Source organism: Xiphophorus hellerii, chromosome 12 (assembly GCF_003331165.1).
Source record: "Xiphophorus hellerii strain 12219 chromosome 12, Xiphophorus_hellerii-4.1, whole genome shotgun sequence".
NCBI classification, from domain to species: Eukaryota; Metazoa; Chordata; class Actinopteri; order Cyprinodontiformes; family Poeciliidae; genus Xiphophorus; species Xiphophorus hellerii.
Genome location: NC_045683.1, coordinates 5,006,532 through 5,258,160, shown reverse-complemented (window position 1 = coordinate 5,258,160; position 251,629 = coordinate 5,006,532). Strand labels below are relative to the sequence as shown.

General features: G+C 37.2%; 10 protein-coding genes across 31 annotated transcripts; 3 read left to right on the top strand and 7 right to left on the bottom strand.

Moving 5' to 3' along the window:
• The first annotated feature begins 1,969 nt into the window (after positions 1-1,969).
• cldn5a (claudin 5a) lies at positions 1,970-4,528 on the top strand. The gene has a single exon (XM_032579244.1). The coding sequence runs from the start codon at positions 2,322-2,324 to the stop codon at positions 2,967-2,969; it is 648 nt and encodes a 215-aa protein (XP_032435135.1). The 5' UTR covers positions 1,970-2,321; the 3' UTR covers positions 2,970-4,528.
• A 13,539-nt stretch (positions 4,529-18,067) lies between these two features.
• cdc45 (CDC45 cell division cycle 45 homolog (S. cerevisiae)) lies at positions 18,068-28,943 on the bottom strand. 2 transcript variants are annotated; one of them, XM_032579755.1, is made up of 18 exons: positions 28,756-28,943; positions 28,594-28,653; positions 27,232-27,324; positions 27,025-27,162; positions 26,258-26,407; positions 26,134-26,192; positions 25,737-25,785; positions 25,581-25,642; positions 24,586-24,636; positions 24,376-24,495; positions 23,354-23,485; positions 23,155-23,253; positions 22,288-22,452; positions 21,090-21,228; positions 20,923-21,006; positions 19,741-19,859; positions 19,584-19,660; positions 18,068-18,410 (listed from the first exon to the last, which is right to left on the bottom strand). In XM_032579755.1, exons 1-18 carry the CDS (start codon positions 28,804-28,806, stop codon positions 18,346-18,348), a joined length of 1,713 nt encoding a protein of 570 aa, XP_032435646.1. In that variant the 5' UTR covers positions 28,807-28,943; the 3' UTR covers positions 18,068-18,345. The 2 variants fall into 2 exon arrangements, with proteins under 2 accessions (XP_032435646.1, XP_032435647.1); XM_032579756.1 differs by lacking the exon at positions 28,756-28,943 and having other exon boundaries at positions 27,232-27,335; positions 28,594-28,643.
• Positions 28,944-30,185: 1,242 nt separating this feature from the next.
• plpp5 (phospholipid phosphatase 5) lies at positions 30,186-41,316 on the bottom strand. Its single transcript, XM_032579063.1, has 8 exons — positions 41,182-41,316; positions 37,741-37,867; positions 37,520-37,628; positions 36,556-36,646; positions 36,394-36,457; positions 36,183-36,307; positions 35,593-35,763; positions 30,186-34,377 (listed from the first exon to the last, which is right to left on the bottom strand). Exons 2-8 carry the CDS (start codon positions 37,809-37,811, stop codon positions 34,208-34,210), a joined length of 801 nt encoding a protein of 266 aa, XP_032434954.1. The 5' UTR covers positions 37,812-37,867; positions 41,182-41,316; the 3' UTR covers positions 30,186-34,207.
• A 1,284-nt stretch (positions 41,317-42,600) lies between these two features.
• Positions 42,601-82,189, bottom strand: nsd3 (nuclear receptor binding SET domain protein 3). 4 transcript variants are annotated; one of them, XM_032578528.1, is made up of 25 exons: positions 81,803-82,189; positions 72,134-72,990; positions 71,007-71,261; positions 70,756-70,918; positions 70,207-70,361; positions 69,267-69,893; positions 69,024-69,186; positions 65,332-65,432; positions 64,360-64,405; positions 64,145-64,275; positions 62,521-62,646; positions 60,969-61,095; positions 60,676-60,876; positions 57,874-58,053; positions 57,247-57,393; positions 54,587-54,743; positions 51,376-51,578; positions 51,173-51,285; positions 50,937-51,083; positions 50,369-50,491; positions 49,365-49,481; positions 48,573-48,714; positions 48,383-48,489; positions 48,091-48,295; positions 42,601-47,125 (listed from the first exon to the last, which is right to left on the bottom strand). In XM_032578528.1, exons 2-25 carry the CDS (start codon positions 72,944-72,946, stop codon positions 46,884-46,886), a joined length of 4,791 nt encoding a protein of 1,596 aa, XP_032434419.1. In that variant the 5' UTR covers positions 72,947-72,990; positions 81,803-82,189; the 3' UTR covers positions 42,601-46,883. The 4 variants fall into 4 exon arrangements, with proteins under 4 accessions (XP_032434419.1, XP_032434418.1, XP_032434420.1 ...); XM_032578527.1 differs by having other exon boundaries at positions 71,007-71,264; positions 81,803-82,188; XM_032578529.1 differs by having other exon boundaries at positions 57,247-57,270; positions 71,007-71,264; positions 81,803-82,188.
• Positions 82,190-85,544: 3,355 nt separating this feature from the next.
• letm2 (leucine zipper-EF-hand containing transmembrane protein 2) lies at positions 85,545-101,291 on the top strand. 4 transcript variants are annotated; one of them, XM_032578727.1, is made up of 12 exons: positions 85,546-85,804; positions 86,601-86,669; positions 90,619-91,150; positions 92,723-92,866; positions 93,729-93,872; positions 94,907-95,110; positions 96,392-96,511; positions 96,590-96,709; positions 97,964-98,062; positions 98,789-98,857; positions 99,594-99,691; positions 100,001-101,291. In XM_032578727.1, exons 2-11 carry the CDS (start codon positions 86,623-86,625, stop codon positions 99,648-99,650), a joined length of 1,536 nt encoding a protein of 511 aa, XP_032434618.1. In that variant the 5' UTR covers positions 85,546-85,804; positions 86,601-86,622; the 3' UTR covers positions 99,651-99,691; positions 100,001-101,291. The 4 variants fall into 4 exon arrangements, with proteins under 4 accessions (XP_032434621.1, XP_032434618.1, XP_032434620.1 ...); XM_032578729.1 differs by having other exon boundaries at positions 99,957-100,002; XM_032578728.1 differs by lacking the exon at positions 100,001-101,291 and adding an exon at positions 99,781-99,935.
• A 1,659-nt stretch (positions 101,292-102,950) lies between these two features.
• Positions 102,951-119,199, top strand: prnpb (prion protein b). Its single transcript, XM_032578299.1, has 3 exons — positions 102,951-103,172; positions 104,789-106,006; positions 115,774-119,199. The coding sequence occupies exons 2-3, from the start codon at positions 104,796-104,798 to the stop codon at positions 116,855-116,857; spliced, it is 2,295 nt and encodes a 764-aa protein (XP_032434190.1). The 5' UTR covers positions 102,951-103,172; positions 104,789-104,795; the 3' UTR covers positions 116,858-119,199.
• Positions 119,200-119,800: 601 nt separating this feature from the next.
• Positions 119,801-125,675, bottom strand: sprn2 (shadow of prion protein 2). Its single transcript, XM_032577708.1, has 2 exons — positions 123,837-125,675; positions 119,801-121,258 (listed from the first exon to the last, which is right to left on the bottom strand). The coding sequence occupies exon 2, from the start codon at positions 121,243-121,245 to the stop codon at positions 120,718-120,720; it is 528 nt and encodes a 175-aa protein (XP_032433599.1). The 5' UTR covers positions 121,246-121,258; positions 123,837-125,675; the 3' UTR covers positions 119,801-120,717.
• A 193-nt stretch (positions 125,676-125,868) lies between these two features.
• Positions 125,869-137,529, bottom strand: rassf2b (Ras association domain family member 2b). Of its 4 annotated transcripts, XM_032577706.1 has the most exons (12): positions 137,323-137,529; positions 133,920-134,052; positions 133,028-133,058; positions 132,469-132,542; positions 131,939-132,014; positions 131,575-131,726; positions 129,832-129,938; positions 129,100-129,242; positions 128,857-129,010; positions 127,754-127,875; positions 127,037-127,134; positions 125,869-126,926 (listed from the first exon to the last, which is right to left on the bottom strand). In XM_032577706.1, exons 4-12 carry the CDS (start codon positions 132,519-132,521, stop codon positions 126,857-126,859), a joined length of 975 nt encoding a protein of 324 aa, XP_032433597.1. In that variant the 5' UTR covers positions 132,522-132,542; positions 133,028-133,058; positions 133,920-134,052; positions 137,323-137,529; the 3' UTR covers positions 125,869-126,856. The 4 variants fall into 4 exon arrangements, with proteins under 4 accessions (XP_032433597.1, XP_032433594.1, XP_032433596.1 ...); XM_032577703.1 differs by lacking the exon at positions 133,028-133,058 and having other exon boundaries at positions 137,323-137,528; XM_032577705.1 differs by lacking the exon at positions 133,028-133,058 and having other exon boundaries at positions 133,920-134,026; positions 137,323-137,528.
• Positions 137,530-148,184: 10,655 nt separating this feature from the next.
• On the bottom strand, positions 148,185-194,075 carry slc23a2 (solute carrier family 23 member 2). 3 transcript variants are annotated; one of them, XM_032578153.1, is made up of 16 exons: positions 193,788-194,075; positions 175,101-175,149; positions 170,524-170,744; positions 169,684-169,782; positions 167,900-168,016; positions 164,928-165,085; positions 160,671-160,759; positions 159,777-159,847; positions 156,689-156,870; positions 155,197-155,317; positions 154,589-154,745; positions 153,415-153,562; positions 153,210-153,315; positions 152,481-152,748; positions 152,031-152,126; positions 148,185-150,899 (listed from the first exon to the last, which is right to left on the bottom strand). In XM_032578153.1, the coding sequence occupies exons 2-16, from the start codon at positions 175,147-175,149 to the stop codon at positions 150,622-150,624; spliced, it is 2,160 nt and encodes a 719-aa protein (XP_032434044.1). In that variant the 5' UTR covers positions 193,788-194,075; the 3' UTR covers positions 148,185-150,621. The 3 variants fall into 3 exon arrangements, with proteins under 3 accessions (XP_032434044.1, XP_032434045.1, XP_032434046.1); XM_032578154.1 differs by having other exon boundaries at positions 159,777-159,844; XM_032578155.1 differs by lacking the exon at positions 175,101-175,149.
• A 3,602-nt stretch (positions 194,076-197,677) lies between these two features.
• On the bottom strand, positions 197,678-247,532 carry kcnip3b (Kv channel interacting protein 3b, calsenilin). 10 transcript variants are annotated; one of them, XM_032579067.1, is made up of 9 exons: positions 247,388-247,532; positions 233,300-233,474; positions 223,932-223,934; positions 204,914-205,038; positions 204,745-204,814; positions 203,084-203,262; positions 201,211-201,315; positions 201,041-201,103; positions 197,678-198,648 (listed from the first exon to the last, which is right to left on the bottom strand). In XM_032579067.1, the coding sequence occupies exons 1-9, from the start codon at positions 247,496-247,498 to the stop codon at positions 198,601-198,603; spliced, it is 879 nt and encodes a 292-aa protein (XP_032434958.1). In that variant the 5' UTR covers positions 247,499-247,532; the 3' UTR covers positions 197,678-198,600. The 10 variants fall into 10 exon arrangements, with proteins under 10 accessions (XP_032434958.1, XP_032434960.1, XP_032434959.1 ...); XM_032579069.1 differs by lacking the exon at positions 247,388-247,532 and adding an exon at positions 243,266-243,283; XM_032579068.1 differs by lacking the exon at positions 223,932-223,934.
• Positions 247,533-251,629: the final 4,097 nt, after the last annotated feature.

Below are 251,629 nucleotides of genomic sequence, written 5' to 3'. Positions count from 1 at the left end.
TTATTATTAACATTATAATAATTATATAATAATAATAATAATTATTAACATTATTAATAATAATAATGTTGTTGTTATTATTATAACATTATTATATGTTATAATATAATAACATATAATAATGTTACTATAATAATAACATTATGTAATGAACATATATGTTCATTACATACTGTATATGTTATAATATAATAACATATAATAATGCTATATATTATTATATATAATATATATAATATATTGAAATTAAAATTGGGCACTTGAAATTAAAATTGGGCATGTAGAGCAACACAAGGGTATGGAAGCCCGTTTCCGCCACTCTAATAAAACAATTCTCATTACGAGATAGTTATCACTTTATACTGGGATAGTATAGCATTATAATGTGATATAATGAGGTAGTAATCTCATTATGTCGAGATACTATGTCATTTTTATGAGGTTTTTTTAGTCCCAGTGGCAGAATCAGATTTCTACAAAAAAAATTTGTAAACACCTTTTACACTATTTCTACCATCTTTGTTGATCCCAGCATGTTTCCATGATTTGTTTCTTTAGATTTTAAGATTCTTTTTTTTAAGTATTAGGATTCCTTTTCAGAAGGATAGAATAACCTCCCACTGTTAAACACTCAAATGGACATCAGAAACATCAGTAAAGGAGTATTGATGGTTCCTATTGATGGGTTATATCAGGATTGTTGGGGGGTTTTTTTTAGAAATTGGTTGGTTGGTTGGTTGGTTGGTTGGTTGGTTGGTTGGTTGGTTGGTTGGTTGGTTGGTTGGTTGGTTGGTTGGTTGGTTGGTTGGTTGGTTGGTTGGCTGGTTAGTGTATGTTGAGTGCATATTTGTACTTCTTGAAAAACTGTGTCACTGCTGTATCATAACAGTGTATTTACTGATACATATCACCTTAAGACGTGCTTATTTATTTGCTTTTTTATAATGAATTTGAATAAGCTTTAAACCATGAGACACATTTCTTTATTTAATTTGTTTCTTACACAAAGATAACGAGTAAATAAATACTCTAACTTTTTCTTTACCAGTTCATGTAATGCACTGAACTTGCCTGCACTGTAAATAGTTTAAATCACTGGAATGTATTTGATTTAATAAAATGAGTACAAAAATAGTTTGAATCTTTGACTGGACTGACTTTAGAATCTGTTTATCAGCTAAGATTGTGATCATAAACAAAGAATTTGACTTCAGTTTCATGCATTTACAGCTCACATAAATATCCTCCTGAGACCCAGCAGTACATTTTTGTCCTCTGTGGAGGACATAGTTTTTTTTGTTCATAACTCTGAAACCATACATGCCACTGTGTTAAATCCTGTTGGTCCTTAGAGAGGACATCCTGGGCCTCGAAATGTGTTCATATTTGCCACAAGAGAGTCCCGATGTCCTCTCCAAAGGACATACTCTAAAAAATAAATAAAAACATGTTTTGAAATTTTTTCAATTGTAGAGATGTTTTTTCACTCCAAAGAGTCATGTAGTATAAAAAAACAATTCAAAAACATTTTTTCTCTGGGTCTCATATACAAACTTTAGATTTAAGTAAAGGATGGGGATTACTCCAATTTATTTACATGTATTTATGTTTTGCTATAGCTGACAGCCTTCCCAGATCAGCTGTTTCTGTTCATTACATTTCAGCTGTTCTCTTCAATTGACCTCAAGTTCTTTCCAGTAGTAAAATTCAGCTTAAAATTTAAAATGTCCACATTTAGTTATTCTTTTTGTGCAAACAGAATTTAAATCACTGAACCTTGTATCAAACCAGATATGAAAATTGTCTTGCTCCGGCATGTGTGGCACAGACATATTAAACCTCCATGTCTGAAAAATCAATAATCCACTGTTTCAAAGCTGCTTAAAAAACAGCTAAAACTTCCCCACAGCCAGGCTCCCCCTCTTCTCATAAGCCCTTCACCCCCCTATTCACTGGAAATAACAGTTCAAACGCACAATGCGCTCTGGACCGCTCTATTCAGTCGCTCAACTTCCCCTCATTTTCATTGGTCCCCAGAGGATGCGGCCGCAGCGGATTGGAGGAAAGTTTCTGGTTGGGTTTTCACACCCCCACCTCGCAGATATCCGTGGTCCGGTGCTTCTGTGTTTCCAGTTGTTTTCACATCCACTCACTAACAAAGTGATTCTTCGCAGCTGCTGTATATCTCTATGTGAATGTAGAGACTGCTGCGCAACTAACGCGTAAAGCTACACAGGAGTGGAATCGTTCAGAGCTTGCTGGAGAAATACGGAGAATTTGATCAACTTTAGAAAGGACAGACAGAAGAAAGAAGAGTGAAAATGGTGTCGGCCGGACTGGAGATCTTGGGTCTTTCTTTGTGCGTAATTGGCTCGCTCCTGGTCATGGTTGCGTGCGGGCTTCCCATGTGGAAGGTGACGGCGTTCATCGAGGCCAACATCGTGGTGGCGCAGACGATGTGGGACGGCCTGTGGATGTCCTGCGTGGTGCAGAGCACCGGCCAGATGCAGTGCAAGGTGCACGACTCCGTCCTCGCTCTGAGCCACGACTTGCAGGCGGCCAGAGCGCTCACCATCATCTCCTCCGTGATGGGAGTGCTGGGTCTCATGGTGGTGATCGCGGGGGCGCAGTGCACCAACTGCATCCGCACAGAGTACGTGAAAGCCCGGGTGGTGAACGCCGGTGGGATCATCTACATCATCAGCGGCCTGTTTGTGCTGGTTCCTCTTTGCTGGATGGCCAACAACATCATATCGGACTTCTACAATCCGCAGGTGCCTTCATCCAAGAAGAGGGAAATCGGCGCTGCGCTCTACATCGGCTGGGCGGCCGCGGCGCTGCTGCTGATCGGGGGAACGCTTCTTTGCTGCTCCTGTCCCTCCAGTGGAAACTCGGGATACTCTGTAAAATATGCGCCGACCAAGAGAGCCTCGCAGAACGGGGACTACGACAAGAGGAATTATGTGTAGCTGCCTGCATGGCGCGGAGCAGACGGTGCGTAAAAGTGACTTGCAGCTTTGAAAAAACTGTTTTTTACGGACCTTGTTTTTGCACCTCCAACTTTTTTTTATGCATAAATTTGAACTTTGAAATCAGCGGAAGCCTCTCTGGTCCTTCAATATTCTCGGGCCGTATTTTTTACACGCTTTTGTGTCTACTGGAGATTTATTTTAAAAGACTATCGACAATATACGGAGCCCCTACCGGAACATTGATGGAAAAAAATAAACGTTTGTTTAACTTTTTTTTTTTTCTTCAATGTCCCTTTAGGAGCTCCATAACTGTAAGAAGTAGCACACGACAAAAAGGAGTATCTTTCTAAGGTACCTGCTTTAGTAAATTGTCAAAATTATTAGATTTGGATTTATTTGCTATTTTCTCTTGTTTGATTAAGTCTCTGCACCGAAAATGTAACTTGTTCTTTGTCCTCAATGTGCATTGTCAGCACAAAGTTGTACAGTAGAATGGCTGCACACTCTCACAGTGAAAAACTGTTTTCTTTGGCGGCAGTAGCATTTTGTCACCAGAAACCAGCAATAGGAACAAAAATAAACCGGTGATTTGACTTTAGTTTTAAAATACAAGATATAAAATTGTAATACAAGCTTCTTTTTTTTTCCTTTTAATGGTTCAGAAATGACAAGTGATTTAGATTTGGTTTGAATTTTTTAGCAGATCTTAAATGTTAAAAACCACAGGTAAAAAGAAAACTGAGCCCTTTTATCTCATTTCTACACTGGCTAAAGACGATCCTTCACCCCGTGACGTCACTATTTGTATGAGGGAGTGATTGTTTTCAACAGGTGCTAAGGCAATAAAAAAAAATGTCAACAATTTAAATCAATTACATACCCTCCTACAAATTCAACCAGATATGTTTATCAAATATGTTTTGTGATGAAAAAACAAACAACTCAGTGTCCAGCAGAAGAAACAGCGCCCCCTACAGTCACAGTATACAGTAATCGCAGAATTTATTTGAAACATCAGTGTAACTTTTTCATTATTTTTCTTGCAAAGGATTTTGTTTTTAATATTTTAAACATGAAAAGAAAATCAAACCATCTATCTTTGATCACAACTAGAACAATTCAATTGCATTTTTAAATTCTTTACCGTGACATTAAAATCAAATAACCACTTGCTGTTTTGTTTTTGGGTTAATGTTTCATCACTGTTTTCTAATTAGAACATCAATGAGCAAAATATGAATGCACCATGATCCAAGATCGATGACTTGGAAACAGCGTCCAATAAGGAAAAAGACTTAAGAAGAAAATCTCACATGTTAAAGTCCTTTTGAATCGTAGAATGTTATTTTTGTGTCGGAGAATCATGTGGAAGTCCATTCTTTGTCTTTTCTGAGCACCTGCTAAGTTTTTCGCATTATGAAAGCATCTTTTCCTTACATAACTTCCAGGTTTTTGTTACTGTTTTTGGCGTCTGATGTTATGTTTAATTTTTCATGCGTATGAAGATGCAATACTGTTTCATTTTATTATGATTAAACAGAATATATTGTCTGAAATCTTTAGTTTTAGAGTCTGTTTTTAAAAACAAACCACAGCAGAGACGTGGTGAAGGGGAGGGAACCTCCTCGGCTTGGTCATGCTGTTCCCACCGCCCATCCATAAAACAACCCCCACGACGGGAGAAAGTATTTTGGTTATCCAAAGAAATCCAGATGACAATGCCCATTCAGCCAGAGTGGGGCTCTGCTGTTCAGCTCACAATGCCCCCCCTCCCCTGCCGCCTCCCAACGACCCCCAGTTTGAGACCACCACCGCCCCTCCTCAGGCCAGTCAGTGAAAGGCTTCAGCATTCATCCACCAGCCATCAGTCTAATCTCAATCCCACAGAATAAGACACAATCTCTGGGGCTGGATTTACAAATCCAATTCACTACAGAAAGAAAAATTTTATTAATGCAAATTACAGTATGTAAATATCAGTGGGTATGAACTGTCATATTAACTGACTATTACTTCATCATTTTCAAGTATTTGAATTAGGCTGAAATGATTAATTGGATAAGTTGTGATTTAACTGATTATTTAAATTATTTTCTACTAATTTAGTAATTAATCATTAACTGACTCAGAAAAGGACATTTGCTGGAAAAAAAACATAGCAGCAATTAAGCCAAAACTATAAAAAAAAAAAAAAAAAAAAACTGTTTTGCATTTAATACAGAAACACTTCTAAAATGTTTTTTCCAAAACTCATCAAATGTTATAGTTTTAGCTTCACCTGGTTCAGATTTACTATAGGAATGTTATGCTATTACATTACAGGCAATAAAATGTTTACTGTCTTCGTTTTTTTTTAAATTAATTAAATAGTTTATTAGCATCTTTTAATGCATTTCTAAAAACACGAAGCTTAAACGAAAATGCTGTGGAATATAACATTTCTTTTATCCAACTATCAGAATAATTGATAGATTAGTCAATTACTAAATAATCATTAGTTGCAGCCCTAACTTGAATCAATCAATCAAGTGTATTTATAATGCACTTTTCAGCAACAAGGCATATTATTTATATTTAAAAAATCCCCACAAAGTAAAACAACTCACCTGAAATTGGCTTGTGAGTTTTATATAAAGCAAAATGTTTTCAAAACATTAAAAACAACATTTTGCAATGTTTCTTTTCTTTTTGTTAGAAAAACAAAAAGAAAAAAGAAAAGCCTCTAATACAGCACAGAGTTCAGTAGTAACTAGTTACATTTACTCAATTACATTTACTTGAATAACTTTTTTGAAAAACATGTACTTTTAGGAGTATTTTTACTAGGCTGTACTTTTTATTTTTACTTGAGTAATTTTATTATGAAGGATCTCTCTGGATTTTCTGCCCACTGAATGAAAAACAAACATGTTTTAATCAAAAATCCACCAGACGCAGACACACGCCTGCAGTTTCTGTTAAAGTTTTTTAGTGAAAGAAACATATTTGGGGGAAAAAATATAGTGTTATTTTTTGTTACTCATATGAATTATTGTCATTCTGATCCTTAAAATATAAAAATATCCACTTAACTTTATATTTTAGTTCATATGATTATGTAATTTTAAAATATTAAATGACTGGTAATTTGATCAGTTACTCAGTACTTGAGTAAATTTTTTTACCAAATACTTTGTTACTCTTACTTGAGTAAAAATATGTTGAAGTAGTGCTACTCTTACTAGATTATAATTTCTTTGTCTTCTGCTCGCCTCCTCTAACAGGTTCCGGATTGGTTCTGAAATATAGGTCACAGGGTTAGAGCGCCGCTTTAAGTTGTGGCAACAGCAGAGGAGAAAACGAAGAATTTCAGCCAGTGAGTAACAACATTGTGATTCAAAACTGTGACTGGATTACAAGAGATTATCCATACTTGTTTTGCCTGGTGACTTAAGAATCTTAGCAAGTCATATGCCCAAGTTGAAAACAGAAAGCCTGCATACACTCAGGAGAGTCTCAAGCATTCAACGGCTGTTTCTGAACTTGACAAGGGAATATTTATTTATAAAATAAAACTTTGGGTTTACAACAAAGTGCAGCCCGGCGGCTATTTGTGGCCTTTGGACCTGCAGTTTAAAAAAGATACAAATTTGGCCCGTCCAGCACAGATGCTTGATTATTGTCAATCATTGTAAAATTATTACAGACATTACTTTCTTACAATGGAAAATGTTAAATACACACAAAATATTTGTTTTTTTATAACCAATCTTTCATACTAAGTATAGCCAACTTTGCTGCACTGAAATCAGTTCTTATTTAATTTCTTAAATTTGACTAAATATAGCAAGTTTTTTTTTTTTTTTTAAATGACGCAAATAAAGAATGAATTTGTTCAATCAAGCCCAAAAGAATTTGAAAACTACATCTGTTTCATTTACCGTGTAAAATCCTCTTTACATTTTGGATTTGGTCACTAGTTCGAGTGATAATGACTTATTGCGCTTCTTCATGTGGTATTAACTTAATTCCTTATTCAATGAAAACACAGCAATTGTTTTTTGACATCAGCAGAATACAGACAATAATTTGTTCACATTTATGACGGAGACGCATCTAGAGAAGAACATTAATGACTCAACAAAAAAAGAACATTTCTAAGATAAAAAATAAGGGAATTGAAACTGCCACGTTGACAGCAACTCCAAAGGAGCATTTCAGATGGAAGTGGTGTTTTTGTCAAAGAAGTTCTACTTAGTTTGTTCAATTTAACAAAAGAATGACTGAATGAGAGGAAAAGTAGTTTTGAAATGTCCCTGCTAGCATGTAGAGCAAACTGACAGAAAACCGCACGAAGAGCCATGAATGAGAAATGTCCTCACAATTATATAGTATATTCAGATAACCTCTACAATATCACCATATATTACCAACTCAACATGTGACATTTTCAGCAATGTCTTAATTTAAAGGTGTGTAAACTTATCCAACCCAATAATTGCTCCCTTTCTTGGTTTTCCATGTAGTTTCCCCCTAAACAGATTTATATTTCCTCAATCATAACTCTGTGTGTTCACTAATGTTTCAATTGTTGATATTTGTGTTTTTATGACATTTCAACTGACTCGTTACTCAAATGTGCAATACAAATAAAAATTAATTTGATTTAGTATTCTCCAACAAACCTCTGAGACCTTCAAAGAGACGTCGGATTTACACTGAGAATAAACTGAACACTGTTTACTGTTTACAGTTAATGGCATTGGATTTTAATTCGGGGGCTAAATGCAAAGTTATTTAAATTTTTTTTATATAAAAACATAAATTCTTAATCCAAACTGTGACTTCCTGGTTAAACAAATGTTAAATGGTGAATTTGGTGTATTTTCCAGGCAAATATGGCACAATCAAATAACTATGTTTCCTTGAGTTGTTATAAAAATGTAGTAAATATCAAACATAACCATGTAGAAAAACAGGTTCCTCACAGATGACCATTCATCCATATGTAGGATAAATTATTTTAACAAATTACTTAAGAGTCTGTCTCCATACATTTTTCTAACTGAGCTAAATCATAAAAGCCTAGTTTTTCCTGGTTCAGGTATGAAAACAGCCTGGTTTGGATGATAAACTACAGAAAGATGATCTCATTTAGCCGAGCCTGAAAGGAGTGCAGACTCCCTCCTCCTTCATCTCTGCTGTGTTTTTCTTGTGAATTCCTCCTCATCTGTTTCCAAGAAGAAAAACCCAAACCGCATCTGTGGCCCTAAAAGCTAGTTGTCCTCCAGGTTCTGTTTAAGTGATTTCTTGATTTTACAGGGATGGTAAGAATCACAGCAGGATGCTGAAATCAAACAGAAATAAATGGTTAATCAGTGAAAAACTTGAAGGGCCAGGTTTATGGAGCTAAACTGAGGCCATAAAGTTTGTTAAAAAATATATTTTTTGGAACTCAAAAAATTAAAATGATTTTTTTTTAAAAACATGATTTTAAATTGACAACAAAGTTCTAAACTACTTTTCAGATTAAATTTTTTGTTGTTTCAGATTTATCTGTTTCAAATGTGTTATTTTGTTGTCTTTTTTTTTTTTAGTTTAAAAGCAAAAATTTGAACAAACTTTATGGCCACCGTTGATTTCCATTAAGGGTGGTCTGGTTAACAGATTTAATGAAAGAATATGGAAAAACAAACTTACAAAAATCAAAGGGAGCCACAGAAAAAATACAAAAATCCACATGAAAGAAAACCAGCAAGGCGGACATGAGGAGAACCCGGAGCAGGATGAGGAAGTGACGGGAGAAGACGAAAGGAACCGGCAAGGAGTGACTGAAAGAGATGATCTTAAATACAGGGAGGTTGATTGCAGAAACAAAGAACAGGGATGTTTGGAAAACTGACCACAGATGTGAGGGGAGAGAAAGAAAGAGAAACACAAGGGACTGGAAAATAATTCCAACACTAAAGATTAGTTGACACAAAATGTATTAAACTAGAGTAACTAAGAATAACTATAAACAAAAAATAAACCTAAGAATGGCTGAACTAAAGGAAAACAGGAACAAGACAGATCTAACCAAGACAAGAAATACAAAATAATAATGAAACTAGAATCAAATCAAACAAATCAAAACTCAACAACCCAGAATCCTGACACCAACAACAGCAGCAGATCTTGTGGTGCTAAGCCGTTCAGTGATTTATAAACTAACAGTATGTTAATGTCTATTCTCTGAGCTACATGGAGCAGGAGTCAGGATTTTACAACTGGTGTGATATGCTCTATCTTCCTGGTTTTAGTCAGAACTCCAGCAGCATCTGCAGCTGGAGGATTGATTTTTAAGGCACTGTTGCGACTAAAGATAAAATATGGATGAGTTAAAAAAAAAAACATGGATGAGTTTGTGAGATGAGATTCTCACACGTCCCTGCCCGGAGACAGTAAGCGTCGTCGACCAGTCGGTGTGACTTCCACCTGTTCAGCCTCTTCTTCCCCTCAGCCATCAATCACTTTGCTCTACATCCTCCGTCAGCAGCACCCCCGCTCCCTCTCCCCCAGGCTCCGGTGAAGTGAGGCCAGCGCCCTTTACGCCTCCCTTCATCTGAGGAATGTGGCACATAACAACCCCGACACGCACACACTGATGAAACGTCTCCCAGGGAGGATCACACAGTCGGTGCGAAGCCGCTTTTTAAAGCATTCACACTCAAACAGATGTGTTGCCTCAACAGAGCTGAGCTGCCCAAGGAAATGTTGATGGTTATAAGGGGCAGATCCTGCACTTTGGACAGGTGTGACCCGGTTTATTAAAAATATGTAACCTGAAATGGTTTCTCCACAGTTTCATTAAAAGGTCTTTGGTTTCCAACTTTAGTTTCTTTATGTGTTCCTAACACACGAAGAACAGCATTCAGCTTCCAGAAAACTGCAGAACAGCTGAAACACTGAGTTCCTTCAACTCTATACTAAAGACCCACCTGTTTAGAGTTGCTTTTGAACCGTAATAAATGAAACATTGACCAACATATCTGATGTGTATTGATGATTTTGATGATGGCACTCTATAAAATGTCATATTTTGACATGACTATAAAATACATTCAAATGCACTGACTGTATATCATACAGTCACCAATTGACTGCCTGATGTTTTTATGACTTTTTTATTTTTCAATCAACAGGCTTGATTTCATCTGGTATTGTGCACTGTTTTCTTCCACTCAGCTGTCCAGAGATTTCTTTTTAAAACAACGCAAGACAAAATGCTTGATCTAAACTTTTTTTAACTTCATTTAACTTATAATTGATTTCCGAAGTGCATAAAAGACAGTGTCACACAAATTTATCTCTTACTTGAAAGCAAAAATGTATTATGATCTTCAGGGTTTCATTATTTTTAGCAGTTTTTCTTCTGATAATTTCAAGAGAAATTGTATTTCTATTAACATAAAATTATATCTACCTGATGTAAACTGACATTTACAGTAACAAAACTATACATATATTTATCGTTTTTGTTTCTGCCAGTTTTTTCTTCCACTCAACCTTCTAGACGTTGTTTTTAGCAAAATAAGGCACTATGCTTTTTAACCTAATTTAACTTTGATTCAATTTCTGGAGTGCATAAAAATCACTTTTGCTTAAATCTATCTCTAATCTGTGTAATACTATTTTCTTGTTGTGTCACGTATTTCGAAGCACAAATTTATCCTTAGGATCTTCAGGATTTCTGTTCTTTGTGTCCCTAACAAGCCCAGATTCCAGATAGGATTAGCTTTTCTGGACAGCTTGGGAAAACAGCTACAGCTGATTGTTTCTGTCTGCTGCCTGTCTCCTTGTCATGCTGTGATGATTATACACACACACACACACACATCAGCTCTTCCAATCTTCATTTCAGCTTGTTTACAGATAACCCCTCTGATCTTTAACCTTTACCACCTTTAACCCCAAACAACCCCTCATAGTTGGATCTGTCTCTAAAAATGTCTTAAAGTGATACTTTCTGGTGATACCTGCTGCAGTCGCCATGGTGTTGCTATGAATGCAGCTTTGTACAAGTGTAGCGGGTGAATCGTGGTCACATTTAAACAGAGTTTGTCATATGAAAATGTTTTAGTCTGTGCCACAGATACAGATATCAAAAACAGTAAATGTTGAACATTGGGCAACAATTAGAATTGGTTGTAAACAATTTATTTTGAACTTATGAGGTTTTACGGATGCAGAAGCCATACTTGATTTAGATGTTTGAGTTGCTAGAAAACTTTTAGTTTTCCTGGTTGGTATACTTCATAAGGCAGATAATTAGGTCAAAATAAAGACAGAAAACATCCCTGAAACTATTAAATATTGATGTTTTGCATTTCTAAAAGACTAGCAACTTTGTTTAGTTTTGTTACCCTCATTTATGTCAAATTTAGTCACTTTGTTGCATGTAGTTATGCCAGAATTATTCATACGCCTTGCAGATTTTTACTCAATTAAGTTTGTTTATGACTGGAAATGACACAGACCTTAAAAATGTATGAAAAAATTGCACATCATAATTTAACTATATTCTTCTCAATGAACAATTAAAAAAAACAAAAACATTTTGGCATTAGAGCAATCAAACCATTTCATTATTGTTGAACAGCAGATCTCGATCATTTCGATATTCTAGATTTTTGTGCAACAAACTAGACCAACAGTACTTAGCAAGATTTTGCAATGTAAAGCATGCTGGATCAGACGGAGCCAATGTAAACACTTTTTCCTCTAAACTGTTTCTGTGACACAATAACATCCAGCAGGCGTGACTTTCTCATTAACTTAGGCTTTGCTCTCCAGGGTGCCAGGAAGAGAGCCAGATAAAGGCCAGCCTGCATCTAGTCGGGTGTCTTTTCTGTCAGTCTCCGTGGATTGTGGCTCAGCCATGCAGGACTTCCTTTAGCTAATAACAAGCAGAGCAGCTATAAACCCTGAAAATCTACTCGCTCAAAGACTGAGTTAGAGCTCCTGAAGAAAACGTAAAGCGCTTTTACATAAATGTTGTTTTATTCTTTGTGTGTCCAGATTAGCAGTTTGAAGCGCCACTCTGCCTTTTCATGTTTTTGCTCGTGTACGAAAATTTTGCGCATGCGCACAACGCTGGAGGTCAAAGCGACTTTTGTTTTGCGTGCCGTCCACAGCCGCGCTGCCGCGGTGGAACAGTTCCGTCAGCAAAATGAAACCTGAAGATGTAGTGCGCCAGAGCGAAGGAAAAAATAACGCAGAAAACCCGTTAGAGAACGAGCCAAAATCACTTTTTTCTTGCTCTCTGTGTCTGCTACGCTACAAAGGGACTTGTTGCCATAGCAATTGACAGTTTCAGGACTCAACACCATAAAAACACTCAAACATTTCCAATACAAATGTCCGAACATTCAGTCCGTTACAGTATTATGTTTTTAGGCAGGACGTTCATTTTGCGATTATTATTATGTGATCGCTGTAATAGATCAGCTACTGCTGCTATAAAATAATCTAACACTGCGGTGGTTGATGAGCTAATTTAAAGACTGCTCTACTTATGATCTGTCAGAGTTCGTGTTTAGGTCGCTTTTTTTGTTTTCTAACTGAACCGACACACACCGAATTCCACACCACATCTACATCAAGTTTGTCAAAGTCAAACTAGCATAACTGAACCCCCTTGCTGTGTTTTTCTTAATTAAAACTTTTCCCTTGTTATCTTGTTATCTAGTTGTTGTAATGTTGACAATTAGTTGCAAAGCACTGCATCTCTTTTTCTTTTATATATCAGGCCTACATTTAAGATATGGTTCGTTATATTGACAACATAGCTAAAACCGTGCAATGTCACTCTGCAAAGGGTTCATACAAATCACACAAATTACAAATAAAGTTTGAGCACTTTGTGTTGGAGGGAGTTTCTGCTTAATCCTACTAGCATAGAGTTCAGTATCATACGTTTTGCTAACTGTGCTAAATCAGAAATGCCTCCTGATCCCCCAGAGACATTCCTCATCCTACCAGGAACTGTCTTCATCTTAGCTAGCTTTCCTCCCTCACAAATTATCTGCTCTGACTTACATCTGTCCAAGTAGCAGCAAGCTTTTACTGGTTCAGAGATGCAAATGGACTCGTTTGGTTGATAAACTACACAGAAGCATGATCTCATAGAGAGGAGACTCCCTGCTCCTTCGTCTTTAGGTTTTCTAATAAATATGTATCCCTCCAAGAAATTATTCCAGTAAAAAGTGTTTGGTAAAAAAAAGGCTAGTCAAGTGATCAAGACATCAATCATTTAATATTTAAAAATGAGCTAATCAGACAGACCAAAATATAAAGTTTTGTGGAAATTTTGGTATTTTAAAAACCAGAATGAAAATAATTTATATGAATAACATAATTACAAAATAACCCAATCAGGCAAAAGAATATTTTTCCAAATTAATTTCTTTCAATATAAAATTTACAAAACTTTAACAAAAACTGCAGGTTTGTGTCTGTCTGGTGAATTTCAGATTAAAACATTTTTGTTCTTCATTCAGTGAAGTTTCTCACAGTGGGTAGAGAATCCAGAAATTTTAATCAATTAAGAGTATTGATACTTCATAATAAAATTACTAAGGTAAGAGTAAGAAGTACAATGTAGTAAAAATACTCCTAAAAGTAATTTTTTCCCCAAAAGTTACTCAAGTAACTGTAACTGAAAAGTAATGTAATGTAACTAGTTACTACCAAGCTCTGCTTACTATTCATCCATCCATCCATCCATCCATCCATCCATCCATCCATCCATCCATCCTTTCATGTTTTGTTGTAGACTTACAGTCAAGAAACCACTTGCTGTATTCTTGTTGGTTGTGCAAGAGGCTCTACTTCTGCTTTTCAAAGATGTACAGTTGTATAATTGTACATCTGTTTGCAGCCATTTTCATGTGTGAATGTAAAAGTTGAATTGGGGGATTTGAAGTGACAAGACGCCCTAAAACAGCTCATTCTGAAAGGAAATGACCAGACAAAAATTTTATTATCTAAGAATGATTTAGTGTATAAAATGTAATGAACATGTTTTGTATAGTCCGTAGATCTATTCCAACCTTTTCAAGGAAACGTAGTAGGTCACTTTTAAGTAATAAAATATGAATGTGTTAACATGTTTCAGGATATGTCTCGGACGTTGACGCCTAAGATGATGGCTCAGCACTATAAATCTCATGTATTTGCTTATAAAAATATTTAATAACAGTAAAATTGGTTTTGAATGTAAGACATGAGAAAAAATGAACTAAAACCAAAACTGTTGAGCAGGAGTCTAGATTAGGTTGCACCTGTCTTTCTTTGTTTAGTTTAGATTATGGAGCAATTTCCAACAAGCTCTAAGCTCCAAGCCCAGAAAAAGAAACACACACACGCAATCACACGCACACACACCCTCCTCCTCTCCACACCCTCCAAGTTCCTTCCTGCTTCCTGTTACGTTGTCCCTCGCACAGGAAGCCTGGCCATGCAGCGGGTTTCAGAATCAAACCCATGAGTCACAAAGTGGTAGATCTTGAGAATATGGCACAGAGCTGAACGCTGTGGGGTTTTTTCTTGCTTTTTGTCCTGATCTCTACCCACAATGGCCCTCTCATTGTTTCTTAAACAAACGGCTCATGGGGTCTTTAACTCTTTGCACAAAGCTACATTTGTCCCCCACATGCGACCACCTGCTGACACTTGGCTCTGCTCTCTGGTGAGTGGGCTCCGTCCAGCTGGGAAGTCTGATGACCGAATGCACCTGCTGGCTCTGATGTAACTTTGACTCAAGCAGAGAAAACATTAATTAATGCTGCTTTGTTTTAGAGATTGTAGAACTTCACATCAAATAAATTAGCACTCACTAATTCAGCTGAATATCAGTATCATTTTGGGAATGGCTTTTAGGATCAGCTTTTAAAATTAATCTCCTGTTTGTCACTGTTATTACTCACCAAATAAACACTAATAAGTGGTTGTTGTTGTTTTTCTAATTATTCCTCTGTACTCATTGCAGCAGGCAACTGCTGCTCTTAAAGTGAGACACAATGAAGTTGTTGGGTTTGGCTGTCAGATGTTTGCAGTGACCATTAAAAGTTTCCAGTAAATCCTTCCTTCATCCTCCAGAATGCTTTGTGTGTGTGTGGGGGTGTGTGTGGGTGTGTGCGTGTGTGTGTGTGTGGGTGTGTGTGTGTGTGTGTGTGTGGGTGGGTGGGTGTGTGGGGGTGCGTGTGTGTGTGTGTGTGTGTGTGTGTCCACGTTTGCTGGAATGTCTGACGGAAAGGGCTTTTATTAGGCTCATCCATACCACCACATTATAGACTCTGGTTGCCAGGCAACTGCAGGTTCTGCCTGGTTACCATGCCGATTGCTCATTCAGTGACATCTCTGGCCTGTTTGCTTCTTTTGGGAAATGGGTTTTTTTTCTAAAGGGGTTCCTCCCATTCAGCTCCTTCAAAACCCACAACCATTACCCTTCCAAAAAAAAAGTATTTACACCCCTTGAACTTTTTAACATTCCTACAAACTTTATAGGAACTCTAGGAAAATAAATATCCTGCATAATTTCACTTTTTTTATTACTATTATGTAGTTTTGTTTTATTTAAAGTGGCAGTATTACATAAAGTCATGTTATAAGGTTCCTTCATCAGAAACATGCCTGGAGCTTTGACTAAGCGTTCGATCTCACAAAGCACCGCCTATTTCACATTGTTCTTCGTCCAGCCGAGCTTCCTCCTCACAGCTCCTCCAGACTAGCAGCAGCAGCAATTAGCAGACACCTGGTGGAACTACTGTATCACATGAACTACTTCTCAGTCTAAAGCTCCTAATAACAATTAAAAACAGCATAGTGGAAAGGTTTTGTTGTGACGACTTGCTGAAGGAAAGTCTTGGAAACAATAGGAGCTTCTTAAAGAGACAGAGACCAATTTCAAGTTATCAAATTGCGAATTTCTTTTAAAGGGGCGGTATAATGTATCTTCCAAGCACATGGCGCCATTTTAAAGCACAATCAAGTAACTGTTACCTTCAGTTTTTCTAAAATAAAATATGTATATCAAACATAACTTATAAGAATCAATATGACACTCCAGTTATGTTTCTGATGAGGGAATAACATTAAAACATGAAATAATATGATACTCCTGTTTAAAATTATACATTTTAAATTTTAAAGTTGTATCAATTCAGTGATTAATTCAGATCTGAGTGCAATTTCTTCACTTAGAATGTGAATAACATCGACATTTTCTACAATAAATATTTAAATTTCAAACTAATTAAATAAAATGTTTATTTTTATAAGCCTGCATCTCAGAAATAACAAAAAAAATAAATCTGTTTATAAGAAATTGAAACAAAAACTGAAGTTCAAGAAGTCTATTAATCAGTAATTTAAACTACATTTGGAAAAATAAACATCCTCCTCCTCACCATCTATCTATCTGTAAACCACAGCATTATGGAGGAGCGGTGGCGTGTTTGTTTACATTAACGCTCTGCAGCGGGACAGCTCAGCCCAAGGCTGGACCACTTCCTGAGGCAGCGCCCAACGAGCCCTGAACCCAAAAGGTCACGATCGCATCCTGATCCGGGGACGATAAGGATCTTAATGACCCCACAGAGAGCAGCTCCAAGCAGCAGGAACTCACCCACCACCAGAACCTGACCTACATTCTGTCCGATGTGGGTCAAGTTCACCACATTAACCTTTGACCTGCATCAGCATGCTGAGCTCCAGTGGACGTATCATGTGTTGTTTTTCTCAGGTCCAGTAGGTTGACTTCACATCTAACACTCTTTGGGTCCCCGTGTTTACAGTAGAAACCAGATATTAATATACACTGAATAAAAAGACAAACACATTTTCTGAAGTTAAATCAGACCAAACTTTTCTTGTGTTAAAATAAGAACTACGATAATTATAATTATATTATAAATATAATTATTTATATTTGCTCAAATATAAATAATTTAGCAAATTGTTTATAGTTGCTAAATGCCAGAAAACGTGGCAACATAATTTTTTAGAACATTTTTGTAGCTTTATAACTTATCAAGATTCATACAAAAGACAGTCATCCCTGAAACTGACCAAATGTACATGGACTTTTGAAATTACATTTTAAAAATATGTAATTTGACTGATACATTTATCATATCAGCTAAAAGTATCTGATAAATGTAATTTTTTATGACATTACATAAAACAAATCTAAAAAAAACAACCTAAAAACGTTTTCGTCAACTTTTCTGGCATTTACCAAATAGAAATAAGTTTTCTTAAAAGAAAATAGTTTTTTTGTGTTTCACTTAGTCCGTCACAAGGTGTTTTTGTAGAAAATACCAATAAATACATTGAGGGAACACTGCCTGACCTCCGGATGTTTATTATCACTGCTTGATTTCTGTAGTTGTCATAATTTATTATGCTGTTTTAGGTGTTTATATTACACCTTTGTTACGTTGAGAGGAATTTAAAGGTGATCTATTCTGCTTCCTTGAACTGGTTAGGATAGATTAGGGGCTTTACAAAACATATTACATTTTTTTGCACAAAATAATTTTTAGATAAGACTTTAGTTTGGTCAGTTCTGTCTATTTTGATGTTCTTTCAGAATCTATTTTAGGGCTTCCCATCACTTTAAATCCAAATATTCTGCTGTTGGCCACGGCCCCCCAACTCAACATTTATAATCGCAGGTGAAAACAGATGTGCAATAATACAACTGTACATCTTTAAAAAGCAGAAGTAGCGCCTCCTGCACAACCAACAGTAATGCAGAAAGCGGTTTCTGGACGGTAATTCAACAACAAAACACACTTGTCTTTTCGAGCAGCCACTGTAAAACCAGCTGACCAAACATGCTGGAGCTCCATATGGGTTGCTAGGTGACGGGCTGGGCTTCGGTGGGGTTGCTAAGTAACAGCGCAAAAAAATGTCTGGATGGTTTTTTAAAGAGAGGGGATTATAAACCCTCTATTATTACAAAATTAGTAAAGCACATCTAAAATAAAAAATACCTGTAAAATGTGATTTTTTTTCTCAAAATTTGTTTTTATTTTTCAAACAGAACAGACAACATTTGAACAATCAACGAGTTTAAATGATTTATTAAACATGTCTATAATGTAATTTAATATGCACAACATTTTGGATTAAAAAAGCAGGAGATTTAAAACAAACTTTAAAGTCCAAAACACGGATAAGAGACCTGTACAATATACACATAAAACCAATTAAAACCAATAAAACAATGCTTAAAGTTTTTGTGCTGGTGATACTTAAGAGTCTGGCTAGACCAGATTATTCCTCCAGAGTAAACCCTGGAGGAATGCGGGCCCGGTCTGAAAAGCTTCTCTGGCTGTCAGGGATTTTATGACAGCAGAGTGATGAGGGCGTCCAGGAACTTGCTCCGATCCTCTGACTTCAGTTCGATTACTGTAAACAGAAACACACAGATAAATAAACTGTGAAATGAAAAAAATGACAGAACACATCCATCACAACCCAGGTGTGTGTTTTCATGCGGTAGATTCCCTGGAAAAATAAACGCCCCGAATGTTTGAGGTGGGAATGACTGGAAATAATCTGAAACATTTCAGAGGTGCTGAAACGGACAGGATAACTCAGGAATTATGTGGAGTTTAGCTTTTAGGATCAACAGACAATCCTGCCACCTGGTGTCCAAACAAGGAGGCAGACGCTTTTACAAAGATCTTTCTCAGTCTGTCGAGATTTCAAATGTTTCTGTCATTAATACACAATGATGCTTTTTTGAAGATAGAAAGGTGAAAAAGATGAGAAAATTGAAGCCAAATTTTTTTAGAATAAAAAAAGGTGGAAATAAATTAACTCTGAAATTTCCAGTTTTCATAGAAAAAAATATGTTATTGCTAGAAAAGTTTTAGATAATTTAACTTTTTTTCTTTTTCAAACTCAAAAAATTCCAAGTTTCTTTCTAAAAAATGTCAGATTAATCTCAAAATGTTTTTTTTTCTTGCAAATTTTCAACTTTTGTAACTCAGAAATTTCCAAGTTTATTTTTTTGTATGTTTCAGAATTTTTTGTACAAAATTTCTAAAATTATTATAAAACTTTGAGGGTTTTTTTTTTTTTTTTTTTGGAGGAATCTTTTGCATCTGCAATGGCCCAAAAAAGGGGGAAAAGAATTTCAGCAGAAACAACAAAGAAAAAAAAAACTGATTGAACATTAAGAGCTGCTGTGTCAAAGTAGCCATTATTATCATTAATAAAAATGGATACATTTTTTATATTTTACAAATAATGCATTATGTTCATGGGGTTTTATTTCTGTTTCTACACCAAAGCAAATTAACTTTTAGTTTTATGAATTTTCTTCCCCGAAAAGAGTAAAAGTGCAGGAATCTGCTGGAAGAACGATGACCGTTTCTCTGATGCATTTTAAGTTATGCACAGTGATTATAACTGAACAAGTGAAGCCTGCAGAGCCTTAAATGTTCTCTGTAATTTTGTGATTTCCTGGTTGATGCTCTGAGTAATTTTGGTAGACTGACTCAGTTTATTTATGAAGTAGTGTCATAATTCCTACATTAACGAAGGGACAGGGTACATGGGACGTGCGTCACTTACTCGACATGTCAAAGTGATCATGAAGGGTTCTAGAGCTGGTGCTCTCTGCAGCTTTTTCAAAGGCCCGACCAAAGAAACTTCAAGAAAAAACAAACAGAGTTCACGGCTGAGAATAAAAAGTTCTCAAGAGGATTTAGAATTGAAAGTGGAAACTTACTTCTTCTTGTCTGACGTCTCTGACTCTGGAGGGATTCCCACAACGATAACGGTTCCCTTCTCCACGTCTTTAGGAGCAGCCATGATGAGAGGAAGCAGCTTGCAGCGTTTGTTCCTTGTCTGAACAAGCAGGACAACAAATAAACGTGTGGAAAGTCTTTAATGTTTGAGTCTGAGTGAAATTCAAGCACTTTTCAAGCATTTTCAAGGTATGTTTTCAAACTTTTCCAATACCAGACTTTGGAGATAAAAATTACACAAATTAACTAAAAAATCTCTAATATATGACATCATTTATTACTGTTTTTAATATTTCTTGTGGTATCCTACAGCAGGAACAAAGTAAACTAAAATATAACAAAGTTTTATGTTTTGAAAAGTTTCTCTTACACCCTAAACACCTGACTGGTCAGAGGACAAAACACTAATTTATCCTGGGATTTAATGTATTAAATATAAGATCATCAATAAGTCACTTAGCCATTAGGAAAATTAAATATTCATTACACTGAAACAGTCCAAACAAATCTTAAAGTAAATTACCTTCTTGTGCAAATTAAAAGCTTGAACACAATTTAAAGAAAAAGTTACAAAAGAAAAATCTCTGAAAAAAGTTCTCACCAAGTTTTCTGGAATTCTTCAAATTCAAAAATACTTTATAGATCCCAAAAGGTAATAAAATGTTGCTGTAGCTAATTAATTCAAAATTCTTCACAGACTTATTACATGTAGTGATGACTGTGGGTAAGAAAGATCTCCTGTAGCAGTCTATATTACAGCAAATCTGAAGAAGCCTCTGACCAAAGATACTCTGTTTTTGTAAGACAGTCTGTAGAAAGAAGGCTTTTAGCAAATAGAAATAATTTTAACTGAAGTTTAGTCTGATTTAACTTCAGACAGTGAGAAAAACAAATGTGTCTGTTCTTCTAATAAGTAAACATATAAATAAATAAACATGAACATATCTGTTTTTTACTATAAATAACATTTTGCAAACTTAGGCTTTTAATCAAAAGGTTAGATTGGACTATATTACAAAACTGTGCAGCACTTTCAAAGACTTGATAAAGAAATCAAGCAGTTTACAAACCTTGAAAACACCTAATAGAAAGTCATGGATTTTGAAGGATTTAAAGCACCTGTGTGATCATTGCCTCCAGAATGAAACGCTGTGCGTACTCACTGAGTGGACGAACGCCGTCAGCAGGTATTTGCAGAGCAGAGTTAGCGCCAGCGGTTTGGAGAAGAGCTTCACATCAGGTGTTCCCTTCATGGAAAAGCAGAAGAAATAGGAGTTTACCTGGGAATCTGCTGCTCAGCAGAAACATCTTCATGAGTAAACAGCCATACCTCCATGAGGTAGCAGTAGAGGAAGGGTCCCTGCGACAGGATGATGTTAGTGCAGATGCAGCTAGCGACAGTCTGCTGGATGGCGATCAGCTTCTTTTTCGCCAGGTCGATGCCTGATAGGAGACGATCCAGGTGGCTCCTGCACAAAACAAATGGAAACAAATTAATGTGCTCCTGCATGCATGTGGTATTGCTATCGACGCAATGACAGATTATAGTTTTCTCTGAAGTATGATGCTAATTTTCACTCCCGCTGCATATAATTATTTTAGTCATTGATTATTCTGACAATCATTAAAAAAAATTGGCACAGGTTTCACCAATTAAAATGTAGGACTTAATAAGAATGAATTTGAAGACCTATATAATTTAAAGAAGAAATTTGTTTATTTTGCGATGCTATCCACAGCCTTAACCATCACAGTGCTAAGCTTTTTTCTACAGTGTACAAGACAGCAACAGTAGTGAGCCAGTGGCGAAGACGAACGTCGACCATAAATTTACACTTAGCCATGACTGAAGCAACAACAAAAAACAAACAAACAAAAAAACAGCTAGCTAGTTCGCAAGGTTATACTAGCAACTAGTTAACGGAACGCAATGAAGATATCTGTGCGTGAATCAAACTTTCGCCTGACAGAAAAGACCTGCGAGAATTCAGAAAAAAAAAGAAAACTACATAGAGTATACGATTAAAGAGTTAGGCAATTACAAAATTTAAAACTTGTGATTCATGTATTTAAGGCCAACTTGCGCTTTTAAAATTAATTCAATCATTTTAAGCTCTTAATTTTAGTTGCACGAATTTAGGACTTTTTGAGTCAACAACAAAACACTTGTTTTTTTTTATTTTTTTACAGCAGCCATATTAGGGCACATGCAGCGCAAACGCTCAGGAGCTCAGCTTTGGTTGCTAGGTGACGGGTGGAACTTTGGTGGGGTTGCTAGGTAACGGACTGCCTTCACTGGGGTTGCAGGGTAACGTCTGCTAATTTTCACCAAACCAAAAAAGATGAGCTTATTGCCAAAAAGCGACTGTGTGTTTCTTTGGTTGTTTTTTAGTTGAGACCAAAGTACAAAAACGTGCTAAACGTGAATTTGGCATGATAGGTCCACTTAAAAAATGTGCAACGGCAGCAGCAGTTATGCCATTTTACAGAAAGGCGACAGCATTAAGACGAGTTAGTACTGTACGCACCGTGAGAGGGCATCGAGTGCTTTGATGAAGTTGTCGGTGGGGTCGTTCTCGTCCCGCTCCGTGCTCTCCAGCAAGGCGGCGGCGGCATGCACCATGTCGCTGGCCAGGAAGCTGTTCTTAAACCCAAAGTGGACGCCAAACGTCTGAATGCGAATGTCCTTCATTCTGTCACAGTCACAGGAAAATACGAAACCAATGTTAGAGCTGGTAAAGCAACAGGCTGCTTCATTTGCACTTTTTAATTTGTTCTTTTCTTCTTCTTCTATTGGTGCCACTTAGTTATTTCTATTTCGTTGTTGGCTTCGATCTCACACCATGGACCATTATCTTGTACATTATTGGTTATTTTTAAACTGCTGTGGAAGTTTAGAGTCCTGAATTGTTTGGGTTACATGTAGGTCTGTCACAATAAGCAATAAATCAATCAATCACATGACAAATTATAACAAACTCAATAATTTCCATATTTATGATTTATTGTTTTTCTCTTTTTTCTCTACCATAAATAAGATGACAAAAGTCTTCAGTCTGGTGCTTTGGCCTCAACTAGACCTTTATTTGAAGGACAAATTTGTTTACAGAAAATTCATAATTTATTTTATTTGTTTTGTTTAATTATTTTGGATATTTAAAATGTCTTCCTGTTCCAGTGTTAAATGTTCATTTGAGTGTAAAAGTTCCTTGATCATTGAGAATCTGTTCTTGTATTATTACGTCATTATCATTATATTACTTGAAAATGGTCTCAAAACAACAATGTCATCATTTATCGCAATAACGTCTGGAACAATTTATCATCCAGAAAGATTTGTTATTGTGACAGAGTGATGCACACGTAAGCGAGAGTTTTTTAACTCGTATACATACCCGTATTTATTAGACGACTCCTCAATGACGTCCCTGAGGTTCTCTTTGATTGTAATGTCCATTGACTTAAATTTTTGTTTAACTTGTCTCAGTGGTAGCCTGTAACAAGAATTAAAAACGTACACATATAGAGCAAAACACAAAATAATCAATAAAAGAAACAGGAAAATCCGGCACTGTTTTTACACAAAGCTCGTACCCCATGTCAGCCAAGAACTCCTGGAGTTTCTTTTGTCCTTTTAAGGTCCAAAGCTTGAAGCTGCATACTGTGTAGTAGGAGTTGCAGATGCTCTCATACAGAGACCAGTGATGGTACAATGCCAGACGAAGGCTAAAGAAAAGCGTTAAGAGAAAACATCTTATGGCAAAACAAGACAAAAATCCAAGAATCTATAAGCAATACAGGGATTTCTTACATACGGTTAAAATAACAAAACCAAATTTTGTTTTTCTCAGCGATTATAAAGTTACAATCTTGGTACCAAAATAAAGCAAACACTTTGAAGACTCCACCAGATGTTTAAGTATTACAGCAGTTGCTGTAGTTTCAGAGAAAATAGCAAGGAAACATAAATAATTTGGATTTTTTTTTTTTTGTCCCTCACCAGAATTTGTTTTGCACTGTAAAGTATATAAATCTTTTAGACATATCATAAATAAGGTTACAGACTTGCACAAACCATAGATACACATTACCTGTGCAAGAACTGATGCAGCTGAAGTAAACAAAAAACAAATTTATAGAGATTTAAGTAAAAGGAAAAAAAAGAAAAATACATAGGAATTTTGCCTTTGGCACAGTTTGGCATCACCTACAAAACCAGAAATAAAAACACAGGAAATTTTAGATATTTTTACATGTCTAAAACTGCTCTTTTTTTTATAGCCACATGTCTTTTTTATTCAATTGTAGTAAAACAATAAGGACATTATACAGTATATTTGACTTCAATTAAGCGGTTTTTATTTTTTGGAAATCAAGAGTAAAAAAAAAAAAAAAAAGAAAGAAAAAAAACTAATTTAAGGCAGATTTTATTGATAAAAAAGAATTCAATTAAAACCTCCAAAATGTGTAAAATTTTTGGCACTACCAGAGCTCCATACAATGTCTGCACTTTTGCATTAGAATTTTTTGAGAAAGGTTGCATCAGCTTCTACTCTGGCGTTTCTATGGATACCAGCTATGTTTATGTTAGACTAAGGGGCCTTAATGAAGGATACTCGTATTCAAAGGAGATCCTCATGCAGTCGATGGACAGAGAGTTCTCCTCATCCTCGTTTCGGTGGTTGTGTCGGGAAACGTGGCGCTGCACCGTCGCGATGTCCGACACGTACTTCATGCTAAATAAAACGAGAACATAAAATCTCTCTGAGAGACGCTTGGTGAGTCGTATCAAAAACTTTTTTTCAAAATGCAGAGGTTGCTCTTACTGGGGGATTTTATCATGAACCCACTGGTCTGTCAGGCCGATGATGGCCCACCTGCAACAACAAATACCAGAGTTAACACAGCCTGCAGGGTGACGGGTCCAATATTAACCTATACTATGATTTGATGTTCGTACATCTTTCCCACAGTAAAATTCAAGCACTTTTCAAATCATTTTCAAGGTAAGTTTTCAAACTTTTTCAGCACCAGACTTTGGAGATAAAAACAGGACAAACTGACACAAAAAAAAGGAAAAACAATTTACTATTATATAATATTTATTACTGTTATTAACAATATCTTTTGGTAGTATTCCACCAATATAACAAAATTGTACGTTTTGAAGTGTCTCAAACAAAACACCAATTTAACACCACCATTTGGTGTCAAATAGTGTTTATTATTTATTTCTGTTTCACTATTTATTGATTATTTAACATAATTGCACTAAGATAAGAACTATGCCCCAATTTTGTTGTACACTGTATGAAAATGTACAATGAAACTAATGATGTTGCAATTAATAAGTCATTGAGATAATGATAAATTAGAGAAGATAAATATTTATTAAATTTAAACAATCCAAACAAATTGTGCTAATTTTCTCAAATTAAATGATATAACATAACATACAAAAAAAATTACATACACAAAAAAAGTCAAAAAAGTGTCCTCATTCTCATTTTCTGGAAATTAGAAAAAAATAAATAATTTTGGTAATTTTAACTGACCTAAAACAAGAAAATGTTAGTTTGATTTCAGTTCAGACAGTGAGGAAAAAAAATTCATTTTTTTATTAGGTGTATGAAAAGATATCTGATTTCAACCGTAAATAAAATTTTCCAATTAAATGTTAGATTGCATTTTATTAAAAACAAAGGTGCTGTTTGGATATCAAGCACTTTTAAGGACTTTATACAGAAATGAAGCACTTTCCAAACCAGTTCAAGCATTTTCAAGCACCAGTAGTCACCATGATGTTCAGAGACAAACTCACCACAGCATGTCCTTCGTGTCTTTAGTCAGGACCCAGGCGAGCTCAAAAAACATCATGGCCGCCTGCGAACAGAAACGTCTCAAACATGGCTGCCACATATCCATCAGGGCCAAAATAAGTGAAACTTTTCTTTTCTCTACAGTTCATCTTACTCACAGAGGTCCCGTGGTATTCATACTGCTCATAGTCGAACAAGATCTCCCTCCTGTCAAACATTCAAATGACCCAAATAAATTCTTGGTCAACTGGGTAAATGAAAAAAGTGAAACTTGAAAAAGAAAGGCATGACTGAGAAAACATATTTTCTGTCAGTTGTAATTTATTTTTTTTAGAAAAGAAAACAAGATAAAGATCGATTAAAATCAGAAATCGGATCTGGTATAAAAGAAAATCAGAGATTTATTTTTAAATAAATCACCCGGTTCTATGGCAACGCAACGAACAATTTGTTTCACAGATAATCGGAGAAATTGAGAATCGACAAAGATGTGAAAGAGATTTGAGAAAACAGAAAATGGAGATCGTGTCTTTATGAAACGGATCAGCTGATCACCTTCTGGCCTCCCACTGCCTCTTTGCTCTCTGCCTTTCGATCCGCCTCTCGATGGCGCCCTGCAACAACACGACAACAGTCAGCTCAGGTCCTCAACGCCGCCGCGATGCTCAACTCAACTCACTTCATCAAATCTCCTCCGTTTGCCCGATGGCTCCGAGCCTTCATCGCTCTCGTTCCCGGAGTCTTCGCCCTCCTCCTCGTCTTCGTCCCGGAAGATGTCGTCGTACGTCGGCACGCCGAGGTCATCGTCCTCTTTGATGAGCAGCTTGATCTGCAGAGAAGAAGACGGAGGGTGAAGCAACAAGAAGGACGCCATCATGTGATTTCCCCATTTGAGACAAACCAAAAACCAAAAAGGATTAGAAAAAAAACAAAGGAAGGAAGTAATTAAAGGAAGAAAGAAAGGAAGGATGAAAGAAAGGAAGGAAAGAAAGTTGAATGGAAGGAAAGAAAAGATGGAAAGAAAGAAGAAGTAAAACAGGAAGGAAGGAAACAAAGAAAGGATGGAAATAAAAGATGGGGTAGGACAGAAGGATTTGAAGACAGAGGTAAGGAGAGAAGGATGGATCCAACAATTGAAGGACGGATCACGTAATGAAGGAAACAAGTAGAAAGGAACTAAGGACGTAAGGAAAGAATGAAAGGGAGGAAAGAAAGAGACGAGGGGACAAATTATCCAAGGGAGGCAGGAGGCTTGGGAGGAAGGAAACAAGGAAACAAGAAGGAAAAACAATTTTTAAACAACGGGAGGTAAAACAAAGTCTGGAAATAGAAATCAACTCTTGTATGTTTTTTTTCCAGACTAGATAAAGTTTTGTACAAATTCAGGTCATTTTGCCAACAGTAATAAAATCCAGTCGACAATAATCAATAATCAGGTGACGTCACCTGAGTGTCGTTGTAGACATTAACGACATCTACGGGTCGGTGCGTGTCGCAGATGAAGAAGATGGAGTCACTGTCCGGCTGCAGCATCTCCAGCAGGTCGACGTTGGCGCCGCAGTTTATCAGGACAAAATACCGAAACTGCAACACAAAGGAAAACTCTCAGTCCAGAGCTTCAACATGGCATAGGAACCGGCAGGTAAAACTCACCTGTTCTTTGTGCTCCAGGAAGGCGGTGCTGAGGTCTTGCCAGCCCGTAACCGGTACCAGAGTGTACTGGATCTGATCACAGTGAAACAGCGCCTAGAAAAAACCTCCATTAATCCCCAAATAAACAATAATAATTCAACTTTAGACTTTAATCATCAGGCAAACCTAGTCATGCTAATCAGTGCACTGATTAATATGAAATATAAACCTGGCAGCCACCAGGCTGTGTTCATTTTCAAACACTTTTTGTATTTCATTAACTCAGTAAATAGTTCATAAAAATATCTAAAAAAGAAATCACAAATGAAAAAGAGCATAAAATACAAACTTATAATATTTTCCCCCAATTCACATAAAAAGAAAAGCTACTCAGCTCAGAAGACTATTACAAATATATTTCAAACACACAAAAATACACAATAAAAATGATGCACTTTGTATATACATTTTAATAAAGTTTTACTGTATTAATACTGGATTTGTGTGATCTCTGAATATACACCAACATTTAACCAAGTTCTTGCCATTGACAGAAATTTTAATATTGTTTATGTATTTCTGTAGTTGTTTTGTCTTGTGGTTTTTTCAGAATTGTGTTTTTTTTATTTTTTGATTTGTGCATGGAAAAGTTAAAAATAAATGAGAAATAAATAAGTAAATATTGAATAAATTAAATAAATAGCGTTGCTCTTGGGGAGGAGATTCAACTGGAGGAACAGGTGATAAATCTTTAAATTAAGTGTTACTCTTCAACTCAGCTCAAACTCAACATCTTGATGTTTAATTCAGATTTTTTTAAATATATATATAAAATCTGACTTTTTTGCATTGTGGTCATTATCAAACTTATGTGTGAACGGTTTACGACCCCAACCAGACATTTACATACACAACATTTTTTATTACTAGCTGACAATAAATCAAACTAAACGGTTTTTATGTTTCACATCAGTTAAAATGACCTAAATCAGTTTGAGCAGCTAAATGTCACAATAATGATTTGCTATTAGAGTTTAAATCTCAGATAGTGACAAGATTAAGAATATTTGCCTTGGAAATATCTGGTTTACACTGTATTTGCGTGTGTTATTGTAATACACTTAAAGAAAAAAAAAACTGGAAACATTAAATAATGTAATTTTTCCACTAATACACATTTAAATACGCACACAGCTTAAACACAATTTAAAAACAAACATATTTATCAACTCTTAAAACACTAAGAAGGGGATAATGACAGATTTCTTCATGTATTTGTTATTATCATACAAAGTTTAAGCAGGTTTCCTTTGTTATGACGACAGAAGCTTTCTGAGCCTTAAAAAAGGATCTAATTCACACTGACACGACTCTTCCCCTTACCTGCAGTATCTTACAGGCGCAGAGAGCATCGATGTCTGCTGCAACCAGGAGGGCGACTCTCTAAATGCAAACAAAAACACATAAAATCGACTATTCACCGTCTGGAAAGCTTACCACCTGACGCTAGCTTAGTTAGCCAACAAACAGTTCCCAAAAACCTACCTGGTTGGCAACAACGTCATAAAAGTCCTTCTTTATGTCGGCGATAAACATGTTTAAATCGCGATTAAATACGAGACAAGCTTGATAAAAGTCCGTAAGACGCCTTAGTGGAGAAGCTAATTCAATTTGCAGTCAGTGTAACAGTTTCCACTGCCACAGACAGCTGTTATGTTCCGCGTTAGAAATCAGGCGCCAACTGCACGCGTCACGTCCAACCAATCAACGGCCAGGAGTACGGCTACGTCAGAGTTCTCAGACCACGCCTACCAGGAACAAGTAAAATACACTAAAACAGTTATAAACAGACACATGTACTTAATTTAGAAGTACTTAACTCAGTTAAATATAAATAATGCAAATGATCAAAGGAAATAAAATGTAACACCTTTAAGTGTAATTTCTAACATTTTTAACTTAACAGTTAAATGTTTAAAATATTCAGATAAAAAACTAAAATTGGGTTTAATTGTACAGACAAACTGTTACAGAAGAAATTAAATTAAATGTTTATTATTTTTGAACAAGTAAAATGTCAGATAAAAATGAAATAAGAAAACAAAAAAAAGTCAAAATAAACATAAGTTCCATACGTGTTCCATGTCTGTTTCTTTTTTGCTCAATTTTATTTTTTTTATCAAAAAATACACAATTGGAAGGCTTTAAAATGCAAAATTCCTTGATAGCACCTGCATATTCAGTGGCTCTTAAATGTGCACGTTCATCTCTGTAGTGGCAACTGTCATGGAAGAAATTACTTTAACAAGAGTCTGGATGGGAAGAAATAAGAAATGTATTAAAACCTTGCAAGGTGAGAACAGAAATACAGAGTCAAAGGAGTCTGTCAAGTCTGCTTTCATCAACAGTGGATCTGGCTTCCTTTTATAGGTTCTGGTCAGACAAAAGAGACCAACACAGATAGTCTGGCCTAGTCTTGTTAAGGAAAGGAGGTTCTAAAGACAGCTAAAGAGAGCAGATAAGTTCTACGTTGGAGAACTTATCTCCAACGTAGATAAGTTGGAGATAAGCTGTATGAGACAGCTGTATGAGACAACAGCTGTCTCATAATGAGACAGCTGTTGTCCTGTCTCATTATGAGATAGGACAACAGCTTGACCAATCTCATAATGAGACTATGCACATAAACTAAAGCAGAAGAGGGGTGAAGAGCATCTTATAAAATTTTCCATTACACAACTTCTTGTAATGTAGAAAAATTTCTGTTTTAATTTTTTACTGTAATAAATGTGTTTTACTTCAATTGACCAGGAAAACTGTCCCAATATATGTGAAAACGTTTTGAATTGATGTACGAAAACAAACCTGCCAATTTAACAGTGCATATGATTTACATGTACATATTATTTGTAAAATGTGGAGTTTTAGTCACTGACCAAAAGACAAAAAAAAAAAAAGAAAAGACATTTAGACAGTTTTTGTAGAAGATGCATCTCTGGTTTTAATTTTCAGTTAATTACCAAGAAAGAAAATATGCAAACACCAGGAACATTCCCCCAACACAGTAAAGTGTTCAAGCATCACAACATGGAGAAAAAAAAATTTTAAAACAAAAATCAGGACATCATCTCAGAATGAGCAGCTACATGTGGCTGTGATTCTAAAGCTAACAAGCAGTTCTATGAATAATCCTTTTTGCATTGACCCGATACAAAAAACATGAACTGTAAACCACAAGAAGCCTAACAAATGGACGGGAGCCGTGAGTTAAATTAGATGCTGTTTAACTGTAAAACATGCGCAATTTTATCAAAATCAAGCCTAACATATAAAACCAAAGTGCCCTAGAATATGAATCTTAATTTAATAATCACCACATGTAAAAAAAAATAAAATTTCAAGTAAAGTCAAACATTCCATGAAATTAAATATGCTAGTATTTCGATTTAAGGTCTGAAAGTGAGGTTTGTCCACCAGGTGTCCCTCTAACGTTAGGACATTCACGTTTGACTCCATCAAAAATAACACTTGAACATTTTTGTACTGAGGTAAAGAAAGGCAGCATGCCACATGGAAACACAGAGTTCTGTACATGTAAAATACCAGGGTGAGCTCATGGTGCGAGGCGTGGATCTGTAAAGTAACGCGGTAAACAAAGGCACAAAGTCACTCATTTTCTGACAAGTCTGATCGGAGTGCTGTGATTCTCACAGACGTGCTCTGAACCTGCAAACTTTGGCTGGTTTTACACAGATTGTAACAAAAGGTCCAACACAAGAAATACAATGAGTAGAGTAACAGAAAGGATGACATCTCGAGCAAAATTAAGCAACAGCACAAAAACGTTACAGAAAAATAATAAAAGTAACAGTAAAACTGGACAAAACGAAGCAAAAAAAAACAAAACACAGGTAAACAGTTTCCTTTTTTGAAAAACTAAAGTAGATGAGAAGTGAGATTTTCATTTTGGCTTTTTGCAGCACCTGACCAGCAGGAGAGGTTCAACCTCTGTCGGGTCCAGTACAAAGATCTGGTTCCACAGTCACTACCAAGTAGGCATGGGTCGGCTAGTGGTATCAAGCTATGCAGAGGTTAAGGAAAAAAAAGGTTAAAAACTGATTATTTGAGTGAGAAGTCAGAGAACGTGCTGGAGCAGATGGAATAACTCAGTTCTGCCCCTCTCCAACCTGTTGCTTTGCACTGCCAGTCAGCTAGCTGAAGGAAAGCTACATCTATAGAAGAAAATCAAAACATTTCTCTGGTTGCAACAAACACCAAAATAAAAACTGATTTTTGCAGTGTGGAAACCAACTAATTAGCCCCAGAGCAGATAGCTTGACTAAGTTTACCCTGCAAAAATGTGTAGGCACATTTACTTGAAAATCCCTACTAAATTTTTTTATTCAACATTTCAGCAGGACTATTAATTGTTCTTTTTCTTTTTAAATATTAAGAAAACAGATCATAATTAATTTTTTTGTGTTAGATTCTGGTTTATTACAGTGAAATTGTAGTATTTTTGCATAAAGTTATCACATTATGCAAATTTTCCGACCCATGCCTACTACCAAAAACGAACTCATGGAGCGTTTCTCTTCGGCTTCAAGAAAACCCCCCACAATTCATTCATAAAACCAGCTGTCAACAAAAACCACAGTTACAGTAAGTGTTAGATTCACTGAAACAAGGGAAGGTTTCCCTTACAGTCCCTTTACAGTCATAAAACCCTGTAACAATATGATCCATTGGGCTGTTCAGCTATAGCAGAGACTAAAGTTAAAGTACAGCAGGCACTATAGTAACTCTGAAGCACAGCGTGGTGCTGCTACATTTGCTTGTTGTACTAAGAGTTTGGCACATGAAGCCAGAGATTAAACACAAACAACCTAACAGTGAATGGCAAGCATTCAAGAAATACTAAAGCAAAACAGAAAGATTTAAAGCAACACAAACAAAGGCAGCAATAAACGAGTCCTGCTGACGAAGCTGTAATTAAGCTTTTAACAAAACGAATGGATAATAAAACAGTGCGACTAATTTTGAGTCATCAATTATTCAAGAAACCAACAACTTTTGCGGCTTAAGCCTCAAGGAATAAAATCTGCATAAATCTAACAGTCAAAACGCTGTGCTATCTAAATCACAAATCTACCTTTGAAGGAAACAAACTACTAAAATTACTCCCACTTACTTTCCTCCCATTTCTCTTCTTTTTCACATGAAATGATCCCTATAATTCAGCTCTGTTTACACTAAGTTTTCACTTAACAATATCATATCACAGAGCAAATGAACATAAAAAAAGTATGAAACATAAATCATGATTTTCCTTTCACTGCTTTTCTAAGCAGATACATGTCCTTATCTGTAACAGTCCTATTCATAAACCTGCTAATCTATGACTGATAGTAATAATAAAAAAACAATAATGACTGATTGTGGTAATTTTCAATGGGGATATGTCAACAGGTTGAGCACTGGGGAAATAAACAAAGATAAAAAGGATGGATTTTTCCTCTCCCAACAAAAGCATTATTTCGTTAGAACAGTTTTACTCGAGGAATACAAAAATCAATAATTCAATACAGAACGGGGAGTAAACAGCCGGACCGTTAATGTGATTGGAGATGTTTTTGATGAGCTTTAAGCTAATAAAGAAAGAAAATGCTTTACTTTAATGATAATTCTTCCTTTCTCTATGTCTGAGCTAAATGAAGAAGATGACATTTCACTGCATTTCTCCTGGAAATCCTCACTGGACAAATCACTGCCCTATTGAAATTCAAGAAAAAGGCTTTACAAACATTATCTTTGTGTTAAAGTAACAAACCTGAACAGAAATTTTTTTTTGGAAAATTTGATCAAAATGAGATATATATACAGTATATGAGAGGATGTGGAAAACGCTAGCTTAAAAGGTCCCAGTTTCTTCTAGATCAATTTACAGCATGTCGCTGTCCTCCAAAGCAAAATTATATATAAATAAATACTTTCACAAAAAGTTGGCAATATCCTGCAAAGTTTCAGGGTTGTGCTTTGGCTACTTTGAGTCAAAAATGATGAACAAAGAAAAATCTGAGCGTAATGTTTCTGATCACTACAAAAACACCAAATCTTAAGAATTATTTTGTCTAGATATCATAGTATACTTGAAATAAGTCAAAACTATCTTACAAGTAACTTTTTAGCAAGATATAGGAGCTTCTTTTAAATCAATAATTCCTTATTATTGATAAAAAAATATACTAATTCCACTGGTCAATTATTTGACTTATAGCATGGAAAAAATATTTTATTATAAGAAATAATCCTCCAGTGGAACTAGTATTTTTCATCAATATTAAGCGATTATTTATTGAAAACAAGTTCCTATATGTAGCTGAAAAGTTACTTGCAAGTTAGTTTAGTCTTATTTCACTAAGATATCTGATTGGAAACTAGATCAAAAATACTTGGTAAGTTTTTGTGTTTTTGCAGTGTTGTGACCACTTCAATACCAGAAGACCACTGAAGTAGATTCAAAAGATCTGCTTTGCAATGGAACAAACCTTTAAAACCACAAATCTTCTATTCAGTCAAGAATAAAGACTAATGGAAATAAATTAGATCTAGTGTCTGCATACCTGCTTTTTTAAAAAGTTGCAAGATAAACAATCAAGTCACCCAATAATGGCTAACGCAGCTAAGCAGTGGTTGTGTAGTTAAATTGTCTCAATTGCTGTAACCTAAAGGCACAGTACTGGGCCAGGTGGAGACTCAAGTCGAACCATGAAACTAAAATACCCGGTATGTTATGATACTTATCAGTTTGCCTAATTAGAACTGTTAATGATTTGGTAATTCATTCATTCACAATCATAGAAACTTCAAAAGCTGCAGCAGTAATAACCAACAATAAATATAAACACTAACAAAGTTTCCATCCCAACCATTTTGAAAACCGTAATTCCACAGATCTCCTTGTAATCCCGTGGGAAGTGTTCAGGTCGCAGCGGCTCTACAGAGGCAGGAGGAAGTTGGAGTTGGCCAACTTGCGCTCCTGCGCCGCGGGAACAGTCTCTCTCTGACGGATCGGTTTGTGGGAGTCCGGGTCCTGAAGCGGAGGAAAGTGCTGCCTGTAGCAGAGCCAGGCGAAGGCCAGACCCAACATGGACCCGACTAACACATCTGCACGGAGGACGAGAACGAGTCAAGATGTAAATCACACTTTGCTTGTTTAATTCATAACTTCCTGATTTTGTTAATGATTCTCAAGTCTGAACAGTCTGATCTGCTTCCTCTTCAGCCTCTAACAAAGAGTTGATATGTGGAGAAAAATCTTTTGTAAAAACCAGATCAGTAGATGTATCTCTGCTTATTGTAACTACCTTCAAGGGTTTATGGTTTTATTTTGGTAACTTTCTTGTTAAGGTAGCTATAGTTAAAAAGGATAAAACAAAGCAACTCAATTTTAGCTTCAGTCGATAAGGGAACAAGGTTAGTAACTGGGATTGAAATCTGTGATTTCTGTGTTAATGGAAAGAATTGTACTAATGCAATGGGCTGCGCATAATAATGGATGGTAAAAACAGTTGTAATTTTTATTTCTTCTTGTCTAGCTCTTATGTAGGTTGATGAATATATGGACGGCTTTAATAAATCATTATTTAACCATCACTTCTGGCCTTCTCAAAATTTACTGAATGCTACAAAAATTTTTTAACCTTTTTTAATATTAAATCTTGAATAATTTCTCATTTATGTTTACCATTTAAAAAAAAAAGAAGTAAATACTGAAAATTAAGCTGTTCTAATTCATCTTCAAGTACCTTACTTTGTCTCAGTGGTCTAAAAGAAAAGCCAAAAAAAAGTTGTTTTTTTTAAAATAAAGATGGTTGAAATCAACCTCAAATAATTACATTTGTAAGAATTAATTACATGTTCTAACTAGGGCAGTACATAATGGCTCAAAAAACATACCACAATATGCGTTTCATATCAGTGAACACTGATAATTATTGACTAGCTTTTTGTTAAAAATATTTGAAATACTGTCAAACTGGTGACGTGATCTTTCCTGTTTTATCCACAGTGTCATCTCCAGTTATTGTACTCGTTTTCTCCTTTCACTCCATACAGTTGTATTTATTTATTTTTAAGCATTTATGAGGCTGCTGTGCAAGTTTCTTAGCAGCTAGTTAGTTCAATCTGGCTTGGTTAACTGTGAGAGGTTGACTAAAGCTGAGCGACTTTAATACACAAGAGCTATGACTTATAGATTATAAGAAACAATGTTTTACTATCTACAGTCCTTTGTTAAAAGGTTTAGTGTAATGTCATTCCCCGAGTGTCAGTTTCAGAAGCACATGTTGAAGTTATATTTTCTAGCCCAGAAACTCTGACCTTGCCAGTGGTGCTTGTAGTCACAGGTTCTGGAAAGAGCGATTACAGCTGCGATGAGCAAAGGCGTGAGGAAGGCACATAGCCGCCATGCTCTGCCTTGGCCAGCCGGACTGAAGCAGCGCAGCTTTCCTGCGATGTACAGCGCTGTGAAACCCAAACCTGCAAAAGCAACTGAGGGGGGAAAAAAACATAAAAAAAAAAAAAACAAGAACTGAGAAATAAAGGTGAGGGGTGCTATTACTATTGTTAGCATTTTGAGTAACCATGGCGACGTAAGTAGCAAAAAACTAGCCAAATTCAAATCAAAACAAATTCTTACCCACACTGTCTTGTGTCAGTTTAGACTCAAAACAGAGACAGAATTTTGACTTTTCAGCTATTATTTCATTTATTAGCCATGTTTAGCACACCGAATGAAGGAAGTCAATGTAAGACAACATGCTAGTGATGCCCTACATGCCACACATTTAGGTTAACATTAGCATTTTGGCTATTTTTAGCTTATACAGTAATTTTAACCTACTGAATAGAGTAAGGAATACGTTTCACACAACTATTTTGGAACCAGTTCAATCAAAATGGCCGCTTACAGGAGGAGTGTCCGCTGGGAAAGCTTTTTCGTCCCTCTATGACAACATCTGGGTCACCGCTGCAGCGCAGCTCCAAGTTCATCTGACCGTCCGGGAAACAGCGATAGAAGAAATCTGGCCTCGGCCTGAAGGGAATAATGATGTTTTCATTGGCAGGTGAAAAAAAACTAAAAACATCTGCAAAACGATATATGATGTTGAGACTTTTTACCTGCCAACAACAAGTTTGATGACGTTGGTAAAAACTCCATTGAGCACCAGAGTCAGAGTCACAGCTGGATGACAGGAGGAAACAGAACAGAGTCATGAAAAACACACGTCACCTCAAACAGGAAATGAGTCAGGAACATGTTTGTAGGAGTTTATTTCTCACCAAGAGACGCTTCTCTCAGATCGCCATGCTCCGACTTTCTCAACAGGTTAAAAACCAGGATTATAATCATGGGGGTTAAAACAGCCACACTCTGAAAAGAGCAGCAGTAAATTTTAGAAACTAAACAGTCACTAAACCTGCAAAGACATCATTCTGCAGGAATAAAACCTCTTCAACCATTGCCATCTTGCTGAACTTCCAAAAACAGGTCAACCATGATGTTAAAAACAGGCAGAAAAAACAAAATATAATTAAATTGAGCATTTTTACACCAAAAAATAAAATATTACTGTCACCCATCAATAAAACCTGTCGCAATAAACAATTCATTGAACAATAAATTAAAATGAGCTGGATAATTTAGATTCCAATTAATATTTTTTGAAGGGCAATTTTGTTTATAGACTTCATAATACATTTTATTTATGGTTTTGGTTGTGTGAGTCTTTTATTTCTGTTTCATTTATGGTTTTTGGTCGTTTTGTTTATCTATTTTGGGTTTGTAAAATATATATTCCAGTTCCAGTGCCAAGTGGTATTTTTATCTTTACAAAATTAAAGTTTATTAGTCTTTCAGAAGGCAGGTTTGCATTATTATGTCATTATCAATATATTACTTGAAAATGGCCCTAAAGCAACAATATTATTGTTTATCACAATATTTTATGGTAAAATGTATCACTGAAATTGTTGAATTTTTGTGTTTTGATTTTGTTTGTTTGTAAAGAATAAAAATGTACAACACACTTTTGGGATTTGTGTTTATAAAAAATGTAGCACAACTTCACCATTATGCTCCGTTTTGTTTTGGTCCATCATAAAAAATTCCAATAAAATCCATTTCAAGTTTGTGTTTGTAACTTTTTCCATATGTACAAAAGTTCAAGGGTCATTACCACTTTACACCCCAATATAAAGTATATTTGGAGCAGCTCGTACTGTTCTAAAGCTCAGGAATACATACAAACATGAGAGAGGTTGGTACGTGGTCTGACTCCACGCGGTGGAACTTGTACAGCCACATTTCCTCGGCCTGGATCTCCCGGTAGAAAGGAGGGAGCTGCTCCGTCACGCTAACAGAGCCACAAACAACACCTGCATCTCAGGAAACGGGTCCATAAAGCTGCACTGCAAACTACACTATGACATCAACGGCTGTGATGTTAAAAAAAGGATAAAACTTACAGGAACACAAACAGAAGAGCAAACCGGACGGAGATTTCCGACAGGAAACCTTGAAGCAGTCTCCTCTTCATTTTGGTTCTTGGTTTGGACTTCAGTCAACAGCAAACATCATCCCGCCACTTCTTTACTAAACAAGGGTTAACAAAAGACAAAAATACTCAAAAACTTATAATAGATCATTACTAACTATTTAGTAACACTCTGAGACCAGATTATAATTATCTTAAATGAATTTAAGATGGTATACATTTTCAAAATTTTTCAACACCACACTTCTGAGATAAAAACAATACAAATGAACTAAATAATACAGTTTCAATTCACTATTATACATAATATATTTTCTTACCATTAGTAGTAATGTCTTGTGACAGTATTTAACATTCTACAGCAGGGACAAGGTAAACTAAAAAAACAAAATTTTATGTTTTGAAACGTCTCTTGTACACACAAGAGTTTTCTGGCATTTAGCAAATAGAAATAATTTTGGTAATTTTAACGGACCTAAAACAAGATAATTTTGGTCTGATTAACGTCAGGAAATGAAAAAAAAAAATGTGTATGTCTTTTTATTAGGTATATGACAATATAACATTTCAACTGTAAATAATGTTTTAGAAATTTAGGCTTTTTATCAAACCTTAGATTGCATTTTATTGCAAAACTATTGGTGATTAAAAAAAAAACTTTCAAAGTTTCTTAGAGTGTTTTCAGTAACTGATTTTAATCATTTAGAATTTCATTGAATTTCACTGAAACCTGAATAAAAAACTCTAAAAGCAAACGGTGCAGCAGACCTCTTTGAGCCGTTTCCCACAGAGGCCCTAGACATAATAAAGTAATAAAACATGGCTTTGTTGTATAATATGCAGTTAATAAAAAAGTGGCGTGGAGGAGTGATAAAGTACATAAAGGCAGAAGGCGTTGGGGTAAAACAGAGGCTTCATATTCATAGTTTGGAGCTAAACAGAATCTTCTTTGAGATTTTTGTTAAATAAAAATTAACACAGTGACAGACAAACATTTTACTTCTGCTTAAAATAATGCCTGTTTCCATTTTAGTTTCAACGTTTTAAACTAAATGGAAAAATGTAAAGACAAAATAGAAACAAGACCTTTGAACTCAGTAGAAGACACTAACGATAATTTCAGATATTTACACCTCTTTAAACAATGAAACTTTCATTGTAACTGTAGTTTAAAACTCTGCATCAGAGAAAGGATAACATCAGAATAGCACACAGTAAGTCGTTTAGGTCACAGTGACCAGACTGCCCTTATCTAACTAGGCAGGGTTTACTCCAGTGTATTATAAGTTAGTTTTTTATGTTTGCATTTTTAAGACCTTGCAGTTGGTGTTCAGGTATTAATCTTCTAGTCTTTTAATTACACATAATTATCACGTGATGTTGTTAAATTTCCTGTCAAGTTTAAAAACGTTTTCACTCAAAAAAACGAAGGGCCGCTGGATGAATGACTGCACCCAACCACCGGGCTTAGCAGGTTTTCTGGGGGAAATCTTGAACTAGGAATGTCCACAATTGATCTCAAGTATAGGCCTAGTCAAAGCATTTTTGATTGGTGTCAGACTCTAAAATACAAAAGCACAGCAGGTCAGCAGCCACTGAGAACGTCTGCCAACTGGGGGTAGCAGCTGCAAATACCAATTAATGACAAAACTAAAATTTAACAACTATGTTGCATGTATCAGTCTAGGTTATTAAATTAGTAAAAGTTGTTTTAAAGCAGTTTAACATTTATCTGATACACAAATTAAAATCTTCTCGTAAAATGTTAGCTACAACACTAAACATTCATCTTTTAATAACCAAACTTTCTGCTTTCACTTTGATTTTATGGTAGGCGTGATCACATCTATGTACTGACTTGCAAACTGAAGTAGATCCAAATCAACTTTTAATTACATTATGAAAACTTTTTCAAATATAGAGTGACATAAATCATGTTTTTATTTCTGAGAAAAGATCAAATCTTTTTCAGTTTTCTTTAATCGAGCCCAAAATAAATGATCACTTTTCTTTCAATATGGAAATCATTTGACACCCTCTTGAAGTTTTGGATCTACAATAATCTACACATGCATTTAATACAAAAAATATTTGTTTAATTAAGAAATTATTAATAAAACATTTTGATTTTAGCTTTTAAAACATTTTTTTTGTTTTGGCCCAGGAGGATTCTTTAATAACCAACTTATTTCCACGTGGTTAAGATTCAACAATGTGTGTGAAATATTCCTCAGAGATTTTAGTCCATGTTGACTTAAACGTATCTCAATGCTTTGATCACACCAGGTTCTGACCCGCCCATCTCAGTGCTGCAGCCAATCACAGGCAGAGTTTCTGGTTAAAAAAAATTAAAAGTGATTTTAGAATAACAGACGCAAGAAAGGTATGAAAATACTTTAACCTTTTTGTGTTTAATACCAGTGGTTGACCAATATTTCCATGGCTGATTGCAATTTTTGAAAATCAGATGCATTACATTTTTTGTTGTATTTGGACAGAAAGGTTTTTCAGTCTTTTTAATCTTCTTTTTCGTTTTTAATAAACAGGAATGAAAATTTTGCCTATTTCTGATGGAAAGTAGTATCACTGCACTACAAAACTGACATGCAAGAAGAGCTTGTTTATCTGTGGTAACTGAGCTGATGGTGACGGTGATTGGAGCAGTGATTCCAGTTTAACTTGCTGGCTGTATGTTTTACATTTGGCCTCCCCACCCCTACCCGGTGGCTTTTAAGCACTTATATAAAGAGTTATAATATTTAAGTACAGAAGAGATAGATTGTTGTTGGCCTTAACTCTCTGCTCTTACTGGTTGAAAGCTTGCTGTTTTTAATCCTGTTCCTGCTGCCTACAGATTAATTTCCTTGGTCAACCCTTTGCCAATAAACAATTTTCAAAGAGTGGCAAATACCAGATTATTTACTGGCTTGTCGATATTTTTATCTGCCTTTATGAAAACACGTTATAACTTATTTACAGAAGCGTTGTCGATAATGTGATTTAAACCTGTTAAGTCGTTGTCAGGAAGTGAATTTGGGATTTCTCAGCGGGCTTAGCAGTTTATTTACACTTATAAATAAAATATGTTACATTATACTCCGTCTTTCCTCGCTGTCTAAAACTAAAATCTGACACAAAGGCCAACATGCTGCACCTGTAAACCCTCCACATCCAGGTGAGAGTGTTATTAAAAAGACTCAGCTTAACTAAATACATATTTAGGTAATTGTAAAATTAAACCAATCTCCAAACCAAAACCTGTCAGGATAAAGAAACGTCAAATAAATAGAAAAAAATCAAGCAGAAGCAGATTTGTAATAAGCTAAGCTAGCATTTGTCAAACAATAATACATCCTTCATCTGATTCATTTCCGTGTTACCATTAAAGGAGCAGAGTGTCTCAGCTACTAACCGTAAACAGGCCGGAATTCATCTCTCCATACTGGATTTAACGCGTTAATTTAACACAAAACGAGCCTCGGCATCCCTCTTTCTGCAGACACTGGAGGTATTTGAAGTAACAGAGGTGTCACGGAAGAGGGTAGCTGCAAGTGAAGCTAACGGCTAAAACTGACACTTCCGGTTTGTAGTTTCACGATAAAAGTCCAAGTACCAGAGAGGCAAATAAAATCAATTTTGTCTTTAATAATAATAATAATAATAATAATAATAATAATAATAATATATTTTATTACTATTATTTCTTTACTTAATTTTAGGGGTTTTTTCTTCAAATTTCTTTGTTGTGCAATAGAATCAGTAGTCATTGTAAAAGATTAATTGTTTTTGTTAAAACAGGTACATTTCTGCCTTGAAATTAATTTTGGAATAGTACTTTTTAAAGTGTTTCATGACATCTGCATTCTTACAGGTTTTTTTTTTACAGTGAGATCTTATGATGACATAAACGCATTTATCATCTGCAATAATTGTTTCTCTAATTGTTTATGAAATAATAGTATTAGGTTGAAATCCTGTGTATTATTTTTTAATACATAAAATGTATGTATTAAAATGACACAAACAAGATAAAAGTAAGATAAAAGCAGTTTATAGCCACAAAAATGTATGCTAAAAATAACTACACTTTAATATACTATCTTAACATTGCCTACATCTATAAATAATTGATTAATTTCACATGAAACTAAACTTGTTTTAGAATATATGCATGCATATTTCTTAATTTATATTTTTGGAGTTCTGTAAACCGGAAGTTTCGATGCGGCCCAGTTTACCAGCTTTGACACGTGGATGCAAGAAGCCACGTCACATTACAGCTCGCCATCTAGAGGTTACATCTACTTCTATTGAAAAATAAATATCTTTTATTTACGTATTTTTCACTGTTCACTTTGAACATGGAACACTTAAAAATATATTGCAGTACCTGTAGGTATTAATCCTCTTGGATGTTTTATTCTTTTAAAAAAATGTATCATGATCAACAAAATTTGGGCTTTTTTTGGTCAAATTTTTTTTTTTTTTTTTTTACAAAAAAACGAATTTAATGTCAAAGTGAAAGCCGATTTCTACAAAATAATGACGAATAATATAAATATGTGATTACATATCTATTCTAAAGAAGTACTATTAACCTTATGAAACTATTAAGTAGATGCACCTTTGGAGTCTGTGGATGGATCTCAGTCGTGCTTGCACATCTGGATGCTGCAATTTTACTCCTTTATTAATTTTGTCGAATGTGATTGATTTGTAGACGCAATAAAAGAGTAAAACATCCAAAGGGCCGAATATTTTTTAAAAATATCAATAGTTGAATGTTATATATTGCTACACAGATGGTTAAAAAGTGAAGCAGCAAGAAATGTTTCACTGAGACAGAGTACAGCTTTATTAAAGTCAAACTTCAGGCATGTCTGAACTCTTCAAACTCAACTTCAGAATGAAAAAGGACAGAATCAATATCTTCAAATAAAAAGACAGATCATGTACAAAAAGAAGAGTGTCTTCTCAACAGTCACACACATTTAGAAGCAGAATTTTACAGGCAAAAATAAAAATAAAAAAAGAGCACACCACAGTAACATGAGTCTATGCAAATTCAATGCAAAGTATTTACAAGTTCCTCGACAATGTGTGTGTGGTATGCAGAAACACAGGTAGTTAACATGGCGGTGTGTGTTCATCCACGGTTTAATCGAAGCAACACCAAGAGAGATAGATATGACCCCAGTCAGAGTTACTGTGAGCAGGGTTCCTACGAGTCAGAAGAGATGAAGAGTGCTTATGTAGGTGAAATTACTCATTTATTCCAACACTACTTGACAGGATGTCAGGTGAGACCTCAACGACAGACGGCCCAACATTGCACAAAAAAAAAAAAAAAAGACGCCACAGTGAACTGAAATATTCCCTTTAACAAACAAAGGGGAGAGGGATCGGGTGTTCCTTGGTAGATTTAAAACAAAAATCAGAGTTAAGGGTCACTTAAAGGAGAAAATAAAAACATAAAACCAGACGGAGCGACGATTAAAGCAGTAACACTTCAGCTGCATCAGCTCAGCAGGGCAGGAGACCAACTGACATAAAGATGCGAGTGCAATCATGCGATCTACAGGTGCAAAAAAATAAAATAAACTAAAGGCTGTTTGGGTTTTTTTTCTTTTTGCAGAATCTCTGTGCAATGTGGTGAAAATCAAAACAAAAGTAACAAATACAGCCAAACATTGGCATCGATTGGAATCTTCTAATGTTGGAAGCATGCACTCGACGACATTCACCATTACAACAAAAACAGAGGCTTCAGTGGGAATTATACAACCACAAAAACCAGAAGACATTCCCTCAAGCAACAAGGAGGCTTATGTGAGAAAAGCAAAGACGTACAGAAACATCAAGTTTTTAGTTCGCAAAGGAAAGTGCCTTAATGATGCACTAAAGAAGTACTATTAAAGCAAAAAAAAAAACAGAGAATCCAGCACTTTGGATTAGTTTTATAATTAGCTCAACTCCAATGTGTAATTTTTCTGATTATTTGATTTGTTAAAGATTTGAGGTGAAAATGTGAAAACCTCCAACAAAACTGGAGTTAAAAAGAAATATCCTAATTATTTCCTTTTTTCCCTACATTCAGCTACAAGTTTAATGGGGGAAAAGAAAGCTTAAACTACAGAAGAGCAAAAATAGTCCTAAAAATAAATCTTTCAATGCAATTATCTGCAATTCATCCAGGTCTTAACTATGTGACTCGAGCAACATAAAAAGGAGGATTTCACGTATAATATTTTAGCCAATAACTGCTGAAAAGCTGCAACACCGGCCCTGCTGAAAAACAAAAGCAACAGCAAGTTTAAAGACACTTTAAAGGAAAGAACATGGCAACATTGGAACTTTTTCACCCTGTGACCCCCAAAAATTTCTTCCATGGGCAAAAACAAAGAAGAAAAGCAGACATGATTACAGAAAATTCTCTCATCCTGTCATGATTACATTTACCTGCAACAAAAAACCCTCGCATTTCAATACCGAACTGCGTTAAAACACCGATTACAGTGAGTCATAATACAGGCCGACAAGCAGCTGCTGTCACCAAATGTGGAATCATTACACCAAATGTAAGAAAATGGTTAGATACAGGCATAAAACGTAAAACTCCCCGTGTGTGTGTGTTTTTTTATCTCATTATTTCATCATCTATGTTCGTTATACCTTGGTGAGAAGGGAGACGAGTTACTGCACTGGTGTTTGAAAAAAAAAAAACTGTATAAAATGCGGTGCAATAAATACAAAAACTTTAGTTCTGACTTGATGAGCAATTTAAAAACACTGTACAGAAGTGTGTGTTTGTACATCATACTGGACTGGATTGCTGTTACACCATTTCTTCCTGCAAACAAACAAAAAGAAGTGCCTCTGGAGGATTTTTTCTCTTGTTTAAATCCAAAGCTGGGGTGGCAGTTTATTCCTATTTAAGCCCCCCTCTGTCCAAAACAACAACAACAAAATAAACTCCTAGCAATTAGGCCACTTTTGTTTAAAAAGAGAGAAAAAGGAGACCTAGCATTCACAATGTTTCCAGCTAAGAGGCAAAAACAGTCACAACACAGATTAAACTCCAATGTTATAACAAGAAGAGGTATCTGTTTTTTGAAATACTTGTCCCGTCCGTGTATTTCTGTGTCTGCCCGTGTGAAAGTGCTTTTCATAGGTTTGGCAAAAACATAAAAAGAAACGCCGTCACAGTACACGGGTGAAATGAAACAACTGAAATGAGCTGCAACCCTCTGCAGCGTGCCGAAAATTAAAACTTAAGGCTTATTAACAATACTTGAAACACAGCACCAGTGATCACAAGCTGGCTCCCCCCCTCTCCATTTACTATACAGGTAACGGGAATGAAAGGACGCGTGAGAACATTGAAAAAAATCCCCAAAAAACCATGAAGTTCTTCTGCCAGACGCGACAGAAGAGCCTCCGCCGTCCTGATTTTTAAGTACTTTACAATATGGTGAGCCAATTATGTACACAATGGCGAGTGGGACTGGCAATATGAAATCACAAGTACTTCTGTAATGTCATACCATTACACTATATACCATTATATTTCACCTTAATAGGACTATTTTCACAAAGAGGTCTGCGTAATGTTCAACACCGAAACAAACAAACGTAATACACCACTCACCGAGATGAAGTGAGAGAAATCTGTCTGTAAACATTAACAAACATAGATACTGTATATAATTATATTCATCTATACCCCATAAGTATATTAAAAAGCATGTTCAAGGAAGATTGGAATGTAGTGTGGTCCTGGAAAACAAAAACAAACAAAAAAAAAGTAAAATTGCACAAATTTGGTCGTTTTTCCGAGTTCTTTTTTGACGAGAAAAAAGAAGTAGGGTGGCGAATTGTGTCGGAGGCAATGAAGAAGAGCTGCCTCGTCTACGTCGTTTACAGCAGGTAAACGGGGGAGGAGAGCAGCACGGCGGGTGGAGAGGTTCGACGTAGCACTTCCCCCCTTCCTCCTCTCTAACCTTTGAGATCTTCAGAGCGCCGAACACTTACAGGACTGTGGAAAAAGTGTTCACCTCCTCACAGGTTTCTCTGGTTTTTCAGTCACATTTAAATGTTTTAGATCAAATAATGTTTAATATCAGAGCTAAATAATCTAACTGAACACAAAAAGTTGCTTTCAAATGATGATATTTACAGAGGAAAGAAAAAGCTGCTCACAGCAACCTGAGTCTATGTGAAGACGTACCTGTCTACACCTAGTAAATCATCAATTAACAGGAAATTAATCCCAGGTGATCAACAGTTTAACAGATTAAAATAGGCCAAAATATCTCAAAAACCATCTTATCAGTCACTGATCAGTCTGATAATGGTTACAATTATATTTCTATGGATTTTAGATTCACTGGAAAAACACAAAACCTTACCAAGGATTTCTGGTTTCTAGTGCAAATATCTTATTACACTTGAATTAAGACAAATTGAATTTATTTCCAGGTCTGGTCAAAGTCTGGAGCTCATTCAGATGGAGAAACTATGACATTATGTCACTGATGCTCAAAACTTTGCTGTGTTTGAACTGAAACACAGCAAAGAATATATAAAATATTTATATCCAAGTATTAGTGAGAAATTATTTCCCTACCTTTAGCCAGGTTCCTTTGATTAGCTTTCCCCCCCTTTAAATAAATCAAATCATCTTTTGAATTAATGTTTTTGAATTCAAACAGATTGTGCTTGATATTAAAATTTGTCTGATGATGCAAAACATTTAAATGTGACAAAAAAGCGCCAACAGTAAAAGAAGAAGAAACGCAGTAAGGTCTGGGCCCTCCGGAGGGCGCAGGTGAGCTGTAGAAAGTGTAACTATTTTTATCTTTTATGGCGAGAGAGGAGAGAAAACAGCGCATGATTATGCTCAGTCACCTTCCCGTGTCGTTCCTTCAGTCGCTCTGCTCTCTCTGCCAACAGCATCAGTTCATCGGCGTGTCCCAGCCGCTAGCGCCGGCTATCGCACCGCTTAAAAAACAGAAAAACAAACAAAAACAAACACTGTATCCCCTTTGTGAAGTGCGCCGCTGCAGACGTCAGAGAGCACTTCGCTGGGAATGAGGTATAGTGGAAGTTGCGGCTTCACTCTTTAGACTCCTCTTTGACCCTGACGGGGCTCCGATCGAAGCGCCGCGGCTGGGTCGAGCCGGAGCCCAGCGGACTGAGCGGGTCGTGGTTGGAGCAACAGAGGCGGTCGTCCAGAGCGGAGGTGGTGAGCGCCCCCGCCTCATGGTCCCGGCAGAATGAACGGGGGCAGAAGTCGCAGAGGGACGAAGTCGAGGCGCCGCATACGCTGCAGTCGTGCCATGGACATTCCCAGCGTCCTACAGAGGAAAGAAGCTTGAATATAAGGTCTAAACCAAGGCTTTAAAAATGACCAATGCTTCCTTGAACAGGTTAGAATGAGTCGAAGGGCAATACAAAACATGATCATTACAGTTTTTGCACAAAATCAATTGTAAATGATGAGATTTCATTTTGGTCAGTTCTCACTACTGTCTGATTTTACGGCCTCATGTCACTTTAAATCGTCAGAGCCAGGGACCTAAAAAGGCTCAACAGCCTGATAAAGAAGGCCGGTTCTGTTCTGATTCTGTACTGGGGACACCCCCAACTCAACATTTACACTCGTACGTGAAAATAACTGCAAGCAGCAGCGCAATTATACAAAAAAAAAAAAGCAAAATGGAGCCTTCTGCACAACCAACAAAATGCAGCAAGAGATTTCTGAACGGTAATCAGCAACAAAACACTCGTTTTTTCCAGCAGCTATTGTTCAGCGCACAGAAAACCAAATGACCAAACATGCTGGAGTTCCGCTTGGGTTGCTAGGTAACTTGGCTGGGCTGGCTGGGGTTGCTAGGTAACGTCGCAGTGCCCATAGAATATTACTCAACAATTGGAAGATTTTTGAAACAGATAATTTCCAGATACCAAAAACCTTAAGTGGTCTTTTTGAGCACTTGGGCCGTTTTTAGAGGCAGCAGAGACCCAAATGAAAGCATAAAAACATCCACAATGTGAATTTTACCCATTTTGTTGTCACTGAATGTTTTTAAGGGTCTTCTTACTGATTCTGAGGAGAAATTATCTTCCGTCTGTAAATGTTTTGAGAAATCTTTTAACTAATTTATTTATAATGGCACTAATTTTTCCTGTTTTTCTGTAAACACTGTGTGCTGCTGCCAGTCTTGGTCAAGATTCTCTTGCAAGATATATTTTTAATCGCAATTAGATTTTTCTGTCAAAATTCAGGTTAACAACAAAAAGTGATGAAGGTTGTGTTTACCGTATGGCGGCTTGGTGAGGTTGAGACACAGCAGGTGATACGCTTTCGGACAGTCTTTCCTGTCGCACATCACCAGCTCTCCTCCTTCTCCGCAGCAGAAACAGACGTACTCGTGTGTGTGTTTGCCCTCCGGCCGCAGCTTCCGCTTCTTGGGCTTCAGCTTGGCGTTCTTAGCCTTCTCTTCCTTCTCCATCACCACGGCACTCTGGAGAAAACAAAACAAAAGACGTGAGGTGTGAAGTTTCACCAATCTCGGGTTTGCTTTCGGGAAGTTTGGAGTCAACACGCTCACCGTCGGCTGAACGCCGAGGAACCCCGAGCAGTTGTCGGATCCGCAGTGGCAGGACATCCTCCGGTTGCCCACACAGTGTAGGTTGTAGTTGAATGTCAGCTCTGTGCCTGCAGACGAACCAACAACAAGTCCCCCAGTAAATGGTGCGTCTGTCATGAAAACAGCTGCCACAGATGCTCCTTCAACCCACCAGCCTCGATGTCGCAGAGGGCGAAGAGCCCGATGCGAACGTCTCCGTTCACCGTCCACTTCTGGGTTTCACAGTTGGGGCTGCAGCTGTGGTTCATGAAGCGAGATGAGTTTCCTTTTGGGCCGGCGTCTATCACTCGGTCCTGTCCAGCAATATCGAAAAAACAGAAGTTTTATTCTTCTTTTAATTAACTAAAACTTAAACTCATCGTTGGCTTTGATGCCATGTTGTTTCAAAGCTTTTAAGGATTTATTTAAACTGCCAAGAGTTTCCACTCTCCAGAGTTTTGATGTTGAGTACACAAGTTTTAATTTAAGGTGGATTACCTCTAATCCACAGAGTTAAAACTGTACATAAAGATTCAAACATTTCATAAACAACATCTAATGTCTTTTTCAATGTTCCATCAAAAAGCCAAAGAGTGCTTAAAGAGTTTTTCAGCTAAAAATAAAACATTGAGGAAAAAAAAAACTATCCAGAAGACGTTTTTACGGTTGAGCGTTTTATGAACATAGAAACATTTTATAACGTTCCAGGCATTTTCCTTAAGAAAAATCATTTTGTAGGTGAAGTTTTTCTTTTGCAGCATTACTGATGATCTGTTTGCTGCCATTTAATACGTTTTATGGAAGCATTATGCTTTTTCAGTGTTTAAATTAAAGTGTTTATTCAGTTACTATTTTACAACATTTTATGATTAATGGTTTATTTATACGATCTATCAACATGCCAGCGTTTTTACGACATAAATTAATTTCCATGTTTCCACAGCAACAGCAGCAGCATCTTTACCTTGGTTAGGGTGAGCATGTAGAAGTTGGTCACGTGATTTTCGTGGGCTCGTTTGATTCGCTGCTGGCATTCCTCCGAGTCTATAACCTCTCCCACGTATTCGGTCACAAAGTCACCCTGAAGGAAACAGAAAACGTTTTTATTACACTTTTTATTACACTAGGCATAAACCAGACGCCTTTATCTGACTAATCAGTCGTGACAACAGCAGATTTAAAGTTCTGATTTCAGCAACCTCCTAATACACAATTACATCAAAAATTTCTGTTTTACATTCAAACACAAAATTATGATCAACATTTGTTTCCAGTGCAACTGCTGTGTATCGTCATTTAGTTAACAGAATGTAGAAATAGGTTTGTCAAGATAACAAATTTGATACGATAAATTATCCCAGTAATTATTGCGATAAACGATACTGTATAAATCTGTTTAAAGAGATATAAATCTGTTAAAAGAGATATAAATCTGTTAAAATATTAATAAATAGTTGTGGCTACATTGGAGTAGTACTTTTTAAAATTAAATAATATAGAATATTTTTTGAAGTTGTGGTGCTAATTTAGTAGTATTTGTCTTTATGTACAGCAGTAAATGTCGTATAACGTGACATAAAGTGAGGTTGAAGCAGCAGTGTAGTAGAAGTAAGAAATACTGCCACCTGCAGGTGGGAGTTAGTAGTCACATGTTTTTGACTATTTTTGTAGAAAATTTAAATAAACTCACAATTATGGATTATTGCAAAAAAAGTGTGGGGATCTACTGATTTTACATGAATTTCCAAAATCACAGAGTTTAAAAAAACTGGAGGGACAGTAAATAGATAAAATCTGCTTTGATATGATTCATAAAATTATATTTAAGCATTCAACTGTTATCTTGAATACACCATTTATGCACCCCCTGGAAATTAGAGGGCCACATAAATTTTTATGGCGTGCCGGATTTGACCTTTGGGCCTTGAGTTTGACACATATGGTCCAGACGTTGGGCTCAACTCTCACCTTGCGGAGCGTTTGGTTCGTTCTGAGCCCCCAGCCGCAGCCCTCCGTCTTCACCACCTCAGTTTCTGCAGATAGCCGCTTGGAGAAGCACTGATTCTCACATCGGTCTCCTGCAGGACACACCTGATGCAGACAAGATGGAGGTCACATTTTGGATTTTAGTCATTACAAAGTTACACCGCAAAAACACAAAATCTTAACAAGGATTTTCGGTCTAGCGAAAATATCTTATTACACTTGAAATAAGACAAAACTAATGACAAGTGGTATCATCTTGCTACAACTTCCAGTCATTTTCTTCATCTTTTTCACCAGCAGTAATATCTGGTTGTTGATCATGTGAATTGTGTGATGCACAATAAAATGCTTTCATTGCACGGTTTGAGAAATACACAAATTTTGTAGCAGCTGTAAAAAACCCCTTCTCATCCCAGCGTAAAAAGCCTTTTATCAAAAAAACACAAGCTTTTTCTAAATTGGTGTTTCCGTTAAGCAAATAAAATTTTGGAATTCCAAATTTTATGGTCAATGGAAATGCAGCTATTTACCAAACAAAGGGGATACAAACCTGTGGGTGACACTCGTACTGCAGCATACGGTTGAGACACTGGGAGTCGAGGCTGCAAGGATGCTCCTCTGTTGGTTTGCAGTTGCATCGAGGGATTTCTGACAAGTCGGCCACGTGCATCTGCACCTTACCCACTGGCTTATTGGACTGTTACAGGAAAAAAACAGAATTAAGCCACTAAGATAGAGTCTACTGAAGCGTTTTTGTGTATTTTAAGACGTTAATGGGATGTAAACCTTGATGATTTTGTATGGTGGAGGTTTGCGGGAGTTGCGCTCCTGCTCCAGAGCTTCCCTGCTCTCCCTCTGAGCCTTGAGCTCCTGAAACCGCCGAGCTGCTTCTTCCAGAGCTGAAACATGAACAGCGTCGCATGAAATCCCTTCAGCTGTGTCGTGAAGCAGCAGAAACCCAAACAAGTTCAAAAAGGTTAAAATCTCACCTTTCTTGAAGGTTTTGTTGATGTTGATCTGACCTGTGACAAAGTTCTTATCGTTCTCTACGTATGGGAACACGCGGCCCTGGTTGATCCAGTAGTAGTCGTGGGAACCAAAGAAGAAGACCGGGAAGTCGCCGATGTCGTGGCGAAGGCTCTGGATGTTTGACGGCACCAAGCGAGGGTTGCAGATCTCAGCCGGCCACCATCTAACGAGGAACATCGAACGTAACGAGACGGAGAGGATTAGAAAAGTAATTACAGAGAGTGGGATCTGTGGTGTTTTATTTAAAAGTGACCTTGAACAGGTTAGGATAGATTTATGGGCTAAACAAAACATGTTCATTACATTTTTTCACAAAATCGTTCTTAGATCATGAGATTTTAGTCTGATCAGTTTATTTTGAGCTCTTTGGGGCACCTGTCACTTTAAATCCAACTCAACGTTTACACTCGCACGTGAAAATGGCTGCAAACGTTTTATACAACAGTCTTTTCTGAATGGTAAATCAACAACAAACCATGTATCTCGTTCAGCAGGAATGGAACAGCTAATACAGCAGTAAAACCAGCTCACCAAATCTGCTGGAGCTCTGCTGGGGTTGCTAGGCAATAGGCTGGGCAATTTTTAAAAGCTCTTTTTAAAACCAAATTGAAGTACAAAAACGTGCAAAATGTGAATTTTGTATAATAGGTTCTGTTTAATTGCCCAACGTTTGTTTGAATTTAATTAGAAAATAAGCATTTTTATACATGATGCAATAAATAATTTGATCTTCTTAAATAGATTGATAATTACATAAATTCGGTAGAGGATTCTAATCTAATGTTATTTCATTTATCTAAAAATAGTGCCATAAACCGGGATTAACCTGATTCTACAAACAATTGCATTTCTACACAATTATTCAAAACCGATTTAGTTTTTAGATGCTGCTCATTCACATGTGATTTTCTGTTTTTCTTACTGTTGGAGGAATTGAGGTAACAATTACTGAATTAAACCATGAATATCTGAGTTTGGAGTATTTATTTAAGGCAAAGTTGAACAGAGATTCATCCTCCACTACAGCACAAAAACAAATGAATTTCTGTATTATTCATCTCAGCAAAGCTCACTGTGTTTACATTTATATTTGCTCCAGCTTGCTTTAACAATCTGCAGGACAAAACAAACCCACGCCTCTTTTACAGAGACTAGGTGTTGCAAACGAGGTTAATTAAATCAGATCTCCTCTTGGTTCATTTCAGGAAACATTTTGCTAAAGTTTCCAGGAAAATGCAGAACATCCCTCTAAAACATCACATCCTGTTTTATTTCAGAAAGTGACTCATTTCTTAACATCTGAAAATAAAGAATAAAAATCAGTTAAGTTTCTGAGAGGCTGATGTTAAGAGTTCATCTTTAGTTGCTTTCTTTCACCTTCTTTCAGATATTACAAGTACCCAGACTGAAGGCTTTCTTTTTCCTAGGGATAAAAAGCAGGTAATGCCAAAAAGTTCCTTTTCCACTTCTCTTAACGATGACAGGGTAAGAACTCCTGCAGCATATATACAGCAAAGTGAATGCTTTTAGAGTGGTCTTAATGAGTGGTTGTCTAAGCTGTCATACATTTTGTTTAGTCCAGTCTTTCCACTCAACTAGGAGAACATAAACCGCTGCAGCATTTCATTACAACCAGCCTAAATAACATTGTGTCAGTTCCACTTTTACTGTCAAATTGGCTCTAGATCCAACCAGGTCCCTCAAGGTGTGCTGTGTTATTCTAGATGTTGGCAGCAGGTCTTTTAAATCCAGTATTCATGAGTTGAAGCCTCCGGTTTGTTTAATGACTGTGATCTGGAGAACCTGGGGCCAAGTCAACACCTTGAGCCAAACTTTTCGTCACGTAGGTCAAAATTGTCAAGTCAAAAGTACTTGGGAGACAAGGAAATATATTTTAAAAAACTAAAATCAAGCAAATATAGTCGCCTGATTTTTTGCTTTTGTAGGAAAGGGATGGTATTCATCATAAATCTAAACGTTAGAGGGGCACCATTATGTACTTCCCAGGTACGTTGTGCCACTTTATAGAATAATCAAGTTGTTAAAAAATGATTTATATATTAAATATGACTTAAAGTTAATTGAAATTGGGCCTCTGTCACTTTAAGAAACACTGTCTTCAAGATGTCATCAAATCTTTCCTCTGTTAACCCTTTAACAATGTTTTTACCAGTGTTGCAATGAGAAGCAGCTCATATAATGAGATGCACAGTTCTAGGTGTTTGCTAATTGCTGCTGGCTAGTCTGAAGGAGCTGAGTGGGGGGAATCACAGGGGAGAGCTGCTCTGTGAGGAGCTCATCAGAGACTGAGCTGCGCCTTGAAGGAGGCGCTGCATTCAACCAGGCCTGTTGCAATAAGCAACGAGTCAATTAATCACATGATAAATTAAAACAAGTTCAATTTCCATTTGCATGATTTATCGTTTTTCCCTTTGCTTTCTTTCTACCAAAACCTGGATGACAAAACTCTTCAGTCTGATGTTTTGGTCTCAACTAGCCCTTTTTTTGAAGATCAATTTTGTTTACATAGACTTCATCATTTAATTTATTTGTCATTTGTGTTTTCTTTAATTTAGTTTGGATATTTAAAATGTCTTCCAGTTTCAGAGTTAAATGTTGATTAGAATTTAAAGTTTATTAATCTTTAAGAATATGTTCTTGCATTATTATTATGCCATTGTCTTTATATTACTTGAAATTAAAACAACAACAGTTTATCGCAATACCTTCTGGGACAATTTATTGTCCAGTAAAATTTATTGTGACGCGCCTCGGTCCACCCAGGCGTTTTCCACGGCTGAATGGTTACCATGGGAAATTAAAGGATTTCCCAAACATGCATGACAGAATCGAAGCAAAACTCCAGCTATGTTTTTGATGATATAACTAAAAAAACCAAAACAGATTTAACATAATACTGCCCCTTTAAGAATTTTCCACCTTTGCTTTATTATAATTAAAGACATCTAGTTTTTCCCAAATACTTTCTTCCCTCTTGACTCATTTCTTGGACGACTACTTTTTACTTCTACTTGAGTACAAACATGTTGAAGTAGTGCTACTCTTACGTGGGTACGTTTTTGGGGGACTCTACCCACCTCTGCTTAAATGTAACCACACACTGACAGACGTCTAACCCTCACCACTCTACGATCGATGTGCTCTGCCTACCTGTAGTTTCCAAGTTTGACCCAGACAATTTGTTTGTAGTGAGGCTTCTTCCCCGCCCTGCAGTCACTGCAGGACCACGCGCCTTCGGGCATCTCCATCTCCAAACACTCCGGATGGAAGGAAGCTGGGCATGAGTCGCAGCACAGCAACTTTCCTCCTACATTTGGATGGATGTAAACATGTGTTTGTGCGTGCACATGAAAGTGTGTGAGTGTACGTGTGTGTGTGCGTGTGTGTGCATGCGGATGGGAGAATGGGTATGCAAAGAGAGGAGGAGTGTATGATTAGGTGGATGCACATCAAACACTTGGACAAACTCTGAATCTCAATTGCAGACAAGCCTAAGCAGGAAATAACGAATGAAATGTATTTTATTCATATTTAAGACAAGAAAAAACTTTTTAATTGAAAATTTGGTCATTATTTTGAATAAAAACAAAGATTTGCATTTGACTGAAGGTTCCAGTGATGGCAACACTGCAATAAAATCTTATACAAGCAACAGCTTCTACTGCAGCAGTTCCAGCAAGTCTGGCAATCAGATTCAGAGCACTGTACCAAGACCAGTCTATGGGAAATACATGCGGCAGCACTGGAATAAAAAGTCAGCCAGCAAAGTAGGAATTATTCAGGGTTATTATCAAACACATTATCTGCAATAAGCAGGCATGCAGTCCTGCTAGAGCAGCGAACCTGTCCGATCGCACAGCGCATCCTGCAGAGACCAGCTTGCATGGAATCCAATGTTTACAATATTGGCAATTCTTGTTTTTGTGTTTATCAACTTAAAAAAAAAAACAGTCCCTGGTTAAAGGCACACAAATCTTTTTACTGACTGGGATTACATTCCATCCAAGACGGGTCAAAAAAACCCAACAAAAATCAAAATAGCTGCAGTCAGCATAAAAGAGGTGAAGCTGAACAAGGCCCTTTCAAATCAAAAACAAGCCCAAAGTGCTGAAGCAGAGAAGCAGTGCACCTCCAGCAGTGATCCATACAGGAAAAAAAAACACAACCAGAATTAATTAACCCAGAACATCCTGCAGAGGGGAATATACACAGAGCTGCTTCAAGTTTAATGGCTAGCTGGGTTTCCGCAGTAGCAAAACTCCATCGTCATATTTAAGTTTTCTTTTTTTAAGGTGCTGTATGTACCCAGATTGATTGATTGATCCTCAGAACGGGCCCCATGCAAGAACGAGTCTCCTTCGCAAAAATACGCCTGTCAGGAGTTTCTCATAAATTATAATAGCTTGCTAATGAGATATCAGGCATCTGTTAATTACAAAGATTACATTAATCCTAATGTCCTCTCACCTAAACTAAATCAAATGAATTTAACTTTGCGTTAGGGCTGGATGATATGGCTAAAAGTTTTACGATAAGTGTTTCACATCAGTCAATATTGATAATTATTGATTAGTTTCTTTTGTTTTAAATATATTTGAAATACTCCCAACCCAGTGATCTGACCTTTCTTGTTTTATCCAGTTTTCACTATGTCGTTTATTATTAAGCAGATATGAGGCACAATGGCAAAACCTGGAACTGTTGCTGCGCAAGTTACTCAACAGGTTGTTGCTAGGTAACCAAAGAGTGAATGAGTTGCTAGGTAACCAAATAATGAGTAAGTTAGTTGATGCCACCAACCTTACTAAACTCTCCATGAGAGTCTGAGCTGCTAAAGTCTTTCCTCTCACTACATCTCCCAGAATGCTGTGCGGTTCTGGATCAGAGTTCAGTCAATATTCAGACGTATTATTACAGCCAGATTTCAGATGTATTTTAATAAAATTTACTGTAGAAAATTCTGGTAGAAAATTTACAATGAAAATCTGTAAAGTGCGGCCTGCTTTTGTATTCAGCCGTTTACTCTAAAACTTCTAAATAATACGAAATGAATTAAACATCCCAGAGAAGTCAGAATTCTCAAAAAAAAAAAGAAAAAACTGAATTCTGAGAGAAAAGTCCAAATTATTATTATTTATTTGTATTTATTTTATTTTGTACATTATAGAAGTATAAAATCACACACCTAAAAAAGGAATGCAAAAATATATTTTTGTACCACAATTATCTTAACATACTCGAATAGGAGTACGAAGAAGTAAGAAACTTATAAACTCCTACCCCATAAACTCAATAATATCATATTTTCAGATGGACCCTCATTATTAAATTATGAGAAAAAAAATCTGAATTCTGAGAAAAAAGAAAGACAGATTTTTTTTTTTAAACTCACTTCTGATATTAAAATCAGATTTCTTTTCCCACAGTAGCCCTAATTCTCCTCCATACTCACCAGAATTGAACTGATCCCGCTACATTTAGCTCATGTCGTGTTTGTAGAATAACCTGCTATAAATCATCATTGTCTGCTAAACTTCACATTCAGGCACAACCAAAAAAAAAACAACAAAAAAAACTATTCTTGCATGAGGCCTGCTTTTATCTGGAACTGGGCTGAGGCTCCTTTGCGTCACTCTGCATTGAAATGAACTGCATGTGTAATCAGTTAATTAACTCTGCACCTGAAGGCTTTGAAATGAAAGACGTATGCAAAAAGGGGGAAACTGAATCAGAACGGGAGCAGGCACAACACAAACACGGACCAAGGGAGGAGGGGGGGACAAGGAGAAAGAGAAAAACTGTTCAGTTACCTTTCCCAACATTCTTTTTGGTAGCTGACGAAGGAGAGGGAATCATAGGTAATTTCAACTCAGCACGATTTGACTCAGTCAGAAGGTAGTGGGACTTATAGGCATATGAACTTAATATGGTGTCAGTAAGGTCTTGCACTAACAGCCCTACACAAGACACACAGGAAGAGACGGGGGGTGAGCCGCAGTCAAACTCGAAAATTACCCAAATTTCACACAGAAAGAAACACACACACACACACACACACACACACACAAGCACAGCCTCACACACATTCAGAAGTAGTAAACAAAAAAAGTTTGTCCCGACGTAAAAGAGGCCAAACAGTGCACTCAACTCAGCGCTAAGTGTTGGGCCTAATTGGCTGATTGGAAAACCTGTTTACTGCCTAATTCAAGTGGAGTGCAGTGTGAAAGCCTGGGGTTATTAATATTACGATGGAAAAAACAAACACAGCACAAGTTTTCATGAACAAAATCCCTAAACATGAAACACAAATCAAAATATCTACACATTAAAATATCAAATGTAACTTTTAACCCATGAGAGGCTAACTCTGGGCTGAAGCCAAAACACTAAGCAGTGATGAAGTCAAGATGGCGGAGCGTCCAGTGGTGAAGGCTTACCTCTGGCACACAGAAAGCACCAGCCGACGTTGACGGGGGACGAGAGGAGGCCGTTCTTCTTGGCGCTGCCGTGGTTGCTGCAGATCATGATGTGATGGGTGAGGATGACGCTGCCGGCGGCCAGGCAGCCGTCGCTGGGGTGATAAGCCAACGGGCAGCGGATACAACGAATCAGACGGCCTGCAAAACGAACCATACCTTTATCATCACAGGTTAAGTACAGAGCAGAAAACTTTCCTTCAATGTTGACTTTATTTTAAAGGTGACCTATTACACTTCCTTGAATAGGTTAGGATAGGACTAAGAGCAAAATGTGCTTGCATTCGCACGGGAAAATAGCTACAAATAGATAAGCAATTATACAAATGTACATGTTTGAAAAGCAGAAGTGGAGCCTCCTGTACAATCAATAAGAATGCAGCAAGTGGTTCTGGATGGTAAGTCAGCAATAAAACACTTGTCTTTTCCAGCAGCTATTGTACAGGTCATACAGATGTAAGGCCAGCTGATCAAACGTGCTGGAGGTCAGCTGGGGTTGCTAGGTAACGGCTCAGTGCTCACCAAAGGTGACTTAACAAGTAGGAAGTTTTTGAAACGGCTCATTTTCCAGATACTACAAAACATTAACTGGTTGCCAGAAACGGCTGGGTGTTTTATGTTTGTTTTTCTAAATGCTTGAGCTGTTTTTTGAAGCAGTAAGACACAAATGGGAATAAGAAGAAACATACAAAAGGTGCATTTTGTGTAATAGGTCGCCTTTAAATAAACTAGAAAAGAAGGTAGGTCATATTCCTTTGTGGACTTAAACTGTAATTGAAGTGACAGGAATAGCTACTGCATGCTTTGAAGGAGTTTATCAAATAAGATTTTAGCCAAATCACAGCACAGCAACTCGAGTTGCATTAAAAAATGAAAGAAAAATTTGTATTTACAGTCTCTTCATTGGTAGAGAGCTCATTAAACATTTTAAATCTGAAAAATTGCCACGTTTTTCTGTTTGTCAATGCCTCAACAAATGCTGCTGCCTTCTGAATTCAAATGAAATGTAACTGAAAATCTCCTTTTTGATGTGGGCAATATGGGCAGTTGCCCAGGGCAGCATTAGGAAGTGAGTGGCACACAAAAACCATTATGAAAAAAACAGAGCTGTAAGTTTTTCCTCTTGCTTTTACGCTTACCCAAGCCAGGGGAGTTAGCGCCCCTTGCTTGCTTTCAATAACTTATTATTTTATGCTGTTGTGCGCAAAACAGCACTAAGTATATAATAAAAGAGTTCTTCAAGATTAAAATATTGCATAAATTGCCATTTTGATGACTATTCCAATTTAATAAATTGTGCATATATAAATGAATGCGTGGCCATCTAATTTCAGTAGACATATTTATCTTTATTTTGTTGTTGTTCTGGGTATCCAGTTATTTAAATTATTTTTTGGATCCAATTACAGCTAAAAATAAACTGAAAATTAAACAAATAACCAAAAGAGCTAAGAGTGATTTCTAGGATTGTGTATAAAATAAATAAGCATTAAATACACAAATCTTTACATTTCCCCTGATCGTCTTTCTTGTCCCTGCTGAAGAAAAGCATCCAGCATGATGCTGCCACTACCTGTTTCTGATACATTTCCTTCTAGCTGTCTGAATAAACAGACTGTCCATCTGTTTTTCAAAGTAGCTTGAATACAAGCTTTACTGTAGCTATTGTCAGAGAGAAATAGCACCAGCAATGTCACAGGATGATGGTCTCCCCTTGGGTGAGATGAAGGCCATTTCTTCCTTTTTTCATTTGGTTTATTTGCAGCATGATGACGCATCATCATCATCCATTTCCAGGAACATAGCAATAGCTCTGTCCCCGATGGTCTTCCAGGTACACCTCATTTAAACCAGAGAACTGGATCTTTTGAATCACTAAAAATTCTAGATGTGTCTCTAAGTTTATCTGCTCCAAACAAAACTATTTTAAGAGACTCTTATTTCTTTCTATAGCAAATTATTTCCAATATTTTACCAATTCACCAGTAAATTGATCTTGCCTTTTTATTAAATTACCTTGTAATTTCATTTGTTTATAAACTTTTTCTAAAGCAAATCAACCTTTTCCCCACTTTGTAAATGCAAAGTTCCAGCAACCAGACTCAAAGTGGAACTTAAAGGATACCAATTATGCAATATTCATATTTTACCTTAAACTTCCATTTTTGTCTCTACTGCTTCTTAAACACAACCCAAGCACTTAAAAAAAACACTCAGCCATTTTTTGTCAATAAGCTAAAGATTTTTTAGTGTCTGAAAAATTTGTCGTTTCAAAAACCTTTGGAATGTATCATCACAAATGTGCCGCTACCTAGCAACCCCAGACAAGCACAAACAAGTTACCTAGCAACCTAGTCAGAGCTTTAGCATGTTTGGTCAGCTAGTTTTACCGTTGTATGGCCTGTACAATGGCTACTGGAAGAGACAAGTGGTGTGTTGTTGAATTACTGTCCAGAAGTCACTTGCTGCATTCTTGCTGGTTGTGCAGGAGGCGCTACAAATACTTTTCAAAGATGCACGATTGTTTTCATGTGTGAGAGTAAACGTTGAGTTAGGGGGCATGGCCAACAGCAATTTATTTGGATTTAAAGTGACAAGAGACCTTAACAGAGCTCAAAATAGGCAGAACTGAGCAGACTAAAATCTCATTATCTAAGAATGATTTTGTGCAAAAAATAAACTATAGATCTACTCCAACCCGTTCAAAGAAGCATAATGGGTCACCTTTAAAACAGAAAACAAATGAAGCAGAACCTGCTTCACCTTTGCTGGCTCGCTGCAGGTCTCGCTCTAGACAGCAAGTGGAGCAGCTGTGCTGCGGGCAGCAGAACCCTCCACCTGAACCGCTGGTGGCGCCTGGCAGCTTCCGGACACAGTCCTCGTGGTAGAAGCATCCGCATCCAGACATGGAACAACGAGTCACCTCCGGGTCCACTGATTTACAGCTAAAACAAGGATGATTGCCTAAAAGAGAGAAAAATAAAACAGCAGAAAGTCATAACAAAAGAAACGAACTCAGCTCAGGACATTTAGGGGGAAACTGTCTTTGCTCTCACCATTTCTACATTCAGTGCAGGTGAATCGGCCCTCCGGGGGAGACGACAGGCCGAGACACTCCAGGTGGAACTGTCTGCTGCAATCACCTTCACACACGACCAAACCCTCCCCGTACGCCTCGCAGATCTAAAGAACGCACACATCATCTAATGACTCAGGGCCTTGCAAAAGTACTCAGTACTTTGCTGGGATTTTGTCTTTTAATCTAACACAAAATAGTGTAATACTAAAAAAATCTAAGATAAAACACTTTGCAGAACAAGCTTTTGCCACAGTTAAAGCTGCAGGTCTTTAGAAATATTTGTGTAACTGGGCTGAAACTAATGAATATGTTTGTAATGAACTATTCTGATGATTTGGAAGAAGCTTGTTAAGTTGTCTGTATTGCATTGTAATATATTGTACTTATATTGATCTTAGCTTGAGGGACTACAGATGAAAACTAGCATTTATGACTAACTCCTGCATATTATATGATATGATTGTTCTTTTTGAGATACATAAAGAACAACAATTATTAATTAATCTGATTTTAAAAAAGGTAAATTCTGCATATTTTTCATTTAACCATTTAATGTATGTCTGATACATAAAATAAGCATATAAGCAAGTAATTTAATTCCTTTTTGAATGAAAAAATAAACATTTTAATACCTAAACTATAATAACATAGTATTTCTTTAGTGAATACTTGATCATTTGTAGCAAACGATGCCTCTGCTATGAAAAAAAAACCAAAACTTCTAACAACGTGAAAAGCTCAACCCTTTCTGCTCGACATCAATACAGCACAGGGCTGATCTGTTGATTATTTTTTGGATTAAGTGATTAATAATTGGATAGGGAAAGGTAAGTAATAGGAGTTTTTTTTTTCTTACAGAATTTGAACCAGGTGAAGCTAGAACTACGCTACTAAAGGAGTAATGTGTAAAAAATAACAAAAATGTTTTTATTTTTCATCTTAAACGTAAAATGTATAGTTTTGGCTTAATTACTGCTTTAAGTGTATTGTTCTGTCATCAAATAGCCTTTTCCAGAGTATGTATACTCCACTTAACAATTAATTGATTATTAAATTAGTTGACAATCAAGAACAAGATCAAACAATTTAATTTATGTTGACAAAATTAGACTATGTGAGGCTCAGGAGATTTGGTTTCATTTATTATGATTTAATATGTCTTTAGTTTGTGTATTTTTATTCATTTGTTTGTATTTCTTACCATTTATTTAAAGTTAAAGAAAATTACATTAAATATTGGTATTTAATGGTACCAATATTTGCATAGAGTAATGCAACATTATTCTATGTTGCATTTCAAACATTGTTATCTTTTTCTGAGAAACAGACTTGCAAAGGGTGTTTTATTTATTACGATGGACTGGTCTATTTTTCTTTTCTTCTTAAATATTGAAATTGGCATTATGATATTGTGAGGTTATGTTTTGTAAAACTTGCTTCCTTGTGAATCAATACAGATAATAAAAAAAAATAAAAGATGTGAATATTTTCGGTTTGAAAACTTGTAATCCAGCAGAGACCAGCCTTACCTGGCACACCGTGTCTCTCTGTCCGGTACCGCTGTCTTGACGGGACAAACCGGAGTCCACAGACTGAGTGTCAGAAGCGTCAGCGTCTGCCGCTGCTGGACTGTCCAGGCTCTTCCCAAATAATCCCTGGAGAATTATTAGGAACGAGATTACTTTAATCTGTGCTTAGAAAAGCTTTACCAGTTTAAATTTATCTTAAAAAGCTTCTCGACAATAAAGCATTCATCTCTATCGACCCTTTGCACGTGACGTCCCGCTCTCCAGAACTGCTTCCGCTCCGCCATGACGGACATCAAAACAATCAATGCGCTCCTTTAAAGCTAGTCTAAAAACAGATGTCTGTCACCTAATGTCGCTTTTATTAAGTTGATTTCACTTAAGAAATTGTCATAGGGCGCTGTATGATTAGAAAGATAACAAATATCGCACTATGGAGAAGGTACGCGTCTAACCGTAACCATGGAAACAATGCCGCACCGTCATGTAGCGTAGCATGTATTGTATGTAAAAAAAAAAAAAAAAAAACAGCAAAAACTGTCTAGCATCTCGTCTTTTGTGCGTTTTTAAGGCTACTCCGGTGTAAAAGTAAACACTGTTTATGATATAGTGATATAAATCGTGTGGTGTGAAATCAGGCACAGTCGGTAATTTGATCAACACGCGACGGGGAGGAGGTTCGGGTCGGTTTCTAAGCTAGCTATTTCCAACTTTTGTAAATACCGCCGTCTATGAGCCCCAATCAGGCATGTTACGTTCACAGACAAATTACCTTGACTCGAACGAGTAGAAGCCATGAATAAAGTGGCAAAACAACTTGGGAAAACTTTGTTCAGTATACTCCCGTCCCTCACTTCCGACGTCCGTCATGCCGCCTCAAATGATTTGGGGTCGATCTTTCTCAAACTGTGGTTTGTGGCCGCCCCCTAGTGGTCCGCGAGGTACTGCATGTACCGTGGTGTTACCTCAAAGTTCAACACGTACCAATAGTGAGAGTTGTGTTTTAGTTTTTAGGACTTTGACTGCTTTTAATGCTCTGAGCACACGTAAACAAAATTTGTTTTTTTATTTAAAAGGATTTGAATCAGAAAATAAATACGATGGATAGAAAATGGGTGGATAATTTTTATGTTTAATGGTGCAGAAGAGGATTTTTGTTTCTGCCAAAGCCACTCAAGTCTATTTTTCTTTTATTACGCTTCTTAATTACAAATAGCCCTAAAATGATGTTAATGTGCACAACATTTGTAGTAAAGAACAACTTCTTCTTTTATTTCCATGTGTTTGACATAATTGGAAAGCTTAGAGTCCACACACTGAATCTGTATATAACTCAAAACACCTTAAATGTAAACAGCACCACCCTTCTCATTAGTTAAGAGACCAATATTTTAATTTCAGGTTGTATATATTAAGATGTTGATTTCAAGCTAGGTTGTCCGTGAGTCTTTGTTAAATGGGTTACGTGATTCTCAGTCTGAACAAGTTTTAAGAAATACTGCTATATGTTGATGTGAATGCGGTCGGTTCTGTGTCTTTTATGATACAGGAATGACAGGATGTGCTATTTCTTTTATTACATCAGTGTCTTCTCATTTTTGTGTGTGTTGTTTCATTTGAAGCCCACCTGTGGGTCGTTGAGACCCCTGGAGTCGGAATCAGACGTATCTCTGTACTGAGACGAAGCCATTTCGACGTCCGTTGACGCTCTGCTTCTCTTCTTCAGCGGTTTGCACGCATCTGAGATCTCACTGGCTCCTTCGGGAGGATGGCATGGATTTCATGTAAGTTATGAAGGAGTTTATAGTTGCTGGGTTTGAGGAGGTGTTGAGTATTTTATACCTTTCTGTGATCCAGTCTTCAGCGTGGTTTCTGGAGCCATCTCAGCCTGAGAAACACAAATTTCACACTTTAATTAACTCTGTGTTTTCCAATTTGTTTAACTTAAATTGACTGTTTTGATTAACAGAGTAGAACATTTAATTTTTGGAAAATCTTTCCACCGATCCACTCCTCGGGTTTCCATAGTTCAGAGTGATGTCAGCGTGTCCGGGGCCGCCATCTTGTTTCACAAGATTCTATTTAAATAAACTTTAAATTCAAGGAAACAACACGACAAAAAAATATTAAGGCCAGGCTATGATTTTTTTATTTATTACAATAATAAATTCATAACTTTACCACAATAAAATTTTAATTTTATAATAGTTTTACAATTCTTACACAAAAAATTATATAAAATAAAATAAAAATAATAGATAAAAAAAAATACTTATAAACACATTGGCATCAAATCATCATCAGTAGCAGAACCTTGAAATAATCATAATAAATATCAAATGTAATAAATAATAAACTGAGTGGATCACATCAGATCCTGATAACTTTATTAAATATTTTTTCTCATTAAAACAATTTTTTTGTGGTAAAATTGCTTTTTTTTCTGCTAATTGTATGGTATTATTCTTGTAATTAAACAAAACAAAATCTCATGAGTGAAATAAAAGCCACTTTTTAAAAACATTTTCAGGAGTTATGTCTTTTTTAGAAAAATAAGAAAGGAAGAAAATAAAGAAATAAAAATAATAATAATAAAAAAAATCTATGAAAATCTGAATCAATCATAAAAATAAAATCCAGGATTTAATTTTTACATCATCCAGCCCTAATCTGCAGCAATTTAATCTGAAACGTTCACTGTGGTGGAAATCTGAGCTCATGATTTATTTCAGTTTTATCGTGCAGCGTAAAATAACGAGAGAGAAGCCAGATCTCCAGCATTTTCCCTGCAGGTGAGCGGAGGCAGACTCATACCTGTTCTTTTTTGGTTTTCTTCTTCGGGATGGGATCGGTGCCTCTCTCTGACTCAGATCTGCTCCGGACTGACCGCCGCTGAGGCTTCCTCTCCTGAGAGCCTGAAAGCAAAAATAAATAAATAATAAGCAACCTGCACTTTGTATCACACAGAGAACAAATATAAGGGAAAAAATCCTGTTTATTTTGGCACTGCTGGTAAAGATGAGCAGAAAGCCCTAAAATTAACTTTTCTACCTAAAGAAATGCAGAAAAGTCCAACCTTTAATTTGAGTTCATCTTTTAAGTGGAGAAAAATATCCCAAATTAGCATTTAATTAAAAAATAGAATCACTAGTGCCACACCTACTGGTACAGCTTCTATCAGCACCTTTTACAAACCTTTCACCTTTAATTAATCGTCCGTAACATTTAATAAGGTTGGAGCACAATGAGAGAGCGAGGTTTAATTATTACTTTTTGCTTTATTCCTCTAAAATAGCGTTTCTCAACGGGGGCGGTACCGCGTTCAGAGGACGGCAGGGGGCGCTAGCGGAAATGTTTACAAAAGGGGGGCGTTTGCTCGAAGGTAAACTTTACTTCTTAAATGCACAATAAAACCATTCCAGACTTTGAGCAACTTGCTAAAATTGTATTGTGTAACATTCAAACATGCTTGGCTACGACGTATCGATGGTAGCTCTTCTTCTCTTCAGTATTTGTTAGCTTCTTGGCGCAGCTTCACCGCATCAGTTCAGCGTTCACCGGCTGATGACGTTGCTGTGATTCATTTGTCTGGTGTCTGATTTTCAAATATTTTATGTTTTATTGAGGGGTTTTGTACATATGTTTTGGCAGTGCTGTGATCATGTCAAAGCAGCAACTTATATTTAAAAAAAGTGTTTTATTTTCCGCCTGGATGCTTCCCGCTTCCATGGAAGGACAACAGAATATCGCTCTTATAAACATGTAATGACTAAAATCACGATACCCTCACTGTGTATCCCTCTGAAAAATTAATCCATTTAAATAATAATAATAAAAAATCCTTCCATGGGTGATACCACGATAGACGGCGCTCATTTTATACAGCTAACATCGGTGTTGTACTCCGGTATGAAACGGCAGTACTACAGCACTTTTGAATTGCAATCATCAGAATACCGGGATTTTTTTCCCGTGGTTTTAAAAAGCTTACGTCAGTCTGCTTTTTTTTCAATCGATACGCTTCCCGACAGCTCCACACCCCCCCCAAAAAACCAAAAAAAAAACAAAAACAAACGACGCGCACATTGTGGAAAACTCAGAAACCGGAGAACCGGGACGTAGAAACAAACTAGATGTGAATCAGGGCATAAAAACAGAGAATCCGATACTGAGCAGTGAAAAATCAAAATGAGTGGCAAATCAACACATGATGTGAAACACATGATGATTAGGCGGCCCAGCAGGTGAGTAGCATGATGAGTGAAGATTACTGGTGGTGTTGAGCGTCAATAAACAATAAAATAAAAATAAAGAGAAAGAAACTAAAGAGAACATAACAATAAACCAAGAGAGGATAATACTAATCAAAGAAAACTAAATGGAAATGAATGAATAACAAAATGCAAGAATAAACTAAAAAACTAAATTAAATAAAGAGGAATAAACTTGTATGGCAAAACGTTTTGAGCAATAATTAGTACAGCGGACTGGATGACAAGAACAGACACTGTTTTCAGATAAAAGGTAAGATAATATTGTTGAAGTGCCATGAGTTTGTTGAGACCACATCTAGTACCAAAAAGAAATATACCTTATAGACAGTAAAGAACTTATCACATATTTATGTTTTTAATTGGATTTGATATACTTATTTTATCAATATTACTTTTCATGTCGGTGTTAATGTCATGAGGCTGATGATTCCATGACACTTTCAATTTGACTCATTAGGATTTGATTAAGAACCAGCTTTGTTCTTTGTAATTTCTGTAAAACTATTAATCTATAAATCAATAGACAGATCTATATAAAGATATAATCCATGTTCCTATCCCATATTTGTACGGCATTAAAAGGATCTGGAACTTTAGTTTTTCCACTGAAAGGTCTGGTTTGCACAGTAAATGCCATGTGGGTGAAATTTTATAGATGATATGTCCCATTCTCTTGAAGGCAGCACAGAGTTGCACCACCAGAAACTCACAGTAACACTGAAGAGAAGAAGAGCTATGATTGATATAGTTGCAGTTCTATCCATGTTTTAATGTTGCAGAGCACTGTTTTGTTTTTTTTGCAAATAGTTTAAAGTTTAAACTGGCGTTGTTGTACATCTTTTATCTGGTCACTTTGTGCAAGATTTAGCAACTAACATCAGAAAGTTGCACAGAACAAGAATATTTTTCCTCTCTGATTGGCTGCTGTTAGGCCTGTTGAGTTTAACTTGAATGTCCTTTCATTGCATTTTTGTAGACGCCTGTAAAAATAATTTCTATTCACGTGGCTGTTTTGTTCTCTGGGCAAATATTTTTTTATGATAGATACAAAAATAAGCTTAAAAATCAAAACATCAACAATGGTGACAGTAATGTTAATAAGAAAATAATATTCAGTGCAAAGTAGACTACAATTTCTTTGATGGGGCGGATAATGGACCTGGATAATGGACAGGGGGGCGCTGGCCCAAAAAAGGGTTGAGAAACATTGCTCTAAAACGTCACTTCTTTTCAGCCAGGTCATTATTGTAAATTAGAATTTGTTCTTAACCCAACTGGTCAAATAAAAGTTAAATAAAAAAATAAGTCTATCCCTCCACAGGTTTTCAAAAACCTGTTACAATAGGTTTTCTACATGTTTTATTCTGTGGCATAAAACAAGAAGATAAACATGCAATATGCAGTAAAGTAGCTTGATTTTTGCAAAAATGTTCATTCTACTAATATTATGAGTATTTCCATATTATTAGGGATTCATTCTGCTAATAATATGACTTTCTCCACATATTATTATAGCTTTATTTTTGAAATATTGTGAATTTAGTATTATTTCGTACAACTTTATTGTGTAATATTCAGGGTTTCCCACAGTGTATTATACCAAACCGCCACCAAGTCAATATCCTGTGGTTACGTTTATTTTGAAGTGGTTGTTAGGGGCACCAATACTTTTGATTGTTTCCTCCCAGTGAATAAAGCTGGTAAAATTAAAGATTGGAATTTATTCAGTGCGACATTTAGACCTGTCGTGATAAGCAATAAATAAATTAATCACATGATAAATCAAAGCAAGCTCAATAATTTCCATTTGCATTATTTATTTTGGTTTTTCTCTTTTTCTGCCAAAAGCTGGATGATAAAACTCCTCAGTCTGGTGAATTGGTCTCAAATTCTGAAGTGACCAGAGACTTCAGAATTAATTTTATTTCTTCTTTCCGTTGTTTTGTTGATTTATTTTCGATATTTAAAATGTCTTCCAGCTCCAGTGTTGAATGTTTGTTAGAATTTAAAGTTTATTGATCTTTGTGTTTCTAAATTATTATGCTACTTAGTCTCTAAACAACAATACTATGGTTTATCACAATAACGTCTGGGACAATTTATCATCCAGCAACATTTGTTACTGTGACAGGCTCAGTGACGTCTTGCTGTTTTATTAAAAAACTGATTTCTTTTCAGGCTTTTTACAGGAGAGCTAACAAACACAGCTGATGCTCTGATTCGTTTCCTCGCCTTGCGGACTGCTGCTGGGCGATCCAGGGGAAGAGTTTTGTCGATTCGCTGACTCGCTCCTCCTGCTGGCCGGAGAGCCTCTTCTCTCGTCGCTCTCTTCCTCACCTTCGTCGCCCTCTTCTTCCTCCTCCTCTGGACTGGGCTCAGGTTTGGCTCTGCTGTCCTGCTGAAGGAAACACTCAGATCAGACCTCACAGGACAGCGCCACCGTCCTTCCATCCATCTGCACCTGGTTAGACCTACGTCAGGCGAGCAGTACCCCAGGTCGGGCTGCCGGGCCTCTCTCTCCACCCTCTCCTTCTTCTCTTCTTCTCTGTCCTTCTTTGGGGACGGCGTGATGTTTTTCTGCAGGAGAGGCCAGTCGCACTTGGTGATCTCCACGTTCAGCCTCTTCATGGTGATGGAGAGAGGCAGCAGCTTCCTCGCTGCTGCCGTTTTCCACGGCCTGACCACCGGCGGAGGCGAGTCCTGCTTTGCATTAGAGCCGGCGTTCTGCAGCGGTGAACTCTTCTTCTGCTGTTCTTCCTTCTGGTTCTTCTCTTCCTCGGCGGGCTGCGAGTTCGAGCTGTCCTCCGTGTTGGAAATGCTGCACTGCCGGCGCGGCAGCTGCCTCCGCGGCGGCTGCTCTCTGTCGGGCGACTTCACACCGACATCCTCCTTCTTTCCGACCGAGCCGCTGGAGCGCCGGCTCCGTTTTTCAGCCCGGATGCTGGGTTTCTTGGTAGGTGGCGCGTCTTCGGGGTCCGGGTCGACGTAGATAAAGGTGTAGTTGTCGATCCGTTCCTGGCGCGTCATGAGAAAGGCGTCCTCAGCATGGCCAACGCCTACTTCCCACTGAGTCCGCTCCCTCTGAGGGATGGGCTTCAAAAGCTGGAGAAAGATAAAACATGAAGGATTTTTTGAATAATAATCATTATTTTCTGGAAATTTATCACGTTAAAAGTGATCTATTATGCTTCCTTAAACAGGATAAGTCTATGGGCTACACAAAACAGAATGAGCTGTTTAGGGTCTAATGTCACTTTAAATCCAAATAAGTTGCTGCTAGTCACGCCTTTGAATGCCTTTGTAACCAAAAGTATCCAACATCTGGTTTCCCGTCTTTTTTCAATGCTTCCTCTTTGAAACCTTTTTTATTATATCAGATAATACTGCATTTTTTAGACATAATATCTGTACATACTTTCTGTCTCTCTACAGGGTTTGTGGCTTTGCGCAGCGTCTCTGCCTGGAGCTCGTCAAACTGCTTCTTCCCCTGGTACGTGACTATCCTCTTCTCGTGGATCCATGCTCGCTCAGCGACGCTGCCAAAGAACTGGACGTGATACTCCCTGTGTCCTGTTAACAAGAGGAGTTACAAGATCACACGGTCACAAGAGAGATTTGGTCAAAATTCTTGTAATTAGAGGTGTGCCAATATCTGCTGATATTTAAATGTGAAGCCGATCTAATCTATCGATCTTATCTACCTCAGCAAATGTCTAAAAATTTTTTTTTTTAAATAAATAAATAAACTACTGTCCTCTTCTGCTCTCCCATAAGAGAAGTTTGACTGACAGACTGGCCCACCAGGCCACATCTTCACGTTCGCAGCTAACAATAGTCAATAACTCAGCCACTTTCTTGTTATATTTAGCAACATTTAAGACAAAAAAAAGCAGTATCCGCCAAAATCGGAATCGGCAGGTGAGGATTTCTAAAGATCGGTGCAGCCGTACTTAACGGCTCTTACCTCTGGTGTTGATGCGAGTGTGGACCTTCATCTGTGGGTCGGAGGAGACCATGCAGGGCCACCAGGGATAGGTGCCCACCTTGGACCACACCAGATCTCCGATCACAAACTCCTTACAGAACCCCGTCTCCTGGATCACCGACGGATGATGGACTTTAGGAATCTAAAGATGAAGATTCAGTCGTTACTGGTCTAGTTTTAAGATCCCACAGTGACTTGAATTGAAGGTGCTAAGCTGCTTTGCTCTTTGCCTTCTGTGTTTTTGGTTCAGTTTTGATGACAGTCCTCTGAGTTTTCTCCGTCTGGGCCGGCGGCGGGTCGCTCGGCGGCGGTTCTCTTGACTGCGGCTGGATGGACTCCTCTGTCTGGGCCGTGGAAGCGGTTTGCTCTTGGCTCCGCTCCACACTCTGCTGAGCCTGAAGCTGCAACCTCGCGCTCTTTTTCCTCTTCTCCTTCTTTCTCTCGTGTCTGCGCTGCACTTGAGTCGCTTCGTTCTTCTGAGACTCCTTCTAAAGGACCGCAAAAAGTTATTAAGACAATGTTGCGCCTGTTGTTTTCATTTAGTTACTTTTAATATTTGTAGAGACCTGAAAGTATTACATTTTTCCTCACATTGTTAAACTGCAAATTCTTATTTTCTTTTGAAACATCTACGCAAAATAGCCCATAATGATACAATGAAATACACATTTTCAGACACATTTTGGTAAATGGATACAAAATTTATACAAAAAGATAAACATAATCGGTAAATATCCCAAGTATTCACACCCGTTGCTGAATATTTTGTTGAAATACTTTTGGCTAAAGGAAATCCTCAATTCTTCATTTTTAATAAAAAATAATTTAAAAAAGCAAATAAGGACACCACTGATAAAACACAAAACATGGAAAAAAGTGGGTGACAGTACTTTCTGGTGGTACTGGCACTAAATACTAAAATCTAATCTCAACTTTAGTCTGGACACGTTTAGACATCCACTGCTTTAGGACCATCTGGAGAATCGTACATTATGTTTTCCATGAGTATATTCCTTTCACCATTTAGAAATTAATTTTTTTATATTTTCTTCCTGCATCCTGACATATTAAATATTAAAAACTAGTTTTTCTTTGACCCTAATTTCAAGTAATGATGTTTATTTACTTGTGTAAAACCTTGATAATGGCCAGTCTGAGGTCGGGGAGAGGCAACACTGAGTTATGGTGCATTATTTTTATACTGGAAAGAAATATAACTATAAAATGTAATTTTTATACAAGTTGTCCTAAAGAAGTTTACATTTATTTTCTAAAAGAATAATATGTACCTTAGGAATGAGACATGTGAAATTACAGAGCAGTGCGTCGTGTATACACCCTGAGTTTGACCAGTTACCTGCAGCTCCTGCAGCAGATCCCCACACAGCGCAGACTCAAACAACTCCTTTCCGTTCTGATACGTCTTTATGATCTTCAGCTTGATCTCTGGAGAGCTGGTTTTCTTCAGCACGCCGCCGGGGGTGTTGGATGGAGCGAGTGCGGGCTGAGAAGACGGGGTGCTGTCCACCAGGGAGGGCGGGGGGCTGGAGGAAGGCAGGTGTAAAGGGGGCGGCGGCGGCAGGTTGTGGCTCATGATGTGAGGCGTCTGGGACAGCTGGTGCTGGGCGGGCAGTGGCAGCGGCGGCGGCGGGGGGCTGTGCGGGTGCGAGTGGGTCTGTATGTGGGACGGGTTCGAGTGGAAGGGGTGTGTGTGGTGGTGGTGATGGAGATGGGGGTGGTGGAGGTGCGGGTGATGTACCGACAGCGGCGGAGACACGGGGGACAGAGGTCTCTCATGGAGGCCGGGTCCTCTCAGGACAGTTCCCTCCCCCGGCAGGAGGCCGTGGTCCCCGTAGCTCCGTATGGCGCCATAGCCATTAGCCGAGCCGTTGGGGAACTGCGAGTACATGGAGAACTTGGCCTGGGGCTCGTACAGGCCCAGACCCGGGGGGTAGCCGTTAGGGACCTGCGGCATGTCCTCCGAGGCTGACGGCGGGTAAGAGAACTCTGCATCCAGGGCAGCATCGTAAGAGGGACCGCTATCCTCACCCGGGTCACTGCCGGTGTCGCAGGAGCCGTCCTGTCTGATGTTGGCTGAGTCAATGAGCTGAGGGGGTTGCTGAATTGTATTTCCCATGATCCCTTGCATGAAAGAGAAGGAGAAATCCATTGTTGGGCTCCTGCATCCTTAACTGTCTTTTTCTTTGACTGGACCTGGAGACAAAGACGGGGAAACTTTAAGGCTCTAATTCGTCTCTTAAACAACTAAAATCACAGAGAGCTTTAAATGCATCGTAAAACACATTAAACATCAATATTTTAAACACAATGAAAGATCTTTATTCCATATTCTTCTGTTTTGTTAACTACAACCTGCACAAGACCAGAGCTGAAGCAATTAATCAGATTAATGAATCAATTATTAAAATAATCGTCAACTAATTTAGTAATCAATTCATCGCTAATACAGACTCTAAAAGTCAATTTGCTGAAACAATACAGGTAGACCAGTAATAAAGCCAAAACTCTACAAAAACCATACATACAGCTCTGAAAAAAATTAAGAAATCACTTAAAATGATCAGTTTCCCTTATTTTACTATCTATAGGTCTATGTTTGAGTAAAACAAACTTTGTTTTTTATTCTATGAACTACTGACAAAATGTCTCTGAAATTCCAGGCAAAAATTTTGTTTTTATTTGCAGAAAATGAAATGGTTAAAAAAAAATATACTCAGTGCTTTCAGACCTCAAATAATGCAAAGAAAACAAGTTCATATTAATTTAGAAACAATAATACTAGTGTTTTAACTTGGTAAGAGTTCAGAAATCAATATTTGGTGGAATAACCAGGAGGTTTTCAATGGGGTTCAGTGCAGTGGGCTCTTAATGTTTTCCAGAGCTGCATATTGTATTCAATATATATATTTAAAAAAGTACATTCAATATTTGTATAAATTTTCTCCCTAGAACTACTAGTCAAATTTTGTAAAAGAAAAAAAAGATAAGAAAGAAAAGAAAAAGAAAATCTTAGATGGCAAGATCTGTTGACTAAAAATAAAAGTCAATAAGTTATCCCCTCATTTTAAGGATTTTTAGTCGAGCAGAAAGTGTTCATATGAAACTTTTCATATGTTGGTGTTTGAAATATTGTTCTTAGCTGCAGATAAATCTTTTGCTCCAAATCATCAATTTATATTTAAGGAATGTTATGCTATTGCATTGCAGGCAATAAAATGTTTATTTTTCTATTTTATAAAGGAATTTAATTCAATTTTATGCATTTTTCAATATGGTATAAAATAGAATAAAGTGGTTAAGATGAAAAGTGTGCCATTTTTTTAAATTGTCAGAATAATCAATTAACAAAATAACCATTAGTTGCAGTCCTGCACATGACAAAAAGCAACATGACCCTTTAGAGCGCATGTGTCAAACTTGAGGTCAGGGGGACAGCCGTACCTATTTATGTGGCCCTTTGGCTTCCAAGGAACGCACAAATAAAACCTTTTTTTTTGTAATAATTTTTTTTATTTAGAAAGACAGATTTCCATCACATTCGTTAATTGCAGCTTTACCCATTTAAGATCGTACATGAGGATATAAGCGGAGAGTCCAAGTGATTTTGTCCATACTGCTGTTCTGCTATTTTCTTTTACAGACTATAACTAATTTTAGTTGTGAACAATAACAAAAATGAACAGAATTGAACAATAATGGGGATTGCACCACCTCGAGCAATAAAAACCACAAGAACATAAAAGGGCAGGGCACATAATTCACAAGAACAATCAAATGAAGTCAGATCCAATCGGTTTTACATACTCAGTCCATTTGGTCCAGATCTTATAAAATTTTTCAACTTGGAGGGAAAAAGAAATCTTTTCTATAGCATAAATCTGGTAAAATAAACCCTTTATTATAAGAGTTGTGTGCTTAAATATTATTGTATCAATCAAATCAAAGCCGTTTTTTATCTGTATGCCAAATTACATCAGTCTCTCCGTTTTTTAGAGATTCCATGATCATGGAATATTATCATATCAGATCAAATATTTCACCTACTAAGTCCTTGGCAATTTTAATTTTGCACATATTGATATTCCAGTAATTGAGATTCAATATTTTGTGCAGCTCTGGCCTGAAAGCAGAGAAACAGTTAAACCAGCCAAGCAGCTACTGAAATGTTCCAGCTTTGCCTTGATTGGTTCTGATGCATGATCAGCAGGTCAAATTAAAATGAATCTGTTTCCTCCTTGTTTAAAGCATCAAAGCTGAAAGTCTCCCACTTATTCTGCAGAGACAAAGAAGAGATTCTTTTGTGCACATTTTACTTCAAGTTACCAAACATCTCGTTATCTAGAAAGATAAACTTTAATGCACACAGCAATTTCTTCAAATCTCTATGTTTTTGAAGGAGGAGTCCCACAATCCCAGTCGGAAAAGACTGCTTGGGTGCAATATGTTATACAATATATTTTGAAATATGAAAATTCTGCTTTGAAAGAATACATTTGGTCTGTTCAGTAGATGCTCGCTGCCCATACAGGAAGCATATTTTTAGCACTGGTGACAGCAAATCTCACAAGGTGTTTCAGGATGTTTTACTGAAAAGATTGAAATGGTCATGCCAGTTTATGATACAGTTATTAATATCAGCCTGTAAAAGTCTGATCACTGCCGCTCTAGTCGCACCATTTATTGTGCCATTTATCCAATAAATTATTCAGAAGCTACTGAATTAATATAATCTAAAGTATTAGATTATTCCCCAAATGGTGGAGGTGAAAAAGTTTTATAATGGTTTTCATTTGCACTCAAAATTCAGAAATAATGAGTTTAACGTTGGATAAAACCAACAGGAACATCTTTGAAACTCAATATTCTGACTGATGATGAAAAGGCGATAGAATTGCACCTCTAATGGTTTACATTTGATCAAATTAGTTGAACACACAACAACGTGCAAAGCCAAGATGTACCATTATTCTTTTGGCTTGGAATGAATAAAATGTAGAGAAATACACAGTAATTGGCTTGTGACCCTAACAACAGTTTATCCCCGAGGACAACGAATTACCGCTGGTTTTCTGAGAACTGGAACAGTTGAAGTGATTTTGAAGCATTAGATTAAACTCGTCAAAAGCTATTTCCAACTATACTTGATTGAATGGCTTGTGTTCAAAGACTGAATCAAATAATTATTGGATTTTCTGACATTATCTCACGTTGATGAAGAAGTAATGAGCGTTTTCATGTGTATAAATGCAAAAGTACACTGATAAAACTATAAAACCGCCACAAAATGCAAAAAAATAATCAGTGGATGTTATTAGGAAAACATGCATTTGTGATATTATTATTGAATATTTAGACACTACCTCTCACTCTGAACTTTCTCAGTCACTAAAATCTGTAAGCACTGAAATGCAGAACAGGAACAACACTTTAAACCTATCAGCCAACTAAATATTGATCCTGAGCAGCTGATTGCAATGACAGTCGCAAATATGATTCACTATAATGTGCGGCTGTAGGTGTTACAATGATAAAGACGGCAAGAAATTTAAACAAAATGACCTTTGATGTGATGTGGTGCACTCCATTTGTACTCAGAAATGTGATTTAGTTAGAAATACAGCAAGAAGTCGGAATTGTGACTTTGATAATGGTTGCCGATCAGACCTATGTTTAGTATCCAATATGGCCGCACGTAGCCTGACAGAACCCAGCTGCAAACTTCACTGAACAACTTGCTTATTTAGTGTCTGCACTCAGAATATATTTAGGTAAATAACAGGTATTTACCTAAAATCTGCAAAGATGCCAACTGTATCCAGATGATACAGTAATTTATCTCACAGCATTAAGAGGTTGCAGAAAATTAACTCAAAAAGTCTTTATGGCAGCAGGAGAATTTCCCAACATTAAATTATACATAAACAGAAAGAGTTGAAAATGTATCTTAATCAAAAGGAAATTAAGGAAGTATCAGAGTTCAGATACTCGATTCAAAACATGTTTGAATTAAGAAATGTTTAAATTGTTTTATGGGTGTGGCTGGTTTCTTATAATTATTCATTTGTACCACTATTAATCATTTCTTGCAATTTGCGGTGTGTTGTATTTATTTTGTTTTTAAATCTGGCATTAATTAATTATTAATTAATTTGTCCCTAATGAAATAAATTCAAATCCAAACTTAAGTTTTATGCTCATGTTAAAAAGTGTTTCCATTCAATAAGTTCCTGTTTATTTACCAAAGAAATTAAAATGTTTATTCAACAATTATGTTATCATAAATGTCATAATATTCTATGATTTGGGGTCAATATGTCATAAAGCCATTAATGATATTATACAAGCCAAGTGGAATCACTGACCAATTCTTCAAAAATATCACTTGATGAGTTTTGATCATTTCTTAATGTTTCCTTTATTAAAACAATATTTAAATGTATGACGGGCCTAAGTTAATACAAAAATATAATAATGAATGTGTGATAACAAACGCTGAGGTAAGTGGGACTGTAGAGTCAAAAGGTGAAGAAAATGCAGGGACAATCAGCGTTCTCAGTCCAAGATCAGTTATTACATAAATTACTGCAGGATGTAACACAAACGTTTTTCTACTAAACTGAATCACTGGGAACATTAACATTTTTATTTGGATGACTGTTTTTATGCATTTCGCTTGTTCTATCAGAAGTTGTAAATGTTCTAGTAATTCTATATATGTGTAATAAACTAATTTTTCTTGGATGAAAACAGTGTGCTGTATCAGTTGTCAGTTGTTATCAGGTGATAACATTAAGCTGTAGAAATAAATTAAAAAAAAAAAAAAAAAATGGAGAGGAACACGTCAGCATTGGCTGGTACTTCTAAACATAGTTAGCGCCACAAGAGTCACTAAATCCCACTGGTATTCCAACTTGCAACCAAAACATGTTCAACTGGGATGTGAAGTCGGAAAAGATGTGAACCAGAGATGCACAAATCTATCTGCCAGAAATCTGAGAAGAAAAGTTTCCCCTTGAGCAGTTCAGATTTGTTTCCCGTATTCATTAAAGTGGCAGTTTTATGTGTTCTCCAGGCACAAAGTGTCATTTTATACCACAAGTAATTAACTATGTCACCTTCAGTAGTTATAAAAAGGCTACATATATCAAATATGACTTAAAGGAAATTTGATATGGTAATTTAACGCCTGTAAATTGGGCCTCTGTCTCTTTAAAAACTCCTGCTCGTTGTAAAACTCCGCCTTCAGGAAGTCATCACAACATCACTCCTCTATTAACCCTTTAACAAAGTTTTTACCAGCATTACAATGAGAAGAAACTTGTACATCGAGCGCAGCAGATGCGCAGTTCCACCAAATGTTTGCTAATTGCTGCTGGCTAGTCTGAAGGAGTCACTCAGCTCTGAAGCTAAGAAGCTGCAGCTCTGAGGAAGAGCTGTATCTCGAAGGCAGAGCTAGGTCCACCCAGGCGTTTTGCACAGCTGAATGGTTGCCATGGAGATTAAAGGATTTTTAAAACATGCACGAAAGATACAGAGCAACACTCCAGGTATGTTTTTGATGAGGAAATAACATTATAATGTAAATGTAAGGTGCAAAAACATCAACTTTATATGAAATCGCCCCTTTAAAAGCATCAAAATTATTAAGTCTTATTGTTTTCCTCCTAAAAGAATAAACCAGCAGCAACTTAGATGGTCTTCTTTTAAGTTTTATTAAAAATTGAGACATGAAATTGAAAAAAATCTTGCCTTTTTAAAGTTTTTCAGCACATTTTCTTTTTAATGTTTTGAGGACAAAACATATGAATCTGTGAAGATGCGAGTCAGAAGAAAACCCCTGATTGGTGCTATGAAGGCCCTGAACGCCAGTGAACATTAAAAAGAAAGCCAGAAAGTAAATTAATGCCTTAGATTTTAAATTAGAACAAAGTACATAACAAGTGGCTCAATTGATCACTAAATGACAAGTTTCTGGCTGTTCATTTTAATAAAGGCACAAAAATAAAATGCTAAAAAAAATCTGCCAAATATCAACCAAGCTGACAGCAAAAATGACAGCATATAGAGCTCTGAAAAAAAAATTAAGATACCACTTAAAAATAATCAGTTTCTCTGATTTTACTTTCTATAGGTATAGTTTGGGTAAAATGAACATTGTTCTTTTATTCTATGAACTATTAGCAACATGCCTCTGAAATTCCAACCAATATTTAGTATTTATTTACAGAAAATGAAAAATGGTCAAAATAAAGAAAAAGATGCAGTGGTTCAGACCTCAAATAATGCAAATAAAACAAGTTCATATTGATTTAGAAACAACAATACTAATGTTTTAACTCAGGAAGAGTTCAGAAATCAATATTTGATAGAAAAACCAGGAGGTTCTCTATGGGATTCAGTGCAGTGGGCTCTTCATTTTTTCCAGAGCTGTATATATATGTTTTTAATTTGTTAAATTTCAAACTTGATTGATATTTGATTGATTTTTCTGGATTTTATTTTTTGTCTCCATTCAAATTAATGGCTGAAGATTCTGCCCTTCACCAGTTTCTACACTCGCTGCACCATTTCACCTCCTCCAACTTCCATTTTTTCCCCCATGTAAATAAACTCTTTTTTAAAATTTGTACTTCAAATGAATTATGGAGATAAATAGTCATTAAAATGCTCAAGTTTAATGCTATGACATCTGAAAATACAGTATTCCTCACATTCACTCTGGTTTTAATCCTCATTTCAGCTCATAAAACATGAGAAATCCGAAATGACTCTGAGTGACCTGATGGTGGACGTTAAGTGGAGTCCGGTCACCACATTAACCTACAGTAAACGGCGAGTTACTTTAAATAATCAGCTATTAAAGCAGACGCACATCATATCCCTGGAGGGTTATTAATTAATTGGAAATGTCCTTTTGAAGACAGCTCCCATTTGTATATGAAAGTTGTCTTGGAAACAACAACAATGGTTTAAAATTGTGAAAAACCCCATTTGTAACACATGCCTTAGAAATGGACAATCTACTAATTTGTTTGGGTTTATGCTAGAAAGAAACACAGAACTGCAGCACATCTTTCTCTTTTGTGTCTGTTTTCTTTTGTTTCTATTTATTGGGTTGCTATGTTAACTGTAATTTCCCCCAACAGGCATAGTTTCCCCCAGTGTATTATAAGCCTGGTGGGCCACCAGGCTTTACTTGTGCCCCCACCAGGCTAAGCACTGCTTATTTATTTAAGTTTTTAAAAACTGTTTGCATTTTTTAAGACTTTATAGTTGCTGTTCAGATATTAATCTTCCAATAACACATAATTATCAAGAGATATTTTCAAATTTCCTGTCAATTGTAAATATTTTTTAACAAAAACACAAGATTAATGACGCCCCGAGTGCCCCAACCACCGGGCTTAGCAAGTTTTCTGGGGAAAACCTTGCAACACAGATCAACAAAGAGTAGCTAATCTTAAATGCAGAGGTGGGTAGTAACTAGATGCAGTCTCAATTACAATTACTTGGGTAATTTTGAGGAAAATAAATAAAGAGCAAGCATATTTTGACCAAAATAAATGAAAGTGTTGATATAAGTATTGGTTTCATAAGCTTAATGTTGGAAAAATATTATTTGGAAAGTAGTACTTCTGCTTTGATTTCTTTTTTGTAGCTATGTCATCTATTTGTATTTATTTTAGTCTTTATAATAGCAGAATTTATACACAACTTTCCATTTTTGTCTGCCTGATGACATTTATTCTAACCATTAAATCAAATCTTATGATTAAGAACTCACTAATGAAGTAGCATTTTACAAAATATTTTGAGTAATTTCTTTACTGTTACTTTCACTTGAGTAAAATTATGTTGAAGTAGTGAACAATGTTTGGGTACTTTACCAATTTCTGATTAAATGAAATTGCTAGATCTCAAAGAAAACCAGGAATCGGTATTAACCAGAAAAAAACAGATCAGATCATTTCTAGTAAGAACCTGAACTCTAATTTTAAAAAAGGCAGGTGAATTTTGAAGCTTGCATGCTAGATACTTACAGATATTATATGGTTAATCCTGTCATCCAACATTACATTTTTACATTAAACATTTAGTCTAGTTTTAGGTTTAATGCACTGATCATTGGGGGCTTTTGCAGGCTTTTGTTTTTGTGCATTTAATCCCATCAACACAAACACATGGATACCAGCTTTCACAAACAAAACAAAGAGCTTTCTCACGGCAGCTGCTTTAACACATCTAATATCTGTGATGATCGATTAATCGGGTTTAAAAGTGTGAAGTGAAATGGACTGATCCACTCAATGTGACTTGACGTGTGGACGCACACACAGGCTCCTCAGCAACCGAAAGGTAAATAATGTAAACATCCATACGGTGTCGATTAGCGGTCAAAAGCCACCAACATCAATTCAGGGGATTCATTTCGCTCACAAACGACGCAGTGAATCATAACAGCTGGCAATAAATGTGTTGGTTTCATCACAAAACGACTGCGCACTCAGAAAAAATACACATATTTCACTGAATGATGTTTTAGCTGCCTGCGATGTTAGCATCAAGCTACCGGGCATCAAATGGATCAAAATATGAAGATGTTGGGGGTTTATAGAGATGAAAATCACAACATGAAACCAATAAATGCCTTTTAATATTCAGACACACACAGCTAGGCGTCTCCTGTTGTTCAGTAATGCGGGGCAAACATGGGAAAGATGAAAGGAGATGCTAATGTTGGCTAACGCTGCACTCCTAATATGGCTGCCTGTGCCCCTTTAAATCAAATTGTCTGCCGTGATTAAACCTCCATCACTGGCGTTTCGGAGCGAAAAATGTGTCCGAAACAAGCGATACCCGCCCGTGAGGAGGCGAGGGGACGGCTAACTACGGCGCAGACACGACAAACACGCTTGTCGCTCCGGAGAAAGAGCAAAGGGGCAGCACAGATTTTGATCCCGAGCCGAAAGATGCGGGTAAAACAGAGAAATAAAGATGCAAATACCTTCAGCGTGTCCCATTCTAAACACATACACCAGCCTGCAACCGTTCCTCTTAATCTAAAGGAGGGGGGGGGGACAAAATAAAAAAATATATTAATCCCGTAATGTTGACAAAGCTCAGGCCTTTCCTTTTTTAACGCAATTCTCAACAGAGGAGATGATGATGGGGGGCGGGGGTGCTGTTACGCTATATGGTCGCTATCCAATCCCAAAGCCTGGCTCTTCGTCGCTGCTAAGACCCCAGCATTTAGTCGGGACCCCGTCGGAGAAAGACACGTCTAATTCTCGCCCCTCCTGCCTTCTTAATGCTCATCTCTAGCGTCCTCTTCCTTTAGTTTCACAAAAGCGCTCTGCAATATCGCTTTTAAGTCCCGCTTGGTTCAGGGTATGGCAGGCTGTCGCACCATACAATCAAACAGCACTCCTATCTCTACTTTATTTTTATTTTTTTATCGCTGCATTCCGTTCAGCACGGAATTCGAAACGCCGGATGTGTGAGTGACGTCACGCCAGTCAAGTAAAGTTGCAGAGTACCCAAATGTTGTACTGAAGTAAAAGTAACACTACTTCAGCATATTTTCACTCGAGTAAAAGTACAAATGTAGCCATCCAAGAAATTACTCAAGTATTTGGTGAAAAGTTTACTCAAGTAATGAGATCAAAATATTTCATCATCAGATGGACCAAAATATAAACTTAAGTGGAAACTTTGGTATTTTAAGGACAAAAAATGACAATAATTCAAATAAGTAATGAAAATCAACAAAATCAGGCAAAAAATATTTTTTCTCCAAATCTTTCAATAAAAAAACTCATGAAACTTTAACATAAACTGCAAACGTGTGTCTGTGTCTTTGTTTTTCATTCAGTGGGTGGTAAAACCCAGAAATCTTTTTCAAAAAACTGACTCAGATAAATGTAATTGTGTAAATGTAACTAGTTGGACCGTTAGAGGCTTCAAAAAATTCAGGGATCTCACTGAACATACAATTAAAAGAAGTCAAATAATTTATATTTCAATGTAACATATCTTTTAAGTATCTAACAATATTAATCACTGTTTTTTCTATAAAACATGTGCAAAATTAGCTCATTCTGCTAACTTTTATCTGAGCACTACACATGAATATTTGTTTCAGCCAATCTGAAGTTGTAATTATCAATCAATCAATCAATCAATCAAATTTTATTTGTATAGCACATTTCAGCAGCAAGGCATTTCAAAGTGCTTTACATCATTACAAACACAGAATCACAATGCAATATAGAATCAATCATTAAGTCAAGTTACATCAATAAATTTGTAATTGATTACATTTCAAATACAATTCTAAACAGGTGGGTTTTCAGTTGAGATTTAAAAGAAGTCAGTGTTTCAGCTGTTTTACAGTTTTTTTTAGTGTTCATTAGGCAGAGTTTTTTTTTTTCTTTTATAATACAATAGAAACAGATTTTATTTTCCCAAAAAACTCAAGTACAACAGCAGCATCAGGCATAAAAATTCACAAAGAAGTTCTTAAAAGTGTTAAAAACAATATACATAAAAACAAATTTAACAATAATAATTATAATAATACACTGTACAAGACAATTAAAAATGTTGGTATTGTTTACTTCTTTGTGTGAATACATTCAGCCATAAATTAAATTATAGCAGATTAGATAAATACATATACGTGTGTTGATTAATCAGTAATTTTTATTTGTGATCAGATGGTGTATCTTTTTGTTTTTGTTGGTAACTGACATTTGTCGACACTGAATATTGTGTAATCAGTATTAATCACTTAGTTTACAGAATCAGACATCGCAACCACAAAGCGAGTCTAAGCTGCCTTTTTAACTAAAGTAAAGTTTATGGAGTCAAATAAGACACACGCCAAAGTTACAACTTTTAAATCAGGAGGTTTCCATGCCAACCTGAGTCCAAAAATCAAAATGGCTTCTGCAGTCAAATTTGCAGTAATAAAGGGTTTATTTTTTTATGGGTTGTACAACAAGGACACTTCATAAAGGAAAGAACATAAAAATATCCATCCATCCATCCATGAATGAATGAATGAATGAATGAATGAAAATAAGAGCTCCTTTAACATTAAATTTAATATTTAAGATTTAACAAGTGCTTATTAATCTTATTAAGTTTCTTGATTTGCATAAATCCAAACAGAAGCTTAGAGGAGTCTGGGCTTTTTTGTAGCTGTTCCCCAAATTGTGATTGGCTTTCTTCTTTACTTTCTGAGCTTAAAAATAATTTTAAAACAAATTTATTCACTAAAGCCTTCTGCACATCCTGAGGTTTAGACTCTATTATAACGATTTAATAGTCTATTTTAACTTACCTCTGTTTAACTTGTCTATTTTTATTACTGTGCATATGTACAGCACTTTGTAAATATTAAATTATTTTAAAGTGCTTTTATATATAGAAGTGGTATGCTGTGGTATGGTAATAGTAAATATTTGTTTAATGAGAAACACATTGTCATGAATTAAATTATTTTTATTTAATAATAAAAATAATACATTACAATACATTGTACCCTATCAAGTTACTTACTTGTCATCACGGAGATGTTTGAAATTAATTCAGTGCTACTCACTCCAATTATAAATATGTGATTTATGATGTTATGTTTCCCATGGAAAGAACACTGAATGTTTATAAAGATATATTTACTTTATATAAAATTGCTTTTGCGGTTGCTTTGTCTTCTACTGAAATATCAGAAACCGTTTTAATTTGTGATATATTTAAAACTAAATTAGTATGATGTCAACATATTTGGTTTGGGGAATCTACTGATGATTAAATGACACATTTGCTTGCCATACCAATGGAAAAGATTTCACACATTCGAGCGGAAGGATGATGTGGGATGTGTGTTTTACTTGATTTGGTCAACGCTTCACGAACATAAAAACTACACGCATACTAAAAGCAGAAGACAGCAATTAAAATATGCATAAACAATTTTAAATCCAGATAAATTACAGTAGCACGTAACCTCGTAAATACACCGCTTACGTTTGCAACAGCGCCTCTGATTGGCTCTCTCAACCTCCTCGGCTGATCTGTAGCTCAGAGGTCGTGAAATGCCAGACGTCTCACTCTGCATCGACCTTTCGGAACTGCGAACCGAACTCCTCATTAATCGTCTTAAATGTTCAGTCTTGTGGGCGCTAGATGAAATGATTCATATCATAACGCTTTATTTATAAAGTGCTTTACAAACAATAATGCTGATCAAAGTGCTGAATAATAAAACGAAACACATAAAATTTCCAGTCAAATGTGAAGTGGCAAACATTTTTTGATAATTCCAGAAAGAAATACACTACAGAAATCAAGATACAACTTCTTAAAGCTATTAATTATTTGTTCAATATTTCCTTTAGACAAATCATGTTTTATCTTTGATAACCCTGTAAAAACGGGATTTTAATATTCTCTTTATGCTAACATCCCCAAGTGTGTAACATGTACCTTAATCCTAATTAGGGTGCAGTCAAGATTCAGATTTTTGGAAATCTCAGTGTCTTCAGTACTATTTATTAAGGGCAGATGCTCAGAATGGCTGACTTCACATATCACATCTGAATTATTGATTAAATATCAGACACACTTATGTTGATACAGTTTGCACGTTTTAGTAAAAAAAAAAAAAAACAACTCAGGGAGTAAGTACTCTTTTGTAAATAGACGTTCTTTGGTAGCTCAGCTCCACAAATATTTGCGCATGCTCAACGTGAACCTTTATGTGCAGCCGCCTGGGGAGGCTGCTGCTTACAATGCTTAGAAACAGAAACTCGACGCTCACGCAGACGATTTAAAGCATAAACCCACTGTAAATGGGCTTATCATTACACCAGACATTTCTTTCACGAATTCCGTTCACATCTCCAGTCTGTTTTTTGATGGATAATATCGTCCACGTCTCACCGAGAAACCTTACGACGCCCCGTCAGCAGCGGTAGCCGTAGCTTGATCGCTGACGCTGGAGGTTAGTGGACTCCATTTCAGCTGACAAATAGCTGTAGCAACGGTCTGCTAAGGCTAAGCTAAGGAGGTGCACATCAATCTGGGGTGCACTTTTCGGCACAACACCTCTGACAGCCATGATAAGCGGCACAACATATGTATAAGTTAGCATATTAAAATGGTTTTATATCATGTTTCTCCTATTTAAATTGTAATCTAATATATTTTTGATATTTAATTAGTGAAATTGGTTATTTTACTAAATCGCGAAAACAAATGGTTTTAAAGCGCTTCCCACGATGAACCGGTGTGTTTTTTACGGCACAACACCGGCTAGCTTAGCGAATGGCGTGATTCTGTATCGTCCTTCTTTGTTTGCTGACAGGTTTTACTTTTTAAATCGCGCTGAAAAGTATATGTAGGAACGTCAGTGGAAAAGTCCCAAAATGTTGCGGACTTTCCGCGGAGCGTCATGTCAGAAGTTTCACTGTTTAGCAGATAAACAAAGCTCTGAAAATGCGCACTTATATTGTTTATATTTACTTTTCTAACATTGAATAAATACAATAGCATGCATGTGTAAGATGGGTGTTTAATTACAAGGTAGACATCTGTTATGTAATGATGTGTAAACCTATAATCGTTTTGTTTTTAGTTATGTGTTTGTCAAACTTTTTGTGCAGTTAGCTGCATTACCAAACTGTCAAAGTGATTGACTGGATATTGCTACTGTTTTCTTGTGGAACTGAATTCTCAGCTGATGCATGAACTGTAACTTGACCCCTGCATGCTCTCCCTCTCCATGTGAACCTCCACAGAACAGCGTGATCTGACTCTGCAATGGCAGTCTTTAGTCACCAGGTGCTCCTGGCAGTCACCAGATCAAGGTAAATAGACTACTACTAACACTTCCCTGTGCTTTGTAAACTGTGACCGACGCAGTGGAGAGAGTAGGGCATATAACTCATCACCAGGGTAAACAGTGACAAACAACTGGGAGTAGTCTGTACAGAGTCAGAGCGAAGTGTGGGTTCTGCATTCACTTTCATGCAGAAGAGATTCTCATTGTGTAAGATTACAGAACATGATGCTCTGGTTCTTTTCAGATATGACAGAAAGGTCGCTAAAAGTTGACAGAATTTATAGTAGGACTTTTTTTTTCCCTTTTTTGTTTTAATAAAGAAATTACAAATGGCAGAAAATATTTTTTAAAAGTTGCTTTATTTTCATCATATGTTCTGTGAGTTGTACGATTGGACTATCGGGGCCAGGCTACAATCATTTTTTAATTACAGGAATGTAGTCAGAATATTAACAGAATAAAGATGTAACTTTATCAAAAGAACATCTTTAAAATTATGGGAAAAAAGTTGTTTTAATTAGAAAAAAGCTCGGTCCATGTCGTTCTTTCTTTGTAATAGATTCAGTCGTTTGCATGATTATTTCAAAGTCCTGTTGCTGGTGTTAAAAAATGAAGTATTTCTTTCTGTAAAACCGATACGAAAGTATAACCTCACAATATTCCTCGTTTTAAGTTTGTTTTTTTTGTACAGGTGTTTTTATACAATTATAACTTTATTCTACTAATTTTACAGCTTTATTGTGGTAAAAGTAATCCTTTATTGTCTTACTACTTTATTCTCCTACTATCACAACTGTATTCTAGAAATAAAAATTTTAATCTGGCTCTAATACTTTGTTGTAAATTTGACCTGAATTGAAAGTCCAAATAAATGGAAGCTGTAAAATAGCTTGTTAAACAATATGATAGGTTTTAGGTGTGAGGTCGTCACTCTGACCTTTGGAAACTTGAGGAGTGCAATGTTGGAAAAAAATTCAGATTTTATAAAAATTCAGTCTTCAAAAACCAAAAATTTGATTAATTGATAAGATTGATTTATCATCCATTTAAAGTGATGTAGTTTGCTTTTGTCTTCTTGACTCCATCAGTTCTCCCCTTTTGCTAATTTCTTATAAATCAATGAAATTATAATTTACTGAAGATGTTTATGACGCCATATTTTCATCTTCTAAATTTTTTAAAATGTCACAGATTAGGAACCCTATTCAAACCATAATAACTCTATTTATTACTATTTATATTTTTATTTGATAAGGGCAGATAGAAGAAACGGATCAGGACAACGTAATGGCAGCATCACAATGTTTTTAGCTTTAGCTAACTAATTTGCAACACCTGTCCCTAGAAGGACCTTTACAAGTTAATTTAAATGAAGACATCAACAGTAAATATAATAAAATGATAGAAAAGAAATGAAATATTTAAAACTACTAAATCAAAACATTTGCAATATTTAAAAAGCGAGTACTGTTTTGGTTCATCTTTATTCAGTTCTTAGGCCTTGAAGTTAATATTTTAATGTCAGATGTGGTCTTAAAAAATATATACATTAGTATTAATACAGTCTAAAACTTTAACTTACCAAATCATCATTGTTGTTTGATCAGATATATTTTCTCAGGAAGCATTAATGTGTCTCTTATTAAAGTATCTGACTGTACGGATTGGAATTATAATTAAACAAAGAGGCATAGTTGAGGTGAACAACAGCATTAATCACCGTTGAAACCATAAATCACTTCCGAGACAGAATAAGTGTTTCCTAGAAAGAGGTGAAGAGGAGTGGCTCAAAATGTGGTGAGATGATTCACCAAAACCTTTTGAAAATATAAATACTTACTTATAGATACTGGAACCGGCTCTGTTGCCTCTAAAGACAAGATTCCTTTACCTAGAAAGGTGGCTTCAGTTTGCAGTTATGTTTTAGTTTGTCTAAATCTGCTTCTGGGTTCTGGATTCATGTCCTGCTGCCTTCGCTGGCCGGGTTTGTCTATTCCTGACTGCCAGATGGTTTTTCTGTTCTTCACAAAGAGGAGCGGCTCGTTTTTCCTTCTTGGCAAATCATTAATGCTGCAGAGAAAGTCGAGGAACATCGAGGCTCAGAGATACTCGACGTTCAGACAGAAAGTTAATGATTAGCCCAGACGACGTCTCTGAGTTCACACAAGAAGAACCAGATTAAGACAAACTTTTAAATAAATACATGGTTTTATGTTCCACTGCATTAAGCTGTAGTAAGGCAAAGTGTTAGGATAATTTTGTGTTATAAAAGTGTAAAATATTTACGTGATAAATAAAAAAATGTATGATGATTTTTTTGTGCAGATAAATGACTAATGAAAAAGCAAAATTATGATGCACTTAATTTGATTATTATTGCCTAATTAGTTAGTATTATTACTTAGCCACAATGTTCCTTTCTTTGTGGGACATTTAATTGTTTTTTTTTTTTTTTTATTGGATTCTGATAAGTTTGAGAGAAATCTTTATATAACTAGACCTAATTAAATAAACAGAAACTATCAACTATTCTTCTTTAAATGAAAATCAGCTGTCTTTAATGTTTTTTTATGTTTTGTAACTTAATATGTAGGTATATATATGAAGTTCATAAAACAGTCATTGAATAATATTTACTGTTTATATAACTAAAACTGTAACAATGAACAATAAACCTGAATACATTGAAACTAATAAGGCACCGATATAAAGATTTAGGCCGATAATGATATCCTATATTAATATTTATCAATAGTATATGTACAGTACAGACCAAAAGTTTGGACACACCTTTTAATTCAATGAGTTTCCTTTATTTTCATGACTATTGACATTGTAGATTCACACTGAAGGCATCAAAACTATGAATAACACATGTGGAAATATGCAATAAACAAAAAAGTGTAAAACAACTGAAAATACCCCTTATATTCTAGTTTCTTCAAAGTAGCAACCTTTTGCTGTGATTACTGCTTTGCACACACTCAGCATTTAGTCACCTGAAATGGTTTTCACTTCATAGCTGTGCCCTGTTAGGTTAATAAGTGGGATTTCTTGCCTTATAAATAGTCATGAAAATAAAGAAAACCCATTGAATTAGAAAGGTGTGTCCAAACTTTTGGTCTGTACTGTATGTTTCATTACCATTTTGACACCTTTATGGGTAAAAAGAAAAAGGCAAAATAAAATTAATATTGGTTATTCATATTGGCCCAGTTTTATTTATTGAACCAATAAAAAATAAATAAATAAAAAAAACTGATATCGGCCGTATTAACGTTGGTCTATCATCCATCAATAATGAAAACAAGTTTGATAATTTTTATTTACACGATTGCTTTTATTTCTCTTATCTGCCAAAGACTGGAAAATATATAGTTTGTTATGGAACAAACTATATATATATATGATATAACTTTTATCATTAATTTAATGCATGCAGGTATAAAAAAAATCTATATTATTACAACATGGTGGCTGATTTCAACAAGGTTTTTCTTCTTCCTGCTCCATTTTCACTCATGTGAAAAAGTTGTAAGATAATGTTTGTACATTAACAGAGTTGGGTAGTAACTAGTTACATTTACTCAATTATTTTTACTTGAGTAACTTTTTTGGGGGGAAAAAGTACTTTTAGGAATATTTTTACTATGCTGTACTTTTTATTTTTACTTGAGTAATTTTATTATGAAGTATTTCTACTCTTTAGTAAAATTGCTGATGATGTAATGTTTAAATATTAAATGATTGATAATTTGATCAGTTACTTTTTACCAAATACGTTTTTACTCTTGAGTAAATTCTTGGACGGCTACTTTTTACTTTTACTTTTGTAAAAATGTGCTGAAGTAGTTCTACTCTTACTTGAGTTCAACTATTGGATACATTATTGATTAAATTTGCTAAATTGAGTGAACAAACTTATTGATTGACCTTTAGATAACTGAACTTGCTCATGCTTTTTCCGTCTTCAGAGGATCGTATTTGTTGTCCAAGAGGCACAGCTGCTGCTCTCTGTCCTCCAGATCGTATCTGCGCGTAGACGCTCCCCGCCACGCCTCGTCTTCGTTTCCTCCCAGACACTCCCGCTATGGCCACCATCACTGCGCCCGCGCCCACTCCCTCAGCCGTGGCGACGGCTCGGTCCTGCTCGCCCGGGCTCTGCACAGCTCCGCCGTTTGGCTTCAAGATGTGAAGCAGGACGACACCAAAACGTCTCCAGCAGCTCCTCAGGACGGGGAGAAAAAAGACTCCGCTGCTGCTGCTGCCGCCATGGTAACGGACTCTCAGCCACCGTCAGCTCCAACGCCCGCTGCAGCAGCAGCGGCCGTTCCTCCAGCCCAGGAGAGGGCGATGGTGAAAAAGTCTCTGTATCAGAGGATTGTTGACGAGTTGAAGCATTACTACAATGGCTTCAGGTTACTGGGAATCGACACGAAGATCGCTGGGCGGACGGTGTGGAGTCTGCTGCACGGACAGGTGCTGACGCGCAGGGAGAGGCGGAGGGTGAGGCAATGCATCCACTTTATTATCCATCATCAATCTATCTGATTTAAATCTCTGGATATCAGCTGATCAGCTTCATCTACTCAAACCAACATCTTCAATAAAATCACTAGTTTCTCCCCAAAAACAAACATTTTCAAAAGAAAATCTTAAAAAAAAATATTTTTCTGTATTTTCAAAATCTGCAAACGTCCATCTGTCATTTATAATATAATTTAGAAGTTGCTATTGAGACTTGTATTTATAAAACAAGAATTTTAAAGACTTATTGTGATTATTTTAGGCATTTTTGATATCAGCTTGAATAGATTTTAACTTAAATTTTAGAGAGCAGCCTTTAATTTGATCTGGGCGATTTGGATCAGAAATAAAGATTTTAAAATAATCTTTTCTAAAATAGAAACAACAAAAGACAGAAAATGTTTTAAAAAGCGACTGTATTTCAGTCTTTTCAGAAATGTGTCCATTTCTTGCTTCACTTGCAAAATTAATAATCTGATTAAGATAAATTTGGTCGGCTAGAATTAAAATTATCTTTTCCCAAAGCTGTAAAATTGGCACATTTTACAGATTTTCCATTTAACCATTTAAGCCTTTTTTTTTATCTAATGCTAGGAATACATTAAAGATGCAAATAAACAAATAATTCTTTTTTTAAAATAGAAAAAAATAAACATTTTGTTGCCTAAAATTCAGTAACATTGAACAAGATGAATATAAATTAATGTTACAGACAAATGCTCATGTTAAATGCAGAAAGTGTTTATTTTCTGTACAGTTTTGAATATATTGTTTCAGCAAATTGCCTTTTTTTGAGTCGATGTACTCCAGTTAACAATTAACTGATAGATTAGTTAATAATAATCAATCGATAATTTCAGCCTTACAAAAATTGCCCTTCAGAAAATATTATGAATTGAAATAATCAAGCTAATTTAAATTTCTGATACATTTATTAATTAATTGCTTTTTGCGACAGGGTTACTTGTATAATTTGTAAAATGATGCTAAAATGTAAAAATTTTTTATTCTATGTTTAGATGCAGAAATCTGTAGTAAAAAAAAGAAACAGATTGACTCTTGTTTGCTGCTGTTATTACCGTTCAGATTTCCCTCTGCAGATTTTGATCACAGTAAACCAGGTTTCCTCCAGAGAACTTGCTGAGCCTGGCGGTTGGATGACAGGCCAGTCATTCATCCAGCGGCCCGTCGTGTTTTTAGTTAAAAAATGTTTTAAGTTGACAGGAAATTTGAAAATATCACTTGATAATTGTGTGTTATTAAAAGATTGGAAGATTAATACTTGAACACCAACTATAAATCCTTTAAAAAATGCAAACATAAAAATAAGTAAATAAATAAATAACGCTAAGCCTGGTGGAGGCACAAATAAAGCCTGGTGGCCTGCCAGGCTTATAATACACTGGGGTAAACGCTGGTAAATCTAAATTTGATTTATTTTGTAAGAGGGAAGCCACGTGTTACATGTAAACACGCTGCTGAGCTCCTGTCTGCAGAGCAGCGGGTCAGACGTGTCGTTTTGTGACGGCGTCGTCTTGTTTGCGTTTGCAGCTGATGAGGACCTGCGCCGACCTCTTCCGCCTCGTTCCCTTCATGGTGTTCATCATCGTTCCCTTTATGGAGTTCCTGCTTCCCGTCTTCCTCAAGCTGTTTCCAGAAATGCTGCCATCGACGTTTGAGACGGAGTCTAAAAAGGTTCGTGTTTCTGTCCGCCCTTTGATCTCGGTGACCTTTCCACGGCTTGTTGTGATTATGTAACTCAGACGTCTCAGTTTGACGGAAAACATTTTAGACGTGTGGATGAAATGTTCATCCTGACTGCAGAGGCTTTTATGTAAGTTTCATTTAAAGAAAAATACTTAGTATATTTTATTTTGTCTTCTGGCTTTTTTAAAACATTTAATGCAGCTTATATTTACTAAACCTCTTTACCTGCAGCAGAAAAAGATTAAGCAATAGCAACATTATTAATGATTCTGTTTTATTTTTTTGTTTTAATTGGAAAAGAGGCAGATCATTAAACAACAATGTTGTTGTTTTGATAGTAACATAAATAACAGTGTAATAGTGCAGGTTCACGTTTCCAGTAAGAAGAAACTTTGATCTTGTAAAGAAAACTTAACATTGGAACTAGAAAACATTTTAAATATCCAAAATAAATGAACAAAAAACAATCAAGTAAAACAGAAATAAAAAACACACACATTCAAAACCATAAATTAAACTGAATACTTAATGGAAATTACTGAACCTATTTTAATGATTTGTTTTATTAATTAATTGCAATGGATTTTATTTAGGTCATCGGAGTAAAGTGGGGTTGAATACTCGCCTGTCTTTTTATTAAAAAAACATTTATCAACTCTGTTGGTCTTTAATGTAATAAGATATGAAAAGTTAAAACATTTTGCAGGATGTTGGTTTATAAAACCAAATGTCTGACTTTAGTGTGTGAAAGCATTTAGTTTCACTGAATAAAACACGTTTTTAAGTTGTAACAGTTTGTTTTTCACACTATTAAAAGTTTTTATTGTAATAAATGTTTTTGTTTCTGCAGGAGGAGAAGCAGAAGAAGGGTTTGGCTGCGAAGCTGGAGCTGGCCAAGTTCCTCCAGGAAACCATCGCTGAAATGGCCCGAAGGAACAAAGCCAAAGCCCAGATTGAGGAGGAGACCCAGAGATTCTCCAAATACGTTCAGCAGGTGAAACACAGCAACTTCAGCAACATTTTTTAACTTTCATCACAGCAAAATAAACTATTGCATCATAAGAATTGGATCTATAGTTGATTTAGGATTCTAGTAGATGTATTCCTCCTAAAGTTTCATCATTCCTCGTTAACAAGAGGAATGTCATGTCTTTTTATTGCTAAGCGCTAAAAGCACTCCATACCAATGCAATGCAAGATGATGAAGAGTTACAACATGTTTAGGATCTACCTGCTTGTTTCTAATCCCTACAGAAAATGTTTATGGGTTCTGGAGGGCATGTTGTGGAAATATGGCAAGCCCAAAGCTCACATAATTCAGAACTTATGTCAAGCAGTTTGTGTATTTATTCAATATTCATTCCACATGACTCCACTTGACATTTAATGCCACCAACAGGATCACTCCAGGTGAGGTAACATTAGGTTGCTAAAAAACTTCATATCTTGTTGGCCAAGAATTTAAAATAAATAAATAAAACTCAACAAATAAAGTAGCTTTTTTTAATTATTGGAAAGGGATGTTATTCAGTTCAAAACTTTAAAAGGATTTTGTGTATTTGCCTTGTTAAAACAAAGGCATCTAGTTTTAAAATTCAAAACACTTTCATTTAAAAAAGGTTTTATAAATTAAATAAAAGTTGATTTCATTCCAGCAAATTTGGTTACATTTAGCTCTACTTATAACAACAGTTTGACTTAAACGGCTAATATTGTGCTGTATTTAACAATTTCCATTGTGAGAAAATTACATCTCTAATAATTTTACCCTGATTAAAAATAAAAAAAAAAACTCAGTAAAAAAAAATTTGTAGCATTCTTGAACTCCAGTTGTGGGGCCACAAAATCATCAATCCAAGAGCTACAAATGGCCCCCGTGCCGCACTTTGAACACCCCTAAATAAATGACAGCTTATTTAGTTTGAAATGTTTATATCTAAATGATATAACCTGATATTTTTACTCCTCTCCATGAACTAAAGAGGTTTTTGTGTGTTTGTAGCTTAAATATCAAATTTCCTGTGTTAGGTTCGGGGAACGGGCGAGCAGCCGTCCACGAAGGAGATCGTCCGCTTCTCAAAGCTGTTTGAAGACGAGCTGACCCTGGAGCACCTGGAGCGCCCCCAGCTGGTGGCTCTGTGCAAACTGCTGGAGCTGCAGCCCATCGGCACCAACAACCTGCTGCGCTTCCAGCTGATGATGAAACTGAGAGCCATCAAGTCGGACGACGAGGTGAGACGAAACACCTCAGGATTATTTAACTTCCATCAGAGCAGGACAGCAGGGTCAGGCTGGAAGTCCTTGAAATTCATTTAAGTGATTTCAAGGTTTGAAAAGTACTGATATTCCAGGTACATAGGTTTGAAATAAAGTGCAATCCAACATTTGATTAAAAACCTAAATCTGGAAAACGGTATTTACATTTGAAACCAGATGTTTTTATACATCTTATAAAGACACACACTTTTTTTCTCACTGTCTGAAGTTAAAAACGATTAAACTATTCTTGTTTCTGGTCAGTTATAATTAACAAAATAATTTATATTTGTGAAATTCCAGAAAACATAGTGAGAGTTTCTCTTTTTGGGGATTTTCTATGTGACTTTCTTTGTATCTCGTGTTTAATTTGAGCACGAAGGTCATTTGAATTTTGAATATTTATGATTCCTTATGTCTCCGTGACTTATTGATCATCTTATATTTCATACATTAAACAATTTATTATTTTTTGTTAAATTAGTGTCAGTTTGTATAAGATGTGACATTCAAAACATTGAACTTTATACTTTAGTTGACTTTGTCCCTGCTGCAGAATATAGAATATGATCACAAGACATTGGTATCTTTCACAATAATCAATTAATTATATGATGAATTAAAATTATTAGAATAATTTCCATTCTGATTAATATTTTTTTAAATGGGAAATTTGTTTAGAGATTAATTTTATTTATTGATTTGGTTTGTGTGTGTTCTATATTTCCATATATTTTATTTTAGATATTTAAAACATTTTCCACTTCCAGTTTTAAGTGTCCTTTACTAAATTAAAGCTTATTTTCCTTTGAGAGTTGAACCTTACACATTATTGTTTATTTAAATAATTACTGGGAAAATTTATCGTACAGCAAAATGTGACAGGCATTGTCATAAAATAGTGAATTGAAATTATTTTGTGTGGGTGTGTATTTTTTTTTTCTCCAAATTGCTGGAAAAGTATGAAAACTTTCCTTGAAAGTGCTTGAAAAGTTCTTGAATTTTAATGTTTGAACCCTGGGAATGGCGTCGTTCTGCCATGTTTAATGCTTTGCATATTTTAGACAGTTCAACTCTGCATGTGAAGTTGAATGAAAATAAAACCAGAATCGAAAACTACAGGGATTTTGCAGCTTTAGGGATTCAAACTGTGTTTCTAAACATTTTTAAAACCTTTCAAGATTGGAAATCAGTTAAAATCGTGTGAAAATCTTTTGTAATGAAGAAAAGACGGTTCCAGTTTCCTCTCGTTGTCAGATGATCTCGGCGGAGGGCGTGGCGGCCATGAGCGTGTCGGAGCTGCAGGCGGCGTGTCGCAGTCGTGGGATGCGTTCTCTGGGTCTGACCAGCGATCAGCTCCGCCAGCAGCTGCAGCAGGTAGCAGCGCTCGCACATCGTAATCTGAGCCGCCTGCAGGCGGTTCCGTGTTTCTGATGAATGTTTTCCGTCGCTCAGTGGCTCGACCTCCACCTGAACGAGAACGTTCCTCCGTCGCTGCTGCTGCTCTCCAGAGCCATGTACCTGACCGACCTCAAGCCAAAGCCGCCCGTCATCCCGCCGGTTCCCAAGCTAGAGGTGAGACCAAAACCACTGCACCACCGCAGAGAACGCTTTGCTTCCAAGATTACAGGGAATTCCATTCTGATTATTAATCCAGATGAATTGCAGGGCTGTATCTAACCACGACACACTTTTACAAGCCAACTTTGCGGTACCATAACTCTGTGATACTTTGCGGTTTCTGAAAGGGGAGACGTTGCACTTTCCAGCCAATATCGAGTTATTACGGTAATCTCAATCCTGCCGTTGCAGGAAGCGTGATTTTCTTCACTCTTTTAATTGACAGTACATTGTAAATAACTGCTAGATACTGAAAGTTCCAGTTGTTGTGGAGAAATGGGCAAAAATATTTACTCACAGGACATTTAAATAACTTTGTACAGTTAAAATAAGCAAAAATATCCAGGTGGAGATTTGAGACTTAAAGGGTTTTAATCTGATAAAAATCTGCATTCTGTAGATTTTTATTTAAGTCTTTTTTAAATCTAATATTAAATAGGATGCAGAAAAACAAATAGATTCCTTTTTTATACGAGAAAATAAACATTTTATTGCCTAAAATACAATAGCTTCGCATTATTTTAGTGAACACTTGATCATTTGTACTAAACGATGAATCTGCAGCTAAAAAATACTTTTAACATCAACAGCTTGATTAACATCAATCCAGTGTTGGGATAATCTGCCTAGTTATTTTTTGGATTAACCTATTCATAATTGCACAGCAAAAATAAAATTTTTACACAATCTGAACCAAATGAAGCTCAAACTCCCACTTGAGAATTTCTGGATGAAACTTATTTGCAATTTTTTAAATATTGAATACAAAATGTATTTTTTTGTAGAGTTTTGGTTTAATTACTGCTATGAAAATGGTGTTCTTACTTCAGATGGCCTTTTTTTTGTTTGTATACTCCAGTTGATTAATCAATTTCCTAAATTAGTCTATCATTATTCCAATAATCGATTAATCGTTTCAGTCCTAATTTTACCGTAGCTGGTAGAAATGTTTCTGGTGGTTGTTGTTTTCAGGTTTCAGAACATTTTATCTTCTTTTCTGTTCTACATAAAAACAGATGACATGACGTTGCTGCTTGTTGAATAATTTCCTTTTAGATTTTAATTTCTAGAAAGAAAGATTTAAACCTTTTGTTTGTGGTGCTAAAATTCCAACTTTAAAACGACAGAAATTTCTGAGAGATAAAAATTTAACTGCGGTTTCTCTGAGATGTTTTTGGTCTCATCGGAGTTTTTCGTTTTGTTTTGCAGAAGGCTTCTCCTTCTCCTGCAGAAAACCCAGCAGCAAACCCGACCGCCACCGGGTCGGAGCGACTGGCAGACCCGGCCGTCATCATCAAAGACAGACCGGTCAGCAGCTCTTAAAAATGATAAAATAATAATTTAATCTGTGCAATAAGAGACGGTGGAGTTTTAGGCCATAAGGAGGATTTTGATTTTCTAACTGGAGTCGGTTTTATTGAAACGTTTGATTAAATCTTTCTATTTGAGCCGAATTTATTTCCAGATTCCTCAAAATAATTCAACATTTAGCCAAAAATGGGCCATTTTACTTTAATGCAGGAACAAATTATTATATAAATCTCATTTTGATTTGTAAACCAGAAAAAGGAAACTCTAAGCTTTTAAATTTGATTTGAGTCTGCTACATTTTAAATACCTTAACGACTATTTAGCCATCTTTCATGCATTTACATAAAGTTTTAACTTGGAGCTATTAATATGACAAGTATTAATTTTATTTTTCTTCATCTTTTTCTAAAACGTCTTCTGTGTTTCTATAAGCAAAATTAAATCTTAAAAACTGTTAAAATATGACTTTTCAGTGTCTGTTCCCTTCACTGGTAACTAAAAGGAAACATTTTTAAGCTGTTTTGTGATTTTAATGATTTATTCCAAAGTCGGCCTCAGATGAGACGAAGCTTTTATGGAACATAAAAACACAAAACATCGATTTAAAACTCCATTTAATATAAAATAAAAATGTACAGGCCTGCATAAGAAGAAAAATTTGACAGAAATAATTTGACCTTGTTTACGTCGTCTTTACATTTTCCTCCTCCCGGTTTGCTGCAGGTGGAGGAGCTGCGGGACAAAGCCCCCGTGGTTCTGGACAAACCGTTAACTCCTGCTGAGGTTCTTCAGGTCAGACCAGTGTTGCATATCTTTATATTAAAGTGGACCAATTATGCAAAATTCACATGTTTTTTCATGTTTTTATATTTTCATTTGGGTCTCAACTGCTTCTAAAAACACACAGCTGGTTTTTGGCAACAAGTTGATTTTTTATTTTATTTTTTTTTTGGTGTCTGGAAAATGAACCATTTCAAAAATGTCTAGAATGTAACGCTACACTGCACTGTTGTCTAGCAACCCTACCAAATCCCAGCCTGTTACCTAGCAACCAAAGCTGAGCTCCAGCATGTTTGGTCAGCTGGTTTTAGCGCTGTATGTGCTGAATAAGGCAAATGTTTTGTTGTTGACTTTTCATTCAGAAACCACTCGTGGCATTTTTATTGGTTGTGCAGGAGGCTCTACTAATGCTTTTCAAAGCATTCAGTGGTATTCAGAGAGGAGCTTAAAATAGGCAGAAATTACCAGACTAAAATCTGATTGTCTCAGAATGAATTTGTGCCATAAATGTAACGACTATGTTTTATATCGCCATCATGTCTCCTTTAAATGGAGTTTATTTTACTGTCTCCATTGTGGGATTAATAGTTCTGTTCCAAATGTCCGGCCCAACACTAACTCACTTCTTTGGCATCTCACTTTAACTTTCAGATGGTTTTCAATCCATATTTTTTTTTTTTTAATGTTGTTCTGGAAACCAGCCTGAAAGTCTGGGATGAAACTTTATTGAATAATTTAATTTTTTCAGGCTAAAGCGGCGACCGAAGTGTCCCAGAAGAGCAAGATGAGCGCCAACGGCGTGTGAAGAGGAGCGGCTGTGATGAAGCTGGAGGACCTGGCGTTCATGTCTGGACCCTGATCCAGGACAGTCTGGACCCTGATCCGGGACAGTCTGGCTCCTGATCCGGGACAGTCTGGACCCTGATCCGGGACAGTCTGGCTCCTGATCCGGGACAGTCTGGACCCTGATCCGGGACAGTCTGGCTCCTGATCCGGGACAGTCTGGACCCTGATCCGGGACAGTCTGGCTCCTGATCCGGGACAGTCTGGACCCTGATCCGGGACAGTCTGGCTCCTGATCCAGGACAGTCTGGACCCTGATCCGGGACAGTCTGGCTCCTGATCCGGGACAGTCTGGACCCTGATCCGGGACAGTCTGGACCCTGATCCGGGACAGTCTAGACCCTGATCCGGGACAGTCTGGACCCTGCTTGTTGCTTCACTGCCATGTTTGCCATGCTGACCCCTGCTAACTCTGTCATTGGCCTCATATCTGGGCGAGGCGTTCAGATCCGTTCAGACTCGTCTCCGTCGTTTTTTAGCTCTGAAATCCCGTTTGCGTTCCCCTTCCTCCTCTGTGTGTAAATTTGTAAATATTATATATATTTTCCTCTTGCGCCACAGAAGCAGCAGCTCTGTACAGTTTGCTATGCAAAGGCCAGAGCACTTTGTCTCCTATCAGGTCGGTTTTATTTTGCTGATTTTAAAAAATCCCCAGAGAAACTTTGCTGAACCCACTTCAGTTTTCTGTTCTTATCGTCCAAAATGAAGATTATATTCAGCAGAAATGTATTAAATTGCACCCAGAATGTCAGGAATCAAATGTTTCTGTATTGGGGGGGAAATGTAGTTTCTATGTCAATCAGCAAATGAAGACTTGGAGTTTCACTCCGGAATATTTGACTGTTTGGTTTCAATCTTCACTAGTAAACCACTGAAAGGACAATCTGTACAAACACGTACAGATAAATATATAAATATATTTTTTGCATATTTGTTGTATGTTTTGTGTTTTGAACACTAGAATGACGACCTGTCCTAAACATATAAAGAGAAAATTCTTGATGTTCATATATTTGTGCTGGAGGGAATAGTTTTATTATGGCAGCAACAAGTAAATTGTGTACAGATGGATTTTCCCTCCTTCAGTCATTTTTTTAAATTTTCGTTTTGACCCCATCATTGTTCTGCACAAATCCTGAAATTAATGCATAATAATCATAATTTCTGTTCTGTTTATCCTAGAAATTCAAACAGTTTTGTGCCGAAGGCTTAAAGTCATTTGGCCGCAGGTCGACTGTAGGGCTTATAAATACAATCTGATGTTTTTTTCTTTATACCACTTCTAATTGTAATCTTGTTTTGTTTTTGTTTTTTCTTTTTATGTAGAAGAAATTGCAGAAAATATTTTCAAAAAGTGTCTTTTACTTCAATCACCCATTCTGAGTTGCACACAGACGCTTTAAGCTCCGGCTACAAGAATATTTAATTATGAGAATAAAGTCAGAATAATAGCAAAATAAAGATGCATTTTTACCAGAAAAACTCTTAAAAATGTTTAAGATCACCTCGATCATTATCATTAGTTGTTTGCACTGATGATAATCTGATGCTGATGTGTTTAAAAGATTGTAAAACTTAAAGTAAAACTTCACAAAAAGCTCAACATTCCTCATTTTATTTTTTTATTTTTCATGTTAGAGTTCTTATAAAATTACGACTTTATTCTCGTAATTTAAAAATTATCTCAGCCCTAATATTGTGTCGTAGAATTGATATGAATTAAAATAAATCGGAGCTGTGAAACAAGATGGCCGCCTTCGGCCACTGACATCACTGATCTATGGAAACCCATTAGTGGAAAAAAAAACAAAAAGATTTGATTGATTTATCAATCAAATCTTACTGATCGCCCAGCCTAGATAATTCATATGAATCCCTGCTGTGTTAATCATTGGTTTTGATATTGATGAAAAAGTTTTTTGTTTTTTTTAACTCTGTGAAACATAAAAAAAAAGCATTAACATAGTGCAGCTGCTTTGCTCCGTGTGCGCTCTGCTGCCAGATTTAAAACCCAACATTTTCCCCCTGAACAGCAACTTAATCTCTGGATCTCTCGCTCAGATGGGATTATGAGAAGAGCAGCTCCAGGTTGTTTAACGATGTAGAGAGAAAACGAAACTAAAGCAGCTACTAGACCAGGTTTGATGTTGCAGCGTTTCTCCTTCTTGATGCCTTTTTCTTTGTTTTATTTCTGTTTTCTGCATCATGCCGTCATCTGTCTGGAAACTGTTGGCTCAGAAATGAAACTGTGGTCCAGATTATCTGACTTCAATCTCCCAAAACGACGACGAAACAGAATCCATGAAATTAAAGAAATCATACAACCCGTTACAACGCTTTGCTTCATTCATTTATTCAACTTTATTGGAGCTTCTCACCATCTAGTTTTTTATTTTTGTTTTCATTCACTCATTAAATATAGTTAATATAAAAACAGAAATTATACATGAAAATAATCAGAATAAATGAATGTAAAAAAATTCATGATTTTACTGTAGAGAAAACAAAAAATGGTTCAAGTTGCTGTTTATTTTATGACCTGTTAATGCAAAATTAGAATATCAAAAATAAATCTACATTTTTGTCATAATCTACATATTTTATGTTAATTTGCTAATTTTCCTTATTTTTTCTCACATTCAGATTCTGAGAAAATTAGAATAGGACAAATAAAATGATTTTTATTACACAAATGTCAACGCTCATAAGAGTGTCTGCTGCACTCGACGCTTGGTCAGCGCTCCTTTTGTTTGAATTTTCACCAGTCGTTTTCCTTCTACTCAACTTTCCATTAATTTGCTAGGAACCAGCATTCTTTACCAGGAAACCTTTGTTCCTGACCTTCCTTGTGGAGGATTTAAATTATTTATTGTGAAGCATAACGCAGCATTTCTGCAGCAGAAATTGGTTTTATGTGATAATTTATAATTTTTCAGAAGAGCAAAAGTTTCTGTTATAATTAACTGCATTTATCACAGAAATAAAACCCTGAAATGTGAAATGAAACTACGCTGTTTAAGGGTTTTACATTTGGAATTTACAAATTTACGTTAGTGATATATATTTACCGGTCCGTGTTTATTTATATTGTGGATGAAAACTTGGTGAAATACTGATTCAGCGGACCCATTTATTTTATTTTATTTCTTGACCAGCAGGGGGCAGAATTTACTAAACCATCTGCAGATGCGGATGGTTTTTAAAAGACGCTCAGATGATTTCTTCTTGTCTTTGGATGGAATCGCCCTAAAGTTTATGAAGAAACATCTGATTAAAGTTTTGATCCGGACAGATCACTTCATATTCTCTGTTAAAGATGTTGAACAAAAAGACGAATCTGTGCAAACGAATCTGCCTGGAAAACGGATTTCTGCCTCTTAATTTATTCACACTGGGTCACATCAGAGGCAGGAGGGGCTGAAACTTAAGGAGAGCAGAGGACGGACGGGAAACTGTTCTGTTTGCTGCCGTGCTGAGAGCTCAGGTCAGTATGTTTATCTCTGTTTTTATGGATGTTACAGACAGAAACAGGATATAATCAGGGTAAACTTTTCAACAGGACGAAGCTAACACTCTGCAGTGGATAATTCTCATTTTAGTTTACAACAACAAAACTGTATTTATGTAATCAGAGAATGTACAGGGTTTTACATTTATCTTGTTTTAAGTGCTTCAATGTAATGTTTTGAGCTTTTAAAACAACAAACTGCAAACAGGAGTGAAGCGTTGCTGCCTGTTGTTGATCTGGAGCTATTTTCAGCCTGACAGCTTCATGGTGGTGACAGGTGGGCCGAGCTGAAGCGGGCGGAGGCTTTAATCTGAGCATGCCTTTCATTTATTTTCCATTATTTTTACCAGACACACCAGTTTAATCAATCCTCAAACTAGAATAAAGTTGGATAAAAGAGAAAAGTTTATTTATACAAGGATTGAGGAATGTGTAAGAGCTGAGTGACCTTCAGAGAGATGCGTAAACCTTTTTACTCAAATTTTAATTGCGTTAAAAAAAGAAGATGATTTGCCGAATAAACAGGGAAGCTAAATCCAAGTTTTAAAGAAAAAATACAAGAAACAAACATTTCTCCAAGGTAATTTAATGATAATTACAGGTAAAGGTCCTTCAGGGTTTCCCTCAGCGTATTAAAAGCCTGGCGGGCCACCAGGCTTTACTTGTGCCCCCACCAGGCTTAGCATTGTTTATTTATTTTAGTTTTTTTTTTTCATGATTCCATTTTTTTAAGACTTTATAGTTGGTGTTTAGGTGTTAATCTTCCAGTTTTCCAATAATGCATAATTATGAGGTGATGTGTTAAAATTTTCTGTCAACTTTAAACATTTTTTTACCTCAAAAACATGGCGAGCGGCTGGATGAGTGACTGCTGGATGAAAACCCTGGTCCTTGATGAGAATGTTGAGTTAGAAAGATGTGAGAAAGTTCACATAAAGGTGTTCAAAGTGGGGTGCGGGGGCCATTTCTGGCCAAGGACTGATTTTTTTGTGGCCCCCCAACCACAATTCAAGAATAAATTAGGACAAACCTACAACTTTTAAATCAAAATGTTACAAAAATGTTAGATGCAAAACAAAGTGATTATCTTTTGAAGCTTTCCAGTTTCCTTCTGTTGTCATGGTAACTAAGACCACGTTTACTCGTTGTGGAAGTGGAATAATACTCTAAAGTCCATGTTGTTAAATCTTTTAATGGCTGTACTCTAAATGTTTCCAAATGACGCCTGACCTAAATCCTGTTTATATTGCTGAGAAATGACAAAAATATTTTTTCAGTTTTCTTCAACTGAGTCCAAAACAATAAGCAAACTGGATGCCTTTGACAAGGGAAATGTTTAAAAACCATTTTAAGTTTTGGATCTACAATCCCATTTCTACAAAAAATAATCAGATTATTTGGTTAATTAAAACAGGTCATGCTTATTTTATGTTTGAGTAGGTACAAAAAAATTAAAACAGTTTTGGTAATTTAAATTTTTTTCTGAGCTCACAATTTTGGCCCACAGCACAAAAAGTTTGGTTGGTTTTAATTGGGGAGGACTTGTTTGAAGAAAGAATGTTATGAAATTTCTTTTCTTTTACCGTTTGCAGAGTAAAGATGAAGCTTTTAGCCTTCCTGTGTCTGTCCGTTCTCTTAGCTCACATTCATCTCTCAGCGGCAGGCAAAATCAAACTGTCGAAGACTTTTAAGATGACAAAGATAAAAACTAATCTGGATGCCAAAACTAAACATTCAATCCTGAATAAGGCCAAAAATCCCACTTCAAATAAAGGAAGTTACCCTAAGCAACCAGAACGAGGCTATCCTCAGTACCCAGGAAGACAACCTCAATATCCAGCGAGAGGTTATCCTCAGTACCCAAACCAACATGGAGGTTCTCCTTACCATGGAAGCTACCCTCACTACCCACAGTATCCTGCCGGCCATTACCCAGCTCCCGGGTATGGGGGAGGTTATGGAAACTATCCAGGTAGCTACATCAACCACAACCCAAACAACAGGATCCTGAGCCCTCACTACGGTGGGAGTTTTGGATATGGTGGTTATGGAGGTGGGGGTGGTTCTCCCTTCTCTCACTCAGTTCAGAAAATGGGATTTTCTCCGTCTGATCAATCCAAAGGGTTCGGACGCAGTGCGGCAATGGCGGCGGATGGAAGGGTAATGATAGGAATGGCCCTGGGCTACGGATTAGGGAAGTTTCCCCGTCCCAATTTCCACTTCCACAACCCCCACCAGAGGCATTACTACAACTTCTACATGTACAGGCAATACGGTATGAAATCCTCTGACAGGAACGACTACAGCAGGGACTACAAGTTCAATCAACCACCTGAGGAATTTGACAAGTTCATGGCCTCCTGCATGAATAGGACGGACCTTCTGCTAGGAGAGAACCAGAGGTCAGAAACCAAACCACTGACCACCACAACAACAACAACTTCTGCAACTAACACAACTACTACCACAAGAAGCAACATCACTGCAGCGGAGAACGTCTCCTTCACCGAAAATTCAACCAACAACCCTCTCAATGAGTCTGATGTTACAAATCTGAATGTTTCACAGACTCTCCAGAACAACGAGACGGACGATGACACAGTCAGTATTGTGGAAATTGGCTACCCAGCGTTGATCAACCAGATGAAGATGAAAAGATGTACGGAGCTTTACGTCGTTCACTCTGAAAAACACTTGAAGAAAAATAAACAGTCTTCACCTCACAGTGGGAAAGAAAGCCTGCAGATGGGGCGGCAAGGGCTACTTTTTGTATTCATGAGCACAACTATGATGTCAATGCTGCACAATTAAAACCTCCACTGGGTAGAAAATGAAGTAGAAAAATAAAGATAAGGCAAGTTTGCAAACAAACTAATATTTTTTTAATTAATGGTCTTTACATTGCATTCTAGCATGACTTCTACCTTCTGGCTTCATGGTTCATTGTTTTTGCTCATGACAATGAACTTTAATTATGTCTAATTATCGCTACTGCTCCTCTGCAACATAAATCCTAACACAAAGCAGATCATGAATGACTAATTTTAGTGAGGACTAATGGAAGCTGAAGGCTATTTTCCTTCCTGTAGCCGCCAACTGCAGTCCAAGGCTAACACTCTACAACAGTCAACGCTAAAAACATGTTAGCTAAATATTTGTTTTAGCTGTTTTTTTTTTATTTCTTCCCCATCTACAACAGAGACACGGCTAAGAACGTGTTAGCTAGATGTTTGCATTTCTTCCCCCTCTTCAATAATGCCACCGCTAACATGTTAGCTAAAGATTTCTTTTAGCTGGGTTTTTTATTTCCTCCCCATCTCCAACAGAGCTAACAACATTATTGTTAGCATCTCCCCCAATAAACAAATTACAGCATCATTCAAGTGCGTTGTGTAAATGTTCTAAGTTAGTAGCTCCTCCAGTCGTCACAAGGAGGGCCGCAGTCTGGAAAAACTTCACTTCCCACTCTTATGACGCTGAACATCCGCTCAGAAGAGACAAACAAGAAATTTATCAGTTGTTGCTCTCTTGTTTCTCCAAACAGAAATCCTCCTGACTCCAAAAATGGCAGCAACTGGCTCACTCTGAGCACAGAAGCAGTTTTGCTCTGTCAGAGCGAACCGGGAAAGGAGAGGCCGGTCAGAACGCCTGGTTCATGAGCCAAACAGCTTAAAAAATAACATTTCCTCTCAAACAATATGATCACTGAGCGCGTTATCGGGATTAGTTTGCACTGTGCTGCTGACCGCACTCTGCTATGGTGACAAGTTGTGCAAACAGACTGAACTGCAGTTACAGAAATAAAATCATATCAGCAGAAATGTTAAGGCAAGATCACAGCAGAAAACAGTAAATATTAGGATTTATGTTGAATAGCCTTAGAATAGTATTGAAGAAATTATATATATTATCAAACATTTGCTATATTATACTTCATATTACTTTTATTGTTTCCTTTACCATAAACATTAATGATGTTGTGTTTGAATTGCTTTAATTCTGCTTCTGAGTATATTTCAAGGAGGCCACTGCAGGGGCGATTCTAGGATCTGACCTTTAACCCCCAGCAGGTCCAAGACCCATGAGAAGATACTCATTGGTGCGGTTTTCTAAATTTAACTGCTTATCTACATACATTCACAAACAAAATTAAGAGACATGTTGTCTATATATATATATATATATATATATATATATATATACAGGGAAACATTAGTATATATACCTGTATATATATATACTGTATATATATATGATAGTAGCTGGGGCATCTTGTCCCGAAAGCATGGTGCTGTGCATTCTTCCTCTTGCCCATATTTGGAAGACGCTGTGACAGAGCGCAGCTGGTTCGTTAGCGAGACAGGAAATCAGCAGTTACATTTATTTATTATTATTCCTCCCACAAACAGTGTAACTTTATTTAATTGGGTTTTAAATGTCTCTCAGCTATGAGGTTTCCAGGTCCAGCATAGACTCTTACTTTTAATGTGGTCATTTTTGTATAATAAAATAAACTGACTATCTTTGTCCAAAGGAACTTGTGAATTCAATAAACTGTATTTAATTTGCAACAGTGCCTCTGATCATTTTTACAAACTTATCTGTGTGATCTGGTAAAAAGAGGATTTAAGGTTCTCCACACAACAGAAACTGTACCCAAGGTCACACACACACACACACACACAGCATCATGGCTCCGCCCACTTTCATTCATGCTCAGCCTGGTGGAGTTACAGGATCTCAGAGGATAAATGTTCTGAAAGCTGGAAATGTTCTCCAATTAATAACGAAGAATTTATTAATCGATTTATTATTGAATCCTTTAAATTTGCAGAACCTTCTAGATGTCGAGGTGAAGATTTTTAAAATAATCCTTCATAATGAAACTGACCCACAGCATGATGGGGCAGAAGGCCCGGCATCGCCGTGGCAGAAGAAGAAGAGGCGGTGCTAAAGTAGAAGAAGAAAAGATCTGTATTTAGTAAAAAATAAAAAGTGACAAAACAATGCAACATTTAATATTTAAAAATTACAAAATCAGATGAACCAAATTACAGATTTATGTGGAAATATTGGTGCATTTTTGAAGACCAAATTTAAAATACTAAAAACTCAGAGTTGGGTAGTAGTAGTCAAAATTACTCAATTACATTGACTTACAAATTTTTGGGAAAAATATAATTTAGGAGTATTTTTCCTAATGCCTGATACCTGACTACGATACAAATTATCTTAATAAATACTGGAAACACAGCAAGCATCTACAGAACATAAAAGTTTCCTAACAAAGAAAATTGATATTTTTCTTTTATGCATAAGTTCCCCTCTGATTATTGAACATTTAACAACCTGAACTAAAGTCTGACCACATTCAGAGATTAAATCATAAACATAAATGGAGCAGCCAGACCCACTTACTTACATTTTTGTCAATCCAAAAAGAAAACCAATATATTAAATATTGACTTTATCTCATTTTATGTAGTTTCAAACAATCTGCCAGCATTTTATTGTCTTAAGTTCAAACTTGTTCATACATTTTTAGTGGAAAATTTTGCTTTGTGAATGTGGGTTTTTGTAGCACAAGAACTGTTTCATATCAGATTCTGCACAGATGAGGAGTGTACTGGTGAGACAGGATATAAAAGTAATCTTTCATCAAGAAATACTTTAATTTATTGGAATAATCCAGCAGAGGAAATTTTTTCAGTCACATTTCAGCTCTCCTGTGCCACCTGCTGGTTCAACCAGTCACTGCAGGTTAGATAGATAAATCTTTATTGTCATTGTCACAAGAACAACGAAATTTAAAAAGTGCCATCAGTCAGTGCATATGCTTAAAAACAAACAAACAAACAAAAAAACTGTCTCACAATTCACACACAATGTAAGAAATAACAAATAACTGGTAAAAAAAACAACTAATAAATAAGAACAGCCACATTCTCACATACATCATTCATGATGATTAATGGTTGTTTTTGATTGCATTTAGTTTTGTTATTGCTATCGGGTAGAAACTGTCTCTGAGACGGTTGGTTCTGGTTCTGGTTGCTCTGTATCTTCTGCCTGAAGGCAGCAGTGTGAACAGAGAAGGTCCGGGGTGAGAAGTGTCCTTTGTGATGTGTTGTGCTTTTCTTAGACAGCGGTCGCTGTGCAGGTCCTCCAGTGAGGGGAGAGGGCAGCCAATGATTTTTTGGGCTGTATTCACAACCCTTTGGAGAGCTTTCTTTTGAGCCGTAGTGCTGCTGTTATACCATACGCAGATACAGTAAGTCAGTATGCTCTCTATGGAGCACTTGTAGAAGGACACCAGCAGCTTCTCCTTGATGTTGTTCCTCCTGAGAACCCTCAGGAAGTACAGTCTTTGCTGGGCCTTTTTTATCAGCTCGAAGGTGTTCATGTTCCATGTGAGGCCCTGCTCAATGTGGACCCCCAGGAAACGGAAATCAGCTACTCTCTCCACACATTTTCCCCCAGTGGTTAGTGGTGTAATGTCCGTTTTTTTCCTCCTGTAATCTATTATGAGTTCTTTTGTCTTTGAGTTGTTGAGGAGCAGATTGTTCTCCCTGCACCACACCACCAGCCGCTCCACCTCACCCCTGTAGGCGGACTCGTCGCCTCCTGAGATGAGCCCCACCACTGTGGTGTCATCAGCAAACTTGATGATGGTGTTGCTGTGGTGGGCAGAGGTGCAGTCGTATGTGTACAGACAATAGAGCAGGGGGCTCAGCACACAGCCCTGTGGAGAGCCAGTACTAAGGCTGAGGGCAGTAGATGTATGTTTTCCCACCCTAACTCTCTGCTGTTAACGTTTCTTCAAACATCAGCACAGCAGGACTCCCTTTATACATCTTTTATTTTAATTTTATTGTCTTAAACTTTCAATATGTCTTCTTTGTTTTGAAGTGTTGGTATCTTGAGTCTTTTTTTGTGCTCTACTCAGAGGAACTACCCATTGCATCCTGGGAAGTGTAGTAGAAATGCATAAATCAGAGTTGATCAAAACATCAAAACAGTTGAGTAAAATATATCTGCCACATAGAAATCGGTCCTGACATGAAAGCACAGAGTAAACATGCCCAAAATATTAAATTTATTCTGGCTACAAACGTTTTTCTCAGATGTTTGATTCAAACATGACAGGAGGCTGTTCAATAATTGAAAAGGCTAATTATAAGGAGAGGAGCTGCGTTACACCAAACATCACCTGAGCGAAAATATTCCCAACTAGACGTGCGGCTGCAGCTGCAGGGCGAAAACTTTCAAGTTTCCAGTTCTCTCAACTCACAGCCTGACAGACAAACACCCAGAGACAGCAGAAAACAATTTCAACTTAACTATATCACATAAATGCAGAGAAAACTGAAGCCTGGCCTCCAATTTACAAGCTTTTATGCCTTTTTTAAGTAAATTTTTACAGGCCTTTTCATTTTTTGTGGTAGACTCTAAAGCAGTTCCTCTCCAGCTGACACCAGAGTAAGTGTAAATCACTTTTTACCAAAAGGGATTTTTATTTCCATCCATCCATACTTTATCTAGCACACTTCAAGTTGAGAGGGTGCTGGTACCCATCTCCAGGGGTCAAAGGGCAAGAGGAAGGGTACACACTGGACAGGTCACCAAACTGTGTTGCAGCCTCTCAGAAAGTGGGAACTGACATAGATTAAACCTATTTAATTAAATACATTTCAAAATGTGTACTTTAGTACTTTTACTGGAATAAAACAGTCCAACCTGCACTTTTAATAAAATATTTTTTCATACTAGAGATTACAGGACGACCAGCCGCCCAGAACCGACTGAGTGGACCGGGCCGTGGACCGGAGAACCCGGCAGAGGAGTGGATGCGCTTTCCACTGACAGTCGGGATTTAATTCTGAGGGGGAAAGTGAAAACAAAAAAAGAAAAGAGCTAGATAGATAATTTATATTAGTTATTGAAATAAATTAAATATTAGCATGAATGCCATTAACTTTAATAAAAGATGCAATGATGAAAAGATTATTGAACAGACAACTTCAATGACTTCTGAATATTACTTTATTGTCAAATGAATATTTTCTGGTAATATTACAATTTCATTCTCGTAATATTGCGACTTTATTCTTGTGTCATTTCGACTTCGTGATGGTGAAGTTCATGTTTATCTTATTTTATATCTGACCTCTCTCTCACACACACACGTCAAATATCTTATTACATACAACATGCTTAGGGTGTTTTTCTGGATAAATGCAGGTTTTAAATGTTGGTTCACAAGTTAACAGTTTTTGTTACTGTTTCAAATAAATCTACATTCCAAAACATTCTGTGTCTGTTGTCTTTAACTCGGTTTAAAGTATGTTTTATTTGTAGTGATGTGCAATCTGCATACTTTTTTCCTCTCTGAAACATTCATTACTTTTTGTAAACTTGAAATAAACAGAGTAACATAAACAAATTTGTTTACCTTAGATTTTTTTTGTCTGTTGGCAATGATGTACAGGAACTTCAACATACTTTTTTTGAAAACACTGTAGTCTTTTTTGTTATTTTTACCCTCATTATAATATTTTAAAGAATATTTTCAGATGTATTGTAATTGCAAGAAGGTCTTAATATCTCAATGCAGCGTTCATATTGTTTACTTTGTCAGTAATCATTGTGTAATGTTTCATTAACTCACTCATCCTCTGGGAGAAATGCATCGTCTGGATCTCATATGCTTCCTCTCTCGTTATGATTTTCGTGTATGATTACAAAACCACATTTCTGCCAGAAGCAGGATACATGAAGTCTCAAATGTTTATGCACTGTAAGTATCTGTCTGCGCCCAGAAGTGTTAGAGTTGTGAGTCTCTAACCGGTTAATGTGCAGTTCAGTTTTACCTCAGGTAGAGAGCTTTTCCATTGTGTGCTCTGTTCCTCACTATGGTGGGAAGTGAGCGCACGCAGCAGCTGTGGTCAACTCAGCAATCGAGGTTGTGGTGCTGACTTAAATAAATCCAGATATTTAATTTAGTCTTATAGAAATTCATTGCTGGCCCAAACATAAAGAGAAGGACTCAAATCAGTTGAGTATTTTGAGGTATATATAAATATGATTACATTCTGGCACTTTATTTTCTTAAATGTGCAGCCTTTTGGATTTAAGTAATGCTGCGTTTGCCACATTTCAGAAAGGAAAATAAGGGACGCCCACCAATACAAAAGTATTTGGTAAAAAAAAAAAAAAAAAAAAAAATCTACTCAAGTATATGAGTAACTGATCATAACACATGATTTAATATTTTAAATTCATGTTATCAGACAGTCAAAAGTAAGTTCTGTGCAAATTCTGGAATTTTAAAGACTAATACCAAAATATTTATACAAATAAGAAGCCTTATTTGTATAATTTTACCACGGGGGCCAGGACCGTCAGTGTTTTTTTCATGGAGGCCAATTAAAAAAGAAATCGCTCTGCTCTGTTTTAAAAACAATTCAAAACCAAATTACCGCTGTAGTTACCATTTATGACCACCAGATGGCAGAAATCGCCCTGCTCTGCTTTAAGAGTTATACAGTATACTGTATATTTTTGCCATAAACTCTCTCTCTCTACTGCCCTCCTGCGGTCACAAACTGGAATTACATACAAAAACCCGTCAGTCTAGTTTAACTAAAGATTAATAATAAAACTGTGAGTAATTATTAGCGAACAGAAGGACTGAGGCTCTGTGGAGCTGCTTCTAATTCCCACTTACAATGAAAACATTGATTTAAGGTCAAAAGAGGCAGAAGAAATGAAAATGAATAGGACACCCCTGTTTTAGAAGGTGAAGCTAAAGCTAAAGCGTCAGTCTGTGACGTTTTGACTAGACAGAATACTAAATCAGGATATCCGTGATGTCATTCTGACAAGTCGGAATGTTAATTTAAGATGTCATGTATATAAAATCCATCTAATTAAAGGTTTTCAGTTTTGCTTAGTCATTATTTGCTTTTAAGATATCTATTATTTAATTTTCACAAGCCAAAAATAAATATCGCCTATCTAAAAATATATTTAAGATATCTTGAATTATGGTGTTGTTCAAGATATCTTTAATGAGAATAATGACTTATCAAAACTAAAAATTATATATCTTGAATGTACTTTATGACTAGTGTTTCATTGTAGATATCTTGAATTGAAAACTCCATACAACTCAATGGTAAATCAGACATTTCTACTAGTCAGAGTGTCTGAAATAGATCTTGTGTATAGTCAAAATATAATTAGAAATATCTTAAATTAGTTATGTCTAATCATAAACCAATTTCACACATCAGAATGTAAGGGCGGTAAAACAGAATTTATGTTAAAGCGGCCTGCCATACTCCCCGTCATCATTTCATGGCTCTGGATGATGGAAAACAAACCAGGCTAAGCCCCGCCCACATCTTGTATCCAGGCGACCTACATCCTATGTGCGCGAGGCATTACGTCAGCGGCAAACGTCTCTCCAGGCCGACTCAACGTTCAGAGGAGGTGACCGGGCGGCGGGAGGCTTTCTGAGCGGAAAATAAGGCGAGAAGAGGGAAACCGAGGCGCCGACATTCAGGGTAAGGTTTCGGTTAAACTAGCCGCACACTTCTGGGTTACTTCCGGGAAACAAGCCGCACTTTTTTTTACATACGCTGACATGGACTTTACTGATAAACTGCTGCTGACTTATTCGCTCGTGAATTAAATGTAGGGTCTGTATGCGCCATCTTAATGGAAAATAGACGAGTTATTATAAAATCAGTGGAAACGGTCATGTCAGAAGAAGCTTTATTTGATATCTGTGTAATTTAATAAGAAATTGCCCTTTGGCTTGCAGTAGACGATGCAAAACGACCTTACTGGACCTGTAGCTGCGTCAGTGTATGTTTTGGTAAATGAATTTTCTTATTAAAAACCATTATGAAAAACAAAATAGCAGTTTTTTTTTTACTTTTGCTTTTTAAGACGGAAAATTACACAGAAATTAAATATTGTTGCTCCGTTTTTCAGAGTGGAAATCTTAGCTTTGACTTATATTAAGCAATAAAGACTTTTAATCATTCACAAAAAGAAACACATTTTCTCCACACGTTATTTTTCTTCCTTTCTTTAGAAAGTACATGATACAAAATACATATTCACAAATCATAATATCACAAACAACAAGCTAAGTTCTGAATAAAATAGGCAGAAACACAAAAATACTTCTTTTAATTTTAAGTTTCACTCAAAGTAATATAAATATTTTGAAGTGGTTCAGTCAAACCCTAACGTAATTGTCAAAATTACAATGGAAACATGCAAAAAGCTGTTTAACAAATAGGGTTTGGTTGCTGTAATGACAGCTTTTTCAGTGGAAGGTTGTAGATAATTACCAACATGGCACTTTAAAATAAAATGTAAATAAAAATCTTTAAAAGCAAACAGTGAAAATGCTGAGTCAGGGGCAGACGTCTCAATTCTGTATCAGATTTCATGTAGCCTATTGCTTTATTGACTAACGAGGAAGTAAAATTAAGCTAACATTAAAGTAATTAAATACCAGGTAAATAACAGCAGAGTCATATCAATGTCATTATTGGCACAAATTATGATAAATTCAGATTTTATTGCAGGTGTATTATCTCACTCCTGCAATTGAGAAAACCCGGCATGTAATTTGAGTAAATTTAATCAGTTGTGGCAATAAAAAAAAGTTAAAAAGAAACTATACCCACTGGTGCCACTATTATTGGTACTGTTAATGCTTTGTGCCCTCCACTTTTTACATTGAGACTGCAGTCAGTCTTCTCTTGGAGAAGGTTGGAAAATAAAGTGAAAGAGATTGTTTATTATTCCTCTTTGCATAATCTCAGAATACTTGGTATCTGAGGCCCTTTCAGCTCATGCTGCAGGTTTTCTACATTATTGAGGTCAACACATTGTCAAACACATTGTCAGTGTGAGGAAAAATCTATATATAAAAAATTATAATACAGTATTTACATGAAATATAGAGTCTGCACTTTTGTCCATTGACTGCAAGAACTACCTTTCACTCCAGCATGGATTAAAGGTGTATAGAAATGAATAGATGGATTATAATGTTGTTTACATTGAGAACACTGAAAAAATACATGCTTGCTTTTTACGTCTTGATCTTTCTGACTTCCCATTTGGGTTCCCTGCCCTTGCTAATGGATTTTAAAGCCCAGCAGTCAGACAAAGGCAGAAGAACGATGGAGGAGGAGAGGGGAAAACATCAACTTCATTGGATCAGCACACTGCTCATTTTCTGTTCGTGTTGAGCCATTAGTTGCCACACGAAGAGAAAGCCAGTAGTGGCTTATAAGCACCCAGATATTGATGGGCTGAAATTGTGAAGTTAGCCTGTTTGTCACAGAAAACCCCACTTTATTACCTTTTCTTTTATAAAGCCTCAGATTGGATTAAAATAAAAAAATTCACCAGATTTAATCAGAAAACATACTGATTCTGATCCCCAACGCCTTTCTCTGTGCATTTTTAAGAAAAACAACTTGTGATGCATTTTTCATACTATCCAAATAATCTTTTCACATATTTGCTTGTATTTCCTTTTCTGTAGTGTGAAGATGCAGCTTAAGTCTTCTCTACTGTGCCTTCTTTTGTTTCACTTTCCTTTCCTATTGGCCAAAAGAGGTGGAAGCTTAGGGAAGGGCCTTGGTGGAAGAAAGGGGTCCACACCCAGCCGAAGTGGCACTAGCAGCAACACATGGTACAAAAGCAATCAGGGCTCCAATACTCAGGGTGGACAACCCAAACAGCCAAAACAAAGCAACCAGGGAGGATACCCAGGTGGTTACCCCAGGCAGCAGGGTGGAGGCTACTACAACCCTTATGGAGGAATGGGGTCACCATATAGCAACAGAGGGTACCCAGGTGGATACATCAATGCCAACCCAAATAATAAAATTTTAAGCCCTCGCTATGGTGGCAGCTTTGGCTACGGAGGGTATGGCTCCAGGGGTGGCTCTCCATTTTCCCAGTCAGTCCAGGGAATGGGTTTCTTCCCTAACAGAAACTCCAGAGGGTTTGGGCGCTCAGCAATGATAGCAGCGGGTGGAGGGGCTGTGGCGGGGATGGCCCTGGGTTACGGATTGGGAAGGTTCCCCCGGCCCGATTTTCATTTTCACAACGCCCAACAAGAGTACTACTACAACCACTACATGTACAGGAAATATGGTACCCGTTCAACTGACGCCAACGACTACAGCAGAGACTATCGCTTCAATACTCCCTCAGGAAACTACGACGACTTCATGGACGACTGCATGAAGAGAATTGACCTGTCTGCAGAGAGTCAAAAGCCACTAAGTAAACCAACCAGCAGGACCCCAAGTAGAGCGTCCACCCCTTTAACCAACAACACGACAAACACCACCACACCTTCAAGTCCATCGTCACAGGAATCCAGCAGTGCTGAAGACGACGACACAGTCAGCATAGTAGAGATTGGCTATCCGGCACTGATCGAGCAGCTAAAGGTCAGGAAGTGCTTGGAGCGATACATGGTTAACTCTGATCAATACTTAGTGAGACAGAATGGAGGAGCTCAGGCGCTGACGTTGGGCCTGCCGGGGGTTTTATCTGCAGCCTTTGCTACAACATTGATGATAATTAATAGCAACATAATAATGTTGCTGCACTGACAGCATTTGCAGGGTAAATCAGTTGAGATTTTGCCATCCTCCTCTCTACCTGGAAGAATATTAAAACATGGAAGTAGAAAAAAGCTTCTTTTACATTGCAAAAACAGTCTTACCAAGTATTTTTGTCTAGTATGGAGAAAAATGTGTCAGTAAAATAATCGACCAGTGGAACTAATCCTTTTTTAAAATCTGTATTAAGAAATATTGACTTAAAGCAAGCTCCTATATCTTGCTGAAGAGTTACCCGTAAGTAAATTTAGTCTTATTTCAAATTTTCTATGATATTTGCACTAGAAACTATACAAAATACTTGGTAAAATTTTGTGCTTTTGCAGTAATACAGGCTTTTTAACCAACAAGGCATGAAACACCATGAGATTCACATGGTATGATAATGTTACCAATGTATAGATATTTATTGCTACTTCATATATATAGTAATATTCTTTCTGCTGTGTCTTTATGGAGTAACACGCCTATGTAGTCGCTCTACAGAATGCCACTCAGAACTTGATGACTGGTGATCCTTTTGTTTCCTTGATATGACTGCCCAGAATGTCCTGACCAAACTTGTGAATAAGAGTGTTTTCACACCTTATAGTCCAGGAGACTCGGTTCGATTGGTGACCAAAATTGCAACATTTGTTAAATTTTCATCCACACTGTGTCAAAGGAACTACACCGTTTGACAAACCTGTTTGCCGCCTCGCCTGTGGTGGCGCTGCACCAGGAACCACTGAAGGAGACATGAGTGGAAACAAAACGGAAACAAAAATGAAGTGGAGTCAAATTTTAGCAGTTGTAGGGTTTCTCTTTAGTCTTTGGTAAAAGCCCACTAGATATTTCTCCCACTATTGCTAGAGTCGTGCATTTATTTCGGTTGTATTTACCCAGAATGCCCTGCGCTGTAGTTCGTTTCCTGCTTTTGGAGCTGACTCCAGTCTGCTTGGTGAACCGCGCTAGAGTTCACTTCAATTGAACCAAGGCCGAGGTTTGTAGGCAGACCTACAGAGTTTGATTGTGCGTTCACACCAACTCAAACAAACTGGACTCAAACAAACTGGACTTAGTAGTCAAACTACCTAGACTTTGATTAGAGCGTCACTCTATGAAAAAGCTTGCTATATTTAACCAACGGACAAATTTGTATCATTCTTGACTTGAATTTATGGGCCACACACAATCAGTCCAGGACTACAATTGGCCCCTGAGCCACACTTTGGACACCTCTGGGTTAGAGTTTCCTGAATCTTCTGCTTGCTATGGATGAAGATGATTATGAAGTAATTGTGGGAAATTTTAGCTTTAAGAGAAAAAGCCACAGTGAATTATGGCTCACAAAGAAGATTTCAAATACACCACAACTTTTAAAATAATATATTCTTTAACAACTTTTTAATTTGGTTTTAACAATTGACTGTAAAGTTTTATTATTTATACAAAAGTTGCTTCATTTTGGGACCAAGGCTGAAATTGTTACAAATGTCTTGCACCAGTAATATACCCATGTTGCCTTTCTCTTTGTATAATAAAAACAATTTGTACTTTGATTTTTATTTTTAAATTTTTGTTAATCTAAACTGATTCAGGGCAAAATTCACCATTTCAGTTTAGTATTTTGAGTGTTTTTAAACGTAGCTGCGTCTGCCTCTGACTTTCAGGGCTTTTTATATCAGGATTTCCTCCAGATCACGATAGAAATGTCTTTATCAAGGAGAATTAGTTTTAATACATTTCTGATTATCACCTGTTTATATCTCGTAGTGTCCAACATGGCAACAGTAACCTGTGATTGGTGGTTTATTGGGCTTTTTTTTATTTAAGTCTGAATGTTTTTGTATTTTTTTTAATCAGTGCAGAAACTGAAGACACTGTGTAAGGTTATCTCAATTTATTCAGTAACAGGAAATACACCTTCATATCAGTTTGTTTTCTGTTTTTTACATAACTCGTTGGAAAAAACAAAACCCAATGAAACTTTAATAGAAGAATGTACCCTCAGCTCATTGTTTTGAATGTGAATGTATCTTCATTAATGACCAAATGTGTTTGTTTTGTGCAAAGTATCAGAAATGTAAACATTTTATGTCTGTGATTTTAAATGTATTGGTAAATGTATTTGTTGTCAATGCTATGATAAAAACAATGCAGCCAACGCCATAATTTAGGTTACAAAGGGGTAAATTCAGACTCTTTTTAACACATCAGTCCATATCCTGTGGCCACTAGAAGGCGCTGTCACACAGAAACATTTAATGTAAACATTTTCTTATTCTGCTGATAAATGTCCTGCTCTTAGTGTTTGTCTTCTCTAATAAACTTAACTTCTAGTGATTCCCTGATTTATTATCTGCATGATGAGAATTTGTCTTTGATTTTCTATTTGTAAATAAATATAACTTAAATGCACAAAGGTGGAAAGGTGAATAAAGTCCAGAGCAACACATGAATTAACTGCATGATTGTTAAGGTTTTATGGTGATAAATCACAAGAATTTAAATTATTTTCAAAAGCTCCTAAAATAATTATAACAATTTCTAATGTCTAGAATCTTATCAAAGATATCTTCAAAAAAATAATTAATTACTGAAATTAAATTCTCAACAGTATTCTGATTTATTAAGGGGCAGCTGTTGTTTTATCTGCTCAACAATAAACACACTAAAAAATAAATAAAACCTGGAAAAAAATTTCAAATGTTTTGGGTAATCAATTGTTTTCTAATTTGTTGACCAAATTTTTACTATTCTTTACTTGTAGTCTTGGGTCAAACAAAATAATTTCAAGGGTCACAAATGGCCCTCGGACCACAATTTGGTCAACACTCCTATGTACCCCCCTTCTCCCCCCCATTCAAATATTTGCAATTAAATATATCTGAGTAAAAAAAACAATTTATTTTTTAGTGTGCGAAAGAATAAAAATCAGAACAATTTTCTTTATTTTTTTATTAATGTTACACAGCGAAACAAGAAAATACATGTAGACATTTATAAACAAATATATATACAAATAAATCTGCAAAAGTAGGACACTAACATTCAAGATGAATGAGAACGAGCCCTTAAATTATTTATTAGTACTTTAACTGAGTAAAACACTCTTAATATGAGCCAAATACTCAAAATATGAACTGTATGCAGATGAATCAACTGAATCATTACTATAAATAATTTAAGATGTACATTAACCAGTGATATAAAGAGTGTAGCTGCTTTTAAATGCTCTCCTATGATGATGTCGTGAGGTAGGTTGATCACAAATCTGTGTCAATATTTCACTAATGTTGAAAAACACAATTTCACAATTGAGATGTTTCCATTAAATAAGAAACAATTTAAATCACATGTGAATAAGTTTGTTCATAAATCATTAAAAAACACCTGCGCCATTATCATTTAACTCCTTCCTGTTGTCTTCTTAATGGGGTTCGCCAGTCGCAATATCCGGTTGTCTTGATGCTAATAAAGTTTTTCCGCTGCAGTTTTGTTAAAATAAACCAATTTTGATACGGCCAAAGTTACCCACTTCATCTTAGAGCTGAAACTTAAATTGGTGTGTTTCCTTAAAGTTAATTTATTTTCAAAATATCAAAACCATTATATGGTCAATGGGAACCCAGCTAAAGTGGGATGCAGTGGCAACAGTTCATAAATAAAATGGGTTCAGAGATGCTGAAGAGGATTTTTCTCTCATTCTGATGGATGATGTCATGTTGGGACTTCCTCCTTTTGGATGAATCAGGAACGCTGATGACAATCTTCAAGGGCTGGAGATGAAATTTTAAGACGTTCCTCTTTATTCTCAGGATGAATTTGTTGATTTACTTTTGTTTTGAATCTCAGCTCGGCCTCCAGGTCTACATGACACCCACCCAGTTTCCCAGCAACAGGGAGGTTATAAAGCCAATCACAACCACTATGCTGTTGTAGATGGGCCCACTGGACGCTGCAGCGTAGTACTCCATGTCTCCAGAACCCTCAGGCTCATAGCCGGGCCTTGGACGGTAGCCGCCTCCGAACTGAGGTCCATAACCCCCATAGCCACCATAACCGCCATATCCCCCATAACCTCCGTACCCCCCGTACCCGTATCCATTCCCGGGTCGGCTCAGGGCTGACCCAACCATTGCTCCTCCTATTGCCCCTGCAGCTGCCGCTCCGGCTATTTTGCCCGCACTCGGACCACTTCTCTGGACTTGGACAGGTGCGGGTCTGTAGGACTGACCGCCCCATCCACGGCTGTAGCCGCCGCCACCGATTCCTCCTCCTACGCCCCGACCGAATCCACCGCCTCCGCGACCGCGACGCGCCTCAGAGCTGGGCAGCAGGGTGCAAAGCAGCAGCAGACAGAGGGACATGGTGACGGGGAGCTTCTGCGGGTTCATCTTGGTCTGTCAGCTGCGTAAATAACAATAAAGAAGGAAAACGGAAAATCAATCAGGTGTATAAACCTGTGCTCCATTGGCTTCAGCAAGTCACCATAAGCTAAAGAGAAAACAAGCTTTAAAGGGGGATTTATTGTGCAAAATTCACATTTTTCACCTTTTTATACTTCCATTTGGGCCTCTATTGCTTCTAAAATCAGTCCAAGTACGTAAAATACACTGCCCAGCTGTTTTTGTCAATAAGTTAGTGTTTTCTGGTGTCTGGAAAATGAGCCAAGGAACCCAAGCTGAGCTCAAGGTCATTTGGTCAGCTGGTTTTACCACTATGCGCTGTACAATGGCTGCTGGAAAACACAAGTGTTTTGTTATTAACTGTCCATGCAGAAACCACTTCCTGCATTCCTGTTGGTTGTACAGGAGGCTCTACGTCTGCTTTTCAAAGACGTATAGATGCATAATTGCGCCTGTGTTTGCAGCCATTTTCACATGAATTGGGGGACGTGGCCAGCAGCAGTTTACACACACTTCATTCTGAAAGGATAGTGCTTAAATAATTTTAACTTTACGTTGATAAGTTGAATAGAATTAGCAATATGGAGCTAAAAATAGAGTTGTATACATTTAAGCTATGCTAAGCTAAAAAGGCTAATTGTTACTAGAGAAAATAGCTTGTGCCCTAAGTCAATGTAACAAACAAACCTACTGAATAGTTTTCGCCTGCTAAATAGATCCAGGTGTTTATTTGGGTAAATATTTAGATGATATTGTAGTTTTAGTGTGCCACCAGTCTGGCCCCCCTAAGGAAAAAAATCTCGACACGGCCTTGTCTTTTTGGCAAAATAACAAAATATGGGGCACTAATAATAAAGGCTTTACTATAAATCCATAAATAATATCTTGGGCCATACGCTATACACTGTAAAAAATGAGTAAAAGTTTCAGAGGGACATTTTTTCATCCAGAGGTCAAAAAGGACGGATGCTGTAACACCACCCAGTGTCTGTTTGTGTATGTCCCTGATTTTAAATACCAGATTGCCTGTTAAAGACACGAGACTTATCAATAGTAAAATGTATTTATTTTTCTGTTTTAAATGGATTTATTTTAAAATAATGTAAAGGTAATTAAAATGCAAGGAGTTTTTTCTAGGTACTTTCATGTAGGCATTTATACTCGTAACCTCTTCACAAATAATGACACAATGTAACTAATATAATAACTAATGTAACTAATATCTGATAATAGACTGTAGATTAGTTTTTTTTAAATTTCATTTTCTATAAAATTAGAATCTTCCATTGAAGAAATTGTATTGAACCCAAAAACAAGTTAAAACAAATTATTGTGGTGTTATATTTTTGTTTCGAAGAGTTAAGTTGCTTCTGTGGTTTAAACCAAATGTGTTTTGCTGGATTGAAGGCAAAAATATCTCTTAGTGCTGTATAAGTTGCTGACCTCTGACATCAACAGTCCCTAAAAAAAGAGTAATGTTTAAGAAATAAAATCTTCCTGAATTCCTAAATGTACATTTATCATTAAAGTAAAAATCTGAAGCACTTTATTTTCAATTTAGAAACTTTTGCATGTATAATTTGATCAAATTAAGATGGATCTTCATATTGAGTCATCCTAATAAATCACATTATGACTTTAGAACATGTCTGGCGGGGTTTTCTTGCGCAAATTGTTCATATGCAACCAGGAAAATAATACGTGCATCTTTAGTTTGGACCTTTGAAGACCTAAAGAAAAGCGCTTTTAATCCCGCTTTGACAAACACGTCTTATATAAGCAGACAATGGAGCTAACGTGAGATCAGAGCGCTTTCATAATCTCTGTGTCCTTTTAATTTGGATCTGGCAGATTAAGTCCGTCTTTGGATGAGTGGGAGGAGGCCACTGGCCCGGTAAACCACTGTATGAGACATCACTGAGCAGATATCACAGCTACTTTTAGAGTATTTATACTGAGAATAAGGAAAATAAACTGGGCACACGGTAATTTGGAGGAATGCATGCAAATAAAAAAATGTGACAGATCAAATTAAAAGAGAAAATTAACAGATGAAGTAAATATTTGTGGAGAAGAATCTAATATCACTGCTACAACACACAAATAGAATATATTTATACCTTAAAGTAGGATAAACAGAAGTTATATCATGTTATATAACTTGTTAATTTAATTAAATCAATAACAAATAGTAATTTAGGGCTAAAATAACAGAAATATTTGTACTTTTTTGCTTATTCTGACTGCTTCTGCTTTTATATCACACTTATTAAGTATTACCTTAACAAATAAATGAAATTCATCTTTAATCTGTCGTTTTATGATGTGTTTGAGCTATAAATACTGGGCCACTTACTTCAGGAATAATCCAGACTGAGATTAAAGCTCCTGCAACTCACATTGATGAAGAAGATAAATCAAATTGTTTGCAGCTTGTAAGAAATATCTCTGTGTCTCACAATGATAAATAATGCAAAAATGTAAGAAATTATAACAGGGGAAGTTGTTTTAACTCTATATTTCCATAACTGCTTACATGTAGAAGTAAATTAGGTTGGATGAATAATATTTAAGCTCACCTGTTAGTTGTGGTAAAATCTCGGTTCAGACGTCGCTCTTTGTTTCTGGAGACTTTCGCCCGACTGACGCTCCTCTGACCGTCTGAAGGAAAGTATGAATCACAGCCAGCCTGTTATCCTCCTAACAATCTCCGTCAGGTGGACCGGTACCGCTGATGCTCATTGGCCGGGCGAGCGGTAAGCTGCTGGAACGACGACGTCGCTCTTAAATACCTGCGAGAGCAACTGAGGCAAAGTTTGTTTCTAATTCGGTCTAATTTAATAAACCTCTTAGAGAAGAAACTGGAACGAGACTCAGCTCTCCTGAAGGTTCCACTCTGACTTGGTTTCTATCTTTTCTGATAATGACGCAATGATAATGTACTCTGGTGTAAAAATCTATTGGACCTCTTAATGATTTCTTCAACTTTCTCTCAAAAGCAGACCTGGATTAACTTATTAAACCTTGCTAATCATAGCAAGCATTTTCAAATCCTGTTCTTGTCTCTGAGAATAGACAAGAAAATAAAAACCAGTGGAATCCTCAAAAGGTTTGTAAATTTTACTGTTTCCACAAAACCCTTTTTATGTTTTGGATCTATAACGATTTCAATGATCCACTGCCCTCAAAATGACTAAAATATTCAACATATAGTTTATTATTGAGCAGATTTAGAAATTTTTAAATAAAAAAAAAAATTGACTATATGATTTTGACAAATGTGGTGCAAACTAGATGATCTGAAACATTTAATTGTACCAAAAAGCAACACAATAAATTATATTATAATCATTAACTTGAACAAAACAATTACACAATGTGAACAAATTTTCCAAAGACAGAATTTTATTAAATAATATCACTGTAAAAAACAAAACAAACAAAAAAAAACCCCTAATTTTTGAAAGGGTAAAATGACGTCTTCACATTCACAAGCCTTGAAAGTCGACTGTATGTTTTGTAAAAGACAATACAGAGAAGTCACTGAAAATATAAACATGCGCGCTTTCACAGAAACTCTGCAGGGTGCCATCCGCGGAAAAATGTTAAAGACGCGACAAACATACGCAAAGTGCTGCTCATTTGGAGACAAACGTTGCTGCTTTTAATGCTCATTTAAAACATTTCAGACATTCTCCTTTAAAGATCAACAAAATAATTCACAGCTTTAATTTTTTGTTGTTGTGCTTTTTTGACTAAATCTTTTGCTGATCATGAAGAAAATCCCACAAGCTGTCACCTTTGGCCCTTTTTTTAAAAATCAGGTTACAAATCATGATACAAATCGTAAGAATTGTAACCGTCTGTTTAAAAAAAAACAAGCAGGTCATTCAAACATTTACCAAAAAAATCAGCTAACAGTCAGCCTGCGTCTGTCGGTAGGAACAAAATCTGTAGATAAAAATTTACTAATTAGCAATTATTCTGGTTTTTTAAAATACTGAAAAAATCAAAGTGTAAATAAAATGAGCTAGACTTTTAGAAGAAGGCAAATAATAACATAAAATCTGTAACACCGGTTTGTTTTCCCTTTGAAACAAGTTGAACATGTAAATCAGCTTCATGATTTTAGTTTTGGACGTAAATGTCAGTCAGATCACCTGGTTTACAATCTTGGCAGCTGCTGGTTGTAGTTAAAATATACTTGTGTTTTGCAAAAGTATTCACACCCATAGAACTTTTCCATATTTTGTTATGTTGCAACCTTAAACTTCAGTGAATTTTACAGGGATTTTATGTGACAGATCAACATAAAAATTAATTGTAAAGTGGAGAAAAATTGTATGTTTAAAAAATGTTTTACAAACAAAATTGAAAAGTGCGTGTTCATGATGAAGACCAAGAAACATAGAAGACTGAACATGGGAAAAATGTCCTGTTATAAATAAAATAATATACCAGTGGAACTAATACTTTGAAAAAATCAATATTAAGGAATTATTATTGACTTAAAACAACCTCCTAATTCTTGCTGAAAAGTTACTTGATTTTTCTTATTCCAAGTGTACTAAGACATTTGCACTAGAAACTAGACAAAAATACCTTGCAAGATTTTATGTTTTTGCAGTTTTGTTTAATAAGATGCATATTTTCTGGTTAAAGTAGCATTTTCATTTTTCAGAGACGTTTTTCTCGAATATTAAAAGAAAAGCCATCTGCCATCTACGTTTAATGCTGCAGTTGCCTTTGGGACATCAGCCCCTCGCGCCCCCCTGTTCCAGTGGCCGTGCTCAAACCCCCTAATGGCTGGCAGCTGTAATTTCTGCAAAAGACAGTTCTAAAAAGTATTGACTAAACACACTATTCAGATGATAAAAACTTAAAAGTTAAGCAACATTTTTGTTCCACTTTACAACAAAGCCCAACTTTATGCTGCTCTATCACATGAAATCTCAGTGAAATATCTTCAGTTATTAGATGTAACTTAAAAATTGTGAAAACCAAACATTAAACTCACACATTTCAACATGCAGTCATTTTTTTGTCTGTATCAAAACAAACATAACATTCAGTTTACAGAACAGCTAATAACAGCATAATCTGAGCATTAGGATTTATCAGCTGCAGTGAAACGAAGGCGGATGATAAAAATTCAGTTCTCAGACTCGCCCAGCTCAGGGAGGAATGTAAATGCAAACATTGGCATCAGCGCTTGGATCTTAAAACCTTGTGCTTTCAGCCAGTGTGATTAGCTCCAGCTCTTTTTGATCATTTGTGAGCATTTTGTGCTCAGAAGAGGTTAAAATAGGCACTTTACTATAATTATGTCACATTACAGCTGTGCTTGATTAGAATAAGAACAGAGGATGTGGCCTCTTATTTTAGGCTCAGGAAGCTTATAAAATAAAAAAACAAATAAAAAAGGTAAAATCACTCGAGCCGTGTATGTGATGGCGTACAGGAAGACAGCAGAAGAGTGAAGTGGAGGAGTTAGAAAGGAGAAGTTCTTGCCTGATCGACTCTCTCTCTCTCTCTGTTGGCGGCGGATGTAAACAGTTCCTAACAGTTTGTGCTGGAGGAAATCCTCACCTTCATTAGGTTAAATACACTTTGCTCCTTCTGGAAGACCACGAAGCTGCTTTTCTATTATACACCGCAGGTAATTATACCTATAAGAGAGGTGAAAGGAGGAGGTCAAAGGTCATTGGTCATTTAAAGAAGGAATATTTATTACTTCGGATTCTGCAGCTGTTTATATTATATGTAGCGTTTATGGTACCTTCTTCTGAGCTTCTGCACCTCTCTGTCTTCTTCTTCCTTCAATTTGGTTATGAAACTCTGAAGAACAGGCATCTCAAACTTGATATACTGCGCCACCTGGTGGAAAGAGAGAAAACTTCACCAATAAAAGAGGATAGTTGCTTAAAGAACAATAATCAGAAAGGTAATTTTGCCAAAACTATGCAAAAATATATAGATTTTTAAAATTTAATTTGAGTATAAAATATTCTACCCAGAACTCCTCAAGTGGGATAGTTTTAGCTTCATCTGGTTTAAATTCTCTCCTACTGAGCACCTTTTGCTGTATAATTTTTAATCAGTTAATTCAATAAATAATCAACAGATCAGCCAAACATTATATTGACGTTAAGTCAAGGAGAAAGGGCTGAGCTTTTCATATGTTGATGTATTGTATTGTTTTAGCTACAAATTATCAAGAGTTCACAAATGGAATAATACTTTATTTAATTTTAGGCAATAAAATGTTTATTTTATTATTTAAGAATTGAGTTCAATTATTTGTTTATCTGTATTTTTTATGTATTTCTAAAATTGTATAAAATAAACTTAAGAGGTTAAATGAAAAATCTGCTGAATCTTCCAATTTCTTATTCGATTAATTCATTAATTGACAGAATAATCGACAGACCTTCTATCAAAGTAAGGTGTGTGATTGTAACTGCGAGTATCTTGTCAGGAAGTTGTTGTGACTTACATCATATGTGACTTCTTCACCCAAGTCTTCTTCCATGAGGAAGACCTTGGAGACCTGCTCACATGGACCCTGAATGACTCTCAGCACCAGAGGAAAATCAGTCCGCTTCAGCTTCACTCGCTCTGAAACACCAACACGCCATAAATGGGTCAATTAGCCAAAATTAATTCAGCATATTCTCTCACTGGCCACTTAATTAGGTACACCTGTTCAGCCAATCACATTGGAATAGAAAATAAATCGTATTTAAGAGAGTTCTAATCCAGCGAGCAACAAAGGTGTTAGAGATCACTCAAAATAAGCGGCATTATGTTTTTCCTTTAAGACAAATTTTATGAATTTCTCAGGTATTTGTCAATAACTCTAAATATTTTATGAGTGATTTTATGTGAAATATGTATTTATAAAGTGTGAACAGATCTTACTGCATCCCTGCAGGCTAACAAAGGTCAGGGACTTTGGAAAGGTCATCAGGAGCAGAATAATCCAATCTGTTCACTGCTGTTGCTTCATTCAAAGTTATTTAAAAATGACTTATCTGTTGTTACATAAGTCATAAAAATAAAGAAACAAATTTGATTTTGTTAAATTGTTGTCTTCCTTCAAACAGCACCTGTCACATGTATTGATGCCCAAACAGCAGGGGGAGCTGTCAAAGAATCAGAGTAACTCCTGTTTCTGTAATCTCTTTTCACCAGTCTGCATGCCATTAAGTAGAGCCAAGCAGTTCAAATCGTAAATCTACCACTCGCTGCCAGATGTTACCATGGAGGCAATAAAAAACAAAAACACCACGTCTCTTTCCTACTGCTGAACATGCTGTGTGTTCACAGCTGTATACAATCCATCCTGTTATCCAGATGACAAACGGCAGCAAGAAAAGTCAGTGTAGTTGTTTCCTGCAGGGTAACTCTGAGCTTCTATAGCAAATAAAATAAAACTACTTCCCCTGCAGAAAGAAGGCAACAGCCATTTAAACCCTGACTGGGTTGAAGATAAACGTTTATAGAAATGCTTGACTTTAAGAAAGCAGCAGGGCAGATGGAGAAAGCTCATCCAGATTAACTCGGTGCTCACTCTTCATTTCCAAACAGCTCACTTACCTCCACTTGCATGGACAAGATAGAGAGCGAAATCATCCGCGCTGTTTTCGATTTTAAACTTGTTGAGGAGAACCCGAAGCACTTGCGGTGTGGTCATGCAGCTATTGATTCTGACATTTGTAACTGACCCATATGCAGGCGTAAACACGGCTGTCTGAAAACAGAAGCATTAAACAGTGACGGTTTACATTTGTGAATTATATTTTTGTTTCTAAATTATTGGAGGTTCTTATAGAAAACCACCTTATGGTTGTAAAAGTGTCCATTGATGGAGAATCGATGGCGTCGGATTTTCCTCTGGTCGCTTGGAGACCTCCGCTGGCCGCGTCTTAAAACGCCAGCGTCGCTTTTCGTCCGCAGAAGCTGAGCGGAGCTCTCACTGTCCTCTGAACAACGACACAAAATAAATAAATTATTAGATCACTAATTATTATTACATCACATGCAATAAATCACAGGTGCTCTTTAGGTTATCTTCATGTGAGCTGTGTAAAGAACATATTCTGTATTTAAAAATCTACCTGGTTTTTAGGTTTATACAGTTTCTATTGTTTTTTAGACATTTTTATATCAATAGGTTATATTTTGTTACTGTGCTGCTATAATAAATGAATTTCCCCACTGTGGGATTATTCACATATTGATGAGAGAAAACATTTTTAATGGACTGTTAAACTAGAATCTTACGATTCCAATTCCTGAGAAAATAATTTTTAAAATTACATTGTATAAAAGGAAAGAAACTTTCTAATGGCTTTTACGAAGAGACAAATGCTCCACAGTTACTGGTCTGATTTTTTGGTCACGTTAGGAAAGAAAATCTGTAAAAAAAACTTCTGATGAAACACTTATAAAAAAGCAAAGATTTGTTAATTGGATCTATTTAAAATGACATGAACCAAAGCATAAACATAAATCTTGTAAAGATGACACCAAACTGACTGATGATGGTTATTAGATGATAGAGCTGCTGACCTTCATCCGTCTCCGTGTTGTCTTCTTGTTTACTGTCAGGTGGCGTCACTTCCACAGTGGGAGGAATTTGCTCTGAGGTCTGCTGACCGTCTGTGTTGTTGGGAGAACTGCAGATGTAAAAACAAGAAAGAACAAAGTTTAGAGAAAAAGTAAGAGCTGAAAAATCACAAAACTGTAAACATAGCCAGCATAAAATAATTAAATAACACATTTCTGATTCAGAGCGCAACCGACTCTTGGGTTCTCAGTTTATTAAAGACAGAAAGGTGAACGGTCTGGAAGATATTTTCACACAAAACAATCAGAAATATCAACACACTTTTCTTTCCATAACATGTTTAATGTCAAAAACATGAAGGTAGATTTTACCCTCTATAAACTGTCTGTTGTTACACTTAATATGCTAAAATACGCTATCATGGTAGAAACAATGTGGTGTTGTGTCAGTTGAGTTGTTCGAACAATATCTAGGAGAAATAAAAGTAAAGATTATTTGGAGATCCGTTATATTACAATGTCTTTGAAAAGTTCATTATTCACTTCATTCAATTCAAAAAGTGAAACACTAGATTGAAGTGGTATAATTGAAGTGTTTAGTTGAAGTGGTATATTTGAGGTGTTTATATTTGTTAATTTTGATAATGATGTTCAGAGAATGAAGCACAGTTCTGTTTCTCCAAAATTTACAATGTTCCATAAGACCAATAAAAAGTTTTTAGTACAGAAATGTAAAGTTATGGGAAGGACTGCTGATAACTGACAGCTATTAACAACATTCACAAGACTGGTTCATGTCATTGCTCTTCATAGAGTGCTCTATTGAAGAATATAAAGGGAAAGTTGAGTGGAAGGGAAAAAGTCTGATAGAAAAAGGTAAAAACCAGCAGGGAAACGTCAGTTTTTAGAGGATTGTGGAGAAAACCCAACTCAAGAAATGGAGTCAGATTTCTATAGCCACTCCACACAGACGGACCTGAGCTACATCACTCCAAAACCACAGATCACTTTATGAGCATTTTACCTCCAACAAAGTAAGATTTTCAAATAAAATTTAGTTTGCATTTAATTTGGAGTGCTATCAAAACAACCTGGGGCTTCTGTTAAACCTCAGCAGAATCACAGGCAGATCACCTCCATGCTGCATTGATGCAGTTATTCATGCATAAGGAGCCCCAAGCAACTATTGTGTGAATAAACTACAGAGTGCATGCACATAATTTTCAGTGAGACTTACATTTTTGTACTAAAAATCTTTTTTTACTGGTGTTATGTAACAATTTATTAAAGCTAATGGAGGATCTCTGTAAGACAAAATCATCAAAATTAACAGAAATAAATGCTTGAAATACTAACAGTATTGTATTAATAGTATTTAAAATTTTCAGGTTTTGTTACAATAGAATCACTCTGTGTTTTAAAGATGTAAATTATGTATGAATTTCCATTTTTTAAAATGACTAATAAATTAAAATAACATTTTCTGTAATATTTTCATTTCTTAACATGTATTTTTATAGCTTTAAGGCATTGATATGAGCTGTGTGCAGCAAAAATAATTATGAATTTACGTAAACTGATCTGTTAATGCATGATGGTAAACCAAACTTTAAAGGATGTTTGTGTTTAGATTATGTTTAATTATAGATTTAATGAGCCTATCTCAACAGAGATCCATAATCTGTAACTGCCCTCATTATCATTTCCGGTCCCTGCGTGTAACTGGATCTGTCTGGTTTCACTTGCCCTTGGCTGTCCAGGTTGCAGCCTGAGTGCCAGGACGTGGAGGACGGCGGCGGTCGAATCCGCTCGTGGTCATCCTGCATCTGAAGTCTGATTGGCCGCCGAAGGCCCCAAAAGATATTCAGCAAGCCTTCGATGATCAGCTCCTCTTCTTCCTGTTTGGAGACACAGACACTAATCAATGTAAACACTCTTCCAGCAGACAGTTATTAGACCTTTGGGGCAGGCGGTGTAATGAGTCTGGAGCGTTATGTTGAAAAAGATTGCAATCAAAAGCGAAAAGGTCAAGAGCAAGGAAGAGTGGGGCTGCTGGGAATGTTCCGTTCAAAGTTAAATATAAAAGTAAGAAACGGCTGCAATTACTCACCTCTCTGTGTCGGAGCTGGAGATTCTGCCCCTCATAGTAAAGGTTGTATGTTTTCAGATACGAGAGGATTGCTGCCCTGAAAACATAAAAACTAAATCACTAAGAGGAAAAATCTATTTTAGCTCGAGCCAAGAAAACACCAAACAAGACAGATGAGCTTAAACAGATTTACTGTGCAGCCATAATTTAATCAAAGGCTTATTGGATTCTTTTCTTTAAGATAATAAAGCAGTATTACATGAAGATATGAAACTTTTCTAGTGCTGCTGGGCTTCTTGTCCAGCCCTGTATATGTGCAAATCTCCTGTTGGCATTTCAAGTCCAACTTTATAAATAAATTAGCTTCTGAAAGCACCACTGCTCATCAGTAAGTGACTTACTCCATGAATCAGAACTTAACTCCTCATGTTAAGCTGATGTTTGAAACACAGAATTTCCAAAAAGTTACCAAAGAGAAGACTAATAATCAGCGAACATGTGTGTTCATTATTTCCTTGAACATGTGAGAAAGTGTTGAAATGAAACCTTACTTGCTGATGAACTTTTTCTCTCCGATCTGAACCCCGTCCTGTGTACCATCCATACTCGGTTAGCATGAGAGACTCTGAGGAACAAAGAAGTAAAGACAGAGTCAACGCTCATTTATCAGTCTCATGACTCCTCATGACAAACTCAGAGGCACACAGAGGACAGTCTGAGGAGCAGGGAAGCGACTGCAGGAAAAGGAGGCAAAAAAAATAACAAAGATTGTATCTTATTTCCTGCCAACAATTCCCCTCAAGATTCTAAGTGATAAAACACCAACGAGTCTCTTTATAGAACCAAATCATTTGGTGCTTCATAGCGGAGGAGAGCAGCTGTATTGTTGCTCTTTAACTCTGCCGTCTGGACAGAAGATCCAGTCATGCAGCTGTTTGACGTGGCGGTCGGTTTCCTGCTGAGTGGACTCAGGGTGGGTTTGTGTGAAATCTGGCAGGAACGAAGCCTCCGGAAGCACAAAGACAGGTGCAGGACACATGGGCCACCTGCTGCTTCACATTATTTCAGCTGCTTAAACATTCATCATGTCGCAAAAACACAAAATCTTACCCAGTAAATGTTGGTCTAGTTGCTAGTACACCTGAAATAAGACAAAACTGACTTACAAGTGTTTTTTCAGCAAGATACAGGAGCTTATTTTAAGTAAATAATTGCTTAATACACATAAAAAACATTAAGAGCCCACTGCAGTGAACCCCATTGAAAACCTCATGGTTATTCCACAAAATATTGATTTCTGAACCCCTCCTGAGTTAAAACATTAATATTGTTGTTTCTAAATGAATATTAACTTTTTTATTAATTATTGGAGGTCTGAAAGCACACCTTTTTAGTTATTTTCACCGTTTCTCATTTTCTGCAAATAAATACTAAATATTTGCTTGGAATTTCAGACGCATGTTGTCAGTAGTTCATAGAATAAAAGATCAATGTTCAATTTAATCAATTTTACCTATAGAAATTAAAATCAAAGAAGTTGATCATTGTAAGTGGTGTCTCGATTTTTTCCAGAGCTGTAGATGAAAACGTACTTGTTCCAGTGGTAGATTATTTCACTTATAATCTGCCATTTTTCTCATGTTATAAATGAAATTATCTGCAAAAGGAACTTTTTCATCAAAATAAAGGAATTACTGACTTCAAACAAGCTTCTCTATCTTGGTGAAAAGTTACTTGTAAGCTAGTTTTGTCTTATTTCAAGTGAAGTGAGGTATTTTCACTAGAAACTAGACCAAAACTACTTGGTAAGAGTTTGTGTTTTGCAGTGCAGACAGAACACAGAAATCGAGTTTCTTTACATTTCTGCTAAACATTTCAAAAATGTTAACAGAGGGGATTTGAGTTTCAGGAAGTAAACAGCACAAATATATAGATTTAGTTGAATATCAGACGCTTATATCTACATAAGGAGCATGTGTTGTACAAGTTTCAGTGATCTTACCACAGAGGAGACGGCAGGCTTTTGTTGCACGTGTGTGGACAGAGAGCACAGGGTCGGATCGGTCCAATCTGGGTCAGGTGTGTCAGGTTCTGGGAGTCTGTCCGGTCCTGAACAGCCCACGAAGCTCTTTTTACTGTGTGCGACACCGAACAGATGGGGAAGAGCAGCGTTGCTTAAAGGAAGTGCTCCCCTTCCGTCAAATGGCTTCCTCCTTTGCTCAGTCAGTCACACAGGAAACTGACACTACCCCTCATACAGCCCAAAACTTCCTCAATTCAAACAGCAGAGCAACAACCACACACCAGAAAGAGAATGCATCTAAACTCTGATCGCATCTCTGGGATCGGACAACAGATCGGTGTCACCAGCACATTTAAACACAGTGACGATTAACAATCTGAGGCTGTCGATCTGTGAAATAAATTAAATATTAAACAGCAATTAGCCAGGTTCAACGCCAAGCTCCATCAATATTTCAGCAGCCATATTAGGCCTGTGGAGCGCCCCAAACCTCACCACTAACTGACACAATGGCAGCCATTAGCCTTTGATATCATGTATCATATATTGTGTTCGAAGGCGGCTCCGCTCCAGCATTTGTTAATGGTTGATGCTTGTGGTCTGAGACTGACAAGCAACCAGCTATCGAACCAAAACAAAGCGCTAACAGTTGTGGGTCGACTAAACCTGCAGCTCTGACATCAGGATCTAATCAGCCGTGTGACCTTTACAGCTGAGGCAGCATCATTAAAGTGTTTGCATTTAACCATGTCAAATGTTCAGAGCATGTCAAAGTTTCCTTCTAATTGTCAAGAATAAACATTTTATATTCAGTTATGTAGACTTTACTTAGTTTGTGCTGCATATTTGATCTAAACATAGCCTTGAAGTAGGGGATTGTGTTCAAAAGAAAAAAATAGTTTGAAAATAAAAAGTTTGAAATACTAAGTTTAAGTTATCGTGGCATCTCAGAGGAATTGAATAACTTTTTTAAATCTTAATTTGGCATAAAAACTCTTTTGAATCAAATGTGGCATCAAAGCTGCACCAGGACTACTGGTACCACAGTAAATACAGATAAAACATGTTATTTTCTGTCTGGCATTTAATCTGAATATATATTTGCTGTTTTACGGCAGTTCAGTTCACCAAAATTCTTCCAGAAGCTTTTCACAACCATTTGCTGGTATATTGGGCCCATTCCTCCAAACAGAACCGGTCTCTAACTGAGTCAGGTTTGTAGGCCGCATCACTCACAAGTCTTCTCATGTTTTCACTGTGTGATATCGCACAGCTGATATTACGGCTCCCTCCACAGACTTGGGAGTTAATATCACACTGTGGATATCACTGTGTTGATATCCACAGTGTGATATCAACTCCAAAATACTACAAATTTTGTTGTATTTGTTAAATACAGCAAAATATAATTTTGTTGTATTTAAGCAACTTTGGAAATAATATAGTGCTATCTGTAAGGTCATTGTATTAGCAAAACACCCACACCACATGGAATATATTGGAAAGTATTCTTAGTATTGCAAAGTTTTTACTTGCAAGGGTCATGATGCAGTTGTTTTTTTGAAAGAGGGGGCCTTTATTTTATATATTCAGTTGCTAAAACGTATGGAAGCCTTCATACATGTAAACATCTGGCTTTGAAGAAAGCAATAAAAATATTCTGACATAAATGTAGTCCTAAAGAAGACAGCTTTTAATCTGATATGTCAAACGGTGACTAAAAAAGTGGATGTTCCTTTTTAATTCAGTGCATATAAACATCTGGTTTCACACACTTCTTTTCTAAGCAGAAGTTCTTGCTTCTGTGAAACAGATACTTTTGAGATAAAGACGGCTGCAGGAGATCCAACATCAACCCCACTGCCAACAGCCTGACCCAGTCCTGTTTCAGATCCCGGCGTTCTTCTTCTATGTCCTGGAAAACGGTGCAAATGTAGAATATATTGAGCGCCTGAATCCCCCTAAGGCTCATTATAACGTCTGCCAATCCTCAGGCTCCATCTTCTCCTTTTACTCCCCCGTTGTCTTCACCTACTCTGTTGTTTGGGTTGGAACCATAAAATTCAGTTGCTAAAGAGTGTTTTCTTTTTCTTCTAAGAAATGTCTCCAAACCATTTAGTTTTCGTTTGCCATTTAGCTGACTTTTCTCTCCACATTCTCTCTTTAAAATGCCCCCTCCTTTCCTTGTTTTTTGCCCTCTCACCCCGTCGCCTCTAAACCTCCTCAGTCAACGTCCTTGGTGCTGAATAGCTTCAAACCTCCTCCTGTTTCTCTCCCAAACCCACCAACAGGGTCTCCGCTGTCTTTCAGCGTCCACATGACTATTGCTCTGTCTCACCATTGTCATTACTGTCATAGCAACAACACACAGAAACTAAACCACACACAGCCCTGCAACAGAAACGCGGTTTGGCACTGCTGCTCCTAATGGGGACGTCAAATATGAAGCAAGCAATCATTTATCCAAAACAAAGCGTTCAGACGGTCTAGAAGTCAATTTTATGGTTTTCAATCAGTCTAGCTCAGCGGTGTCCAAATAATTTTTGTTTTGGGCCAAATCAAGATCATGAACGCTCTTGAAGGGCCTGTTGTGCCAGAATGTATTGATAAAACCTGTTAAATATTAATGAATCCTTAAAATTAAATAATATTGAACATCTTTTCAGGCCCTGTAGGATTACGAGATCGTTTTTGTGATTTTTTTAAAAACTGTTTCTGGTACTAATTTAAAAATATTTAAGATATTTATTTCCAATTTTGTAGTTAGAAGAATTGTTTCTTGCAGTTTGAAGTGATAATGTGTCAGAGTTTTATCACCTACTTCAGCCTCAAAATCAAATATGGCTGCTGTCTCACACATTAAATCTGAAAAACGGAATATTTGCACTTCTCAAAAATTCTCAAAACTGCTCAAAACGTTTGAAAATACAAACTCCATCGTTACAAGCTTGCATTCCTTAAAGGGAATGTGGGGCAGCATCCACTTTGAGAGCAGCCTCTGTAGCTGGCCATGTGTGCTGAGAGGAATTTTAACCATCCCTTGCTTGTTATGTAACCTGTTTTACTAATATATCTATAGCTATGTGGTCTCCCTGGAAATGTCTGATATGAAAAGCATTTTCTCTCGTTTCCGTTCAGGGCATCAAACAAAGTGCGGTGGTTTGTGGTTGCTCGCTGAATATGAATAAAATACAAAACGAAAAAGATAACATCTATGGTTTTTGGAGTATATTTGTGACGTTAAGATGTTTCTGGACTAGCTAACTCCATCCGCTGTAATATTATTTCAGTTATTTTAATTAGACAACAAAACTACACATCCGTTTCGTATCGGAACATCTCTTTTAAACAAATCCTGATACGCAGACTGAGCCACACCGACCTGAGCTGGATTTCTTGCCGACTTTAGGAGACTCTTTCTTGGCTCATCTACCGCGCTCCCACTCGGTTCTTCTCTTTTCTCGAGGATCAACCGTCGGCCCACGGATGAGTACAACTTGGTCTCGTGCTCCTGCCGTTGGAAACAATCAGCGCGATGCGCGTGCGGCCAAGCATCAAGGATCTCTTGGAAGGAGGACAGGGGGGGGAGAGAGAGAGGCAGAGCGAGAGAGAGAGAGAGATCCATCTGTTGTGGCGGGGCGCGTTGCGTAGGAGCGACGCTGGGGCCCTGAGGTTTGGAACCAATCAGAGAGCGGGATTTACGAGCCTTTGTTCACGCGGAGATGAATGAAAACATGACAACAATGGGAGAGACGGGCACGCGCACAATGGTCGATTATTGTCATTTAATGGAGTCCTGGACCAGGGGCGGTGCTAGCATCCTGAAGCATCGGGGGTGGGGGGGTGGGGGGTGGGGGTGGGGGGGGGGGGGGGGGGGGGGGGGAATGACAGCCCAGCCAAGAACTTACACAACTTTATTTTAACTTAATTTTATTCCCTTTTTGATTTAAATTACGGAACAAAGTGTATATATTGTACATTCCATTATTTTAATTTGAAGCTTTTCTTGGCTGAGCTGTGTATATATATATATATATATATATATATATATATATACATACATGAAAAGTGAATATATATGCGTGTTTATATATATGTGTATATAAAATAACCATATCATGGTATTCTAATGCACTCTAGTTTGTAAAGATAAATTTGCTCCTGTGTAAATAATCATGTTTGATTTAGGAGAATCCTAATATGAGATTCACTCAACAGAGCTGTATGAACTTATTTTAATAATGAAGCTGCCAAAACATAGAAAAACAGTGTGTGCTAAAAAGAATCACAATAAAAAAATCTTTCCAGTTCATAAATATGCAACAGATTCACAGAGGCCTTATAGAGCCCCCTTGTGGCCGCCTGAAGGTGAAACTTCTCAGTCTCAAGTTTTAAACTGATTTCTGACATCTTCATCGAAGTGATCATCTTGAAAGCAGATGCAGCCACAGTTACAGTTTAATGATTTGTTTTAAACACACGCTTTGTAAATAATGTTTTAAATAAATAATATGAAACTTTAAGAGCTTCATCTTCTCCTGCTCTGTCGCTAGCTTCCAGGTTCTTCTGCGTTGCCAATATCACCAGTGTTTGTTTTACTGGAAATTACTGCCACTCCTAAAAATATAGCAATTGTGTAATACTGTCTCCATGTGACAGTATTACATCAGATACAGAATCTGTGAAAACATCAGTCATTATGTCCAAATTATGTCTATGTGCTTTAACTGTTACTGGAATATGCTTCAGTAAACATTATGTAATGTCTTAGATGCAGCAATCTGGAATGCAATCTACAGTTCAGCCTTCAGTCAATAATCTAATGTATGTTTAGTTTTTAGCCAATAGTTGTGTGTCTGTTACACTGGAGGTACCAAAATGCTTGTAGTAAAAAAATTATTTAACTCTTCTGTCAAGATAAATAAATGTGAAAGTGTGACAGGCTGCCCATCAATGTGTTTAAAGATTCATGACGTGATTTATGAACAAACACTAAACCAAAACCTATAGCACAGGAGCTATTTACAATTTAAATCAAGTATGAAGACTCTAAACTCTTGACAAAAAGAAATTTTTTTAAAAAGCTGAGGTGTGAAACTTTTATAACTTTTTTTTTCTTGTTTCGGCCACATTGTCGCCCCCTGCTGGCTATTTCTGGTAAGACAAAATTTCATGCATCTGCTGGTGAATCTCAAATTAAAATATAGAAGCCAATTTCAGTACTTAAAAAAAAAAAGCAACCCATTCGAAATATTTTTTCTGTTAATTTACAGCTTAAAGCTAATGGGAAAAAAACTGTCCATGTACTGTAAATACATGCAATACTTAGCCTAGGCTCCTTTTGCTTGAATTACATTGATTCAGTTTGATAAGGAGGCAATCAATGTGGCTCTGGTGTCTCATGTTCCTTTTGAGAATACCCCCCATATGCAGGTTTTCCTTCCACTTGACTTTCCATAAATGTACTTGGAAACAGGAGTTTGAGCAGCCTGGTTAATTGACGATTCGGGGCTTCTCCCGGTTGAAAAGGCAGTAATGTTACCATAACCTAATATTTCTGTTCCAAGTTGTGGTCTTATGAAATAATTTTTATTGGTCTTATGAAATCAAAATTTCTGAAAAGAAAAAAAAATGCAGTTTTGTTTGGCTATTCATTAGTCATTTGACATTTGAAATACTACAAATAACCTTTTAACCTACATTACTGAAGTAAACATTTCCACAATATATAGTTTACTGACATGCAGCTGTATATTTTATAAAAAAAAAAAAAGTGGTGAAAAAAGACAATGGACTGATTTATTCTGCAACATCTTATTAAATAGTTTTAGGAACAAATAAATCATTTTTAATGTTACAATTAGTTTACACAATTTCTCGTCAAGTCTGTTCAGCAAACATCAAATATACATGTTTCTGTTTTGTCTTTATGTCTAAAGTTTCTCAGCTTGTTCTTTGATTTATACTGGTGAGCAGAAAGCAATGTTCAAAGAGTAGAAAAGATGCAGTATGAAAAAAAGTCCTAAACAGACAAAAGGGTTTCACCAAAACCACAGATTACAAACAGCTTTAAATGTGTTGACGTTTTAAATAAAATGTACAAGACAGTGTGCGTTGCAGCATGATTTACGATTAAAAGTTTGGATTTTTTTTCATCTTTACAAATACCTGTTTGCAAAAACATAAAAATGATGTATAAAAAACAAACATTGAAAAAGATAAAACACTTTACACAGAAGTATAATCTTCAGGCAGAGCCCCCTTCAAAATAACTGAAAGGGATCAGTGTCTGTCACCTTGTGGCGACCTTTTTAAGAGCCAGCATTTGACTTGAATGGACTTTAACCAGAACGCCGGCGGCTTTTACTCTAACTGGGCTGCTTCTGTAACAACTACATGTAATCGGACTCTGAATATCAGACAGAAACGAGGAGAAAAACTTGAAAGTTGGGAGCCAAAGGTGAAAAAGGAAGCTGCTTTTAGGCACAGAGACCAACTAAAGGGGTCCTTCAGAGATAAGGCAGGTTCACTCAGCTGCCCGTAAGCAGCCGGCTCTTACCAAGGTGACCAGCAGGTGTCTCCTCCTGCAGCCAGAAACATGAACAGTGAGGATCCCCGGGATAGAAAACCAGGTACACCAAACACGATGGGACTGAATTCAGTTTCTCTGCAGGACTGGCGAGGGACACGGAGACAATGAGGTACAACATGACGGGAGATGTGCAAGGTGCATTTTGGGAAACGGTGAAAGACGGTGTGAAGGTTATGAGGAACTCACTGCTAAAAGGAGACGTAAAACACCAAATCAATCTCTGCTCTGATCTCTACTTTCTCACCACCGGCTGGTGGGTGAATAACAAACTGGTCGTCACCGATGGTTTGCTTGTTTTAAAATTCTCTAAACGGAGACGATGGTCAGCTTTTCTCTTGTTTCTTCCATCTTATCCAGGATGATAATCAGATCCCATCTAACCTAATGTTTAGTTCAAACATGGAGGCACATCATCAGATAAATGAGACTACATTCACACTGCAGCTCAAAGTGACGAAATCTTTGCTTTAACGTGACCTGTCGACCTTTCATGACGGTCAGATTTTTTTCGAATGCAACCCAGGCCACTTGGATATCCGATACGCATCTGATCTTTTCAAATGTGTCCTGAATCTGTACGGTAAAGTCGCGTTCATCCGACCTGAACGTCATTGATGCTCGACAAACGCGTGCAAGCGGGAAGGAAAACAACAATCATGGCGGATGGTAATGAGGATTACATTGTTAATACGCTGCTCCAATCGGACAATAACTTCAAATCGCAAGATATGCTACACTGTTAGCGTCCATATTTACTTCCGCAAACAATGAGCAGCTGCTCCTTCTTCTTCTTTATGGCGGTTAGCAAAACAATGAGCACGCTCTCTGTGTGACGTTATTGAGCCCTCTACTGCGCATACGGGACACTTTCAGGTCGTTTGCAGTTCACATTGGAGAGCACATATAGGTCGCATATATTTGGAAGTGTGAACGACCACGGCAAAAAAATAAATAAATAAAATTTCGCAAAGATAAAAATCACATTTGAGTCACTTCAATACGTTTTGTTTTGAGTGTCTTTAGAAGAACTCATCCAAGCAAGAATCGAACACATGTAAGAGTCTGTGCAGATGTTAGATGTTTTATGTTAGCATTGAAGTCTTTAAGAAATTGAATCATTTCTGGATAAAATGGAAGAACAACTTTTAAAAGTGAAATCACTACAGGACAGAATCTATAATCAGATCCTACCATCAATAAATAAAAAAGGCCCTTTGAAGACATTCAGCGACTCGTGTTCAGGTCATTTAATAAAACATTTCAAAACCTACTGAAGGAGGACATTTTAAAGTCCAGGTTAGTGGGAGTTGCCTATTTGGACCCCGGTGTTGTTGGCACCACATTATGTGCAAGCACTTGCAGTAAAAAGAAACAAAAATAATTAAAGCTGCAAGCAGCCTCGGGCGGCCCTCGCAGCAAGCGCCGCTCCGGCCTATTGGCCACCGCGGGGGTTCCGGCCACCGCAGAAGCTCTCGCGCGTTTTCCAGAGCCGCAGCCCGCTCCCCACCGCGCAAGCTCTGCCGCAGTTTCCAGCACCGCCGCCCGCCAGACGCCGCAGAAGCTGTCGCGCATTTTCCCCGCCCGTCCACCGGGCGACAGGCGTGAATGCGTTCGGCGGCGCTCCCCGACGACTGTCCAAAAATCTGGTGCAGATCGGTCGATGCGTCGAGGAGATACGGCCCATGTATTAACTTAGGGGGCGCAGTGGAGTCAAATTACATCTCAAACCCGTCGGGCTCTTTAGAGGTGAACAAAGGTCAAACATATCCAGTTTGGCGCCAATCGGATGATCTATGCGTGAATAAGAGCCAAACGTATGCATATGGCGAGGGACTGATGTTCGCCGTTTGGCCACGCCCACACGGTTCAGCCAGAAGCGAGCATTGACAGAGCTCATCATCCGAATTACCTTGATTAGGTCAAGAGAGCCATAAACAGAGCTTTCCAAGGAAAAAAATAGCACTTCCGGTTCCGAGGGGGCGGGGCTTAGATGACGTCACAATGTGATGACGTAGGATCGACGGGCAAGCCTCCAGGATCACTCAGGCCAAGTTTGATGCAGCTCGGTCAAAATATGTGGAATGTAGAGGCAAACGTATACGAACGGCGTTGCCGCCATTGAAAACTCTTGGCACTTTAAAGCAAGCGAGACCAACTTCCTATCTGTCATCCAACACAGAATCACCTTGATTAGGTCAAGAGAGCCATAAACAGAGCTTTCCAAGGAAAAAAACGGCACTTCCGGTTCCGAGGGGGCGGGGCTTAGATGACGTCATAATGTGATGACGTAGGATTGACGGGCAAGCCTCCAGGATCACTCAGGCCAAGTTTGATGCAGCTCGGTCAAAATATGTGGAATGTAGAGGCAAACGTATACGAACGGCGTTGCCGCCATTGAAAACTCTTGGCACTTTAAAGCAAGCGAGACCAACTTCCTATCTGTCATCCAACACAGAATCACCTTGATTAGGTCAAGAGAGCCATAGATGAAAGTTTCCAAGGAAAAAAATAGCACTTCCTGTTGTGAGGGGGCGGGGCTTAGATGACGTCATAATATGATGACATAGCATTGTCAGGTATCACACCAGGATGAGTCAGGCCAAGTTTGGTGCAGCTCGGTCGAAACATGTGGAATCTAGAAGCAAACGTATGGCATCGGCGTTACAGGTCACTTCGCCATGCCGCCGCACCCAGCTGCTTCATCGCAGCCGGTCAGGGCTTGAATCCACAACACACCAACATGTCTTCTGTCTCTGGACACAGTTTCATGTTGATGAGGTCAAAGGGCTAAGAGAGCGACCGTTCACAGTAAAACATGACACTTCCTGTTCTCAGGGGGCGTGGCCTAAGTGATGTCATCATTTGACCATAGGGTATTGTAGGCCACCTGATGGCGATCAATCACTGAAAGTTTGGAGTCTCTGTGAGTTTTTGTGTTAGAAATACCAATTTTTCATTTTTTCCTGTGTATTACAAAATCGAAGAATTTCATCTGCAGGGCAATGCTGCCCTCTGGTGTCGAATTACTGAAATAATGAAACTATTTCAGTGGCCAGCAGAGGGCAGCATTGCCCTACAAACGACGAACATGTACTGTTTATTATGTAATTACACAGAAGATCTCTCTAATTCATTCTGAGGGGGCGGGGCTTAGATGACGTCATAATATGATGACATAGCATTGTCAGGCATCACAACAGCATCACTGAGGCCAAGTTTGGTGCAGCTCGGTCGAAACATGTGGAATCTAGAAGCAAACGTATGGCATCGGCGTTACAGGTCACTTCGCCACGCCGCCGCACCCAGCTGCTTCATCGCAGCCGGTCAGGGCTTGAATCCACAACACACCAACATGTCTTCTGTCTCTGGACACAGTTTCATATTGATGAGGTCAAAGGGCTAAGATAGCGACCGTTCACAGTAAAACATGACACTTCCTGTTCTCAGGGGGCGTGGCCTAAGTGATGTCATCATTTGACCATAGGGTATTGTAGGGCACCCGATGACGATCAATCACTGAAAGTTTGATCCCTCTATGTGTTTTTGTATAGGAAATATAAGAGTTTCGTGTTTCATGGCGAGTAGGTGAACTTTGACCCCTGGTAACCCCCTTTCAGCAAGCTCATACAGTCACCAATTTGATAACTTTAAATCAGACATGCCTTATGATCAGACTGACCGAGTTTGAAGCCGATCAATCGAAATCCCTAGGAGGAGTTCGATCAAATGCAAAGGCTGTAAACGTCAAACTCGAGGTCCAAAATGGACCTTCAATACAAAATGGCCGACTTCCTGTTGGGTTTCGACCATGGCTCTAATAGACTTTTTTGTACGTCCTGACAAGATACACATATGTACCAAGTTTCGTAATTCTAGGATAAAGCATGGCTTGGGGCTGTTCATTTAAAATACTCTAGGGGTCGCTATAGAGAAATTAGGCCACGCCCACCAAATTTTGTTATGAATTCCTGTCGGTGGGTGGATAAGGATCCATCCTAGTGAGTTTGGAGCAGCTGGGCCCGAAATTGTGGAATTCAGAGCCAAACGAAATTCGACGGCGTTCGCAACGCCGCCACGCCCACCTGCTTCATCGCAGCCGGTCAGGGTTGGAATCCTCAACACACCAACATGTCTTCTGTGTCTGGACACAGTTTCATGTTGATTAGGTCAAAGGGCTAAGAGAGCGACCGCTCACAGTAAAACATGACACTTCCTGTTCTCAGGGGGCGTGGCTTAAGTGATGTCATCATTTCACCACAGGGTATTTTAGGACATCCGATGCCGATCAATCACTGAAAGTTTGGTCCCTCTATGTGTTTTTTTATAGGAAATATAAGAGTTTCGTGTTTCATGGCGAGTAGGTGAACTTTGACCCCTGCTAACCCCCCTTCAACATACTCCAAAACTCACCAATTTGATAACTTTAAATCAAACATGCCTTATGATCAGACTGACCGAGTTTGAAGTCGATCAATCGAAATCCCTAGGAGGAGTTCGATCAAATACGAAGGCTGTAAACGTCAAAATCGAGGAAAAAAATGGACGTTCAATACAAAATGGCCGACTTCCTGTGATAGTTGGCTAATAACATTAAATGTAAGTTCTGAGTCTTTTGGTGAGCTCTACAAGTGTACCAAATTTCATGTCTCTACGATGAAGTACGTTCATACCATTGTGTCAACAGAAAATTGCTAGTTGCCGCCGTTGAGCAATTTTTTTTGCGATTTTTGCGACAACCTTAAAATTCAAAATTTTGAATTTTTCTAGTCGCGACCGCCAAGTTTGGTGAGTTTTTGAATATGATAAAGCCCCCAAAAAGGCAATTCATTTGGGTGGAAGAATAATAAGAATAATTAAAGCTGCAAGCAGCCTCGGGCGGCCCTCGCAGCAAGCGCCGCTCCGGCCTATTGGCCACCGCGGGGGTTCCGGCCACCGCAGAAGCTCTCGCGCGTTTTCCAGAGCCGCAGCCCGCTCCCCACCGCGGAAGCTCTGCCGCAGTTTCCAGCACCGCCGCCCGCTAGCCGCCGCAGAAGCTGTCGCGCATTTTCCCCAAATTACATTTCAAACCCGTTGGGCTCTTTAGAGGTGAACAAAGGTCATACATATCCAGTTTGGCGCCAATCGGATGATCTATGCGTGAATAAGAGCCAAACGTATGCATATGGCGAGGGACTGATATTCGCCATTTGGCCACGCCCACACGGTTCAGCCAGAAGCGAGCATTGACAGAGCTCATCATCCGAATTACCTTGATTAGGTCAAGAGAGCCATAAACAGAGCTTTCCAAGGAAAAAAAAGACACTTCCTGTTCTGAGGGGGCGGGGCTTAGATGACGTCATAATATGATGACACAGGGTCGTCAGGGATCCCACCAGGGTCACTCGTGCAAAGTTTGGTGCAGAAGCTGTCGACCGTTCACAGTAAAATACAAGACTTCCTGTTGTCAGGGGGCGTGGCCTACGTGATGTCATCATTTAACCATTGGATATTATTGGACACAAGATAATGATCAATAACTGAAGGTTTGGTGTCTCTGTCAGTTTTTGTGTTAGAATTACAAATTATTTAATTTTTTCCTCTTTAATTCAACATTGAACTGTCATTCCGTAGGGCAATGCTGCCCTCTGGTGTCGAATTACTGAAATAATGAAACTATTTCAGTGGGCAGCAGAGGGCAGCATTGCCCTACAAACAACGAACATGGACTGTTTATTATGTAATTACACAGAAGATCTCTCTAATTCATTCTGAGGGGGCGGGGTTTAGATGATGTCATAATATGATGACATAGCATTGTCAGGTATCACACCAGGATGAGTCAGGCCAAGTTTGGTGCAGCTCGGTCGAAACATGTGGAATCTAGAAGCAAACGTATGGCATCGGCGTTACAGGTCACTTCGCCACGCCGCCACACCCAGCTGCTTCATCGCAGCCGGTCAGGGCTTGAATCCACAACACACCAACATGTCTTCTGTCTCTGGACACAGTTTAATATTGATTATGTCAAAGGGCTAAGATAGCGACCGTTCACAGTAAAACATGACACTTCCTGTTCTCAGGGGGCGTGGCCTAAGTGATGTCATCATTTCACCACAGGGTATTTTTGGACACCTAATGATGATTAATAATTTAAAGTTTGGTATCTCTGTGAGTTTCTGTGCAGGATATATAAGAGTTTCGTGTTTCATGGCGAGTAGGTGAACTTTGACCCCTGGTAACCCCCCTTCAGCAAGCTCATACAGTCACCAATTTGATAACTTTAAATCAGACATGCCTTATGATCAGACTGACCGAGTTTGAAGCCGATCAATCGAAATCCCTAGGAGGAGTTCGATCAAATGCAAAGGCTGTAAACGTCAAAATCGAGGTCAAATGAACTTCAATCTAAAATGGCCGACTTCCTGTTGGGTTTCGACCATGGCTCTAAGAGACTTTTTTGTACGTCCCGACAAGATACACATGTGTACCAAGTTTCGTAATTCTAGGTTTAAGCATGGCTTGGGGCTGTTCATTTAAAATACTCTAGGGGTCGCTATAGAAAAATTAGGCCACGCCCACCAAATATCGCTATGGATTCCTGTTCGGGGATGGATAAGGATCCATCCTAGTGAGTTTGGAGCAGCTCACCCCGAAACTGTGGAATTCAGAGCCAAACGAAATTCGATGGCGTTCGCAACGCCGCCACGCCCACCTGCTTCAGCGCAGCCGGTCGGGGTTGGAATCCACAACACACCAACATGTCTTCTGTCTCTGGACACAGTTTCATGTTGATTAGGTCAAAGGGCTAAGATAGCGACCGTTCACAGTAAAACATGACACTTCCTGTTCTCAGGGGGCGTGGCCTAAGTGATGTCATCATTTCACCACAGGGTATTTTAGGACACCCGATGACGATCAATCAGTGAAAGTTTGGTCCCTCTATGTGTTTTTATATAGGAAATATAAGAGTTTCGTGTTTCATGGCGAGTAGGTGAACTTTGACCCCTGCTAACCCCCCTTCAACATGCTCCAAAACTCACCAATTTGATAACTTTAAATCAGACATGCCTTATGATCAGACTGACCGAGTTTGAAGCCGATCAATCGAAATCCCTAGGAGGAGTTCGATCAAATACGAAGGCTGTAAACGTCAAAATCGAGGAAAAAAATGGACGTTCAAGACAAAATGGCTGACTTCCTGTGATAGTTGGGTAATAACATTAAATGTAAGTTCTGAGTCTTTTGGTGAGCTCTACAAGTGTACCAAATTTCATGTCTCTACGATGAAGTACGTTCATACCATTGTGTCAACAGAAAATTGCTAGTTGCTGCCGTTGAGCAATTTTTTTTGCGATTTTTGTGACAACCTTAAAATTCAAAATTTTGAATTTTTCTAGTCGCGACCGCCAAGTTTGGTGAGTTTTTGAATATGATAAAGCCCCCAAAAAGGCAATTCATTTGGGTGGAAGAATAATAAGAATAATAATAATAAACAGCACAGATACAATAGGCCTTCGCAGCGCTTTGCTGCTCGGGCCTAATAATAATAAACAGCACAGATACAATAGGCCTTCGCAGCGCTTTGCTGCTCGGGCCTAAAAAATAATAAAAAGGCCCCGGCTCTTAAAATTGAAAAACTTCTGAATGTTTCATTTTCCTGGCTTAAAATACAGGCAGCTATAAATGGAATGGAATAGAAGCAAAATAAATCTGACAATAAAAACTACTAAAAACAAAAAAGGTGCTGGAGCCGGAGAGTATCGGATCAGGGGATGTAAACTCAGATACGGTAAAAAACTAACCTGCAAAATATCACCTAAATAAATAAAAAAAACTGCCATAATAAGAGAAAGAAGTGCTGAAGGATCTCAGTAGTAACAAATGCTAAAACTTTTAAAGTTTTGGTTTTCTGTAACAGGAATATTGGAAACAACAAAAAGAAGCAAAAATATAAATTTTGGTTTAATAAACTCTCAGCAGGGAATCATATTTTGTAACTGAGGGAAATCTCTGAACAGCACAAAGCCGTTCATACCACTTAAATTTCAATTTATTTAATACAAATAATAAAAGTCAGAAAAGTGTGGAGTGAAGTTCATTGTTAATTTCCATCCAATCTGACCTTTAGCCATCCAGCAAAGCAGAATTGGCAAAAAACCTGCAGCTCCAATTGGTGATTTTGAAAGTGTTGAATCAGAGGTGGTGAATATTGAAGAAGCCACACTTTTCAGGTTTTTATTCTTAAAAACGTTTTGAAAACATTAATCAAACTCCGAATTAAGCCCTAATCTGTGGGGTTCCATCACATAAAACCATTAAAGTTTCTGGTTTTCATGTGAAAAATCATGAAAAATTTAAAGTATTTAATGTACGGAGCCCCTAAGAGACATGGAGAAATAGTTTTTATTTGGAGTTTTCTTGCAGAACTATTGCATTCTCTCACAATAATGTATTTAGTAGTCAGCTCATGCAGCATTTTGAATAATCGGGGTCTTTCTGCTACAATATAAGGTTTTTGTAAGGCTTTCAATATGCAATATCTCATTTGTGAGATATCTGAAGTTTTACATCTTTGGGATACAAATGCACCACAAGCAAGTCAAACATGGGATTTCTATCCCTATTTAAAACCTAAAGAGATACTTGAATGGAAGAAATTAAAGACATATCCAAACTATTATTTCCAATGAGTTATATTGCCATCACACAAGTTTAGGTTGTGTGTTTTTAAAATGGTTAATAAAAGGTCGATTTCATGTGCACTTTTCATATCCACTGAAAGATATTACGCAAACAAAAATAAACAGTTAGGTTGATTTTAAAACAATTTTCTGCACCAAAGAGCTAAAAATATATAAAACGTTTTCACTGAGACTCTTTAAGCGTACATGTGTGTAATTTTAAATTGATATTTGTTATCACTGTGACTGTAATCTATTGCAAAGGAATACAATACTAATGCAAAATAAAAAATATTTTAAAAAATCCCCATGTCTCCTAGGAGGCGGCGTAGTAATGAGAACAACAGGAAGTCAGGATTTGATTCAGGGAAGTAAACTTAAACAGCAGCACCTTGCTACTAAAAAAAGAAAAAACAAGAATAAGTGACCAAACCCAGACCTAGGATCAGGAATGTGAGGCGCCTGTGGAGCATTCAGTTAACCCGCTACTGAATACGCTACATGAAGGCTGCACCACAAGGCCACGCGTCTGCTGCCGTGTGCGTCGTCAGAGCTTTTGAAAATGTCAGGTTGACACGTAAAACAAATAAATGTAACCAAACTCTGTTTAGAGTCACTAATTCAACTCCATAAAGTCGGTGTGACTGTCAGTTTCTTCTGCATAATACTGACATGGTAAGGAGACGTAAACCGGTACTAACAGTGATAATTTTGCCTAAATGTTTGGGATTTATCCTCAATATATCTAAAGAAAAAAGAGGGTATGTGATGCGATGCTAAATGAATAAAGAAAACGACTCGGCTTTAAAATGACATTCTAGTATTAAAATCAGGAGGCAGATAGTGCAAAAAAATAAAAATAAATCTCACAATCACTTTGCATGGCTAAGGGCACCTGACAAACTACTTCTATCAGTCTGCATGACCCCACATCGTGCATCGTAGCGCTCAAACTACTTCTACCGAGGCCGTCTGTGTGTGTGTGACTAATGTGGTTGCATAACAAAGTTTAGAGGCAACATTATCCACCCTGCTGTGCTTTTAGTAGAAGGTCTCTTATGAGCGGATTCAGGGAGAGTAAATTAGCAGCAGTTAGGAGACACAGGCTCTGTTTTGATGTCCATTAGTCTCCTTCTGGAAAGAAGCTTGTTTTATCCTTCCACACACACACACAGACTGACTGACCTCTGCATGGTGACATCTTTTTAACGCATGCCGTGACTTGCTACAGCATGCTTGAAAATAGCATAGAGGGAAGTGGGGACAGACACAGACAAGTCGAAGAAAAACAGATACCGATGGGGAAGTTGGTGCAACGTTTTTTTCCTTCCACACAATCCTGCTCAGCTTCTGTCTGTGCTCCCATCATTTCACCTTAGTGTACCATCCCTCGCTCCCTAAAAATCTAAGATCCCTCCCAGGACGAGGGCTATACCCGACTTTCCCCCGGCGCGTTGCCACCCTCGGCGCCGGCCCCGCCCCGCTTCCCCACGTCCCCATGTCCCATCCGGCACCTGCCGCCCTCCTGAAGCCGCGCCCGGCGGTAGCCGGTGAACACGGGGCTGATGGGGATGTACTTGAAGATGTCGTGTCTGCGGAAGAAGGCCATTCCAAACGGCAGATCGTAGGATCTCATGCCTTCGAGTTCGGTGACGTTGAGGCCGGTTCCTCGTTTCAGCTTCCTGATGCCACGTTCCTCCAGGGAACCTGAGGTTAGACAACCAGATCTTAATCTAAAGTTCATTTAATGGTGATTTATTATGCTTCAGTTTAGGATAAATCTATGGACTATGCAAAACAAGTTCATTACATTTTTCTTAGATAATGAGATTTTAGTCTGGTCAGTTCTGCCTATTTTAATCTCCTTTCAGAATGAGCCATTTTAGGGCATCTTGTCACTTTAAATCCAAATAACATAGGTAAGGGTTAAGCTCAACATTTATGGCCGCAAACAGATGTGAAATTACACAATCGTACATTTCTGAAAAGCAGAAGAACAGTCTCCTTCTCTCCCAACAGGAATGCAGTAAGTGGTTTCTGGACGGTAAGTCAGAAACAAAACACTTGTCTTCTTGGAGTTCCGTTTGAGTTGCTAGGTAACGGGCTGGGCTTGGCTGGGGTTGCTAGGTAACGCCACAGTGCAATGTCGAACGTAACTTATGGGGAGGTTTTTCAAATGGCTCATTTTCCAAAGACCAAGAAACATTTTCTTTTGTTGTTTTTAACTTATTTGCTCAGTATCCCTAAGTGTTTTGAAAGGCATTTTTTCTATTATATAATTATATTATATAATATTATTATAAAAGATTGAATTTTTAAATTTTTTTATGTATTATTATAAAAGATTGAATTTTTAAATGTATGACCAGCTAGTGATGAACTCTGTTCTCTACTTTATTGTTCGGATCTTCAGAGCTTGACTTCAGGATTTGAACAGAGAGCAAAACAGCTAGAAGGAAAATGTTTCCTTGTGTTTAGAGAAAACTGCATCACAAAGGGGTAATAAATAAATGTCAAGAGTTTTCATGAACCGACTCTACCCCGCCGACCCAAAAGGGTTGTTTCTTTTTGTTATGTTTTATATGAAGGCTATTATTTATAAATAAAGCAGTTTTGAGTAAAAAAGAGGAAAGATGCAGATCTGTCCATTGGTCCTCTGAAGAATCCTCACCAACAAAATTAAAAAACATTTAACATGTTCTGCATTTCTATAAATACCATATTGTTATTTTTAAAGATTTTTTAATAGTTTTGCAAATCCCAAACTACCTTGTTCTTGTCATAATTATCACCCACATACTTCCTCCTTTTGGAGCAAAAGGTGAGTAAAACTCTTACCAGGTATAGTATTGTCCAAAATAAAGGCAACACAACCGCCAACAAACATAGCAGTGGTGAGCAGCACGTTGAGCACTTGGTCGACTTCAACTATACCTGAGGAAAAGAAAACAGACTGAGCAACTGTTTGATTTATTGTAATAAAAATATAAGCATGAATTTCTTACTGGATCAAATTATTTTAGGTTTTCTAATGGATTTTATGAGGGTTTATCAATAAAATGAAAGGCAAATGTTGCTTTAATAAGGGGTGGTGTTACAAAACATTACATCTAACCACTAGATGTAGGGTTCATACACTTTTTCCCACAGTGAAATTCAAACTCTTTTCAAGCATTTTCAAGGCAGACTTTTAACACTTTTCCAGCACCACACATCGGACATAAAAACAAAAATATAGCCTGAGTTATTAAGCTGCTAATAAGAGCTCATGAGAAACGTTTGGCTCACCGGTGACCAGCGGGTTCTGTTTCAGGTAGCTGGGCAGCATCAGACCGAAGAAGATGGAGAAGCCCAAGACGAAGAGGTTCCTGGACGAGTTGAGGTCGACAAACTGCAGGTTGGAGAGTCCCACCGCCGTGATCATCCCAAACAGCGTGCAGAACAGAGCGCCCAGGACCGGGTCGGGCAGAGAGGCAAACAGGGCACTGAATTTACCCACAAGCCCCAGCAGCAGCATCATGGCGGCGCCGTACTGGATCACACGTCTGCTGCCCACCTGGAGGGGGAAACAGTACCAACAAAATGGCTTTTACAACAAATCGTTGTCTATTTTGCTCATCTGTATAAAGGAGAAAGAAAAAAAAGAAAAGAACAAAAAACGAAAAAAGAAAGACGGGGAAGAAAAAGAGAGAAGGAAAACAGAAGAAAACATCAAGACAGTTAGAAAACAGAAAAGAAAACAAGACCAAAAGAAAACAAAGGAAAAGAATAAAAGAGAAAGGAAACAAAGAAAGAAGACAGAAGACAGAAAAGAAAAAAGAAAACAAAGGAAAAGAAAAGAAAGAAAACAGAAGTAAGAATAAGCAAAGAAACAAGAAAAAAGATGAAAAAGACAGAATATAAGAAAGAAAAGGAAACAAAAATGAAAGAAATAAAAAAGGAAAACAAGAAAGAAAGAAGGAAAGAAAGAAAGAAAATGAGGAATCCCAGACCTCATCAAAGGTAGCGGTTTACTACCTTTGTAATTCCCAGGACACCGATATTCGGACTGGAGGAGGTGGATCCGTTTCCTGTCCCAAAAACGCCGTCCAGCACACAGGAAATGCCTTCTACAAATATTCCCCTAATGAGCCAGAAGAGAAGAATCATGGACACATCTGTGTCATGCTGGCCATTAAATCCTGCAGCCGGAGCTTTAAAGACAGCAGCAGCAGCAACTCACCGATTGATGGCGTGGACCGGAGGTGGAGGAGCGCAGGAGAGGCGAGCGCAGGCGTAGTAGTCGCCGATCGACTCGATGATGCTGGCCACCACGGCGCTCATCATGCCGATCACACCTGCAGCCGTGACGGTGGGAGTCCCCCACTGGACTGCAGACGAGGAGGAACAGAAAGGATCAGAGCTCCTCCAACCACTGAAGGTGAAGCTTCCCACGTCTAGGAAAACAAAAACTAATCCCAACGCTCCACATCTATTTGTGTACAAATGCACCACTTATACTGCTACATAGAACTTTTTGACATTTCGAGTTTCATTTTTGGAGCAAAAACAAATAAATAAACACATAAAACAAAGTTTTCAAACATTTATTGCGCTGAATTATTCTATCAATTATTCTGACAATTTATCAAATAATAATTGCCACATTCGCTCAAGTTTTTATTTAGAATATGAGAAATACATAAAAAAAATAAAAGAAACAATTCAATAATTTTTTAGATAACCACGTAAATATTTAAATATTACTGGAATGTTTACCGTCCAATATTTAGAATATACTAGACTAAAATATAGATCAATATTTTTAGATTATAAAATACTATTTTATTTTATAGTCTAAAATACAATAATATTTAGACTATAAAGTATAGTCTAAATTTTTTATTGAAAAATTGTAATTTAAAATGTGAAATTTTAAGATACAAATTTTAATTAAAAATTTGAAAGTTTTAATTCAAATTGTTTTAGTTTAATTTTAAATTACATTATTTTTTACACTAATTAAATTTTTTTATATTAAAATATTACATTTTCATCTAAAATTAAATCACAATTTTAAATTTAAATAATAGCTTTTTTATTTTAAATTATTCAAATATCCATCCATCTTACATTTCTGGCTTAATTACTGCTCTGAATATATAATGTTTTCAGCAATTGGCCTTCTGAGTCTGAATGATCCTGTTAATGATTAATCGATTACAAAATTAGTTGATTATTTAAATAATCGATTCATCACAATTAATCAGATTAGTAATTTCAGCTTCAGTGTTCTGTAATACAACAGCTGCGATTCTGAAACTTAAAGCTGACCAATATTCCAATTTATCCTAAATACTAAACCCGATATAAGAAGTTTGTAACTCTCTCTTTCTCTCCATCTTGAAGAAACTCACAGGGATAGGGGATCTTGAACCACGGCGCAGCTTTCAGGATTCCCTGACGTGCATCAGTGCGGGCGTAGAAACCGTACTTGTTCTCCTCCGGCGGGAAAACGTCAGTCACCGTAAAAATGAAGCACAGCAGCCATGACACCAAAATAGCCATAATGATCTGCATGCAGGGGAGAACAAAACCTCTTTTAGATTCACCAGAAGAGAAAAACACATTCATACCTGCCAAATTCAAGTCCTGAGTCTTAATTCTTATTAAATGCTAAACAATATATAAAAAAACATCTGATGCACAAAAGTGGCTTAAAGTACCAGTAAATACAACTTATTAAACACTTTCTGCATAAAATCACTGATATAAAATGCTCCATCTCGCTCCTGGCTTCTGAGATCACAGTGAAGCATCTTAAATGAGACACACAAATCAGACAGAGCTGTGGTGTTTTTAATTATTTGGCCTGCAGAGGGGATAAAAGGACTGATTTACGGAGGCCTGAGGAGAATGAGATTACTTCTGCTGAATAATTTGACTTGTACGAGAACAAATCTTTAAATAAAACAAGGTGAACTCATTACAAGGGAAATAAATGTTCAGGAAAACGGATACCCACCGGGAACATTTTGAAAACCTGCAGCCTGTAGGACGTCCAGCCTTTCTTGGCTTTGTAGACTGGCAGGGGGAAGTGAACGTTTCGAGCGTATTGAGAGAAGAGCAGCACCAAAAATATAGTCCTGCAGACACAAAAATACCCTTCAGTCAGATAATAGGGCCTCGTTATTTTCTACACTTTCTGTTCCCCAGTGTGAGGAGTAATCCTATTCGAAGATGTTCCATTTAGTCCTGAATGCGTCACGCTACGACTCCAGAGGATTCGACGCAAATCAATTATCCTAACAGCCTGGGAACTCTGGCAGCTACAGGCGCATATCCCTATCCCTGCAGAGCGAGAGCAGAGGCCCTCCAGCCAACAACAATGACACGGCAGGAGCTGATGTCACACAACCTCAACATCAGAAACTGCACCAGCTACCTTCATTACATTGTTCTTTTTACACCAAAAATATCCAGAAAGTTCTCGGTTTGCATCAGAAAACTGGTTTTACCAGAAATGCCTCAGATTATACGGACAGATGTAGACTCAACTTTTATTGTTTAAAACTCAGACAAATCAGGGTTTCTGCAGGTTTTACAAAAATAAATTTGATCCTTTTTAAGACCTAATAAGATAATTAACAATGAAATTTAATGCCTGTATCATGACAGAAACGTACAAAAGAAAAATCACTCATTCTGTATAGAAGTATTTCCAAATGTTTTAGCTCAGAATAGTAAGAGAAGTGAGGCGAAGATGAACGTCATCCAGCTAGAAGGTGATACATTTGCACTCATGACTGACTCAAAAGAGCTAGCAACGGTACATTTGCAGCTAGTTAGCGGTAGCCACAATCGCCTTGAGTCACAAAACGGCTGACAGAAAAGTTCCACAAGAATATATATATATTTGCGATTAAGTAGTCCTGCAATGTCAAAATGCAAAATATATGACAGGCCAACTTACATTTTCTATTAACTTAAGACACTTTAAGGCCTTAAGTTTAGATAAATGGATTTAAAACTTTTTAAGTATGCGCAGACACCTTGCTAATTCATTAAAGCATTCAAACATTGTAGTTTTGTGAAATACACAAGTTTTGATGCAGCTGAATAACTTCCTCAACCTAGTGCAAAAACATACAGAAACATAAAATTTTTCTAAATTGCCGTGTTTCCATCAAGTACATTTATTTTTGCAATTCCAATTTGCGCAATTTAAAGTAAACAAAAATGCAGCTACTGATTTTAATAGTGTGCAGTGCTTTAGCTCTCACTGTGGTTAACTGGAGTACCAAAGCGTTTAGGGCATGAAGCGTTTCTTTTTAAGATCCTGCTGTCTTCTTCATGTTCTACTAAGGTGATTTCTTTAGGTCAGGTAGTATCGAGTCAGATGGTATCGAGCATCAGTTAATTGATGTTTTAACATATTTTTACAGTCAGGTTTGTCTGAAAATCTTTTTCCCCTTTTATTCATGAATTCTTGATCTGCATTTTGAATCTGTGCTTACAGGATGGCGATGCCCCAGTGTTTTCCAGCCCTCTCGCCAGCAGCCTGGAAGCCTGAGAGCCCGATGAGGGCCACGGTGGGCGTGATGGTCAGGGGCCCGATGTACTTCAGCAGCATCCCGGGCAAACCCAGAGCTCCAATGCAGACTTCGATCATAGAAGACACAATGATCGCACCCTGGATCTGTGAAAGGTTAGAGAAATAGTAATTATTTAGTTATTTAGTCATAAATCAAACTGCTTTGCTCAGCTACAAGCTAATGGCTATTGTAGCTGAGCAGAGCTACAATATAAACATTTATATTAAGTTTATATTTTAAACTTAATATAAATAACCTGTTACTTCACATTTTTTGGTGCTGATTGCTAAATAAACATGTTTAGGAAGAGAGGATAAGAAAACTTTAAAAAAGAAAGAAAATCTCATTGTTTCATACCAGATCTCATTTGAATCAATTTTTTCTAAAACAGATTTAGATTTTGTGCAAATTGTGTGGATTTGTGGAAAAACTTAAGGGACCAGAGGGTTGCATAAAAAGCTCCGGCGGGCCAGATCTGGCCCACGGGCCTCGGGTTTGACACGCGTTAGTTGTCATACAAACTAAGTCATTGTCATTCTGCATTAGACTCACTTTTCATGAGAAATGAAGTATTATCTCAATAAGCTCAACAGAGCCATCTGCATCTGTACAGTTTATTGCAGACGGATGTAACGGATCTTTATAACAAACTTCATTAAGTTAATATAAAATGTCAGAAATATTCCATTTATCATGTGGTTTTTGGAAAGTGGTGAAGCTTTAAAACTGCTTTCCATCTCATGATTCAACCACATGTCAAATAATCAGATGTGTTATGAGTCATTTGAGTGAAAAACTGGGGAAGTAATTACTGTATGTCTCCTGTTTAAAATCCAATCAAAATGAGCCGTGGTTCTGTTGAACTTTAAAGCAGTGGTCTCCAACCTTTTCATTACCACGGACCGGTCAAGACTTAGCAATTTTGCTGCGGCCCGGGGGTGGGAGGGAGGAGAAACCGTCAGATAATGCTTCAGCATTTGGTGTTCCCGCTGAAGCCTTTTTTTTTTTTTGCCCCGATTTTCCCTTTACGACAATCCTACAATGTCCTGCAGTGTGTGGTGTGTTACGTGGTGGTGTGTTGAAAATGCCCAAGCTAAAATCGGGCATATTCAACATTGTCTTGGCCCGATTATCTCAGCCTGTGGGGTTTTCCCTGGCTGGGAGCGAGAACGCAGCCTGTTGAATGTTTGAATGTGACAGGTAGCCAATCAGAAAGCGCGGTGACGTAAGCATGGAGAGGAATCCCAAACAGTCTTTTATCAAAGGCCTTTTCTTTTTTTATCGCTTAAATGAGTGCACAAACTATCACTACTGCTTCTACATAGTCATCCATGTTTGATTATTCTAAATTCACATGTGGTATGTTGGGGTTTTTACTGGTTTTTCTTCTGGAATCGGGATGTTCGTGAGTGGAATCGGTTCGTGTGTGGTGTGTTGCTCCTGCCGTGTGGCTGGACACACGAACCGACCGAACCTGTTGTATTTTATCGGCTCTGTGGTCACAGAGGTTTGGAAAATCGACCGACAATCCTTAAATCGTGTGGACCAGACTTAAAACTCACAAGCTCCACTCCTCCCATCTCGTCTCCACCACTGCCCTAACGCTCTCCGACTCTGGTCGCTATGGTAACGTTTACATATCCCTCCAAAATAAGATAGAGATGCGCCACAAAAAACGAATATTTTACGTTCATGAAAATTTTAACTCACGATAACGACTAATGGGAGCCCTGATCTTGTTTCTCTGCAACAAGTCTGGGAGTGATGAGAGACAACGACACCAGAAGTGTTGCTTATGCATGGGCTACTGTGGCTCTTTGGTAGAGTAGTCGTCTTGCGATCGGAAGGTTGTAGGTTCGATTCCAGCTTCCTCCTGCCACATGTCGATGTGCCTCTGGGCAAGGCACTTAACCCGAAATTGCCTACCAATCTGCGTATTGGTGTATATGTGTATGTGTTTGTGAGTGCGACTGGGTGAATGTGACTCTAGCATAAAGCGCTTTGAGTGGTCAAAATGACTGGAAAAGCGCTATACAAGTTCAGTCCATTTACCATTTTTACCATTTACGAAGCAGTTTGAAGCTTCATTGCCTCATTAACGAGCCGGTCATCATATCATGCAGAGCTTGAAATGTGGGAATCACCTACCGGGATAAATCCATTCTCATGTCTCTTCTCTGGGCCTTTTCCCCTCGCAAAGAAACTTTCCAAAGAATCTGATCAGTTTCTTACTCATTTTGCTGCTTGTGGCTCAATGCTGGCGCGCAAGAACCGAGAGAATCCGGTTAAAGGATTTTTACAATAAAAGATCCTCCAGACTCAAATAACACATAAAATGGAAATATTTAATTTCTTGTGCGGCCGGGTACCGGTCCGTGGACCAATTGGTACGCGGCCTGGGGGTTGGGGACCACTGCTTTAAAGTACACACTTTAAGAAGAAAAATACTTTTTGTGAAAAAATATGTCCAGTTTATCTGAGTCTGCTGTTCTAAACTAAACATTTACTTTACAGCTGTAAATATGGACACTGCCTGATGGAAAGCCTGTACAAACATCACATTAATCACATTTAATGATAAAGAAATTACCATAAACTGCTGCCATCATCATCATCATGGAATCAATGTTCCAGGTAATGACCCCGCTAAGTTCCTCTCTGTCCCCGCTTCATCTTAAGCATTTTCCCCTCCACTTTAAAATCAGTTTTGTCTCATTCGCGTCACATAAAGATCAATTACTGAACCGGCTCACGCAGACTGGAAAGGTTAACTCAGATTAACTTCATCCGACACATAAAGACGAACCCTGCAGACCTATGGAGACGGGGATTTCTCCATCACAACAAAGTACGTTTATATTAGGTTAGGAAAAACCCAGGACTGAATTCTAATTCTGTTGTGTAAAAAGTTGCATAAAACGTTACTTAAGATAATATAAACAACCTCTGATTCAATTTTTTTAAGCTTATTTTGTAATCAGTTAAATTTCCCTCTTCTCCTTCGCCTCACCTCGCGTATCCTGGGGTGCCAGATGTCCTCGGTGTTGAGAAGTTCTGTCCCGTTCAGGAACGGATGCTCTGCTGAGGTTTGAAGAGAAATGGATCATTAAATTATATATTTAACAAAACGTTTTATTAGGAGCAGGGTTTGTACACTTACAAAATTCAAGCACTTTTCAAGCATTTTCAAGATAAAATTTAACCTTTTGGAGATAAAAAGAATACAAATACACTAAAAAAATATACATTTTTAATTCAGTATTTCATTTATTACTGTTATCAATGATGCATTGTGATAGTATTTTACATTACAAGGTAAATTAAAACAAAATGTCTCTCTCCGACCCATTCAACCTGAGTGCTCCAAGAACAAAATACTAATAAAAAAAAAAAATCCCCAATTTCAATAACTGTAAATACATTACAATCAATAAGTCATTGAGCAATTCGGAATAATATTAATCACACTGAAACAATCCAAACAGATTGTGTTAAAGTAAATGGCCTTCCTGCTCAAATTAAATGTTTAAAAATAATCTACAAATAAAAATCTCTTCAGAATTTTCTTGCAAAGTTTTCTGGCATTTAGCAAAAATAAATAATTTTGATAACTAACTTGTATAAAAACAAGAAAAGTTTAGTCTGGTTTAACTTCAGGCAGAGAGAAATTTTTTTATCTCTCTTTTTAGATATATGAACATATCAGATTTCAACTGTAAAAAACATTTTACAAATTTGAGCTTTTCATAAAATGTTACATTGCTCTTTATTAACAAACTGCACAGTTTGTAACCACTTTATACGGAAATCAAGCACTTTCCAAACACTGAAATAAAACATAAATTCAAGGATTTAAAGCAGCAGCACAAAGCCTGTAGCAGAAACTGGAGGAAAGCAACGTTACCTGTGCTGTTACATTTCCATTTCTCCAAAGACAGGATGGCTCTGGCTGGTGCAAGGAAAGCAAACGCACTTGCCTGGAACAAAGGCAACCTGGAGGAGAAAAACAAGACAAATCTGTGTCAGAAAGGCATTTCAGAGATGTAATAATTGGCTTGTAGAGGCGCAGCATGTCAGAAATGTAGACAAAGTGTTCATACCAGCCCTGCTGTAACCATTTTTCTAAAAAAGCTGATTACTGTTGAGTCTGTGCTACTAAACGAGGATAAAACTCTCATTATGACACAAAAAGTAGTTCTTTCTGATACTTAAAATCACTCCTTTTTGTAAAACCAGCCTTTAGGAGTTTAAAAATGATCAAAGTTTGCAAATATAATGCATAGGACTGCAACTAACAATTATTCTGATTATCTATCTGATTAAAAAAATTCATCACATTCTGTTGATTTTTCATTTTACTCAAGTTTATTTTATTATTATGTTTAAAATGCACATAAACAAATGATTCAATTCATTTTAGAAATTAGGAGCTAAAATTATCACCTAAAAATCATTCCTTTAGTGAATGCTTGATTATTGGTAGCAAATACAGCTAAAAGAAATCCTAATATCAACCTGTGAGAAGCTCAGCAGTTTCTGCTCGACATAGTGCAGAGCAGTTCTACGGATTAGTTTTTTTATGGATGCAAAAGGTGTTTAATAGGAGATTTTCCTACAGAAATTCAACCAGGTGAAGGTCCACTTGAGGAGTTATGGATGAAACATAATTACAGATAGAGAACATTTTGTTTTTATCTTTAGTGCATAACTGTACAGTTTGGGCCTTTCTTGAGTCCGTTTTCTCCAGTTAATGATTAATCAATTACTAGTTGTCGATTATTTCAGGAATTGATTAATCATGATTAATTGTTTTAGACCATAGTATAGTTAAAAAACATTTTGTTAAATGATTATCTTGGACATGATATGTTTCAGATAAAACATAAAACACATTTCTGTGTTAACTTCTACAACTACACAGTATTATGAACATTATTTATGCTCATATTCAGTCAGGTTCAGTCTCTCCCTCTCTGCTTCAGTGGCATTTCAGTAAAACCCAGAGACAGATGGAGCGCATCTTTCACCTCAGAGAGCGATGGTAAGCCGCTGATGTGACAGGAATGCCACAGCCAAAGCCAGCCTGTGACTGGAACCGAGCAAAAGAGTCAGGAAAGGACAACAGCTTACATAACTTAAATCGAGCACCAACACCCTCTGACACACTTGTTTTCCTTCCTCTTTTGGCCCAACATTTTAAAAAACAATTATCCAATTCTGACCTGGAAATGTGAATGAATTGCTTTCTCTGAGGAGTTGGGAGATCTGACTCACAAAAGAAACATCAAACTTAAATGGGATCAAATATGCTGTGCAAAAAAATCTGATTTGGGTAAAATCTAATTATAAACAATAAATCAAGCACTAAGATGTATGACATCACAACAAGACATGATTGTAGTTAAGGATAATGCCCTTAAATTAGTTTAACTTCACCGGAAGAGACGTGAAATGGTTGACAGTGCCATGTGGAAAATAAAATCAGTTTCTCCTTCTCACATCACCTTCACTTCATTCCACCACATCGGCCAGATTTTACTTGATGTCCGAACTGCAGATTTTTTTTTTAACATAATCTCATCCTTTCAACTGTGACACGCAAACATGACTGTAACAAAGCATGTGATTCAACAATGAGGTATTTCCAGATTCAGTTACATGATTACCCTAAAAATAATAATTGCTGTGACATTACCAGTTGCCATGGTTACTCCCTCCCTTTTCGTGTTAGTTTCTTGAGAACCATGTCATGCTGGCAGTAGATGTAATTTTATTCCTCATTATCTAGGTATGAGATTCGTCATGGCACATGAAGAATGTGCCATGACGAATTCATTCATTCATCAACCAGGTCGCTGCGGTTGATGATTTTCTTTTGATAACAAACCTTCATGATGAACGACATGCAGAGACAGTCTTCCTATCAGCCTTTACATGTACAGTGGCTTGCAAATAGTCCTTCAGTGTTCTTAAACTTTATGGTATTACAACCACAATATTCAGTGTTTTTTACGTGATGATGATTATGAAATCAGTCAGAGCATCTAGTCTTCAGAAGTCACTTAAAGGTGATCTATTATGCTTCCCTGAACAGGTTAGGAAAGGTCAATGTTCTATACAAAACATGTTCACTACATTTTTTGCACAGAGTCACTTAATTAGATTTTAGTTTGGTCAGTTCTGCCCATTTTGAGTTCCTTTCAGAATGAGCTGTTTTTGGGCTTCCTGTCCCTTTAAATCCAGATAAACTGCTGCTGGCCACGCCCCCAATTCAACATTTACAGCTGAATGTGAAAGTGGCTATTATACACCATTATATAACAGTACATCTTAGAAAAGCAGATGTGGAGTCTCCTGTAGAACCAACAAGAAGGCAAGTGGTTTCACTTTTCCAGTAGCCATTGTAGAGCTGACCAAATGTGCTGGAGCTCAGCATGGGTTGCTACGAAACGGGCTACATTCTGGAGGTTTTTGAAACAACGCATTTTCCAGACACCATAAAACATCAACTTACTGCCAAAAAAATAGATTAATTTAGGCAATTCACAGGCATTTGCTTGGAAGATTTACTTTCCGAAAGACAAGCTTGCACACTCAGTATAAATCCAGCTGCTCTGTGAAGTCCTAAAAGGTTTGTTGGAAAACTTTCAAGAGCAAAAAACGTCATAAAGACCAAAGAACACATCAGACAACCAGAAAGAAAGATCTGGAGATTTCTAAAACATGTTAAGGTTATTATGCTATATAATGTTAAAAACATCATATGGGACAGCTGTATATTAAAGTTTATTCCTTATTTTTAATAACTACTGCAGTCTTTGAAATTACATATGTGCTCACGATCACGAAAACCTGTTCCAGTTCCAACAAATGTGAATGAAATTTGCTCACTTTTTCTGTTTTTTACTTTACTTTTCAATCAATCAATCAATCAAATTTTATTTGTATAGCACATTTCAGCAGCAAGGCATTTCAAAGTGCTTTACATCATTACAAACACAGAATCACAATGCAATATAGAATCAATCATTAAGTCAAGTTACATCAATAAATTTGCAATTGATTACATTTCAAATACAATTCTAAACAAGTGGGTTTTCAGTTGAGATTTAAAAGAAGTCAGTGTTTCAGCTGTTTTACAGTTTTCTGGAAGTTTGTTCCAAATTTGTGGTGCATAGATGCTGAAAGCTGCTTCTCCTCGTTTGGTTCTGGTTCTGGGGATGCAGAGCAGACCAGAACCGGAAGACCTGAGAGGTCTGGAAGGTTGATACAACAACAGCAGATCTTTAATGTATTGTGGTGCTAAGCCGTTCAGTGATTTGTAAACTAACAACAGTATTTTAAAGTCTATTCTTTGAGCTACAGGGAGCCAGTGGAGGGACTTTAGAACTGGTGTTATGTGCTCTATCTTCCTGGTTTTAGTGAGAACGCGAGCATATTAAAGGACAAGTTTACAGCTTTTAACTGTAAACTTATGACAAGATATACCAAACATCCAAAAGAGACATCTCTGTTGATAAGAAAAAGTAACTTATTAGATGAAAAATAAGAATGAGAAGCAGATAGCTTAAAAACTTTTATGCTAAAAAGATTAAAACCTGGAGGCACAGAGTGGAGGAAGGTTAGATAAATGTTTGTAAACAAACCAGCAGAAATATGTATTTATGTTGGAGAACAAATCTGTGAGAACTAGGTCACCTCATTTTTCCTGACGTGTGTGCACTTGTATTTCTGAAAGTAGGTCTTCCAAGCAGTTTCTCATAAGCAAATGCCTGTTAATTTAATTTATTATAGCTTTGGTTCGCTCCACTTGCCGGCATGTGATGCAACACTTGAACGACACGCAGCTTGCTCCCTGAATGGCTGTAAATCTCCTGTGTTTAGTTTCAGGAATTTTATAATTTCACTTCCAAGTTTATGAAACACAAGCTGCTTTCTCCTCTTGGCAAAGAGGAAGTCCGAGTCTTAAAGGACAACAGTCACATGAACAAAACAGGGAACTTCAAGTAATGCTTGAATGCTGAGTAGACCCAACAAAGTTATGCTTACACACTTATTCACACCACAGAGACCAAAAGAGGAAGGTGGAGGAAGAGGAACGTGATGGTGGCATTAATGGCCCCCCCAGCTTTAGGAAACTGTAAGCTGGACTGTTGGATACCTGCAGCCCAGCGTCGTTTGAAGCAGGGTGGTGATGCCGACACAGAAGAAGATGGTTCCGATGAGCTGACTGGTGGCCCACTGATCGAAGCCGACGCACATGGCCTCTGCGAGAAGGAACGGGACGGCGATGGTCCCGCTGAAACACGTCAGGTAGTGCTGGGAAAAAAAAGACGTCAATCACAAGACGATCAGTTGAAGCTGTAGTAACTTTCATAAAAAACATATTTACATATTTGTTAAAGTCATCACCATGTTGTGACATTATAAGACAGATAATCTAAAAAAGAAAATTGTGCTCCTCTGTCACCAATCCGAGCCAGGAGGAGGGTCTTAACGCTGTCAGTCATGCTCATGTATGTGCTGCTTACACCCTCCGCTTTTCCCTGTGCTACGTGTCTTCCAGTCAGCAGGGCCTGCTGTGAATGCTCCAGCTATTTAGCATAGCCGCCAATGACGGCAGTTAAACCGTTTTCCTGAAACTGTAAATTGTTTGTTCTGCATTAGCACATTTAGCAGCACATACACAAGGTTGGTTGACAGTGGTAAGACCCTCCTTCTGGCCCTGATTGGTTATTTTTGACCAGGAGTGGTACTTTTCTTCAGACGGCAATGGTAGCACTAGGAGGAAGAGGAAGAGATTAAGCTTTTAATCTCTCTCATATTAAATTGTCACAACATAGCGACATTTTTAACAAATTCTAAAAAATATATTTTTGCAAAAGTTACGTACTCCACCTTTAACTGGAATATGAAACAAAGGTCACCCTCCCACAGTGAAAAAAACAACAGTCGCATCCTCACATTATTGAGACGCCAGGGTGGGTAGTAATTAGTTACATTTACTAAGTTACATTATTTGAGTAACTTTTTGGAAACAAAGTACTTTTAGGAGAGGTTTTACTGCAACATACCATTCAGTTTTACTTGAGTGATATTATTGTGAAGCATTGATACTCTTGAGTAAAATTTCTTGCCACTCTATTGACCGCTAGTAACATTACTGAATGAAATTGAAGTTTGTTTTAGCAAAAAAATGCATCAGAGAAACACACAGCTTCAGTTTATGTTTAAGTGAGACCTCTTGTTTGCAAACAAGCCTGGTTATTCTAATACTAGTTTCCATCTACAGAATCCGCACTGTAAACACACAAAATCTTACCAAGTATTTCTTGTCCAGTTTCTATTGCAAATAAATTAACTTGTAACATGGGAAAAATGTCTTGCTATAAGTTAAAAAAAATCTCCAAATGGAACTAGTACTTTTTCATTAATATTAAGGAATTATTGGCTGAAAACAAGCTCCTGCAACTTGCTAAAAAGTTACTTGTAAGCTGGTTTTGTCTTATTTCAAGTGTAAAAACATACTTTCACTAGACACTAGACCAAAAAATACTTTGTAAGATTGTATTTTTTCAGTGTGCTGAGCCATTTTGAGATCAAGAAGATACAGTAAACATTGTATTTGCCCTGTATCAGGTTATATATTAAAATTTTCTTTTAAGTATTCTGCTCAACATATGCTTTGTAATTTTCTGTCTAATGCCATCACTTTAAACAATTAAATCAGATATTGTGATCAGTAATTTACTTTTTTCCAGTATTTTTACTGAAATCTTTTTATTCTTACTCGAGTAATTTCTTGGCTACTTTTTACTTTTACTTGAGTCAAAACATGTTGAAGTTGTGCAACTCTTACTTCAGTAAGAGTTTTTGCTTCTCTATTAATCTCTGTTGCGACACACACGCACGGGCGGGAGTGTGTGTGTGTAACTGAAACTATGAGGGTTTCTGAAAATTCACATTATATTCAAACTTGTGCAACCACTTCTTGTTTTAAAAGTCACTCCTGTGGCGTGTGTAGTTGCTCTTCTGACCAGAACTGTATAATTAACTAAAATAATTGCTAAAATAATTGGCTAAAATCAGGACCACTTTTCTTATAAAAATGTTCATGTCTGTACCAGAACATAACTGGACTAATCAAGCCACACCTGCGTGATTTATTTGATGTGTGTGTTGAGTACACTCAGCTCTTATTCCTGGCATTTAACTGGAAGATTAATAGCCTGAAGCAAAATGCTTTAGAGCTGGATGGAACATGCCCAGGAAACATTTAAAGGTTGCGTTCCTCAAAACTTTCCAACCCAATTCGTCACTAGATGCAAAAGAAAAGAAAAAACTGCTGATAGTGCAAGTCTTTATTAAAATGACGTAAATCTGGGTGCAAAACATTGTTTCTATATAGTTTAAAGACTCATCATAAACATGGACTGATCACCATTTATCAAAGAACATCTCAAACTGAGGACAGAAACATCTGGCTACAGATTAAAATAATTTGTTTTACTGGAGTCAAACTTATCTAAATGTCTAAATGTTGAAAGTTTCATGTATTTATTTTGTTCTGCTGTGGCCTAGCCCAGGATACTGTTGTAAATTAGTTTTTTTTAATCCTAGCAAAAGAAAGGTTAAATGAGAATAAAAAATGAAATAAACTAAGAGCAAGGTACAGATACATTTTTTGCTGGTGACAGAAAAACAAAAACAAGGATGAGATATTGTTGTCAACGCTTCAATCTGCTATTTTAGACACGAAATCCATTTATTTAAACAGCAGTTTAGGACTTATTCCATGCGTGTATGTTTGGTAAACATAATTACTGTGTGGTCTTTGTAGGGCTTTGCACTCACGTCATTTGTACATTTGTGAGGTTTAGGTCATCCGCCTCACAGATTTGAGGCATAAAGGGGAGATGACGCATGGCAAAATGTCCGATGTCAGACAAAACGACGCTGAGGTCGCTTGGTGGCAACATTAACGTGACGACTGATGGGAACAAATCCTATTTTTGAGTCGGTGCTGCATGGTTACGTGCCGAGTGATGGGAGGAAAAACACTGAACACATGGAGGATATAAACTTGTAGGTGGTGTTATTTCTTATTTAATCCAGCTTTACGTGCAGATTTACCTGTAAGCCTAAGAACACACACAGGTACCAGGGTGGGGTGTCTTCAATGGTATAGATCATGTCCATCCTCCTTGCATCCATGCTGTCTGTGCTGTCGAGTGTCTCTGAAATCGAGCTCTATGCATACGATGAGAGGGGAAGAAAAAGAAAAAAACAGCATGACTATCTTCGACCTGCTTAAATCCCTGTAAATGTAGCTTTAGAGAGAGAAACAATAATGTGTTCTAGTTGGATTTATTTACATACAAAATAAACTTTGATGAGCATGTCTGAATAGTTTGGACAAAAGTGAAGATTTCGACATGAAAAGACGACATAAAACTAGACAGAAACTGTGGGAAAAGAAAACCTCTTTGTCTCTCTTAGAAAAAATGCACAGTCATGGTGACACAGGGAAAAAACCCTGTCATGGTAACATGAGTCGACCTTTTCTGTTCCATTTCAGCAGAAGTGCTTATCTTTATCATATTACATGTGGAAAAAAAGAACAATTCAATTGTGTTTTTAGAAACTTACGCTTTTTGTTTACAACTTTGTTAAAAGTTAACTAGGCATGTCTGATAGCTTAAAAGAGTCAAATTGTACATCTCCTTTAGATTTGAATAACTAATGTCTCATGCAAATGTGGTAGTAAGCTAAAAAAAAAAACTATGTCTGCTCAACACTTTTTTCAGTGCCTTGCAAAAGGATTAAACTCTTTCACATTGTCATGAGAGAAGCTGAACAATACAAAGCAAAGTCGCACAAGTAAAACTTCACCGTTCAAACAAAAGTAAAACTGGACAAACTCTCAACCAACTTTCATATTTACCAATTTCATCATCAGAATCGAGCAATAATTTTAAATAAAATTCAATTTATATAGCACCAATAAATAACACACAAAAAATTATTTACTTGTAAATATTTTGCTTTTTCACTTAAAACAATAAAATAAAATAATTTAAAGTATGGCTACATGAATCAATCACCCTGAGCCTGACAGTAGATGCCTAATCCTAAATTATCTTACGTTTATTTTCTATTAATTATTAATGCATCAGACCTAATAACACCTGACACCAGCCCAAATGATGCATTTTTGAGTTTAATAAAAATAAAATTAAGGTGAAACTGTTCAATTATTCAATCTGATGAATTTTTTAAATACTATATTATAACACTATAATTAAACACATGACTAAAAAAGGGCTTGTAAAGTTACTGGATCACAAAGTTCAGGAATATAAAAGTTTATTTAATATTATTCCCATAAAACTCAACATTCCCTGTGGTGTTAAAGTTTTGGGTTGCATAACAACAAAAGCATCATTTCAGATTTTCAAATTCCCGATGCTTATTATCGTTAAAGCGAGAGCAGCACAATATAGCATCACCATCTAAATATCCGTTTGTGTAATAATGTCATCACAAAGCGGTTTCCCAGTTCAGTTTTAATCGCCCTGATAAGAAGCTGACGGTTTACTGCTTCCTCTCTCTGCAGCAGAATATACCCAACTCCTTCACAATAATAAATTTCACCCAACAAAACCAGCCTGTTAAAAGTAATCAGAAACCAGAGGTTCTGCTCATAAATCTGGTGGTTAAAGGACGTTTCTTTTGAGAGATATTCAATAGAAAGAGGGTTGCTGACTGCGATTACCAGGGTATCATCATGTAACAAGTGACAGTGAGTAAGCTTTTTATAAGTCTTGTGATAACACCTGCGTTCGTTTATTTCCCCTTTGACAGACAAAATTACTTATTAGATTGTATTTCACTTCCATATTTTCATTTTCAGTAACCTTCTCTGCTGCTTGATTATCCTTGGTGTAGATTGCCATCAGCTCGGTGTTCTCCGTGTCCTGATCTCCGGTGGCTCCGCCAACTCCGTTTACCACAACCTAAAACACACAAAATTAAGATGCTTAAGATTTTTATTTACCAGTCTGACACCTTCTCCGCTCTGGTTCACAACCAGAACTAATCATCTTCACAGGAAGATGTTTGAAATAAAATCACTAAACATATTATATTGATTCTCCTCCAGAAACTCCATCTAATGACCAGAAAACAACATTTTAGTGGGTTTTTATATTTCTGTTGTCTGCAACAATGGCTGTAGTGAGTGGTGAAGGCTGGAATGTCGTCCAACTGGTAAACTGGGAGCCTCACCTTCAGACTTAGGATGTTTTTCACGGCACCATTTGAAAATAAAGACCAAACACCAATCATGTCCGTCACTGAAAATGTCCCACCACTGGATTTACACAGAAGGGCTGCGTTGCTGCAATAAACGAACAGCCGGGGCTCCAACACAGCCTTCATGGTAAATCACTGATTTTTCCAGACATCTTAGTTATTTTAACTGTTGGGAGGGAAAAATGAATAGTTTAATAAATTTATGATGGATGGATCGATGTACTGGTGGATGGCTGTATGGATATACAGGTGGACGGATGGACGGATGGATGGATGGACGGATGGATGGACAGATGGATGGATGTAGAGATGGATGTTCAGGAATGAATTTATTGAACTCTGCTCTGAGTTCAATGAATTCAGGAATGAGTTCAGTGAACTGAATTCCCTCCTGAATTCAGTTCAGTGACCATAAAGTCTTTCATTAAATTCAGTTTATTTACCGGAATAGGATAAAAATCGGCTCCATGTTTGGCTTCCTCTTCATATTTTCCGCCTTCGCTGTCCATCGAATTAGCGGTGGTGTTCTTCCCCACTCCCATCTTTTCTTCGTCGATGTCTTCCTCCTCCGCTGCCTCGGTCCCTCCTGTGCCCCTCTGCTCTGGTGTGAACACTGCAGACGGATCCCTCAGTCCAATATCATCATCATCAAGGAGTTCCTCTCCTGGTGCAAAACGACAAACAAAACCAGATACTCATCAAAATCCTAATCAGCATTAAAAAAAACTTATGTTCTAATTAAACAGAGGACCATAAGAGGCTTCAAGGTTATGCGTCTTGATCTATTGGTATTTGTTTTATGATGGGGAAGGAAGGAGTGAACCTCCCAGTTATGTTTTTAAAAACGGCTAAATTTGCCTCTTTGTTTCACATCAGGTTCTTTCAGTTCTGTTTTTGGCATCTGTAGGTATTTCTGGTTGCAGCAGACAATAAAAATATGTATCACTCTGAAGACTTGGGAAGGTGATTAACTGAGAACTGAAACGGTTCCTTCAGGATCTAACCTCTGCCACAAGTCATGTTCAGATCAGAAGCGTAAACTGTGCGTCAGTCATCCAATCAGGACCAATGATGCCATTTTGAATTTAAACCTTCATTTACGTTTTATTGTTTTGAATCAATACAAAAAGAGTCATGTTCGGATGCATCATTAATCATTTAAAAATCATATACAACAGGGTGCCCAAAGTCTGACTCGAGGGCCATTTGCAGGCCCTGGACTGATTTTCTGTGGCCCCAAACTGCAATTCAAGAATGGGACAAATTTGACCAATAGCAAAGGCGGTTAACAGAGATGATTTTTATATTTTAATAACCAGCCTTTTTGTTGTTGTTTTTTTTCATTTTTATAAATCTGAACACACTTATACTGCAACTTTCACTCTAAAGCAGAACTTAATCTGCATTTAATCAATTTATTCAGCTCGACCAAATACAGCAGCTGCTTTCAGAGAGAAACTGACCCAAATCCAGTTCTCTGCTGAGAATGGACTCTATTTTTGTACTTTTTCCCCCAAATGAGTCAAAGAATAAGCCAACTGGATGCAATCATGTAAAACTCTTCTCCACGCCCCAACATTAGCTGTGTTTCCATTAGCCATATAATTGAGCAAATTGACATTACAAAATTAAATTTGCTTAATGGAAATACGCAAAGTTTGAAAAACATTTTTCCAACTACCAGAATTAATGTATTTAGCAAAACTGCAAATGGAAACACTTTTTTTTTTTACCTCACACGAGTCACATGACCAACAACGGGATGCAACTACTGGGGAAAAGACGAAGACAGGAAGTGGTAGGAGATGATGGTGGACATGTTTTTTAATTATCGCGTTAACAAACTTGTTCATGTTTGATTTTAATTATATTTTTTTAATGGAAACACCACAATCATAAAATTGTGTTTTTTTGAGAATAGCCCAAGTTGTACGCACATTTGTAATGGAAACGCATCAATTTCCTTCAAAAAATTTCAATTTTGTTTTACAAAAATATTGCATGCTTCCTTTATTGTTGAACAGGTCCAAAGATATATATATATATATACATATATATATTTTTTTGTAGTATTGGCTTTTAAAATAGTTGTGGATTTTGGTCCAGGTGACAAAAAAGCCGGGATTATTAATGTGATCGGATGTGAAACTGACTCCTCCTACCATCAGAGTCACGCACGGAAATGAAAGAAATAAAAAAAAGTGAAGCATGGGGGAAAAATGACAGAGAGAAGAGGAAGAAGAGAGTATTCAAAACAGAGACGATATAAAAATAAAAAAGGTACAAAAGCAGGAAGAAAGCTTTCAGCTTTCATTAGTCAAGGTGGTTGTGTCTAATTCTCGGTTTCTTTGTAAAACACGACCTTGACAGATGTTCCTCTGGTTCAGTCTGTTATCTTCCCTAATAATGAGAACGAAAGCATCACTTGGTTCCTTTCATTGAGTCTATGAACAGAGAAAAACTCTGCAACCTTTTTAATCCAAAGAGACATTTTTCCAGAAAACTGCAACAATGCTTAAACACCGAGTTCCTTTAAGTTGCCTTTGATTATTGGTAACTGGAACATTGATCCACATATTTCATGTGAATTTTCTTGATGATGGTATTTGACAAAATATTGTTTTGCTTAAAATTATTGACCATTATGTCAGTGAACTATGCATGTACAACTAAACTGAAAAAAATAGATACGTGTTAAGATTGTTTTTAATCTGTTGATTTGCATGATGTCAGTGTAATTAGTTATTTAAAAGATCATTTTATTGCAAGTGATTGATTCTAGGAATGATGCTGAACCAGCAAGCCAATCTCCATGAGTCAATAAATAACTGTGTGAAAAGATTCATGTGTTTCACATTAGTGACAAAAAAAATCTTTATGAAACAACAACTTCATAAGAGCGTAATGGGAATGTTTTTAAAGAGCGGTATTTGTGTTTGCAGTCATGTCCAAACAGTTAACTATAGAAGAATGCAAACAAATAGTAAAAACGTACAAAATATCATAATTGAGTCATGTTTCTCATCCCTACTTGAAAGGGTTTTTGACCTTTAAAAATTACACTACTTTGGTGTTAAATATCTATTTGTAGTAATTAATTTAGCCAACCAAACCAAATCCCTTGGTAGAGATGGATGATAAATCACTAAAACTGAGTGTTTTTCAAATATAATTGACATGTATTAGAAAATTTCACAATGCTAAATACTTTGTCTAAGTTCTTTTCCTTTAACGACAGTTTTTATTTGAAAAGATATATATATATATATATTTGGCCATACTACTGACCCTCAAAGCATTTGGTAATGTATACTCCAAAAATTCTTCATTAAAATCAACTTTAAATTCTGATCTGAGCCACCCAACAAATTAAGAATCACAGAAAACTTTCATTTTCTTCATACAAAGAAATCATTTCATTTACAAGTTATCACACACATCTCACCATAACCCAGCAGTTAAAAATACACTGCCATAACAAAAAGAAAGTACAAACTTTCTAAATTATGCCCCTATTTAACGCTAACAATATTTGAATGTACTTAGTTTTTCATAAACTTTTCAATGTTTTCCAATAATATAATTATGAAATATGGTTTAAATTAGATTTAAATAATTAAAATCCACAGAAAGAAAGAGATAGGAACATCGTCACTGTTCAAAAAGACAAAGTATTTTAAAAAACAAAATGTAGCCAGTTAAAATTTTATTTTCAGTTTCCTGTTAAATCTATTAAGAGCTAAAGCTGAGGCCCATTATGGTGTGAATGTGGAGCTGCTCTGAAACAGTCAGGGTGTTAGTTTGTTTTAGGATGTCATAGTTTACTCTTTTATGCATTTTATACAAATACAAAAGCCTGCGATTACAGCTGAGTGAGAACATAAACAGCCCAGGCTGTAGCTAAGAAATAGCTTATCATTTTATGCATTGCATGTAGCAAATAAAAAAAAAGTTAATGCGTCGATTGAAGGAACAATCCTTGGCCAAAAAGTATGCGAGAAAGATGTGCAACCAAATTACGCCAGCTATGTTTGAATTATAATTTAAAACATTTTTTTAAATCAACTCACTTCTAAGTCCTACATTTAGCAATATTTATTATGAAACATTTTCAACATGTTATGCTGTACAAGACGTGATATTATTCTGTTCATCACTGGATTATGGTGACGGTATTCAACTCAAAAATGGCAGACAGGAGAAATATCTAAACTTTCTTTAAAACATTAAGGCAGAAGCTTGCAAGTTGGACTAGATGTTAAAAAGGACTGGGCTTTAACAGGGCCCCACTTTCCGGAGGGACCAAAGGTTGTTGTAGTTATTATTATTTAATGAATGCATAGGCTTTGCAAAAAAAAAAAAACTTAATATAAAACTTATAGGCCAAAATGTTGTGAGTTGTATCAATATTTTATTAAACAATATTCAAGTATTTGAAAAATTATTAAGTTATAGTTGATTTCTTTGGAAACAGGAGACATATTAAACCTATCAACCCATTCCTGTTATTTAAGTATAATTTGCATTAGTAAAATAAATGTTCCTTAGTTGATAGGGCACCAAAACTGACTCCAGCCCAGGGGCCCACATTCTTGTAAATACGCCCCTGCCTCTACGAATAATTATTTTTTAAATGTATTACCCTGTCGTTATATTCTAAAAAAAGCAGAAAGAAAACCAGTATTTTGGACTTGAATCATATTTTACTAAAAGAGAAGCATGCAAGTTTTCTAATAACTTGAATCTATCAAAAATGTCACTGAATCCTTAATTTCTCTGCTAATTTCCTGCCAGTATTTTTCTGTCAAAAACAGAAATGTACAAATACTAAAATAAACTTCTCCTACCCCTTCAGCCCTAAAATTATATAATATCCTTTGATTTATTCATCAGCCCAGATTTTTCCTAAATCTGCCTTTTTAACAGCTGTTTCCTGTTGTAAATTAAAGTTTTGGAGCCCCACGCCCTCCCAAGCCACTATCACTGCTTGCAGTGTAAGATGTTGGGACAGGTGTAATACCTAGTTGACACATCCCATCACTCCTGTCAAGCTGGGCGGCTGGGAGCATCTGTGTGGGAGGAGCAAGAGAAAGGAGAAGCAGGAGGAAGTCGAAGGAGGGAGGAGATCAATGAGAAGAAGAGGTGGGGAGGCACAGAAGAGAAACATACAGGGGTCGAGGATAAAGAGGAAGAGGAGGAAGGAGGAGGTGAGACAAAAGTTAATTTGACAGAAACCATTTAATCAAACAAACAACACGCATTAGTGAGACTAATGTGCTGATAAGAAGGAGGTACGGCAGAATAATCCCTTCACATTGAAACAAGTTGCAGGATTATGCATGTAGGAATAGCTTTTTAAAAAAAGTAACAGCAGAGGTCAGAGGTCAAGATTTACAAGAAACCCGAGATGGTGTAATTTCTTCAGTTGATGTGAACCATTAAACTACAGCTCATCTTTTTTTCAAAAGTCATTTTAGCTTTTATACAGATTTAAAAAATTAAACCTGATCCGTTATTTAATACCAATTAGGCCTCGTTAATGCTAAAAATATATCCTCTAAACAAAAACAAAATTCATAACAAGGCATTTTATTTCTTCCTGTGTGACGTTAAGTCAGAACAAACTTCTCTTGTTCTAGGTCAACTGGAATCATTAAAATTATTTCTATTTGCTAAATGCCACAATGATGGAACATGTCAGATTAATTTACTTTATGTTTTTGGTGGCATTGCCTTTGGATTGTTTGTCTTAGGTCAAATCTTATAAGTCTTTCTCCACAGGTTTCTCAATAGTTTGCTGGAGTTCTGGCCCATTCATCCAGACAGAACCAGTGTAACTCTATCAGGTTTGTAGGTCACCTCACTCACTCTTTTTCAGATTTGCTCACAACTTCTCCGGAGCATTGATATCCGGACGTTGTGACGGCCACACCAAAGCATTAACTCTGCTGTCCTTAAGTCACTCTGTAACCACTTCTGCTGTATGTTTAGGGTGGAAGACCCATTTACACTGGAGCCTTAACTTCTTTATGGCCAAACAGTTCCACTTTAGTTTCATCAGACCACAGGACATGTCTTCTTAAATAAAGGTATTTTTTCCTGTGTCCATTATCAAGCTAAAATCTGGCTCTTTTATGTGTCTTTTGAAGTAATTACGTCCTCCTCACTGAACGGCCTTTTGCTCATGTTGGTAAATTGCACGTTCCACTCTGGACAATGACTTTGTCTTTCCATCTTTAGGAGAATCTTTGGCTTTTGTTCCGTGTCAAGCTGCACATTTCGGATCAAAACCAGTTCATCTCTGCGACACAAACCCGTCTCTTTCCTAGTATGATGGTTGGACATTCCCATCATGCTCGCTTATAATAATTTGAACAGAATAATGGGGCACCTTCAAGTATTGGTAAATTTTTTGTTCCCTTCGTTCAGGCCACACCTGAAACGTGGTGCATTTCAGGTGTGGCCTTAAAATACCTGCATCGGTGCCTCCAATTAACTCAAACATGTCAGAATATTGGCCGTGTTCTAGACCAATTTTGGTTGTAAGCAACTGGTACACTGTTAACGACGTTAATTAGTCTGCTGCCTTTAATTTGTACCTTAATTTAAAGCATGAATGAACATGTCAGCATTTCACAAAGCCACAACATGACGATATGGGCTCATTACTTAAAGATACATCAATCATTCTTTATGTAAACCTCTGATTTAGAATATATTGACAAATACACTGCCTGGCCAAAAAAAAAGTCACCACCTGGATTTAACTAAGCAAATAGGTACAAGCCTCCTATTGGATAAGTACTGCATAGGTGATTATCTTTCAGCTGGCAACAAGTTATTTAACCCCAGCTGATGCAATGAGTAACTCCTCATTTCTTAAACAACCATGGCAAAAGACACATCCTGTGGTCGTGGAAAAGACGTTAGTCTGTTTAAGAAGGGTCAAATCATTGGCATGTATCAAGCAGAGAAAACATCTAAGGAGATTGCAGAAACTACTAGAATTGGGTTAAGAACTGTCCAACGCATCATTAAAAACTGGAAGGATGGTGGGGAACCATCGTCTTCCAGGAAGAAATGTGGTCGGAAAAAAATCCTGAATGATCGTGATCGGCGATTACTTAAACGTTTGGTCAAATCACATCGAAGAAAAACAACAGCAGAACTCAGGAGTATGTTTAATTGTGAACGCAAAAGCATTTCCACGCGCACAATGCGAAGGGAACTCAAGGGGTTGGGATTGAACAGCTGTGTAGCCGTAAGAAAACCTCTAATCAGTAAGGCTAACCAGAAAAAAAGGCTTCAGTTTGCTAGGGAGCATAAAGATTTTACTCTGGAGGAATGGAAGAGGGTCCTGTGGTCTGATGAGTCCAGATTTACCCTGTTCCAGAGTGATGGGCGCATCAGGGTAAGAAGAGAGGCAGGTGAAGTGATGCACCCATCATGCCTAGTGCCTACTGTACAAGCCTGTGGGGGCAGTGCTATGATCTGGGGTTGCTGCAGTTGGTCAGGTCTAGGTTCAGCAACATTGTGTGCCCAAAGAATGAGGTCAGCTGACTACCTGAATATACTGAATGACCAGGTTATTCCATCAATGGATTTTGTCTTCCCAAATGGAACGGGCATATTCCAAGATGACAATGCCAGGATTCATCGGGCTCACATTGTGAAAGAGTGGTTCAGGGAGCATGAGACATCTTTTTCTCACATGGATTGGCCACCACAGAGTCCAGACCTTAACCCCATTGAGAATCTTTGGGATGTGCTGGAGAAGGCTTTGCGCAGTGGTCAGACTCTCCCATCATCAATACAAGATCTTGGTGAAAGATTAATGCAACACTGGATGGAAATAAATCTTGTGACACTGCAGAAGCTTATTGAAACAATGCCACAGCGAATGCGGGCTGTAATCAAAGTTAAAGGCGGTCCAACAAAATATTAGAGAGTGTGACCATTTTTTGGTGGCGACTTTTTTTTGGCCAGGCAGTGCAAGTCATTTTCTCATTATTGTGGCATTTAGCAAATAGAAATAATTTGGGTAATTTTAGCTAAACTTAAAACAAAAGAAGGTATTTGGTATTCAGTGTATGTAAACTCAACTGTAAGATGATACAGTTTTTCAACCAACATGAACTCACAAACAGACGGTTGTCAGTGTATCAAACTTCCTTAGTTTTATATATAAAAAAGAACAAGTGCAGGAGAATCTGACTGTAGACAGACATGGAAGTTTTGAATTGGATAATTATATAAATTAAGAGCAAAAAAAAGGAGGTTTGAGTGTTGGTACAATTACTGGAAAAAAAGTCATCTGACTCTTCAATTCTTGGTCTGAGCCAAATCAAGAGAAGCTAGGTGACCGAATGGTGCAAAGTTTCTACTCATATATGATGATAATCAAATGCAAATCAATGCCACAATTCAGATAAGATCAGATGTAGTGAGCAGAAAGCATATCAAAAGGAACATGGGTCTCCTCAACACTTCAGCAGCGCTGCAGGCCAACCGCCTTCTTGCCAAGCTGAAATGTTTTTTTTATTAAAAAAGGAAAATGAACAAGTATTGAGCACATAAACCATGCAGTGCATGTCCATATTTGAGTTGGCTGGCAAAAATGTTTTAAAACAGCATTTCATTCTTACATAATTTGAGAAACTAAACGCCGTTTTTTTTTTTTTTTTTTTTTTAATTATTACTGACAGTTTCTTAAACTAAATTACTAAAAACAAACATTATGTTGGCATGCATCTTAACTGCAAGTATTCAACTTTAATTCAGCTGCAAGTCAGGGGAAAATACAGATATTTAATTTGGAGATTAAACATCTTCCAGTCACGTTCAAGCTTGTGAATGTTTTACAGCATGTTGTGAAAACAGAGAAAACCATTGATCTCAGTGGTTTCCAGCCTGAGGCCAACCCAGCGCTGTGCATAAGCTGTGTGATGTGTAGTCTGACATGAAGTATCCTAGCAGCCTCTGGGTGACTTAAGGTCTGATGAGGCGGGCTCCAACACCAGAAGAGCCACGCTACTGTAGCATGAAATCCTCAAATGCTCCGGCTCCTCAGTCGCCCAAGAGACTAAACCCCCCGCAGCCCGACTCATCTGCGCTTGGTGTCTGGGAATCCAGACCCAACAAAGCATCATAACCAACATAAATACAGAAACAAAAGAACAGAGAAATGGAGCGAGACAAAGATGGGAAACTGGTTATGCAACGCAAGAGAAATCTAGTTTTATAAATCTAACTTCTCTTGTTATGTAAACTGTGATGGAAAGGAGGAGGAATATTCGTGTAAAAGAGCATTCTGAGGAAATAAGTTATGAGAGAAAGAAAATAAATAGGATGATAAATAACTTCTATTTATTTTATTTAAACTCACTCCAGAAGAGGAAGGCTGTTGAATGTTCAAGGCTCTACAACCTGATCAGGCAGTGAAAGGAGCCGAGTTATGTGGGAATATTATGATAGAATATTAGGCCCAGGCAAAAAAAAAAAAAATTGATTACAAGAATAAAAAGTCATAATACTAAGAGAATAAAGACATTACAAGAATATAAATCAGATTACGAGAAGTTGTATGAGAATAGAGGAGTGTTGTTACGAGAATTCACTCATAATATGATAGTCATAAGTAATAATAATACCAGAATGAAGTTTTAATAATGTGAGAAAAAGGCCGGATGACAAAAAAAATCATAACAGTACGAGACTAAAGTAGTAATAATCTGAGAAAAAAGATGCAATAATAGAAAAATAAAGTCATATTACCAGTAGCTGTACCGTATGACAAAACGAGTCAGAACATTTTGATTATAAAGTAGCATTACGAAAATAAAGTCACAATAGGAAAACGAAGTTTGGAATAATACGAGAATAAAGTCAAAGTTTTCAGAATAAAGTTCTAATAATACAAGAAGTAGTAAGACAAAAAACATTACGAGAAGTCATAACAATATGAGAATAAAGTCATAGTGCTATGAGAATAAAGCAAAAATACAAGAAAAAAGTTACAATTTTACGAGATTTTCGTTGGAATATTAGGAGAGTGAAGTCGTAATTTGAAGCACAATTTGTTCTCTTCATGACTGCTTGTTTCTGTCTCATCATTTATTTAGTTTGGCCTGCCTTGCAGAGTTCATAGTGTACTATATTTCATTTTCTGCGAATTGTGAGCAGAGGTACAGTAGATGAACACTTAAATTTTGTTGAGCAGAAATGCAGCAATTATTAGTTGACTTTAGCATTTTTCCAATAAATAAATTAAAAAGATTCCTTTTTGAATTATCAAATTGGGACACCTATTTAAGGGACTTCGAGAAAACATATTAAAGAAATGGCGACTATCCATAAAGTTTTGATCTGTACTGATTAAAGAAAAATAAATGCTGCATTATAGTAAAAGCTGCAAGGACAGTATGTACAAAACATACAGCAATAAGCAGCAATAAAAACTTCCAGAGCGGAAATGCCTGAAGGTAAAATTACCCAAATTAACATCCCTGAAAAGCAATTTTAGTCATTTTAATGTCCCAATAGGCATTTCAAGGTTACCCTATAAAAGTAAAAGCTGTTATCCTGGTTTAGTGTTAACATTAAAGCTTTTTCTGATAAACAATCACATTGTGAAACATTTATTTGGGTGAATTAGAAAGATTTCCACTCTGACATACCTAAAGCTCAAAGGTTTCGCAGTCACAACATTTTTATGCATTCGTGTTAGATTGTTCTGCTGGTGTCCTCAACTTTAATCACCAAATACACTTTCAATGTCAGTTGAGACGTTGCGAAATCATTTGACGCAAGAAAAGGAACATAGCATACCTTGAAAAAGACGTAAATGTGATCAAATCTACACATGAAAGAGTCACGCAAGGCAGCGAGGCTGGCAGGCAACACGTGAGGAGGTTTTATTTCACCACAGCAGGGAGAGAGAAATGTAAAGCAGCGGGAAGGTCGTGTTTACAGTGATGGGCTTCTTGCCAGTGGAGCAGAGGTAACCGGAGATAAAAGGGTAGCAGCACGTTTCACTAGCAAAGGAATGAGAAGAAGTCTAGACTGACACATACAGAATGTGATTACAAGCACAGCAAGAAGACAAAACCTGACTATAATCTACTCCCAACCTGGTTTCATAGATGGTAGAGTTAGAAAACCCAAACTAATGAAGAAACTGGAAATTTTTGTTAAAGCCTTAGGTTTAGGGTGTATTCACACCAGCCCTGTTTAGTCGACTTCAGTTTAACTCTACTTTGTTTGTGTAGAAAGTCTGGTTCATTTAGGGGGATGTGAATGCACAATCAAACTGATGTGGACCAAAAAAAGTTAACTCTGGTCTGGCTACAAACCTCGGTCTCAGTTCAATTGAAGTGAACTTTGGTGCGGTTCGAATGTATACCTGAATGCAAGATATACTGTACATCTTGGAGCGACTGCTCCAAAAGCAGGAAGCGGACTATAGCACAGGGCATTCTGGGTAAATACAACCAAAACGATGCGCGTGTCTAATGTTAGCAGGCTCATGATCTTTTATCAATGACTAAAGAAAAATCTTGCAACCACTAAAATCTGATGCAACTCCAATTTGGTTTACATTTCATGAGGTTTTTGGTTTTTCAACCTGGAGAACGGGTTTTTCAAAGGGTTTGATTTATTTATTTTTTGGCACAGTGCCGTGTGAAAGCGAACCACACCAGCTGAAAATGTAAGGTACTTTTTCCAGCATTACAAATAGAAAACAATAACAGTTTACCATAAATGTATATATTTTTATTTGTTTACTAAATGATAAAATTTAGAAACACCTAATTGACTAATCTTTCCAATGATTACAAACAAATATCTGGTATTTTTTTATTTGAGCAGCAACAGCTGCAATAAATTGCCTAAAGCTTTCTAAGGACTGAATGACTAGTAAAGGAAATAAATCCTACAAACCTTAAGCCTGCTTTCTACTGCTGATTTGAATGCCTTGACCTAAACCACCAGAATAAATTTCCTAACATTCAAATGTTTTTAAATTCATGGAAACCTCTGTATAAACTCAAACTCCAGCGGGATTAGGGAGTTGCAGCTTGACTCAAGATAAGTTTGGTTAACCCACTCTAATATCAAGATATATTTATTTATGGGAGCTTCTGTTATATTCAGAGCATTACTAACATTACTTCCATGATGTTTATTGTCAATAATGCTCAGAAATGCTGATATTTTCAAAAGTAAAACTGATCATCTGATGCTTTGAGGTTGAAAATGTATCAGAAATGCTCAGCTAAAGTTCTGGGGGGGTTTTTATGGACATCATCATGCACACGCTGTGCTGACTTTACAAGAAGCATTTTATTTAATGACACACTTGTCTGCGGAAAGCAGATCCATTCTTTATCCGTTACACAAGTTACAAGATCTGGCCACATGCATAAATGCTGAGTCATTTAACCGCTTAACGTAAAAAATAAGTCACTTAAACATACGATGGACATCCTGTTCTGGTTTTATAACCAAACACGTGGGCGTGTGTTGTGTCATTGTTCTAGTTTTGTAACTTTAACATGTTGTAAAAGGACTTCAGTTACGGCATGTGCATTTTAAAAGAGGCAAACATTGTTTTGGAAGCAGCTACTATGCAATAAACACCCTTACAAATGGCAAATTTATCCTAGGAGACAATAAAGTATATTCTATAATTAATTTAAAACCAAGAAATTAAAAAAATTAAGTCTGATGGGACTCCAAGGCAGACCAGGCATGTCCAGGAATAAATTATTTAATTTGGGCTGAGCGATGAAAAGAAAATTTTACAAATTAATCAATTATACAATGACAATTAATTGTAATTTTCTCATATTTTCTCCATCATCAGTGTTACTATCCCTCTTTTAGAGAAGTATATTTTGGCCACTAATGTCTCCATCAGGTGTTGGCATAAAAAAAGGCAATGAAGACAATCCAACTGGTCAAAAGCAATATTGGAATGAAGAGTTTTAATGCATGGCATTTGGAATCAAACAGTCTGCCAAACATTGCGTGAAAGCAGGTCTTTGAGATGGGGATTCAAATTCGTGCAACTCTAATTTGAAATTAATCCAACGTAATCTCTTCAAAAAGATTTAAATTTAATTGCATATATTCCAATTAGATCCTAGTCACAATGGCGATTGGTCAACAAAAGACACCAGTCCCTTCTTCTTACAAAAAAACCCCAGCTTTTTTTATCCAATAATAAATTAGACTTGGTTGTAAAACAAAATGAAAATCGTAGGATATGACAAATTAGTGTAGAAATGGTTTTAAAGAGGAGCAACTTAAATGAAAGATGACTTTCAACACTTGGAGAAGCTTTATTTTTAATTAGAGCAGTAAACCAGTTGATATTATAAGTTTTTCTCCATTTGGTTCTTACAGCAGCACATTGGCCCACACAGATTGGCGGCAGCAGCAGATGAATGGAAGTCATTTCTCACTTTGTTCTCAGACAACATTTACTGTGACTGAACTCCTCCATAGGCTGTTAAACCCCCCAGCGTCTCTAGCGCCGTCTTTGCCATTAAGCCCAGCGGGGATCTAAATTCAAGGTATTTGTTGTTGCTTTAAGTTGGTGAAATCCTTTAAGCCAACGTGAGATCAGACTCACTGCAGCTCAGTCAGGCAACCAGTTTCATTTGTTTGGAAAGTAACAGCAGAAAAGCCTTTCATTCAATCTACCTTTGCTTTACCTGTGTCATAGGAGACACGCTGTAGTTTTTATAGCAAATAAAGTTATGAAACTACAAAAAGTGGGTCATAATATAAAATGCTTCAATTGTACTATGTTGCAACACTTTCAAGAGCTAAAAACAGCTTGTGTCCTGGTACACACAAAGCTATAAAACTGGGTTAGCGCTCTGCAATAATCAGCCTGAGATGTCTAAAAATAAGTGATTGGATTTGTGCTAAAGGTCTACATTGGCTCATTTTTGTCATTCACAATCAATGAGCCAATAAGCTACATTATCAAATAAACTACATACTATTTATTTTTTTCCTCAAGACATAAAAAAACCCCCAAGAGGGAATATTTATTAAATATCATAACCTTTGCAGAAAATAGCCCAGATCACACTGCAGCCACGTAGAACATCAGATTTCACAGTACATAAACTTCAAGATGAAAATAATTCTATTAAAATAGTTACCAATTACTAATTCACTAACATCAGCAGAATGGGGTTTGTTCTCAACTGAGAGTTTTGATTGGCCTTGACTACCAACATTGTTATAAGCATATAAAACAGTATTTTATGGTGGCCCAGAAGGATCAACAAAATGCAAAAGCCACAGCAGAAGAGATGCTAAAACTAAATTGGAAATTATGCCACACCTGCTAGCATAACGTCCACTTTAGCACGCTTTTAGTTTTAGTCCAACATCTTCTGTCGTATTTCGTTGGCCCTTCTGGGCCGCCATAGTATTTTAATGCCTACTGTTTTATACATAATACATAAAACATTTTTCTTTGATAACACTAGCAAAAGTAAGATATAATTTATGCAATCAAATTCAGTACAAAATTTTAATTTTAATTCAAAAATGCAAGTTAATTAAAAAAAAAGATAAACGTAATCACATTTCATCTTAATTTGCATATTTATAAGCACCCATAATACAGCAAAATATAACTATTCTTCAATATGCCTCACATGCAGTCATACCAATTATTGGTAATTACTCCCAGAGGACATTTAATCAGAGTGTCACAGCCTTTATCTAACTATACCAGCACTGACACTGAAGAAGCATCATGTGACGAACATGCCACCGAAATACTGAAAACATTATTAATCTGCATGGAGACTATGTCAACAGTTGCCACATGTTGTCTCTGAAAGGGATTGCTGCAAAGCAAACGACTGGAAACTATTAACTGGCTTTACAAAATCCACTGAATTTTCCAGTCTTGTATTATAATTTGGATTAAACTGGAGTATATTGGCAAGTATAAGCCTGGGCTTCAACCATTTCTTTTTTGGTAAATTATTATCAAGTATAAGCCTGGGCTTCAACCATTTCTTTTTTGGTAAATTACTGGTTCGTAAAATAGTATTTTACTTTCTTTTTTGGTAATGTTGTAAATTTTCTAAAATAAAACTAATCAATATCTAATTTACCTGCATCAGACTGTATGATGGACTCTACTGGAGTAAAATAGACTAAATTTGGATAATCAAATCTTACATCATTTGATTTTTTTTTCTTTGACAATGTAAACAGAAACATCATAAATAGATTTCAATTACCCTGCTCTACCCATCTGTCTATATATAAAAATAAAGGTTTACGGTCAGGAATCAACATATGTGAGGTCTTTACTGAAATCAAATAAGCTTTAAATAAATGGCTAAAGTATATTTATTCTTTAAAATAACTGCTATTAGTAAAATAAAGCTTCTCAATCTGTTGTGCAAGTCAGAAGATAAAAACCTTGGGATACACTGATCAGAAACTCACAGCTGATTTGAACTGTGGTGTTACGTTGCAGCTGTATTGTATATATTTCAGAGTGAAACCCGGCAAACCCCAAAGGAGCCGTTTTCTTCTTGATATAAGGTGTGGTGGTCCAATAAGGGACAGGGTTGATAAAAGCAAATAAGGTGTTAAAGATGAGATAAAAACAACCCCATCAAAAAGTGAAAAACATCAGTGGGTGAGGTTGCTCAAAAAAACTCAGTAATACCAGAATTAGCAATGCAGAATCAAAACCTAAAGCTGAAACTGTCTTCCTGATGAATAACATTTTTTAAGAAAGTAAAGATTTACAGACTATATTAATTTAAACTATTCCAAACTTTGCTTGTTAATCACTCCAGTTCATATGTTAAAGGCCAGAAGATTCTGGAGAGAAGCAGAAACTTATTTGCAACCTTTTGAATTATTATAGGTGCCACAGTTTTATTACATTAGTAAATTTATGTATTTTTCCATTTGATGTGAACAAATTGCTGATACCTACTGATGGAAAATGAAATTATTTAGAAAATCAAGTCATACTTGACATTTTTCAACAGAAAAGCCACATGGCCTGGTCTGGTAAATGAAACTTTTTATGCCTTTCTTAGGATTCAGACACAAACTAGTCATTCTGTTTAATAGCCTGATGGTTGCTGATTATTCATTTCACCACCTTTTCAAGAAAATTTGCTTGAAAAATAGTTATCTTAGGTGTAAAACCTTTTATTCCAGGTACGGAATCAGAAACGGTTCACGTCATCCGCGTCTTGTTCACAGACAGAGCAAGTCAATTAGTAACCCTCTTTGGCATATTGCTACCGGTTCATTCATCATCTGTCGGCCTGCTGATTAAATCTTGATAACTTCGATACAAAGTAGGCCACTGTTTTGCTCCAGTTCCTTTTACAACATCAAATGACCTCATTTTGTAAAATGTCAGACAAGCTAAAGGTTTAGAGAAAATGTTTCTGAACCAAAAAATGAACAAACATAACTGAAGTCAAGTGCATCAGTCTCTGATTGCTACATCTCCCTATTTTGTAATCCACATTTAAACAGCGACTTATAAAAGATATGTCCCGGTTCTCGTCTTCAAGTGAAGGCTCCCACATACTTTATCCAAAGCCGAACAGTCGACACGTTCCTCAAAAAGTATTCAAGTCTTCTACGGATACAAACTGGATATCGGAAGTAGTTGATGAGAAATGGCAACGTTGCTGTCTGAGTCCATAAAACACAGCAACAAACTTCTGACCAATCACACAACACTTTGCACAGAGCTCTGTCGACACAGTCCGACCCGGGCCTGGTGTCGAGTTCGGCACTTCTGTGAACAAAATGACGTGATTTTTGTTAAGAGTCTATGTCAAATGAGTCAATTTCAGCAAAAAATAAACTATTCTGATTCTGCTCCGTCCTGTCCGTAACAGTCCAAGTGAACATTTAGCCGCAAATATGAATAAATATTTATACTATCTTACATCAAGATCTGGCAGTGAGAGGTCGAACAGCTAAAATCGTTCCTCTGCCTATATCCCCCAGAATGCTGTGCGGTTCTGGGAGTTTGCGCAATATTTGACTGTTAGAAGGTTTTTGTGACATATTTTCTTTTATAAAATGTGAAAAACATTAGATTCTTCGTTTTGAGTTCTTTAAAAGCATTTTAAGACTTTGTAAAATCATTCAGTGGTAGGTTGAACCATTGTTATATTTATGAAACCTGAACAAAAGTAAACGTGGTCTTCCTTGGCTATTGATTTTACTCACTCTATAATTACACACTTTTTGGTTTAATAAATATAGTTAAAATGAAAAAAGTGAAATTCAGAATAAATAAAAAAAAGTGGGATCTGGAAAAGAAAACTGACTTCATAGGGCCATAAGTAGGAACGAAAAAATAAAATAAATTGTATTTTTTTGGGATCTGTCACGCCAAATCAAGAGGGAATTGCTCAATTCTAATTTCTAGCTTTCATTAACTAGTTTAAGATGAACTGTCTAATAAAAAAAAGAGAGGTTTATCATTAATGCAGGACTGATAAGAAAAATACTGATAATCTAAAAAAAAAACATTTAATAATGATGTCTTGAAGCAAACTACCGTTCAAGCTGCACAGTTAATATATTAATAGGTTAATCCACACTGTTTTCATTATGCAAGAATCATATGGTGTATTTTGCTGCCTTTTCAATGTCTAATCCCCATTTTACATAATTACTTCTATCACTCAGCAAAACCAGAAGCTCAAAAAACCAAAATCTACAGTATTACTGGGAAAATCTAAACAGATTATATATGGAAAACATAAAAATGAGAACAGAGTTAAGAGTTAGTTGGTGCCACTTCATCAGAAGCAACAGGCTGTAATATTACACCTGTGCAGACACAAACACACACACCTAGTGCAAGGTTCAAGTAGAGCTGAACGATATGGCTGAAAAGTGTTTCATATCGGACGATATCAATAATTACTTATTTGATTTTTACCAAATAAGTAATTTGCTACTAAGTAGTTTGCTACCAAACTGCTGGCGTGACCCTTGCCCTTTTCTTCTGTACAGTGTGAAGGCAGTGCCTGACCCAGTGGTACAGTGTAATCTTAGCCACATGCTACCAACAGAAAACGAGGTCAAGAGTCCATTTCTGCGACCCAGTTCACCCTAACCTGGCCTGTAAGCCTGTCATCGGCTTACTCAGACTCAATGAAAAGATTTGAAGTAAACACATGCTAAAGATGATAGGACAATGTAAGTTCATAATGCTTAATGCTTTTTTATTTACATCCAGGTAAAACTATGCATGTGTATGAATTTCTTATTCGAGTAATAAAATAAGAGCAAAGTAAATTGGAATCAGATTGCTTTCTCTTGTGCAGATACCTATTAGAGCAGGGGTCTCAAACTCAATTTACCCGGGGGCCGCTGGAGGTAGAGTCTGGGTGAGGCTGGGCCGCATTCACACACACGGTCTCCTCAGCCGAACCTTTCTGATTGCCTATTACCATATTTGGCCGTAGTCAGGCGCTGTAACAGCCGTAATTGTGTAGTGTCTCTTTAAGATACTCTAGTACTGCTAATGATGTCAGAAGTGTGCGCCACGGCTTCTCTGTAGAGAGCGTGGGAGAAACGTGCTAGACGGACATGTTAGCTCCCTAACTTTTTAGTAATGTTCCGGGTTGTTTGGACGCTGCTCAATTTTCATGTCTGATAATATAGCAGCCGTTCAACCGGGCTTTGTAAGGTTGGTGAAGAGCGTATTTATTAAAGGACAACACTGTGGAATTCCCAGTACCAGCGTGGTTGTGAGTTTTTGACCGTCCTGACGAATCTGCCGCCTCCTCTCCTCCCTTAAACACAACCCAAGCGTTACAGCGCCTAACCTTAATTACGTTACACTGATCAGCAACTTCCGGGTCTAGACTGGATGCTGAAGCATGTGAAGCGGGAGCGTCCGCAGAAATTGCACATGTACCGCATGCAAATAATGACAAATAGAAAATGCAAATAGGTCTCCCGCCCCCGAGAGCATCACTTACCGTGATTGGTAAGTTCATTCAGCTCCGCACACAACACTGAAAAGTGCCAATTATATCAAACTCGCGGGCCGCACCAACATTAAACTTTCATATTAAGGCGGGGGCCACAAACTATCGTCCCGAGGGCCGCCGTTGGCCCGCAGGCCGCGAGTTTGAGACCCCTGTATTAGAGTGTTAGTATTTTGAATAATTAGATACACAGGGTTTCCCTCAGTGTATTATAAGCCTGGCGGGTCACTAGGCTTTACTTGTGCCCCCACCAGGCAGGTTTAGCATTGCTTATTTATTTAAGTTTTTTATATACACTGTATATGTAACATTTTTAAGACTTTATAGTTGGGGTTCAGATATTAATCTTCCAATTCCAAAGTCATATTTTAAATTTTAAACATTTTTTAACTCAAAAACACAGCGGGCCAAGACAAAACACAGCAACTGCCAAGCGCCCCAACCACCAGGCTTAGCAAGATTTCTTGGGGAAACCTTGATATATAATGCCACATGGGAAAACATAGGAAAATGTCTTGTTATAAGTAAAATAACCTGGCAATGGAACTAGTACTTTTTAAAAATCAATATATGTTGCTGAAAAGTTAGTTTCTTGCAACAAAATGAAGACTATTTTTAGATCAGTGTCGAATCCCACGCTAGAGTGAGCACACTTCCTAACAAACCGATCTTCTGACCTTTGGTTCAAGTATAACTTTGTTAAATGGCTAAAGTTTATTTATCCTGGAAGTAGTCCAGACCTAACACGCATCTTCACTGCAATGACAGCACTGGCCGCACGTATGCATGTGCATAGTCAGAGTTAAACATTTGTGGTCTTGTTAAAAATAACACAAAGCCATCATGTAAGGACAGCTGTAACAGAAAGCACAGAATGCCAAAAAAACTAGTTTCACCCTCAAGAAATGTCTGAAAAAAACCTCTGCCCAGCACAGAAAATTTTTTAAAATGCAGAAGAATTTATAAAATGTTCCGACATGTTCTAATCATGGTAATGCATTTGAAAGAAAGCATAATTTTTTAATCCACTCCACAGCAGCAGGAACTAACAAACATTTATAACCGACTATGGATTGACTACAGCTGCTACAGAATAACATTACCATGGCCTTCCTATATCTTATCATGGTTTAATGACCCTGAACACAAAGGGCAAAAGCAGGAAGTCCACTTGATGCACATATAAACACACACAGTTACTTCACACACACACCACATTGGTAATGTCTCCAGGACACCGTCATGAATAAAGAAACGATACAGCCTAATGGTTTTGTAAGCTTTTAAGGTCATATATATAATAGTCAAGCTGGTTTTCCACATCTTCCTTATCAAAATTATATCAGAAAAATGATTTTATGTGTTTACTTAGCTTTGAAAGATTAAAAAACAGAGTCAAAATAAAATGGTTAATATCTTAAAACCTTGAAGAATCCATAAAACATACAGATAAGCCACAGTTCCTAGGTGAAATACACCTCCAGGATCAGTTATTGTGATAAACAGAGGAAAACTTAAGAGAAAATGGACTCTATTTACTTATATAAAGACTTAAACTGCCTCTACTACTAAAGGAATCATTGTTTATTCAGAGAAATTTGGTTGAGACAGTTAGTTAAACTGATATCGACCCAGACAGATGAAAGCTTCCTTTTCTTCACAAAGGATAGTTGATATTTTCTGAAGTTATCAGTGTTAGTTCTCTTATCTTTACTTGTAAGATGTCATAATTCAGCGACTTTGTAGGCAACTAAATAAATCCTCAGGCCGCTGGAAGGCTAATGGTTATTGAGGCGATTCCCCAGTGGCGCCTGATTTTATTAACTTAAAAACAGCTCAAAATGAAAATGTTGATACACACTGGATACAAAGCTATGCTAGTGAATATTTATCATCTAGACTTTGACAAGAGTAGGTTAAATTTGTTGTGGTTTGTCAGCCAGACACTTTTTGTGATACTGCATTAATATTATGCCGCCTGTGGCTGCATCAGTCGCCCTAATTAGCTGAGGCTTATCAGCCCATCAAGAAATTTTTTATTTTTTTTGACTGGCTGTTCTATTTGTACAACAGCATAAAAGATGGGGTGTTATAGAGCATTTCCAGTTCTCTAAAACATTTGAAAGAGATCCCATCTGACAAAACCAGCGAAGTACGCTGAATAGGTCTGGTCACTACTACTTAATTTATTGTAGCAACTTAGAGTTTTATTCTGTAGATAGGAACAGTTTCACCAGCTTTTCACCAGCTCACTGCAAGATGACTATGAATATGTCAAAACAAGCAAATTCATCCGAGGAAGCTTTGAAAGAACATTTAAAGTTATACCACGAACAAGTAGGACACATCCCTGAATTTCATCAAAATTCAGAGATAACTTTAGGGCTGAAACGATTCCTCGAATGATTCGAGTACGTCAATTATTAAAATTGCTCCAGGAAAATTTACCTGCCTCGAAGCTTCGTTAATTTATGTTTTATTATTTAGCGCACCGTGTTCTGCTTCAACATTATTTGAATTGCGCGGAGCTCTGACTTCCGCCTCTGAGTTGTTGACGAATGCTAAGTGTTAGCGGCATAACGTACAATTTTCAAGTTCGGCCCGTGGGGATTTTATTGATTGATGATAATGCCCGGGTTTTCATCGTTTTCGGGGGACCAACAAGCATCCTTAAAATGACTGATGCAATACCTGGAGTACCAGCTTTTCTCCTCCGGGAGCTGCTGGTTCAAAGCGAACAGCGGGAAGAGCGCTGTGGGAGTATTTATACAGGTTAGCGGATAGACTGAACACGGCAGGCAGCTGAGTAGTTGATGGTTACGGTGTAAGTGTAGCTTTACGGACCGCACAATAAATTTCATATCATCCCAGTCTCAACAAATCGTGGCGGTACATGGCTGGTAGATGAGTTTCTGAGTGTGACGGACAAAGTTTGCTGTAAATATTCTGTATTGCTCCCCCCATTCTTACTTTCGTCCCCTGGTCTACCGGTCATGCCCCCCCCCCCCCCACCCCCCACACACATTAGGTTTGTTCGTTCGTATTTCCACTCCCATCTTACGTTCGCCTAATAACAGAATTTAAAAAAAATAAAAGAGAGAGAAGGACAACAAATTGTAATTTAGAGAATAAAACTAGTTGTCAGAGTGTAAACAACAATTAACAGGGGTCTTCCATATTTTTAGCATGAAAATTTCAAACTTATTTTAAGATGTAAAATTTATTCATTCATTTATTTTTTGGAGTAACTTGAAAGGAAAACAAGTCTTTATCTGTAGACTCCACAAATCAAACAGCTGAATAATGATTACAATATTGAGCTCTTTTCAACTGGACCACAACAAACCAACTACATTTTAAAACTTAAGAGGAATAAAAAGAAAATCTGTGAAATTGACTTTGGTATACAAGACCCTCAAGATTTGAGGTTAGAAATCTCAAGTCCATCTGAACCTGAAGTTGTCTAGAGTCCAAAAAAGGCTTTTTAGCATTGTGGACAAGTGTGTTGTTCAAATAACATTCTTTATTTTTGAGTTTCCCTCATAACTTTTTTAAATAAATGAGTATAAAATCACTATTTATTTAGTTTTATAAGATTTTCATCCCTTACAACAGAAGAAGAAAAAAAAGGAAAACCAAACAGTTTTGAAAACTAAGTCTTACTTTGTCCATCCAAACTTGGAAAACAATTTAAGCAAATTCTGTACTTTATGAGGATGCATAGGAACCCTGAATCAAAGTGGAGAACTTACTGCAGTTGAAAACTGTCTGATATTCCCCTAAGATGACATCTTTCCACAACAAGTTTGAGAACTAATACTGAGAGCAAAGTTAGCTGAAAGAAAAAATAAAATAAAAAACTATAATATACCATCCTTATCGTTTCTAAAGATGTGTCTCTTCTCTCGGATGTTGGTCATAACATGGGACACTTGGTACTAAACATGACACTTTGTTCCCACCAAGGGGATGTTGTTTTTTTTATGTTTTGTTTTTTTTAGACTCACTTTGACAAATTGCAGGTATTTTCTATGATCTACTCATAGCTGTAGTAGTGCAGTTATATGACGCAAATGAATAATTTCTCTCAGTCCCCAGCCAGTTGAGGCAAATGGTTGATTATTATCTCACGTTAATAGAAAGTTGTTCCTCTCCCCTGCCACTTTATGCTTGCTCTGAATGAGAAATTGCAGCGATGTGAAGACTCATTGCACTGGTAATGCATTATGACTTTCAGCCAATTCCCCGTATCTTTTTCTGGACCCAATCTGACTCTTTGGAATGAATATTTATATAGCTGTTTACCTAAATTAACTAAACGTACCTGGATTTCCATATGATCAGTTTTATTTTATGTATAGTGCCCCCAGACTACTTTGGTGCAATGTAATTAGTCCAATTTAAATTGAATGTATTGAAGAACGGGCTTAAACACGTGGGCCTTGATTTGTTCGGTGATAGTGGAGCTTCAGCAGACCCACGGTCACGCAAGTACTCAGAGTCCTCATAAGCCGGAGGATAGCTCTTAACATCTTTAAACAGAGTTACCGGATGTTACAAAAAAAACTAACCGCTTCCCAAACTGAGAATTTTAGTCAAAATAGGTTAACTAAAATCCACCGGTATGGTAAATCCGTCACAGAGAATTAAAAATGGCTCGTTTTCGTACACACCTGCCCGATGAAAGAGAAGACGGAGCCCACTTCCCCTCTTGGCTAGCGTTACGTCCGCTGGCTCGTCCCCGTGGCTTGTGTTGTTATCGCTAGCGGAGGAGCTGGAGACGACCAGTCGGGAAGCAGCTCACTCACAAAAAGCCCGGTGAGGTAAGTCTGACTCCTCCAAAACCAGCTCCTACTCCTTGACTATATATAATACCTCAGAAGCGTTTTGAAACACCTCCTGGACGTGCGGATACTGCCCCTGTACAGGCTTTCATAAAGCCACGGGGTTGAAGAAAGTCACTACGCATGCTCACATAACTCTAGTGACGTTAACGGTCAGCCTTTAGCCCCGCCTCCGAGTCAACACTCAGCCAATCGGGAGCGCAGGGAGGCTACAGCCTCCATCTGCGTGAGGATGTCAGACTGATCCAGGAACAGTTTCTGAAATAATAACCTTTCTTGCATAAGCCGTCTCCTTTTTCCCTGCTGCTGGGCAGTAGTTTTACAACAAGAGCCAACAATGGCACCCTTCACTTCTCACAGTGGGTCTTTTTGTCCGCACCTGGTGTGGGTTTAGGCTATGTATTCCGCCACACTGCCACTTAGTGGTTGGTTGCACTGCTTCCATTAGCCACACTTTAGGTTGAGTCATCAGTGGCATAACCACGTTTGATAACAGGGCACAAGCTGCCCTTGTGCCCAATGTGTTTCTGGGCAATAATGTCCCCACATGTCTTGAGCTGCTTACTTTCACACAATGTTGCAAACATTTGCATCTGTTTAGGTTTACCTATTTGTTTCATTTTACACTCATTACGATAGAATGAGGAATGCAAACAAGTTTGAAATGGCAACAATAGTTGCAAATAATGCATTGATCTTCAGGTTTTGTTTGTTTTGAATATATTATGAAAATTACATTTTCATTTATAAATATATAAATATAAAATAAAATGTAAAAAAATGCAAACATACATATTATTTGTATTAGGCAAGTAAAAGTCAGAATAGAAGAGGATGAAATTTCCTATAATGACATAAAAAGGTTTGCATACTCTCATCACGAGCAGAAGTATAGTAATTTGGGGCTTTTCCAGGATGGATTGATTGTAATGATTTGTATTCCCAGTAAAGTGTGTATGACTCTGACTTTTTCTCTTTTCTTTTAATCCACATAGGGGAAAAATTATACAGTACTGGCTCAAATATTAAGTCATCCCACAAATATTTACATTATTGTCTTTTAGCGAGTTCCAGAGGAATCACACCAAGTTTGGAGCCATTTTTAGGGCTGATGATGAACAGTGGAGTCCATTTAAATTGTCTGGTTTGCTGGAACAAATGTACCTTTTAAGCGAATCTATAGATTTTCAATATGGCTGAGATCAGGGCTTGTTTCCAAAACTAGTTTTGGGATCCTTAGCTGGAAGATTTGGAAATAATCCATAATCTTTATTGGTCTATCCACTTTTGCTATCAATACCACTGGCAGCAAAACACCCCCTAAGCATGATCTTGCGACCACCATGAAAAAGTTGGTACCTTTTTCTTACATTTAAAAGCCTCAGATTGACTTCTTTGTGACCAACAAGTCGATCTTTTTCTCGTCTGACCATAAAAGCTTTCTCAGAAAGGATTTGGCTTGTACTGTACATGTGAACACCAGCAGCATCCAATCTGATTGCTGTCAGTCTTGGAGCTTCTTTCTTGCAGGCACCAATTTGTCAATGTTGATGTTAAACTTACTTTAATGGAGACAGAAAAAATGAGCCCAGGAACAACCAGGAGCTCAATAAAATCTACCAGACACAAATGTTTGTAAAGAAACTTCAGCTCTTCCTTGTCCAACACCAAAGCAGAATGACTATCATGCCCAGAAAACACTATCAACCAAACATTGACATTATAATAACACCAGAAACTCAAAAAAGGCAGCAGCAACATCATCAGTATTTCTAACGATTTAAAAAAAAAAATCTTAGCTAAATTTATGCAGAGCAGAATTAGCATTATGCTAGTCAAAGCAACGTTCTTAACTGATGATCAGCAAAGAAATGACAGCAGCTAATGAACCGAAAAAGTAAAACAACAAAAAACGAGCATCGTAATATGGTAGCTAAAGCTTATAAAACACGCAGAGAAACAGAAGCTGTAGCTTACCGACAACCGTTAAAATCCTCTACATTGTCAATAAAGATGGAGAATTCCCTCAAAGCTTTCCCTCGACTGCAGTCGTCGCCATCGTCAACTGTATCACCATGGCGACCCAAAACTTTCAGGCAAGGGCAAACTTCCGAGCGATCCGTTGACATTTAATTCAGCGATGCTGATTGGTCAAATGTTTATTATTTTCCCCTAGCAACCACATGTGATTGATTATTTATTTAACTTCACTTATAAGGCGCAATCAGCGAATTAAAGTCAATCGGTGGAAATGTCGTGAAAATAATTCAGATTAAATTTAGGCACACGCTATTAAAGAAAACAGGTTAATACAATTTTTAATCGTGTAGATCATATTTAGATTTGTTTTTCTTTTCCTCCATATAAGAATGGTAGACAGGCCATCTACCATTTACTGTCTCTACAACAACATTTTGAAGTACTTTGAGAACATACGAGTTACAACAACATTCAAATTCTCTTAGGGATCAATTGAGTATTTTGAATTTGATTTTGAATATATATATTAGTTTGTTAATATAATTCAGACCTTCAATTGTTTTAATCATTCCACCCTGTGGGAAAAAAGTTGAAATGTGTCTTTAAAAATCAAAATAAGAATCATGCCTATCACAATTAGAATCTCTTTATTATTGCAACTTTTTTGTTGATATGTTTTGTATTCTTTATCTATTTAATTATGCGTATCTATAGCTAGAGGACACACACCACATTTCCAAACAGTGCAATATTTAGTCTCCATCTATGCCTTATAGGCAGGTATAGGTTTGCATATGTTTGTGTTCGTTTTATGTTTTTCTTTCCTAGTAAAGGCTTGTGCTTTCTCACAACACTCAGCCAGATTTCTGTTCATCCTGAGCAGGTTTTGCTGCAGCTTTGCTGGTAAAAGAGAGCCGTTCCTCTTCACTGGTACTTGGTCAGGATGAGGGAATTGCAGTGAAGCAAAAAGTTGATGCAATCTACTGGTGATCTTAGACAACTTTTTTACTGCTTGGCTTTCTACTGATACGACGTAACACTACTGAATTGCAATTAGATATAAATTAACTGTGTGTTTTTGGATTTTTGCCAGACTCTGACTCCAAATTGTCATATTGTATCCAAATTACTTTGGATTTAATGGATTTGAGCTGAAGTGGTTAAATAGGAACTGATTTTGTTTTGAACCATTTCGTTTGTGTGTTTTTATAATCTGAAATTGACATCCTTCCTCTTAATTTTTTCTGGCTGAGACTTCTAGTCAAGACCCATTTTCATCTTCTTACTTTTACACTATTTAAATTTTCTTAAAAAATAAATATAGGTTTTTCATTTTATGTAATCTACTTTTAGTTATTTTACTGACTTCAAAATAAGTTTGTAAAATTTTGATTCAAAGTTGCACAGTATTCACAATTTCTACTATAAAACCTAAATTATATATATTTTTGATTAATACTCAAATTACTCTGTTCCTTTCCTTTATTGTCTAGTGTCGCTAAAATGCCTCAAAGCCAAAAGTAATGGAGACCATTTGGAAATGCTACCACGTACTTCTGCTTCTGTGCACCAAGTGTAGTTCACACTCTGACAACTAGCTGGGAGTAAAGCACTTCCAAAGGTATTTTGTAGTATGAGAGTCATATCTATCAACCGACATTCGTGGTAAACAGGTATGAAGCTAATTAGCATCAGTCGTCCAAAAATGGTTAAAAGATAATGTTGAAATAGAAACTCTGTGAAATTGGTGAAATTTGTGGCTCTTTAATGTTGTGACTTCACAAAGGTCCAGCTGCACCTTACATTTCACTGCGACTGAGAGTCAGCATGCTCGTGTACACTGCATCAATATGCTACAAACTTAAGTCAGCATACAAACACTTTTCACAGTTCTTTTACTTGTCCAGAGCACTGTAGGAATTTACTTTTCCAATCGGACCTGTTGACATAATCTTTGAGATTACAAAAAGATAAAACTTTTTAAATAATTTCAATTACTAAACATGAAACGTATCTAACAGAATAACACAGGAACCCCTTAAGCAGTTGTTCAGTTCTGGTGTTGTTCCATCATCCAGTGCTGCACAGAAAACACCAACCCAATGCAGGATATATAACTATTAACTATACATATATACAAGCACACTGGTTTCCATCAGTGGTGCATCAGATGCAGGTATCTACAAAGGCTTTATACATAATCAGAAAATTTTAGTGCAAGCTAATCTCATATTTCAAACATGCTTTAGTTCTCTTTTTATGTGAATTTTTAAAAAATATTTTTCCTTTGATCTAAAACGTCTGTCTCTACACGAGCGCGTACGTTGGTGGTAAAGCTAGGTTCCATGAGGATTCGGGTCGGGTCAGTGGTCATCTGATGACGGACGCACAAGGAGCTCTTCTGTTGTGGGAGAAAATGCCATCCAGGAAGCTGATCGTTTCTCTGAAGCAGTCCTTTAAAATCCAGGGACAGTTTCTGATGCGGCTGAAGGAGTGCGGAGGGGAGCGGAAACAAACGTGTGCGTCCTGTGTTTTTACAGTGCTTTTGTTGTGATTCAGTAGCGGTTCTAAGTGTTAGTGCAGAGCCTGAGAACTGGGTGAAGTGGCTGGATAATTAGACGTGCTAATGAGGGAGAAACTACTGAGAGAATCCAGCTCTGTTTTATATCACATTTTCAAACAGCTGCATGGAGTTCATGATGTTCTCGTCCTGTGGAGATAAAAACCAAAAATAAGAAGCTAAAGTTTAGACTCACTTTCAGAAAAAGTTTTTTTTTTAATCAAGTACAAAAAACAACCCGTGGTGTTGTGAAAAAGTATTCACTCCCTCAAACACCAAGATCATGAATTTTGTCAAAGAGCTATTTGTTAAACTGCTAAAATATTATTGTAAAATTAAATAGCATTTAATATCTTTTCACAGTGATGTAATTTGGCAACATAAATAGCTACGGTCAGCCAGATTTGACCCTTGGGCCTTGAGTTTGACACATTTGCCTTACAATTTTATTGAGTTTCTGCTTTCTTGACACACTTAAATGTTTCAAATCATTAAACACATTAAAATGTCAGACCAAGATACCCTGATTAAATACAAAATGCAATTTCCAGATTAATTTTAAGTTTATTAGGAGAAAAAAAAATATCCACACCAATCAACCTTGATTGAGAAAAATAATTTCCCCCTTTAAACTTAACGGGAACAATTGATGTCAATATTTTTGCGATAACTTATGATGATGTCAGAATATCTTGGTTAGATTTAAGACCAGACTTTGACTAGGCTACATCAAAACCTTTGTTATAACAATGTCTTTAGATTATTTGTGCTCAAGCTCCAAGTTTATGGTAAATTTTTGGTTAATGTTGGTAATACAGCTCCTCTTCAGCGGACAGCATTGAAATTGTATATATGTCTTACGAGAGAAATCAAAAATGATTAAAGATTAATGAAATTTAAACACTGGGAAAACAAGTAATTATAACTCTCATAAATGACTTTTTAAATGCAAAGATGCTTGCTAGACAACAATACACTTACAAGCCTGTAAACAAGTGTTTTTTCTTTTTTTTGCATTGATGGTGTGGTGAGTCTAAAAAATACTTAATGTACATCTCAACTGACATAATCACACATTTTAGCAGCTGGTGGGTTTTTATTTTGGGTGTTGATTCAATACATTGACATGTGGGAAAAACAACTTTTGCCAGAACAACAGGACAGCAGGACGGATCGAAAACCTTCATTAGTGCAGATGTAGTTAGATCTGCGGTTGTAAACACGGATCGTATCCCTACTGTGTTTTTGTTTGTTTCTACATGAAGTAGTTGCCTAAAAAAGAACAGACGCAGACTTGGTATTATTATATCAACCTGTGCTTACTGTTCAAGTTTTAGTATAATTATAGTATGCAGTACATACAACAACATGGCATTGTTAGAATTTACTTGTGTACTACTATAATTTACATTTCCCTCATGAATAGTGATATAATTATTTTCAATTGGTTAAGGCAGCCTTCAGACAATTGTGACTAAAGAATCAGAAGCTGAAAATGTTATTCTTTAATTCAAAGAAACACTTTGCAACTTTGTTGAATTGAAGTGTCCAAATATTCAGAATCCTAACCAGCTGCCCTATAAAATGTTCATATACACGAGTATTTTAAACAAAATGTAATTTTATGGAAATAATGTTTTGCTTTTTTAAGCAGCTGGTTCCTTCTGCCTACAAATCTGTCTGTAAGTATGCTGCAAAATATTCTAAACAATATGAATCCATTTCTGTAGCTTGGTTTATAAAGGGCCAAAAGTTGAATATTTACATTAAAACACACATATATTTTCTCAGCAGAAAGAGTTTACTTTAAAGAAATAAACCCATCAGATGTTCTCACACAGGACTTAATTAAATAATATATGAGGATAAAAGTAATTGATTTTCCAATGGTTTCCTTAAACTGGTAAAGAAAAATACAAGTCTAGCTCAAAATTAACAATGTACTCTCATATAAACCTAAGAAAATCATGAAGTTAAATAAGATAATAATTATCATGCAATATTGCCAATATCAAAAATATTTGCGTATGTTAATTGGACTGCAGCACTTATGAGGGAATCACATGTCAGTGTGGTTTTAAACCTTTAGATTTCTGGAAGAAACACCAGCATTCATCAGAAGAGCAGAAGGGGCAAATGCTTGTTTTGGAGTGAGCTACAGATTAGGGTGATGTCACAGAGGCCTTCTAGCCTCAAACACTTGGATTTTATCAACAAAAATGATTAAAAGTCAAAATACCAGCAGAAAAATACAAAAAGCTGGTCGGTAATCCTGTGATTTTTAAAAAATTGAATGTTGGGACATATCTAAAAAAAATTCAATGTGCCAATTTAAAAAAAGAAAAAAAAGAAATCTAAATAAAAATGATATGTCCAAATTGATAATGTTTAACTTTCTATCAGAAAACAAACTTCTTGACTGAATATCAACAATTTAAATCTAAATGTGCCAAGGGTGTGAGTAGTTTTGGGCTTAACTGGGCTGTTCACCAAAGCGTGACGTTAAACAAGGTGTTGCTCTGTCTGTGGGATCGTGAGTCACCTTCTGACACGTCTCTATGAACTCTTCAATAGTCACCACCCCGTCTCTGTTTTTGTCCATTTTCTGTTGGAAGAGGAAACAGAACCTTAAAGAGGATAAACACGTCAGGACCATTTTGAGAAAAATACCTTTTAATACATTATGTTAGCATAAAATAGGGCGTTCAGAACCTGGAAGAACTTATCAACATGCTCTGACGGTGCATCATCCCGTACGCAGGGGTACGTGTATCGCCCCATCATGTCATAGATGGACTTCATGATTGCAAGCATCTCCTGAGGAATAAAGACAACATGAAATACCGGTAATAATAATAACAATAATAATAATAGTAATAATAATCTAATTCTGACACCATTACACACTAAAAAACTCACACAAGTAGAGATTTATATGTAGGTAAACAAGTTTTACTGCTAATTTTTGCTTTGACTTGGAGTACTGTATTATTTTCAAACTATAATGTTTTTAAAACATCTTTAACAACAATAGAAAAGCTTAAAACAAGGAAAAATAAAACATAAAAAAATAAAAGTAATAATAATAACAGCAATTAGAAATACAATAATTAATAGATTAACTGATGTGGATTAGCCAAAACCAGCGATCAGGCCCGAAACCTGGGAGTAGTGATGGACTCTGACCTGAACCTCCAGAGCCACATAAAGACAGTTACAAAGTCGGCCTTCTATCACCTGAAGAACATTTCCAGGATTAAAGGACTAATGTCTCAGCAAGATCTAGAGAAACTCAGTCGTATTGATTATTGCAACAGCGTCTTCACAGGTCTGTCCAACAAATCAATCAAACAGCTGCAGCTGATCCAGAACGCTGCTGCTCGCGTTCTCACTAAAACCAGGAAGATAGAGCACATAACACCAGTTTTAAAGTCCCTACACTGGCTCCCTGTAGCTCAAAGAATAGACTTTAAAATACTGTTGTTAGTTTACAAACGGCTCAGCACCACAATACATTAAAGATCTGCTGTTGTTGTATCAACCTTCCAGAACCTCTCAGGTCTTCCGGTTCTGGTCTGCTCTGCATCCCCAGAACCAGAACCAAATGAGGAGAAGCAGCTTTCAGCATCTATGCACCACAAATTTGGAACAAACTTCCAAAAAACTGTAAAACAGCTGAAACACTGACTTCTTTTAAATCTCAACTAAAAACCCACCTGTTTAAAATTGTATTTGAAATGTAATCAATTACAAATTTATTGATGGAACTTGACTTAATACTGTGTTTTGATTATTGATTCTATGTTGCATTGTGTTTCTGTGTTTGTAATGATGTAAAGTACTTTGAAATGTCTTGCTGCTGAAATGTGCTATACAAATAAAATGTGATTGATTGATTAGCTTAAGTACAGGTATAAACAGGGTAAAAAATGGAAGAAGGAATTAAATTATGATACTATGTTCAAACTTGGGACACAAATTAAACAAGAGGTGAAGTTTATGCAGTATAATCAACTGATTGATATTAAGTCAAGATGAATAAGAAATAAATGTGTAAACTCGTTTACAGTGAGGTTTGATGCTCTTGGGGGCCCCCTGCTGGTAAACAATTCCTATGCAGCAGACTATCAATCAATCAATCAAATTTTATTTGTATAGCACATTTCAGCAGCAAGGCATTTCAAAGTGCTTAGTAGTTTGCTTCACAACCAACTCTGATTTAAGATAATCCAAGTTTTTTGTTTGTGTTGGACAAAACAACCGAATAATAATGTTTGGCATAGAAAGAATTAATGTGGCAAAATTAATTGAATAAGCAATTCAAAATTATTTACTTTTTTATGTGAAAATATAACATACTCTTTCTTTATATAAGCAGTTTTTTGGGACTCTGTAAGATTTTCTGAAATTATTGGTGGGAAAAAACAGAAAACAAAACATAAAGTTTTGTTGAAATATACTAATAATATTTTTTCCAGTTATTTCAGAAAGGCCAATACTGGGCAAAACCCTCTGTGTACTGTGTTTAGATGATTTTTCTGTTTTCAATAATGTCAAAACATTTCGTTCTGTATACAACACACACCTCTTTGGTGATGTAACCGTCCTTATTGATGTCGTAGAGGTTGAAGGCCCAGTTGAGCTTCTCTGTGACCGAACCTCTCAGCAGAACCGACAGGCCGATGACGAAGTCCTCAAAGCGGATTGAGCCGTTTCTGTCGATGTCGAAGGCGTTGAAGAGGAAGTGGGCGTAAGTAGAAGCGTCTGCAGACAGAAAGAAGTCTTTGATTGGTTTACTGCTTTTACTGGCAGAATGGCACACAGACACATCCAGGAGAGATGACGGAGAAAACTTCAAGGGAAGAAGTTCGATAGTGTGGGATTGGAGTACTTTAGGAATAACTTGTTGGATTCTGCAGGATTAGATTTTGCTACTTTTACTTTTATTCACTAATGTTCTCCAACAAACTTCTCAGACTTTCAGAGAACAGCTGTTTATTTTTACACTGAGTTTGAATTACACAGATCAACTCTTTGCCAATTCAGTAGCTTCTGGTTAAACTGGTTGCACTTTTTTTTACTTAGGACCATCAGAGAAAAAGGGATTAAATTTAAATGGACACAGTAATTTCAGATTTTCTAAATTTTTAAACAAAATTCACTTATCAACTATGGTGTACAGGGATCCAAGTTATCAGTTTATTAGTTGAATTAATTGATGAGCGGCCATTTTCCTAAAAACGTGAGTATTCTCTTGTATCAAGAGGGCTATCTTACCATAACATAAGAGGCTAAAACCTTTTTTTATAACATGCTGAATTTAAGAAAATATGAAGCACATTATATTTTAACAATTTTTGTGCCAGCTCTATTAAATACTGACTAAATAAACAAAAAAAAATTGGTTTTTTTGACATTATGTCTTAAACTTACACACATTTATAAAACATAACAAGCAGGAACATACTAGGTTGCTGAATAGAAAAATAAAAGGTGAAAAGAAGAAACTATGGGTTATGTGAACATTTAATCCCCAATAAACAGAGATATTCATACAGAAGTACAGTCTGTGGTTGCTATTGAAGGAGTGTTAAAACTTCATATGAAGCACATTAACGCACGACAACCCCAAAATCAAATAGCTTATTAGCATGTCCGTTACATTTTTTCCGCATCATCCTCTCCTCGCAGCACATAAGAAGTTGATGCCACCGTCATTTAATGTCGGCTGAATAAGCGCTATTAAGGAACTTGTCGAGTGTTTATATTTCAAAACAAAACCGCATAAATCTCGAATAATCTTTTATTCCACACCGGACTTTGTTTTGACCATTTGGCTTCTCTCTCTCGTTCTGGGATATCCGCCATCTTTAATTCCGTTTCAACTGCCTTAGCTTAAGAATGACTAGCAGCTGCGCCCTCTACTGGATGGCGGCCAAACTACAATAATAAAAGAAGATCTACTCGGACGTTATTAGTTAATAGATTGGACCTCATTTTAATCTAATAAAAACATTGATTGACCATTAATCATGCGTCAATTAATTGCATGAATCCCTAACGTTTTAGGTTTCACATAACATTTCAGTAAAACAAAATTAAAGGAACAAAATGTGAAAAGGTTTAAGGTGTATGAATATTATTTAAATAAGTGAAGACCTTGAACACCCTCCATTTCACTGCACACATATTTTTACTTACAGTCCCTGAAAGGACAAGAAAGGAGCGATGGTTTTAGAGTCTAACCTCCTTGGGGAAAGAACTGAGAATAGATAGACTTGAACGTCTCCTCATCAACCAACCCACTGGGGCACTCCTGCAGATGAAGGGGGAAAATGTTAAAAACAATTAATGTTGCTATTAAAAGCATAATAATGAAAGCAACAGAGAACGTCCTCGCCACAGCTTGACGTACGTTCTTGAAGCCTCGATAAAGAGACTGAAGCTCCTTCCTGGTGAACTTGGTTTGGGCCTGCAGCTGGTCCAGCCCTTCGGGTTGGTGACGCACCGTTGACAGCTCCAGGTCACTGTCGCTGCTATCTGTGGGAGCAAGAGATGGAGGGAGGACAGGGACGGATCGACAGACAGGAAGAAGAGAAGGAGGAGAAGTGGTGCAGAGAGGGAAAGATGAAGAGAGAAAGAGGGAGGACGGGACAGACATCGAGTGAGTGAAGGCAGGCAAACAATTGAGGGTGAGGGTGGGTTCCCAAGTTTAGCAGGGAGGAAAGGAGGGAAAACATGCAAGTTTAGGGGGAAGAAGAGGCAACAATCTGCTGAGAAGCAAAAGGTGGAAAAAAGGAAGAGGAGGAGGTACTTTCTTTCAGGTGGAGATCTTCTTAAATTGTATTTTTTTGGTCTAAATTTGAAGTTTTTTAAACTCAATTCTCAAACTGTAGCTTTCTTCACACATGCTCAGAGAAAGCACGGCATAGCTGGGAAAAAACAAAAAGTAGGGAAGGTTTCTCCAGGTAAGCTGGGTTTCTCTTGCTTCATACTCACCATCTTCAGACAAAGAGAACAGAGGAGGAGGAGGAAGAGGAGGAGTTGGTGTTGACACCAAGATGGATTGAAAAAGAGTAAATGGAGAACAGTGGGAGAGTGACAGTAAGGAGAAAGAAAACAAAACAAGAGAAAACAAGTCAATTCGGGTCAGATCCTAAGAGGTGTAATGGAGAGGAGAAAATGTCCAGTTCAAACACCCAGCAGAGCAGAGACTATCACACACTGTGAAACATTAACCAAAATCAACAGAGAGGAACCGAGGGTCTGATTTTACGTCACATCAGTTCATTTCTTTTGGGTTCATTTGGTTCAACGAGAAACGAAACTTTGATTACAAAGGTCTCTGATGTTTCTTAATCTGAAAATCTGAATCCTTTTGAATGTATAATGTATTTTTCCATGACATGAAACACTCATTCTTGAGCTCAGGGAGCTCTAACTTATAGAGCACCTTCTATAATTATTATCATTCCTGATTAAGATGTATTAAAAGCATTGAAATCAATTTCTCTTTTTTTTGCAGAAGCATCAGATTACATTTCAACAACTAAACTTTTTATTTGAGTTCATTCATTCTGTGGGGGGAAAATCACTTGCTGAGACATAAAATGTTTTTTAATGCATGTTCAGTGTTAGAGACTGACTAGCAGTCCAAACATTCACCCATCCATCAAACATCCTGCCGGAGTACCCAGAGAAAACCCCTGCATGCACATGGAGAACATTCCTACAAAAATAAAGCTAAATAATGTTTCTATAAATTTTATTACAAATTTACATTGTCTGTCAGAGTCAGTATCAACGTTTGACTTAAATCTATGACGTTCTGCTTCTCATTTCTCTAAGCCACTATTCAGAATGAGAAAGACAAGAGAACATGCCAATCAAGAAAAAAACAAATATACATTTTTAGAAGTCTAGAAAAAAACCCCAACCTTGACAAAATCTACATTGAGTCAAAAACAAACAGCTGGAGAAAAGCAAGGCTGGATGACAATCCAAGCTGCTCTAAAGGGGATAACAAACAAACTATTAGAGAGCCGCAGCATCTTGAAGTCATGATGTCTCCATAACAGTTTTTGGATGCAGCCAAGCACCAAATTATTGATTCAGAGTGAGGAGAGAAAAAAGCTGTTAGCATCTCAAAAATAAACATGGAGTTAAATAAAACTGGAATCATGCTCAGATGAAGCCAAGATTGGACTTTTTGGCAGCAAACGCTCCGACAGATTAAAACATGTGGAGCAGCACCCGATGCTCACTACATGGTAGAGGATCTGTGATGCTGTGGGCCCATTTCTCTTCAATAGACTGGAGGAACTTTGTTAGAGCATAGGATCATAAACTCTTTGAAACACCAGAAGGTTTTATCTATCAACAGCCATGAAAATCTTCAGACAGTAAATTAAATTCATCGTCCTTCATCCAATAATTCCTTAAAAAACAAACATTTAAAAAGGATTATTACCAAATGTCAACATAAGTATCCAAGATATGCTGCTGAAATCCAGCAAAGCACATATTTACACTCTGCTAAAACACAAAGTATTTTTAATCTAGTGTCTAATGGAAATATCTTCATACACTTGAAATGAGACTAAACTAACTTATAAGTAAATTAAAAATATAGAAGGTTGTTTTAAGTCAACAAGTTTTAAATCCTGTCAGATTATTTCACTTATGACATGAGAAACATGTCTTATTATAAGTGAAATAATCTTACAGTGGAGGTTGTACTTTTTAAATAAATATTAAGAAGTTATTGACTTAAAACAACCTCCTATATTTTGCTGAAAAGTTACTTGTAAGTTAGTTTTGTCTTATTTCAAGCGTACTAAGACATTTTGACTAGGAACTATTCGAAAAATACCTGGTAGGATTTTGTGTCTCAGCAGTATTTTGGTCATGTTTGTGCGTATAAACTCTTTCCATTATAGTTACCATCTTCTTTAGCTTCAGACAAATCTAAGAACTTTGGGAAAGAACTGTGTACTTACTAATTCCAGCAAGATAAGATATGAAACAACAACATGACTTGCTTTACCTCTAGTATATTTGCTTTGAGGTCATATCTTAGTGTTTCATGACACACCCTGGGGTCCTGACTTTATCTCTCTCTATGGATTAAAGCAGTCATTTCCCCCGTCCTCTCCTCCTGCCCCCGCTCTGCCCCTCTATTGCCCCGAGTTGTTGCCTCACCGGTCTCAGTGATGTCGATCAAACCCAGCAGGTGCATCAGCTTGAGGAACATTATCACCAAGCAGACGATGCCGACCGTCTGGAGTCCCTCCGTCTCCCATCTCACACTCATCCTGCCCTCTTCTTCTATTTTTCTTCCGTCTTCAGTCTCTACTTATCTCGTCTCTACATCACTGCTTAATTGTTCCACCTCTCCATTTCTTGAAATGTCCCTTTCTCTGTTCCTCTTTCCAGTCTTTGACAGCGTCACTCACTTATTGCTCTTTTTCTGCCATTCTGTTACTCTATCTAGCCCTCCCTCCCCTACTGACGTTTTATTTCAGCGTAGCTTTTTTCCCTCAGACCTCTCTTGAGCTTATTTTAGGTATTTAATGCTATTGTCCAACTTTTTTTTATTGAAGCTTTATTGATCAAATTAATATATTGGTGTCCTGCAGACATATAAAGGCTTGGACCCACTGCAAAAATACAAAAGTATTTTTGGTCTAGTTTCTAGTGCAAATATCTTAGCATGCTTGAAATAAGACAAAAATAACTTACAAGTAATGTTTCAGCAAGATATAGGGGTTTGTCATAAGTAAATAATTTCTTGATATTGATCTTTTAGAAAAGAGTAGTTCCACTTATAACATGGGAAAAATGTTTTGCTATAAGTGAAGCATAACTTATCATATAAGTGAAATAATCTGCCAGTACTTGTTTTAATCAATATTAAGAAATTATTGACTTAAACCAAGCTCCTACATCTTGCTGAAAATTTACTTATAAGTCAGTTTTGCCTTATTTCAAGTGTACTATTTGCACAAAAAAAACAAGCTAGACAAAAAATACTTGATAAGATTTTGTGTTTTTGTAGTGCATCAACTTCTTTTGATGCAGGTTAAATTATGTATTTATTTTTATTCCGCTAGCCAATTAAAAATCCTTCTACAGCCACATCCAAAAATAAAAAAATGCTTGTTATCCAACATAGCATCCTAACACCTACTGCTGATTAAATCCTACAATGTCCTTCTTCCGTATCTCAACTAGTAATCAATATCTTCAAAGGAACGATGCATATAGTTTAAGATAGAAACCCCATTTGTCTTTAAGGAGACGTAGAGGAGAGAGACAGAGGTCAACAGGTGTCCTGAATCTCATTTTTCCACTCGGCTCGTTGATCCACTTTCTAATTGTTCCCTCGTCTCTCTCGGGGTCTGCAGCACAGATTTAACGTCGCATTAACTCATTGGAGTTTTGCCACAGTCACTCCTGTGTGATGACGTGACGCTGTGAGCTCCCACAGGCCGCGTGACAGTTGTTCTGAAACTTACGGCGCTCTTTGTCTCCCTCTAGTGTTCACTAACCGAACAACAAAAACAGTAAGATATGAATTACATTTCTCTGACTTTATTTTGAAACCAGAGGTGAGTAGAGTAACCAAAAAATATTACTCAAGTAAGAGGAGCACTGCTTTAACATATTTTTTCTCAAGTAAAATACAGCCATCCAAGGAATTACTCAATAAATAAGTTTCTTTCTTTCCTTCTTATTAAAAAACTATTTGGTAAAAAAGTTGCTCATCTAAACATTAATCATTAAACATTTAAAAATCACATCTTCAAATGGATCAAAATGTAAAGCTATATGGATATTTTTGTATTTTAAAGAGTAAAAGGAAACAATTTGTATAAATAACATAATTATAGCATTACAAAATCAAACAGGCAAAAAAACATTTTTCTAAATCAATTTTTTTTCAATATAAAACTTTCAATATAAAATGTATGAAACTTTAATCCATTATGTTTTTGTTTATTTTTTTAAATAAGCAATGAAACTTTCACAAAAACGGCAGATGTTTCTTTCCTTCTTATTAAAAAAATATTTGGTAAAACTGTTACTCATCTAAACGTCAATCATTAAACATTTAAAAATCACATCATCAGATGGATCAAAATGTAAAGTTATGTGGATATTTTTTTAATCTCAAGGAGAAAAATAAAAAGAATTTGAATAAATAACAGAATTATAAAATAATAAAATCAAACAAAACATTTTTCCAAATCAGTTTCTTTCAATATAAAACTTATGAAGCATTAACAAAAACTGCAGACATGTGTCTGTATCTGCTGAATTATTGACTAAAACAAGCTTGTTCTTTAGTCAGTGCAGTTACTCACAGTAGTTTTACTCAATACTTCATAATACAGTTACTCAAGTAAAAGTGAAATGTACAGAGTAGTAAAAATATCACCCTAAAATAGCAACAACAGACTAAAACAACAACCTCACTGCAGCAGACCCACACTCAGTTGTGCAGAGAAACATAAACTAAGAGTCCTGTGGGAGAGTCATCAGTTCCAGTTCAAAATAAAAAAAGTGATCATATAAGCATCTGAAGAAAGCATCTAATACATCGTTTGACACAGAGCCTCTGATAAAATATTGATGCTTGAAATGTAAACTAACTTCATGCCACAGTGTTGGACATTTTAGTGTCAAGCTAAACGTGAAAACCTTCAGCACAATTATCCATCTCAAAGCAGGACTCTGGAAAAGGAATTTATATGGCTGCATTTTTACCTAAAATGGATTGAAATGTTCTGTTAGGCAGCTGAAAAGTTTACTCAACTTACCCTATTTACATGAAGTGAGAAGAATCACACGTCTTTAGAGGGGTAAATTCATAACAAAATGAATTTAGCTTTATTTCTAAAGCTGCAAGAGAGAGGATTTGTTAATACTGTGTGTTGTGGACATTAATCCCATTTTAACAATCATATTTTTCAGCATTATATTCTTCTATGCATTGATACTGAGGGTAAACCAAAAAGATACTGTTTAACCTGTAAAACCGATTTCTTTTCTTCTGCTAAACAAAACTGTACAAAATTATAAACGTGAATGCATATCCAAATTTCAAATGTGTTTGGTAGAGGCTACCGTGAGTTGAAAGCGGTACTTTCATACTTCAACTTTTTATCACAATGCATTCACAAACTTCATATATTTTACTGGGATTTTGTGTCAAAGGCCAGCTGGAAGTAAAGCTTTACCGTAAAGTAAAAAAAAAAAAAAAAGAAAGAAAAGAAAACAGTGCAAACAACAAACCTGGTCGGAAATAAGTAAATGTTTTTTGGTGACTGGAAAATGAATTGTTTCAAAAAACCTCCTGATTATTGAGTCACAGTTCCCAGGCACTGAGCTGTTGCCTGGCAACCCAAGTCCAGCCCAGCCCATCACCTAGAAACCCAAGCGGAATTGAAACATGTTTGGTCAGTTAGTTTTAGTTTAGTAATGATTTTGTTCAATGGTTTTGTCATTTAAGCCCATATACTGTACCTTTCCTAACCTGTTTAAGGAAGTCTTCACAGAGCAGCTGGATTTACACTGAGATTAAATTAGACACAAGTGGACTATTTACACGTTTCAAGTCCATCTGAGCTGGGTTTTATTTGGAGTTGTTGGAGTAAAAGAGTCTCAAAAGATCATTTTCTTTCCTTTTCACTATCCTACGTCATTTTGTGTTGATAACACTAACAGAAAATAAACCGTGGTCTTGGGAGCCTTGTTACATTACAACCACAGACTTTTAGTGTGTTTTCTTGGGATGAGTTTTGTTATACGTCAACACAAAATGGCGTAGAAGTCTGTGGTTGAAATGTAACAAGGTTCCTAAGACCTATTTATTTTCTGTTAGTGTTATTCTTAAAGATTCAACCTATGATTAGATGTAGTGTTTACAAAAATCAACAAACCATGTTGGTTAGGTTATGGTCAGGATACAGACTGTTCAGACACCGTCTGAAAACAAGATGCTTTAATGGAGGCAGGAAGTGATGGGATGTGGGCTGAGTTTAAGCCTCCTTCCTTAACTTTCACTGCAAGGTTTAAACATTTAAGATGAAGTCAATCAGCTGGTGAATTATTCTGTCGGGGAGATGATGAGGAAAGAAGAAGAATGGTGGAAAACGATGATGGGAAACTTTGAATGGCTGTGGTCAGTGTCCTTCAGGGTCCTGGTGGAGTACACCAGACTCCATGTTTAGGTGGCCTCAGAGAAAGCCAGTTCAATACCACATGTATAATTAATGTGAAGTAATGCTAAACTGGGGAGCATGGCCAACCACAAGAAGAGGAGTGAGCTACTGGAGCAACTGGAGATTGAGAGGAGTGATGAATAATGAAAAGACATTACTGGTGTTTTTGTTGAATTTATGACTTTACGAAGCCTGGGCCATATCAGAGTCACTAATGCGCCGACTGGTGCCTTCCGGCTTTAACCATCTTGGCACTCTGACATATCAGCCTTTAGCCTAAAACTCTAATCAAAGGGCAATAATCAATCAGGGGATCACATTTCTCAGTTACAGTCCCAAACGCACACAGACACTGCAGACTTTGTGATGAATCCCAGATTAGACAGAAGAGCCATTAACCTTTTCTGTTGTTCTGAACCTGCAGACGTACAAATGCCTGGAAGCTAAAAATACCAAAAATAAATCAATTAAAAGGACCTGAACTGAACCAAAAGCTAACCCAACTAATGCAGATCATTTTTATTAAAGCATAAAGGGTCTTTCTCATTAAATCCTATTTATTTTTATTAAGTTAATGTGTTTTTTGAAGAGATTCAGATGCTTAATGTAATGTAAAATTAAACTACTCTCAATTTTATAAGTGCTCACAGGTAATTAGAGTGCTGAGATTTGGCATTAATTTTTTTTTTAAATGTCTGCACTATCAAAACAGTTATGTGAAAATATAGCTACATTTTCATTTTAATACTAAAGTATTTTAGACCACTTTCTTGTTGTTCACATATGACATTAAAAAATAAAAATACTAGGTATTCTCCAACTTTTTGACATCTACAAAGGCTGAGGTTTGTTTGCGACCAAGATATTTGCATTTAAAATTATTTAAACATGAATTTGGTGGAAAAGACTTCATTAATGCAAATTATTAAAAGTTAAATTTATCACAGAAACATGTAGTTATTTCATCAATTAACCACTTTTACACTTTTGTTTATTTTATTTATGGTTAAAAGTTGTTTTATGTTCTTTTAGAAATGAAATTTAGAAGAAATAGAAATATTCTTTTGATTATTTAGATGATCCAAATGTATTAATTTATTCTTAAATAAATATTGCATCATACTAAGTGAAGTGATCATGAGAAATTTCACTGTAAACAAATAAATAAATCACATATTATCACCTATTGCTAAACGATGCTGAAATTAGAAAAACATTTTAATTATAAAAATAAAAATGTTCCTCTAGATTTTCATTTCTAGCTAACGTCCAGTCCAAAATTATTCAGCAAGCATCTTCAGACAAGTTAGAAGGTGGAAAAACAAAAAAAGTCTTCCAATAAAAAACTGCATGTCAAAAGTTACTTTAACCCTTATAAAAAATTTACAAAAACATATTTTTCATATTAGGTTTAGAAAACTGAAGGGTGAAATACTCTGGTCACGTTATTACTGATCAAATGAATTAAAATGTAATCTTTAAGCTTCCTCAAATACCTCAAGTTCAAGTTCTGTTCAGTTCCGCTTTGTTTATGCTACACACCGCTCTATACTGCCACCCCGTGGCCATCCGGCAAACAACGTTGCATAAAATGATGCGGTGAAATCCCCCCCGCGGAAGTGGGATTGCCAGTCAGATGTATGAAGCTGAGGGTGTTTTTCAATTTTAAAACTTTGTTAGGAGGTTTGATGTTCTTTTAAGCAGAGACTGGATGAATCAAGTAGCAGGATTATTAGCACATAATCCAACAGTGAGTCGTTCCCGTTTCCTCCGGTCTCAGGCTTAAGTGTTTGTGTGAGCTATACTTTACTCCTGCTCTTCTTTTGTTTTAAATGTATTTTGTTTGCATATAACTTTATTTATTCTTTTATTACAATATGTTCAATAAAGTCAAACTACTAAATGCACATTTAATATTCCTAAAATTATGGCCTAAGTTGTTTTCAGCCAAAAATTGATTTTGTTTCACTTACTTCTAAAGGCAACAATAAACATACCATGACAATATTCCTTGCCAGTCATGTGACTGTCTTTCACTTATCATGTGAAAGAAAAACTCATATTAACTCATGTTTTATGGAATCATCACTAATACAGTGATATATTCCAAGCTTTTTCTTTTTGTAATTTTGATGATTATTTCTTACAAATAACAAAAATCCAACATTCAGTGCCTCAGAAAGTTACAATACCTTGAAAAAGGTCATTAATGGAAACTCATGGTGTCACAATAACCAGCTAATTAACTCAAAACTCCTGCAAAGTTTTCCTGAGTCTTTAAACGGTTTCTCTCTCTGTCTGGATCGGTCGACTAAACAGTCATGGGGAATTATTGACATCCTTCACAAAACGTCACTACTGAAGAAGCTGGTTGTTCTGTTTCCAAGCATATTAACTGAAAAAGTGTGGAAGAGAAAAGGTGCACCAGCAACAGGGAGAACCGCAGCTTTGAGAGGATTATCAAGTGAAATCAGACAAACTCTAGACATGGGTTACAAACATTACGTTCCCCATGTCGAGTCGCTCCAGAACCAGAGTCGACGCCACTTCATGCTTCCATCTGCTGACAAGCTGCATGAAAATACTGATTTTATCTTGCAGCAGGACTTGGCGCCTGCCAAAGGTCCCAAAAGGCTGCTTCCTTTACAACTACACAGCTCCACAGGCTGATTGCCTCCAGGCCACGCCGCATGGATGCAGTGATTCATGCAAAAGGATCCAAACCAAATACTGAGAGCAAAGAACGGTAAATACTTTGAAAACATCCACTTTTGAGTCATCTAATGTGATATTCGAATGTTTTAAGACTAAATTTTTAGGTTTTCTTTACCTGTGAGCCATAATCATTAAAACTGCAAAAAATAAAAGTTTTAAATATTTTACTAATCTCTATAAAATGGCAATTTCACTTTCTGAGATGACTGGTAAGAAATATTGTGTTTTAAATTTTTAAGATCTACTAGTTGATAACTATATCCTATAAAGTTTTCCTCATTTTAGAGCGGCCCAGCCAGTGTGCCGACTTGAACCTGATTGTCAAGGTGAAATGATTAAAAATAAGAAAAAAACAAAGCAATTATTAGCAGAGTTTGATTGCTAAAATTCAATTCAATTCAAACTTTTTCACCCACTCCAAGTCTTTAGCTACACGTCATACAAACTACAGCCTAAAAAACAAAAAACTAAAGGAGTGAGTAGAAGTACACATTTATTCTTACATCTGCAGCATCATCAAATAAATTACTGTCTGTGTTAACCTGGTTTACTTGATAATTTTACAAAATGTTTAAATGTCTAGAAATAATAAATATATATAGGAAATGTTTATTGCTCGTTTCATGAATGGTGATTCTAAACTTGACTTAAGAAGAAAGTTTATCTTTCACCAAATCTGGAAACAGCATCTTCCTCTCATAATAAATAACGTTTTTACAAAAATAGAAAAGATTAATTAAATTTAACAGCATATTTTCCAGTCTCAGGATCTCTGTGTGATTAATATTTAAGTTATTATATTGTTGCCAGGTCTGCTTTACCTTCAAATGAGGAAATGGGCTCCAGGATGCCGAACTGCTTCAGAACCGCCATGAAGAGGATGACGACCACCCCGATGGCGAACAGCTCCATGCCCTGGATGCCCATAGCTGGAGGTCAGAGGGCGCCCGCTCAGGGCCCAACCCGGACACAATTGTCTGCCCCCCCGGCCCCCTTCAGACACCAGAACCGAGTCCCACCGAGTCTGAAGCAGATGTTTTTACCAGAGGTGAGGCCTTGGGATGGGCTGCTCTAATGTCAACACTGAAAATATCTGGAAGCCGACATATATGGAAAACCTCCGTCAGCGAGCCCACCGGGGAAAATGGAGTCTGTGTGACGAGCCATTTATCAGAGCGCATTAAAGGTTCGCAATCACTTCCCTGACTCACTTCCTACAACTCTCGGCTCAAACAGATACTATCACTGCTCATGTTTACACAAACGATCCCTGTCTCAAGGAAGGATGAGAACGCCATCAAGGGGAAGTGAAGAGTGCAGCAAAGTGTCAGCGTCCATTTTCACGACTTGTTACCCAGATAGAGATCTTTCGAAAAGCACAGCATGCTGTAAACAGCAAACCAACATAAATTACCCCATTATGGACTCAAACCAGAAACCTTCTACAAACCGAGAACAATCTCACTTCCTGGTGTTGCAGCAACCACTAAAGCATCTCCAAACAAACTAATCAGACCAAAGAACTTCTCATCTAAACAACCCAGGAAGCCACTTCTGTAATCCAGGCGCTGAGCTTCCAGATTCAGCTGCTGTCCAATTCAAAGTGCAGATATAAAAGCTCACTTAGCGGTGTCCAGGCGGGGAGGTCCCGAGGAGCAGGAGTTGCTGCAGGGAGTGGAACCTCCTCCCCTGATGTCGATCTCCTCTTCCTCCCTCTCTGCAACTTCCTGAATTTATCTTTTTACAACTTCTGACTTGAACCAATCAGCAGTCTCTTCAGCTTCACATCCACCAACGTCTCCGGTTGAATCTACAAAAGTTTCACACCTTTTAAACCTTTTCACGTTTTACAATCATAAACTTTAAAGAAATTGACAGAGGAACAAAGAAATGAACAATTATAAAATACAAAAAAAAGGACCAAAGGTAAGAGTCGGACTACTTCAGCATATTTTTACTTGTGAAGGTCTGCAACTGGAACATTTTAAAGTGTAGTTTTTCCTTTATTGTGCTTGTGTTGTTTTTGTGATTCTTCTAATTCATTTGAATGGCCTTGTTGTTGAAAACGTGCTACATAAATAAAACTTCTTTTTCTCAAGTAAAAGTAAAAAGTAGCCATCCAAGAAATTATTGGAGTAAGAGTAAAAAAGTATTTGGTAAAAAGTCTCTTCAAGTACTGAGCAACTGATCAAATTATCAATCATTTAATATTTAAAAATTATATTATCAGATGGACCAAAGAATACATTTAAATCAATTTTGTTTTAAGGATGAAAATGACAATAACGCACATTAGTAACAGAAAATAGCAAAATCAAGCAAAAGACATTTTTTTCCAAATCAGTTTCTTTCAATATAAAACTTATAAAACTTTAACAAAAACAGAAGGCGTGCGTCTTTGTCTGGTGAATTTTTGTTTAGATTAAGTTTGTTTTTCATTCAGTAGATAGAAAATCCAGAAATGTTACTCAAGTAATATTTTTAATAGGTGAAATAATTCATAATAAAATTACTCAAGTAAACGTAAAAAGTACAACACAGTAAAGATACTGCTTTTTTCAAAAAAAGTTACTCAAGTAAATGTAATCGAGTAAATGTAATTACTACCGAACCCTGGATACAGCAGCGCCTCACTGAAGGAGTCCTGAGAAAAATATTATATATATATATATATATATATATATATATATATATATATATATATATATATATATATATATATATATATACATTATACAACTTACAAGATTAATTTTTTGAGTTATTGTGAATTTTCTCTGACCCACACAAGCTCAAAATTATACATACAGTCTTAAATAGATGGACACACAAAGAATACATGATTAAATACCCATCAGAAGTTTAGGTGGGTCACAATAACCAGCCTAAAGGTTTGACTGACATTAAAATAGGTTCTTGTAACTTATTAAAACCCAACATTTAAGTAATTTTGTGTATCTTTGCTAAAATATTCAGTTCCACTGTCATGTTAGATGCTCAGATTCTTGTAAAGTACGTCTCTTTTGCTGCTTTTCCTGAACCTGACCTCTGTTTTCGCTCTGCTTGCAGATAAGGGGAAGTTAAACTAGACTTTTATAGAAAGATCAGGTTACAGAGACACCTCTTTATTATAAATAAAACACATCACTATCTGTCTTTTAATGGTTTCTGTGGCATGCATGGTATATAACTTGAAGAAAATAGTGTTGGGTCCGTCAGAGCGGGATAAGTTACGACTCCGCAGGCACTAATGGATCAGTGTGTGTGAGAATGTGTGTGGACCGAGTGAGAGAGATCAATATCTACAAGGAGATGTGACTATTTCTGTGGATTTTATCAGAACAATTAAGACAAAACGTTAAAGATTAAATCTCAAATCTGCCTTATTAGTGAAAATGAGTCTGGATGTCTGATTTAGGTTAAACTCTAGTATAATTTTCTATCAAAAAAATTTTATTCTGTCTGTTGTATCCCATTTTGAACATCTAACCTTGTTGTCCTGTGTATTGGTGCTGTGCTATTTGCACAGTATTCACAAAGTTTGAGTGTGTGTGTTTCTCAGACTGGGCCATTAAAACACTAACAGGTTTTTAAAAGGTGGGCCCGGTTCTGTCTGCTGACACAACATTCTGTAAATAGGGAAAGCGGATCCATATGGTTTCCTCCCGGATGCATCAGCAGAGACCTTCAGAGAGGAAGACCCACTGAAGTAATAATATTCTCCTCAATTATTTCTAATGAGGGATGCCCATTTTCCTCAAACTTTATCATAAATATTTTTAAAAGAAAAGTTAATTTAAGATCAAGAAAAATATTTTTTTATAGACAAATTGTTATTTTAACTTGAGAACAATGGAGTTTGAAGTGCTGGGTCCACTAGTGCAAGTTGTTGTTACAGATTTCTGTATTCTTTCATCTATAACACTTTTTCCTTTGGTGGTAAATTAAAAGAAAACAGGATTCAAAGCATCATGTTTTTTTAAGTTGCGTAAATACTACAAAACAGAGTGACCTAAATACTTTAAGGATAAAATGCGCAAGATCTGATATAATTCATTTTATGGATCCAAAGCATAGATATCCTCTACAACGATGAATTAAAAGAAAAGTTTAATGAAGAAAAAAACTTATAGGACAACAAATAACATGGAACAACAAATGGATAAACATTAATGGGAAAATCCAACAGGCAACCGCAGACAGTGAAGGGCCTGAATGACAGGAGGAACATAGATGATGGGAAACACAAGTAGGTTCAATAGACTTGAACACTGAGGCAGATATGAGGTACGAGAGTCGATTAAACTAATAAGATGAAATATGGAACAGCTGTGGCAAGCAGAGAAGCTGAGGGAGGAGAGTGATTAACACAGAAGATGAATTGAGACTAAAAGAAACTAGAAACAAAAAGAAAAACAGGCCTGCCAATAATCTAAAAACACAAATAAGAAACAGAATATTAAGAGTGTCTTTCGAATTCGGAGCCACCAGGGGGCGATAAGGAGGCCTCAAAAAGTTCGAGGAAAGATGGTAAACAAAAAATAAATAAAACAAAAATCATATATTTTCAATTTCAGTTCAGTTATAAACCTTTATTTCAGCACTAACTACAAAATATAAGTAAAAATATATTTTTAAAACGTTATTTGACATGCTGATCTTTCTGATTGGCTGCCATCAAGCAACGTTGCTACTTAAGCTAGCACAGCTAGCGCGAAATGTAAAAGTTTTTAAAAAGACCGAAGAAAAAGTCAACAATAAAAAGAACCCCAAAGAACTCATGGCCGACTAAAGTCAGAAGACAGGAGGCAGCATTCATACTAAATAAATGTAATAATTACTGAACAGTGAATAAAAGTGAGAAAACAAACATGCTAAAAGTCAATGATTCTTTAAATATTCTGCAGTATTGTCTGTAGGTTTGCAAATGGGGGCCCTAGCCAAAAGCTAATGCTGTTTGAAGGCCATGATGGCATGGAAAAATTTAGGAGAACCTGCACTAAGAAACTGAACATAAATAAATATGTGGCAAAATCTACGAGACAATAATGACCATACAGCAAATCCAAATGGCAATAAAGAACCCAGAAACAATCCGAATAACAAACAAAAGGAAACCAAGGCAAGGATAATCTCAAAGAAATAATAAATATATATAGGAAAGACCATTAAGATTAAATTATTTGTTTCTGTACATTTGAAGAGCTGCTGCTGTTGCACAATAATTCTTCAATAATCAAAATTTTAATTTAATTAAGAAAAAAACAGTAATAGCGCAGGACTGAAATCATAAACATAAAGATTACCTACATTAAAAACAATAAGATTTAATGGGAAAAATAGCTGAACAGTTTCTAAAGATCCAGGATTGAGGGAGCTGCTGTCTTTCTCTAAATATGATAGACTGCTGGAGGACGGTGCTGCCATCTATTGGTCAAATTATGTAACAAGCCATTAGTACTTTCACTCAACAAGGACAAATGTGGTGTTGAGAGATATAGTTGTAACTTACACATGGGAAAATGTCTTGTAAAATAATCCACCAGTTCTATATTTATCAATATTGAGCCATTAACTTGAACAAGCTCCTATTTCTTACTAAAAAACTACTTGCTAGTTTGTTTTGTCTTATTTCAATTGTACAAAGAAACTAGACCAAAAATACTTGGTAATATTTTATGTTGTCTTTTTTTTTTTTGCAGTGCATTAACCATTTAAATAAGAGACAGTGAAAGAAATCTGCAGAGAAGTGGTGGAGTAATGAATGAGTTTCCACCTCAGGTGCCCCTACCTGAGCGATGGTACCTGGCTGCACTGGTCGTGCAATGGGAGAGGCAGCTGGGCCGAGACAGGCGCCTCCTGGCTTCCACTGACAGAGTCGCCATCACTGCTCCCATCCTGCAGCTTCCAGCAAAGATCCAAACGGGTCCGACTCTGAAGGCCTGAACTTTAAAAGCTCAGTGGCGGAGAGAGAACGGCCGGGACGGCAGCACCCGATAGTGAAAGAAGGGACTGACAAGGGTGAGTGCTTTAAGAGGCTGGAAGGTCATCGTCTGTGTGGATGAGAAGCTTTTTGAGCAGCGATATTTGAAAATCTGTTTGAGCTTGAGAGACGGTCTCACAGTGTGACAGAAAGAGATAAAACGGTGGAAGGGATCAAACGGTTTGCAGAGAGCTTCTGACCTTTCACATCACACGGACTGCAGACCTAACCTTTTCTTTCTGTTTCTGTCATCTGTCTGCCTTCCTCTCTTCTGGTCGCCTCACAGAAACAAGAATCTGACTTCCAACAGAACCAAATTTCCATATTTCTACTAATAAGCATGGCTCCGTTCTTCCAGGCCTGGATAAATATATGAAAGTCGGCGAAATATTCCTTAACACCACCAGAATATTTTTGTCGTTTCTTTTTTGGCTTGAATGTTACATGGGATAACTTGCAAATACTATGAGCATTTCTTCATCAAAACAACTTTTTTATTCCAAGAAAGTGTTTCTTATTGAGTGAAATATATTTAATACCAAAAAGTTTTCAGAAGAGTCCAGCAGGTTTTAGATAGGCCTGTTGCAATAACCAATATATCAGTTACATGAACAATTAATGACAAATAATTTCCATTTGTATGATTTATTGTTTTCTCTTTTCTCTCTTTTTACTAAAACAAAAATGGCAAAAGTCTCCAGTCCAGTGTTGCAGTTAAGACCACCTAACCCGAGACCAAGACAAGACCAAGACCAGAGTGTATCAAGACCAAGACAAGACCATGACTTTTAGGGTCCGAGACCAAGTCAAGACCAAGACCGAGGAAAGTCGAGACCAAGTCAAGACCAAGACCGAGGAAAGTCGAGACCAAGTCAAGACCAAGACCGAGGAAAGTCGAGACCAAGTCAAGACCAAGACCGAGGAAAGTCGAGACCGAGTCAAGACCAAGACCAGCGCCCCGCGCTACATGACACAATAAAATGTGAAATATGATCAAAATTGCTAATCAAATTGATTTGAAAGATTCACATTCCCTTAAAAACACCTAGATATTGTTGAGAAAAATGAGATATATTTGCTACCTGTTGCTCGTTGTTTTCTCATCTCCCCAGGTTCGTTAATGTCGTGTGTAAAAGTGAAACCACAAAGACAACAGTCACTGTCATCCAGAATTTTATTCATACAATCAAATGCATAAAATCACATCAACAGCTCATCATAATCAGCAGGAACCAAAGCCACAAAGAAGAAATTAATTACCTTAGAAAAATACAAAAACGCGTCTTCGGAGACCACTGCGTGTGGCAGTTAAGACAATTCCACCCCAGTGATCTGACCTGCTGTTTTAGCTCAATTACTTTTATATCAAGGCGTGTTTCTATTGTCTGCCTCAAACTCTTTCCTGAACAGCAAAGAGCTCTCCTGACTTCTCCTCTGACCCAGGAAAACAGCAGATTTTGACTATAAAAATTAACACACGTTTCAGATAATATCCTCAAACTGATAAAACAGACATGAGCAGTTTTCAATACCAAAACATTTGTTACACTCAATATTTTCTGATTAGTTTTTAACTCCTTTGGTTATAATGAACTTAAACATTTTCAAATGAATATATGATTTATACACTCTTAAGAATGTGATCTAATATAAAAAACTACTGATTAGACTAGTTTTAATTAAATCGTGCTCATTATTTCTAAGAAAAATGTTCTACTGATTAAGTTATGTATTGATTAAACCATGAGTCTAAATCTAACCTAAACTGAGGCCTACTCAAAACAATCATGGTCCATCTAATATTTAAACATGTGGTAAAGTTAAAGCTAGCATTAAAACTAGCATAATTAAACTAATATTTCCAACAGTATTAAGTACTTACAGCTGAAATAAAATTAACCAATATTAAAAGCAGAACAGCATAAAAAAGAAGAGAGCATAAAAAGATAATGCTCTCGGCATTTGCCCTTATCGTTCATGTCAGAAACCACAACTGTCTGCACCATTAAACATAGCAACTGAGGCAATGCCCTGACGGTAAACAATGCTCAACTATGAACACTGACCAAAGAGCAACAAGCAAGAAGTAACCAAGCACAAGGCGCTCACCATGACTGTTCTCACCCTCCCTCCCATTGCATGAAGCCAGGCAGCACAATGCTGTAATGTCTCCCATCATGGCAGACATTACAGCTGCCACTTTGAATGAAAATAATCCAAAGAGCAAGGCACATGCTCTGCGTGCTCTTTCGTTCTTGTGTTTTATTTATTTGCTAATTAAATAAATATCAATGTACTGTATATAATTAAATAAAATAATGATAGCTACTGCAGTGTACGCAGAGCATTACAAGAACAAAGAACGGCTCTCAGTGAGGCTCCAGTACTATCTTCTTAGTAAAGAGAAGTTCAGAAGACTCGGATCGTTCGTGAATGTCACGTCACTATATTGCAGACTTTTGGTCACAGTGTTGTCCCATATAGGCGACACGTTAGTCAACACCTCCGCACAATAGTTCAGCGCAGTGAGTGGCTTTTTTTCATCACAAATGCTTGTGTGTCTCTGTACAGCTAGCTTCGCTAACATCACGTCAACGGAGCTTACCTTTCTTTGAGCTTCTTTTCTAAGTTACAAAAAAAGTTAGACGTAGTCCCCGCCGTCTGTGAAAGCGAAGCGCTGCTGAATTAGCTGTCGCCATCGGATTTCTTATGATTTAAGCAGCGCAATTCTATCACTGACGATTAGACAGACGTCTTCTGCCGCTCAAAGGAACCCACTGCGCATGTCTGGAGCGTCGCGTGCGAGTGGAAGGTGGGGCGGAGGGGGGCGGGGTAAGAAACACGTAATTGGTACGTCACGTTATTGCTTGGATTTTAATCGGTGCGTTTTGCATCCAGTGAAAACAAATAAACTGGACAGTTTGCTGTAAGTTTAGTGATATTTCCACAGTTGGGGGCCTGACTGGTCTTGAAATAAAATCCCGAGTCCTCAGCGCCCGAGTCCGAGACGAGACCTCGAGTACTACAACCCTGCTTCAGTCTGGTTCTTCAGCCCTTTTCTGAAGGACAATTTTATTTATAGACACTTCAAAGTTGATTTTATTTATTTTTTCTGTTTTTTTTTTTGTTTTGTTGTTTTTTTTACATTTTGGATACTTAGCATGTCTTCCAGTTCCAGTGTCAACTGCTGATTATAACTTAAAGTTTATTGATTTTTGAGAACGTGTTCTTGCGTCATTACCTCGTTGCCATTAAAAATGGTCTCATAACAACAGTATTATCGTTTATCGCAATAAATTCTGGGACAATGTATTGTCCAGCATTATTTGTTGTCATGACAGGCCTAATTAACAGGACGTCCATCCTAAATTTCCCCTCATGTTTTTACACTTTTAAATGTTAAAATAACATTTATGTCACTAAAAAGGCTAACATGGCATCCAGATTAACACACACAAAAAAATATTCTATGCAAAAATAACTATTTTACTCAACATTTTCTAAAGCACCATCTTTTTATTTTTATTTTTTGCACTATTGGGAGCCTGGCATCCGGATCTGGTTTGCCAGGGTATTTTATTTGATATTTTTCTACAATAAAGTCATTTTTATTCTAAGATGCTGAGATTCACAACACTGAAAATACAAACTCCTAAAGTGCTGCTGGTTTGTAAGAGTGAGCATTTCACCCAGCATTGCTCCAAAAGTGTTTTCTATAATTAATACAAAGAAATAATTTTTTTTTAGATGAATATAAACTCCAAAGGACTCAGAGTCTAAAGTCACCTGGCTGAAAACAACAGCCTGATTTATGCTGTGCAACCATCAAAATGTTGCAGATTTAAGCACTAGATGTTTGGTTTGCATTACCAAAACCTGCTGATATGAAGTGTGGCTCAAAATGTCTTACTTTATATTATTAATTATAATTTTTTTTAATCAACGTTGTTTTCTTAAAAAAAAGATTAAAAATTGAATACTTTTACTTTCTTTCACAGTATGTTTATTAAAAATTTATATTTTCTAAATCCTTCCAACATAAAAAAAATATTTCTCTCATGTTTCCAACAAACTAGAACACAAATTCTCCACAATTTTGATATTTTTTGACGTATCACGTTTACTTATTGTAAATAATGTGCAACTAAATCCAGTCTGGCCAAATCTCAACCTCACAGCAAACTTTTCTTGCCAACCGGCAATAAAAATCAAGAAGAACTTAATACAAATGTTGGGTTAATGGCAGTTTTGCAGTGTTTAATAACAAGGGCTCCAGTCTTGTTATTAAACACTGCAATTGTTACAACTTGGGAATTGTAACACAACCAAACTGAACAATCTACGATTTTGAAAACCTAAAAACTGACATAAACAGGCCGTGATGATACACTTTATGGCCACTAGAGGGCGCTGAAGCTCAGGATTAAATATCAAAGTGATGCTGCGAGATTTGTTGCACCTTTTTTTCCTGTATTTGACAATGAAAAGTCACCCAAACAAAAATACTTTAAAGAAATCTCTATTATGAAACATATGAAGTAATCAGAGAGAGAGAGAATCTAAAACCAGCAGTGAATTTTGGTCTAGTTTCTAGTGTAAATATCTTGGTACTTGAAATAGGACAAACTAACTTAAAAGCAATTTTCAGCAAGACATAGAGACTTGTTTAAGTCAATAACTCTTTAATATTGATTAAAGTCCTTGTTCCATTGGCAATAACTTAATTAACTTAAAATATGTGAAAAGTGTCTTGCTATAAGTGAAATAATCTGCCAATAGAACAAGGACTTTCTCATAAATATTAAGAAATTATTTACTTAAAACAGTCTCTATTTTAAGAGACTTGCTGAAAAGTTACTTTTAAGTTAGCTTATCTTATTTCAAGTGTACTAAGACATTTGGACTAGAAACTAGACCAAAAATACTTGGTAATATTTTCTGTTTTTGCAGGCTTCTACAACATATAGAGATGATGAAATCGCTCCTCCATGGACTCGTGATGAAAACCCGTCTTTTTGCTTCCCCTGGTATCAAAAGGAAGTGCCGTTTCTAAACTCTGTAAACAATATCCCCCGATATTTAAACTTCCTCTGCAGCTTCTAAAACTTCCTACCTGAAATGATGGTCAGGGGAGCTTTTTGAGGCTTTTTCTGCTGCTGCAGTATGTGCCTCTCTCCTTTTACTGCGGTTATAAGCTCCAATTAAACCCAAACTGAGCCTCTCTTCCACCGCAGATAATCTCTGTCTCATGAATCCACCTGATCTGAAGTTCAAAGCAGCGTAATTAGAGCAGAAACTTTGGGAAACTTGCTCTTCATCCAACTTCTAAATATTTACCTCTTCCTTTCTTTCATGCTGAAGGCAGAATCCAGCTAATGAACCAGTGGAGACCCAACGCAACCAGAGCTGGGCTCAATTATGGAGATTTAAACTGGGAGGACAGACAATGCAGAGAAGCCAAACTTGTCAGGAAGCAAAATAAAACAATTTTCCCTCAGCGGGGAGCATCCATCATCAACTCCTGTCTCCTGCTGTCTCCCTGAAGAGGTGGTGTAAACAGTGGAGCCTGAGGCGTCCTCACCTGTCTCTGCACGTCACACCAAGGGAGAAACTGGGACAATGGGAAACAGCAGGAGATTTGCACCAGAAAGAACAGGACTGGCGGTGAAAACAAAAAAATAAAGACAGGATGAACGGGGAACCAGGAAGAGAAACATTGAGTGTTGATCTGGTAGACTGATGAGAAGACGTGTTTGGGAGGATTGGGACAAGACTGGAAAGCTAATAACATCATTGATTTACCTGTGTTTTTTCTCTAAACTTTTCATGATAATAAAAAAGGAATATTTTTTGTCATACCTATAACTGAGTAGACCGCTTTCAACATTTACATATCTAAAGCCATGAAGGAAGTACTTAAACTCTCAAAAGTACAAATACAACACAGTCAATGTTATTAGTAAAATATTATCTAAGTGGTTCTCAAATGTAACGATTTTCAGATCCAAACAACAAAAACTATGAAACCTTACTTGCTTGTATATTTTTGGATAAGAAATATTATTCTCCATAATGTATTGATAAAACCCCTTAGCAAACTGTTAAAATAATAATGTTGAACATCGTTTCACATAAATCAGTCTCTTTGGAATTTTGCTTTGGTTTTGTGATTTTTTTTTGCAATCAAAATCACTAATTTTGTTGTGCTACTTTAGAAATAATTGCAAGAAATTTTGTAATATTTACGCTTATATTTGACAGTAAATGTGACTTTTTTACTCATCGTATCGATCTCGAACTTTAACTTGAAATCAAGCTAGGTTGAGGCAGAAGTGGAGTAAAAGTTTAGAAATACTGCCACCTTCAGGTCGCAGTCAGTATCATTTAAACCAAATGTTTTTGACCATTTTTGCAGAAAATTTGCAAGAAACTCACAATTATGCATCTTCACAAAAACGTGTGGGGATCTGTTGATTTTGCATGAATTTCCACAATTGCAGAATCATGAAAAACTCAAGGGAGTTACTGATGTAATTTGGCAGTATGCAGAAGGAACTGTTAAAATAATATTCTAATGCCTCCCTCTAAAGTCTGGAGGGCCACATAAGAAGCCACCAGGGGCCAGATTTGGCCCCTGGGCCTTGAGTTTGACATCTGTGTCTTAAAAGGATTTGCCATCTTTGGCCGTCCAGGTAAGGTCACTCTGGTTTAGTGATAAAATCTGAAAAAGGAATATAAAACTGTGCCAGATCTGTGCTGATGTGTAGAAGAGCAACAACAGTCAAGATTAAAATCAAGACGTCTTAAGGAAGGAGATTCTGTTTCTGTGTGCAGGATGCCTACGATTAAATAAATCCTTAATCACCTTCACTTGTCTTTATCACACATTTTGGCCAGCGTTTATGGATTTGGTTGTCTTATCTTCTCTTTAAGATTTTCAATAAAGATTGAACTGCTGCGTAGATGTAGGAAGGTGTATGCCAACAAAGTTCACAGCTTTAGTCATCACCCATTTGACAGCACAGAGTCTGAATGTGCTGCTAAAAGCTTCTTCCACATGAAGAAACATCAGGACAAACCAGAGGGAGCGTGGAGAAGGAAAACACCAAATGTCTCCTTTTGATTCGCTGACCTGTGAGGGGTTTGCCTCCAGGCCTCCTGCAGTGAGCATAGCCTCTAAAATTAGCAGTTTTAGTTAAAAACACCACAAAACACCACAAATACAGCTCTGGGAAAACATAAAAGACCACTTAAAATAATCAGTTTATCTGATTTTACTTTTTATAGGTATATGTTTGAGGGAAATGAACATTGTTCTTTTACTTTATGGACTACTGATAACATGTCTCAGAAATTCCAAGCAAAAATGTTGTATTTATTTGCAGAAAATGAGAAAAAAAATTATATTTTCTCATTAATTGAGTGCTTTCTGACCTCAAATAATGCAAAGAAAACAAGATCAAACTCATTTAGTAACAACAACACTAATGTTTTAACTCAGGAAGAGTTCAGAAATGAATATTTGGTGGAATAACCAGGAGGTGTTCAGTCGGGTTCAGTGCAGTGGGCTCTTAATTTTTTCCATATGTATAGGTGCTACTTTATGCAAAACCTGAGCTTCTGTAGCGCCCTCTGGTGCTCAAATGCGTGAATAGTCAAATAGTTGATGAGAAAATTAAGCTTTTACGCCCTTTTATTAGTAAGAAAAAATGAAATCTAGTTTATTAGATCCCATCCGTTTCTGAACACTGCCAACAAATTTAACTATCTGTAGCTATCTCCTGTCTTGAGAACAGATGTAACAGATCCTCCAGTACTAATTGCAAAAAATGGTCCAAATATCATCTGCATATGATCCAATTTTTGCTACTTCCATCCATCCATCCATCTTCTTCCGCTTATCCGAGGTCGGGTCGCGGGGGTAGCAGCTTCAGAAGGGAGGCCCAGACTTCCCTCTCCCCAGCCACTTCTTCTAGCTCCTCCGGGGGAATCCCGAGGCGTTCCCAGGCCAGCCGAGAGACATAGTCCCTCCAGCGTGTCCTGGGTCTTCCCCGGGGCCTCCTCCCGGTGGGACGTGCCCGGAACACCTCACCAGGGAGGCGTCTAGGAGGCATCCTGACCAGATGCCCGAGCCACCTCAACTGGCTCCTCTCGATGTGAAGGAGCAGCGGCTCTACTCTGAGTCCCTCCCGGATGACTGAGCTTCTCACCCTATCTCTAAGGGAGAGCCCAGCCACCCTACGGAGAAAACCCATTTCGGCCGCTTGTATCCGCGATCTCGTTCTTTCGGTCATGACCCAAAGCTCATGACCATAGATGAGGGTGGGAACGTAGATCGACCGGTAAATCGAGAGCTTCGCTTTTTGGCTCAGCTCTCTCTTCACCACGACGGACCGGTACAGCGCCCGCTTGACAGCAGACGCTGCGCCAATCCGCCTGTCGATCTCCCGCTCCCTTCTTCCCCCATTCGTGAACAAGATCCCGAGATACTTAAACTCCTCCACTTGGGGCAGGACACCCCCCCTGACCCGGAGAAGGCACTCTACCCTTTTCCGGCTCAAGACCATGGCCTCGGATTTGGAGGCACTGATCCTCATCCCGGCCGCGTCACACTCGGCTGCGAACCGCTCCAGCGAGAGCTGCAGATCACGATCTGATGAAGCCAAAAGGACCACATCGTCTGCAAAAAGCAGAGATGAGATCCTAAGGCCACCAAATCGGATCCCCTCAACACCTTGGCTGCGCCTAGAAATTCTGTCCATGAAAGTGATGAACAGAATCGGTGACAAAGGGCAGCCCTGGCGGAGTCCAACTCTCACCGGAAACGAGCCCGACTTACTGCCGGCAATGCGGACCAGACTCTGACACCGGTCATACAGGGACCTGACAGCCCGTATCAAAGGGCCCGGTACCCCATACTCCCGGAGAACCCCCCACAGGGCTCCCCGAGGGACACGGTCGAACGCCTTCTCCAGGTCCACAAAACACATGTAGACTGGTTGGGCGAACTCCCATGCACCCTCCAGGACCCTGCCGAGGGTGTAGAGCTGGTCCAGCGTTCCACGACCAGGACGAAAACCACACTGCTCTTCCTGAATCCGAGGTTCGACTATCCGACGGACCCTCCTCTCCAGGACCCCTGAATAGACCTTGCCAGGGAGGCTTAAGAGTGTGACCCCTCTATAATTGGAGCACACCCTCCGGTCCCCCTTTTTGAACAGGGGGACCACCACCCCAGTCTGCCAATCCAGGGGAACTGCCCCCGATGTCCATGCGACATTGCAGAGTCGCGTCAACCAACACAACCCTACAACATCCAGAGCCTTAAGGAACTCCGGGCGGATCTCATCCACCCCCGGGGCCCTGCCACCGAGGAGCTTTTTAACCACCTCGGCGACCTCGTCCCCAGAGATTGGAGAGCCCAACCCAGAGTCCCCAGGCTCCGCTTCCTCAGTGGAAGGCATGTTGGTGGGATTGAGGAGGTCTTCGAAGTACTCTGCCCACCGGCCCACAACGTCCCGAGTAGAGGTCAGCAGCACACCATCCCCACTATAAACAGTGTTGGTGCTGCACCGCTTCCCCCCCCTGAGACGCCGGATGGTGGACCAGAATCGCCTCGAAGCCGTACGGAAGTCTTTCTCCATGGCCTCTCCAAACTCCTCCCACGCCCGGGTTTTTGCCTCAGCAACCGCCCGAGCCGCATGCCGCTTCGCCCGCCGGTACCCATCAGCTGCTTCCGGAGTCCCACAGGCCAAAAAGGCCCGATAGGACTCCTTCTTCAGCCTGACGGCATCCCTCACCGAAGGTGTCCACCAGCGGGTTCGAGGGTTGCCGCCGCGACAGGCACCGACAACCTTGCGGCCACAGCTCCGATCGGCCGCCTCGACAATGGAGGCACGGAACACGGTCCACTCAGACTCCATGTCCCCCACCTCCCCCGGGACGTGTTCGAAGTTTTGCCGGAGATGGGAGTTAAAGCTCCGTCTCACAGGGGATTCCGCCAGACGTTCCCAGCAGACCCTCACAACACGTTTGGGCCTGCCAGGTCTGACCGGCTTTCGCCCCCACCACCGGAGCCAACTCACCACCAGGTAGTGGTCAGTGGACAGCTCCGCACCTCTCTTCACCCGAGTGTCCAAGACATACGGCCGCAGATCCGATGAAACGATGACAAAGTCGATCATCGAACTGCGGCCTAGGGTGTCCTGGTGCCAAGTGCACATATGGACACCCTTATGCTTGAACATGGTGTTCGTTATGGACAATCCATGGCGAGCACAGAAGTCCAGCAACAGAACACCGCTCGAGTTCAGGTCGGGCGGGCCGTTCCTCCCAACCACGCCCCTCCAGGTCTCACTGTCATTGCCCACGTGAGCGTTGAAGTCCCCCAGCAGAACAAGGGAGTCCCCAGGAGGAGCACTCTCCAGTACCCCCTCTAAGGACTCCAAAAAGGGTGGGTAATCTGAACTGTCGTTCGGCCCGTAAGCACAAACGACAGTCAGAACCCGTCCCCCCACCCGTAGGCGGAGGGATGCTACCCTCTCGTTCACCGGGGTAAACCCCAACGTACAGGCGCCGAGATGGGGAGCAACAAGTATGCCCACTCCTGCCCGACGCCTCTCACCCTGGGCAACTCCAGAGTGGAAGTATGTCCAGCCCCTCTCAAGGAGACTGGTTCCAGAACCAGAGCCGTGCGTCGAGGTGAGACCGACTATTTCTAGCCGGAACCTCTCGACCTCACGCACTAGCTCCGGCTCCTTCCCCACCAGAGAGGTGACATTCCACGTCCCAAGAGCCAGTTTCTGCAACCGAGGATCGGACCGCCAGGGTCCCCTCCCTCTGCTGCCACCCATCCCACACTGCACCCGACCCCTTTGGCCCCTCCCACGGGTGGTGGGCCCATGGGAGGGGGGGCCCATGTTTCCTCTTCGGGCTGAGCCCGGCCGGGCTCCATGGGTAAAAGCCCGGCCACCAGACGCTCGCCATCGTGCCCCCCCTCCAGGCCTGGCTCCAGAGTGGGGCCCCGGTGACCCGCGTCCGGGCGAGGGAACACCAAGTCCAAAGTTTTCCTTCATCATTGGGGTCTTTGGGCTGCTCTTTGTCTGGTCCCTCACCTAGGACCTGTCTGCCTTGGGTGACCCTACCAGGGGCATGAAGCCCCAGACAGCATAGCTCCTAGGATCATTGGGACACTCAAACCCCTCCACCACGATAAGGTGGCAGCCCATGGAGGATTTTTGCTACTTCTCTTCTTCAAATCTTGTGCTGCATAAACCTCACATCCTGCATTTTATCAGAGTGGGTCGTTTTCTTCCTCATTGGTTTGACCTCTTCACACCGAAACCACCAAACATCACCGCCGCCTTTCCTCTGATGCACAGCTTTGTTTCAGAGAAGCTATTTTTAGCTGCTTGCCATTATCGAGTCGAGGGTTTTGACGACTGCCAACACTCTGTCTCCGTTTCCTCTGCACTGCTGACCTGAGGAAACAGAGTTCACCTCTCCTTCTAAAGTCCTGCTGTTATCCTACAACACTGAACAAATTTTTCTCAATCTGGAAACAAAGAGGAGCAGAATGGAGCAGAACACAAATGTCCTTTGTAATAAGAAAATTGTGAGGGAAACAGAGAAAGAAATGGTAGCTTAATCTAAAAAAATCTACAAAAAATTAGAAATTTCTGAGTTTGAAAAGTTAAAAATGAGTAGAAAACATTCAGAATGTTTTTTTGTTGAAAAAAATTATAAAGACAAGTTTTTTCTAAAACATTTCTGAGATTAAGTTCAAAATTTTAGAGTTTTTTTGGCAGAAATTTACTTCTCTTTTTATTTTTATTTTCTATATGCCATGTCCCTAATATGCATCTCAGCAATTTAAACAACGTGACATAAAAAGGTCCAGGCAGAAGCACAAGGCTTATAATTACACTAAACTACCCCGTCATAAATCACAACAATTATATAAAAAATTAAAAGTATATCACTTCTTATATAAAATTACTAAACAGAAACATAAAAGGAAAGAAAACAACTCAAAACAGCAACAAAAAAAACACAATTTAAAATTATTTGCCTTTGTAATCATCAAATATTTTCTTTTATATATATTTTTGAAAACTCATAAGTTCATGCTTTCATCATTTCTTAATTTATTTCCAATGACAGAAAAATTCATTTTATTGATCTATTTGTTTAGTCCTTTGAATGCCATTTTTACTGTTCTCTAAAAGATTATTATAATACTCGACATTCAGTTTTCTCATTACAGAAGTATTTTTATATTGTTTATACTTGTTCTCACTTTCAGTAGTTCTTATTTTCATGAATTTCTTGTACGAAAGGTTTTTCTTTTTATATACTCTCCGTCATCCCAGACTTTTCAGTGTATTTTTCTTTAAACCAACACTTTCTAATGGGGCAATATTTACTATGCAGCTCAGAAAACTTAAATAAAAAGCATCATAGCCCTGTGTCTTAAACATATGCTTCAGGAACTGTTCGGTTACATCTAATAATTTTATCACAGTAATGTCAAAAAAAAAAGTCTAATTCAGAATAATCTTCTGATTTGTTTAGTTTCAGGGATAGAAAGTGTGTCTGTTTGTGTCAACAGCAGAAAGGACCAGCCTGAATCCAAAAGAGGAAGATGTGTAGAGAATGCTAATGCTCTCCCAGCACATCTGATAGATGAGAGTGTGCAGCTCAATGATCTCCAGATACTTGACCCTGAGGTTTTCTGCCAGACACAATAAGTCAGAGGAGCCCACAGGGTCTCCATCCATCCGATCGAGTCGACAATCAATCCGAACACGCTCCATGCGACCAGCTGCTGTGGATTCATTCGTGTCAGTCAGCTCTCTTTCCCGCTACGTTTCCTCACCTTTGTCCTGTGGCTGCGTGCTGGCGATGATCCATTTCACCAGGCAGCACTTCATCAGAGCTTTCCTGGAGAACCTCGGCTTCTGCCACTTCCCAGAGTTCTTCACCCGGCCCGGCGCTGGATCCACGCCGTTCGCATCTCCCAGAAGGCTGCCGTCCACCATCTTGCCGTCCGCCTGGGTGGAGGAGAGGAAAGAGGGAAATTCAGATCAACGCAGAAACCTAGGAGGACTAATTTACACAAAGCAGAAAAAGAAATCTGTTTCTTATTAGGTTTTGTGATTTTATATTTTACATAATTCTTTAATTGCTTTGTGAAACATAAAGGTTATGCTTCCTTGGACAGGTTAGGATAGGTCTATGGGCTAAATAAAACATGTCCATTACATTTTTTTGCACAAAATTATTCTTAAATAATATGTTAGTTTGTTTAGATGAGTAGATTTTGAGCTCCTTTCAGTTTGAGCTGTTTTAGAGTCTCTTGTCACTTTAAATCCAAATAAGCTGCTGCTGGCCAACTCAATATTTACATTCTCATGTGAAAATGGCTGCCCTTAAATAACCATACATCTTTGAAAAGCATTAGTAGAGCCTCCTGCACTACCATCCAGAAACCAAGTGGTAAGCCAACAGCAAACCATTTGTGTTTTCCAGCAGCCATTGTACAGAGCATGAAGCGGTGAAACCAGCTGACCAAACGTCCTTGAGTTCTGTTTGGGTTGCTCAGTGACAGGCAGAGCTCAGCTGGGGTTGCTAGGTAACGGCACTGTGCCTTCTGAATTTGATTTAAAATTCAGGAGGTATTTGAAACAGCTTATTTTCCAGAAACCAAAAAACGGCTGGGTGTTTTTTAAGCTCTTGGGCGACTTTTTGGAAGACGTTAAGACAAAAATAGAAGTGCAAAAATGTGCAAAACGTGAATTTTGCCTAATAAGTTTCCTTGAAGTTTGTCTGCATTTTCTTGTTTTTTAAATAGTGACAAACCTTCACAAGATTGTAAGAAACAAAACACTTTTCCACTCAGTTGTACTTCAGGTACTGAACTTAAAATGAGTGAAAAGTCAAGATAATTTCAACAGATTTGCTGCTTGGATGTGAAACACAAACATTTAAATCATGACTTCTGCATAGTTTTGCATATAAACTCTACATCAAAACTGGACCTTTTTACTGCCGTTGAAGAGAAACGGAACAGCGGTGCAACAAAAATGGGCAATAATCAGAACGTTTGAGGAAAATAAACCTTAAAAACACTGATAACAAGAGACTGTTTTCTTCATCTCAGCTAAATCTGTGAGGATCTTTAAATGTTTTTTCTACAGTATTTTCATGCAACACCAGCCCATTGCAGCTCATTCATATTCTCTATTTCTTCCCTTTCTTCAGAGAAGACAAAACTTTTCAGTTTCTCATTTTCTAATCTGAACACTGATTTGGTCTGGTGAGAGTGACCTGAACTTTCCAGAAGCTACATTCAGCCGCTCCTGCTGAGATCGTGCAAAGCAAACACATTTATTCAGAGAGATGGAAGATGAAAGAGGGGGAACACAGAGCAAACAGCAGCTCTGTTTGTTCTGCTGGAAGGAGAGGAAATAAAAGGATGATTGAGGAGAAGCGAACGATGGAGGCGGGAGGACGAAAACGAACACAAACGCAAACAGTGGGGATGTTTAATGGCTATTTGATCCCTCGGGAGTCCGATCATGCAAATGCCTTTCTGGAAGGTAGAGAGAGAAAAAGTAATAGGATGCTGGAAGGTTTCTTGAAGAACCAAAGTCAATTCGCATAATGAATTGCTGAGTGTCAGAGGATGGTAAGACATAGGAGGCGAAGGATTCGTTTTGATGGAGGAATACATCCTGGACTACTTCTGTGCAGCTTTGACGACGTGAAAAATGAAGAAAATCAGAGGAAAATGCAAAAAAACAAAATTGCATCAACATTCAGTGTCTTCTAAAAATTTTTTTACGAGTATCACATTAGAAGCACAATGTTTTATGCGACACATATTACGTGGTATTCAACTATCATGTTAAATCCCAATAAAGCACACAGATGTTTGTGATTTTAACGTCTAAAAATGTGAAAAACTTTGAGCTATGTGAATATTGTAGAAGCCAGTATAAATAACACAAACAGACAGAGCTGAACTGACTCATAACGCAGCGACAGCGCATCAAATTGGAAAGAGACGGCTGAAAATACGCCGTTTAGCCACTAATCTAATAAAGTGCTTCAAGCGGAGGGGAGTAATCTGAAAGCACATCAAAACTCACTTCTTTGAAGGATTAAATGAAAAGCCAGAATAGTTTCTGATGCGACTTTTCTGTGAAACTCGCGGACAGACGCAGTGTAAACAAAAGAAAATTCAAAGCTGCATCAGTTGTTTATTCACGGGCTGCTGGACACGGCGGAGTTCTCCCAGTCACGGCTCACATGCTCCCATTTGAAGTATCTCTCCTGCTCCTTAATGCTCCGGCTGGCCCTGACCTGCGGCTAGAGAGTCAGAACATCAGCCTCTGAAACGCACACTAACTCACAGCCACCCCCGGCCCATAAGGCAGAACAAACAGCCGTGGCTCTCCGAGCAAACAGAGCAGAGACACATTAATATCCTCAGCTATAAATTATTAAGGATCAGCTGCCGAATAAATGTTTGTTTACATGAAGCATAAACTTCGGCCGCATTACGTGATGCTACTCAAAACACAGAGATGTTTTGAGTTGATCTAAAAAACGAAACTACACTGCAAAAACACAAATACTACCAAGTAGTTTTGGTCTAATTCCTAACACACCCGAAACAAAACTAACTTTTTCAGGTAGATATAGTAGCTTATTTTAAGTCAATAACTCCTTCATATTGATGAAAAAAAACTTGTTCTATTGGCAGATTATTTCCCTTCCAACAAGACATTTTCCCCATGTTATAAATGAAATAATCTGCTACGTAACAAGTATTTTTTCATCAATATGAAGGAATTATTGACTTAAAGCAAGCTACTTTAACTTGCTGAAAAGTTACTCGTAAGTTAGTTTTGTCTTATTTCATTTTGCACTAGAAACCAGAATTACATGGTAAGATTTTCTGTTTTTGCAGTGTAAAGATATAGGCTAAACTTCCCAGTCTTTACTGAGAGGTTAACAAACTCCAGAATCAATATTTACTGTGGGAAAACTTTGCCAATGAAGCATGCAGCCCAATATGTCAGAGCCTGAGGGAAAGCCACCGAAAATACCACGAGAATCTGAACTTGACCTGCTTTTGAACATTTTGATCTGTTTTTAGCTCTTTACTGGCCTGCCCAATCAACCTGATATAATCTTGCTGGATGGTTTATTTGCTCCTGACTCCGAGGCGTCTCCTCATGTGGTGATCTATTTACGTAATTCGAGGTTGATCATTGAACCATTTTTAATGCGACTCCTCCATTGAGGTCAGTCAACCAGGAGAGACCCTAAGGATGTTTTCACACCTGAGAGTCCAGTAGACTCTGACTGATAGGAGACCAAAGCTGAAACATTGGTTACATTTTCAGGTTTGTTGTCTCCACAGTTGGGTAGTAATTACATTTGCAGTTACATTAACTTGAGTAACTTTTATGAAAGGATGTACTTTTAGGAGTATTTTTACTACACTTTACTTCTAACTTTTACTTAAGTAATTTTATTATGACGTATTTCTACTCTTACTTGAGTAAAATGTCTGGACTTTCTACCCACTGAATAAAGAACAAACATGTTTTAACCAAAATTCACCAGACCCAGACACACACCTGCAGTTTTTGTTAAAGTTTCATAAGTTTTATATTTAAATAAACTGATTTGTAAACATTATTTTTTTACTAAATTTTGTTATTTTTAGCTACTTATATGAATTATTGTCATTTTGGTCCATAAAATACCAAAATGTCCACTTCACTTTATATTTTTGTCCGTCTGATGATGTAATTTCTAAATATTAAATTATCTAATAGTTACCTGAATTTTTACAAAATACTTTTTTACTCTTACTTGAGTACAATTCTTGGGTATCTGCCTGATTATCCAAATGGTAAAACATTTGTAGAAACAATAAAAGAAGTCAAATGGACTTCTACTTTAGGAAATGATATTATCTAGATATCTACATCACCAAAGTTAATTTCTCTCAAAATCTAAAAAAAAAAGAAGTTTGCATTTCTGAACGTTAAATCCTGACGGCTTTTAATATTGGCTAATACGCTAAGGGCTTATGATGAGCATATGACATGTCCTGCTCACACAAAACAGTGTGAAACATAACATATATTTATATAATATAATATAAATGTAAAATAAGACAAAGTGAAATCTAGAGCCTTGTTGCCAAAATGCTTTGTTCAGTTTCCATTAAAGAAACTGTGAGATTACAGCAGTTAAGGGAATCCAAGAGGCTTAAAATACTGGCAGAGAGTCTAGCTGACATAAAAACGACAGGCAGGCAGAGATTTGTAGTCATGTAATGTAATATTAGTAGAGTGCTGTTTTCATTAATAAGTAATAACAGATCAATCAGGTCACAGAGGAGAAACGTCCCCTTGTCTGTCTGATGTTTGACTCATAATTTTCTTTTTCTTCCCCTCAGATTGACACAAACTCAACGTTCAATCTGTTCTTTGTCACAGCATCTGTATGCTTTTTTATATTGAAAGTATATTCCACACTGATGCCAGATACAATTCATGTTGTTGGTCATTATTCCAGTTGTTGTGCCTTTTCATGTGCATTTTACAATAGGTTTTAATTAATTCATTGCCTTTTTTTTCTAGATATTGAGATCAGTTTTTTTGGAGATGAATCAACAGTCGTCAGCACTAATCCCCTCACCGGTTTCATTGCCGGACCATCTATCATTCCCAGCTTCTCCCTGTTCATCAGATTCAACTATTGTTCTCAAAAATACAAAGAACCAGGAGACGGACCTTTGGACTGCAACTCTTCTTCCAAGATTCATGCTCCAGAAATGGTTAAGTGTTAATATAACTGAAACTCATCATCTCTGTAATTGAGGCTTGTTGTTATAGTTGTAGCTAAAATGTATTCCTTTGTTCCATTTTTCATTGTTTATGTTTCTGTTTGTTACGATCCAGAGGCCAATACTGGCTGTCTTGGAGACTCAGGACTGTCCAACGCATGAGGAGCACGTAGGTGTCCCTGGCCAAACTTCACGGACAGCCCAGCAACCCGAAGACAGTTTTTAGTGAACAGCTTTTGGTGGGGAGTGCAGAGAGGATCTGTCAAAATTAACAGAAACAAACTGGGTAAGAAGTTATGGTACTGCATTTATCTGTATGTACTGTACTGTAATGTCCAGCAAGTTAAAAGAAAATTTACTATATCTTGTTACATAAACTGCATGCATTGATAAAGGCTGCACTTTCACCACCTAGTAATTGAAGAAAAATGTATAAAGCATACTGTTTTTTGCATTGACCAGCTGGCAGACCCTTTGATGAGCAATGAAAGTGACATGTTCATCATGAAAGCATGTACATTATTCCACGTTGTTACATATTTTATAATTATGGTGGATGTTTTGAAATAGATGCTTAAATGAAATTCGCAGGTCGGGATTCAGACCCAGGATCTTCTTGCTGCAAAGCAACAGTGCTAGCAACTGGAGTAGCTTTAGAGACGTATGCTATTTGGTTTTCCATTTCAAAACAAAATTTGCAAAAACAAAACAACCATGCTTTTTTTTGTTGGTTTGTTTTTCTGTTATTAAAACCTGAAGGAAAAAAACAAAACAAATTCTAATGACTAGAAATCCACAGCGTTTGATCTTTGCTTCAGCTACCTAAATCCAAAATAAAATATATAGTTTTTGTTTAGCAATGAATGCTGACACCAAAGAAGAAGAGTTTGTTCACGGTAAGAATATTAGTTTCAACTGAATGAAACTTTTAGTTAAACTTTGGAGATGTTTGACCTTCCAAACTGTCACAATTTGAGGTGTAAAGTACAAAACTTGGCTTGTTGGACTGGAAAAACCTTTTTTCTGCTCTCAGTTCGATCAGATCGATCTGTCGTGAAAATCAGAGACGCTCTAATTGATCCACTGGGTTACATTTAACAAAACCCAGACTACACACAGAATGGAAAACAACAGCCATTTCATTAGCACCTCACATTAATATTTATTATGTCTCTTCCCTCTGGATGTCTGCATATCTCCATCCTCAATTGCTCCATCTCATCACTTCCCCATTCTTTCCAATTTATTTCTCTGTCAATCACTCCTTCTTTTTCTCTCTTCCTCGTAGGCCTTCCTCTCCCACCATAACGTCACCAGAATGCAGGGCAGGTGAAGCAAAGCAGGATCCATGGGAGACTCTGCCTCTGCAAGCATGTGTGTGCTTTAACAATGCAGAAAAATGAGACGAGGAACACAAGGAGGAGCAGCGAGTGACAGAGAGTGACAGGACAAAGGAAGAAGAGCAGCGCACACAGCAGCCAGAAAAAGATAAAAACATTTACACGATCCAGGATCTCCAGCAGTGGTTTTATATCTCTATTGTGTAAGAAATGACGCAACAAAGTTTGCATATTTTGTTGGCACAATGTGTGCAACAACAGCAGATTGAAATGGCTTATTACTAAATAAGCAGCTAGAAATAAAAAGATCCATCCATTCATTGTCTACACAGTGAGCTTCTGCCTCACAGATTACCTCCTACTTAACCCCTCCAGACTAGCGGCAGCAGCAATTAGCAGACACCTGGTGTAACTGAACGTTTGCTGAGCATATCAAACAAACTACTTCTCAGTCCAACGCTCCTAAGAACGGCTGCAAACGGCATAGTAAAGGAGCATTGTTGTGATCAGGAGCTGAAGGCTGAGTGTCAGAAAGAGTAGAAGCTTCTCAAAGAGACAGAGACCCAATTTCCAGGTCTTGTGAAGTTATATTTCTTTTAAAGGGGACTTATGCTAAATAAAAATTTAGTGCATTTTTGTACTTCCATTTGGATCTCCATTGCTTCTAAAAACATCTTAAGCACAAACAAAAAACATCCACCATTTTTTTGCAACAAGTTAATGTGTTTTGGTGTCTGGAAAATGAGCTTTTTCAAATACCTCCCAGTGGTTAAGTCATATTCGACGGGCACTTTGCTGTTACTTAGCAACCCCAGCCAAGCCCACCTGGTCACCTAGCAACCGAAGATGAGTTTAAGGAAATTTGTTCAGCTGGTTTTCACATTAAAAAATACTTTTGAATGTGAAAGTTTAATTTGATTTAATTTCCCTTTAATTTTCCAAAGGGAAATTTAATCAAATTTAATTCGTTTTATGCACTGTACAATGGCTGCTGGAAAAGATTTATTTTTTTGTTTTTGACTTGCCATTCAGAAACCATTTATTGCATTCTGGTTGGTTGTGCAGGAGGCTCTACTCATGTTTTTCAAAGATGATTAATCAATTAGTTACATGTTTAATTAAAATGAACTCCATCATTTTCATTCTGATGATTAATATTTTGTCAAAGGGGAATTTTGTTCATAATCCATTTTATTATGGTGTCCATCGTTTGTGGTTCTTCTTTTCTTTCTAGGTATTGTTTTTGGTTGTGATTTATTTAGCATTTTTAAAATGCCTTCTAGCTCCAGTGTGGAGTGTTCTGCACAAAATTTAAATTTGCTAGTCTTTCAGAAAGGACATTATTATTATGTCACTACCATTATATCATCTGAAAATGGTCTGAAAACAACAAATTTATCGGTTAGCACAATCATTTCTGGGACAATTTATTGTGAAATTTGTAATTGTGAAAGGCACAGGTATACTTGCATTGTTATGCTATTATCATTATTGAAAATCATCTCAAAACGACAATATTATTGTTTATCGGGACAATTTATCAACCAGTCAAAATAGTTATTGTGACAGGCATACATGGAAATCATGACCAATGAAGTTTTTTTTAATGAAGACCAAAAACAAATCAGTCAGTCTTCCACAGAAAAATAGAATCACAGATGCTGGAAGGTGGTTGGAGATAGTCTGATGAAATGTTGGAAATAAGCCACCGTTGGCTCCAGCTTACTGCACATAATTTCAAACAAACCTGTGACCTTTATTTTAAGTTGATATAAATATCATGATTTCTCTATATGTTCTTGTGATGACTCAGAGTTCAGAAACCGGCTGATGGTCGAGAGCCGAGACTATTTGTGTGCTGAGCGATTGGGCCTCTCAGTATGGCTGTCAGTGCGAATCAGCGCAGCGTCTGTGGGAAGATAGCACATCCATATGGACTGCATGCTGTGTGTGTTAGCGTGTGCTCAGCTGTGACGGACACAGAGTGTGTGTTGTATTGATGTGTGAGTCTTCATGGGGAGACAGACTTAATTCTCTGGGGAGGCTCTGAGCTCCGGAGGAGCGACTTTTCAATTAACAACTGTTCCTCCTCTTATCTCTTTAACACACTCACTCAAATCAAATCGCCCTGTTTTAGCTGGTAATTTCTCGTTATATTGGTCATATTTTAAATTCTTTTTAACACAGTTATGTGTTGGAGTGTCGACTTTACAACTTTGTATTGTGTTTTAGACCTTAATATGTATGTATTTTACTTTAAAGAAACATCATTTTTATTTTCTGCAACCAAATTTAATGTAGGTAAAATCTATCATCATTCTTATTTTTGGCAACAGTAGAAAAGTTTGAAATATCTTTTATTTTAATATTTATTTCCAGGCGTTTAAAGATGCTTAAAACAAATTGTAGCCAAACTCGGCAAGAAATAAATCTTAATGTGATTTTTTTTTTTTGCTATTATTTGCAGTAAAGTTTTAGGGTCAGGGTGTCCAAAGTGCAGCTCGGGGGCCATTTATGGGTCTTGCACTGATTTTGTGTGGCCCCTCAGTCAAAATTCAAAAATGGTCAAATATGGCATGCCAGCACAAACAGTTGATTCGGCTGGAAACTTTTGAAATAGATTTTAACATTTAAATCTTAAATTGGAAAATGTTTCTTTCAACAAAAAAAGTTTTGGTCTTTTCTTAATCATGTATTTTTGCTTGATTTGTTCTCATTTGTTTATTTAAGAAAAATGTCAATATGTTATTAAAGTATTTAACAAAATAATTTAGAGAAAATCACAGAAACACCTGAAGACCAGAAGTTTGATGACATATCAAACTTAAATTTAAACGTATCAGTATTGATATCGGTATCGGTAATCGGCGATACGGGTCCTGTAATTATTTGGTATTCATGCTCCTAATGTATTCAAACTTCCTTGAACTTTGTAACTGACAGCCATCTTGGCAGGCAGTTGCTATGGAGTTGCTATGACAACAAACAAGCCACAAGCTTAGAGCCCTCATTCTTAACTAACTTATAAACAATATAAGTACATTACAACTATTACTCAATTACAATTTTTGAGTATTCTGCCCACCTCTGTGTAATACTCAGGTAAATATCAGTGATATTTACTGTAGTAGTTACAAACTAATTAGCAAAAGTGGCTTAGCTAATGTAGCTAATGTAGCTTTTACATGCTACATATTTTCTTTTTGTTGGTCTCATAGCCATGGGTCCGCCATCTTTACCCGTCCGGTTCAGAACTCTGTATTGGATCAATACCAAAATATGCAATATCACACACTCCTACCAAGATGAAAAACAAAAATAAAACTCTGTAATAGTTTATAAACTAAATAGCTTACTAAGTTTCCTGGCAATCTGTTTCTGCTACACCAGACAGCTCTTCCCCAGGTTTGATGTGGATTCTGCTGAGCCCATCCACTTATAGGATAAAGTTACTAGAACTGTTCAATTATTTAATGAGTCTAAATTTGCCAATCACTCCACCTATTTAACAGGTGGGTCACACAGACGAGGTGCCAGCTGCATCACAAAGTTCTTAGGTCCCTGCAGTCAGTCTGTCTGCATGCCGTCACTGATCTGTGACAGAGTGTGGCTCTCCTGAGGAAACATGCACCATTAGGAAAGATCAACCTGAAGCCAGGCATCTGTCAAGAGTGACACAACACTGCAAAAACACAAAATCATAACAACTTTTGTCCAGTTTCTACTGCAAATATTTTCACTTTAAATGAGACAAGTAACTTTTCAGCAAGACATATACACTTCTTTTAAGTTAATCATTCTTAAATATGAAATACAAAAGGTTTTCACTTGTTTAAATGATATATTCTAATTTGAAATGTTATGTTTTCATTAACTCTAAGCAGAAAATCATCAAAATGAATAAATAAAGTATTTTAAACACCAGCCGTACCCTAAGGAAGGCAGTGAAGTCAGTTTTCTTCTGACTGGTACCAATATCAGACCATCACTTTGTTGCAAGAGAGAAAAGAAAATCTGCTATTTCTCTTTCGGTTTTATTCCTGAAGAGACATCTGAGGCAGGGAGCGCAGCTTTTGAACAGAAATTGATGATATTTGTGCAAGGGACATCACGTCACCCCGCCTCTCGCCCGGAACGTGAGCTGGAGAAAGGCACCAGCACTCCTCCTGACCCTTCTAAGGGACAAGGGTGTTAGAAAATGGATGGATGGATGGACATCAAGTCTGAGCTGGAAAATTACTTTGGAGGGAGAGCAGAGCATTTTTGTATGATCTATCTTCCAAGATGTCAAAACTTCCTGCACAGTGCAGGATTTGTCAGAGGCTACCCCCAGAATTTGAACATTGAGCATTTGGAGGATCAGCTGAGGAATCAGAGTAAAATTAATGTTTGTTATATTAATTAGTTATTAAGTTGCCAATATATCTTGTTTCTGTCAATAATCCAATAGAATACGTATATTTGACATCGGGAGGTGTAACAATATTTTCATGGATGAAACCAACATTTGTAGGTTGATATTCAATATATAATTTTCAGTATCACTGTGGCTCTATTTAAAAAGGATCCAACTCAACGTTTACACTCGCAAGTGAAAATGGCTGTGAACAGATGTACAATTATCTGGAAAGCATTAGTAGAGCCTCCTGCACAATCAGCAAAAATGCAGAAAGTGGTTTCTGAATGATAGGTCAACAACAAAACACTTCTCTTTTCCAGCAGCCATTATACAGCGCATACAACGGCAAAACAACGGTAATACAACGGATGTGACTGAACATCCTGCAGCTCGGCTGGGGTTGCTAGGTAACGGTACATGGTTGTGCCCTAACAACTGGGAGATTTTTTAAACATTTCATTTTCCTGACACTGAAAAACATTAACTTATTGCAAAAAAACAGCTGGGAGATTTTTCTAAGCACTTGGGTGTTTATAGAAACAGCAGAGTATAACAACATGCAAAATATAAATTTTGCATAAAAGATCCCCTTTAAAGGAAAGAAAAAGCGACATTAAATAAAAATTATTTAGTTTCCAGCATAAACTGAGTATTTTTCATCCTGAAGATCTAGTGCGTTACTAATGTTTTAAGATGGGGGAAATTCAGCTCTCTGACAGCCTCTCTCATCCCGCTGAAATTGGGTCAGAATGAGAAAACAACTGCTCATTATATTATTTAAAATAACTGAAGTGAGTCAAGCACTGGAAACATGAGGCCCTCAGATGCCTCACAGCGTGATTTAATTCAAACACCTGCATGCTGACAGTCAGCCAGAGGATAAAACTATAAATGTTTCAAGCTTATGATGCAAACTTCTAATAATGACTCCAAACTGCAACTATTTTTAAACTATGATTTACATAATACTGGAAAAAAAAACCTCCACCAGTCAAAACAAATTGAAGTAAAATTACCTGTTGGCTGACTTAGGTGAAGCAGATGAGTATATTTGTGGGTTTACATTAATCAGAAAAATTAAGAGTTTGGGGAATTTAACATAAACATTGTTTAATAGTCTGACATGAAATGATTATACAATAACTAGTACAATTCAATAATAATACAATAATACAAAAACTAAAGGTCAAGACAAAAATAAATATATAGTCTCTTTCTGTGTGCCGGTGCAACTTATAATGTATTCTTACAGCCTTACTTGAACCACGAATGCATTACTAACAGCTGCCTGCATTTATACATATTTAATATATTTTCATGTCTAATAAAAAAACACAAAACTCTTTGAAATTAAATATATAATTTCTTCTGTTACTAAATTACGGACTGATTGTTTACTTGAATACATATCCACTCTGTAGGCATAATTGGGTCTAGTAATATTAGCACAACTTTCTCAGTCTGAGGTTTGTAAAAATTTTAATCTGTGCTCTGAATGCTACACTGGAAATCTCAATCTGACCTCCTTCACATTCTGACTGCTCAGTGCTTCCAATATGATCCTTGCTATTAGCCGAATATTCATCAACAGGCATCTCAGCTGCATTATGACAGGAAGTAGTTGGAAGCCATTTGGCAACAATATAGTCTAAAAGACGTTAAAGAATTGGAGAATGAACACAAACTGGTCAAAATGGACATCTGAGGGAAAGAAAGACAGCAATCCAGAGATTAAAAACCAAAACTGCAAAATAGAACTGCGTGTCGGATACTTCAGGTTTCCTACAGAAAACAGGAAAAACATCCGTCCATCAACCCACCCATGTTGTTTATTTATAGATAATTTAATAATCACTAACCAGGTATTTACAGGGTTCTTACATAATCTGTAAAATTGCCATTCCCAAATTCTCACCACTTAATAAAAAAAAACTTCTATTGAATATTTTAATAACTGATTTTAAAACGGGCTTAAATTGACAGAGACACCTGCAAAGGTTAATCTGGAAATACTTTAAATTTGGACGTAAAAAGTGAGTTGGATCCCTGAAAATAAGAGTTATTCACCTCTCAGTGGTCATAATGTTATGTTGAACTAGGAGTTGGCATTTATAAATTTCATTTATCATGAAATTATTTGATCTATCGTTGCCTTGATAAATTTCAATTAATCAATTAAATAAAAAAAACCTGAAAGTACTGTTGGATTTTTAAAACTATTTTCTCCATTTGTTCTACAAGAGTTTCAATAAATATCAGTAAATTTAAAATATGCATATTTTAAATGCAGTTACTGTGGGCAGCTTTGTGATTTAAATGCCACTTAGTGGCATCAAGAACAGCATTTGTTTTGTGGCATGACTGCTGTGCCATGCAGTCACAGCCATACAATAAATCATAAAGGGTCATCATAATCACTCATAATTTTTATTATCACGATAGAACCACAAGATATTGCGATAAAATTCTAAGTCCATATCGCCCCCATTTTCCGATATGAAATAATTCATCTGTTAGCGATTTATGCACACAAACAAAAGGATTCCGATAAAAAAAGATGCCCGAAATAGCTGCCTCCTTTTAAAAAAAAAAAACAAAAAAAAAACCCCAACAAAACAAACTAAGATGTAATCTGAATCTTGTAACAGGTTGTTCCTGATTTCCATCTCAGAGAGAGAAACCTTCAAAACGGAGATGAAACTCAGCCAGAGTGGATTAACTAGCGGAGCTTTGCGAGGCGCAGGGAATCACTTAGAGCCTTTTTACATTCCAGTCTGCTCGATCCAGACTCTGCTCGTTGTTGGGGACTGATCTCCCAACCTGCTCCCCCGAGCCAGGAGGAAAACACGCACACACATGATTTCAGACACATAATCCCACTCTCTCCCTGCTGCTCGGACGAGGACTGGAGGCGCACATGATACCAGCAGCTTTGAAGACACGCGTGACGCTTGGAATCACGTAGAAAAAGTGGCCACGTTAAAAAAGAAAAGAAAAGAAAAAAGCCTGGACTTAATGAGTGAGAGGAAAAGTCACGGTGATGCCGAGTGACACTTGGTGTCCGCAGGGTTTGCGCTGCGCGCAGAGCGGAGAGTCTCCACCACATGCAGCTTCCAGCTGAGCTGCAATTACATAACTTCACTAAGAAACTCCGCTTTGGGCAAAAACTGGCAGCAAACGAGCTCAAAGAAATCACGGAGGGATGCAGGGACACGACGAAAAGCAGCAAGAAGCCAACAAGTAGCACAAGTGAGCAAATGGAAATTTAACTATTGCATTTTCTGGGATTTTCCGTCTACAACAGACAAGATTTTATTTTATAAAATAAGAATATTAAAAATGTTTGAGACCTACCTGCATGGTGTTTTTTCCAGGAGAGATTCCCGTGGAGAGTGTGTCCTCGTTGCTTGGAGCCTCAACCTGACTGTCGCTCCTCTGGATGCGAAGGAATGTGCGCACACACATTTATCTACGCATACACCCCCCCCCACACACACACACACTCACACACAGGGATTCACGGAGAGGGTGGGGTGCAGCAGGGAGCGGCTACAGAGGACACAACTGGACATCCATATTTTAGAGACGTGGGGAAAGCCACCAAACTGCCTGTGGATTTATTTATCCAACAAGTTAACCTGTAACATCTGGGCAGATGTGCAACATTAACCCTCACAGCTGGACTGGTGCAGCTGTTGCTCTTTAAATGAGATTAATGTGGTACTTTCTCCATCTTTAGAGATTTCCCTCACTATGTGGTGCTCAGTCTTTTATATCACACACTTATTGGCACTTTGCAGCTTAATGGAGGTTAATAAGATCTCACTACGGATTTCATTAAAGACTTCAATATCAGCTTCAGAGACATCATTAGCTAACACTTTTAGGCTACTGGTCGGAATGGTTTTATCTCCAATCCTGGTTGTGTGAGAGAACAAACTGGCTAGCCAGTCTACAGCTCTGGATAACTCAAAGATATACAGCAAAATAAACCAGGAATGTACAAATCAAGTCAGTAAGTGGGTATGCACTACATGCAACACATAGGGGTGCTGCACAAAAGGGGGCGCCAGAACATGGCCGAAAAAAATATTTAGAGTCAAGAATGTGCTTTTCAACCCATTTTAATAGTGTTGTCATAATGGAGAGGCGGAAAAGAAGGTTCTTGGGGCAGAAAACAAAACAAAAAAACAGCAGAGGGATAAGGTTAATGATGTTGTAGGGGTGAAAAAGCTTTAGTCGTTGACAGACAATAGGTGAGTTATGACAGTCTACCAAGAGGAGACTTGTAATTATTCACCTTAAGTTACTGAAATAACAGCTCACTACTGTCTTGTAGTAGAGGTGCAATAATATGTCCACTATAATAATAATATCTGGGCCTTTTTATAATATCAATAATATATCTCAGAAAATCCGTAGCTGTGCTCCTGGCAATGTAGAGTAAACAATAGTGGTTACAGAAGGAGGCCAGGGGACCCAGAGAGAACCCACAACTACAGCAAAAGACCTTGTCACGATTTTGGATGAAGCTGGTAAGAAAGTGTCATTACCCAGAGTGAAACAAGTTTTCTACCAACATGGACTGAAAGGCCGCTCACTGTGAAGGAAGCCATTACTTCATAAACAACATTAAAAATAAGATTACGGTTTGTAAACACAGAGAGACAATGATTACTTTAGGCCTACATTCACACAGCAGGTATTGATGCTCGATTCCAAATTTTTGCTGAAATCCGATTTTATTTTTTGTTGGCATGTCTGAACGATTTACGACCCCAAAGCAATCGCATGCACAGAAAACACAACACTGCTAATGGAAATAATAATGGACGGATCCATTTATGGATCCATCATAGGACTAACATCCAGTTGTTGATCACATATGACTCGTGTTTCCATTGCAGTTTTGCAAAATACGTAACTTCGATTCAGCTGAACAACCATCTCATCTTAGCACAAAAACTATTGATCAAAAAACGTGTTTTTGAATTTAGCATGTTTCCTTTAAGCAAATTTATTTTTGTAATTCCAATTTGGTCATATATATCATACGGTCAAGGGAAAGGCAGCTATTGACACAGGCAGAGTTTCAATTGAATATTGCACGAAATTAGCACAATACCAACAAAGTTTTGGGCACATTCGCAATGGAAACACAGCTACTGACTTCTTTCATTATTGTAATTTTCAGACATTGTTTTCATCCTGATTTCAGTGCAGAATTATGACGCATGTTTCACATCAATAACATAAAAGTTGGATAAAATGCGACACGGCCGCTTTGACTGCAGACGCTTTGAAAACAAACGGATGAATATCCGAATTAGCATCACATACAAAAGTGGTACAGATCAGATCAGAACTGAAGTGGGCCGTTACAGGTGAAAAAGTTGTAAATATGTCGCATATCATGTGCAAAAAAAGGGGATTTTGGTTGCATTTGCCAGCTGTGTGAACAGTAACCTAAATGATGGAGACAGATCTTGTGTTTCAATGAAACTAAGATTGAAATGTTTGGCCATAATGACCATCATTAGAAAAAAAGGGGGGAAAGCTGTAAGCCTGAGAACATCGTCCTAACTGTGATATATGAGGTGTTGCATGGGTGTTTTACTGCAGGAGATAATGGCGCACTCCATAAAATAGATTATTCTTATAGAGAAGGAATATTAAGCAGATATATCGAAGCAGCATCTCTGTACATCAGCCAGAAAGTTAAAGCAAAGATCAGATCGGTCTTCCAAACAGACCCTGTTTATTAAAATGCAGCTTAAACACTCACAGGTTAAAGCTGCAGATTGTTTACAAACTATAAGCGCACACTTAGTTTAAAAAGCTGTCAAATCTGGTGTAATAAAACTTTCAAATGCAGAAATTTAAATTAGTAAGAACTTGAGCTGTTTTCATTAAATTAATTTAAGTGTTACACTGCTGTACAAATATGATATTTTTCTATATTAAGGCAGCGAAAGAAGTCACAAAAACACAACTTTTATAAATTAATTCATCTCTTTTCTCCCCTTGTCATCATTGCAGCAAATTTAAGATAATGTGAGAAAGATGCTCTCTTTTGTGTGTTTGTGTTACATGATCGTCATGAGTCTTTCAGAGAGAAATGCAATTAACGCCCTGCTAGAGAAACCATGTGTGCCTGGTTGGGAGCTAAATCAATTTAGTCGACGCCTTCCTGTAAAGCTGCCTGCAGCAGGAAGGAAGAGGCAGCAGAACTGGGCCAAAAGGCGACGGAGGGAGGTCAAGCTTCTTCACACATCACACTGATTGTTTAATGAGCAGCCGGGAAATGTTAACATCCTGCAGGGCATAAGAGGGGAGGCAGCCTTTCCAATTAAGCTGATTCCTGTTATTCACGTAAGCTGGAGAAGAAGCAACCTGAAAACACAAACTGTCGCTGTAAAACCGACAGTTTTTATTTAAATATATATACTTTTTAAATATTTGTTAAAACTGTCACCATGTTGTGACAGTTGGTTGTGAGACAGATAATCTGTGAAAACAATGTATCTCCTCCAATGCTCTCAGTGGAAAAACAACCAATCAGAATCAATAGGAGGGTCTTAGTGATGTCAATCAACCTCATGTACTTCCTACTCAATGTGCTAATAGTGGAAAAACAACTTACCGTTCCAGGAAGACTGTTTATGAAAGTTATGTTATTGCAGTATTATAGTATTATCAAGTAAAAACACAGAAAAAATAATTAAATTGGGTATAAAATAATGAATTAAAATTAGGGAAAATCTCAATTTATAGAGAACAAGGATGCGTGGAAACCAAAGTAGGTAGATTAGTGAGAAAACATTGGAGATGTATGTAAATATTTAAGTGGGAAATAATAAAATGTTTACAATTAATTAAGAAAACACTAAAGCTAAAGTCTTACCCAGAAAACACAGAAAATATAAATATGAAACAAAATCTAGAATAGTAGAAATCAATATTCTTAGAGCATGACAGCTTTTACAATTATTATAAACCACCTGAATAGCAAAAAATGATATAAATATATTATGTAAAAGTTACAGAAATCAAACAAAACTATGAGATATTAAATAGTTTTAACCCATATTCAACTTTTCAGAGGAGGTTTAGTTTTTTACAGAGTCACTCTAACTAAAACTTCTGGTATTTTTCTGGGTCAACGTTTTAAAAACACAGTTTGATCCTTGTTTTAATAAAATATGAAAGTCAAGTACTTCGGATCAGACTCTTTTCAGTTGGATCAGTGAAGTCCCATCAGAGCGTATTTGGTACCTCATTAAATATGCTGTGTGAGCCCGAAGTGAAACATAAAATTTACTTGTAAAACACAAACCAAGACAAGAAAGTTTAAGCTAAATAAAATCTCTGGTTACGAAAATGTTATATTGGTGTAGCTGTATCTCTCATTACAGCTACACATAAATAAATGCTTTCAAGAGCATGGAATGACTTATTTTTGTAAAGATATTTAATGTGAATTGGTGCAATAATAATAAGCTGCATTAAATTGAAGAGGCTTAAAAAACAGTGATGTTTCACCTGCAAATTTATTTCATAAAGTATCTTTTTTTTGCGCATCGTTTCTGCTGAATA

What these genes read in the sequence shown, in the direction of transcription:
- rassf2b (XM_032577706.1), bottom strand. Translation starts at nt 132,521, where the DNA reads ATGGATGGTACACAGGACGGGGTTCAGATCGGAGAGAAAAAGTTCATC. An exon ending in TCCAGCTCCGACACAGAGAG is followed by an intron (nt 131,727 to 131,938) that starts GTGAGTAATTGC and finishes GTCTCCAAACAG; the next exon opens with GAAGAAGAGGAGCTGATCAT. An exon ending in CAACACGGAGACGGATGAAG is followed by an intron (nt 129,243 to 129,831) that starts GTCAGCAGCTCT and finishes GTCGTTGTTCAG; the next exon opens with AGGACAGTGAGAGCTCCGCT.
- kcnip3b (XM_032579067.1), bottom strand. Translation starts at nt 247,498, where the DNA reads ATGTGTGTGCGCACATTCCTTCGCATCCAGAGGAGCGACAGTCAGGTT. An exon ending in TCAGTTCTTTCCCCAAGGAG is followed by an intron (nt 203,263 to 204,744) that starts GTTAGACTCTAA and finishes TTCTGTCTGCAG; the next exon opens with ACGCTTCTACTTACGCCCAC. An exon ending in TCATAGAGACGTGTCAGAAG is followed by an intron (nt 198,649 to 201,040) that starts GTGACTCACGAT and finishes TTATCTCCACAG; the next exon opens with GACGAGAACATCATGAACTC.
- plpp5 (XM_032579063.1), bottom strand. Translation starts at nt 37,811, where the DNA reads ATGAAGAGGAGACTGCTTCAAGGTTTCCTGTCGGAAATCTCCGTCCGG. An exon ending in TACCAACCTCTCTCATGTTT is followed by an intron (nt 36,647 to 37,519) that starts GTATGTATTCCT and finishes TGCTCTTTTCAG; the next exon opens with AGTGTGGCTGTTTTAACCCC. An exon ending in ATCAAACTTGTTGTTGGCAG is followed by an intron (nt 36,308 to 36,393) that starts GTAAAAAGTCTC and finishes TATTCCCTTCAG; the next exon opens with GCCGAGGCCAGATTTCTTCT.
- sprn2 (XM_032577708.1), bottom strand. Translation starts at nt 121,245, where the DNA reads ATGAACCCGCAGAAGCTCCCCGTCACCATGTCCCTCTGTCTGCTGCTG.
- slc23a2 (XM_032578153.1), bottom strand. Translation starts at nt 175,149, where the DNA reads ATGCTCCCAGCCGCCCAGCTTGACAGGAGTGATGGGATGTGTCAACTA. An exon ending in ATAATCAAGCAGCAGAGAAG is followed by an intron (nt 168,017 to 169,683) that starts GTTACTGAAAAT and finishes TCGTATGCATAG; the next exon opens with AGCTCGATTTCAGAGACACT. An exon ending in ATGGAAATGTAACAGCACAG is followed by an intron (nt 159,848 to 160,670) that starts GTAACGTTGCTT and finishes TTCAAACCTCAG; the next exon opens with CAGAGCATCCGTTCCTGAAC.
- cdc45 (XM_032579755.1), bottom strand. Translation starts at nt 28,806, where the DNA reads ATGTTTATCGCCGACATAAAGAAGGACTTTTATGACGTTGTTGCCAAC. An exon ending in TCCTGGAGCACAAAGAACAG is followed by an intron (nt 27,163 to 27,231) that starts GTGAGTTTTACC and finishes TTTGTGTTGCAG; the next exon opens with TTTCGGTATTTTGTCCTGAT. An exon ending in TGATCACTTTGACATGTCGA is followed by an intron (nt 18,411 to 19,583) that starts GTAAGTGACGCA and finishes TTCTGTTTACAG; the next exon opens with TAATCGAACTGAAGTCAGAG.
- nsd3 (XM_032578527.1), bottom strand. Translation starts at nt 72,946, where the DNA reads ATGGATTTCTCCTTCTCTTTCATGCAAGGGATCATGGGAAATACAATT. An exon ending in AGAGAGACACGGTGTGCCAG is followed by an intron (nt 61,096 to 62,520) that starts GTAAGGCTGGTC and finishes TGCGTTCTTTAG; the next exon opens with ATCTGCGAGGCGTACGGGGA. An exon ending in TCCTCGGCGTTCAGCCGACG is followed by an intron (nt 48,296 to 48,382) that starts GTGAGCGTGTTG and finishes TGTTTTCTCCAG; the next exon opens with AGTGCCGTGGTGATGGAGAA.
- cldn5a (XM_032579244.1), top strand. Translation starts at nt 2,322, where the DNA reads ATGGTGTCGGCCGGACTGGAGATCTTGGGTCTTTCTTTGTGCGTAATT.
- letm2 (XM_032578727.1), top strand. Translation starts at nt 86,623, where the DNA reads ATGGCAGTCTTTAGTCACCAGGTGCTCCTGGCAGTCACCAGATCAAG. An exon ending in TCATCATCAAAGACAGACCG is followed by an intron (nt 98,063 to 98,788) that starts GTCAGCAGCTCT and finishes GGTTTGCTGCAG; the next exon opens with GTGGAGGAGCTGCGGGACAA. An exon ending in CTCCTGCTGAGGTTCTTCAG is followed by an intron (nt 98,858 to 99,593) that starts GTCAGACCAGTG and finishes TAATTTTTTCAG; the next exon opens with GCTAAAGCGGCGACCGAAGT.
- prnpb (XM_032578299.1), top strand. Translation starts at nt 104,796, where the DNA reads ATGAAGCTTTTAGCCTTCCTGTGTCTGTCCGTTCTCTTAGCTCACATT. An exon ending in ATGTCAATGCTGCACAATTA is followed by an intron (nt 106,007 to 115,773) that starts AAACCTCCACTG and finishes CCTTTTCTGTAG; the next exon opens with TGTGAAGATGCAGCTTAAGT.